Genomic DNA, 282,512 nt, shown 5'->3' with positions numbered 1-282,512 from the left:
ATCTGTTAAAAGGCATTTTCATACAGCAAGACAACAAACAGGTTGCGTTTTCACTGAGAGCTGAGCACAGCATGTAACCCATCTTACTGTTACCCATCTTCACTGTGAAGTGTGTCAACGGCTGCTTCTTTCAGAATTAACACTTCAGTAAATTATGACAACCATGGACAATCTCTTGAGAGGAAACCTGCATTGGCATGCCAAACACTTTAAACCAATACACCGTTCTCACAAGACCATGACTGCAAACATAAAGAAGATATCGACACTGGAACAACTTCAGAGCAGGAGCCTGAAAGCCCTACAGAGACCGTGACAAAGCTCCGACTGAAACCTCTTCAAGAAACGGTGATATCACCTGACGGTACCCACCCACGGAAGATTCCCAGTATGACTGAGCCAAAAAGGAAATGTGAGGAAGGCTGGGGGAAGCATATAATATATCACTCCCTAAGCATAAAGATGTACAGCTTCGACTTGGCTGTTGAATTTGCTTCTTCTGCACAAAGTGTCAGGTCTGAATGAGCGGTGCAGGATTATGTTCGCTTGCTTCCACTTCAAAATCATTTTACTTTGTGTTGCAGCTCCTTTGCACTGCCCTGTGACAGAGTATTCCTAACATCACCACAAAATAACATCATAACTCCTAAAATAAAAGGTGGATACTTTTTGTAAATGTATACTATGGCATATGTGCTGTATGTGACCTAAAAGAAGTACAACCAGGCATGGACACAACATTTTTAAAAGCAAACTCAAGACCTATCTTTTTAGTCTCGCTTTTGACTGAGTTTTATTCTTATAACAGTTTTATTTCACCTTACTAAATTTATTTATTAATTGTCTAGTTCAAATTTGAGTCACTTTTTATTTTATTTATTTATTTTACATATATCATCTTATTTTCTTTTACTGGTGTAATATTTTAGTGTTTTTTTTATCTTAGACATTTATTTTATTTTGGTGAGTTTAATTTCCTGTGTTGAGTTGTATCATCTTATTTCACCTTCAGTGTTTCCTCGTTAAAGCTGGGGTTGGTAGTCAGATTTAGATACACTTTTTGTTATACTGCTTAAAATGATCTTTACGTCCCGATGGCAATCAATACATAATGTGCTCTTAAAAATAAGAGCGGAATAAAGTCGCTATCTACAGCCGGAGTAAACCTGGGAAGACACCAACCAATCCCTGCCATCAGGAGCCAAAATATGAAACCAACCAAATCCCGTCCTGCCGTTCTGCCCGCCTCCTGCGCGTACATTTCATGTTTGTTTGTGTTTTTAACTTTCATAGTGTTTTGGTGTTTTCTTACCGCTAAGTGAGACATGAGATGACGTAGTGTAAAACACAGACAATGTGCTGAGGACCGGTTTTGAATCAGTCACGATCATATGGTCGCGAAGCAGCGGCACTCGAGATGTGTAAGCGATGACCTCATCATTTCAGCGAGTCTTGTGAAGATCTTGTTTCAGTTTCAGAACGAGATGGTTTGAGCAACCTGCAGCCTGATTCTGGGATTACAGGTTTTGAGGTTTTGCACACGTTGACTTCTAACATTGTAACTTGATACTGAAGTTTAAAGTATTTGAAAGCATAACACCCTCTCTTTCAGTCGTAACTGACATAACTTGGTATGTGTACTTTATTATTTTAACTTTTTGTTTCTTACTTTGTTATTATCTTACAATTTATGGGTCTTGGTATTCCAAGATAATCCTTCTATTGAGTTAGATTTTAAATATTTGGAGCCATGGATGATGTAAGTTAGGACTATTGTACATTGAACTTACAAATGATCCTAGTTGTGTTTTACATATTTCATTGTTGTTTTGTTTTTAACATTTTCAGTGATGTTTCAGGTCAGTCTGTGATGAAAAACTAAAGCTTTTTGGATTTGGTCTCATTACTTGGCCTTTATGTTTTCTAACCTCTTCAGACCAATCTGTGCTTTCCTCTTCTGTTTATTGTGTTAAAAGAGAAGCACACTGTGACCTAAAACCGCAGATTGAGTTAATGTGTCCTTAAAAAAACTGGCTTCATGACATATTGTGTTAAAAACGTAACACAATAGTCCACATATGAATTACTGACTGTGACTTTCAAAGTGTACGAACAATCTCCAGCTGTTTTGATACTTCTTTGTTGTGAATTCATCGACTCCTTTGGGTCCATTTATCACCTCTTTTGTGTTCTGTGGCGTTAATGATGAAATTATTTATGGCTCTTAAATGTCTTCTCACAAGACACATTTTTAAATGACATATGGTATTTAACCACATTACACAATGGACAGCAGGGCAGATGTTGAGCAGATGGGATTATGTAAGTTGGAGAGCTGTTGGTGCTCTCTGGGTGTTTGTTTAGGAGGAGGAGGACAGACAGCTGTGAGCCTGTCAGGTTTGTCAACCAGGCAGGCGTGAGTCTTCTTCCTGAAGCCTTCTTCTTCTTTAGATGTTTGGATTAAGCATGTTAAAAACCTGTGGGAAAGCTCCATAAAGACATAAAAACACACAAACTGCTTATTTCGGTAGTTTGGTATTTGTTATGTGACCATCCATGGACTTTTAGTATATTTATTCAACCTTTGCCTTTCATAGAAGCATCTTCTCGGTGTGAATATATGAATACCACATTTTAACAACTTGCTGCATCAAGACAAGGACTTTAATTTCATCTGCAGGAGCATTATATTTATGCACTCTGCTTCATATTCATCTGTGCTCATTAGGATGTTTTCTCCTGGCTGATAATTACAATATGTTTAATTTTTGGCACATTCAGTCTTTGCTTTTGTATGTGCAGTATCTAAAAACATCCTTCAAAAATAAGAATCAGCATAATTAAAATCTAACAATAACACAAAGTGAATTAACTCTTATCTTTTACAGGATGCATTTGATATCTTTAAAGAAAAAAAAAAGCCCTCTGCGCGATGCCGTCAGGTTTTTCACTTCACTAGCTGTGAGAACATGAGCATGTATACCAGTGTTACCACACCCTCTTTGCTTTTCATACTTCACTGCGCTTCATGCAAATAAGAGCTCAGTGGCACCAAGAAAAGCAGTTTCACTGAGATTACAATGCTGCTGTTTTAAAACACTAGAGACTTTTTATGTTGAAAGTTTATTCTAGGACCTGACTTTAATTAAATTGGATGATAAACTGATTAACCCAAGAAAAAGTCTTGAGTGCTTCATGTCTGCACAGTTTGACTCAGGTAAAACTGTCAAACTGATTACCACTGGTCTACCAATGAGATTAACAGGCGGCAGCTAATGCATTATTCACTATAAAAGTTGTTTGAAAGTATAGATATATATTTATTTACTTTGTTGCCTCTGATATTTTAATAACATATAACTTTAAAGATCATCGTCAGGCTTTATGTTTCTTAGTCTCACACATTGCTTTTAATTTTGGACATAAACAGAATGGGGTTTCATTTAATGTAATAATTTATCAGAATTACTTTAAAATATTCTCGTAATTATTGTTAATGAATATTATTTAGTAATTTTACTAGATAACAAGGGTTTCAGTCAGCCTTGATCACAGGTAATTATCACTTTTACTTAAAAGCTTCTGTGAGGAACTTTTGGTTTGTGTGGATTTTTGGGCCTCTTGGACGAAGATGAGATAATACTTTATTGTTCCCTGAAGTGAAATTCAGTTTATGCAGCAACATAGACATAGACATAGTAGAGAGAGTAGTACAAGAATAAGGGTAGAAAAAAAGGGTGCAAATATAAAAAAAGAAATAAGTAAAAATTAAATAAAAAATTGATAAATACAACAAGAATAAAAGTAGAAAAAAATTATGTACAAATAGAGAAAATAAATAGAGTAAAAAATACAAATCAATAAATAAAATAAGAATAAGAATACAATTTAAAGGTATATACAAAAGTTTCACATGGTATAAAAAATGTACATTTCATCACTTTTCTGAAAACAAACTCTCAGCCTGCTTTCCTTTAACAGCCAAATGTGTCACTCAGTATGAATACTATCGATTGAAAATGTGACAAAATGCTGTTTCCTCAGCATGCTGTCAATTATCTGTTCTGACACCTACCCACTTGCAGCAGTTTCAGACATTAAAAATAACAGTAGAGACATTGCTATTCTTATTGCAGGTCATTTGCTTTTGTTGGTCACAATGAGGCATCAGTATCAATTTCAATCTGTTTCACAACCACTTAAAAAGTGAGAGGGGTCCAGCTGCAGACCTACCCTCTCAGCCGGCTTAATGGCTCCTCAAACGTGAACCGGAAGCTCCCCTCCATCGTAGGATGGAAGTGTAATTTCAAAGTTTAGAGCTACTGCTAATGTAATGACATGATTTCTATCAATAGTTTCTACAGTTTATTTTTAGTATGAAGCATACAGAGCATTTTTATAAAAGACCAAACGGTCACTTAGGGCAGGGATTCCCAAACTTTTCAGCCCGTGACCCCCAAAATATAGATGCCAAAGACTTGCGACCCCCACCGTCCCTCAAAGTGATTTAATGTGGCTTCATTAACTGGTCTGGAGAAAATTAGCCACCTACATGAGCATGTAGCTGTGTTTCCTGTGCCATTATGAATTAACCTGCTGCTAATGATGCTTTTGATAATTAAATGTTCACTAACCCTGAACTTAGGAGTCATCTGGCAAGGTTTTATTTCAAGTTTAGCTACTATTTTTGTTGATGTTTTTTACTATAATGGGTAAAATGTAATAATTTTAGATAACTTTAGAAAAAAAGAACATTCTGGAAGACATCTCACGACCCCCCATTGGGTCCCGACCCACACTTTGGGAACCCCTGATTTAGGGAAACGGAAGTGCTGTGGGACGACTTTCGTAACCTAGTGAGTATGATCCCAGTTCAAGAAAATGTTAGTGGACACGGCACCTTAATGAAAAGTGAACAGGATTCAAAAGTCTATTCAAAAGTGAATAGAAGCAGGCCCTGGTTGTTGAATTGTTTCAAATTCTAATTTTTATTCAATTCCAAGTAAAAGTTGAATGATATCAACAGACAGTAATGCAGAAGCCATGTTCTGTAGATGTGATTATGTAACTTATAGTGCTGCCGGTGCTGTCTGAGGCAATTTTTGCCATAAGGAGGTATGACAGCAGTGAGCCAATCAGGTCAGGTTATTTATTGCCTAATTAATACCATTATCTGTGTGATGCTGTGGACATGAAGAGAGCAAAGGTTCTACTTAAAAGGTCCTCAAAATGATGATGCTTTTCTTGTTCTATTTTTATCATTTTCTTACAGTTGTTTCCAGTTTTACATAACCTGTACCTCTGACAAAGTAAGCACACACCCACTCCCTGTCAGCCTCGCTGTAGAGCCATATGGGACTTCAGTTCTCATTAGCCCAGGGCAGCGTGAAAGAAGAAAGCTGAAAGGCATCAGAGATAACCATCAGTCAGCCCTAAAGGTGGTTACAATACAGTCTGATTATATGTCAACCCAGCCCTATATGTACATTACACATGTACACACACATACTATATGAAATTAACTCCATGTCAAATGCAAAAACATACACGTCCTCTTTGTTTTGGCTTTTTCTGTCTGATAAACGGAGCCTCGTCATGAGAAAGAAGGTGCTACATTCATGTTTTTATGTAAGACTGTGAGTGTTTGTTTGGATGAATATGACAGATTTATATACATCTAATAGTTACATGATATATACATCTAAAGCCTTGAAAGCATGGTACCATCATACCTTTTTCTGATCACTTTAAAAGCAATTGCTGATGTGTTATTATACCCGGTCTTCAAACACAGTGAAACCTCTGTGATAAATATTGCAGAGCAACCTCTCCGTCTGAGGACAAGCCGCAGTGACAGGACCACTCAAGTAAAGTGCAGTAGTGAATTTATCGAGGAGCCTTTGGATGAACTGTGCAGAGGGGTGTATTTATAGAGGAGGACATCAGTACAGAATATAGGTAGACCTGACAGCGGACCGGCAGCCGGTGGTCTCAGCTGAGGCTTGGTCTGCAGGGCAGGAGGGATCACATGGGCCGCGATGTGATAATGGTCGAATAATCTAGCTGACATATCTGTGAGGTGGAGGACAGACAGAGATGGAGAGACAGTGATGGAGCTGCTGGTTCTGGACTCTCTTCTAAGAACACAGAAGCATCCTTTGGGAGAGAGCATTCACGGGCAATAAACGACACACTTCAATCACATCAGTCTGTGCTCTTCCATCCTTCTTCCTTCGTCTGTGAAATGGCAGACAGATACAAATTTATATTCAAGAGTGAGAAGATTCATAATTAGTTTGCTGACGAACAGAAACACGTTTCTCTCTGTAGAGCTTTGGAAACAAACTTATAACTAATAGTCCGGCAGGCGAGCAATACGTTATCTCCTTTAGTCAGTGATTAAACTCAGACTTATAACCTCACTACAGAGCTCAACATGGTAAAAGAAAGTTTTAAACGCGTCTTTTTAAATAGAAATATAAGACAGGTGCAGTGATGTAGTTGGGATGTGCAATGTCATAAATTAAAGGGGGAGGGTTAAGCAGGTCAGTGAGATGAACCATATAAAATGCTTTTACAGTAGTCCATTCTGGAGGGGATGAATGCATGGATCAGGGTTTGAGCTGCAGAAAAAGAGAGTAGTGGGCGTAGTCTAGCTATGTTTTTTTAGGTGGAAGAATGCGGTTCTGGTGACGTGGGCGATATGCTGTTTGTGTCTAAAATTACTTTGAGGTTAGGAATATAGGGTGATGGAGTCAGAGTGGCATTATGAATAATGAGGGAGAAGTTGTGGGTGTTTTTGGTGAGGGATTTGGGGCAGATGGTAATTCACTTCTTTCTCTTAGATGGTTAGCTGACAGTGGACTGCTTCACTTTTGTTATCATAACAAGTTATAAAACAACCGGTGACAAAATTGACAAGATGGCATGTTTCGTGTTTATATGATCTTCTAACTCATTCTAAATTTGTGGACCAAGGGGCTGAAAAAGATCAAATATTGTTCATCACCTTCAAGGTTTCAACCAGGGGCGATTCTACGACCAGTTGTTTAGGGGTGCTGAGCCGGCCAAGATAAATTTAATTGTTTTGCACATTTTAACCTAATTTCTGCTGAGCCACAGCAAAAGAGAAATGGATTGGAATCATAAAAGAAACATATGGTAACCCTAATTTCTGGGGAAAGAAGACTCATTTTGATACAGCAGCTCCTCAACATATACAAAAACAGTATGTATATTTCTGGAGTAAACCAGCCACCTATAGTGAGTACCAAAAATAACAAAAATTGACATTGGAGTTATTTTTTGGACTTTCTTTTGAAATGCAATGCACAACATGTAAAACACGGTGGAGCTGCTGTATTTTTGTTGTTAAAATATTATGTTTCAACCAAGTACTGTATGGTTTTGAAACTTTTCTAGCTTGTTAAAAAGGACATACAGTAAAAAAAAATTAAAAAATTAAAATCTCTAAAATTTTAGGGGTGCTGGGATTCAATTTAGAGGTGCTTCAGCAGCCCCAAAAATGGGCTAGAAACGCCTATGGTTTCAACTTATACAATCCAAAATAGTTTACAGGGTTCCTAATTATTTATTATTTATTATACTTGTGACAGATGTTCCCAGGCTCCATGCCAACTCACACATATGTTTTGGTCATGTCCTGGGACTGGTGGAGTACTGGAAGACCTTTTTTAGGGTCATATCAATAATATTAGAACAAGTAATAGAACCATCCCCACAAATTGCAATATTTTGTATAGCTAAACAAGCTAATGTAATTTAATTCACCTCTTTAAAAGCCCGTCTGAGAATACTCTTATTGTGGAAGAAACTGTCGCCTCCTTCACCTACTCCCTGGTTAGGTGAAACAATGTCTGTTTAAGAGGGGATCCACGTAATACAACTATGTCAGTGTGTTCATGTAATGTACCTTTAATAACGCAATTATTTAAAAAAAAACAAAAAACCAAACAAACAGACTAATAGATGTCACAGTGTCGTTCATGCTAATTCCAGCAACATAGATGTAGATGTAGATGTAGTGGTCCCATGGATGTAGCATAATGAGTACAGTTAAAGGTCAGGCAGAAGAGTAGTGTCCCTATGAGCTGCATTTATTATGTAAATCAACATCATGAACTGACAGTAAGCTTCATATTGTCCAAGTTAGCTGCAGCTGCTAGCTAGCTGAAGTTGTGGATTGTGGTCTCTTACTCAGCTAAATTAAATAATCTCACTCTCTGCCAGAGAGCAGGAAAGTGTGTTTCTAGAAAGCTCAGGCTTCGTGTATAATCCATGACTAAAAAGCTTAATTCATATTTCATTATAAAAACAAAATGTTGATATAGTTTCCATAAATTATCAGACAATAGTGTGCCTTTATTCTGCGTTTTTAGATGAAATATATACAACACAGCCTCCGTGTTTACATCTTCTCTTTTGTTTTGGTCCATGGGTTAATAATAATAATATGACGTGTTCAGATAAATATACCTCTGCTCATTACAGCCAAGTTAATGAAGAGATTAAGAAATCATTGTCTAGCATTAGAGCGTACACAGGGGACAGATTCTGAAGGGATTTGTTCAGCATAGTCCTACACATAATTTGGACTCCTCCAGCCCTGCAGTGGACAGAGCTAACCCCTCCCCATCAGCCCCCTCAGCCATCTCTGCCTTTGCCCTTTCCTCTGTGGAGCCAAAAACAGGCTCCGGCCACAGGTGGTCTCCATGCTTTATTTGTTCTGACACACATCCCTTGCCTTAAGAGCTTAGAGAGACAATTAAAAATTCATTAGGACCGTGAAACGAGAGGGGATAAAACAAAAATAGGACAGACAACAATATATAACCTTGCTGAGGCCACAAAGTGCTCTGACCTATCGTCTGTGATGTCTCTGGCTGGAGGCGTTTTTGTGTTTGTGTGTCTGTGGTTGTGTTGTGATGTAACTTTAGAGAGTCAGTCTGAAATAGAAGACAAGGCTACCCTGCTGTGACTCCAAAAATCACATGGGAAAGGCATCTATTTATGACCTGCTTTAATGTAAGGACCCATTAAATTCATACACTTTCACTTGTTAGCAGATTCTTAAGCTCCTGAGAGCAGACGGTCCTCTCCCTTTAAGACAAAAATTGAGCGATTCGACCTAAGCACACTATCCTCGGCATTTGAACACATTCAAATGATTCTGACTAACAAATAACCATCAGGCCTGTTCTTTGCTTACTTGCAAATGAGTCTTAGAGATGCTCCCTGTCTTAATTCTATTTAAAAAGGAGTGACCTTGTTTTGGAAATGTTGAAGTCTTCCTGTTACTACAAAACACTTCAGGACACAACAAGGCCTCTGGTAACCATTTTGTTCCTGCATTTCATTCATATAAAAATTGACTGGGTCTGATGTTGTATGCTTTGCACATGTAATAAAAAAAATAGTAGTAATATCACCAAAACAGAGGGTGCAACTTTTTAGATGAAACTCTGGATGATTCTTCTTCAAATCTCTGAATATGTTGTCCAGTTTAAATATTTTTCTGAATATCAGGTCTTAAATATTTGAGTCTCTAAACTAATCCTTGTTATTGTGGTATTTTTTAATCTAATGTACACCCTCAATCCTGAACTGTAACTGTATCCATATGCGACTACTTCTTTAAAGTACCAGCCCAGCAATGTTGTCAGATCTTAGTTTCTGTGTAAGCAAACACATTTTAGTATTAGTTTTGGCGTCAACACAAATACTGCATCAATTATTTAGAATATACTTTTTTGAGATTGTGACCACTAGCAGTGCTATGGAGCTACTTGCATTCAAGTAAGCAGATCCTCATTTTGTCTGTATCATAAGCATACACACACACAAGCATCTCCACAGTATGATTTTCCTCCTGCTTTTGGTTCAGGCTATAGTCACCAGTTCAACCCGAGGTCAAATTTGCATATTTTTCTGGAACAAAACACATGCATGTGTCATACTTTAGAGCATATTTACTGTGACTTCAGTGGTCATTCAACTCAACTCATCTGTATTTATACAGCACCTTTCATGCATACAATCATGCAGCCCAAAAGAACAGAAAGACGGGAAATAACAGAAATGGGTAAAATAATAAAAAACACAATAAAAAAATACTTATGAATAAAATAAAATCAATACAGTAAAATCAATAAAATAAGTAAGGGTAGAAAGCAAAATTAAAAATCAGTTAAAGTTAAAATGATCACATAAATACAAAAAATAAATAGATAAATGAATAAATAAATAAATAAGATAAATAAATGTTGTTAAAACATGATTATAATAATAATGCAGTTCAAAATAAATCACTCCAAATTAATCCAATCCACTATTCAAAAAGAAAATGTATCAAAGTGCTGCACAGTGAGGTAAAATAAATTAAAACACACAAAACATAAAAAAAAAGTAGAATGCAATAAAATAATCAGAATAAAACACTTAAAAAAAGACATAAAGACGTAAAAACTGTCAAAATATAAATAATTAAAAGCCAGATTAAAAGGTTAAGTCTTAAGTTTGATTTTAGAAACACCCAGAAAGCTTGCTGTTTTAATGTCCAGAGACAGAGAGTTCAGAGTTTTGGGGCATAAAAATAGAAGGTCTCTCTCTTTGTGAGAGACACATGAGGAACATTTAAAAGAGAAGCATTCAAGACCTCAGTGATGGAGCCGGGACATAAAATGACAGGAGATCTGTGATGAATGGAGGAGCAGGCCTGCAATAAAAAGTTAAAGAGCTTGGCATAGTAATGTTTTATGAACATTCAGAATGTGTGAAGTTATACAAAGAAATTTCAATGTTCAATTATTACAATCTATGCTAGATGATAATATTTAGACCTGGCAGCATGTCGTGAGTAAAGCTAATTCGAAATTTCAGGCAGGAAAACAGCAAAAAATAATCAGTTTATTTATTTATTTATTCGGAAAGAAAGAAGCAGGACTTTGGAGCGTTTTGAAACATATACGTTGATATTTCCTCATATTTGTAATCTTTTGGGCTGCTTTGTTGAGATCTATGCCATGCTTTATAAAGTTTTTAGACAATAAAGAAACATCAAAAGGAAACAACAATAACTACAAAGTGACTTTGATGCTGTAACAATAATCCCCAGACATGCACAGGGTCAGATTACAACAAGATGTTTGGTGGAAAGTTGCCAGCCCCCTGCAGCAGATTTCTCTGTAATGGGAGTTGTTATGTAGCTGTGTATGACAGGCTTTGAGTGGTGAATAATGCTTCAGCTATAGGCCCCTACAGATGAACAACCAGACACAAAGAATATGATTCAAATAAATATTCATGAAAGGATATTATACACTTATTAATGCAAGAATGAATGTGCTAAAACAGAATCACACAGCAGACCTTTCAGATGAATATGCAGTGCCTCATAATACGTTTTTATTTTACTGACAAGAAGCCGATTGGTTACATCAAGGATCCAGGATTTACTCTCTCTTGTCTCTGTCTCCCTCTCTTGCTCTCTATCTGACAATCCCTTGTTTCCCATACTTGGTCTCAGTTACATGACCAGACAAGTGTCAGATCATTTAGCTGGTGATTGGACTGGAGGTGAAATACGCTTCTTATCACTTTTGGACTAACAGAAACCATCCACCTCTCGCTCCTTTAATCTCGCCATCTAATGTCCCATCAGGTTGCGAGATCACTCTCTTACAGAGTGATGGTTGAATAAAAAGTCTTTCCTCTTCTCTGCAGACACGCCGGCATCACAATCTGGGTCACTAGGTTTCAGGATCCTCTCTTCTGTGTAAGGTTGTGTAATTTCAAATGTAGTGTTGAGCCGAGGGAGCACATTAGAACTTACTCTCCTTCAAACCAACACTCTCAAATATTCCCTCATGGAGAGTGTCATTCTTCACATTACATTACAAATCTGGTCTCAGTAGGATCAGTCGAATCATACTTCAGGGTAACTAGAGGAATGATGAGGTGGCTTTCAAGCAGCTAGACTTTATTTTTGTTTCAAGAAGGATTCCTCTCTAATTTTAAAGAAGAGGATTCGGGCCAGTAAGAAAGAAATGGAGGTGACATTTTTTTCATTCTTAGATTAAAGTCAGAATACTGAGATCAATTTCAATATTCTGACTTTAATGACAGTAATCTGACTTTTTTTTTTTATAAGAAAACTGACTTTAGTCTAAGACTTCTGACTTTTTTTTTCTCCATAAATCTGACTTTAATTTCAGAAATCTTAATTTTTTTTTTTTCCAGAAATCTGACTTTAGTCTCCGAATTCTGACTTTTTCCTCAGAATTCTGACACTGATCTTAGACTTCTGACATTAATTTCAGAATTCTGACACTGATCTCAGACTGCTGACTTTTTTCAGAAATCTGACTTTAGTCTCAGAAATCTGACTTTTCTCAGAGATCTGACTTTAGTCTCCGAATTCTTCTTTTAATCTCAGAGTTCTCACTTTGATCTAAAAATTCTGACTTTTTTCTCGCAATTCTGACTTTTTTCTTCCTGAATGTCACAAAAAACAAACTGGGAACTCAGAGAAAAGTCAGAATTCTTACTTTAATTTCAGAATTAAAAAAATATTGCAACTTAATTTTTTCCCCCAGTGTCTCTGTTGTGCAGCTGCAAAATCTGTTTGTTCTTCCAGCCACCAACATCAGAATGCATGTAGCTGCTGGCCCTAACAGAGTACCAAGTTCTTGTTGTTTAGATTCCTCGGAAAGAGCATGCAAAACATTGACTTCGTCTCAGTGACATCCCCTACTGTTTTTTTCCAAAGACGGTTGTTGCCATTTTGGAAATGCTGACTGATGTAAACTTCAGACTATTCAAGGAACCTGCAAAGAGGTTGAGTTGAAGCCGTAGCCTTCCCGCCATGCAAACTTAATAAAATATAGATGCAGACCCGGCCTTTATACAACCCAGATCCCCAAAAAGTTGGGACATTTTAAAATTTTAATAACAGAAAAGAATGGTCTGCAAGACATTTAAACCCCATGTTTTATTTAAAAAAGTGAAAGACAGTATACCAAATGTTGATACTGATTATTTTTTCTCTTATATGAAAAAATAAGCTCATTTTAAGTTTGGTGAGACACTGAAAATAAGTGAATATTAAAAAAAAAAAAACATTAAAACAAATCAGTGTCAACATTTAATATGATGCCTATGAGCTACTTTCAGAGTTACCATCGGCCTAACCACCATCATCTCTCTCTCTTTATCTCCTTCTGTCCCTCTCTCCAACTCGGTCTCAGCAGATGTCTGTCTAACATGAGTCTGGTCCTGCTTGAGGTTTCTGAAAGTTAAAGGAAGTTTGTCCTCGCCATATAGAAAGCCTATTTGAAAAACATCAGTAAAATGACTGTCTGACTGTCTCACATAAGACACAGATCAAACTCACGGATGAAATGTTCCCAAACACATTTATTTTTTTTACCAAACCCGATGCAGCCACCACAGATGAATAATTCATTACTTATACAACTCTTCACAGTGATTCTACACCAGTACAAAAAAAGTTCATGCATAAAACCTGCTCCGATGAACATATGTTAGATTTCAAACCCTCCCATGACTGTGATAGACTTTATAACCAGAACAATAATGTCTGGGAAGGGGTCAATCTTAAGGTTTGCACACGTAAAATAATCATTTATTAATTCATTCAGTGAACTTCTCATAGGCATGTACACATACTGCATTTGTTTTCCTTTAGTTGACAAGTTTAATCTCCCATGTTTGTGATTGGAGCGTCTTACAGTCCACTGCAGCGCAGCTGATGTTAGTGTGGTTTCATGAACATGATCTGGATTGTTGATCAGTTAGCTTTCATGAAGATGTTCGCCATTTTGAAGCGCATCGCATACACATGAGATCAAAAAAATCTGCTCTGTTTTTCTGATTAACAACAAACCGCTACAGTAAAATCCCAACAACACCTGAAGGCCACACAAGGAAGTGCCCTTAACATGCCCTGGTTGTTCATTTTAATACAGTTTTATTTACTTCGGGTTTTGGGAGATACTAGTGTCTTTAAATAACAAAGATTGTAGTGTTATTGGTTTGTCAACTTTGAGCAGCACCTCAGGACTTTGCAGTTGTTTATCATTAGAAATAAGGTTAGTTTCATTGATATAATTAAGAATTTATCAATCTGTGGTCGCAAGTGTGTTATTCTATGCTGCAGTCTGCTGGGGAAGTAGTATAAAACACAAGGATGCGAGGAGAGATTCACACAGAAGAAGCTAGAGGCCCTTCTAAATTACACAGATCATCCACTTCACAACTTCTTTTTGGACCAGAGAAACAGCGGCAGTGGACGGCTCATCTCTCTGCGCTGCAGGACTGAGAGATACAGAAAATCATTCAACCCTGCAGCCATTAGGCTTCATAACTCTCTAGCCAATGGGAGATGAGCTGACAGACACCTGAATTACTTGTTTTATGTGATTTTTATCATTTTATCTGACAGAAACCTGAATTTCTACCTTCGGGGATTAATTAAGTACATTCTATTCTATTCTATAAGACAATGCATCTGGAATGCATTCAAGCTGTCTTCGTGTGACTCAAGAGACAATCAGTCAACTGCTGAAAACACTGGTCCTCACGGGCTGCAAATGATGCGCTTGGTATCTCGTTAATTCAGAAAAACAGAGCAGATTTTTTTTACTCATGTGAACTTCAAACGCTTCTGTAAGAGTTGAACTACAAGATTGACACCTTGATGTAATGGCTCTAAAATTTCTTTACGGTGTAATATCTTCTATGTTTAATCAGCACAAGTGTATGCTAGTGACCTCCCTGAAGTCAAGCAAGATACGATGTGACAAATTCTGGAGAGTCACTACAACACATTTGTGATTTTTTGTACAGACTTTACGGTTAAGATGTTTTAATGTTTTATTAGGAGAATTTAATTTGAGGACTGTCAGTTAACCCAGGCTCAGTTTATGCACATAACCAGAATTAGCCTTTGAGTTGTGGTGTCATATTACATCATGGTATCAATCTTGTCATCCCTCTCTCAAACAGTGAACTCTTCCTTATATGGGCACTTCCTGGTAAAGAGGACAAAACGTTGAAACTATCATTCCCTGTTGTGAATTTTGGAAACTAATGTGTGTGAATACTTCCACTTATTTTTGATTCAGTTGTCGACACACGTAAGGCCTATGATTTATAACAGGTAATATGTGCACCTTTTTTCATGAATTAATATATCTATATATTACTGTTATGCTTATATAAATTGATGTCAAATCATACAATACACATTCCAAAACAATACACAAGACTTACAGTTTACACATTGGAGAATCCTTTTATGTTACAAATACATTAAACCCTGAAAAGGCCGGCACAGTATGAGGGTCTGAATAATCACAATGCTGCTTCATGCTAAATCTCTGTGGTTGGCGTCCCATTCGTTTAGTCTTTACTGATTTCATAAATATACAGGTCACACACATTTTCATTCACATTTGCTTACAACAAAATAAGCAGACTAATTATTTAAAAGATTAAAATTTAACAAAGTAAAAAATGTCTGATATGTGGCACAATTAAAATGACATACAGTAATAGTTAAAGTGCATTTCTGATACTTGAGGCAGATTCTGATCACAAAAATGTAAAAGTTGATGCACAAAGTTAGCCTTTGGCAAGATTTGTAATCACACGAAAACGTCCCTTTGAAATGAACCAACAAACACCCACAGTTACATTAAGAATAACTTTGCTTTTACAGTTGTCATTGATAGTGACGTTACAAAAGGTTTGTTTCCTGAAGTTGTTGAAAGGCTAGTCGAAGCCTTCTGATTTAACGCTTTTGGAGAGAAGTCTGACAACAGGGGAGACCTGGGCTCGTATGCACGTCCAGCCATTAGCGATGAAAACAGACCGTTTGTACCAATGGTGAAAAAATAATAGATTAGCGGTATGCATGAGCCAGGTTAACGCCCCAACAAAGCATTCAATCTAGCGGTGGTAGACCCCACCATTATAGGTGCTAACGGCAGGATTATCGCACCTGTTAGGCTGTTTAAAGGATGGAGGACATCATGCTTATGCGTTACCGTTTAAGATGAAGTATGCAAAGAAAACGGATATTTAGGGATTGAATGAATCCTTTGGAAAAGTATGACTATGTCGAAATATAGAACAAATTCAGATTTAGGAGACGCAACATAATTCTTAGGTAACCTACCAGCAATACGGTGAAGTGAATCCTTCCCAAACAACTTCATTAACAAGTCCTCATCCTTCAATGGGGGGACAGGTGGTCCTTCACCCGAACCACGTTGGTGGCGGTGCGTGTTGTGCAAAGTCGCTTTCATGTTGCTTATTTTATTTTTTAGGTCTTCTACTGTGCGCTCAGAAACACCACACGCATTTACCCGGTTCAAGATCTTAAGCCAAACTTTCCCTTCCGCCTTGTTTGTTATCTTTGACTATTGACTTGCTGATAATAGCTGTTTGTTCATTCTATATTCTTGTAATAAAATGTCAATTCCTTCCGCTGACAATTGTTTTTTTCATGATCTTCTCTCAGTCACACCGGTATGGCTTGCCATGTTTATTGTTGTTTATGCGTAGTAGACATACACAATTCAAAGTTGTTGGATAGGGGTTTTCCAGGAGGTTCCCTGGACATATGACATTTTGCACCAGCCTCGCTTTCATGGCGCAATTAGTTAATTGGCCAATTATTTGCAGTTGTGCATGCGGCTAATGCTACAGCCAAATAGGCCGTTCCATAACGGTACTTTAAGACTAATGGTCCCGTTTGTGTAATGGCTGGACGTGCATACGGGCTCAGAGGTGTGGATATACAGTACATGGTTGTGGAATAGAACAGCTCTTTCATGCTCGGTCCAACCTGACTGTAGTTTATCATACGATGCATAGTTATAGGTTTGTTTGTCCAAAGCCAAAAGTGGATGAAGCTCAGAAACTAAAGTATTTGGTTTCCCTAATTCAGTAGCAAATAAGTGGCATCCTCTTATGTTGATTTATTTAATCACTTTGACTCTTAGTTACTTGAAGCAGTCTGTTAGTACTTCAGATGCTGGCACAGCAGTGGGGTGGCTTTCTACTACCATCACATTTATGTTGACATTTTTAATTGTGACAGTTTTTGTCAGGGGCAAAAATATCATGCATTGAAGGGCAAGATGCAAACACTTTGACTGGTCGAGCCCAAATATCAAAGGTTAAATCTGTACAAATAAAGAGTAAAAATTAAGATATAACTCAACATAATTTAACCTTGGTTGAACCAAAAATTGATGAACAGTTTTCTCTGAATTATAATGAGTTATGTCATGTTAATGTGTGAGCTTTCAAAGTGCTGGTAAGTGAAATTTGTTACCGGGTCCCTTGTATTTAAAGCTAAACCATGCTAACCATGCCCTGACTCCAACCACAATCTTTTTATTCAAAGATGATATGTACATTCAAAATGTAATAAATCTCTTCCTGTAAAATCACATTTACCTGAATGCAGTCACAAAAACTCAAGCTTGTCGCTGTTAAACTGATGTATTTTAGTTTTTTTCACTGGTTGGAGGTGAATTGTCTCGCTGAAAGAGCAGGGTCACTCCCCTCCTGAATCGGTGGTCCCTGACGCTGTAGATAATCACATTGCAGCAACTGTTTCCTGTCAGGATCCAGAAGGCAATAAAGGAAAAGTTACACCAGGTGTATCCCACCACGTTCCCGAGAACAAATACTGCAATGGGGGTGAAGGATGCTGTGAAGGCGAACGTCAGTATGCCAATCGTCTTAGCAGCTTTGATGTCTGAAAAAGATGGCCTGTGAGAGCACCCTCCCCCTCCTAAACCCCCTCCTCCTCCGTCACTCAGACTTCCCTCTGAGAGCAGTTTGCGTTTTCGAGAGTATTGTCTGATGCTGGTGAAAGACACAATGTTGATGGCTAACGTGCCACCGAGCAACGTGAAGTCAAATGCTGGGAACAAGAGCAAAATGTTGGCGTCAGATGGCAGCTGGCTTCCAAACATCAGCGGGGTGTAGTTACACATACGGCTGCACTCGTTGTACTCCAAAGTGAAATTGCTGCTGAAGATGAGAGGCGCCAAAGCAAGTAAGGAGCTGGCAGCCCAGGAAAGCAGGATGAGGAGGAGAGTTCGCCTGCGGGTGACCAAGGAGTCCTTGTGAAGTGGCCATAGGATGGCAACACTTCGCTCCACGGTCATGAGGAAGATGGTGCTGATGGAGACAAAGGTGCATCCAGCGAACACTGGGCCAATCAGCATGCAGGGCTGCCAGGGGCTTACTAATCCCCCAAGAGCTGAGGAAGTGGCAGGGGAGGTGGAGCTACCCTGGTACCAAATAGGAGGAGCGCTGGTCACCATCAGAGAGATCTCGGTGTAGACAGAAAAAGGAACCACAAGAACGCCAACCATCATGTCTGCTATGGCCAGAGACACTGCCAAAGAGAGACAACAAAAACAAGGAGGTAAAGGAATGAATGAAGGTAGTCAAGTCAAAGAAAAGCTGCTTGTTATGGTACAAAAAAGGCTGAGGAATAAAATGTGACATCTATGTGGTACAGAGGTAAACATCATTTACCTTTCAGGTACCCCTGCGGTGTACGGGACTGCCTCGTTTGCACAAACACAGTTAGAGTGACCACATTTCCAACGACGATGGCAAACGCCAGGCTGACCATGAACACCACAGCCAGCATACGATTGAGAAATCCACAGCAACAAAGGGTGCAGAGAGGTGCCAGCGAATGACCCAAGTCAAATCCTGCACTGGCATCGGCAGACAGATTAAAGGAGCCGTCTGAGGACAGCAGCACAACGGCTGCACTCCCCGGGACGCTCACGTTGGGAAGCGGTGCAGCCATCGCCCAGGATCGACTTCTTTACCCCTTGAGATGTGTGGATGAGGAAATCATGCCTTGGATTGGTAATCTAGCCTACGTAAAAGAGAAAAAAAATATGCAAAGTGAGTTAAATCACGTATGTTAAATTACATTCATACATTACAGTGGTAGTAATGCACCTTCAACTGCTCTACTGCTTAAGCTAAACTCTAGATGAACGATATGGGACGCTGTTGGTAAAGCTGTGCACACTGAAAATAAGCAACATTTCCCCACATTTAAGTCCAAAACTTCATAAAAACTTTGTGTGAATTTTTAAAAGTCACTTTTTATCACATTTAGAGAAAGTGATCTTTTTCCAGCTTTTATCGTGGTACTTCCGCTAGGCTGCAGTGGGAATTTGCATTTAAGCAAAATATTTAGGAGCGCAGAGCAACATTTAATATTTAGATTTATATTCAACATTTAGTTTTATATTTAACAATTACATTTATATTTTAATTTATAATTTATACTTTACATTTAGATTTATGATTTATATTTACATTTAACATTTAGATTCACCATTTCATTTATATTTATATTTATATTTAACATTTATATTTATATTTAACACTTAGATTTATATTTAACATTAAGATTTAACATTTAACATTTATATTTAACATTTATATTTATATTTAACATTTAGATTTAACATTTAGATTCATATTTAACATTTAGATTTAACATTTAGATTTAGATTTAACATTTAGATTCAACATTTAACATTTAGATTCAACATTTAACATTTAGATTCAACATTTAACATTTATATTTATATTTAACAATTATATTTAGAATTTATATTTATATTTAACATTCATATTTACCATTTAGATTTATATTTAAAATATATATTTATGTTTAACATTTAATATTTAGGTTTTTATTTTGCATTTGAATTTAACAGTGATTTTAAGTTAAATATATTTGGCACAACAAAATTAAATGTGAATATGATCACAAATATTTCTCTAAATGTGATTTTAAAAAGTGACCTCAAAATTCACATTTCGTTTTTATGAAGTTTTGGAGCTAATTGGCGGGAAAGTTTGCTGTTATTTTCAGTGTGCACAACTTTACAAATGGCACCCCATAGAACGGTTCCTTTAAAAATCTTTCCTCTTATCCAAATCTTCAAAATGCAGAGACATCGAAGTTTGTCCAGTTATCTCTCCTGTGTGCAATATTTTCCTGCTTCTCCTGAGGGATCACAAGATGCAGCAAAGATCAATAACATAATCCCCCCTGTATTCTCGGTCTATCCCTGCCGGTTCCTGGCTCCTTATAGATGTCTGAGCCTCTTGTTGTTGAAGCTTAGCTGTGCAATCATACTAGGAAAACTCTTTTTGGCAGCTTATATCCATGGCCTCACTTTTTGGTCACTATCTTGAATAAATGGAATGTAAATTAAGTGGCAAATTGGTGGGAAACATAACGACTAACAGGAATGGACATATCATGGTCAGAGCATAACTGAACTAAAACTTCTGTTCTCACTCTGGCTCTGGGCGAGAAAACACATTTAATTTACTTTTTATCAACACTGCTTCAGCTTTAGAATAATGAGAGTTTTCTGGGAAGAAGATAAATCACTTGGTGCGTGTTGTGTGACCAGCATATAGCAGAGAATTTAATGATGTGTCCATGGAACTGCATACGAGAAAAGAACACAACGCACATCAGACCTCACAACTTAACAAGTGTTTGATTACTTTCAGCTTTAACAGCAGTCTTCCTCCACAAAGTAACACAGACAGTGCCATGTCCAATGACGCCATTTTTTGTGTCTGCAGTGTCTAATTTCTATTCAAACCAAATGTGATTCAGCAGTTCAAGCGCTTTGCGTCCTGATTTTTGTTGCAGCGCTCTCAGTTGAAAAAAGTTCAACTTTAAAAACACAGCCGTGCTCATCAATGTCACTTCTTAATCACCAACCAATCAGAATCAAGAAGGGGCGGGACTTCTGAAACCTATGGCATAGGTCCGTCATGAGGAGAAAATTATCACACTGAGGTTTTTTTTTGAGATACAATTTTCAAAGTTTAGAGCTGTTGCTAGTGCTCTGACATAAATTCTATCAATAATTTTTACAGTTTCTTGATGAAATGCATACAATGGAAGCAAATATGAAGCATACAGAGCATTTTAAAACAGACTAAACGGTCACTGAGGGAAAAGGAAGTGCTGTGGGGCCTGAAGTATCCAAAGGGCACCTGTGTATGATTGATACAAAGAACCAGCAGCGCTCCTTCTCTTTTATCCCCAGTCTCAGTGTGACCCTCTTACCTGTAATGAGATCAGCTTTACGCCAGTGTGCCCTTTGCCCACTTATTGTCTCATTACCTTTTATGCTATTCCAGATGCAAGGGCAGGCGTTAGATCTTCATCTATTCTCAAGCTGTCACTTATAGGTTATTAAACTAGGGTATGTGAAAAAGGTGAATTATGACACTCAGGTCTATTTTGGTTTGAGTGACTCATCTCTGCTGTGTGCAATTTTTCAGGTCTGGTTCTCAACTGAGTTTGGACCATAGACTGTATAAATATCTCTTATAAATCTCTTTATCTTCGAAATTGCCACGTTAGAAAAAAATTCTCCCCCGGTACAGTGTGTGCCGATCGAGAAATGAGCTATCCAGACTACACTTGTCCTTTGTACCAGGCTGTAAACATGTTTATTTCTGCTGTAAAGATCGGCTTCTTTGAATTGGTGTGTTGTGGTTTCCGGTACTTCCGGAGCCAACCTCAAGTGGATCCTCGATCAAGTGCAGTTTTTAGCACTTCCGCATTGGAATCATATTTTTAGACCGGAGGTTGCCGCTTGGTTTGGACCCAACAGTGGGCCATAGAGCTACTTTAAATGTGTCATGTTGGTTGTTGCAAAACCATGGACTCTATAAGACGTTGATGTAGTCAGAGTGACTTCACCAGCTGGTTTCTGACCAGGCATTAGGAAGTAGAAAGATGGCGGTCACCATATTGGAAATGCTGCCTCGACTTGACTTTCGATCAATAAAGAAACAGGCAAAGAGGTGGAGTTGGGGTGTGCTTTTAACCCTCTCTCTCTAACAGTTACATCCATAGACTGTATAATAAATGGACGTAGTCTCCATGATGTCACCCATCTGTTTCTGAAGCCCTGTTTTGAAGTTGATCGTCGGTGGGTGCCATATTGGAAATGCTGAACTCACCCAAACTTTGTCCGAGCTAGTGTGAGGTAAAGAGGCGGGCCTTTAGCCTTTTTCGCTAACAGCTAGAGTTACCTGCCTGTCAATCTAGTCAGCCATGCCCTTATTTGGGCAAAACTTGTAAGTTTAATATCATCAAAAATAATGAGTTGTAAAAAATTCACCCCCCGTACAGTGTTTGCCGATAGAGAAATGAGCTACTTAGACCTCAACCGTATTTGAACCAGGCTGTAAACATGTTTATTTCTGCTGTACAGATCATCTTTTTTGAATGGGTGTGTATGTGGTTTCTGGTGTTTCTGCAGCCTCAAGTGGCCGCTCAAGGAACTGCAGTTTTTAGAACTTCTATGATCTCAACACATTTATCTGCAATGCAAGGTCTGATATATACATTATTGAGATGGTTGGAAACTCTTATATTAACTTCAGTGAACAGTAAATCCATCTTTCATTATTAGTAAAGGTCAAAGATATTTTACGTGCATCACAGCGACTAAAAGATAAAAGACCAACTTTACAATAATGACATAACATGCTCTGGTATCAATGATAAGTCCGAAACATCCGTCCGTTTAGAGCTTTCAACCACATCTCTCTTTTATGTTTACACCTTTGATCAGCACATGATCCATCATCCAGCCTGCAGAAAACTCAAGCTCTCTGTGTCTTTCAACGGACTAAATCACTCCACCTATTCTTTACATAGAGATACAAATCTGGCGACACATTAACCTGTCTTTTTGTGTCTTGCTATTTACCATGTTGATTCTGAAAACGCCTTAACTTTATCATTCAAGCGCTCTGCCTTCAAACTTGAAAAGCAGGGAACATAGAAGACAGTATTTTTCACATGCACCAAGAGAAACACCTGAGGCAGTTACCTCGCTGTCTGACCTTTTTAATAAACTGAACCTTGAGTTCCCAAAGAGCAAAAAAACACTTTTTAACATTTGATGTTGAAGCAACTGCCGACCAAAATTCAACATCTCACATACTGACTCTGTGTGAGGTGACAGCCTACAGGCACCGTTTATAATGTGTGGTTTACTTCTTATGACATTGACAACAACTGTTTGTATAGATCGGTCGGATGATGCCTTGTTGTTTATTTTCTAAGAAATGCTGCCCACGCTCTCCTGTGTGAAGGAAAAAGTCTCACTGAGCCCATAGTCCCTTTAATTTAAAAGCCCTTTAGGTCCATAATCCTCAGCCTCCCGAGGACCCCTCTGGTTTTATGTCTCTGCATGCAGCCGGCCTGCTTTTATTTGTTTGTTGTGTTTTGATGAATGCGCTGCTCTGATCCCTCTTTGTTGTGTTTCTACTTCAGGTGATTGAACAGCTTGGGCACAGGCGACTGTCCGATGTATATCAATTAACTTTGTGCTGCTCTGTACTGTAGGCTTACACGATGATCAATCAAGCATTGAATGGAGACAGCGTGAAATTATATACCTTGTCGTCCAGTATAGGTTTTTGTTCTTTTTTAGGAAGTATCACTGGCAGGATTTTATAACTTTATAACTTGATTTTATATCTTTATATTTTTTATATTTTGTATTTCTGATTTTTGATTGTTTTAATCATTTATCTTTTGTTGCTTTATTTTTCCAACATTTTTTTCCTTTTATTTGTCTTCATCACATTTCTCTTTTATTGTCTTTTAGTTTCTTTCTTATTTATAATACACTTTGTAACCCTGTCTTGAAAGGTGCTTTATGATTAAAGATTATCATTATTATTGTATTTTTTATTCTTCTTTTTATTATTATTATTATTATTATTATTATTATTATTATTATAATAATTATTATTATTATTATTATTTATTAATTTCTTCTTCTTCTTCTTCTTCTTCTTCTTCTTCTTCTTCTTCTTCTTCTTCTTCTTCTTAATATTATTATTGTTGTTGTTATTATTATTATTATTATTATTATTATTATTATTATTATTATTATTATTATTATTATTATTATTATTATTATTATCTGTGTATTTATGAAACATGCTTCTCAACGTGGTTATACATAAATACTCCCTAGGAAATAGTTTACCTTTGGTGTGTGGTTTTTAAACATGTATATTTCTCCAGACCTTGCACATCCCACTTCCCATGATGCTGGCTTGTAAATTTAATAAAGATGACATTAGGCTATTTATGTGTGGGGTCAGTCTGACCCCGGGGACGGCCAGCTCCTCCCCTCTCTCAGTATTAATAGACCACATCAGATCTGGGAGGGATGCTGCTGCATAAATAGCACTGTCAACACTCATCACAAATGTAGAACGTTAAAAATTATGCTTTTATAGCTGAACTGAAACCACACAGCAATCATGCTGGAAATATAAGATTTCATATCCGAATACACCACAGATACACATGGATGTGCTTACTTTTTGGTCTTTTACGCAACATGTGAGTCACTTCAGACCTATCACTGTATTGCTCTGCAGCAACATTGATTGAATTTCATCTATCATAATGACCAAGGCCACGGCTTTTAAAAGAGTGTTTCATAACTTTATGACTGATAAAGCCTGAAGTGACAGAGATGTGTGGGAGAGGAAAGTGAAATCCTCTGAGTTTGCTGCATCGTTTTATGAGTGGATTATAGTGTCTGTGAATCCTCATCAACAACCATGGATCATTGTTACTCAGAGGAAATACATATTGGATTATAGTATAATACACTGGTATTATTGAGAGTATTTCAACAGCTTAAGGACATTGTTTTCATGTCTTGCTGTAAATACTTTACTTCTAATTCGTCTGATTTTTAGTGATTAAACATTGGAAAATTTATTTTGGTAGGATTGAGGGTCGACCTCATTAAGGGCCTTTTTGTATTTACCTTGAGTGATGATGACAGGCGGAAGTCTTCCCCGAGGCGAGTCCTCAGGTGTAGTGAGACCAGCAGCTGACAGGAACAACAGCGCACAGGTACACACACACAAACAGAAACACACACATAGGCTCAGTGTGAGAAAGATACAGTCCCAACATTTTTAGCATCTGTACAAACTGAGTAATCTACCTCTATTTAAACATAGATCACAGGATAAGATGTCCTACATCAGGGTCTATTGACATTCCTAAAGCAATAAAAACAGCTTTTGTTCTGTCTTTCAAAACTCGCTGCAACTCACAATCACAAGATATGAAGAAATAAATCAATCAATCAATCTTTATTTGTATAGCGCCAAATCACAACAAACGTTATCTCAAGGCGCTTTTACAAACATAGGAGGTCTAGACCACTCTGTCAAATTATGAACAGAGACCCAACTTCAAGACAGGGTAAGACTCAGTCTGACCCCACCTTAATTCATCATGAGCATTGCACATCGCAGTATTTAGCTAGTTACAGTGGCAAGGAAAAACTTCCTTTTAACAGGCAGAAACCTCAGGCAGAACCAGACTCATGTTAGACAGCCATCATGCCTCGACCGAGTTGGGTCTGGAAAGACAGATAGAGGGGAGTAAGAGAGATAAGTGATAGTGATGAGACGAGTAGTAGAAGCTGTTGCTTTATTTTTTGTCGCATTACAGGGTTGTTGTTTTTTTTTGTATTGTTTGTAGTTAAGTTTTAGAGAAAATTTAAGTCATATCAGAAAAGTGATATAAAATAAAAATGGAATTTCAAACCATTAACCTTATATGACATATCTGCAAAAGCGATTTAGAAACAAGCAAAATCTCACCTCCTTTGTTTCTGTCCCGTCCCTTTACAACGAGCTGATAGCCTACCAACAAAACCCCTGTCCCTGTGTCTTTCCCAATCCCCATTCATCAGCCCAACTCCAGTATACTAATTTACACCCCCCCCCCCCCCCTTTATTTATTTATTTTTTGTGTGTTTGTTTAGTTTAGTTTGCTTTCTCTCTCCATCTCCCTCTCACTCCCCCTTTCTCTTGATAGTTCACATATTTATATCAATAACAAATAAACGTTAAGCACCCACAATAAAGTCATTCTTTCTTTCCTTATAATCTCATACATCTTTTTTTATTATTATTTCTTACGTTTTTGTTGTTGTTGTTTTTTTTGGTTGAATTGTTTTCCTTTGTTTTTATTTGTATAATTTGTTTGTCTTTCCTTTCATCATTTTGTTCCGTTTTCGTGAATCCCCTTCTCCGTCTTTGATGCCTTGTTACCTTGTTATTTTGTCTACCCTGTCACTTGGTCACACCCTTCTGGTAAAGCACATTTCCTGCACAATAAAGTAAAATATGAATAATAACTTAAATTTAAAAAATAGAATAAAAAATATATAATGCAATTATGATGTATAGAAATCTAAAATAAATAAATAATATTTTTGTCATCAACAGAAGTAAATGTTTTAAATTGGATTTAGTGCAACTATATTTTTTTTAACCAACACAAAGTAACAACATTGATAGTCCAAATAAAGGGTTAGGGCTAGTTTGTGCCTTTTCCTGTGATTTCTATGTGATTATATGAATGTTTATCAATGATGGACTGTAGACACGGTGATGTCTCTTAAAAGTTTTGAACCACACTCAATCTAAAAATATGTTATATCTCTGTGTAAAGATTTGTCTGAGTTTTAAGTCTGATTGAGGAGTGTGAACTGGCACAAATTACAATATATGAGTGCTAATGTTCTTTGACTTGGCCGTGATAGATTTGAACAAGTGTTAGTTGGTCGCTTGAATACGTGAGGAGATAATAATGTTCTTTAGGCTTATCAAGGTACACCTGAGTACCTTTGGCTGATAAGGAGGCTCAAACGCATTACAGTCAAGGTCTTGAGACACCACTACCGTTTACATGAATAAACATGAACGGATTGTATTGAGCTTTGTGTTCGAAAAGGAGAAGATTAAGACAACAAGAGCCGTCACGTTCTTAAGAAAACAATGGCTGCTTAATTAAAGCAGGGTTGTTGAGATAAATACTGAAGAGAGACTTTGATGGTGGTGATTCAGTGACAGTGTGAAAGAAAGCAACTGTGAAAAAGACAAACTACATTAATTTCATTGTTTTAAGGGGAAAAGGTCTAAATCATCACAGGATTAATAGAAACACGGTGAGGAGAAGGCACATGTGCAGTAATGCTAACATACTAATATGCTAAATGTTCATGTTTGCTTGTTGTGTAGCAGGTAATAAAAACCTCCATGTTAGAGTTTCCTTAGCATGCTTACATTTTTCAGTCAGCAAGCAGCAAGAGATTCAACTGATGGGATTGGGTTGGTCATCCTACCTGAAGCGGCAGGACGACCACTGGTCTACTGCTTACAAGAACGATCTAACTGCAATATACATTGTCAGACCAAATTGACCTTTGTGGACTGATAAGATTCTGATTATTTTTGCATGATTTAAGTCATCATTTTTAAGCAACTATCAAAAAATCGTGTTAGACGCAGTGGCTACACTTGCTGAAAGTCTGGAATCTACCCAACAGTTGTCAAGAAGCCTCACCCTTTCCTCTATAGTTAGCCTCATGAATGGCATGAGAGGAAAAAGATGTCTGCAGTCTGTCTTTCTCTGGGGATATTGTTCTGGAAATAGATTGGGATTGGACGTTGGTTATGCATGCTGTGAGTTTGTCTTTGACAGGGCTGTATTCATGAGTGACAGGTCGGGCATATGTAGGAAGACCAGAGGGGCTTGGCCGGGCCAGGGCTCTCGGGCCAGGTTGCCTAGTGCACAGAGGGGTCACGTGCTCTAATAAAGGACAAGCATGCTCAGAGCTGCTTGAGGCAGGCTGCCAGTCTGGTGATCTGAGAAACAACTTTCTCTTTGCAGTTAGACCTGTCACTCTGTCTGTGAAGGGATTGGTCAGAAGTACAAAAGACACACCCATAGTTCTGCGTACATAAACATAACGAGTTTATTGTTAATGTTTTATCTGTTGTTGGTGATAAAGTCTGGAGTACAGCTGTGCAGACATTTTGAACAAAGAAAAACAAAAACTATCCTTACATATTGAATTATGATAGAGCAGAGTTTGCTAAACCCGCAGCTATGTCATGATGATGTGTGACATCTTTATTATACGTGTCTTTGTATTGCATTAAATGACATACCTGAAATACTTCATAATAACATTTTTTTTTACATATGCAGAGAAATACAAAACAGCCAATTTTCTATAGAAGACTTTACATAACTGATGATATTATTTTAAAGTTAAAGCTTTGTGTCTTGTTAGCTCTTAAGCCTGATTTATACTTCTGCATCAAATCCACGGCGTAGCCTCTGCTGGATGTCCGCTTAGCTCCTGTAGCTACACAGAGGCCTGCACAAGTAGCTGACGGGCACCTCCTACAGAATGTAACTACACGTCGAATCAATGCGGACCGCAAGCCCTGTGATTGGTCTGCTCGGCTGCATTGTATTTCCTGCATTTACAGCACTTCCAGGATCCCTGCTCATTGGCTGTGTAGTTCATCTCCTCCTCTCTATTCTGTGTAATCATGTCTGCATGATAAACAGTAACATGTATCAGCTCTAAATTAACATAACACGCTCTGAATCGCTGTAGAAAAGTAAACAGAGATTGTAGCGGGCCCGAAAACAGGCAAGCTGACTATCAGAGAGACCGCACTGCCCTCAAGCGTTTCAGCGGAGTTTTGCTGCACGTCACGGACACATCGACCCTGAAGTATGTAGTGCTCATGTCCGCGTCAGCCCCTGCTGTGTAGGGGTGACGCAGAAGTATAAACCAGCCTTTAGTGCCGCCTTCAACAAGACTGATCATCATATCCTACAAAGACTAGAACAACTATCTGCCATCAAAGGAACCAGGTTGTTTTAAATCATGTGCATCAGATTAATCTCTCTTTCTAAATGTTAAAGTTAGTCATGGAGTTCCAAAAAAATCAATGCTACATAACTGTTTTTATCTTATATATACATATACTACACTGTTATGCAGATGATACTCAGTGATACTTATCAATAAAGCCCAAATAACCTAAAAGAAACTATCTTATTGCATAACTGCCTTGAGTTGTATTTGATCAACATATTATGTCCTTCAACTCCTATATAAAAAAAACAAGGACAGCCTATTGTGCCCTTCGCAACATCATAAAAAGGAATACCCTCTCTCAAAACCATGCACAGAATCTGGCATGCAGTTGTTTCTTCTGGGCTGGATTACTGGAATTCTCTATTCTTAGACTGTCTTGTCTCTTAAGACTCTTTATGCTGGCTCAATATGCTGCTGCAGCTCCTGTATTGACGAACACTAGGAAAACAGATCATGTCGCTCTTACATTAGCTTCTCTCCACTGATTATTCTTCTCACCAATATAGCTAAAGGTGAGGCACCAACATATCTCAAAGAGCTCACAGTGCCCTATTACCCCTCTAGAACACGATGCTCCTAGAATGTAGACCTGCTCTCTGTACCTGAAGTCTCTAAACATAGTATGGGAGGTTGAGCTTTCAGTGATCAGGTCCATCTCCTTTGGAATCCAGGAAGCAGACACCCTCTCTACTTTACTTGTTTTTGGTAAAGCATATACTGTATTTAAAGCTAGCTCAGGCTTGGACCAGCCCCTAGTTATGTTGCTATAGTGTCTGACTGCGAGGGGGACCTAGCACGCTGAGCTTCTGTCTCTCGCTCTCCTTCCCCCCCTTTCTCTCTTTCTCTATCAATCATGTCATATTACTGCATGTACTTAATTTCAAATCATTATGTACCATTACAGTTACGACCCATGTATGTTCCTCAGGATTGTTGCTGCAGAAGCCTGTTGCTCCGGACCTTCCTGACCCTGATATGACTCTAGTTATTATCATAACTATAATTCATAATGGGAATACTAGCTGCTTGACTCCATCTTCCCTCTAGAACACTACGCTCCCAGCATTCAGGCCTGCTCTTCGTACCTGAAGTCTCTAAAAGTAGTATGGGAGGTAGAGCTTTCAGATCAGGCCCCTCTCTTTTGGAATCATCTACCAGCCAGGGTCTAAGAAGCAGACACCCTCTCTACTTTTAAGAGTAGCTATGAAACTCTCCTTATTGGTAAAGCGTATAGCCACGGTCAAACTCCACTGGATCCGTGTCCAGTCCGTCTCTGATCCGTCACAGCACCGGATCTGATAGGTTTCTATCCTAGTCAATGTGTTAACTTCCACTAGATCCACTACATTGCGTTCTGGCTGCGTCTCTGATCCGGCAGGTCGGAGCCCTCCGGATCAGATACACAAGACTTTGTTTTTGCCAGATGCCCGAGGACGACCCATCAACCTCAACAGAGCAGTTGGAGCAGGACAATAAAACACTCTGTTATCACCAGATCATATTTCACGATTTCATGATGAGCAGAGCCAGGACTGGAGTCAACTGGTCAGAGGATTTGGATGAGACAACATGGATGAGGAGAGGAGGAGGAGAATCCTTGATCCAGTAATTTTCGCGGGAAAACCTCGGCCACATGGCTCCAGCTGTCCAGCTCCATGCTGCGTTCTGAAAACGCAACCGGTGGGTGTTGACGGATGAGAGAGCACGGAGCCGGATCGCAGCGGATCAGAGACAAACTAGACACGGATCTGGTGGAAGTCCCCTGTTAGGGCTGGCTAAGGCTTAGACCAGACCCTAGTTATGCTGCTATAGGCTCTGACTGATAGGGGACCCGGGAGTTTTTCAGCTCCTTTGCCTCGTATGGTTCCTGAGGATTGTTGCTGCAGAAAGCCTGTTGCTCTGGACATGCCTGACCCTGATATGAGTCTTTCTGCTACTATCATTCATAATGTGAATCCTGGCTGCTTGACTCCATCTGATATAATTTACATGATCAGCACTCCCCATGTCATCGTCATCATAGTTATTATCAATGTCAGACTGATCAGTCAAATATCATACTTAACTGTTCCTGCTTATATCACACACACGTGTACCACTATCACCTGTTTCTCTTCTTATCCATCTTTATCTATTCTCTCTTTTCCCAAACAATTGCACAGTAATGCAGTCTGGAATCTCAAGTGTTTCAATGAATAGGACTTGATGTATGTGCATGCATGTACATGTCTCTGCATTTATTAGAATGTTTTCAAGTGCGCCCTCTCTTCATCCAGTCAGTGACATCCCGGTCTAATAAACACACTTATATCAGACGCCATTCTTATACCTCACTTAACTTATTCAACAGCTACTTGAATGATAAAACACCAAACAGAGCTTTGTTTTCACCGCTTTTAAAAGACTTCTGGTGTGGTTGACAATTTTCTTAGTCCAACAGAGTGTTTCATTTCTTTCAGTAAAAGTGGGCTTCTGATAGAGAATCATATAAAATAACAGAAGAAGCATTTTTCTAAACTGTAATTTGAGATGTCGGGTCCTGTCAGTTTATTGGGCAAACCCTTCTAGCATTGTTTTAATTCTGTCACTCATCTGAAAGCACATAATGTCCTCAAACATATAGCTTTCTATTGTTCACTCTGTCTTTCTGTATGATAATGCAAAAATTATGACATCTGACACAAACGTGGACAAACGAGAATTCAAATTCAGCTTGAAAAATCCAGTGTGTGTGTTTTTCTGCAGCAGCAGTTCATATTTACATTAATAGACTTAAGTGGGAATAATTCAATTTATCTGATAGTTGTTGAAGTTGAAAATCCCATCCTCCTATATGTTCAGGAATTTCTGTTTCATATTATTTCCTGGTCTCCCAGAAAGCTTTTTTCCTCATCAGTCACTCAAACTCAATCTTGTGAAGCTCTCCGGAGAAACATTATTTCTTTTTAAGTTACACAACATTAATTATCTTTTAACTTAAAATACTTACCTTTCACTTTATGCATGGTTAAATGCAGAAGACACTTAATTAAAGTTTAATCAAAACTCTGAGCAAAGGAATGTCTCATATTCAAATTTTAAAGAAGTTTTTAAGAATATATATCTATATTTGAAACAACTCTCATATAGTTATAAGAAAAAAAGGCTTCCAAATGAAGTAGTCTTACCATCATTTCCTCTGTGGAGCACCATAGAGCAGCTGACCAGACAGATGTAAATAACAAACAATCCAGTATTGAAGTGCTGACTGCAACATCCAGTTAAAATAGTCCTCCAGTTTTGAAGAAAGTGGAGCTGTAGTCCTCTCATCAACCGAGCTCCTGACAAGCACACATTAAGCACAAAGCCTCTCACACACTCCAGCCCTGTGTCCCTGTGATTCAGCCTCTCCCCTCTCCCTCGTTCTGCGGAGCGCTCAACCTTCAGTCCCCACTTCACTGCATCCTGCTCCCCTCCCCTCACCCTCTACATGGTTTGCAGTCCTTATCGCATGCACACGTTCTTCCCTTCAGAGCTTCAAGGTAAAGTCCACAGCAAGCAGTGTTTCTCTTTTCTTTCTCATCTGTTCCTTTCACGTCTTCATTCTGACATGCCTCCCCCACATCCTCTCTCATCGTCTCCTCATTGTTCCTTACCACTTCAAACACCTCTCATGCTTTGTATCTCATAGCCTCCACTGTTGAACTCCTGCCTACAGTCACTACATTCATGTAACTCTGACCTTAAGTTGTAAGCTTTTTGTAGCACAGCAACCGGCTCCTCTCTTAACCTTACGGATGTGCATTTCACTTTACTTTCCTGATCCTTCGCCCTGGTTGCAAAAAAGACAACAGAATAAATGACATGAACACAGATAGATATATATAGCAGGGGGAGAGATTTCATATTAATGAGAATTGACCATTGAACAGTATGAGAGAGGGTAAAATGCATCCACCCTCTCTGGGGCATTTGTCCAGGCTAGCCTCCGTTGGCTTTGGCCCCCTTGTGCCTGGCTTTGATCGTGTTTGGCACACGGGTCATTTCCCATTCTTTGTTTTTCCCCATGGGAGCAGGCACTACAGCACTCAAGTGAGACCCCTGCCTTCCAGTTGGATTGGAAACTGGATAACATGTTGCAGGACACGTCACCGATTTGCCCTTGACTTCACACTTACATTGTGAAAAGAAATCTTGCTTCATTCAGGCTGAAGTTATTCAATAGAAAATACTTTAAAAAAGAAACACACCATCTGATACCGCTGAAATAAAGTCGGTGACGCATAAAAGAAAAGGAGTTATGTAACATAGTGCTCAAGGGTTTTGTAGACCTGCCTGATAAAAAGCTAAAGGACCGATTTCATGTTATAGTAAGGGATACATTGCATTGTACCTAAAGATAACCTGGCTTCTCCTTGATCATGTACAGTGTAGCCTGGGTGTCAGGTCTTCAACTGGTTCAACATTTAACTGATAAACATATTTATAGCCGGAATAGGTTGTGGTGGGATTCATGCTCTGAACGACATGCAGCGTGTGGGAACTCTCTTAGGTGACAGACAGAAAGTACCTTCCTTTAAGATATCATTTCTAAATGGGATTACTTCCGGGAAAATCTGAATGATTCTATTTCATTCATGTTATGTGTTTTCAGGTGGCCTTGTTGTCTATGATTCATACATTTCAAAGACATCTCATCTTTGTGTCAGGAGAGGGAAAAAGAAAAGTTACGAGTATAACTTTGCTTCTCAACTCAAATGATGTAAGATGCATTTTCAGTTCGTCCTCCTGCCTGTCAGCTGCCTGTCACCAGTTCTGCACCATTGCAGAGTAGACCGAGTGTGCACACCATGTGACAGTTTATCCTCGCCTACAGGTATACTAGACCTGCATTTAAATGTTAGCTGCAAGAGCAGAGTCTATGTCATAACAACCACTCAGCCCATACAAAAACAAAGACAGCAGGGGTTAGGATTAAGGCTAGGGCTCTGGCCGAACACCATTCAAGCTGTCATATCATTGCATTGTGTACATTACTGTTCTTACAGGCAGGTACCGAAGCTTTCCGCCCTGTGACAACATTTTTTCTTCAGCTGACAATTACAAGGATGTTGCTGCCGGCTAACAAATTATAATCCATTTGAACAGTTGACTCAGCTTCTTTATCAGAGAAAAAAGTATAACAATTCAGAAATGGAGCAGACTTTTGCAGCACAGCTCAGGGGCAGCTTAGACCACACTGCTATTCTGTAAATCAAGATAATAGGAGACTAGATCATTCATACTAGATATAATTTTAGTTAATAATTTGACTTATATCTGCTGCTTCTCTTTGTGATTTCAGTTGGATCTCTAGTTCGACTTCCTGTCCCATTAAAGTTACAAACCATAGACCTTTCTGGAGTCCCTGAGCTCCCTTGTCTCGTAGGTTCCTCTGGATCTTTGTCGTAGACGGCCTGCTGCTGTGGGTGTGCCAGACTCAAGCTGCAACAGCTACTACTATCTGTCTCACCTCTATTATCTCTCTCTCTTCATCTCCCTCTATCCCTCTCTCCAACACAGTCTCAGCAGATATCTGTCTAACATGAGTCTGGTCTATAAAAGAGTTTTAATGACTTTTTTTTTTAAAACTAATTTTAATTTATTTCTTTCCTGATCTTAGAAATAAAATATTTTATGTTTGTTTAATGTCATATCTTAAATTGGATATTTTCTATTGTATTCAAGGTATGGCGTTATGAAATTAACTTGACATTGGATCTACAATTAGATGTTGGGCATACGGGCGCCCTGCCGGGGTGTCAAGAGGTCTGAACCAGTTTCGGGCTTCAACTCGACACAGAAAAGATTCAATATGTGAGTTTTAATCTTTGGGAAGAAGTTCTGAGATTAATTGAATGATTGAAGTGTTCATTTCGGTTCAGACAAGATCAGTTGTGATTCTGTGTCCGGCGGGACAGTAAGACTCTGCAAGTTACGGACTTCAGAGCGGCAAAGGGGGCTGAACATTTAGAATAATTCTTCCTAATTTAAATAAATAATAAGACCCAACACTGTTTACTATGTACGTTAAGTTACATAAGTACAGAGAGAGAGAGAGAGGGTAAAAAACTTTTAAAAAGCCTTCGATTCCATTTGGCATGAAGGACTTTTCTTCAAAATCCTTCAAAGTGGAATAGGTGGTAAGGTTTATGATCTTATTAAATATATGTACGAGCACAACCAATGTGCCGTGAAAATCAACAATCAAAGAACAGAATATTTCAGTCAAGGGCGCGGTGTGAAGCAAGGATGCTGTTTAAGTCCCACATTATTCAATTTGTACATAAATGAACTTGCAGAGCAGCTGGATGGTTCAGCAGCTCCGGGCCTCACACTGTTAGACACAGAAGTTAGATACCTGCTTTATGCAGATGACCTTATTCTGTTGTCTCCAACCAGAGATGGTCTCCAACATAACCTGACCATCCTGGAACAATACTGCCAGAACTGGGCATTGGAGGTCAATTTTAAGAAGACACAAATAATGATCTTTCAAAAAAAGCCCAGATGTCTTGAAAATAAATATATTTTTACTCTGAATAACACTCAAATTAAACACACAAAGAATTATACTTACCTTGGTCTGAACATATCTGCATCAGGAAATTTTAACGTGGCAATAAATGCACTTAAAGAAAAAGCATGAAGGGCAATCTATGCATTAAAAACCAAATTATTCAAGATTAACATTCCAATTAGAATCTGGACAAAAATATTTGATAGTGTAATTGTACCTATAGCTCTGTATGGAAGTGAGATCTGGGGCCCCCTCAGTAGACTGGAGCATGACTCATGGGACAAACACCCAATAGAAGCTCTCCATACTGATTTCTGTAGAAGAATCCGAAATGTTCAAAGAAAAACTCCAAATAACGCCTGCCGAGCAGAACTGGGACTGTTCCCATTACTGTTAAACATTCAGAAACGGGCAATCAAATTTTGGACACGTCTAAATTTAAGCCCAAAAGACTCACTTCAAAATAAAGCACTAAAAACCCAAGAGCTGAACCCTGAAAACTGTCCCCTTAGTCAGCTGGTGAGGAAGCTAATCAGCCAGACTCCAATCAGCACTGATCCAAAACACAACCAAATTAAACTCAGCATGAAGCACTCCAAAGATCTGTATTTAGAACACTGGAGAAACCAAACAAAGACCCAAAGTAGAATGAATTGTTATTTGACCCTAAACCGTGATTGTAAATTATCTGAATATCTGTACAGTGTCAGAGATACAAAACAAAGACGTATCCTGACCAAATACAGGCTGAGTGACCACCAGCTGGCTATAGAGACAGGGAGACACAGACAGACATGGCAAGAGAGGAGCATCTATGTGCTCACTGCTCTACAGGGGACATAGAGACAGAGATGCTCTTCCTCCTCCACTGCAGCAAGTTCTCTTTACTAAGAGATTCCCACTACAGGGACATTACTAAAATGGTACCAAACTTCCCAACATTAACCCCAGAAGAGAAACAGTCAGTTCTCCTGGGGGAAGGGTCATCAGCTCCTCTGGCTGCTAAATATGTGTCTGTCTGTTACAGCCTGAGGGACGCACCATCCCATGATGTTTGATTTTGGGTGGAGGTTTTGTGAGCACGCCGCATCGGATGAGAACATTGAGATATGCTGTATAGGTGACAATATCGTTCATTAATGCATATAAAATATGTAATATATGGTTGATATGTATGTGATGAATATAATATGTAATGAATATGGTGTGTGATTAATGTATATATGGTGAGTGTAGTGTGTTGTGAATATATATACTGTACTGTATGAATTTATGTGCTTTGGCAATAACATCTTGTTGTTCATGCCAATAAAGCAAATTTGAATTGAATTGAATTGAATTGAGTAGATCAAACATAACTGGCCGCATATAAGATCCAAATTTTTTTTTTTTAGGTGTTTGCTGTATGTTTTTGTTGATTGTTACTGTCTGGTTTTTGTTTTGTTTTTAACTTTGAAAGCACTTTGAATTTCTCTTTGTATGAAAGGTGCTTCATAACTTGCCTTGCCTTGCCTTGCCTGGTCCTGCTGGAGGTTTCTGCCTGTTAAAGGAAGTTTGTCCTTGCCACTGTAACTTGCTAAATGCTGCAAAGTGCTCTGCTCATGGTGGATTAAGATGAGATCAGACTGAGTCCTGTCTGTAGTGTATGATTAGCAGGTGGTTGTAGGAAATAGAATCCCTTCAGGGTGTACAAGACCCTGTATGTATGGTTAACCACCTGCTAACCATACGTTATCCCTTACCTAACGTCACCATTTTTGTTTTATGCAAGTTCCCAATGCTCGTGGCATAGTTACTGCTCCATGCTGAATTTTGTAGGATTTTATAAACCATCAGAAAAATATTAACCTGACCGTGATAAATGATGAAACAGGGATGACCAACGTTATCATCCTGAGAGGAACATGAAAAGCAGACATCCATGACTATTTGCTCGTGCAGTCAAATTGAAACCTGTGTGTCTTTAATGAGCAGCCTCTGATCCAGCCGAGAGTGCGATCGCCTGCAGTCATTGAATACTACAAAGCGTCAGTAACACTGACACCATGAAATGACTTCATTTGAACTCAGTATGTCGTTTTCAGGATTTTCATATCTAATTTTATGGATAAACTGATTAGCTTCTGGAAGATATTTCTCCCAGCTCTCGAGAGCCCTTGTTAAATCCTTGTGCGCAACTTAACTCACTTTGCAGTTGAAGATATGGATCGTGTCATGCTTCTTACATAGAAAACGTGTTTTTCCTGACTTCATGAGGGAGAAATGGAGGCTTATGACTTTCTGTACATTTTTTATGTTAGTCTACATCTTGTTACCATCACACAAGTTACTCTGTGCTGGTCATACAGAAGCGTAGTTAGTCAGTTATGTGGTCAACCTTTTGGATAACATACTTACTAACATACTTTTTAAAAATATGTTAATTATTCTAGGGCTTTATTCCAAGGCTTCTTCTGTGACAGTGAACTTAACTTCTATGGGTTTAAAACAAAACAGCAGAGGATTTCGTCATGGTGTTTGGTAATGAAACGCACATTTCTTTTAATGTGGAAAAAAAAACTAAATTATTAAAATTACTAACAGTTTAGTTAGTCTCAGAACTTTAAAGGTAAAGTGTTGGGAATATTTAGCAATATCTAGAAGTCAGATTGTAAATTAAAACGCTCCCTTGCTCACCCCTCATGTCAGTGAAGTGACAGCGGCCTATGAGGACAAGAAGCTCCTGTGATGCATGATAATTATGATGCTCAATTTGTCAAGATTTTACCATCAAGGGAGTGGTCGGACCGGCTGGGGGGGCAGGGGGGATTGGCCCTGCCCCCTCTGCCCTCCCCCCGCTCCGGCGTGCCGGTTGGCTGGCTGTGGTCCGGGTCCTGCCCGGCTGCCTGGCTGTCTGCTCCTGGTGCTGGGCCCCCTCGGCCCTGGTGGCTCCTTTGGCTCTGTCTTGGGGGGCTGTGGGGGCGGTGTTGTGGAGGTGCTCCTTGGGGGGGCAGTGAAAGATGGCGGATCCACTCCTATGTAGATACAAAAGGTTATTCTAAGTAAACAAAAACAAACCCTTTTTTTTATATTCAGGTGTTTATACACTTATTTAAACATACTTATTGTGGAGTATCCCACCTCCTCTTCTGACTCTTCCCTGCTGCCAGAGTGGGAGGAGCTCCAGAGTTAATAAATGACTGTCAGCTCAACTGTCCCTTTTTGAGAACAATGGAGCTGGCTGTGAGGATGTGTATCCATCATCTCCTCAATTAATTAACTGAATATTTGATTTGTAAGTTTTCCCTTGTTTAAAATGAGTAGTTTGACCAGTCTTTGCATTATTTATGGATTTATTTACAGTTATGATAGTTACGTAGACACCATCTACCGTTCTGCCTCCAAATCTACTCTGCAAAAGCTGGATTCTTTCTATCACTCTGCCATACGTTTCGCCACAAATGTCTATTTCAGAACTCACCATTGAGCTTTATACTCCTCCTTACACACCCGCTGTGAAGTACACTGATACATTCTATACAAAACTCTCCTTGGACTGTCACCTCCCTTTCTATGTAGCCTGTTACAATTTGCACCTGCCACGTACAGCACACGCTCAGTCAACCTTATCCTGCTGAAAATCCCCAAAATACCCTCAGTCATTGGTCAGTCATCATTTCAGTCTGCTGTACCCACAGACTGGAACAATTTACAGAAAACTTTAAAACTGGTCAACTACATCTCAAAATCAGCCTTCAGAGACTCTCTCATGGACACTCTTAAACACACCTGCACCTGCTTTTAATCCTTTTTATCCTGGACTCCTGCTGTCGCTGTTTGGTATTTGCTCTGTTCTGTCCTGTCATGTTTAACTTGTCTTGGAAGTTTTTGTTAATGTTTTTGTCATTACTGTTATCCCTGACCCTTTACCCATCAAAAGGCTGTGCCTTTTGCCATTTCGTCACTGTAAATAAGAATTTGTTCTTAATGACTGACCTGGTTAAATATAGGTTAAATAAAATAAAATGATTTTCTTATTTCTAGCTTTTTTTATTATTTTGATGGAAATAACGACTACCACAATAACATTTTGCTACCTTTTTCATCCTTTAACAGAAAAAAAAACAGTTGAAAATTTTGGAATCAATCTGTGGACTGGAAGGCTTGGTTCATGCTCATCTCTTTTCACCAAAGATCCCTTACACCAGCAACACTTCAAAGCAAATATTTCCACTTATAATTTAATTTAATTTCCACAAAGTATGTCCAACCAAACGATGCTAAGTACTACACTCTTCCTTTAAAAGCGTTTTTTTTTTATATACGAAAACAACATAGACAACAAACTGTTAACTTCAGTATCTGTTCTTATAATAATAAACCTCTGTGACCTTTTGTGAATACCCAAAGCAGCAATACTGGACTTTCCTCCCTGCACAAATCTTCCTACTGAGATCTATTTTCCTAAAAATCTATGAAAATGTGTCTCTGTTCCTCACATTTTGTTAATCTGTGAATTAAACTGCACAGTGTGTTGAAATGTTACCCTTTCATCCAAAAGAGATAAAGTGTTTGAATCAGTCAGCCTTGTTTACTTGAGCAAACCATTTTGCAAAAGGTACAAACTGTCACAGACTGTCCTGATGTGTCATACAGGATTGTGAACTAAGCTGGAAACTTTAAAAACATGACTTTGTTAGAACTCACAAGAGTCACAAGAGATCTGTTGTGATATTAAATGTTACTAAGTGATTTTAACACTAAGCTAAATAACCTTTAACACACAGGGTAGTGGTGCAACAGATTGAAGTTGTACCTTTGTGTCCTTCCTGCTGAATCCAGTCTGTGATGAGTCTCTCGAATGATGCAGTGCCAGATTTTGCAACCATTTATTTGGGATTCTGGGAATGAACTATTTTAATGCCAAGCAGAAATTTCCAGAGCAGAGGCCGTTCCCCTCAGCAGATATAAATACTCCCAGATCATAAATGCACAACACTCTCAAGAAGGAATATCAAATCTGTGACAGCTGCAGAGAATGAAGATCTTCAACAAAATGTGGTGAGTGAGAACATTTGAGTCTCTGATGCTGAGCAGAGTCGGATCATTACATACAACAAAAGGTTACAAAATATAAATCTGAAAATATTACTACATTATTTTTTTTATGTTAATGGGAAAGCATGGAAGAGTTCTGATGCTATTTATTTATTTTTATACCGGGAACTGTATTATTATTTTAATCATTGCTTTAACATTTATTTATCTTATTTAATTATTTATTTATTTATCTATGTATTTCTTGTATTTATCTGATCTTGTTAACTCTACCATATTTTTAACTTTTCTTTCCGCTCTTACCTATTTGATTCATTTTACTGTATTGATTTTATCTAGTTTTTAGGATTGTATTTATTATCAAGCCTTTTATCATTTTACCTTTGCTGTTGTTTTCTGGCCCTCTATTCTTTTATGAAGCACTTTGGGCTGCATCTCCATAAGTATGAAAGGTGCTCTATAAATAAAGTTGTAAGCTGTAACATTTTTTAGTTTTCCAGAAATTATTTATGAATATTTAGCGAGCTGTCATAGACCAAATGCTTAACCGTATGATTCCATAACTGATTAAAACATATGTTCACAGTTGGTTTGTTGTGATTGTGATTGTGTGGCTGATGTTGTTGTTTACAGGTTTCTTTCAGTTGTGCTCCTCCTGGCTGCATGGGGCTGCCTGGCTGATTTACCTGACACTGAAGAAAAGAAGATACACACTGTGTCAGGTAACACACTTACATATTCTAATTTTATACCTTTATATTTTATATTTATGATCTATTGATTGTTTTTATTCTTTTAACATTGTTTTATTTTATTTTACTTGTTGTCGGTCATAACATTTTTAGCTATCTTTATATCTCTGTCACTTCTTCTTGCGGTTACCTCCCTGCTGTCTTTTCTTAAACGTTTCGTCATTGTCTTCCTCACATTTCTCTTTTATTGTCTTTTAGTTTCATTTTTATTTGTAAAGCACTTTGTAACCCTGTTTTAAAAAGTGCTTGACAAATACAGATTATTATTACATGTACAAACAGAGACATGCCTTTACTAAGAATCAGAATCAGAAATACTCCATTTATCCCCAGGGGAAATTCAGTGATTACATTTGTTATTATACACAGTAAGTGAGAATATCAGGATATTAATAGAAAGCATGAATAAAAAAAATGATATAAATAAGAATAAAATTAAAATAACAATATTAATAAAAGTAGACTCTGGATTTAAAAAAAGGGCTATTGCGCCAAATAAATCTTGCAGACTCTCACAGAACTGAGCTGAGAGCACATCTACGGTACAGTCAGAACATACATTTGTCCCTTTATCACAAACAGCAGCCTTTAATATCACAACATATTCAAATGGAATCAAGCAACTTCAGGCTCCAGTTTTGAGTCTGTTCAGAAAGATAACACCAGCATGGGATGATATGAGTTTCTGTGGGAACTGAGGGCTTGGGTATAATATGTTTATTGTAGCGTATCTGTCAGAGAAATGAATTTTACCTGCTGCTTTTCAAACATTTCTTTAAAATACAACATTCAACTAAAGCCGTTCCGTATACAGATGATAGAGCAGGATGCTAAAATGTCTCAATAAATCCTGTCATGTTGTAAAATTGCAATAAAATGTGTTTTCCTCCACAGTAATAGTCAAACAGAGCCGAATGGAGCTGTCAGTGTGCTTGGCATGTGCCATCCATCAGGATCACTTGAAGCAGTATTCATGATTTTTAGTCACACAAAAGACGTGGATCAAAGCGCAGGGAGCGGATGGGTTCCCGTCTTTGCTTGGTGATGAATAATTGAGAGGCCACTGTACCCTGGGAGCGTTAAAGCATCACACTCAGACGACAAAGCTTTGTTCAAAGCAGATCTCTGGCCTTAATAATGACTGCACTGCATATGCTATGAGGGGATAACGTGGGTGTCTATGAGATCATATTTTATTCAGTGTTTAAGTTCAACCAGAGGAAAAATAGAGAAGAACTCAAACTGGTTAAGTGTTCTTAAAATCTCAGCTCAACAGGTAGTTTAAGTTAGTGAAAGCTGTGTTTAGGTTCAGATATATCCCCTAAAAAAATTTAAGAGAAAGGCAACCTAGTCAAACACATTCATTAAAAAACTTTAGTGGCAGAAAGATAACAATGTTCATGCAAATATGTGAAAATTAACCTTTGTCTGTGTCTGTGTCTCAGCTTCCAGGTTGGCATCACAACGATTCAGACACAGGCGAATGATTGTGGCGACCCTGGCCCCACATGTCCCCTGGCAGGCCATGATCTACCTCTCTGACAACATGATGACCGGAGGTTATGCAGGAGGAGCCCTAATCTCTGACCGCTGGATTCTGACAGCTGGCAGGAATGTTTTTGCCCGGAAGACTAGAGAGGATACTCGAGGAAGAGCTCCCGACACTCTAAAAGTCTACCTGGGAATCACAGGAAGAGAAGAAGCTACTGAGTCCAAAGAGGTCGCTGTGCAGAAGGTGAGGAAAGGCTGTCCACAGCGGTATGTTTACCCAAGTTCTAGGAACATTTTGACTTTGGTAGAAACCATTGTAGTAGTTCTGACATGCACGTGAATGTAGGACAACCCAGAAAGGTTGGCAAGAAATAATCTAAATACACACACACACTCACATATATATATACACTTTTTTTTCCTGCTAAGGTAATTTTTTGTTCCTAAAACAAGCTTTTAAAGAGACTTATGCTTATATTCCTGACTGCTTTTAAAGACTTGAAATAATAAGAATTAAAAAATAAATGAATAAATAAAATGTAATAATAATAATAATAATAATAATAATAATAATAAGGACAATAATAATAATAATGATAATAATAATAGTAATATAATAATGATAATGATAATAATAATAGAATAATAATAATAACAATAATAATAGTAATAATAATAATGATAATACGTATAATAACAACAATAATAATAATAATAATAATAATAATAATAATAATAATAATAATAATAATAATAATAATAATAATAATGATAATAATAATAAATAATATTCTTTATTTATGCTTTATGTTTAAAAACAAAAATTTACAAAGTGCTTTGACAATCAAAGCACGGCAGAATTCAGGAGGATGACAAAATAAACCTTTAACAGAAGTGTAGAAAAGTCTTACTTTATAAAAAACAAAATATAAAGCAAAAGGTTACAAAGTATAAACAAAAATTAAACAGAATAAAAAAAACAGTAGAGCAATAAATCATTGTAATAGAGGTTTAAAAAAGAAGGATTGAAGGACAATAAAAAAGGTTTTAAGAAGAAGACGAAATCACATCAGAGAAAATAGAAAGAGATAGATTAAGAACATTGAAGTTATAAATGAAAAGGAAATAATAAAACAATAAATAATAGAATAAATAAATTCAAATATATTTCTTAATTAAATAAAAACAAATAAATAAAAGCATTTAAAAAGGTGAATTCACATAAAAGCCAGTCTGTAAAAGTGAGTCTTAAGATAGGAAGTGAAAGGCCTACACCAACACAAACAGGTTGGGATATTTGTCGAACTATCCCATTGGTGATCTGATAATTGAAGAGATATACTGGCAAACAAGAAAACCGACCTGAAAACATGGACGTCACATAACTCAGAATACTGAGTGTGTTGAGACTCATAGAGATTTTAAAGTAATATGAACAGTAATATTAAATTAGTACTCCTGGTTCTTCCTGCAGATTGTTCTCCATCCAGGCTTCCAGAACCAGACTGACTGGGACAACGACCTGGCTCTGATCCAGCTGAAGGAGCCTGTAGTCATGAGCAATAAAGTGACCCCCATCCCCCTCCCCGAGAGAGGCCAGAACCTCCCAGACGTAGGGTTCATTACAGGCTGGGGTTGGGGGACGCACTTCGACCTCTCTCCAACACTTAAATACCTGACCGTTCCTCTGTACGACAACTCCGGCTGTAAGAGAGAATACCAGGATAATGATCTCACACCAGCTGTGGATGACAACATGTTCTGCACCGGATCCATCAGGCCTGAGTCAAACGTTTGCTCTGGTGATGCAGGAGGTGCTTGGTCGCCACTGATCCCCTCACTCAGGACATTTATGCTGCCGGGATCCTGTCCTATGACAAGCCCTGCAACAGGCACAGATATGCAGTCTATATGAAGCTCACTGCATATTTGCCCTGGATCCGTAGTGTCATCAGAGGAGATACAGAGAACTCTGCCGCTCTGCGCTCTGATGCAGTGTCCAAGATGCAATCATGGCAAATATAGAGCTTCAGGCCTTCTGCTTGTGATTTTTCATTAAATTCAAATAAGTTCATGTGTCCTCGAGTTGCAGTTCCTGATGTGTTTTATAGAGAATCAGATGTATTTTGTCAGTGAATTTATATTAAAAGCTTGTGCTACCTGTCACTGCTGTGTTCTGTCAGTTCACTGTCAGTTCACAAAGAAATATAACACCTTATAATAGATACATTTTTTTTTAATCCAAACAGTGTTAGAAATTCTTAGAAATTCTTATGTTAGAAAAGTAACATACAGAAATCTGAAAATGTGCCGTTCAACAGATGGGGGAAGAATTAGTCCCAAAGTTTAGGTGAATACGTCAACAAGCTGTTGAACTATGGCACAGATTGCAGTTTAATTATTAACTGGGATGTTTTGATATCGGACACAATTTTGGAACCATTTGGGGAGGAAAGAGAAACAAGTCTCTTCTTTTCACCCTTTCCTCTCAATGTGTAGAAATATTACACATCACCCCATAGTCAGTGTGGATAACCAATCAATCTTATTTATATACTGCCAAATCCCAACAAATGTTATCTGTAGACTCTTTACAAATAGAGCAGGTCTAGACCAAGATAAGATCCAGTCCCATCTTACAGACAGGACTCAGTCTGATCTCATCTTAATCCACCATTAGCAGAGCACTTTGTAGCATTTAGCAAGTTACAGTGGCAAGGACAAACTTCCTTTAACAGGCAGAAACCTCCAGCAGGACCAGACTCATGTTTGATACACATCTGTTGAGACTGTGTTGGAGAGAGGGATAGAGGAGATGAAGAGAGAGAGAGAGATGATAGTGGTGAGACGGATAGTAGTAGTTGTAGTCTGGAGTCTACGGCAGAGATCCAGAGGAACCTATGAGACAAGGGAGCTCAGGGACTCCAGAAAGGTCTGTGGTTAGTAACTTTAATGGGACAGGGATGAGTTAAAGTAAGAGACAGGCAGACAGAGGAGAGGGAGGGGATCCAAGTGTGTCTGTTCCCCAAGCAGTCTAAGCCTATAGCAGCATAGCTAAGAGCTGATCCAAGCCTGAGACAGCTCTAACTATAAGCTTTATCAAAAAGGAATTTCTGAAGCCTACTCTTAAAAGTAGAGAGGGTGTCTGCCTCCTGGACCCTCGCTGGAGGTATGGTTAATGGGCTGTTTTAAACTAGTTGCTGGTTCTGAATGTCTTTTATTGAAACTTTCACCTTTGAGAAAAAAGTTGACACTAAATTACATAATGTGCAGATGCCAGTTTGAAAGCAAAAGCAGAGGGAAAGCCACCTTTTACAACTTTTTCTTTTCGACTTTTGCCTTTGAGGTGCTCCTTTTTCCCCCCACTAGTAACAATAAGACTTAAAAGATATTTCATCCATTAGATGTGCCCCAATCCGACCCAGATCAAGAGCTGTCTCAACATCAAATGCTCTTCCCTAAATATTAAAAGCCGGATGCAGACAGCTGCCAGTCCAGTTAAAACAATATGAAAGGGAAGGATGGAGGAATAATCAAAGTGCAGGACGGAGGCAACGCTTTTATTCCTCTAGGTCATTTTAAATGTAATGCGGGGCTGTCAAGCTTGAAGGCTGAGATGATGAGAATATAGAGGCTGGTGCTCATCATTCATGACATCACATATACACTGAAGTGATGTATGCTGGCCACTGGATGCTATATATAATAATAATAATAAAGTTTATTTATATAGCCCTTATCAAAACAGACATTACAAAGTGCTTTACATCATAAAAACCCGAAATAAAGAGAACAAAGCATGGGGGGGATATATTGGCCATAGATATAGAGGCTTTAAAAATCTGCTTTCAGGTTTTCATCATGCCTAAAAATATTGTGAGTATTAATTACCAACTGAAATGATAGAAGGAACCCTTAATAACTGTGAGGTTTAGTTTAGGAGACAAACATCAGAATTCTTCACACATCATGGCTCAGTGAATGTGCTCTTCCTTTACCGTCAGTGTTGTTATATTGGTATCAGACATATGAGACAAACTACAGATTGAACTGTTTAGTGATAAAGAATCATGTGATTCACAACATATTTCTTTAGTTAAAACAATCAAACTGGATTTGTCAGAAAGAGTGAGAGTTAGTTTTTAGCAAGTCTGCAGCAGGGGGAGGAGTTTTTCCAACATGACTTCTGAAATATTTATCACCCTGTCAGAGGCCATTACTCTGAACCAGTCTCAGAGCGTTCTCTCTCCAACTCCATCACTCCGTCTTGCACAGCTCTGACTGACGTCAAAACACCAACAGCCTCTTACTGCATTAAAACAGAATTAGTTTGGATGATGAGTTGAGGATGTCGGGTTTGAATGATGCATATGTACACAGATACATTTTTATTTATTTAAGGCTGTTTTATTGCATTGCACTTATTACATAACAAGCAGAATCTGTACTATCCATCTTTTCTAACTGTACGTTTACTCTCTGCTATCTTATATCAATACACAGTGTACACTGTATTTCACATTACACTGGTAAACAGCTCTGAGGCTACAGAACTGTACATTAAAACATCAAACACAAGTCAGGGGCATTGTGGTACTCCATGTGCCTGTCTGTTGATTGAAACACTGTGTACTCATCTGACATATTTGTACTCCATCCTCGCAAGTAACCAGGAAACTAAAGCTTTCAGAGCTTCATCACCCTCCTTTATATTTACCTTTAGCTCCTCATATAGAGCTAATGTAACAGATAGTGTAAACTGAACTGAACCGATTTTCCACTGCTTTGCTTGCTCCCTTTTGAGTTATGTTCACTTCATGCTTGCTTGCTTGATTTGTTATTAGAAATTAGCATCATTTTTTTGTATGAAACAGATATGATAAGAAAAGGAGCCGGATAATAGACAGTCAGAAAAAAGATAATCTGTAAGCTTTCAAGTCCAAGAAAAATTACACATTATATCATATTGAATTTCTGACTGATCTTCCATGTGTTTAGGATGCTTTATTTTGATTGATCTGAACCCCTTGACAATGGTTATTAACTTTCACTAATATGAGAAACGCCAGAGGCAAACTGATCACACGTCATGTCAAATCAATCCACAGAAAAGAGTTCCAGCACATTTCGCTTCTTCTTGCTAACACCATAGACCATAAGATGAGGTAAAGTTAAGTTTCTACTAAGAAAATGAAACCATGCGCGGTGGTGATGATAGCAGCAGGGTTCAAAGTTGTGACATTTGTTTATTTTTAAAGGTGTGTGAACTGCAGAGCTCAGAGAAGAAGGAGAGCTGAATGAGGACAGTTTCATGTTAAATTCCACCGCAATAGGAAGATAAGAATCCATCGACATGGAACGCTAACTGACGTGGAATCACTGGGACTATTTTTTTAACTGTATCCATAAATAATTTAAATTCAATAAAATAATATTTCAATCAATGATTTTTGCCAATGTGTTTCTATCTTAAGACAGTGGGTAATAAGTGGGATAATGTATGGTTAGCAGGTGGTTCTACACATCATATCGTACTCTATCATATTGCATTTCATTGAATAGCTTCATATTGTATTGTATCATATCGACTTGTCTCTTTCGAAATAGTCCAGTATCCTGTTTTTTTTTTTTTTTTATCATACGCCATTACACTTCCTCTTATTCTAAAGTGAGACTTAATTATGTAGCTTACTGTTTGCCTGATTTCCCCAAAACACAGATTAATAAAACTCTAAAGAAGGACCATCCCTTCAGGATTGAGACTTATACAGAACTACAGAAGTTCTCCATCTTATTATGAACCTTGTTCAGTATTATCAACATGAATTCACAACATTAAACTATTTTTTCCTCAAAGGCACGAGCTTAAATGGTAAAGATACTGATTAAGTAATGCAGGGTTATAGCTTCTTCTCAATATATGAACCAGATGTTCTCCTCTCACATGAACTTTCTATACTCTGTGATTTTTGTAATTCTAATATGAACCCTCCTTCCTTTTTATCCAGTGTAAACGTTGTGATGTTCCCAAACAAAGGGGGAAAGATGATGGAGCTGAAAAGGATTAAATGCCATGCAAATGCCACGTCCATCACAACTTTTCCTGTGGGGGGCACAACCGCCTGTCACGTCTACCTTCTGATCATGACTCAGATGTTAATCAGATGTCTGGTCTTGACACTTCAGCTAGTGCTGGAAATGTTGTGCATAAAATCCCTCAGACGCATGAAAGCTACTATAACAATAGTTTCATCACTTTTCCCTAAAAATGAAGAGAATAGATTATCACAACAAATATAATTAGAAAAAAACAAAAAACCTATATTCACACGTGTTCAGTAGACTTATTGATGAACTGAAACATGCTGATCTTTAGTTCAGAGGTTCTGTATTCCTGTGCAGCCTTTGTCATCCTGGTGTCATGAAAGGACATAACACTGAGAAGTTAAAAGTGTTCAGTACACTCTCTACCCTATTTTCTCATAGGTTGTCAAGATGCCTTTCTACAGGAACATGGAAAAGGTCAGTATGCTTTCAGCAGCAGCTCTGGTGAAATGCACCCATCCCAAACTACAACAACAGTGCCACCTGAAGACTAATGCAGCTCCACAGAGCTGGAACTTTCTCTCACATCATGATTATGATCATGGTTAATTGGCCTGAAGAGGGCAGACTCCTTCAACATTACAGAGGCATCTCTCGGGGTGAGTAAAATTGTATATTGTACTTTTATGAAGTTAAGGGACATAAAAGAGACAGATTTTAACATCAGGCATTAAGTATTTTAATTTGAAGTACATTATGCCAGAAAAGCTCAAATTTGGTCACCTAAGAAATTCTTCTGGACTTCAACATTTGGATTCAAATTCAGCAGGTCTATGAAATCATTATCCATCGCCAGGCAAGGTAAGGAGTAGGTAAAGCTAACACAACAGACTAAAATTTATATCACTTTCATATATGGCTGAGTTCTGAATGTGTTACGTCATCAAAGCTCATTCTCAAGGCACAGAGATTGTTTTTATCAACGGCAGTTCCCCTGATGTGTGTTCACTGACCTTTATGTGTCATCTTTGAGACTCATTTCAGCCTGCATCAGTATTCATGCATCAGGCAAGTCTATTAACCTTAATAAATAAATAAATAAATAAATAAAAACAGGGGTTTTTCCTAAAAGTCTTCCTTTGCAGGAGGTGAGTGTGCCAGATAAATAAGGCATCTTGGTTGCCAGAGGATGCATAATGTGTCATTAATTGAATACACAATCAACCCCCAAGCACAATGTCTGTTTCATAGTTGATAATTAATCATTCTGTGATAAACCCTAGTAGCATGAAGCTGCGAACAGATGATAACGTTAGTTATTTTCAACATTTCCTGGAGACATTTTGATATCTGTTGCAGATATAATATATAATGATTTATTGTTGGATTGTAGCTGAGCCTTTTTATTAAATGTTGTAAATATGGAAAAAGTGATATGCAACATGGCTCTCATCACTAAGGTCGCAGCTTATAGGGAATCAATATATATCCCAGGGTTTTTGTTTATTATGTTTCAAGTGACTGAATTTGCTGCCCAGCTTCAACCTTGGCAGAGAATGGTCAGAATAAAACATGTGTGTAGGAGGGTAACCCATTATGAAGATTTTATATAATATTGAACATGTGAATGTGGTCTCCTCGGCAGTGATAAATCAGTTAGCTAGTATGTATTTTATTTTTCAAAGTTTTGTTTACCTAAAGGGTTTGGTGGACCAGTCTGTTTGGGCTCACATGACAATACAAATAAGAACACAATACAACTCATACCAATACACGTCTAACAGTGCCAAATCATCATCATCATACTTGTAATTATAGCTCCCCATACATTATTTAAATTCAACCTTTATTTGACCTTTATTTAATCAGGCAATGACCCATTGAATCAAGACCTCTTTCAGAAGTATGACCTGGCCAAGAGGTCACAATCAGATGTGATGATAATCGTACAGGCACATCTGAAACACAGGCGTTTAACAGAAAACAAGCCAGGGGAGACACCGTCTGTAATTAGGTAACGAGAAAAGACGACAAAGAAATCAAATCAGTTGGACAATTATTACATGATTGATGCACTTGATTAAAAACGTGTGTATATATATATTTCAGTCAGACAACTCACGTTTACTTAAATAAGTTTATTGCAGCATACAGTGTTGTGTTTGGCGTGTGGGCTCCTAACTTCGTTACTCCTCGTAGATTATTTAAATGCAGACATTAGGAGCAATGAGATAGGACTAACCCCCCTCGGAGCCCGCAGGTGGAAGCCGGGGAGGAGGTGGGGACGAACTTCACACAGCACTGAGCAAAACAGCAGGAGCACTGCAAGCAGAGGCAGAGACAGGGAGACATGCCGTTTAAATAGACCGCAGAATGAGGATGTTGAGATCAGCTGATGGAGAGGTGGTGATGTGTCAGTATGAATGAGCGCAGCTCGAGTTGTCTGCCTGAACTAGCATGCAGGCGGCGCTCCATATAAAAAAACTCAAAGTTTATGCTGAAAGACGCTTATGTGAGTGATTAGTCGACTGAGAATAACTGCTAATACTACTACTACTCATCTACTACCATTAATAGTAGCAGCGGTTGTAGTACTCTACTATTACTTTTTCTACTACCATTACTACTACTACTCCTCTACTACCACTACTAGTAATAGTGGTGGTAGAGTAGTAGTAATAGTAGTAGGAGTCTACTACTACATAGCCATCATTACCACCTCTAAATTAACTGCCTGATCTGAGTGAAATTTGCTCCACGTTCAACCAAGGGATCAGATTTCAGAAAAGAGAGGGAAATTCATGAGCTGACTTCAAAGCATCAGAGCACTGATAGAAATGTAGTGGAGTAAAAAGTAAAATAGTTGTCTTCTAAATGTAGTGGAGTAAAATAAAGTAAAAACTCAAGTAAAGTACAGATACTCAAAAAATGTACTTAAGTACTGTACTCAAGTAAATTTATTTTGTTACTGTCCAACATCACCCTTCTTCCCCTCAGCTGAGTCTGAAGCAAGAAACATATAGGGGTGTGAAAAGGCTTCTCACACGACTGAAATGTGCGAATGTGTGTGCAACTCTGAGCCCCAACTCTACGACATATAGAATGTATAGTTATTGTGTGCATGTACTGCTGATGTGTCCGTGCTTTGACTTAACAGAACAGCCTATAGAGGTCCTTGTCAACTTGATTAGCTTTTTAGTTTAATGAAAAGAAGGGAAAGACAAGAGAGACAGAGTCATTGTATTAAAGGGGTTCAGCGCATAATTGAAAAGGAGGAAAAAAAATCATTTAATTGGTTTTACCCTTCTACTACATGCATTTATTTCACAGACTAGGTTGTGGTTTTAATTCCCTGCCCGTCATTGCACTTGCTGTGTATCAAGCTTTGTCTAAACAGCTGAATCTACTTCACTGACGTCTACCTCTGACTTAATCTGCGGGCATGAATAAAGCTTCTTTCATGAGACAGGCTTTCACAACATGTTTTAAAATCATCACCAAGGTTACATGAGCCTGAGTTTTAATATCTTTTCATTCAAATAAGGACGGATGACATCACTATTCAAATTCACACACGCACACACACACACGCACGCACACACACATGTCTGTACACAAACTGTCTCCAAGATCTACGCACACAAACATGGATTACTCACCGTCACGCCACCATCAATCATTTGCTGCACTGGGAGGAAGCAACAAAATACACACAGCTGCTGCTTTATTGAAAATATCTGCAAACAGCTGAGCCATCATCCGTTGCCTGGGGACAGAATATGATAACAGAAATGTTTACAACCCTGACCCTGTTTTTAAGAGCAGGTAAAAAAGTCTAAAAGTTACAGAGAGGTGTTTTAGCTGGTTATGAAACAGACTGAAACTAATATTGATGCCTAAATGTTACCTATTAAAACCATCTACTGAAAGACTGATACTTTCTATATAGTATTTTCTGTGCCTGTCAAAGCTACCAAAGAGTGTCAGACAAAGTGTAGTTACAGAAAAGTACAGAAACAGACTTTGTTGACATTTTCCACAGCAAAGATTCACTGTGAGAGAAATATTTGACAACAGGATGAGATACTGACCTCACTGTTTTTGATTGATATTGTAGCATAGTCTATCATATTAGCTAAAATGGAAGTCTCACAGATTTCAACCTTTTTGCCGTCCATCAGGAAATCTGTAAAGTGTATCATTTCTTCCTCTTCCAGTGTTAGAACTAAGATGAACATGAACCTTATCAGCGTTGGGATGTATTTATCTTTCTGACTTTCTAAAAAACAGCTAAGCAGTGACTCTTATTGTGTCCCTAATCACTTATTGATACGCCTTCATTTAAATCAATCAATCCATCAATCAATCAGACTTTATTTATAAAGCGCTTTTTATTCAATGACATTGTGAAACAAAATGCCGTACATAATAAAACTTAAAATAGAATAAATCAAAAATATATAAATCAAAAATAAAAAGACCCCCATCCTTATCCCAACCCCAGCCCCGACCCCAAACCCACTTAACAATCCTAAGGTTAAGAACACAGTATATGAAAAAAAAAAAAATAATGATTAAAAAAATAAATACATAAATAAATGAAAAATAATAAAGAAGTTGCTGAACAAACAAGAGACACGAGATAGAATAAGATGTTAAAACTCAACACAGGAAATTAAACTCACCAAAATAGAATACATTTCTAAGCTAATAAAACATTAAATATTAATCCATTAAAAGAAAATAAGATGCTATACTTTAAAAAGTGACTAAAATTGGAACTAGATAATAAATAAAGTAAGATTAAATAATACTGTTATAAGAATAAAACTCAGTTAAAAGTGAGACTAAAAAGTTCCTTTCTAGGCTAATTTTGACTATACTATGGATATTTGTGTCTATATTCAACATTGTATCCCTGATTATTACGAATATATGTCCATGAAAAATCAATAAAAATATATATATTAAAAAAATGTGAGACTACAAAGGTAGGCCTTGAGTTTGCTTTTAAAAATGTTTATGCTCTCTGCATTTATAAATGATGGACATAGTAGTAATGTGCACAAAAAAATGTCGCATTCTTAACATGCAGAAAGTCAAGGCAGATTAAATGCAGAGGACATGCAAAACATGTATTGAAAATGTGGAACTCAGCGGTTACAGCGTAACACCTTAAACAATGTGTTTGTGAAACAGAACGGGATCGAGTTAACCACACAAATGAGGTCAGATGTGGCAAGTTATTTCCGATCATAGCTTTTGTTTCTCTGTAAAGTTTGAGCAGCCTAAATGTCATATGAAATATCTGTGAGTGAGTTTTTAAAAATGAAATATGTCTTTTGAACTTTGTCGGACAGGAAAATATCATCACTGCTTTTATCTTGTTTTGCTCTGCAGCACTTCTCTATGGTCGCTTCAGTAACTCTGTGGTTTTCTAAGCTTCCTGTGATGCGCGGGCTTTAGACTCAAGGTCTTTCTCTTTAACCTAAAAATTGTCATCTGTCAGGGTAGTTGTTTAAAAAACACGTATCCTGTTTCTAATATGCAGTTTGAATTCAGTCATTCTTTATTTCTCTAAACATGTGTTAACTTTGATCTCAACATCATATCATTATTGTTGTTTTTGCTTTGAATTTGAATTCACGGTTCATTATGCACACATTATGAGGTACAAACAGTCAAAGTTCGACATTTCTGAAATCCCACTCTTTCTTTTTTCTGCTGAGAGTGATGTGAGAAGATCAACACCACTTTCATGCCTGTATGGTAATATGCATCTGTGCCCAGTAGCTAGTTCACTTAGCTTTGTGCAAAGATTTCTGGACACTCATTTTGTTGTTTTATTTTCATCTGACGTGTATTTAAAGGTCTTCAAAATGTCTTATGTTTGTATATGTGGCCACTCTGTCAGAAACTCTGCACACTTTGCTGCTTGGCCAGGACACTCTTGAAAAATGGATTCTTAATCTCAATGAATTTTTATTTCCTGGTTAAATAAAGGTCAAATAAAATAAATTCGACTTTAAACTGCTATAAACTGTGAGTATATGTCCAAAACCGGCAGAGCAGAGGACGGTAAAAAAGTGAGGCTTTAGGGTTTCCCCTCAACCAAGCTAACCATCTCCTCTTGTTTACACTTCTTCATTCTGAATACACAATTAAAAAAAACTACTTCATAAAGTTTCTCTTCCTTATGGACTCTACACCAGTGTTCAACATAGTAGAGGAGTTATCAAGTATTGTCTGTATACTTAATTCTTCTAAAGATTTGAGCTGTGGTTAAGAGACTGTGCCGTTTCACCTCTGAATAATGTAGCTGTATCAACAGTAGGTAAGTTGTTGTGGATTGTTAGTCATACTCAATTAATTGCATGTGAACAAGATGGACAACATGCCCTATCCATTGTTTAAAAATGAAGCTTATATACCCCTCTCTTCTGAACCGGTGCTGACGTCTTGCACTGGGGACGTCATTATCCTTTCTGTCCATTGCAGAACACGTCTTGAGTCAGACTCTCAAGGTCAATGCAGCAATCATGGTCAACCGGAAAGCATTCATTTGACTTTTACTGCATTTATTTTAATCAAACATGGATTACATCAAAGCACAATTTGACCACAGGACTGAATTTACTGCATGTTCAATGATATTTACATAAATAATCTAACTTCCGCTCAGAGAACATCCTCCACTTGTGATGCACCATCATTTCGTTCAGCTGTCTTTCTTTATTGTTGCTTGTTCACTCACATGTCTCTCCTCTTCATTTTGCTCCTCCCACACAAACTCTAATGTGCAGTCCTGCATCTTGGACTTGTAGACTTTGTCGAAACTTTGATTCTGCTCCTCTGTGAGCATGTTTTTCCAATCTCCAATCTTACCTAAATTGTCAAAGAAGAACATCAGGACAACAACAAAAAATCTAAATGTATGCCTTAACTTGCCGGGTATTATTTTACAGCATGTCGCCTCCTTTGTTTTCAGATATTTAAGATGACCAACCTCTTCAAGTTTAAGAAAAATACAATGATTCACATCCCTGCAGTGGATTAAATGTGGTGATTGTTACAACTCCACGTCTGTATGGTTGGTAGAGAGCCGAGGCCAGGGGATGACTAGCTTAGCTTAGCATAGAAGAGGCGGAAACAGCAAGCTTGGCTCTGTCCAAAAGTAAGGATCGGGTTGTGACATGTTGTGTTTGTTCTTTCATCAATGCTTGGTTACTGCTCTTATGTGAGAGGTGTTCTTAAACTACTGTGTAAACCAACACTGGCCTAGTTTTTACACTTTGTTTGAGGTGATCAATGTACCTCGCTGAAGCGGAGAGGATGATTGTGAGACATGATTAAACGATAAACTTTGATTGACCTGCGAATAGAAGAAAGAGCCTACCTTTCCTCATGAAGGAGCCCTTACTGTGGTCCATTATCTCCTGTGGGATCAGCGTGTAGTTGACCATGTTGTTGTGTTTCATGCTGCTGAAGCTGCAGTGTTTCACACAGGTGTTCACCTCGTCCTCTACCAGAGGACACTCTAAGAAGGAACTCACCTTCTTTATGGCTCCATGTAGGTCCTGAAACCAGGAAGAAGATCAAATAATATTACAGTATTGTTGTCAGAAAAGAGAAGTAACCAAAATATAAAATCTATATTGCAACACTATTAACTATTGCATGTGAGCAGCCTGCTATGACTTGATGACTTGACTAAGCTAGATATGCAGTCAGACTGAGACTTAGTTTAAACAAGTTTTATCAAATTAACTTCTACCAGCCAGATGATTGGGATGACATATCTATATATCCTACAAATTATTAAATTCTTAGTTTTCTTTTTTAAAATACAAGTAAACTGTGGCAATTTGTCCTAGCATACAGAGGCCAAAGTCCTTGTAGCAGCGGTCGCAGGTTCAACTCTCAGCCTGAACAATTTCCTGCATGTCTTCCCCCGCTCTCTACTCTCCACATTCCCTGTCTCTCTTCAGCTGTCCCATCCAATAAAGCCCAATATATTCAAAAACACAACTTAAAAAATAACAAATAAATCAAAATACAAATAAACAGCCTTTAAGTGTGACTAAAAAGAAGACTGAGTCCAACTCTACCAGCGACATCTCTTCATAGGTGACATGCAGCAGCTTGTCCAAAGCAGCTGTCTGATTGGTCCAGCCTTTAACATGGTCAAACCAGGAGCCGTAGGATACTGTAGCAAATAAGTGTGACAAACTTTAGACAACTCATACTGTCCTTCGGTCTAATCATCACCATATCCTGGATATAACTCTGGAATAAAAATATCTTCTGTCCTGATGCAAACTCACATGTTCCCTCCAGGAACTGATTGAAAAACTCTGGAAAAGAGTCAGCCTCGGGGAGGAAGTTGGCCATTTTGTGGAAGTGGTAAAAAGACACAATAACATCTTTAGGGTTTCTGCTCACATAAATAACCTGAAAGAGGAAACAGATAAACAGCATCAGTTTGTATTGCAACTGATACCTAGTAGTAGTAGTAAAAATATGTGATGAGGAGGATCAACAAAGGTCAGTTTCATATATGAGGACATGAGAGAGGTTTGACCTTTGGAGAGTTTTAACTTAGAAACTGAGCGGAACATTTAGGAGTTCAACAATCAACTTATTTGGCTTTATAGTTTCTTGAGAATGCAAAATCTAGTAAAATTTTTTGTCCAAGAGCACTTTCTTGAAACTTCTGTTCTCATACATACATAAATGGATCTAGTTGAGTTATCAATCCACACTTTAAACGACTCTGTGTGGTCCGAAAAGTCACGTACGTAAATCTGACCTTGGTTGTGGAGTCGTGGAGGGCGGGGCCCAGCAGGTGATGAGGCAGGTGTGTGGTGATGACTCGGGGTGTGCTGGGTGAGGTCTCCAGTACTGCTGCAAAATAATATTGCTCAAGCCACGGAGAGCGAGCCCAGTTTGGGACATTCTGAGCCAAGTGCGGGTCTCCTTTGTTGGATATGAGACTCACAATTTCCTGCATCCACGTGGTGCCTGTTGAGGAGAGACGTGCATCTGTGTGCTGACTCACAGTTTAAACAACAGCTCAGCTACACAGACTGCAAAGTAAGGAGTCATGTACAGTCTGGTCATGGTATTATGTCCTTAAATGGATTAAAGCATTAAGTCTATGTGTGGTAGGCTGCTTACGCTTGCAGGCACCATGTATTAGTTTGTCTCTTCTTACCTGACTTTGGGTAGGAGACGATGAGGATATCCGAGTCCTGAAATGGGAATTTTAGAGCAAGTTGCAAAGAGTCCTGGGTATGCAGGTGTCCAGGAAACGAAATCCCATGAAACATCTCTGTCACATCCAACCTGGCCATGTCCAGCTTTGTTTTTGTGCCTTTTTGGAAGTCTGTTACCTGTGCGAGCGTGCCTCTCTCACTCTGCACTCTGCAGTCTGCAGTCTGCCTCTGCGAGCAAGCCTGACTGATGTCTGTCTATGCAAAGGCTTCATGTAAGCAAGAAAGAGGAAATGTAGATGGGACTCCAGGCTGGGCGTCAGACACTGGGTGTTTCTTGCAATTCTCTCTTTCAAAAGATGACATACATGTTCAGCCTTGTACAAGCGGGAGGAACAGGAAGGAAGAAATAATTTAGCAATGCATCATTGCAAACACTGCCGCACACTTACATCCAGCATGTTTATTTAACGTCAGCTCTTAAATTACTGTCACCAGGCACCGAGCAACTATTCCTCTCTGTTTGTGCTTCACTTAACACTACTGAAGACGTCAGCTGGTTTCAATGCCAGGAAGTTTAGAGCCAGGTCAGCTCTCTTTGCTGCTTTTCTTTCACTCTTTCATTAAGGATTCGTGTAGGTTTGCAGTTTGGTGCAGGAGATTGAGTCAATAAAGCTGCTTTTTTTTCTCTTTGTGTAGGTATTTACATACATCCCTTGTCTCACTTTTAAATACCAACTTCCTACACTACAGGATTCATCCTCTTCTCTTTGTTTTGTATAGTTCATTCATATCTCTCGTACTGCTGTCTCCCTCTCTCAAAGGTCTATTATTCAGACTCACATGGTTGATTAAAAGCCACAACCTCCTATCATATTTTTCCAACCTGCCAATAAATAACCGTGTGTAATATGCAGATGCTATTGAAGCATCTTTTGTTGTTTTAGATTTTCACAGTTTTTTTCTTCTCATTATGAAGCCTGAAGTAGTTTTCAGATGAAGAACTCTTACTAACCCCACTGGATGCCACTAACTGCTCATTACCCAACAATACAAACACAAAGGCCTAATTACAGGCCTGCACAGGGAATGTGTAAGCTCATGATTACACCTGATGTGAGTTCTTCAGTGTAGGAGGATGTTTGTCCTGAAAGTTCAACATTTTACCAACTTGAACTTTTAACGTTGGTGTGAGACGTTCATCATGCGAGGAAAAGACGACATCATTACAACATTATTTTCTGGGTGTAGACTTTTGATTGAATTGGTTGGGTGTGTTGGAAAAAACTGTGTACACTACCAGTCAAAAGTTTGGAAACACCTTCTCATTCAACATTTTTTATTTATTTTAATTATTTGAAACACTGTAGATTAATACTGAAGACATCAAAACTATGAAAGAACATATATGGAATTATTTAATGAACAAAAAAGTGTTAAACAAACCAGAATATGTTTTATATTTTAGATTCTGTAAAGTAGACCCCTTTTTCCTTCATGACAGCTTTGCACACTCTTGATATTCTCTCAATCTGCTTCATGAAGTGGTCTCCTGGAATGGTTTCTAATTAACATGAGCCTTGTCAAGAGTTCCTTTGTAGAATGACTTGCCTTCTTAATGTGTTTGAGACCATCAGTTGTGTTGTTCAGAGGTAGGGTTAGTACACAATGGATAGCCCTGTTTAACTACTGTTGTAATCCATATTATGGCAAAACCATATTATTTCATAGTTTTGATGTCTTCAGTATTAATCTACAATGTTGAAAATAATTAAAATAAAGAAAAACCATTGAATGAGAAGGTGTGTCGAAACTTTTGACTGGTAATGTATGTGTGTTATCCCTTTATTTTCCTCCTCTGATGTTCAGTTAAAGATGACAATTGACTAGATTATTGACAAGAAATAGAAATATAATCTGATTATAGATACACCATACTCATCCTACATTGTGTTTTCATCCAAATAGATAAGATTTAAGTCAAAATGAAGGGGGCTGCATGGTGGTGCAGTGGGTAGCGCTGTTTCCTCGCAACAAGAAGGTTCCTAGTTCGAACTCCTGGTCGGGCAAGTGCTTTTCTATGTGGCATGTACTCCTAGTGCATGTGTGGGTTCTCTCCGGGTACTTCGTAATTTCCCGTAGGTGCGAGTGTGTGCGTGAATCATGGACTGTATAAATAATGGACGTAGTATCTGTGACGTCACCCATCTGTTCCTGAGCGCTGTTTTGAAGCCAAACATCGGCGACAGCCATATTGGTGATGCAGATCTCAACCAGTCAAAGTGTGACGTAATGTCTGTCTGTCTCTCCGTGTTTACCCTACTATGTGTTGGCAACCTGCCCAGTGTGTACCCTGCCTTCCGCCGATGTCAAGTAGGATATGCTCCAGCCCCCTGGACCCTGAACGGGACACAATCTGTTATAACTTTCAACTTTACTCTATCTGTCATGTCATATCACTTGTTCATGCTAACCATTGAACAAATTATTAGAAATAATCAATAGTGTATCATTTACATGTAGATCTTTAACCTGGTAAATGGGTCTTGTTTAACAGTGATGGTCAACTTTATTGACCCATAGGAAAACAGCCTTGAAGATAAGGAGGTCAGGTCAATGGGAGCAATAATCAGTGCTTAAATTAGGCCTAACTTACAGGGACAGAAATCTGAAATGTTCTGTGTTAGCTAAGATTAATCAATCTATCAATCAATCTTTATTCATTTAGCACCAAATCACAACAATTGTCCTCTGAAGAATATTTCCAAACACAGCAGGTCTAGACTGTACTCTATGTTCTATTATTAACAAAGACCCAACATCAAGACAGGATAAGATCCAGTCCCATCTTACAGACAGGACTCAGTCTGATCTCATCTTAATCCACCATGAGCAGAGCACTTTGCAGCATTTAGCAAGACACAGTGGCAAGACAAACTTCCTTTAACAGGCAGAAACATCCAACAGGATCAGACTCATGTTAGACACACATCTGTTGAGACCGTGTTGGAGAGAGGGATGATTCCTTCTGAGTCTGATCCAGAGCACTGGGGCGTTGTCTGTAAATGCTTTGGAACCCTTCATTCTCAGCTGAGCCTCAGAGACGCATAAAAAGCCTCTTCTTGAACACCCTACCAGCATGAAGGTGCAAAACAGCTGTGTAGTGGCTGTGACAGTCTGGTGTTGTGAAGTTGGTGAAATGCATCGCTGGAATCTTTTATGGAGACCTGTTATGATTGTAAACTGGATGTTCAATCCATCTCTGTTGGACAGTTCCTCCAGTAAGCCTGCCAGTTTAACTCCCCTTAAATTTATGACATTTGTGACATTTATTAGTGTGATAAACATACGTATTTTATAGAGGGTTTTACTGTAACCGCCCTTATCTTTTTAATAATCCTGCTATTAGACCTGCACAGCTGTCAGATGAAGACTTTTAGATCTTTTATTTCGACTATTAGAAATGAACGAAAAGACAAAAACATTGCATTTTAAATCAATGTTTTCAATATTAGTTACATGAATTAGTTTTTAGTTTCCAGGCACTTCTGATTCTCTTAATCCCTGAGGTAATGACTGGATGCTTGAACAGATCCTGAGTGTGGGTCCCAGCGCCAGTTTAGGATTTTAATGTGACATCACTTTTTAAAAAAGGCAGGATTTTGAATTTGGTCTGAAAGCGGAAGTACTTGACTTTCATCGCATCTTCACTTTATGGAAAATCTAAAGCAGTTTGTCTATTAAACAAGCAGCTGATATGTAAAATATTCACGTCAACTATTTTGAATACAGTAATTAAAATCATTACCCGGCTCTCTTACTTATCTTCTGGTTGTGTAAGATGCTTGATTCTGATTCGTCAAAATCCTCTTGATGATGGTTATTAACTTTCACTAACGTGAGCAACACCAGAAGCAAACTAATCACACGTCATGTCAAATTAATGCACGGAAAAGAGTTGAGTTGAGTAGTTGACACCAGAGACCGATGAGGTAGAATTGTTAGTGTGGTGGAATTCATCAATAAACTGGACACTGGACACAGAAGACTGAGGAGACTCTGATGGCTTACGTTGAAATAGCTTATGTTGAACTTGATCAAGGAGAAATAACATAACAATACAGGCAGGAGAGTGCAATGCAATGCCAAGTCAGTTCTGCCAGACAATCCCTCAGGCATGGTATTTATCCCCCAAGAGGACACTACAGTTAGATACCCATATTTGGACAATAAGAAACAAAACAATTGAGAAGAAGAGCGGTGCTCTAGTCTGGAGACACTAAGTCTGTCACAACATACAGATAAAGACAGGAACAGGGAGAAAGACCTTGATTACTACAGTGACCCTGTCTCGCCTATCACCCAGGAGCGTTGGATGCCATTGGAAAGAAGTAACTCTGCCCCTGACACTTAAACTGGAAAGACATAAGTGTTAAATACTCTAACATACGTATGTAAGACTGAAAATTCAGCAACAGTTAGTTTCTGTTAGCATCACAAAACATTGTGGCTAAAACGCTAGTTTTGGTTAGCATGCTTATTTGACAAGCTACGGACATTTGCATATTGGATCCTGTCCAGCAATATTATCAACGAGCGGAGCAGGTGAGAGAAACTTTAAGTTAGCAATCTCTACAAAGAAACTTAAACCATGAGCAGTGTTGATGATAGCAGCAGGGTTCAAAGTTGTGACATTTGCCTCGTTTATTTTTAAAGGTGTGTGAACCGCAGAGCTCAGAGAAGAATGAGAGCTGAATTAGGACAGTTTCATGTTGAATTGACAGCAACAAGCAGATAAGAATCCATCAACAAAAATATCTGAAAGATGCTGAAGTGCTCCTGCGGAGTGTGGCACCAATAAACAAAGGTCATCTAGAAGCCTGAAAAATTATGCACTGAACTGTTGAGTTGTTCCTGCTTTGCAATCATGAACATTGTTCATTGTATGTTGACTTTTTATAGGCTACTGGAATTCTTCCCAGCGTGTGCGTGAACTTCAGAAAAGTTTCATTATACATTAACAGCTATAGAGATTGGAGGGCAGTATAAGCTACCGTGCTGCATTTACGACTGCTGACGGTATAATAAGAAACAGACTCAGGAGATAGGAGGAGCGATAAGAGGAGCAGATGTTAAAGACACAATCGGACAGAAGAGTACAGATTACTGGAGTAAGAACTGGGAGATTCAAACACAAACAAGAGATTGGCAATGAGCAACCTGGGAAAAGTTGACTCCTGCAGCTGTTGAAAGAACCAGGACTACAAAAAGCTTTAAGAAAAGCCAAGAAGTAGAATTTTGCAGCTCTGTTAAGAGGGCAGAAAGTTTAGGGAGAGCGTTAAAAGATCTAGAGATGTTCCCCAAGGTTATCTCAGCTCTTTGCTTCTCACTCTGGGTCAATTCCTGTGTCGTCAGCTCAGCTGAGGACTTATTCATGACCAGAGCTTTGAAGCTGATGTCCGAGACTCCTCTCATCGATGGGTAAGTGGTAACCTCTATTGCATGGCGTCAAATGTGCTATTTCAAGTATGTCATGTACTTTTAGTTGTATGAGTAACAATACAACTGAACCCCTCTGGGAACTTCTGGAAGTAATTTCTTGACAGAAATATGCAGTTCTCCTCCCTGCGGTGAAATCCCAGCACATGATGACAGTCTGGTTGAAAGACTCTGTGTGCGAGTTAGTTTTGGCTTTCTGATCTTCCAGACATAACGACCTGCCTTGGCAACTTCGAATTCAGTTCAACAATGAGCTCAACAAGGTGGATCTAAACACACTGACCACAACACACACCAACATCCCGAAGATCAAGATGGGACGTCTGGGAGCGCAGGTACAAACCGAACACAGTGTACTGAGGACAGTTTGTCAACTGGTTATTTTATGTGCTTTGCTTACAATCCACCGTGATATTTTTTATCTCTTTATAAGAAGTTGTGCATTACAGAGAGAGCAGACTTATATTGATTATTAGCTTGGGAGCCTGTGGGTACAAGAAGCTGATGGTGTATTTTCTCTGGCATCTAGTTTAACTCCCTTATTTCAGATGGATTTCAAGCTGCTCTGATTCCGCTCAGGCCAGTCACATGGTCTCTGTAATAACAGCCCAGTGGACTGAGCCCTTTTGATGAAATGCAAAACAGTGATGACTAAAGTTGAACTAGAAGCCATATGACTTATCTATTCCACTGCTTTCCTTGCCTTAATTGTTTGTGGCAACAAGACCAATACCAAAGATGACCTGTTTTCGGGCTAGCTCTGATGCCCAAAGTGGTCTGGCTCAGCCTGGCTAAAGCTTTGTGGGATGATACTGGAAATCCAAAACGGGGCTGTGTACCTGTCCTGAGCATCTTTAATGTTAAAATGAAATGTAAGGTTTTACTTATTTTTATTGTATTCTCACACTGACACCAAAACAGTAAGGAACGATTAACCTGCAAAGATAAACTTGTATGCAGATGATACATTTAATCACTAAATCTACATTTTAGTTTATTCTAATGATACAACCCTGATGTATTGGCTAAGTAGCACATGCTGGTGAACAAAGTGTTTGTGTGAAGAGATGATTATGCTGTGGAGATTAATTCAACAAAAACAAAGGAAATTATATTGAATTCATCATCTGACTCTCATACAGCTCCTACTGCCATTCATAAAAAACAAGCAAAGTAAGTGTATTCTTATAAATACTTTGGTGTATTGATCAACCATTTGTTGTGCTGGAAATATTATATTTCATTTATAAGTAGAAATGCAAAACAATAATTTATTTCCTGCTCTGACAGACAACAATACATTTTTTCCACCTTTGTTTTATTTATTTTAACAGCAATTTAAGAATATACTTTTATACATTTATATCATTATATGTCTATGTGCATAAATGAGGTACAGAACACACAAACAAAATCTGAGATACAATAATAAAGTACATTAAGAACTTCACACATCTTGTATCCACACCCAGGTGTACTCTCAAATTAAAAAAAGAATAAAATAAATAATAATAATACATAAAGAATTATTTTTAATAATGATAATGATGATAAAAAAATACATAATAATAATAATAATAATAATAATAATAATAATAATAATAATAATAATAATATAAAATAGTAGTAAATAAATAAAGTAAAATAGTTCATGTACTATGTCAGGTGTTGAGTTGGGGAATGTTCAAAGTGCTAAATCACAGTATTGGAGCATCCAACATTAACGTAGGTATCTCAGAGGGTTGTTTTGTTTTTTTCCTTCTGAGATCCTGAGTATCTCACAGCACTGTAAAACCACATGATACTTGTGTCTGTCCACCACTTTAAAGTCCAAACTGCTCCATCAGATGAAAATTTGTTCAAAGATTATAGGTTAGCCACTTTGGAAACTCTATGAATCCGCCTAAAATAAAAAGATGTTCAGGCTAGCTGATATTATTTCTGACCCTAATCATGCTCTGAACAGGGAAGATGAATTATTATCTTCAAACCTGAGATACAGGGTCACACGCTTTGATCAGGTCAGACTGTTCTGTATATCAGTCAAGCCTAAAATTGAATACGGAGCTGAATCTCTGATCAGAAGTATGTTGAAAGCCTCTGAATATGCCGCTTTGTGTTTGAAATGTTGTTTCTAATGATCGAGTCGTTGTATCTCGTCTTCTATGTTGTAAATGGTGTGATGCAAGACAATAAAGTCATCACATGATATCATGGTACAGTTTTGTACACAGTGACCTGTTTTAAAGGTTACATTTGTGGATCGAGCGCACCTTCCACTTCTGACATGGCAGTCTAAGCCTATAGCAGCATAACAAAGATTCTGAACAATGGCAACGAATGAAAAAGGAACTTGGCTGTTGGAAGTTGGTTTTATTGCTAATTGCTGCCTACAACAGAAACCCTGACAAATCTGTAGCAGCTCAGAGGCCACCATTGCTGTAAATAACACATAATAAGTAGCGGGATCTCACATTTGGTATTTGCTCTTTCCAATTTGGAGAGCTACAACACTCTTCCTTCTCATGATGTTCCTTTTATGAAGCTTCAGTAAAGGATACCTTTATTTGGAAGTTGCCATCATATCAGCATTGAACCTCTGGTCTCAAAACATGAATCCCATGTGAAAGTGCTTTTTTTATAACTTGTTATTTTTTAAGATATTAAAACGTATGAGTTTTGTTCTCCAAATAAGGGCATGGCTGATTTGATTGACAGGCAGGCACCCTGTAGCTGTAAGTGAAAAAGGCAAAAGACCCGCCTCTTTACCTCACACTAGCTTGAAAGATATTAGGTTGTGATCAGCATTTCCAATATGGCACCCACCGACATTCGGCTTCTTAACAGGTCTTCAGGAACAGATGGGTGACGTCACAGATACTACGTCCATTCATTATACAGTCCATGGTTGAATGTGATTGAATGGAGAGTTGGCGAGTGACCATATTTACATTCAAGCTAGCTACATACAGCTATTTGAAGGTGTCATGCGTAAAAGAGAAAACTTGTGGTCTCATAATTCATCCGTTGTTCTTCATTTTGCCCTCAGTTCTGGTCGGCCTATGTCCCCTGTGAGACTCAGTACAAAGATGCAGTCAGACAAACCCTGGAGCAGATTGATGTGGTTCACAGGATGTGTCAAAAATACCCAGAGACTTTCATGTTTGCAACCAGTAGTGACGGTAAGACCTCCAGTACTCCGTGCATATCTGTTCCTGCTTATTCTGCATCTCTCACATCTGAACCTTTCAGACATAATGAAGGCCTTTAACTCGAGCAAGACCGCCAGCCTGATCGGAGTGGAAGGGGGTCACTCCCTCGACAGTAGTCTTGGCACCCTGCGCACCATGTACCACCTGGGGGTCCGCTACCTCACACTCACACACTCCTGCAACACACCATGGTAAGAGCTTATGCAGATTACTCACCTGACATGCATCATTCTCACAATCACCTGAGAAACAAATCCTCCAAACTTGGTGCTCCATCTAAGCTGTAGAATTGTCTGCACAAGTACTGCATTCATATTTCAGCCACCTTCAGGCTCCAGCCAACGGCTTTTAAGATATTATCTCATGACCTTACATATTCTGTATGTGAAAAAAACATCTGAGGGGGATGAGATACCAAACACAAATATTGCTCTGCTGCTGCAATACACAGTGGATAGCAAAAGTCTACACACCCTTGTGAAAATGTCAGGTTTTGTGTTGTAAAAAAATGAGACCAAGATAAATCATGTAAGAACTTTTTCCACCTTTAATGTGACCTATAACATGAAGAATTGAATTGAAAAAAAAGAGAAATATTTAAAGTGGCAGAATAAAAAATAAAAATCTTGTGAATAATGTGGTTTATATTTATATTTAACATTTAACATATAACATTTACATTTATATTAAACTTTTAGATTTAAAATGTCACATTTAACATTTAGATTTATATTTAACATTTATATTTAACAGTGATTTCACTTAAATACATTTGTCACAACAAAAATAAAGTAAAAAAGATCACAAATATTGCTCTAAGTGATTAAAAAGTGACTTTTAAAATTCACACTACGTTTTTATGACATTTTGAAGCTAAATGTGAAGAAGTGTTGCTGCTTTTTTTCAGTAAGCACAACTTTACAAACCAGGCCCTATAGGTTCGTGTCCCTGTGTCAGTGAAGTAAACGTACCAAATCCTATACAAAGAATATTTTATTATAGGTAAAAGTCCTGTGTTGTCAGAGAGGTGTAGTAGCAGTCTTTGAGTTCAATACAGAAAATATGTTCAGAGTTTGAAAGCAGGAGTATTCATGCTGAAAAAAGGCTGAGCCTGCTTCCTCATGAGTGTTATTATTCATGCATTAATGTGTCAACAGTGGTTCGCTGTTGTTGTTGGCTGAATTGGAGCTTCTTTAAAATATTCACCATAGAGCTTTAACTTATGTTTATTCTATCTCTGCTACCTGACTGTTCAGGTCTATCCTTATGATGAATTACCTTCAGACGTCACGGTCAGATTAGGTTGTGGTGTGGGGAGTTCGGGGAATTCCTGCAGGTTTTATTGCACTCCTGGCAGCAGGATCAGATTCTCTAGAAAAAACATTGGTTTGATACTGGAGTTCCTCGCCCATCATTAAGTTTTATTGCTTGCTCACTGTAAACGCGGCTGGTTCAATCACATCATGTTACGGACAATATTTGAGCAAAAGATTATGTCTTAACTATAAATCTCAAATTGTCTGTGTTCATGTTTACACACCTTTTTTTACCCCTGCAGACGAATGAGTTTAGAATATGCACCTTCTGCATTCGTCGTACAAATGAAGCTTAAGCTCATGCCCTTTGCGTCCCCCTTAAATAAGATTAACAGGGTGTAATGGAACATTTTGATACGTGTTATTCTGATTCGTAACTTCTAAAATGTCACTGTTTTGGTTGGTAACCTGCAGGTGTTCAACAGATACTGTGTCATCATGATACTATGAACTTCTCATTATGTTTTATCTCAAAACCTGCAGACAAGGTCACAACTTCTGACTTCCTTTCCCCTCCCTTGGTGATATTCTCTGCAGTGTTTGCTCCTTACTGCAGGAATAAAACTCACTAAGACAATTTCATTACTCAGGGAGTCTTTATTGTTAAAACAAACTTGGTACTACATATCTCCAGAACAAGGGTCTTTAAAGTTTTCAATCTTTTTAGACAGTATCACAGGATTTTATAATTTGTATTTCAGAATTTTTTATTGTTTTAATCTTCTATATTTTAGTGTTTTATTCTTCCAACATTGTTTTATTTCTTTGTATTTGTCTCCCTCACATTTCTGTTTTATTGTCTTTTAGTTTCTTTCTTATTTGTAGAGCACTTTGTAACCCTGTTTTGAAAAGTAAACAGTTTAAATAAAGTTTATTTATAAATAAATAAAGATTATTATTATTATTATTATTATTGTTATTTATATATTTCTAAATTTATTTTTTTTTCAATTGTATTGTTATTATTATTATTAGTAGTAGTAGTAGTAGTAGTGTTAGTATTATTATTATGCATATATTCTTTTTATTATTATTATTATTATTTTTTTTTTATTATTATTATTATTATTATTATTATTATTATTATTATTATTATTATTAAATGTAGTTTCCTAGTTAAAGATGTGATTCTTGCCCCTACTTTGGTGAATAAAGTTTATGTATCTCATTGTAACATTTATTTTTCTCATCAGGGCAGATAACTGGCTTGTCGACACTGGATCAGAGCCGTCTGAGCACAATGGTCTGTCTCCTTTTGGAAAGGTCAGTATTCAGTCAAGGTCGGGCAAATCCTCCTCTAAAAGTGTAACAGGTTACAGATAAGAACTGTCTTAAAAACTTAGTGTGCTGGTTTTCTTCCAAAGTGTTTTGTTCCGCTTCAGTTTATTACAGGTATGACGAAACTGGATCACTTCCAAAGGAAAGTGTCTTTGCTATCACAGTGAAATAAAACAGCAATAAAAAAATCTCATTTTCTTCAAATATAAAAGGTTTCATTTAGTATAATGATTACTTAAAGTTGCATTATTTTTTACTGTTCATGGAGATAGATATATGATGAGTCTATAAAAGGAAATGTACGGAGGCGTGTTGCTTTCACGTGAGAAAAAAAATCTGCTTTGTTTTTCTGAATTAACGAGATAAATGTTAAACACAGTTAAACTCTGTGGGGATCTAGTAATATCAGCAATTGTCTGATTGTCTCTTGAGTCACAACGTAGCCAGCTTGAATGCATTTCAGATGCTTTGTCTTATATCAATGAAGGATGTCATATCTGCTCAGCTGATCCTGGAGAAATGCTGCAACGTGCAGCAGATCAGAACGGGCCTTACATCAAAACAACAAGTCCTGAGGTTGCTGCTTCGCAAAGCTGACAATACCATCTGTTACTTATCACACAAGTATCCCCAAATGTCTTAAACCCTAAGTCAATAAAACTGGATTAATCTGAACAACTGGGGCATGTTTACTTCCTTGTGTCGCCTTGAGGTTCAGTTGGGATCTTACAGTTGCAGTTTGTCGTTAATTCAGAAAAACAGAGCAGATTTTTTCATCTCATGTGAATGCAATACAATTCTGTAGAAACATTTTTAACACTTTAATGTCAAAAGACTTCATGTTGAAACCTGAGATTGTATTAAAATATCTTGTGCTTGCTTACAACAGCAACTGGTTATGGAAATGAACCGTCTGGGGATGCTGATCGACCTGGCTCATGTGACTGTAGCAGTGATGAACCAGGTGCTGGACATGTCTGCAGCTCCGGTCATCTTCAGCCACTCCTCCGCCTACAGCGTCTGTAAGCACAAGAGGAACGTTCCTGATGATGTTCTCAAGAGAGTGGTGAGTGTGTGTTTCAGAGTGTGTGTGTGTGTGTGTAAACTGGGTTCAGGGTCCAGAGAAGAAAGGAGGATGTTGATTGAGGAAGAATTCAAGTCTTTTAAATAACATCTACACAGTGTAAAATAAATTGCATTCAACCTCTGACCTCAGTAAATTCAGAGGAACTATCAGGAAAGTGTATTTATTGTACCAAGAGGGTTAATTTCAAGTTCAAGGTTACTTTATTCGTACGTGTAGGTAGATTTGGTTCACAGTGAGTGAGTCAGCCTCCTGTTACACAAACAAACAGCAGAGGATAAACACTTTTGTGAGATACTGTATAAAACTACGTATAAAACTACGTAAGACAATAGTGCAGCGATGAGAAGTGCAGATGATGCTGTAATAAACATGATAACAAATATGTATGTATGTAACAGAAACTACTTCACATGAGGTAGATCCTTTTTTTAATATTGACATTAAAAAGTATGCATCTTGTTATTTATTGATGGCACATTTCAAAGATCCTTAAGTAGTCAAGAAATAGTACAGAATTTGCATCTATGGCTTCACAGCTTTAACATGTGACTGGTTGATCTCACTGATGGTACCTGGGACACAGCTGGTTTTGTATCATTTGGTTTTACAAGCTTGAACTTTATAATAAGGTCAAGATGGTAGATGCTGAAAGTCAATACTGAAAGGGTCATGTCAGGTCAAATTAATTCATAAAGAACATTGAAGGACATCCAGGATCTTTTTATTCTGGTAGCTCCTGTCTGCAGTCTAATGACCACCTGTAAACCACTTTAAAAACACATCCACCTTTGCTGCTACTTCTCTGATGTAACATGCAATAAAATGCTCTTTATGCCACCAAAGGATTGAGAGAGGTGAATCAGCAGCTTGTGTCCAGTTTATCTGGTTCACCTGTGATAATAGTTTCCCAGGTTACAGCAATAAAACAGCAAATAAGAAGAGAGCCGATGTGAGGCGCTGTAAAGCAACAAACCAATAAAAATCAGTCATAACCAGGGGACGGTAAATGTGACAGATAACAGATGAGAGGTCAATACCCTCGGATACTTGTGTTGTCAGTTTGGATGCATCTCCTGGCCCTGCTCCCTGTTCCCCATTCCTGTTTTGCAATTTCAGTCTCTGCAGAGGCGCTTCTGCGTAACAAAGCAGAAATGACAGAGTGAAAACTTACTGACCCAGAAACTCAGATCTATAGGAGTGGACATGACGCTGTCTGTAACATCCTGTCTGTCCCTGCAGAGGGTTAAAGAAGGAATCGTCATGATCAACTTCTACAACGACTATGTGACCTGCAGCAAGACCGCCAAGCTCTCAGACGTTGCTGGTAAACACCTGATATGACCATGACCACTATCAGAAACATGATTGGATAGGACATTTGACCATTCTTTCATCCTTACTGCTTTCATCACAGATCACTTTGACCATATTAAGAATGTAGGCGGGGCAGGCATCATTGGATTTGGCGGAGATTATGACGGGGTTACAAGGTAAAAAGAAACACTCAAATCATGACTCAAGATGAAATAATGTAAGTAAATGGTTCTTAAAAGTAACATGGTGTTCTCTGAATGTCCACCTCACTCTCAGACTACCAGAGGGTCTTGAGGACGTGTCCAAGGTGCCCAACCTGGTGGCTGAGCTGCTGAGGAGAAACTGGACTGACACAGAAGTGAAAGGTGCTCTGGGAGACAACCTGCTCCGTGTCCTGAAAAAGACTGAGGAGGTGAGGAATACACACACCCTTACAGTACACACAACATTGAGTGCTCTGTTTTGCTCTTCAGTCTCCTGAGTATTTGTACTACTTTCTTAAAGGGGCTCTTCTATTGATTTTTACATCCATTCATGATTATAAGACTTAAAGCTCATGTAGGGAATATTTAGCTGGTTATGAAACAGGCTGAAATCAATACTGATACCTCTTTATGATTAACAAAGCAAACAGAACATCAACTATTAGCTTTGTTTATTTCTATATTGTTTTTCAACAGCCTTTAATTTTTAACCTATCCTCAGTGACCAATATCAGAATGAGATTTATGGTTAAAAAGCTCTACTCTCCCATAATACAGGACAAAATCAGGAAAGAGATTAAAGGTATCACTTTGTCCACAGGGGGGCGCCAGAATCAACAGAAACTGAAAGTTCCTCACAGGAGCTTTAAAGTCAAGATAAAGATTACAGGAGAGGTTTAATGTTACAAAGTGGGATAAAAGTAATTTTTTGCAACTGTCTTAAATTACATTATTTACAAATCAATCATTTTTTATTTATATGGCACCAAATCACAAAAAATGTTACCTGAAAACTCTTTCCAAACAGAGCAGGTCTAGACCTTACTCTATGCTCTATTATTAACAAAGACCCACGACAAGACAGGATAAGATCCAGTCCCATCTTACAGACAGGACTCAGTCTGATGTCATCTTAATCCACCATGAGCAGAGCACTTTGCAGAATTTTGCAAGTTACAGTGGCAAGGACAAACTTCCTTTAATAGGCAGAGACCTCCAGCACAACCAGACTGATGTTAGACACATATCTGCTGAGACCGAGTTGGAGAGAGGAATAGAGGGAGATGAAGAGAGAGAGAGATATGATGGTGGTGAGACAGATAGTAGTAGTTGTAGCAGCTGGAGTCTGGCACATCCACAGCAGCAGGCGGTCTACTGCGGAGACAAGGGACCTACGAGACAAGGGAGCTCAGGGACTCCAGAAGGGTTTATGGTTAGTAACTTTAATGTGTCAGGGAGAGTTAAAGTAAGTGATAGGCAGAGAGAGGAGAGAGAGCGAAAGACAGGATCCCAGTGTGTCAGTTCCCCCGGCAGTCTAAGCCTATAGCAGCATAACTAAGAGCTGGTCCAAGCCTGAGCCAGCTCTAACTATAAGCTTTATCACAAAGGAAAGTTTGAAGCCTACTCTTAAAAGTAGAGAGGGTGTCTGCTTCATGGACCCTCCCGAGTGGCAAGGACAAACTTCCTTTAACAGGCAGAAACCTTGAGCAGAACCAGACTCATGTAAGACAGACATCTGCCTCGACAGATTACTTTTTTAACCTATAAATAACAAGTAATCCAAATATTTCCCTTTTAATTGAAGAATCCTTTCAAATCAAATCTAATTACTGAATCTATTCATAATGGAGGTACTTTGGTAGCAGGTGAACCCTGTGAGAGAACACAGACACGCCTGTCACAGTGCCTCTCTGTCTGCCACCTCACACTCTTGTCTCTGTGTGTCAGGTACGTGATGCTCAGAGAAGCAAGAAGCCAGATGATGTTCCCATCCCGTACAACGAGGTGGAGAACACATGCAGGACAAGCTACGGATACCAGATCTCAGGAGCTGCCCGTCCGTTCAGCACGCTGCCCCTCGTGCTCGCACTGGTCCTCCAAGCTCTGATCACGCTCACAGCTTAATGTGTTTGATATTGATCTCACTGATATGTATGTTTGTAAGTAGAGAGATTGTCCAGGAATGCAAACAAAATCTGAAATACCAATAGTCTTCACTGCTGTCGAAAGCCTGTTTTAATGCTCTTCCAGGTTGATGATGGCATTGTAATAACAATCACACAGACAGCAGAACAATGATCATCAGGTTGGACCAAGTCGAGTTTATTGAATCATCTGTTTTTTTTTATCTCCCCATAAAACTAAAAGAAAAAAAGCTGCACAAGTTTGAATGTAATGATGTAATAACAAACACAAATGTTACCTGAATGCACACAAACAAAAACACTCTGACATCAATGTACTGAATTTTCACAGAAAACAGTCTAGTACATGTTTTATAAGAGAACAGCGCCATCTAGTGTTCAGAGAAGGCAAAGAGATGTAAAACATTTCTGAGGCTCTTTCAGCTCCACTTTGATTTGCATGTTTTTGAATTCACAGATCAGATTCTCCTCATTGGGAAAGGAGATGTAAATTCAGTAAGAGTTTCAACACATAAAAATATAACATAATTGTAATGTTTGACTGACTGTAAGACCTTCACTTAATACAAAAGCATCTGTTTGCCCGCTCAAGGTACACTTATAAACTGACTGCAATAAAAGGACACAACAGCAGCTGCTGAAGGCAGATCACTTTGTTTTTCTCGGACATGGCGGCCTTGAGGAGTTCATCTTTTCAGAGCGGTTTTACGTCACATGATGCAAAGGCTTAAATGCTTACAGGGAAATATAAGACAGGAAAGAAAAATCAGACTGTAAAGAAAAGATGAAATAATGCCCTCAGTTAAATACTGAAGGATTGAGGCACCTTGAACTTTTTGTATCATTCAAAGGGTGTTACGTCTTTGTATAGCAGCTTCAGTAGTTAATATGTTTGCAAATTCTTTGGCTACCTTCAGCTTTGGAAAATAAGCTTCATACAGTAGTTACTTTTGTAACACATACACACAAATGACACCATAATATTGGGGCAAATACTTTTAGGTGGAATATTTGGATTGAAAATGTCAGAAATGAGAGAAAAAGTCAGGCGAGTATCTGTCCCCTTATCAGTGACCAGTGCATCATTCAGCGCCCTCTAGTGTGCAACACAAGTATAACATATGACTCAACATCAGTGTGAGCCGGTCTTGTGTGTCGTTCTGCTCCTTGGGATCCTCTCCGCACTGGGACACTGCTGCCGCTGAATCAGACAGACTTAATGAAAAGTGCATGAGTTACTAATAAATGGACAAAGGGCTGCTGCTCACATGACCTGCTGCTGCAGCACAGCTCAGTGAGCTCCACACAGCTGAGCAGTGAGACGCTTTCTGTCCTGGCTCAAGTTAGAAAAAGTGTGACGACAGAAATATTAAGTTTTCTTATTTTGTCTAAATAAGATAAAGAAGGCCTCTTTGTTTCAGTGCATTATCTGAATTCACGTGAGAAAAAATGTCACTACAGTAACTGTTTCAAGAAGACACAGGTTTCTTGCTGAATGTAACAGACGTGGAGCTTTTACTGTAATCTTTGCAACAAGGCTCATGCAAGTTCTTGAGCTGAGTAATAAAAAGCCTGTGACTCATACAGAGTGAAGGATGATGGTCGACTGTCTGTGCAGTAGAGGTATGTCTACAGAGAGAAGGAGGGATAATCCAAGTCTGTGTGAAGGAGGACAAGGAGGGTAAACAGTTAAGATACGACCGCTCTCGGCGTGTCGTTCTCCTGTCCTTGTGCGTCACTGTCTGACAGCAGAGGCGGATGATCCGGCACAGCAATCCTATAAGGCAAATTATCTTTAGTTAACATCTTCCTGGTGGCAGAGACCAGGCGGGAATAGTTATCCGGGTTGTATTCCGACAGAGGAGGCCGGCTGCACAGTAATGGCAGGTTGTCCCCAGGCCGGGACAGGAAGAGAGGAGGTCTCCGCTGACTCTCGCCCTCCTTCAGAGAGTCCGGGAGCCGCTTGCGTTTGCTTTCAGGTAAGAGCATGATGCAGAGAACGGAGAGCACGGCGAAGGAGGCGAAGATGACGTGGTGGAGGAAGTAGCCGCCATTGTTTTGGAGCTCCATTAAGGAGGAGGCGGCCATGCCGACGCAACCCGCTGCCAGGACCAGACCAAGGCATCCACCTCTGACAGAGGAAAAAGAAGAAGAGGAGGAGACATCAAATCTTCAGCAGGTTGCATACAGGTGTAGCATGAGCAGATATTACATTTGATACCTTGTTTTTGCCTTTTTCGGTGTTGCTTTACTCTCCAGCTTCCTACCCTGACTTTAGCACATAGCTCCAACGCTATTAGACTCTTCAGGATATTTGAAAATAATTGATCAGAAATTTGTAGTTTTATTTATTTTAATAAGCTAAATAAATAAGTAGGGTCACTGAACACTAACTCTGTCTCAGCAGATGTTTCTCTAACATGAGCCTGGTCCTGCTCAAGGTTTCTGCCTGTTAAAGGAAGTTTGTCCTTGACACAATGGGATCCTATCTTTCCCTCTCTCTCCTCTCTCTGCCTGTCACTTACTTTAACTCTCCCTGTCCCATTAAAGTTAGTAACCATAGACCTTCCTGGAGTCCCTGAGCTCCCTTGTCTCGTAGGTTCCTCTGGATCTCTGCCGTAGATGGCCTGCTGCTGTGGATGTGCCAGACTCCAGCTGCTACAACTACTACTATCTGTCTCACCACTATCATTTCTCTCTCTCTTCATCTCCCTCTATCCCTCTCTCCAACACGGTCTCAGCAGATGTGTGTCTAACATGAGTCTGGTCCTGCTGGAGGTTTCTGCCTGTTAAAGTAAGTTTGTCCTTGCCACTGTAACTTGCTAAATGCTGCAAAGTGCTCTGCTCATGGTGGATTAAGATGAGATCAGACTGAGTCCTGTCTATAAGATGGGACTGGATCTTATCCTGTCTTGATGTTGGGTCTTTGTTAATAATAGAACATAGAGTACGGTCTCGACCTGCTCTGTTTGAAAAGAGTCTTCAGATAACATTTGTTGTCACTATGTAAATAAAGATTGATTGATTCAAACAGGGGTAACATGGTTCATTTGAACAACTGATACACACTCAAAGTTAGCTAACTCAAAGTCAAGCACCTGATTCACCTCTGGGTTCATTTCTAAAACAGTTTCATCGCTTTGATAATTTTGTAACTTACCGAACCACAGTCGGCATCACCTCAGAGGCAAAGAAGACACTCAGCATGGCGAGGGCTTGAGAAAACAGCAGACCCACCACAGAGAGCACCAACACCAGTCCTCCACGCAGGTCTGACATGTAAAGAGAGAACACATTAACACTGTGATATCCCTACAGACCCATTATTACTATTAGCTACACAACAAATGTCTTCAAGGAATCATTTTGTGCCCTCAAGTGATAAAGTAAAACATGCTGATGTGGCTTACACTGAGTGAGGGCGAGCAGCAGCAGTGATGACAGTCCTGTGATGATGGCGGAGAGCAGCAGCATACCACGCCGACCAAAATGATTGACAGACACACAGATGAAGATGCAGGCGAGCGCTCCGGTGATCACCCGGAGGAAGTAGCTGAAGTAGAAGTTTGTGGAATAACTGTGCAAGTTTCTTGTGAAGCAGTACTGGACACCTGTTCCAATGAACCTGGATGAGAGACAAGACAGACTATGATGATACTCGTCTCTCTAAAAAGCAAAAATTTTAAGTTGATTTAATGTTGGAAGCTTTACTTTTTCACCAAAAGAATAAAAACTCACAGGGTGAAACTGAGGATGAGACAGTTCTTCCAGATGACACGAGTCCGACGCAGCTCCAGAACTGAGAAGTACATCGGCTGACTGTCTTCTCCGTACGCCGAGTCAATCTCTGTGAACACAGGGGGAACAAAAACATGAGGAACTCTGTGTATCAGTGTCATTGCAGTTCCAGTAAATCAATATTTGGATTCAGAAAAGTCTGAGAACTTACTTTAAATGACACGGTAAGGTAAGGCTCCAAAAATGTCAAATTTAAGTGAAGCTACATTGAAAGTCCTTTGTTTTAGTTTGAGTCATCCTAGACTCTCAAAGAGAAACTTAGTGTCATTAAAAACCTGATCTTTCCTGACCTCCAGAGATTTAACCTTTCACACTTATACAATGAAGAACAGGCCCCGGTCACAGCACTGTTCAAGTCAGTTACAGGTTCAACAAAAGAGGTTCAGCTCACACCCTCAGTGACATTAGGTGTGGTCAGCTGTGAACTTCAACAGAGGGGGCTGTGTTGGTGTTCCTCTTTTAGTATTTGCATGTCAAACTTTCTAACAATGGACACTTATTCTCTCCTCCTCCTCCTCCTCTTTATCACTGACTTTTTCAAATGTGAACGTAAGATAAGATGATCCTTTCTTTGTTGGGGAAATTAACAGTCACAGCAGCAAAGTGAACAGTGCAAACATTACAATAAAGAGCATATAAGATAGACATTATTAAATTACTATTAGTTAAAGTAAAACAGTTTATCCTAAGAAAAACATGTACAGAACCAATAAATAAATTGACAGTGAATTAACAAGTAGTAAAGACATCTGACAGAACGAATAAGATGTGCATGTCTGTATTGCTCATGTTGAGAAGTGAGATGAAGAGAATAAGTAGCTAGATGTTTCCCTGTCATTTTGCACGCTTGTATAGCTTCTGAAATGTCAAATAATAAAGATCATTCCAGGAGCAAGTTCAGCAGAACACTGGAATAAAAATTAACATTACTCATGAGTCAAAATGTTTTTCTATTAATGACTAATGTCTGAATCATTTCTTTTAGCACAAATGCCCAAATTTCCACAGATTTAGCATTTGAATTACTAGAAATTTCCACTGATGTGTTTTGTATAAATGTTAACTGAGTGAACTTTGAGTTGGTTTGGTTTGTTTAGACAACATGTGACATCTAAAGACGTGTTGTGGCTTTGGAATATATCAAATAAAGTCTAATCATCAAAGTTATCTGTAATTAAGATAACTTATTTAGAGTCATGTGGGATTAACATGCAGTAAAATGCAAGAATAAATGTGAGGATATTCATATACATATGAATATATTTAATCTAAATATAATCTTATATATATATACCTACATTTATACATTTTTTGTACGTTTTAATGAGTTTCTGTGCAGGAAAAAAATATGAAATATAAAATAAATTAAACATACATATATTTAAATTTAATAAAAAAGTATATTATCATACTAAAATATAATTCATAACATATAAGGTTAAATTTGAATTCAAGACTATTTACAAATTTAAATGTATATATATTTATATACAGTATATATATGTGTATTTTATATATTTGTTATATCTAATCTAATTTATATATATATAAAATACACACTTGGTTTATTTCCCCCATATTTTAACACTTTTCTCAATTTAAATTTATTTATCAAGGGTGTGTGTGTGTGTGTGTGTGTGTGTGTGTGTGTGTGTGTGTGTGTGTGTGTGTGTGTGTGTGTGTGTGTGCGCGTGTGTGTGTGCGCGCATATATACCTGACAGGAGGGTTTCTCCAGGGTAGATCTCATCTCGTAGACAGACTCCGTTCCTGGTAGAGAACTCCTGCAGGCTCCTCTTCGCCTGAGGGATCTGAACTGTAGCCAGCAGCCAGCGAGGAGACTCCGGAAACACTGAAGCACAGCTGAAAGAAAACAACTGTGATATCATATCTGAGGGAGATACGGAGCTCAGACATTCAGACATTCTTTGTAATGTTGGTACAGAGGATGAGAAGATGAACAGACTGTTTTTACAGTGTTTTTAGTGAATACATAAACAGAGTCTTAATGGTGTTCATAATGATTTTACGAGCAACAGGGCATCAATAAAATGTGTGATGACATGTAAGAGCAGTCGTAGCTGCTGTGTGCCAAGACAAATAATTAAATTGCCTTCTATGCCTCACCACACACACACATACAGGGGTTCACGTATACCCTCCACCTGTTTCCTCCTGACTCACCACCAATAGGAAAGCAGCAGGAGCAGAGGCAAAGTGGCCACAGCCTGGAGAATGGGCCAATCGCGGCACAGCACAGCGATGCCCGGCAACAGCAGCTCGGCAAACACGGCGAAGAAGCCGCTGATCATGGCGACCATGAGACGATGAGGAGGGTCACACAGCTCGAGCCCTGAGAGAGCGATGGGAACAGAGAGAGAGGAGACAGATAGCATCAACACAAGGCTGAAGCAAGACGAATACATCAGTCCACAACGAATCCATTTCCTGTCAGCACATGAACCTCTTCACACTCAAAGCCACTGTGAAGGTATGGTGCACCACATGTTGTTGTTGGATGATTCAGATGTCATGTAAACACAGGTCACAACCTCAGTACGCTTTAATACATTAAATAACATAAAGGGCGTTAAGGATTCTTCTCAGGTCAAATTAACGGCAAGGCAGGAAAATCACCACGTATCACCTTGTATATTAATTACAACAGATTTATTCTATTCATGTAATTTACTGTTTTCATAATTAAGAGCACACTTCCTGCCAAACCACAGCTAACATCACATTTTCACATCACATCTTCAAGTACCATTTCATTCTAGTTTATTCTATTCTATCTTATCTTATTTTGATGAAAGTTATATGATTTTTTTTTATTTTATTATATCCTATTTAATGTTTATTTTTATGATAGTTATCTGATCTAATCTCAGGTAATTCTAATTTATTCTAATCTACTTTATTTTATGTTACTTTATTTTTCTGGCATTTATCTGATCTTATTTTATTTTATTTCATTCTTTTTGATTGTACATTATTTTAATTTATTCAATCTTATTTGATGTAATTTTTTTCTGGTATTTATCTGATTTTATTTCATTACATTTTATTCAATCCTTTATAGATGTCATTAAAAAATTTTTTATCTTATTTTATTTTTCTGGCATTTATCTGATTTTTTTTGTATTGTATTATATTTGATTCTATGTTAGTTTGTGTTATTTTATTTATTATATCTTATTGTATTTAATTTAATTGTATTCTCTCTTATTTATATATTTTTTTCTGGTATTTATCTGATTTTATTTTATTTTATCCTCTCTTAGTTTCTGGTATTTATCTGATCTTACTTAATTTTTTTAAAAGTATTTCATATCAATTTTCTTTATCTTGTTTTAGTCTTGTATAATTGTACCTATTGTTGTTGTTTTCTGTCTCTTTTCTTTTGTGAAGCACTTTGGCCTGCATGCTTGAATGTATGAAAGGTGCTGTATAAATAAAGAGAAGTTGAGTTGAGAGAAATTTCCCATAAAACTAGTATCCTGTATGCTCCAGTTATTAAAGCATTAATGTTCCTCTGGTTTCTCCTGTATTAATAATTCTTTCCATGTGTACTCAGAGGAAGCTGCAGGGCAGTGGTACCTCTTGTAAAATGTTTTAATTTCCTTTGACCTGGAGTCGACTTTCTTCTGTTATTACACGGTTTTCACACAGTAAGGATAAAAATGTGCTTATGTCTGTGAAAAAATAAATGAAAGGATCAACGGTCTTAGATAGAGCTACCCGGGGATAGAGTTCTCTGATCCTTGTGTACTGATATAAACTTGTCTGAGAGAGTGACCAGCTGTGTGAGCTTCTCCTGAACTTTGACCTCTTTCCTCTCCAAGCTCTGAGAGGAAGGAGGGGGGAGAGAGGAAAAATGAGAAGCTCACTTCCTGCTCATTTCCTTGCCTTGAGTTTTTGTCCTGCTATTGTGCTCTCTTCTCTAAGGACGAGCAGCGCTGGCAGGACATCACTGAGTAACATTTCTCCTGGGCCCCAATCCCACCCAGCTCAACCCTAACAAAACAAAATCTGGATCCAATCTTATCCTGACCTTGCTGGAATGTACCTCGTACCATCTCCTCCTACACAGGAATGTGTGATGTTTCTAAACATGCTAACAGAACTACTCTCCTGTCCTGCCCTGTGCCGCCTCACTGCTGTTTAGGACAGTAAAAAGAAACATGCAGTATCAGTTTAACTTTGTGTCTCTACCAGTCAGAGACGTCTTATCAGAAAGACATTCACACCGGAGGAAGAAGACTAAAGATTCATTACTTGCAGTGGAGTTATAAATATGAGACCCCCTACAGGAGGAAGAGGAGGAGGAAAGAAACACCAACCAGCTGCCTGCTGTCAGTCAGAACTCAACACTACACATCTCTACAAGTCTGTCACACACATTCCTGAAGTGTTGATACTTATGTAGTTCATATTTTCAGATATTGAGGGAGTAATTCAAGCAGATGGCCTAAAGTTAATCCAATAAGACAACTTATTTCCAAAGAAACTAAGGAGCTACAGTACATCCCAATTTTTAAGAAAACCTACTGCTGGTATACAGTTTATATCTCATAATTTTGTGTCTATTATTTATTACAGTTTTCTATTTACAGGAAAGGATTACTGAAGAAATATATGTTGAAAACTTTAAATTACTGTCTATTAAAATCCTAAAACCAATATAATTGTTAGTTGTTTTTATTAAAGATGCCATTTTTAACTAAAAGCCATTTAATGCCTTATTATTTTATTGTACTTTTACGGTATTTATCTGACCTTATTTTATTTTATTTTATTTTATTTTATTTTATTTTATTTTATTTTATTTTGTAAAATGTTTCTGGCACTTGATCTCATTTTATGTTATATAATTTGATTTTTATTTTATTTCCCTGGTAATATCTGAGGTTATTTCATTTAAAAGGAAAGGATCTCTGAGGACAACATGTCGATAGTTCAAATTTCTGTCTATTAAACTCCTAAAACCCATATAATTGCTTTGTTTTTTTAAGTGCAACTTTAACTAAAAGCAATTTATTGCCTTTGTTATTTTATTTTATTGTATTTTTCTGGTATTTATATGATCTTATTTAAAGTGATTTTATTTTTTGTTCATTTGTTTTAATTTATTAGAATTGTTTTTATTTATTTTTATTTACAGGAAAAGATTACTGAAGAAATGTATGTCGAAAGTTAAAATTGCTTTCAATTAAAATCCTACAACCCATATAATTGTTAGGTTTTTTAAAGATGTCAATTTTAATTTAAAGCCATTTAATGCCTTTGTTATTTTATGTTATTTTTCTGGTATTTATTTGATTTTTTTTTATTTACAGGAAATGATTACTGAAGGAAAGCATGTTGAAAACGTTAAATTGCTCTCTATAAATATACTAAAGCCCATATAATTGTTACGTTTTTTTAAAGATGCCACTTTAACTACTAGCCATTTAATGCCTTTACATTTTGTCATTACTTTTCCATACAGTGTTTGTTGCTGAACACAGTAGCAGGGTCTCCTAATCCTGCACACGATGCAGTCTGCCTTGAAACACACTGGGGAGGCAGAGGACACAATGCAGCATGTAATCCAGTGTTTCCTGTATTTTGTTTTTCTAAACTACTCTACCGTGTGCTCCATGGAGTCAGATCCTGTTTGCAGTTGTTATTGCTTCTAGTTATCATCACGACAACGGAGGACTGTTTGACTAAGTTGTTCATAGACAAACCCGTCGCTCTTCTGTTGCATCTCTGGTAGGGTAGCTGCTTCAGGAGAGAGCTGTGGTTATCGTTTTCACCAGAACGGAAATGTTGAAAGATTATAACTTTAAAAATCAAATGACGGATAAAAATGTCTCCACAAGGGTTGAACTGTAGAGACCAATGCAGCTGTGAGCAGCTCCTGTTTCCTTTCTATATATTGCATCCTAGGAGAAGAGAAATGACTTATGTGGATGTGATAGCAAATGCTGATGCGAAATGCATCGGTTGGAAGAAGAAGAAGAAGAGAGTGGTTGTTGTGCACAGAAGAATGACTGCTAGGTTCCCCCTCAATATTCCCATTTCTACTGCTGTACTTTTAAGTGTAAGTGTTAAAGAGCATTATGATAAATTGTTGGCTCCAGATTGTGAGTTTCGAGCCTCTTGTATTTCTTCCAAATCAAATTCAGTTGAAAATATTCCTCTGCTGAGAAGACAAGATTACATAATCTGTTAATCAAACTGAATTGCCTTTTAGCTCATCACTGAGCAAACAAGAGCTGTGGCTGCTGTGGATTCAAAGGTCAGGAGTCAGTCTAGAGATGACAAATAGTAATGTTTAAATGTTGACTGCAGACTCCTGAGCTGCATGAAGATAAGGAAGGAGGAAAGAGATAAAAACAGCAGCAGAGTTTGTTCTTTCTTATGAGATGAAAATAGAGAAAAGTCTTTCTTGCAGGCCTTTGCAGTTTCACCAACAGGCGGGGGGGAAATGTATTTCTCCAGTCAGGGGGTTGTGTGTTTTATCAAAGGTAGCTTTTGTGTGTTTTCTGTGCATCCCCTGTATCTGTATGTTTAGTATCTAGATAGCAAAAGGAGCGTAATCTGAGTAACTTCATCAGTGACAGAATGATAGAAGAGGATCATTTACATCTTTCAGACACAGTTAGAGAAACAGTAAGTCTTTAAAGAGGAGATGGAAACTTATTACGGATAACCTCCTAAGCTATACTTGGTATAATGTATCCACATGATACCGTGGGGTTTCATCCTGTCTTTATATACAGTATTTATCTCTCTATCTGAATCAGTTTACTGTTTGTTTGTTTTCACTGAGTGCAGCACTTAAATTGTGACTTCAGAGTGCTCAGCTGCTGCCAGTCTCCGTGTACAAGCTCAGGAATGTCCTCATAAGCAACTAGTGTGACAGCATTTTATACCAGTAAGGAAATCACAAGACCTCAACTAATTACACTTCCCATTATGTAAAAATTACTGTAGAGATCTTAACGTCAAGTTCCCCATGGCTGGAGAGACACCACCCTGTTGAGGGTTGTTCCCTTGATGGACATATAATATCCTATAATGATGTATTTGGTGGGTACTTCATTAGGCACGTCTACCGGTCAGGGTCCGGGAGGCAGACACCCTCTCTACTTTTAGGAGTAGGCTCCAAACTTTCCTTTTTGATAAAGCTTATAGTTAGAGATGGCTCAGGCTTGGACCAGCTCTTAGTTATGCCGCTATAGGCTTAGACTGCTGGGTGAAAAGACACACTGGGATCTTGTCTCTCCCTCTCTCTACCTGTCACTGTCTTTAAGTCTTCCTGTTCCATCAAAGTTACAATCCATAAACCTTTCTGGAGTCCCTGAGCTCCCTTGTCTTGTAGGTTCCTCTGGATCTCTGCCGTAGACGGTCTACTACTACTATCTGTCGCACCACTATCATCTCTCTCTTCATCTCCCTCTTTTCTGCCTGTTAAAGGAAGTTTGTCCTTGCCACTGTAACTTGCTAAATGCTGCAAAGTGCTCTGCTCATGGTAGATTAAGGTGAGATCAGACTGAGTCCTGTCTGTAAGATGGGACTGGATCTTACCCTGTCTTGATGTTGGGTCTTTGTTAATAATAGAATATAGAGTACGGTCTAGACCTGACTCCAGCAGAGTAAGCAAATGACTCAGGGAATCCAGGCAGGAATTCCAAAGCTCTCTACAACATGAACTGAGGATGTGTTGCTGGATGGTATAAGGAGGCTGAATGAGGTTGCAGAAAGCTGAACACATAGATAGGTATTATGACTTCAACATGTGTGCAGGTTACTCACTGGCAATGTAAGAGGATAAAAAAACCCCGGCAAGCATGGCACCCTGAGAGAGACGCAGAAGCAGGAACACCACCGCACTGTTGGACAAGCAGACGACCACCCCCAGCAGACTGGACAGACTGAGAGAGAGGAGGAATACTCTGCGACGACCCAACCTGAGAACACACAACGATGTGTAGTTAGACAACACTGTGATCTTTACTGAATACATTAGTTCATTTAAAAAAAAAACTATCAAACTAAAACGTTTGTAATGTCACTAACTTACAGTATTTTTCCTAATAGTGGTGCTGTTTAATGTTTGAATTATTATAATGAATACTAACCAGTCGCACAAGGTACCAAGCAGGATGTATCCCAGAATCCATCCTGCCATGAAGCAGATGTGCTGCAAAGGGATTTTCCAGTAGTCACGGCACACCAAATTCCACTGCAAAAGAAAGACAAAGACTTACATTGACATAATCTAAGACTGAAAATAACCAACAACTCAATATTAACTTTACAAATAAGGTCTCTGCAACAGGGTCATCGCTGTTTGATGAAGCTAATGTGAAGTGAATTGCTGTACACCATATAGACGTATAGATCCAAGGGTTAAACAGTGTTGTCTTATTGCATAACTAATAAAGCTGGACCATATCCTGAACTCCTGACAAATCCAAAGAAAGACTAAACAAATAACATGTCAGTCTACCTCTACATACTCTCTGACTTCACTATCCTCTCTGTGGTTTTCAGCCTCAGGCCTGCTGGTTCACAGTGAGGACTTGAACCTTAAAAACAGGTCACAAATATTTAGTTTGATTCCTAGAATAGGCTCGGTGATTGCTTAAGCATCTGTTGCAGAGTGAAAATGACACGCATTTGTTGGAGCTATTTTCAGCAGCCTAGTAAACATTTGGTGCTGGAGTGAGTACTTGTGGCTGCAGGATGGTGTTTCTGAGGTAAAAATAAACTACTAGAGAGCACATGTTTGGTGTAATGAATGAGCAGGTGTGAGTCAGTGGCGTGTTTCTGTAGTTTTGGGTATGATGGAGGTGTGTGGCACCAAAGGATTGAGCAAAACTCAAGCTTTGGTTAGGGTTCTGTTCGAGAAGAAATATGGAAAATTTTAATTGTTTGAGTGTAAGATAAAAGTGTCACATTGAAAACAAAACCCATGTTTAACTCGTCCTGATTTTAGTATCATCAACATGTGGTGAGGGCGGACAGCTTTGTGTCAATTTACACTCATAATCTGATATTTCCTCTGGGTGGGGGAACAATATGTTCTCATTAGCACCATGATAATCTAATTTCTGCTGAGTGACGTTATTAGCAACATTTTAGTCCCGGTCTGCAGAAACAAGCGGCTACAGTGAACGCAGAGAATCAAACCAAAAACTTGTGAACATAAATGCACGAAGCTTACTTTATATAAAAGCTCATATGATTTTATTATAGTTGAATGATAACCTACTGCTCACTCAGAGGCTTTAAAAAGGTACAGGAGGAAATTCCCAGCTTGCTTCATTTATCCTAATTGAACAATGTAGCATGCTGAGAATAGCAGACTAAGGGTCAAGTCTCAAACAGAGAGATTTCTGTGAGGAAGAAAGAATGTAGATCATGTCCTCTCTAAGTGAGTTAAGATGTCTGCTGACAGTTTTATTAAATTACACTAAAGTAGGTCTCAAAGTAGAGCGCTCCAGCAGCTCTTCTTCTTCTTGTGCATGGTCAGTACCAGTCACTGAATGTGAGGAAGTTATCCTCCACTCCCTTCTCCCTCTTTGAGTATTTATCTAAAGGTCTGAAAACCCTCATGATGTCCACAGTGGAGGGTTTTGCATGTTCACTTGTCCTCGGTTATTTTCTGTGGCATATTTACTTATAATACACATACGTTTTTGAGTTGACACACTTCAACAGTGATTGTGGTTATCTAAAAATATTAATTTCAGGATTTGCAGGACGAGCCACGACTGTTTAGCATGCCTCCATCACCAAAAGTCTCTTTGAGCATTTAAACATCATAGCTACAAAGTTTTTGATCAAAGCATCAAGGTTAATTGTAGTAGACTTTCACAAAAAGGAGATCTTGGACTGTTAACCAGATCCAGCAAAACAACCCACATCACCCCCATCCTATTCTCCTTACATTGGCTTCCAATCAAATCCAGAATACAGTTTAAGATCCTAATATTAACATATGAATCAATCCATCATCAAGCACCCTTATATCTCTCCTACCTGCTCCACCCTCACATCCCCAGTAGACCCCTCAGGTCCTCAGACCAGGGTCTGCTTGCCGTGCCTCGTGTGAGGCTAAATTCTAAAGGTGACCTTGCATTTGAGCATGTGGCTCCATCTCTCTGGAACAATCTTCTGCCCTAAGTGCGCTGTGCTGATTCCACTGAGACTTTTAAAAAGCACCTGAAGACACACTTGTTTGTCATGGCTTTAGACCATCTTATGTAATTTGTTATTTTGTCTGCTTTCATTATTGTCGTATTTATTGCACATTGTATTTGTCTTGTTGATTTTGAAACTGTGAGCACTTTGTGACTATGCTCTGTGAAAGGTGCTGTACTAAATAAAGTTTACTTACTTACTTACTTACTTACTTACATACTTACTTACATACTTACTTACATACTTACATACTTACTTACTTACTTACTTACTTACTTACATACTTACTTACATACTTACTTACATACTTACTTACATACTTACATACTTACTTACTTACTTACTTACTTACTTACTTACTTACTTACATACTTACTTACATACTTACTTACATACTTACTTACTTACTTACTTACTTACATACTTACTTAGTTACTTACTTACTTACTTACTTACTTACTTACTTACTTACTTACTTACTTACTTACTTACTTACTTACTTACTTAATTACATACTTACTTACTTACATACTTACTTACTTACTTACTTACTTACTTACTTACTTACTTACTTACTTACTTACTTACTTACTTACTTACTTACTTACTTACTTACTTACTTACTTACTTACATACTTACTTACTTGGACCTATGAAAATAAATACTTTACATATAGACGACAAAGGTTTTCAAAAAACAATTTCCCCTTTTTAAAACTATTTCAGATTCCTATAAGTACTATCCTATTTAAAGATCCTCTCCCATACCACTACATAACACATAACTATTATCTTTTAACAGTTGTACAGATGTAAAATTGTTGCTATCTTCACTGTTTAATTTAGCTCGGTGAACTGAAGAAATGCTAATCTAAAATCAAGCCGTGAAACAGAAACAGAGCAGAGCCTTTTCCATGAAGCTGTTTTCTCTTGTGATTTCACCTATTTGAGTTGTCTTCTTCCTCCTTTAGGACACTTTTTGTCTTGACAGGATAAAAACAGAGACAGGAAGTGTAGGAAGAAGAAAGTGGGGAATGACCCTAAGAGGAACCAGTGATTGCTGTAACTGTAGCCTCCATACATGGGGCGTGCTCTTTAACCACTGAACTCGAGGTCTCCTCACTTTCAATACAAAATAAAACAGTAATAAAATGTCTGACTCCTGCCACGCTATCAGTTAGTGCTGCTCTGATGTTGTCCGATATTGTCACATGATAATTTACCACTTATACGCTCTTCTTTGCTCTCTACCACGGTTGTTAGTTTCAGTCATCACATTTCTATTTTCTGTGGAGAATTCTTCTCTTGGATAAATTGTTTGATTTTGTAGCATCGACTTCAATAGTTTCTGATACTTGATTCAGCCAGTGACCTCTTCTCCCCTGCTAATACTTCACAGTGGTTTTAAACTTCGTGCAAGATCGGATTTTAATTGAGATTTACCTCAGAAGACTGCTGAAACTAAAAACACTACACAAAGGATGCAGTCAGGGTCCGGGAGGCAGACACCCTCTCTACTTTTAAGAGTAGGCTTCAAACTTCCCTTTTGGATAAAGTTTATAGTTAGAGCTGGCTCAGGCTTGGACCAGCTCTTAGTTATTATACTATAGGCTTAGACAGTCAGGGGAACTGACACATTGGGATCCTGTCTCTCCTCTGTCTGCCTGTCACTTACTTTAACTCTTCCTGTCCCATTAACCATAGACCTTTCTGGAGTCCCCGAGCTCCCTTGTCTTGTAGGTTCCTCTGGATCTCTGCTGCTGTGGACGTGCCAGACTCCAGCTGCTACAACTACTACTATCCATCTCACCACTATCATCTCTCTCTTCATCTCCCTCTATCCCTCTCTCCAACACGGTCTCAGCAGATATGCATCTAGCATGAGTCTGGTCCTGCTGGAAGTTTTTCTGCCTGTTAAAGGAAGTTTGTCCTTGCCACTGTAACTTGCTAAATGCTGCAAAGTGCTCTGCTCATGGTGGATTAAGATGAGATCAGACTGAGTCCTGTCTGTAAGATGGGACTGGATCTTATCCTGTCTTGATGTTGGGTCTTGGTTAGTAATAGAACATAGAGTACGGTCTAGACCTGCTCTGTTTTGGAAATATTCTTCAGAGAACATTTGTTATTTGAAATGACAGGAGGGTTTATGCACAAAATGAAGGTCTTAAATCAGGATTTTGACTCAGTGTTGCTTTTCCACACAGGGTGACAGTTTAGAAAGCAAGACCGATCTTTAGGTTTCAGAACGATACCTGTATTTTTGTTGAGGCATACTCAACAAAAGTGAAATCCAAAATCTTTAGCATTATTTGCCAAAGAGGAGGAGTGGTCAGGAGAGGATCCTCGCTAACATAAACACTTATGAGAAAAGAGATCAAGTCCTCTGTTATGCTTATGCAATGTTGTCAAACAAGTGTATCTCAAGGTGATGAGCGTTACTATAATGTTCTCAATTTTTTCCTTTATTACGTTTTTTCCGCTGTCGCAGTGAATGATGTCATGGCAGAGGAAGCTGTTGTTGTGGACGGAGGTGTTCAGGGTCTCAGGAAGGAACATGGAGGCCTCAGACTTCCCAGCGCCACAGCTCGTCATGAGGGGAACAGAGGAAAAGTATCCTCACTGCCAGTATCTATTTCCTCAACGCCATGATACACAGAGAATACTCTAAGGAGAACTTTAGGGGTAATTATATATTGTATAACGACCTCATCCTGTTTGTTAGAACTCCTCTCTGCAGGAACAATGAGGGCAGAGGTGAAGAGACTTTACACCTACTATTGAGCACCATGTAATACACACGTGAGCTCTGATTATCAATATTTGCAGACTGGGATGGATCCCTGAATGCAGTAAGTCCAATGCAACAGACAGAGGTGAAGATAAACAGGTTCCTGCAGCTTATCATCACATGCAGCTGCACAACGAGACCTAATCACACTAAACCCATCGGCCATGAGTGAGTAAAAAAGGGGATCTAGATTCACCTGAGTAACTTATCAGGAGTCAAAGGAGATCTGATGCAAACCTCAAGTCTATCTTTTAGTTTACATGCTTGAACTTTAGAACTTAAAAGAGCTGTAGAAGTTAAGCTGTTAACTTCTGACCCCGGGAAGCACAGCCAGACAGCAGATGAGTGAGAGCTGAGTGAGTTTGAGCTGCATTCAACATGAGCAAATATTGACAGCATGCTGTGAACAGCCCTCTTCATGGCCACACATGCTTCCAGCAGAGATAAACTGCTTTTAATGAGCGGAAACTGGAACAAAGCCAGTCCAGAACCACCTTCCTGGAGCAAAGCCAAAAAATTAAAGTAGTTATCAAAGGGACCAACAGAGAAATAGTTCCTGGTGTCAGACAGGCCCGTGTAAAGTCAGTTCATTTGTACTCCCTGATTAATGGTGAGGTCAAATGTGGATGAAAGGAAAAACATAGAACCTAGACTCACTGCTGTTTTATTGCTCCTTCATCTTTTGGGAATTTGAAATGTACCTGAACACATTTTACTTTACTGAACTTCATCAAAGTGTCCTTAGAGAGATCCAAACTGAAACAGATTTGAATGATGAGCTTCACTTGCTTACCTCGGTGACAAAGTTGCTCTCGAGCCCCGCTACATGGGCGTACTCCCACCCTTTGGTGCAGGAGACCCTCTCTCTGGGCACATTCACAGAAAAGTCCGAGATGTTGGGGGGGTACTTGAACAGCTCACAGTGACTGAGCCCGGATCCGTTGATCCAGGGGATGGTGAAGTTGAGGTATCCCTGAGAGGTGAAATTGCTGAGGAGGAAAGTTGAAGGCAGGAGGTGTGGGTCTGGTTTGCAGTGGTACGAGTCCGGGATCAGGGTGTAAAACACGTCGGTGAACAGGTTCAGCATGACAGCGAAGTTTGGGAACCAGCTGAAAACAACCACGATCCGGTTGTAGCGTCCATACCCGCCGGTGTGAGGGAAAATCTTCGTCTCATAATCCATCTGAAAGCGAGAGTTCGGGGTGGTGGTGGACGCGTCCGGGGCCATTGCGCGGTGAGTGCGCGCACTGCACAGCCGCGCGGCGCAGCAGCAGGTAATGCGCGAGAGGAGGAGGAGGAAGAGGAGGAGGAGGAGGGTCAATCAAAACGACATTCAGGGTTTGACCTATGAAGCTCCAGTTTGGCAGCTTCAGTGACTCACTCCTGGGTCACCATTGAGTCATCACGTGTTAGAGGAAATAAGCTAAATCATCCTATGTCTGCAGGATATCTGCGCGTGCTTATGACTTAAATCTATGAGCATGGATGTCATTTGTGAGAGCGCGTGATTCCTAAAGGAAACGTGATAGTTTTGACTCATCTGCAAAACTCAAAAATATCAGTTTTAACCTCTAAAGAATATTAAATGTGGCCTTTAGATGTAAAAAGACTTAACTTTCATACAGAGTCCATATTAATCCAAGTTTTTGTTCCCAAATTAATTTAGTATTACTTCAAGAAAGAAAGTTAGGTTAGGCAGCCCTCCTTCACATTTGCAGGAGGGGTGCCTAACCTAACTTTCTTCCTAACCGACTGACTTACCTTCTCATCTTCTTGGTCCACCTTTAACATTTGTTAGGTGTACCTGTTTTGTTTTGTGTATCTTATATTTTCTAGTAGTGTGTCCTTTAGTAAAATGTCTGCGCTACCCTGTTTTTATTTTTGTTTGTTTGTATGAGTGTTTTTTGTTTGTTTGTTTTTTAATTTGAAAAACCCCCAATAAAAATATGACTGAGAAAAGAAAAAGAAAGAAAGTTAAAGCACACATCACATTAGACTCTCCTTATCTCCATCAGTGACAAATAGTGTAAAATGTTGATCAACCCAGTGATGTCTTCATGGTTATTTTATGATTTATTAACTTGGGACAACTTTCATTCAAGACTGTAAATCTTACATCTATTCACAGGAGGAATCATTGTGCACAATTAGTGGAATCCACCTTTAAATTTTCTTAGTATTCCATAACGGATAAATCTGCATGAGAGTGAATCCATGACTTTACATTTTCCTTCTTTTGACATACACTACAAGTCAAAAGTTTGGAAACACCTTCTCATTCAAGGGTTTGTAATTATTTAAATTATTTGAAACACTGTAGATGAATACTGAAGACATCAAAACTATGAAAGAACATATATGCAATTATTTAATGAACAAAAAAGTGTTAAACAATCCAGAATATGTTTCATATTTTAGATTCTGTAAAGTAGCCCCCTTTTTTCCTTCATGACAGCTTTGCACACTCTTAGTATTCTCTCAGTCTGCTTCATGAAGTGGTCTCCTGGAATGGTTTCTAATTAACATGAGCCTTGTCAAGAGTTCATTTGTAGAATGACTTGCCTTCTTAATGTGTTTGAGACCATCAGTTGTGTTGTTCAGAGGTAGGGTTAGTACACAATGGATAGCCCTATTTGACTACTGTTGTAATCCATATTATGGCAAAACCATATTATTTCATAGTTTTGATGTCTTCAGTATTAAACTACAATGTTGAAAATAATTATAATAAATGAAAACCATTGAATGAGAAGGTGTGTCCAAACTTTTGACTGGTAGTGTAGATAACATAATGTTTTTTAGGGCCTACAGATATAACATTTTAATATTGATTTAAAATATTTTGATATATTTTGTAAAATAAACCTCATAGCCATCATAATTAAATCCAATCACCTACGTATATTTAATGAACTATATAATAAGTGTTGCTTGTGCACTCACTCACTAGTGTTTCAGGACCATGTTTATATAATATTTCCTCTTTGCATGGTACAATTTTAACCTGCATTCATGGATACAGTGACAAACTGTGTGTTTGAGCCCATGCAGTGACTTCCACTACAGAGTCATGTCTGTTATTAATGCAGTGCTGCCAGAAAATCATGTCTGTCATTTGTACATAGATTTCTCCAGATGTTCCCAACCTTTTAATGACACTATATCCCCGAATTCATGGCAACTTTACACAGAGGAATATTATTCAGAAATTGCCGAACTATTGACTCATGAAGTCTCTCTCAGAGAGGTTAACCTCCTCCCACCTTTACTTCTGAGAGACTCTGCTTCTCTTGAATGCTCTTTTTATACCCCATCATGACACTAACCTGTTGTAAATTAACCTAATTAGTGAGGGGATGTTCCACCCGGTTTTATCTCTGAATATTACACATCATATCAGTGTTTGGTTGTCCCTGTCCCTTTAAAAAAAAAAAAATGCTGGCATCAGATTCAAAATGTGCATGTAATTGCATTTTTAACAGTATCAGCATCTGATACGTTGTCTTTGCAATAATCTTAATTAAATACATGATATTTAAACCATCAAATATCTTACACAGTGTCCCAAATTCATTGTACAGTAATCAGGGTTGTAGAGCACAAAGCACATTTGTACATGTTGTAGTATGGTGTCTCCTCAGTCTGATACTACCCTCGGTAATGTCTTCATCTTTGAGGTGGAATTAAACTTGACTTGACCTGGGCCCTGGTGTTTAGTCACTTGATACTGTGTGTGTGTGTGTGTGTGTGTGTGTATGTGTGTGTGTGTGTGTGTGTGTGTGTGTGTGTGTGTGTGTGTGTGTGTGTGTGTGTGTGTGTGTGTGTGTGTGTGTGTGGTACCGATGTATCAGCTGGGATTAACAGACCCTGGATGTGTCCGTTCTTTTTCTGGCTCAACTAGCAACTTATTTTTGTTTCACCTCGTCTCAAACGGGAAATACTGAAGCTCGTGTTACTCTCTGAGTCAACACCCAGGCTGCCAGCAGTCGATGATAGAAGTCACATGGAGCTGTGAGAAATGACAGCATGTGCAGGTGAGGAGTCATCAAACTAACAGGTTATTCTGCTGTATGATGCCAGTTACAGGAAAGGTATAATAGAGTTTGAGTTATACAATCTTCTATGCTACTTTCATGAGTATACATATAAAGGAGAGACATATGGATGTTTAAATAAACCTTCTTCGGTTGACAGTGTTTGGCTGAAAGTTAAATACGATGTAGAAATATTGATGTTGGCCAGAGACTGAACTCTTCCAGGATAGAAGAAACACTTGCACTCCGCTGGCAGACATGTTAGAGACATACCGTCTTTGAAACATCCTGATTGTGAAACATGTTTTCAAACACTGAAAAGTTTCCTCATCCTGCCGTCAATAATGACCTTGACGACTTAATAATGATCTGGTTAGTCGCTCTATTGATCTGATGTTCTTCAGGGGTTCAGAGGCAGCTTCTACCCAGTGGTGGACAGTAACAAAGTAAATTTACTGGAGTATTATTTTTCAGGGAACTTATAACTTTTACTCCACTCCATTTGAAAGACAAATATCATACTTTTGACTTCACTACATTTCTACCAATGCTCTAGTTACTCACTACTTTGGCTTTGAAGTCAGCTCATGAATTTCCTTCTCTTTTCTGAAATCTGATCAGAAGACAGTGAAATGTGTTTGTGTAACTCCGTTTGTCTCAGTGGTTTAGCCATACCTGTATATTGTGCGTCTCCACGGTTGAACGTGGAGCAAACACAGAGCAAATTTCACTTAGATCAGGCAGTTCATTTAGAGATGGTAATGATGTCCCTCTGATGAATCCATTCTAACCAACATTAAAACTAGTTTGGAATCAGAACTGCAAATTACTATAACTAATGCATTTTGGGAGAAGGCTCTGAAAGTAATTAACAAATCATCAAGTTGTGCTAGGCTATCCCTTATTCAATTTAAAGTATTTCATAGGCTTCATTATAGCAAAGACAAACTCTCCAAGTTCTATCCAGATAAGACAGAAGAGGAGTGCAGTAGGTGCTCCCAAACCCCTTGCAACCTTACCCACATGTTTTGGACATGTCCCGAACTATGGGAGTATTGGAAAGCCTTCTTTTTGGCAATTTCTGACATCCTGGACCTAAAGATTCAGCCATCTCCTCATATAGCCATCTTTGGCAGAGCCCCGCTTGATTTAGCTACTACAAAAACGCAAAACAATGTGATAGCATTTGTGTCCCTGGTTGCCCGGAAAAGAATCCTTTTGCTTTGGAAGTCTTCTCAACCACCTTTATTCAGAGTTTGGCTAAACGATGTTTTAAGTCTGCTAAAATTGGAAAAGATAAAATTCACCATCAGGGGCTCATCGGATAAATTTTATACCCACTGGAGGCCTTTACTTGATTATGTAGACCGCCTCCCTCCCAAGGAGTTGACCCCATAGACGGCAGCGCTAATTCAGTACCTTCTCCTTACTTCTTACCTACGTGCCCTCGTCCCTGGTGGCTGCTTCCCCCCCCCCCCCCCCCCCCCCCCCCCCCCCCCCCCCCATTAGAGGCCTTTGCGTGGTGGAGTCTGGGCGCCTGGAGCCGACATGGGTCATATGGACAATGCTGCCTGATTTAGACTGTTTCTGACTGGGATGCGAGCAGCAAACAAAACTAATATCAAACTCCTTATGAACGACATCTTATATTTCTATTTATTTCTTTATTTATTTCCTTACTTATTTATTTATGTCTGTACCACGTATTACTTGATTGTATTGTATTTTATTTTACATTCTGTTTTTTTAATTTGAGCTGGGGTTTGAGGGAGTGGGGTGGTGGGAGGACGGTTGTTTGTGTGTGTGTGTGTTTAAAAACAGAAAAAGACTGTTAACTATTACACTGTATTGGTTGTACTGGAATAATCCTGCAAAAACAAAAAAAAAAAAAAAAAAGAGAGATGGTAATGATGGCTATAATTCTCCCCCTGAGCACCCATGGCCATATCTTCAGCCCGTGTTAGAGTTTTTGAAATGAAGAATGATACGTATCATTTGAAATGTTCTCCCTGTTTCCCACTCTGTCCAAACAAACAAAAATTCACTGTCCAACCTGAGATAGCGTGTCGAGCTACGTAACATTTGTTTCATTCCAGATGAACATTTCAAACTAAGTTGTCTGTGCTTGGACTAACTTAGTTGCTGTTTTTATTCCATGGTAGTTTTTAGAGATTTCAAGTAATACTAATCCCATGCATTCTTGACTGCACTCATGCTTTGTGATATTTAAAAAGTAGTTTGAAAACTTAAGTGTTTTTAAAAGCAAGTACTTCAGGACTTTAACTCAAGTAACAACGTTCACTTGTATTTGAGTAATGATTGACCAGGAGGATCTATACTTTGACTGAAGTAATGAAGACGTCCAGCCGTGCTTCGATCTCACAAAACAAAGGTGCAAACACAAAAAAGAAGAACCTAAAGACAGCGTGTAATATTTCAAAATTTTATTAACGAACATAATCTCTGAGGAACAACAGCAGTTCTCGCGCTCTCTGTACATGCAACTGTAGAAAATAACAATTTAGAATTTTTACTTTTCAGTTTTAGTCTTTTTTTCCCATCCATCCTCATTTTCAGTTTCTCGCATTTTGATTTTTTTGTCTTTTTTTTCTTCACTTTTTTTGCAGGAAATCAACAACAGCTAGAGGTGAAAGTACTGGATTTCTGTTACAGCACTGACAATAGCATCAACGACCCCCCGTCCCCCCGTCATATATCCCCTCCCTTCCCCTCCCCTCGTAGCTGCTCCAACAATATGTACACAAATAAACTACATTGTACAAATAAAAAAATGTTACATTGTTACATAATAATCACCTGCAGCAAGCGCACGCAGCTCGTTTGCTGTTAGAACCCCACATTCTACGCAATTTTTCAGACTAGTACAAAGAGGAGGGTGCAAAACGTCCTGGGAGGTTTTATTTACAGAGCTATGTACAGTATGTCTCTTTCACGCATTACAAGGAGGAAAATTTACACAGCGGAGACCAACTTCAACTCAAAAACATACCACAGGTGTCAGAAAAAAACAAAAAGATAATAAATAGGTTATTTCTCACCATTTAAAGAGTAGTTCTCCATGCTTTGTATTAGTCATTTCCCACTCTAAAAAAGGAACAAAGAAATAGCTACAGTCTGGGTTTGAATTAAAAAATAAACAACAAAACTAGAAAAAAGGCTTGAAATCGTGATTCTACAGAATGAAAAAATAGCCAGTAAGAAAAAAAAAAACAACACATAACAAATCTAGAATCAACATTATGAGTGAATGTGAGGAGAGTAGAGGTAATATGTTGCTGACTGAGGTGGCGTCAGGCTAGAGTCTGTATCACCACGGCCAAGTGCTCTACTGTGCATCTGAGGGTCGATGTGTTTGTCTGTCTTCAATTAAAACCAGAGATCGCTCTTTTGTTAGTCTCTAATGTTCTCAACGTGGATTGTTTGTGTATTGCTCTGTGCAGCGGTGTACCGCGGTCTGGAGAGGGCGGCGGGGAGAGGGAAGGGGAGGGGGGGCGTTCAGCTGTGTTCGACCATCACCATTTCAAGCCTTTGTGGTTCAAAAAAATTACAAAAGTAAAAACAAAGGCAGGGATCAAACCGTCGAGAAAAGGGTGACACACATGAAACGGAAAAAACACACACTTGTTGATGTTTTGTAAACAATAGTGAGAGGGTGTGGTCGGTCAGGGCATAGTAACGGTATACATTCTGCTCGATAAGCAACGTGATTGACATGCCACTGGTGTTTATGCTCTATACAGGAAACAAAACAAACCCCTAAGATAAACACAACAACATTCAAAAACTACATACACGGAGCTAAAAAACACACGAGGATTCTGTGAACAAAAACACCCTTAAAACCTCTCCCCCCCAAACAACGGTGTAAGCAACCAACAACAAAATAAACAACAAACAAACAGGGGTTTAAAAAAACCAACTCATTTCTGGGTGTGTGTTTTTGTTTGCCAACCAGGATGTGTGTTATCTCTCAAACATATCCAGAACGTTACATCTAGCCACCTTGTCTGCACAGTGTAATAGCAACAACCATTGCACTTGACTAGACATACCATACACAGCTATGCTGACTGACAGTGTGTAAATAACTTAGAGGGTTTCAGGTAATATTGCCATCAGGATACATGAGCAGCTCTCACACACAGACAGGCAGCCCATGTGGTAGGTCGGGAAAGCTTTTCAAAACCCACTTTAAAAAAAAAAAAGAGAACCAGAACGTGTCAGAAATGAAAGATAAGATGGGAGTCTGATTAACGATAAAAGAAGTGATCCGCATGAAGCTAGTCCTCTGGTTTTGTTTACACCTGTCAAACTTTTTGGTTCATTCTGAGAAGGTTTAAGTCTCTGGACTGTCTGCTTGGGCCCGACACAAGGACATGAAGGTGGCAGAGAGCCGCCTCCACACAACGGAGCAAATGAGGAAGCTAACATTTAAAATCCCTGACAACGCCAGTCAAACCCCCCCGAGATTAAAAGACGGACGAGTGGAGCCGAGGTCAGGTCTGAACCGGACCGGACTTCACCGAGCGAGGTGTTCAACTGGAATCAGACGACTCCCCAGAAACTGTAATAAAATTTAAATAGATTTAAAAACACCGGTTCAAGTGAGAGACCACAGGTCTAAGCAAAGCCAATTAAGGGTTCTGGAGGTTTTTGACACTCTGGCGCCATCTGGTGACTAAAACTGAAAACAGCAAGCTGCTCTTCAACATTGAACAAAGTTATGGAATGAAACTATCGAGTGGCTGTGACAACTCTTCAGTCTGTAAAGAAACGCAGACAAGCTGAGAGAACGAGTGATGAAGTGCTGGAGACCCGTGTCCGGTTGGTTTTTAGACAATGACGCTTTGAGGTGATCAGAAATGATTTCAGTCCAATCATTTTGGAAAATTCAAAAACAAATCGGAAACAAAAGCAAAATGAAAATGAAGGTTTTGTGTGTGAATGACATCGAACTTTCATCCCACCCATATATATCTGTGTGACTTTGCCCAACAATGAGTACATTTTTTTTTCACTGAAAAAGGCATTTTCTTGGTTCGAATTTTTTTAGATATACTCGTGTAAAGCAATGAATAATAATCCTCTGTCTATTCTTTAAATAAATCCTCAACAACTATTTTGCTACATCTGAGGGACTATGTGGTGTTGGGCCCGTGGGAGGCCGGTTTAATCCAGAAGGTGATCTCTGTCAGCTATTTGTGAGCTGTGATCCGCGTCCAGGGGAGTTCTCTAACCCTGGACGGGATCCACAGACGGGATCATAGAACTGTGCACTGGAGTCTTTCAGATACTGACAGAACCATGTACACATTTTGGCCCATGGATATGAGGGGGGAAAGTGCTGCCCAAAAGTGAACTGTACATAAAAAGATACTTTTTATTTCTTTTATGTTTTTCTTTACACTTAACTGAGTGATATTACAGTACATAGGTTATTTACAACTGTGCAGTAATGTGTGGCAAAATAAATTATCTAGAAGGCAGCAAGAATACATTGGTTAACGAATATAAAAACTGTACATAATTTACGGAATACAACTTTTTTTCAGTTTTCTTTTTGTTTTTTTCCATTAAACTAATATTGGCTCTGTAGTGTTTCAAGTCACTTCCTCAGAAACAATGAAATGCCCAAGTAAAGAAATAGACAAAAACAATATTTCTCTCCTCCTGCTGAACCACGATTTCTCAATAGTCTCTTTGAATCTCAACATTCGTTTTGTTTGTTTCTTCTGCTGTTCCTGTGGTGTTTTTGCAGTCCATGGCAGTCTGATGTGTTTTTGTTGAACCAGCAGGGCGGCTGAGGAGCACTCCGGTCTGTCCTCAGAGATCCACGCCTGCTGTCTTCTGTTGATCCAGGTCGAGAGGCTGCAGGGTCAGTCTCTTCCTCTCAGACACTGGGCCCTGAACGTGCACACGCAATCGCTGACCCTCTGCTGTGTTCCCGCCCGCCTCAGGCTCTGTTGCTCTACTGATGAGGCCGTGTGCAGCGTGAACAGAGAGGGCGGTCGGTCGCGTCAGCCCAAAACCAGTATGGGCTAGTTCTGGCTTTCTTGTCTGTTCCCAGATGTAGATACACGTTGAAGATCCACATGTTGCACCACAACTCCGCAGACTTCCTCTGGGTCAGCGCTGGACTAGTTCTCTCGGCCCATCATGAGCCTCGGGTCAACAGGGGAGGCTTCTCCTCAGTCCTCCCTCAGGACAGGCACCACGCTGACGGGATAGCTCTTCTCTGAGACCTCCTCCCAGTGTAGATGGGTCTATTTGAAGCGGGGACCAAAAAAACGAACTCAGAAAATATATCTCTGTCCCCTAACTGAGCACTGAGGAGTTTAGTCAGAGCCTCAAAGCAAAAACATTTTCTGCTTCTCAAACTCTGCTCGAACAAAAGCGTAAAAACTTTGAGGATGAAAGTGCAAGTTGTGTATTTTCTTTTTCCCCAGTAAAAACAAGTTTCCTTCTTCACGGAAGGGAATCCAGAGCAAGTTTTTTCATCTTTACTTTTTCTATAGAATATAATTTTTTCTGTCTAAAGTCCTCTTTCAAACTTGCTAGCCCTTTCCATTCGTTCTGTTCGACGAAGTCTCTTTGAGAAGAAGTGATTCAGATGAAGTGTTGTCTCCCTCTGTGAGCACAGGTGTGTCATGCAGGCAGCAGGACGAAGTCGTCGTTGACATCGACCATTGGTACGTAGAAGGACGGCACTTCGTTGACGCAGAGGGACTTGTGCCCCGCTGGGTCCAGCTCTTGGACCTTCAACTGCCACTCCATCCTTTGCACTGCGTTAAGGGCGGCCGCCTCATGTTGCTGCCGCATCAACAGACATGTCTGCAGAAAGAGAGGAAACGTTGATTTGTTTGAAACATAACTGTGGTATTTGTGCCTTTAACTAAAGAAACAAAGACATGAAGCAGAGTCTTAAAGCTCACCTTCATGCGGTCGTATTTGTCGTCCACATCCTGGATCCAGGAAATGAACTGACGGGCGTTGAAGCGATCTCTCACAGATTTGTTCTCATCACCCTGAAAATAAAAATCACATGACCATGAATTTATGGAAAGAACACAACTCTCTACCTCTTATAATTTACATGACACTATAAAATAATAATAACAGTAATAATAACAATAATAATAATATAATAATGTGAAAAAATTATAATTACAATTTAAAAAATAATGATAATAGTTCTAATAATGATTAAAAAATAAAAAAAAAGATAAGATTGATAATAATTATTAGTAAGTAAAAATATTAATCAATAATCATAATGATAATTAAAATAATACAAAATAATAAAATTGAAAATAATAATTATCATTATATAAAGATGACAACAAGGGTAATGATGATAATAATGATATAATGGTTATAATAATAATGACATTATCATAAAAATGATGATAATTATATTAAAGTTTCTTAAAGTGTCCTCTGGCAGGCTGTTATACAGTTGGGGGCTCTGACAGCAAAGGCCCTGTCTTTAGTTTTCAGTCTAGACCTTGGAACGGGGAGCAGAGCATTGCCAGAGGATCTCAGACTGCGTCTCGTCTCATAGAGGGATAAAAGCCCAGAGATATATAAAGGGGGGAAAGTCCATGTTGTGTCTTTAACATGATGAAAAGTATCTTAAAAATCGATCCTAAAAACAATAGGTAGTGAATGTAGGGATGCTAAAATTGGGGTGATGTGGTAACATTTTTAAAGTTCTATTTAAAAGCCGAGCTGCTGCATGTTGTATTTTGTCTGAAGGCGGTGGATGGATTTCTGATTGAGACAGGTGTAAAGTGAATTACAGTAAGCAAGGCAAGAAGAAATAAAAGCATATAAATTCATATATGTCATACCTGGCTCTCTGATGGCATGTTGTAGACTTCAGAGTCCAGCAGCATGGTGCAGGCGCTGAATGGCACAGCCTGATTGGCTATGGTCCTGGCTGCTCTGCAGTGAACCCTTAAAACCTCCTGCTCGCAGGAAACAATCAGCTTTTCCTGTGAACGTTGAGAAGAACAGAGGGACAAAAATTAACTTAGGATTTTACACTCCATGCTGGTTCGACCCTTAGGCTTGTTGGTGAGGTTAAAAGAAATGAGTTTTTATAAACGAAGCAGCTCTGTATGTTTCATAGAGATGGTCTAACTTCATTATGTGAGTTAGATTAAATAGATCTATGTCTGGGATTCACTCGGGTCGGCCCAGGAGTGGAGGGTATGCAGATTTCACTTCAATTTCCATTAAGGACAGGCTTTGATCTGTCTTCAAAGAGGTGCTCATAACATTGTGTGTATATGTGTTTAGCTGTATGTGTGAAAGAAGGGACGGAGCGAGAGAGAGATCAAGCAATGAGTGAATTAAGGATGGAGGATAAGAGTGTATCCGTTACCCGTTCTATGCTGTGCTGCAACCTGAGCTTCCCTCTCACTGCCTCCTGCTGTCTGAAGAGCTCCTTCAGAGGCTCTGAGAGCGATGGAGGAGGGGCGATCTGAGGAACACACAACAAAGAGTGTTAGGTAAATACGTCCGAGGACAAAAACAAGCTTTGTTTATCAGTCTGTGGTCAGATACAGTGATTTCATCCTTTAAATGTGTAAATAAAGTGATTTTTAAACAAATTTTCTCTGTATTGTCTCAAACATTATAAAAGACTTACAACAGGTATGTGAAGCTTGCTCAGGGGTTTGCCATCCAGCAGGTAGGAGCCGGTGTAGGTCACATATTCAGCATAGCACTGCGGGGCCTGCGGGGTGATGTAGCACAGAATCTTCCTCTTCTCCTCGATCTTCTTCCTGATCTGCAGGTACTCAAAGTAGGGGTTGGATCGGTCGCTGTGATACGGCTCGATGTCATCCAGCTTAATCGCGTTAACAACGACAGCCAAGGTCTGTTGGATCATCTCTCTGGTCTGCTGCATGGCTGTGTTCACCAGCTGGACCTGGACCTGCTGCCCGGCAGAACGAGGGAACTTCCTCTTCCGCGGGTGCTGCGTCTGCGAGTCCTCGTCGTCGATAGGAAGCGGGCGTCCTTTCGTCGTCTTGCTGATGACGACTGACGCAGATGTTGTCACAGAAGTGGGGACAGACACGGCCGGGGTCGAGTTAGTGGTGGCGACAGTAAGCACAGAGTCTTTCTCTTTCTTTGGAGCTGAGAGGGAGGAGGCTGACGTGGGTGTCGGGGTTCTCGTAGGAACTGGATTAATGCTCACTGCCGGACTGGTGGTGATCGGGGCGATGGCAGCAGATGAGGTTACGATGCAGGAGGTAGGAGGGACAGCAGCAACAGAGGGATTGTTCTTGGCGCGATTTCGGGTCATCCTTTGAGGGATTTCATCCACCTTCTTGGGGACATCTAAGGTGGGGGAAACGGCTGTCAGGGTTGCCGGTGTTAGTTTGGATGTGGTCTCTTGAGTGTCTGGTAGTTCCACCGGGCTGGACAGGGGGACGGGAATAGGGAGCTGAGGAAGGGGGCTGCACGACACGGACTCGGCTACAGGCTCCGGCATCTCCTCTTGTCTCACCTCGGGCTTCACAGCGGACACTGTATCCAGGGCAAAAGGCGGGGACTCGGGGAGGGACTGGATTTGGATGTGATGTTGCTGGCTGGCGTCTGGTTTCACAGGCGAGTACAGTATGTCCAGCTCATCAGGTCCTCCATAGGGTCCTTTTCTCTCCAATATGCTATCCTGCTGCTGAGTGAGACACAAGGAGCTGTTCACCGGGGTGTTCTGAGGAGGAGAGACTAACTCCTGCTGGCAGTTGCCGTGTGGTGATGGAACCATTAAGTCTTGTCCGGTAGGTTCCACTAAACCTTGATCTTCAGCGGGGCAAGTGGTCTTAGCCAGGCTCGGTAAGTCCACTTCCATGATGTCCGAGTCATGTCCTTCTGTAATCGTATGTCTTATGTGGGGCGTCACAGCCTTGGTGTGGTCAGCTAATTCTGGGTCTCTGGTTTCAGCTTCTTCAGACTTGTCTGGCAGCGGGAGGTCGGGTAAGGAGAACGGTCCCAGGTCATCCAATTCATCGGCATCAGCAGAAAACGGGTCTGCCCAGGGAACCACAGGCTCGGGACCCACAGCTGGAGTCATGTGGCTCTCGGTGGGAGCACTGAAGCTGTGCATGGTTTGTCTGCCGTCTGGTTCCTCACACGCCGGCTCGCTGTTCATTTGAGGACTCTCCTCGGTGCTGGGTTTGTTGCAGTCTTGAAAGAAAGACTCCAGCCTGTTGGAGGATGATGAGGTGTTTAGATAGCTGGGTTCCTCCTCATCGATCGCTGCGTCAGGTCTCTCTGGAGAGGGGATGTCTTCTACAGCATCCTTCTGCTCGTCGTACTCCTCTGGGTCCTCCTTGTGCCAGCTGTTCCAGGCAGCATACGGAGGAGTGACGTTGGGGTGGCCTGACAGGTGCTGAATGTCGCTGTCCGTGTGAGAGTACGGGCTGGTGATTTTGGAGACGGCGGCCTCTATTTCTCCGTACGTCCTATGAGGAGATTTGAGATCCATCTCAGCGTTCCAGCCCAGGCTGTGATCATAGCAGTTCTCTCCGTGGTTTGGAGCAGAGTGTGAGGGGGAGAGCTGGTGGACTTCTGGTTCCTGCTGCTCTGGGGACTCTACAGGCCAGCTCTTCCTCAGCGGGTCCTCAACTGGAGGGGAGAAGGAACACTGTTCTGTTGTTTGCTCCGGCTCCTCCACGGCACTGTGATCAGCATCAGCTCTCTCATCCAAAACACCCACATCCCCCATGTCAGCTTCTTCTTCTTCTTCCTCCTCTTCCTCCTCCTCCTCCTCCTCTTCTTCTTCCTCCTCTTCCTCCTCTTCTTCTTCCTCCTCCTCTTCTTCTTCTTCAATCTGCTCCTGTTCCTCTGTGACGGAGGGGAGATCTGAGAGGACCAGGTTTGGCTCACTGTGGTGAGGCTCGGAGATGTCATCGATGTCCAGAGGCGGCAGAGCAGCAGGAGCCGGGGTGGGCGGTGCAGCAATGTCGAAGCAGGGCTCCTGGGGGTCCGGTCTGTGCACCGGTGTGGACGGTTTGGGCAGGTAATTGTTGTACACACTTTCTGGAAGGTGATCATTACCTTCTGAACCAGACAGAATTGGTGCTGCCACATCAGGAGTGTGATGGGCTGGCTCCAGCCGCGGCGACAACATTCTTATGGGAGAGAAGTACGGAGACGACAGACACTCCAGTCTGTCCACTGTCGCTGATTTGTCCTCTAGAATTTGTGAGGAAGATGTCGGATCATATTCAGCTGCCAGTTCACTCTGCTGTCGAAGGAACTTATCAGCCTCAGCCTTGAACTCATCCTCCAAAGGCCTGCGGACGTCAGAGGATGCAGAACATCTGACCAGAGGCAGCTGGAGGTTCTTCGCAGGAGTCGGGCAGGTTCCCTCCTGGAAACTCTGGGAGTTGGAATACCTGCTGGGTGGACAACAGAACAACAAGATATTAGAAAACACGTCAAATACAAAAGTTACAGAACACTTAACAGTGTGCATGTTTTAATACCTTTCAAAGAAGGATGGGGAGCACGCGTTCATGGACATAGTCATGGCTGAAGTGTTCTGACAGTCCAGTCCGTCCAGTATGATGTCAGGGTAGTCCTCCGCACTGCAGGATGGCGTGCGGGGAGTCTGCATGACTTCCTCAAAGCTGGGGCAGGAGATGACAGACGTCGGCGTGGGGACACCGGTCGGCCTGTTCTGGTCCGGCCTGGGAGACGCTGGGAGGTTCTCTTTCATTTGATGGCCGGGTAGCCAATCCTTTGAGTTCTGACTGTCGGTGGGCTGGAACTTCCTGCTCGGAGACATCATCTGAGCCGGGAGACCCACATCCTTCAGCTTCTTCTCTTTGAGACCAGACTCCAGACTGTTGGCTTTCTTTGAGGACAGCTCATTGCGGTTTTTCCGCAGTTCCTCAGTGGACTTGGTTTTGTCCTTTAGTTTCGGGTCCCCTGACTTCGGTCTCAGTTTCTCCATCTGCTTCATCCTCTCTTTGTGTCTCTTGTGGCGCTCTTCAATCTCCTGATCTTTGAGACTCAACATCTGACCAAAACTCGTCATCTGATAATCCCCGTCCACCAGCAGTTTCTCTCGTGGACGGTTGTCTTTGCGGACGACGTCTTTGGACTGAGAGAGCTTCTCGTTTTCATCCTTCGTCTTAGATTTACTGTGGTCCACTCTGTTGTCTTTGTCCAGCATGTCCCGGTTTCTCTCCTTTTTCATTTCAAATTTGGGACTGTCTTCTTTCGACCGATCCTTGAGACCTGTGATCTGCGGACTATCTTTCAGCCCTGACTTCACGTCCTCTTTGGAGTGTTTAAACGACCCATCGATGTATTTATTTTTCTCCTCCTTCGTTTTCTCCTTGTGTTTCTCCTTTTTCTTTTTGTCTTTAGTCCGGTCACTGATGACAGCAGTCGTTTTGTCTTTGTCCTTTTTGGACATCTCTTTCTCAAACTCCAACGTTTTATCAAAGTCGTCTTCTCCGTCTCCTTTACCTCCGAACGGGAACGTGTAAGGATCTGCTTCTAAAGGCATGGGCTCCTTCTCGAAGGGTAAGCTTTCTCTGCGGCTGTATGACTCTCGGATCTCCTCAGTCTTGTCCCGTTTGTCTCCTTTGTCCTTCTTCACCTTCTCTTTCTCCTTGTCGTGGCTTTTCTTGGACGAGGAGGAGGAGGAGTGTCGATGCCTCTCTTTCTCTCTGAACTTGTCCTGCGGTGTGGATATGGACAGGGAGTCCCTCCTGTCCTCGGACACGTCTGTCAGGCTGATGGAGTCGTAGTAAGAGGTGAGGACGGGCTCGTGACCTCGGTCGGTGAAGCTGTCGGAGGAGATTTCACTGTTCTTGTCGTTTGAGTCATCCTTGTAGTCGTTCATTGCTTCCTCTTCTAGTTTTTCTAACAGGGACTTCTCATTCTCTCCGCTTCCTTTCGAAGGCTTCCTCTCTTTAGTGTGCTCCAGCTTGTCTTTATATTTGCTTTTTGTCTTCTCCTCACTCGTGTCCCTTTTGTCCAAAAGCTTCTGCCTGTTTTTCTTATCCTGATTGGAGTCCACTGACATCCTGTCCTTCCTCTCCTTGTGTTTAGCATCCACCGACTCTTTCTTGTCCTTGTTGTGTTTCTCTAAGGAGCCTTTCCTCTCTTTCCCCGTGTCAAACGCGGCCTTCTCCTTCTTCTTGTCTTTGTGATCTTTGTCTTTTGCCTTCTCTACGTTGTGTTTAGCTTCTGCAGAAGGCTTTCTCATTTTCTCTAAAGGGAAGTGATCTGACTCATCCTGATCGGGCGTCAAGTCTTTCCTGACGGAGTCGGACAGCGCCACTCCGCCGTTGTAGCTGTCCTCATCGTCGTCACTTTCATCCGTGAAAATGTCGGCTATCTTGTACCACGTTTTCTCTCTGATTTTCTCGGGTTTCCTCTCCTCCTTCTTGACCTCTACGAAATCCTTCTCCCTGTCAGTGTGTTTGTCTTGAGAGGCCTTTTCTTTCTTGTCCTTTGTCTGTTCAGAGGACATCTTCCGATCTTTGTCTTTGCCGTGAGACTCTTTGTGTTTGTCTTTCGCTCCCTCCTTCTTGTCTTTGGTGCCCCGGTCCACGTCTTTCTCCTTGACAGGTTTTTCCGTGGAGATTTTCTCGCTCTTATCCTTCTCCGGATCAGCTCCTCTGTCTTTTGTTTTCTCTTTGTGCTTGTCAGTTTTCGTCTTTTCTCTCTTTTCCAACCCCTCCACCTTCTTTTCTTTCTCCTTTCCAGAATGGTTTCTTTCTCTGATGTCACACGATTTACTGACAGCGTCTGTGTCTTTGAAGAAGGTATCATTCCCGTACTCGTCTCGTATAGACTCCTGTTTGATTTTAATGTCCTTCCTCTCCTTCGTGAAGTCGTACGAGTCTTTTCGGTCTCGGCTCACGTCCAGAGAGTCTTTGTCTTTCTTGTCTTTCACCACCTCTGTTGACTCCTTCCTCTTCTTCTCTTTTTCAACCGAGTGACCCGAGTTCAGTTTCTGTTTTTCCGACCAGTCTTTCTTCTTTTCGTTGGTCTTCTCAGAAGTGTCTTTGTCCTTCTTCTTAGACGTGGGCTCTTTATCGGATCTCTTCTCGTTGTGATCTGATTTCTTGTCCTTGACTTTGTTTTCTTTCCTCCTCGTCTCCTCCTTTACAGTCTCAACAATTAGCTTAACAGCGTTGTTGGCTTTGTACTCCTTGTACTCTTTGACGGGAGCTTCCCAGCTCTCGTCTCCGTAGAGGGACGAGTCGGAGGACATCTCGGAGCCCCATCTGTCGTGATGGTCATCCGAGGCGCTCATCTTCGTGTCCTCCAGGTTCAGGAATCGGTTGTTGACGTCATAGCCTTCATACTCAGACTCTTCCTTCGGCGCTTTCTCCTTTTTGCATTTCTCCTTCTCCTCCTTGGTGTTTTTCTCCTTATCCACCTTTAGATGCTTCTCCTCTTTCTGTTCACTTTTCCGCTCCGCCTTTGAGGATGACTTCTCCTTGGACTTTTTCTTTTTCTCCTCTTTGTGAGCCTTTTGTTTATCCTCCTTGGGTTTCTCCTTGTCCTTTGCGTTTCTCTCCTTGTCAGGTTTCACAGGCTTCTCCCGCTCCTCCTTATTCGTCTTGTCCTTGGTGGAGTCCTTTGCTTTCTTGTTTTTCTCCTCTTTTGCTGTTCTGTGCAGATCTTTTCCAGATGACCAATCTTTATCCTCAGACTTGATTTTGGAAAGCCTGTCTTCCTTTTTCGAATGATCTTTTTCATGTTTGGATAACTTGACCTTGCCTTCCGCTGCAGATTCGGACTCGACAATTAGAGACTTTTGTCTTGAATCATCAAAATCAAAAGAATAGCTTTTGACAAACTTCTCATTCATGTCTTGATTAAGCACGAGGCTTGGAGCTTTGTCCTTTTCTTTATTTTTGTGCTTGTGCTTCACTTTATGCTTCTTCAGCACTTTGCCGTCTCCGTCGGTTTTGGAGATTGAACTGTCTGCGTTGGAGTTTTTGTAGAGATCAGAGTTTTTCTTGTCTACAGTGTTACTGTGCACATTGTTATTCTTCTTCTTGTTCTCCTGCGCTTTCCTCTTAACCTGTTTTATTGACTCCACGCTGGAATCTGCAGAGGAGTAGTCAGACTCACTGGATAGTCTCGTTCGGACTGAATCTGAGAGAGAGCTGACATCGGACCACGTAGGCGACGACACAGTCTTCCAGCCATCTGTCCTCCACTGCTTTGGATGCTGTTCTGCTAACGACGGTACTTGTTTTTGAGAGTTCAAGTTGCCATGTGACGAAGAGGACGCGTTAAAGCCAGGGGAATCCTTTAGGCTTGCAGCAGAAGAGTCCTTTATACTGTTTGAGCCCTTATCATCCTCGCTCTCCATGTCTCCGCAGTCAGAGTCAGACGTACAGAATTTGTCGTTGACTTTGCCAAACCGAACTTCTTTACTGACGTTATTTTTACTCTCCTTCTTTCGTTTCTTTTTGACTTTACTTTTGTCTTTCTGCTGCTTTGAGCTCATGCTGCCAGAGTCTCTTGTCTTGTTGTTTGTTTGCTGGGCTTGTTGCCGCGGCGTAGGCGCTGGCGTGAAACACAGCGTCCTATCGTCCTCGTCTGAACTGTTACTGTCAGAGACGATCCGCCTGACAGTTTTCTTTGGTGTGAGCGAGTTGCTTTTGGAATAGGTTTTGACCTCCATCTTGGGTATGGCGATGAAGCTGTTGGGCTTGGCGACGGGTTCCTTGCGGAAGTCTTTTTTCAACAGGTGTTTGTCGTCCACGGGAGGGACACGCTCCTCCTCGTCGTCCTCGTCAAATTCGTATTCGTCTTTGACAGGAGTGACAGCGGACTTGGGAGGGTCTGCGTTTTTCCCTTTCGACTTCAGGCCCTTCTCAAACTCTGAGTCCGTGTTATTGCCATCGACAGAGCTGGACGGGGCGAACGAGGGGGCGTCCTCCTCTTCTGAGGATTCTGTGGAAAGAAAGAGGACTTCATTGAAACATACATCCTCATTGACATTTAGAGCTTACATCATTTATAACATACATGTAATGAGCTTTCTCAATGATTTCATCCAACATACCCGATGAACTCTCTTCACTTGAGGTGTACGTGCCTTTCCCCAGCAAAAGATTCAACATAGTCGGAGAGTTGGCAACTTTTAATGGCGTTTCACCTCTCCTGTTGCTTTGCCGTGGGTCCCCTCCATACCGTAAAAGTAGCTTCACCACCTGAAACAAACAAAAGATTAAAAGTTAAATAACAGAAACTTAGTATATCATCTAACATAGTTCTGTTGTGGAATCTGCTCAACTCATTTTAATTTAGACAGCACCTTTCATACATTCAAGCATGCAGCCTAAAGTGCTTTACAAAAGAACAAAGACAGGAAATAACAGTAATAGGTAAAATGATAAAAGACTAAACAAGATAGAGGAAAGGAAGACTTCAGAATAAAAATAAAATAATTATGGAAAAAATCAATAAAATAAATATCTGATAAATAAAATAATTATAATATAATAAAATAATTATAATAAAATCACAATATCAGATAAATATCTGAAAAAAATTAATTAAATCACTACGAAAAAAGAATAAAATACAAATCGGAAAAATAAAATAGTTATAATAAAATCAACAAAATAAAATCTTATAAGTACCAGAAAAATAAAATGACATGAAATCAGATAACACAAAATAAGAAATAAAAATGATTCTAAAACAATGGTCATCGTGGCAATAATGCAGTCTGGGGCTAAAAATAAATTACTCCAAATGAACAACCAGATTAAAAAGGTAAGTCTTTAGTTTACTTTTAAAAACTCCCAGAGAGCTCGCCGTTTTAATGTCCAGAGGAAGAGAGTTCAGAGTTTAGGGGCATAAAAGCAGAAAGGTATATCCTTGTGTAAGACAAACAAGGAACATTTAAAAGGGAATCATTTGAGGACCGCAGTCAAGGTGGAATATAAAATGACAGATTTGTGATGTATGGAGAAGCTAGGCTGTTAAGAGCTTTAAAATCAATTCTAAAAGAAACAGGTAGCCAGTGCAGAGTTTTAAGAAGTTGAGTGATGTGATCTGTTTTCTTTTAAGAAAAAAAAAGCTTAAAACACTCTCAGGTTTGTGATGTTTGAATTAACTTGATTATTAAATCTTCCTGGCTTGGTTTCTAAAGGTCAAAGGGAACAACGTAAATATTTTAATGCTTATGTGAGTGTTCCTTAATCATTGTTTTTATACCATTAACCTGCCCACAGGGACTGCAGATGTAAAATAGTCTTCACGCCTTTGTCTCCTTAAGTTGTTTGGCTTGAATGTATTATAAACTCCATGCTGTTCCATGACAATACTAGTAATAGTAATAATTTTAGCTTCTTTCGTCACAATGCATTTGTTTTCTTTACCTTGAAGTGTCCGTTGTTGGAAGCGTCATGTAGAGGGGTGTCATCATCTAGACCCTTGGTGTTGACCTCCGCTCCGGCTGCCAGCAGCTGCTTGGCCACATCATAGTACCCCCTGTTGCACGCCTCATGCAATGCAGTCCAGCCTACCAAAAAAAAGAGCAACCATGTGAGGAGTGTTTCCAACATGTGAATGAATATGCAGTAAGCACACAGTAAAGAACAGACAATATGAAGAGCTCCTCACCTGCAAAGTCTTTTACATTCACATCAGCTCCCTCGCTGATGAGCTCCTTGATGCGGCGTGTCTCCCCGCGGATCGCTGCTCTGTGCAGCCGAGTCTCTCCCCTCTCGTTCCGTTTATTCACTTTGTCTTTGGTTTTAGATGCAGAGTTTGGCGTTCCCTTCTGACCCAGACTGGACTGTGACTGATGCTTTGGTGTTGTGTCTGTAGGCCAGATGGACATTACACTTTAAAACCACAACTTTTCTATGGGCATATTTTACAGAATCAACACTTTGACACACACACCATGCACTAAGAGCCAGAAGAGGGCAGTCTAACTCCAACAACCAGCAGCAGGGTGCTTGGACCTACTTCACTTGAGCTCATTTCATCACATTTACAAGATTAAACTCAAGCCTTAATCACATTTACATTATTGAGTTTGAACTGCTATTGTCCCAAATGATATTTGAAACACATTCACTTAATCTAAGTCCATGCCTTCAGGCATGCAACAAAGGAATTAATGTTTTCATGAAAGATGTTATGCATTGGTAGTCACAAAACTTACTCCATCTCAAATGTCAACAGTGAGAGAAACAGAGCAGTGTCACAACTGCCATGCTATTTTAGGTATCCAGGCATATTCTGTACACGTCAATTCAAAAGAAACGAACAATTTGATGGGAGATAAAGGGGAAGTTAATGTCTTTAGATAATAATGCAGCAGCAGAAACCACAACAAATAACAATGTAACCAAAACTACATGTTTGCAGGCCTCACAACTATATCATTTTAATGTTTAATATTGACATTAATGTTCTTTTTAAATTGTTTATTTATTTTTAACTACTTCATTTAAATATTATTTAAAATTTTCATATTGACATCAATGTTCTTCTTGATTGCTTTATTTAATTTTGCAAATAATTTGTAACTACTTTATGGTAAAATTATTTTAGTGTTTCATATTGATATTAATGTTCTTTTTTATTGTTTTATTTATTTTTTAACTACTTGTTTTTTTTATTATTATTATTATTATTATTATTATTATTATTATTTTGAATTCATTTATTTATCTCCAACTTGAATCCCTACCTGTTCTATATTTATTGATTTTTTAAAACTATTTATATTCTTCATTATTTTGATGCTTTGATATCTTTTTAATAACATATTTTATTGTTGTTGGTGAGCATTAGTCTCTTCTTCAAAATATTTTTTTTCTAATATATAGCATGTTTTTCTTTATTTTACTCTGCTTCTTTCTTGTTTCCCGTCACTGTAAAGCACATTGAATTGCATTTGATTTGTATGAAAGGTGCTGTAAAAATAACGTTTCATTGATAGTTTTATTTTGCATTTTGATTGTCTGTTGTGCCTCAAAATATTAGATACCACCATTCTGTAGAACACAATCCCTAAAGAAGAGTTTATTTCCTTTTGCTGTATTTAAATAAAGTGATTCAACTTCTATTGATGAAAAATGGGACGAGACGAAGAACTTTCAAAATCCTGACGGCAGTATTCGATAAATGAGGCTGTTTAAGAATTAGCTGCTACAACCAGCTTTAAATCAAACAGCAGGTTCAGTCTGAAGGCAGAGTACGATTTAGATGTTACAGAATACAACAAACACATAACGTCAACAAAATAAATAAAAACAACCAGCCCCCTGCCTCAGCTGGTCTCTCTGTTTGCCCCCCTCCCACACTCAGTCCACATGAAGCTCTACCCCATCACTCTCTCCTTGTATGCCACCCGTCCACAGAGGACGTGGCCTCCATGATAAGCACGCACCTGGACTGTTGACGGACTCCTCAGCTGTCATTTGCATGAGCAAGGCCACCTGCTGCCGCTCAGAGAGGGGGTACCCAGCCCGGATCCCTGGCATCCCCATTCCAAACGGCAAGCCCGCCTTCCGGGTGTTGGTGGGCTCCTTTTTAATGCGCTTCCGCTCTGGACCTGGTTTTTCTGTGATGAGAAAGAGAGGAGAGGAGTGAGGTTAATCTCATTGCCTTGAAGTGACAAACGTGTGCATGCACTTAACTTTACATTCATCCAATCGAATTTACTCAACCTTGTGGAAGGGTACGGTGACATCTCTTTTTAATGTGTAACACAAATAAATTCAGTTGGTGTTCAGTATTATTGTGATCTTATTCATCTCCTTCCAAAGTTTGTCCCATCATCACTTTTCTTTCCATTGAAAATAATGTTTTTTTTTTTATTTCACATCCAAACTAAGAGCTCCATCTTTGTTTTCTTTGACTTCTTGCATAGCTTTGATAACTTTGAAACACTGCAACAGTTTGAATCATTTCAAATGATTATTTCTATTCATCCTTTAGTCCAGGGGTTCCCAAACTTTTCAGCCCACGACTCCCAAAGTGTAGCTGCTAAAGACCCCATACCCTCCTGTCCCTCAAAGTGTTTAAATGTTGCTTCATACTTCATTAACGTCATACTTTAAAAGTTAGTTTACCTACATGCACATGTGGCTGTGTTTCCTGTGCTGCTGTAAATTAACCCGCTGCTACTGATGTAACTACTATGTGTCAATATTGTTACAATGATGGGGAAAATAAGCAAATATAGATTACTTAAAAAAATTAAAATATCTGGAAAATATCTAGGGACCTCCTATTGGTGTCTCACAGGGGGTTTCGTCCACACTTTGGGAACCCCTGCTTTAGTCAGGCATGTGATTGACATCAGGCAAATAAGCCCCCCCCCCAAAAAAAAACTCATACCAAACACTCACTGACATTAGAGAGAGAGAGAGAGAGAGAGAGAGAGAGAGAGATGCTGTGCTGTTGCTGATCACGCCAAGCAGGATGTACTGTAAATTCTGATTACCCTGTTCAACACGGCCTAACGACTGGATGTTGACTTCATGAAAACATGCAGATAAACTCAAACCGCAGGCAACCTTAAGAAGGCAAGCCGAGTTCAAGCTCTACACAAATATCAGCATGGATACTTGGAGATGAAGAGTATCATCACATCATTTAGCTCGTAGATGGACGGAGATTCTTCTTATTCAAACTGTTAATCTGGTGTCTGCACAACTGTCAGACCAAATGACAAAGAAGTGCGAAACTTTCCCTCCTCACTGATGCAACAAACTTAGAACACATAACTCATATATAAATCACTGACTGCATGTATGTGGGAGCTGTGGTTGCAGCGAGGGCTGACTTTGTGTTATTAGCCAGCTGCCCCTGAGGAAAGGAGGGACCAATAAGCCGTGTGTTTATGTCTGTCTGTCTCCAGGCCAATCAGCCAGAATGGAGGAGAGAGGGGAAAGAGGGTGTGACTTGGCAGAACCACAGTTATTACGAAATAGTTGGTTTACATTTCAATTCAACATGGCCTTGCCAAGGTCACCACATGCCTGCCTGCCTGCCTTCCTGTCTGCCTGCCAGGCTTACTGGAGACCCAGAGCTACTGGACAAAAGCAGCTGCTCCACAAAGACACACCCAGCAATTATTTTCAGTGGCAACATACCATCTGACGACCCTCGCAGAGGGTAGAGCTACTGTAACACTTCATCACTGCGAGGGGGAACAACTACCACAGCCCACAGCTAGCAAGCAGCAGCAGCACAGAGGCAGAAGAAACAGACGTTCAATTGCACGGAGCAGAAGATGTGTTGGATTTGTTGGAGGCCACAAACACCAAAGTAAATAAGGGAAGAAGGAAGAATGCCGGCTGATGCTTCCGTCGGCCAAAATGTTTCCAGGAAAAAGATTTTTCCAGTCACAAGAACAGAGCTGATTAACTTTCACTAACATCTGTGAACACTTACAGCAAATGTTCCTCCACCCCTCTTTGATACACTCTCACGTTCTCCAAAGCATTTGCTATTTAGACACATTCCTTCTGCTGGGACTCTAACAGCGGGAACCACAGACGCAGTCCAAACATGTTTTAAAGCAGCGGAACAGAGAAAAGTGCGAGGCTAGCTTTTCCAGGCCGGGACTGAGGACCAAAGAGGCTGTTTGTTTTTACATTAACGCACATGTGCAGAGGGCGGCCGCTACACGACATACACATCTCCAAAATAGCAACTAGCATGCTCATTCAAACTCAAGGTAGCCATAATGAAGCATGTGGGAGCACTGTTTAAAATCCAGGTGATATTTAGTCACCAATTCTTAACTCTGTAAGTTCCGCCTCTGCCAAATCTGTGATTTCATTGTGACGAGATGTCGCGGCAGTCAGCTAAGCAACAAAGGAGGGAGGGATGTGATTTTCCTTTCTTGATAACGGAGAGAATAAGAGGAAAGATGCCGATCAAAATGGTGAAATGAATCATTAAAAAGCCACACCTGGATTACTGAGCAACACAAATGAACAGGGAATTAAAAAGCATATCATATCTGCTCCTATAGTTGGTGTATCTGTTGGATCATGTCTATTTAGGGAACAATGCTCAGCCTCTTATGTGAGTCAGTAAAATGATATCACTCGGCTTACAGACAGGGTTGAAACCTTACCCTCCTTACTGTTTGAAACTCGACTAACAAGATAAGAGAATAACAGGAATAAAAAGAGGAAAGCAAGCAAGCTGGCTAGGCATGGTTACCCATGAATAGAGTGCGTACCTGAGCCAGGGGAGGGGACCACATCAAACATAAATGCCTTCTTATAATAGAGGCAGAGCTCTGATATGGCAGGCACACAATACTACAGTGTCAGCTAACGCCAAAACAAAGAAACTGTCTGGTTCAGTTAGCCAACAGACTCCTCAACAAGATGAACCACTCCAACCAGCCGGACCAGGTACGTCTGACCCGAGTGTGTCGCAGTGAAGCACGGCTCTCTTTAGGGACAAATAAAAGTTGCATAAACAGGAAGTGAAGGGAGAAGAGGCAGGAAGTGGCCAACAGGATGTTTTGTCAGAGCTTTGTATTGCACAGGAGAGACTCATAAATACTCAGTGTGAACATAGTGGGGTGTGCCCTGATATGCCTGTCCTCTCTGTGTGTAACTGGCACCTTTGTTACATATTGGTTTAATCACTTCTTCACAGAGCATGTGGCTTTTGCTCTCTGGTTTTACTCCGGCTCAGAGACAGTAAAACGCTCTCAGGGTGTTGTAACCAGCCAGGAACCAAACATGAGCAGAGTGAGGATCTTTGCAAACCACATTGCATTGTTGCAACTCACTTTGCAGAGTACAGCTCACACCTTTTCTTGACATTCACAGAGCTATCATTTCTGTAGCACAAAGATGACTGGATGACAAAGGTGATTATTATCCTAGAAGACTACAAAATAAACAAATTAATAAGAATGAAAATGAAGTACAAAGAAGCTCAGTGTGAGAAACTGCAAATCCAAAGACACAGAAACCTCAAACTTTGAAACCAATACGTTATTGGCCTTGTGTATATTTGAAGCATATCTTTAAAATAAACTCAGGGTTGAGTGTGGCTCGGTTTATCAGTATGCTGAGACTCTGTGAGATAGTAATGATACAATTTAAAAATTATAGTATGAACAAATAAATAAATAAATAATAATAATGATGCAATTAAATAATACTAAATAATAATTATAATAATAATAATAATAATAATAAAATGTGAATAAAAAATAGTAATAATAATGATTAATAATATAAAAATAATAATGACAATAATACTAATAATAATAATAAGTAATTCTAAAAAATATCAAAGAAATAAATAAATAATAAGATATCAAAAATATACTACTAATGATAATAACTTATGATAATACTTATGATAATAATAATTAATCTTAATAATACATCTTTATTTATGTATCACTTTATAAAATAGGGATAAAAAGTGCTTCACAAATAAGAAGGAAAGTTAAAGACAATAAAAGAGAATCGGAGGAAGACAATGGGTAAAAGTTTAAGAAAATTAAAACAGCTTGAGGGTAAGAGCAAGAAGAAGTGACAGAGATATAAAGGTTATAACCAACAACAAATAAAAGGAAATAAAATAATGTTTGAAGAATAAAAACAACAGAAGATTAAAAGAAGCAAAAGATCATATATATTCAATTATAAAATAATAAAATCCTGCCAATGATACTGCTTGAAAAAATAAAAATGTAAACATCTGGAATAAAACACGCTCAGGTGACATCTCCTGTAAAAGCATAACGATAAAATCGTGATTTAAAGGAGATTTAAAATAGGATGAAGAAGTTGCCAATCTGATCTCCTTTGGGAGACCCTTTTGAATCAAAGACAAAAAGGTAGGGTGTCTCTGGGGGGCAGTTTCGGGGGTAGAGTTATTTCTTATAATCAACAAAGCCCAAAATCATAAATCAAGATAACCAATCTATCACCCAAAACCTTGTTGAGTGGCTGTTCAATAGTCCTACAGCCAAAAAAACAAGTATTAGATCGCTTGATTAAATGCTTCACTTCTCTTTTTCTCTACATCCGAGTACAGTCTCATTTTATTCACAGTAATTAACACTTCAGGTTATTTATTATTACTTTGGCATGGTCTAAATCTGCAGCGTCGGGCCACCTGAGGGCTCACCTCCCCGTCTATTTGTGTCCCACACCTGGAGTAACACTTACCCTGCCTACCCTGGCTTACCCTTCTTATCAGACTAGCATGCTACAGCAGAAAGACAACAGCTGATGCACTGTCAGAGCGATGCACGTTGTCTAATGACTTGTTCCCTCCAAACCAAAAATCCAACTTACTTCTTTATATCTTTAAATTAACAGATAAAGAGTGTATTAAGCGATGGGCGTCAACAACAACAGCATTGTTTGTTTTGATCACTTTCCATCGTGATCTGCATGAACGGAAAGATTGAAGCAATCAAGCAATGTTTATCTCAATGCTTACAACATGATGTCTGTATTTCACAACACCAGTATCTGCCAACTCAACAAGAGGGAGGAGCATGAAGGAGATATTTTGTTGCAGTCCCTGTGTTTCTTTCACAGAGGAGGTTTTGGTTTCATAAAGCAAAACATACAAACACAGGTTTGTATATATGTGTAAACAGAATTCACAGAGTTATAGCTTCTTGTGTGGGCGTAGTCTTAATCTGATAAGATCCCTGAAGTCTGACGGCTGCTGCTGTGGATAGTGTCGGTGAGGAGGACGAGGAGAGAGAGAAGCGGAAGGAGAGTGACCTCAGGAAGGAGGAATGCTGCTGTTGAACACTCTTCAGGAGGAGGTCAAGGGAGGCTTGGAGTCAGCAAGGAGGATAAGCATTGAAGTTTTGAGCGCTTTGATCAAATTCAACTCGAATGCTGTGCAGGTACACAGCAAGTTCATACTCTGTTCTCTCCTCTGGCTCACTAAAAGGCTCTTAAATTATATGTAAACACACTAAGCAGATGAAGCAGAGTCTGATCTGACAGTAATGTATGTAAACAACATTACCGAGCATGCTGTTTGCCACTATAGAAATGGGCAATGCTGCAAAATGTGAGTGTAGTCAGCCTCTGCTCAGGCTCGAGCTGATCTTGGGGTGCATTAAATATTCATTAGAGGAACACACCTACGAACATTACTATGGAGACATCTTATGAGGAAATCAAAGAAAGCTGAATGTGAAGGAAACAGAGGAGAGGATTTATCTTGCAGGGTTACACTGCAGAAAATGAGCATGAAGAATCACGAGACAATGCCGAACCTAGAAAATTACTGAAATCAACCCTATAAGGCGACTACAGCGTACACTATAAGCATTCAAATTTACAAACACATCTTTGCAGACTTTAGGACAGATTCTGCAGAGAATGGCTGCGTCCCTTTCTGACTGTCATGCAAATGCCTGAGCTCATCTTGGGCACCGTGGTGATGCTTATTATTCCACCAGTTATGCTGTGGTCTGTTTTAGAGACATCCCAGAAAAAGCATGCCATTCTGCTCTGCTGGGTTTACTCTGCTGGTTTATTTTTAAGGTGGCTGCTGTCCTAGAGATGTGCAGAGTAGAATCCTAGCTATATGCATGTTACATTATTATTGAGATTTGAATTAACGCCAACTCAACATAAAAAAACACTAGAGATAAAAACATATAACTAACAATAGTAGTTAACTCTAAAATGCCATCACACATGCTTGCAAAACAAATTTGGGAGCATGTCAGTCTCAGCAGATGTGTGTCTAACATGAGTCTGGTCCTGCTGGAGGTTTATGCCTGTTAAAGGAAGATTGTCCTTAATGCTGTAACTTGCTAAATGCTGCAAAGTGGTCTGCTCATGGTGGATTAAGATGAGACCAGACCGTAAGATGGGACTGGATCTTATCCTGTCTTGATGTTGGGTCTTTGTTAATAATAGAAAATAGATAGGTCTCGACAAGCGTACAAATAATCATTGTTTCTCCATACAACATTCACGTATATCGCGATTGGTGGTTGACTAGTAATGCCTGCTAAGAGACACAGTGTTGCAATGTCAGTCGAATGCAATGCAGGTCACCAAATGGCCACAAATGCCTCCAATCCATAGCTTACATAACCAAACATCAGCTTCACATTCATAACTCTCAATGCTGTTTTTAGATTTGTGAATAAATGCTCTCTTTCACTGAGCTTTGTCACATGATGCAGACCTAACTTGCACATCCCTTTCTTTCGTAGGCTTTCTAAATTTACGGAAAATATGACTCCTGAAGTTGGCAAATAGATGTTGCAAGTAGCACTGGGATTTCTGCAGAATTCATGCATTCACACAAGAGAGCTTGGAGCATTGAGAGAGTGCAGAGCATAGAGAAAGGCTCCTATGTATACTGTAGATTTGGGTGCTCCTAACTCTTTGAAGTAGGGAGCAGCAGTGTTACCAGGTGAAATAGTTGCCAGTCACTGATGATCTCTACCAGCCGAAGCCAAAAAAAATGCAGACGCAGTCGTAGGCAGGGGCGGAGTGTGAGATGGGGGCTTAGATGTGCCAGAGGTGTAAAATTTTGCAGAGGGGCTAGACACTGACCCACTGAAAGGCCAGCCAACAAAGTAAAGCTATAAAACAGAACAAGTCAGTAAAGAGCCGAGACACACAAGCTCTGACGGACAACTCCTGCACGCTCATACATACAGAGCAGATTCCTTATATCATGACGGAGCTCTGAGGGCCGGCCATGACTAACTTCAAAACTCTGCTGACTTTTCAAGTATTAGATAACAAACAGATGGTAGCACGTATAAACTGTGATTATGTAATTGTATAAAATAGTCCTGTAATCTTGTATGCTTTGAAAACAAAACTGTGAAGATGAGAGGAAACACTGAAGCTGAGAGTAGAGAGCTGAAACACACACATCCACACTAACAGATCACTCATTTCCATTATAATAGGCCGACTGCCAGGCTATACTTCCTGAGATGAGAGTTCACACCTTTCCTTACTGAGTGGTCGGGGGTGGAGGAGCAACAAGGCGCTAATATGAAAGGAAAGTCAACAGGTAAAGCCACAAAGCGGAGACGGTTTGACCACAGATGCAACACAATTCTACACATCTAATAGAAAATATTTAAAAGCAATGATTAAAGATCCAAACATTTATTATTGTCTAACTTAAAGATAAGCTTAATTAAACACAACTCTTGCACTTCCTGAATCCTGCAGCACATATAAGGATACAAACAAAGCATACACACACGCTACAGGGAATCAAGAGGAACAAGTGAGAGTCTCTCAATCAAACATTCCTCTCATAGTTTCCTCCTGCTACATAGTAATTACACAAAATTCAAAATACATGTCCAATCTCTCCAAACATGCCCCCAAACCACAATAGGCATGTGCAGCGACATGCAGGCTTTCCCACTCTTTCTTAACGTGACGTCACAGAGCATATCCTCGCTTCGTTTTGTTGATGCAGGCTGCAGCCAAAGCTTCTGAGGTGGCTCATTATCAACAAACTAAACCCTGAACCCTCAAAGCCCCAAAGCCAAACAAGCATGAGCTGTAGTCCTTCACTGTAATTAAACAAAACACAAAGCTGGAGCCTTACCAAAGCCAGACCTGGTCAGGACTGCATGTCACACAACATCCTGATAAAGTGGAGCATGATTTTGTGTGGTCCTCTTCATCCATACAGAGATTATACAAGCAGATATCTCACCCCCAACACACACACGCACACACACACACACACACAACTGAGATGAAGCTAGCACTTGGGGTATGTGCACAATAGAAAGCCCAACCCCCTTTAACAGAGCACGCCTTTCTACTTCCTGCAAACCAGAGAGGATGTAATGCAGCAGCTTCTTCTCCTCTCAGACTTCAAAGTTACACCGACAGAGACATTTAAACATATTGAGTTAATGCATCCCAGTAGCCTCTTACCTGAATCAGAATCTTTCTGGTCTCCATTAGCTCCAGCAGTGAAGGGCAGCTTCCTTTTAGAGGCCTTTTCTTTCATCTCTTTGACCCCATCACTGCGATCCAATTTGGGAGTCTTGTTTGACAACACTTTATCCTGTGGAAGAGACAAATCAAGTTTAGAGTCACATGGTTTAAAGCTGCTATAGAAGTAGGAAAAGTTCACTGCACCACAAGGTCTGAGCTACCTCTGGCACATGCAGCCTCCATCTTTACTTGGTGCTCTGCCCTGACTCCTTTTCAGCTATTATGAGCTCTGCAAAGTTAAACTTTTCCATGGAGTTTCCTCCTGGATTCCTGGCTCCCCAGCCACATTTACAGGGAGCCAGGAGCAGGGAGAGGAGTTTAAGCTGACGCCGGTCTCGGCTCTGTGGTCTACAGCTGCTGGAAACAATCACAAGCCCGAGTGTGCCTCCTATCAACAGATGTAAATACTTATGTGTGAGTTTAACTTGTTCTTTGTTGTTCGAGGTCTGATAGCGACCGGCTTATCCTGACAAACAGCTTCACGACAGTCAGATAAGAGAAGGCAAATCAAGTATTTCTAGAAAATGTTGCAGTGTTAGAACAAACTTTTTTGCTTCACTTATTCATTCATAAAACAGCGCTCTTATTTTGTTAAATCATTCACTGATATTAAGTCCCATCAGCTCAGAGGGAAACGTTTAACCCTTTCCTGTTTTGCCATAAATGGAATTAAAATGATGTTAAAGGAGTGAATGTTGGTCACTTGTACATCTTCTGGTCGTGTCTGAAAATTCAAACATTTTGGGACAGTGTTATCCGGATACTTGAAGAGATTTTGCACTATAAGATACCTCAGGACCCATGGACTGTGTACCTTGGACTGCTGCCTGAGGATTTAATTCTAAGGGAAGATACCTATCTCTTCAAAGTCTTGATCCTGGCATGTAAGAAAGCCATCACAAGGAACTCGCTAAAATGTGACCCCTCCTCAGTCAGGACAGTGGTTGGGCATAATCGAGGAAATAAACTCCATGGAAAGACTGACTCCTTATTTAAGACTGAAGGCAGGACTATATGAACAACACTGGGCAAAATGGACCGCATACAAGAGACACTGCTCATCATTATCCCACCTGGCTTGAATGGGATTGTCAGACACAAATCTGTAACCCCCCTAAGTTATCATGTCTTGTTTTGTTTTGTCGTTCTGTTCTATATGAAAAAAAAAAAGTAAAAAAAAAAAAAAAATTATGTTAAAAGATGAAAAGTAATCTCAATCAAAAGCTTTCAGCAACAATTGTGAAAACAAGGAGAAGTGCAAGTGAAAATAAAAATAGAGAGGACTTTTCATGAACAACACAAGCAGACCCACCCATAAAGAAACAGAAACAGATGTCAGGGGACTAAACATTAGCTGAATGGTCAAAAAACAACCCTGTAACACTGCCATACTGTCTTGATTCAGAGCTAGTCACATCAAACACCATTAAAATGCTTTATTCCCTCTTAAAGCTAGGGTTGGTAGTCACGGAAAACTAGCATTTAGTTGAACGTTGCATTTCCTCAGGACTCCATCTAACCCCTACCCCCCACCCCCCTCCCCACCCCCCTCGGAGCTCCTCCAAAACGACTCCCTCGCTCACATGCACAAGCGCCGCTGATTCACGACCATATGACGGTGACTGATTCAAAACCGGTCCTCAGCACATCGTTTGTGTTTTGCACTACGTCAACTCGTGTCTCACTCAGCGGTAAGAAAACACCAAAACATTATCATAGTGAAAGTTAAAAACACAAACAAACATGAAATGTACGCACAGGAGGCGGGCAGAACGGCAGGACGGGATTTGATTGGTTTCATAATTTGGATCCTGATGGCAGGGATTGGTTGGCGTTTTCCCAGGTTTACTCTGGATGTAGATAGTTAGTTTAGTTTTTAAGAACACATAGTGTATTGATTGCCATCGGGACCATAAAGGTAGTTTCAACCAGTATAACAAAAAGTGTATCTAAATCTGACTACCAACCCCGTTTTAAGTCGCTGCAGCTCAGTGGGAAACATTTTAACCCTTTCCTGTTTTATCAAAAATACAGAGATGGAATTACATTGATGTTAAAGGAGAAAAGTAATCTCAATCAAAAGCTTTCAGCAGCAATTGTAACATCAAAGAGAAGTGGAAGTGAAAATAAAAACAGCGAGGACTTTCCATGAAGACCCACCCATTAAAAAACAGAAACAACAGATGTCAGGGGACTAAACATTAGCTGAATGGTCAAAAACAACCCTGCAACACTGCCATACTGTCTTAATTCAAAGCTATTCACATCAGACATCAAGATATGGTTTCACATTAAAATGTGTAAACAAAGAAAACTTTTATTTTGAAGGACAGCTCTGTCTTGACAAAAAAAAGACCCTAAGGACAGAATCTGGAGTCTGATATCTAATATCACTCAAACATAATCAGCACATTGTTTGTATTATGGTCTGAAAAATCCCAGCACTTGTGAGGAACAACCACATGTGTAATGACTTTAACAACATAAGAGCAGTCAACTGTGTTCAGACGCTCACAACAACACAAACGCTCAGTATTTCATCCTGACGCCACAGGATTCATACGCTTCTTTTTCACATTTCTTATTGTCCCAACACCGCAGAGAATGCTGAGGGTTAGTCACTGACAAAGGCTTGTAGAAAACAGTGTGTTTTGGCGTGAGGTCAAGATGTTTTTCATTTACCATGTGCAGAAGCTTCTCATTAAGAGGCAGCGGGGGCAGGTCAGATATAATATACACACACTCTCTCTTTCCTTCACTTAATTTCTCAGCCCTACCTTCTGTCCCCTTCTCATCTCTCTCTGTCCTCGGGGCAGGTTTTCCATTATGTGTCGACTCTCTGAACTCCTCCCCCTGCCCTGCCCCAGTCATAGGACCATGATGTCATGGTACAGTAGAGACAAACAGTGTCAGCTACAGTTAGCACAGCTCTGTCTCTTCCTTCCTTTCTCTCTGTGTCTGCGTCTCGGCTCAGCGACACGAAAGCTTTAGAAAGATGCATGATGCACAAATCTGGGCAGTGCAAACACTAGAGTGCATCTTAAGGGAGGAAACAGGATGCAAGAGAGAGCTATATTGCTTTGGTATATGGTCACATCACCAAATCTTATATCAGGATAGGACCACAGTGTTCTTTGTTAGACTACATTTAAAAACAGATTTGGCAACTGAGCGTTTTTCTTAGATCTTCCTCCATAAGACACCCTGTTTGACGGTTTCCTAGCAATGCCTGCTCTTTTCGTCTCGCTCCGTTTTCCACCCACCCCTGTGCACTTCATTCCCTCCCTCCCTTCCTCCATGCCAGAGTCTGATGCAATCCTTTGCAGAGGGCTGTAAATCCATGCCTGCATAAGCTGTACCTCTCCTCACTCCGCCTCTCGGTGCTGCTGCTTGTAGCTTAACAGTTGGCACACACAGTGACATCATCAAACTGCGCCCGACACAGAGCTCCACTGCAAACAACAAGACTGTGCCTGTGTCGAATAGATTGATGCTATCCTCACACCTTGCATTACGGGATGGTTTATGTCCTAACAGGCGATCAAGGTGGCTCTGAGTGTGGTTGAGAAATTTAGCCTTCTTATGAGTGTGCTGGAAGAGCACAAAGGCTGCATTACCCAGTTATGCAAGAGTCGGTTGTGTAACTGTGCATTAAAGTGCCCCTGGAAGACTTGAGGGACAGGAAGCACTGTAGTAACACTTAAATTGTTCTCGTTCTGGTATTGAGTAGTGAAATAGGAAACATATCTAATGGTGAGTTTGTTACAGAGCTAGAGAGACAGAGATACATTTGTTGTTAGCTTATCTTTGCTGCCTGGTGATATCACCCTCATTAACAAACACAAGGCCTCACCTTGATTCAACCTGACACTGTTGGTTTACCGTCAAAGCTGAGGTGTGTTCGGTAACAGGTGGGGTTTACTGGCAGGGGTGTTTGATCTAACATCTTGTTAAATTTTGTTGTTTGTTTTTAAACATTTAAATGGAGTAGCACCACAATATATCTCCGACCTCCTACAAAGCTACACCCCTTCAAGGTCTTTGAGGCCTACTGATAAGCTGCTTCTTGTGGTCCCTAACAGCCAAATTCCAACGGATCCGTGTCCGGTCCATCTCCAATCCGTCACCTCACTGGATCTGGTAGGTTTCTATTCTAGTCAATATGTTAACTTCCACTGGATCCGCTCTGTTTCATTTCGGCTGCGTCTCTGACCTGGCAGGTCCGAGCCCTCCGGATCAGATATGCAAGCCTTATATTTTTGTCGGATGCAGGACCACGATGCACCAAACTCAACAGAGCATATGGAGCGGGACAGGAAGTCAGGCACCAAAACAAAATGAAAACATCTGGTTAATTTTCAGAATAAAACACTCTGTGTTATCACCAGATCGTATTTCCTTTAACTACAACAACAAACTGTCATGATGAGCGGAGCCAGGCCTGGAGTCAACAGGTCAGAGGTTTTCAGAGGACCAGAAAGACAACATGGATGAGGAGAGGAGGTGGATAATCCTTGATTCATTAATTACGGTGGGAAAACATTGGTCGCATGACACCAGCGGTCCTGCTCCGTGCTCCGTTCTGAAAACGCAACTGGTGGGTGTTGACGGATGAGAGAGCATGGAGTAAGACTGCAGCGGATCGGAGACAAACTAGACACAGATCTGGTGGAATTTGGCAGTTAGGGACCACAAGAAGCATCTGATCTTTATTTTTTATGTGCTATATAATTAAAGTGGATTGGATTGTTAATGACACATAGTGTAAGTAAAAAACAAAGACAGCAAAGGGGGGCAAATCTACGCCTTACTACAAACTGCACCTCACCGATGCAGAAGACAAACAGGAGACTCTCAAAATGCTCGACTCCCCTTCAGAAAGGTCGGATCATCAACAGAACAGAGCCACTGAAACTGGCAGAAATTCAGGTTTCATGAGGAAGGGCACTGAGGGGGACTGATACTGGTGCAGGGAAACATTCCCAGGCTTTCCACTTGAAGGATAATCTTCCCCTCACACTAAAACACAATGCTCTTATGTATTCCCACTAACACCCCCTCACTGGTTGTGAGGCTTTCACCTGTTTTATAATTGCTGATCAGATGTAGTGGTTCAGAGACAGGTTTTAAGGACAAACAGCAATTCAAACTGGGATTATGTGTTGTATACAAACATTATGTAATTGGGCACAGTGTGTTTGTAGTTTTTTTCTTACCTTCTTCCCACCCTGCTTTTCCACCATGTCGGTGTTGAGTGGGAAGTGGTCCAGCTGGGGGGTTTTAGAACCCCCACCTTTGGGCATCGTTCAGCTCTCCCCACGCCAAGCTTCATTCACGCTGCCATTGCATCGTCATCAACCGTCTGGAACAAAGAGAAGAAGAGGGGAGGGGGAGATGGTGGGGGGAGAAGGTTAGCAACTGGCCACTACATTTCTTTGAAAACACATTTACACACAGCCAGACAATACAGCCATTAGCGGTACATCAAGCACTCTATTTTCAAGCATTACAACCCCACTCTGGAGGAAGAGGAGGAGGAGCTAAGAGGGAGGACAGCAGGCTGGGTTGCAGCTGTGGCAGGCAAAAGAGCTCCAGGCTGAACCCAAAGAGCAAGAAAAGGTCTGTCCAAATACCTCAAACCATGCTGGGTAATCTCAGCCAAGAGAAACTGCAGTCTCTCAAAACAACAGAGACGCACATCAACCTTACAGCAACTAAAACAGCACATTTCTGGGTCTCAGGAATGACACAACAAAACCACGTTCGATATTGCATAACCCCGGTGTTGTGGGATACCGAGAGTGCTGGGAACAGCTGAGGAATGTCTCCAGGAACGTGACGAGCACGTCTAAACAAAAACCTAAACAGTTACATACCAGTAACACTGTAGCCCGTCAGTCCTTCATGTTTGAGGTTTTACTTTGTACTACTTCCTGAGGTCCTTCACAGAGTCTGTTCTGTGCACTGTGAGGAGTTTTTATCTGATTATATGTCTATATCATTCTTTTAAATACAACAATTTCTTCTGGGTATTTTTTCAAAGTTGTACTGGAGTCAAATTCCTGAAGGCTTCAAACTTTCCTTTTTGATGAAGCTTATAGTTAGAGTTAACTCAGGCTTGGACCAGCTCTTAGTTATACTGCTATAGGCTTGGACTGCAGGGGGGAACTGACACTCCCCTCTCTCTCACACTCACTTTAACTCTTCCTGTTCCATTAAAGTTACTAACCATAGACCTTTCTGTAGTCCCTGATCTCCCTTGTCTCATAGGTTCCTGCTGCTGTGGATGTGTCAGACTCCAGCTGCTACAACTACTACTATCCGTCTCACTACTATCATCTCTCTCTCTCTCTCTCTCTTCATCTCCCTCTATCCAACACGGTCTCAGCAGATGTGTGTCTAACATCAGTCTGGTCCTGCTGGAGGTTTCTGCCACTGTAACTTGCTAAATGCTGCAAAGTGCTCTGCTCATGGTGGATTAAGATGAGATCAGACTGAGTCCTGTCTGTGGGATGGGACTGGATCTTAACCTGTCTTGATGTTGGGTCTTTGTAGTGGGGATGAATTAGTTATAAACTTTGATTCCATACTTGTAAAAAAATCCAGCAATATCAAAACCACAGCAAGAAAAATCAGCTGGACACTAAAAGTTGGGTAATATTCTTCTTTTGATTCACAATATGCAAACAGCGATGGAACATCTCATAAACAGCAGAATAAAAAAGATTTTCCTTAAAAAATGATTATAGATATGTCAAAATATTCCCAGTCATCGCATATTATCCAGTTTAAGTGTGTGGTCGTGTGGTGTCTGTATCTACAGACATCCGCTCTTGACTGTATCATCTGATTTTCTCATCATCCTGCTGTTTGGACATTTTGTGACTCAACTATTCTGCAAAAGTGTTGACCACGTATCTAACACTCCACAGGTCAGGGTTTCAAGTAAACGCAGCACCCAGGTGACTTTGCTGTCTCTCTCAAATTCTCTTTGACGGTTTGCAACAGATGGAAATAGAACATGTACATCTTTAGGGGGAGCCAAAATGGCTTTACAGAAGGTCAGTATTTGTTAGCCTGTGAATGAGAGCTCTGCGCAGTGTCGCTGCTGTATGAAAGCTGCAGGCGAGAGACCTGTGTGAGGGCAGAGAGACACAGAGCGCAGGGTGAAGCCTGGCTTCATTTCAAGTTAAAGTTAAAATCCAGCATGTTCCTGGGGAGAGGTTTGGATGCTTGTTTTTTTAGAAATCAGCTGTTATGAAGCAATCAAAAACACTATTCATTCTTTGTGTCTCCACTTTATATTCATTAGCAGCACTTGCTCTCTCCATCCCCTCTCTTTACTGCTCTCTCTCTTTGGCTTGGTGCAGCCTTGAGTTGGAAACATGTCGACAATATTCTATCGACTATAGACAGTCGTTTCATTTGACAAGAAGGGAGGGTGAAGTTTTTCTGAAGATAATATCACATCTGTATGCATCAGAATAAGGTACACAGCCTTATTATCCGTCAGATGCTTGATTCTGATTGGTCAAAACCCCTTGACACCGATTATCAACTTTCACCAACATGAGCAACATCAGAGGCAAACTGATCACACGTCATGTCAAATCAATCCGTGGAAAAGAGTTCAGACACATTTTGCTTCTGCTTGCTTCTGAAACTTAAACCATGAGCGGTGGTGATGATAGCAGCAAGGTTCAAAGTTGTGACATTTGCCTCGTTTATTTTGAAAAGGTGTGTGAACTGCAGAGCTCAGAGAAGAAGGAGAGCTGAATGAGGACAGTTTCATGTTAAAAGATCCATCGCCATGGAAGGCTACCTGACAAGGAATCCCTGGGACAATTTAAAAAAAAGCTGTATACATAAAACGTGGTTGTATCTTAAGTTAGCAGCCAGGTAATAAGTGAGGGATAATGTATGGTTAGCAGGTAGTTATGGGGAATTCGCGTCAGGGTCTTGTCTCACCCTGTCAGGATTCTATTTCCCATAACTACATGCTAACCATACATTATCCCTCACTTACTCACTGGGAACACCAGACTTGACACAAAATCAAAATCCCTCACAGCCTCTTTATTATGTCAGACCCCACCTCTTCCTTTAAAGTGCCCTGTGTTCATAATCAAATCTTCAACTTATATGCAACACAACAGTGTGTGCATCACTATGCCAGAGAGAGGCTTTCTGCTTCATAGGCCCATGAATTAATCATACACGCTGTCCCTTAATTCTCTCTTTTTCTTCTAGGTGCGTCCAAGTATGATCGTCCCTGTGACTGACTGAGCGGACAGATGAGACCACGGCTGCATCAACTCTGAGACACTGGCACTCCTATCTTCTCTGGCGCCACTTCCATCTCCCCATCCCCCATGCTCCTTTCCTTCCCTTTCCCTCTGCAGTTATCCTATTCAAAGACAGCTATTTATATCCCTCCAGTCAAGTCAGTCAAGTCAAGACAGCCAGCCAGCCAACCAGCCAACCAGAGCGGCACATAGCTACAGAGGATGTACTGCTCCCCTTTCTTTTTCTGGTGTATGGAAAGAGGGACATGAAAGAGACAGCAACCCCTTCCTCTCTCCTATGGCTCATTGTTACCTCCTTGCTGCTGTTAGGTGCTCGCTCATACCTTCCTTAAACTCCCACATCCCACCACACCAAACAAAGTGGCAGGAGGGTCGACTGCTCTGAGAAATAAACAAACCTCGCGGTGACACACGCACACGCACACGCACACGCACACACACACACACACCTTAAACTAGGTCAGCTGGGCTTCTAGAACAATAATCTCTGCACTATTTCGGGACTACTATGACAGGCAGTTATAGCGACAGAGCATTTCGCTGACATGCCAAATACAGGAAAATGATGTTTGCAATCTAGCAGTCGCACAAAGACGCACACATACGGGGAGACGAAGCCCTGTTCAGAGCCACAGGCCTCATTTCCTTAGTAATTCCAAGCCAATCAAAAGATACATGACATCTGCTAACAGTGTGAGTCTGTTTCCCTCAGTCTCAGGGCTGCTGCTACTTCCCAGTTAAATCATTTAATATGCATTTATGGAGGGAAGAGAGTATTTTATGCTATTTTGATGAAAATAAAACCCAAAAAAGGAATATTTTTTAACTTAACAGCCTTTATGAAAGGGTCGTAGCGCACGCAGTGAAGGTTATCAAGCCCCGTCCAGTCTAAATTTACACCACTATAAATCAGTGTGTGTAGCGTAGCTCAAATTAAACAGCAGCAAGTACTTGGGCTGCACTAAATAAAGCAAGAGCAGGGAGGACACCGTGCTTTGAAATAGATCTCTTTGGGGTCCCTGAGCTCCCTTGTCTCGTAGGTTCCTCTGTGTCAACAACACCTACTACTACTACTACTACCACTACCAGTCTCATCACTATTATCTCTCTCTCTCTTATTCTCCTCTATACCTCTTTCCAATTCCAACACAGTCTCAGCAGATGTGTGTCTAACATGAGTCTGGTCCTGCTGGAGGTTTCTGCCTGTTAAAGGAAGTTTGTCCTTGCCACTGTAACTTGCTAAATTCTTCAAAGTGCTCTGCTCATGGTGGATTAAGATGAGATCAGACTGAGTCCTGTCTGTAAGATGGGACTGGATCTTATCCTGTCTTGCTGTTGGGTCTTTGTTATTAATCTAACATAGTGTGCGGTCTAGACCGGCTCTGTTTGTAAAGAGTCTTCAGATAACGTTTGTTGTGATTTAGTGCTGTATAGATAAAGGTTGATTGACTGAAAATGAATGTGTGAATAACATAATCTATTGTGGACAAAACCAACAACACACATGAACACAATCCTCTTAGCAAACAAATGTTATCAGATTTTAATGGTGTCTTAACTCTCCTTCAGAACCTCTCTGACGATCAACACTATTCAACACATTTTGGAGATTAGAATTAGTCTAATACATATTTGCCTTTACAAGTGTACTGACCTCTGCAAACCAAATAATGCTAGCTTGGCAATGGAAACAAAAGCTATTGTGAGACATGCACTTACAAGGCTTTGTTTATATGAACATATACAAATGCATACAAATGTAAGTGAAAGGTTATGGATCATTGTGTAACACAAAGCGTGGTGGAGGTTCAAAACAAGCACTGTTTCTTGGCAGCCACATGGAAGGACATGAAGACTCTTTAGTGGAGTTGTTCTCTAAGAAAGAGACTTTATGCACTTACTGGCAGATACATACATTATTATTCACCTCAATTTATATCTGGATACAAGAAGAGATACTACTTTGAGAGAAAAAGTAAAGTTTTGTTTCATATTTATACACAGTCAGGATGTATCGTGACAGAAGAGCATCTTTATAGAGTTTTAATGTTTCACAAATGACGTCAGATAAGTTGGAGTTGGCCGTGGAGATGATGACTGCAGAAAGAAGTGGTGAGAGGTGAGCCAGAGAAGCAATCTCTTCCAAATGAAGGACAGGACCTGCCAGTACCGGCATCCATCTCTACTCAATCTCCCATGCATAGACACGAAACACACACACACACGCACACACACCTTTCTTGCTATGCCCCTTATTCCTCTCTCTCTCTCTCTCTTCATCCTCCAGCATCCTCTCTATCCTGTGAGCCACTCCCTCTGCGGTCAGATAGAGGCCAACACTTCAGCATATTGCAGCATACTGTGTGCACGCTCACACTCACACTCACACACACACACACACACACACACACACACACACACACACACACACACACACACACACACACACAAGAACTCTTACACCAGGATGTGTAAAGTACCAGCTGAACGAGCTGGGAAAAATGACGTTATGGTTGACTTGGGATGTTACAGTATTTGGGTGTTTAAAAACCTGCAGGTGAAATCACGTGTCAGACTATTTCACAACAAGTAAACAAACATGTACAGCAGCTCTTGTACCATCAAATACTGTTTCATCAGACAAATCAACTTGAAGCATATCACATGCCCAGTACACTCTACCAGTATGCTAACTTGCAGTTCCAGTCTTCATCACAAACTATAGACAGGTTTAAGAGAAGCCATGTTTTAGTTGTGCATGAAGCTGTGGCTTTATTCCTTTGAAAGAATATTTGTGCTAAAGTATAATGCTCTATATTATTCAACATTCAAGAATGGATAACTGTATCATGTTTACTTGTATGCATAAATACATGATATATATATATATATATAAACTTGGTCTTTATGAGGCAAGAAAGCATTACAAAAATGCAGCAAAATCTCTGTCACTTTGTATAGATTTTCAAATCATTTTTACTGTTTTTATGTTTTCTAATTATTATTATCGTTATTATAATGATTATTTTATTTTTTTACAGTGTTTTTGGTATTAAGTGTTTTTTGTGTTAGTGTAATTATTATGTTTACAGTGTTTAAGGTATTTTTTGAAGTGTTGAGTGTCATTATTATTATTGTTACAATTATTATTATTATTATTATTACCATCATTATTTTATTTTCATTTCTTAAGTGTTGTATGTGTTTTATTATTATTATCATAATTATTTTACTTTCATTTTAAATATTTTAAATTGATGTATGTGTTTTTAAGTATTTTTTACAGTGTTTTATTATAATTTTTATTATTATTATTTTTTACAGTGTTTTATGCTCTCTGTGTTTTAACTCATTGTACCTCACTGTGCAGCACTCTGGTAAATGTTATTCTTTATTTAAATGTGCTGTATGAATAAAGGGAATTGGACTGCATTGTAAAATACCAAAAATATGACTTTTGGATAAACTTCCACCCCTTTACTATTTTGCATTGCAAGCAAATCTGCTCTAACATACCTCTTGATTGTATACCACAAGGGGAAAGACACACACACGCACAGAGACACACACACACACACACGCACAGAGACACACACATCTCTGAAAAGTGAACGTGCAGGTGCAGAGATGAAAAGCAGTTGTTTGCTCTAACGCCGCACCACTCCTAACTCATGACTCTCATTGTACACACAGAAACACACCTCAAATTTCTTTCCACACTGACAGCTGAACAACACAGCAGCTGCATGCAGGGATGGGCATGTTATTCTCTGTCTGCGCTCGTGTTTGTCATGTTTGTGTGTGTGCTGCGGTGTGTGCATGAACCCCATTGCTTATTGCACAATCAGACACTTTATCAGCAGCACACTCGCTGGCAGCCAGTCAAGTGCTATCTCGCTGTATCACAAAGATACGCTACGGCTTACACACTGAAACATAAATGGTGAAGTTAAATTTATACAGGTCAGGGTGTCCTCAGAGTCGGGGTTTTTATGAGTTACATAAGGCGAGTTGGGTTAATGTTTCACCCAGGGAAGATCCAACTCCTTTAGACAGTCATCCCGCCTGCTGCAGCAAAATGAATCACACACCTGAACTGATTCATTGATAACATGTGTCAAGATCATATATATTTTATAGTATTTATAACATGAAAATGGCAGAGTTTCTTAGAATCTGTCTCTCTAGAAGGTCATATTGTTATAAATCTACGTCTTACTCACACTCCTCAAACTGGGTTACCAGCCAAACTCCAAAAACAGACTTCTCTGCAATCAAAGGACTTTGTTGGGATTTATGTTTTCACAGTCAGCACGCTGCAGAGTTAAATTTAGACCGGCTCTTTCAAGTCTCTTAAACCCAAGACTACAAACGATAGTACCAATCCTGTTGTAGCTACAGATCACACATCAGCAGTCACAGTTGCACACTTTAATAGGTTCTAGGAGCGGATTCAGCACTCTGACAAAAATATAGATCAAGAGTAAGGCTGCAGTCATCTTAGTGTTAGGGTTGGGTATGTTTCAATTCGATCGATTCCTGATTCCTCAAAATGAAAAGTCAGTTGTGACACAGATTTGTCTTTTTTCCTTTCATAAAAACATGGAGGCTAATTTTGATCCACTGAACATTTTAACTGCATTTCTGGTATCTAAAGAATCTCAGAGTTTCAAAACCAGTACTTGCATTTTCATGTGTCAACTTAGCAGAGCATTTATTGATCCAGAGAGGAGAAGAAGAGCCTGAAGACGACCCCAAAACAGGACGGCAATCGGTAGTACTCAAGGCTGTTCATCACACTTTTCTCTTTATCAGGAAAGATCAAGGAAATACACAAATTATTATTATAATTATTCAAATAAATGAAAGAAAAATAAGACATGATGTGAACTAATATCATCATACATGATGCATTTTGCAGACCTAAATACTGGAAACGTTTGCAAAGAGGTGTTAAGCCCATCACTACAGACTTTCCTCCACTTTCTCCTTGTTTATCTCGCTCTTCGTCTCTAAAGTCAACAGAGATTCTGCACGACAGGGACCCCTCGTAGGAACAGGGGATGGAGGGGAGCTCTGCGAACTAGTATCTTACAAAAATATACTTTAAATATTTGTAGACAATGTTTGATTCTATATAAATGTGAACGTGAGCTCAGCTGTGTTATGTACCCGAGTGTGAAGGGACGTTACTACAGCAGCACATCGAAGACAGAGCAGTCCCTCAAATTCACACCACATTGAAGCCCTCCAACACCAGGCCCCTTCCTACCTCACTGACCTCCTCCACCATCACACTCCTTCCTGCAACCTGCGTTCCTCACATGCCAACCTCCTGTCTCCACCTCACAGAACCAAGCATCGGACCTGGGGGGACAGAGCCTTCTCCATAGCCGCCCCCACCCTCTGGAACTCTCTCCCCACTCATCAAAACTGCTCCGACCCTCCAACATTCAAATCCCTTTTAAAAACTCACCTTTTTAAGCTAGCTTTTAATTTGTGATTGTACTGTTGTTTTTTGTGTTCCTTCCTTGTATTGATTTTAACAATTGTGCAGTGTCTTTGAGTTTTGGAAAAGTGCTATATAAATAAAATGTATTGTTATTATTATTGTTAAGTAAATGTCATAATGGATCTGCTTCCTCCCTCATGCTGTATCAGTATCATTTTTGGGGAAGCTTAGCCAAACTTTAGATCGTTTGTTGTGATCCTCTACTCGTGACTTTGTTGACGTGATGTAATATCACGCGACGCAGCAGGTCCTGACAGATGAGAAAAACTGTCTGTGGACTGCAGAATTCTTACTGAGGTTTAATCCAGAAAGCTTGATGTCGAATCCACAAATCTGGAACCGGTTTTTGGTACCCAAGACTACTTATTGTAGAATGAAAACAAGTCCCCAACTGGACTTCTCCTCTTCATCAAACTTTTTTTTTAATGTTAACCAGACTGAAGTTACTGTAACCCAAACATGCACTCAGTGGCCAAGTGTCATATCATGATATGCATAATTTCTTCCTCCAGACTTCATCATACACATCTTACTTAAGATCTTTCTCACCCCCACACAAGCCACAGTCACTCTGCATTCACAACAACACCAGTGTGCAACAACATCTCCAACACACCCCATCATTCAGCTGTAAACTGTGCATGTGTTCACCCTGCAGTCTTGCGGCAGTCTATTGACACACCACGCCGGAGAATGGTCTATAGAAGGACGGCAGCAGCAGCAGCAGCAGCTAGCTAGCCTGTTTGGTGTGCAAATAAAGCCAGTCAAGGCTCGGCTGCTGTATCCTGGCAACCGGAGCCCAGCTTGGCAGCTCAGTCCCTGACCTGGGCCCATTCACTTCATTATAAACCTGAGTAGAGAAAGAGGAGACCGACAGATGAAGGCACACGCAAACATGTGCTAACACATACACGAGCTCGCGCTGAGAGGAAGGATGTATTATGCTGCGTGCTCACAAAAGGAGCGGAGCTGCAGCAAGCAGGCAGAGCAGTGATTATCTGAGGGGGGAGATCAAGAAGTTTTTAGAAGATATATGGATTTACTGTGCTGTTTTATAAAGTCAACCTGATACACAATATTCCCAGAACAAGTCTGTATTTTTGGTAAACAAGTTTTGCATTTCTTCTGCTGCTTAATAAAGCCCTCATGCTTAAATGTCAATATGAGCAGCAGGTGATACACAAGGGCAACTGGAAATGACAAATATATATTTGAAATGTGAGTGAGTGGGAGTGGTCCCATTATCCACGAGGCTCGAGGAGTAGAGAGAGTTAGAGAGCAAGAGAGGAGTGAGATGTGGGGAGGAATCCAATCACTCTGTCTGATTTTCTATTCTGAGCACGTTCACTCTCCCTTACACCTCTCTGTTCCATCCAATAACAGCTCAGTGCCTGCAGCCTGCCTGCCTGCCAGTCTGGTAAATCATGCCGTCTTTGCCAGTGACCTCGCTAAGATAGTGGCAGCCCTGTATATATACGCAGCTAGGCTGCAGGAAAGGCCAGAAACAATCTAGTGCTGTTTGGCTCTCTCGTCTCCAATCCCTCAGCTTCATCAGAGCTCTGACTCATTCTCATTTCTTCCCCCTCTCTTCTCTGAGTACTTCTCTCTCTTCTGCCTTTCTCTTTATTCTCAACATCTCTCTCTCTCCTGACATTGCCACAGCAACGTGTGAGCACACACACGCACACACACAGAAAGCCTGTTGCCTAGCAACTCAGGGATGAGACAGATGCAGGCCTATCAGAGGAGCTAGTGAAGGAGCTGTGAACGGAGAGAGGGGACCTATTGATAGAAGAGTGCCTCTGCATATCAACCCCAAGCAATGAGGATTCATTCACTTTCTGACCTTTGGATCACCGTCTGACCAAACGGATCACTTACTCACAAAAGTGCTGACCAACCATGTTTCTAATGTAGCTCACACATACAGGGGACACTTACTCTACCGTGGATGTTTGTACTCTGCAGGACGACGACACAGTGGGCTGCTCTCCAGTGACACATTTCATTTGTGATGTTAAAACAATGTGTTAAAGTTTTGCAGAACGAGACACAATGATGCACTTTAAACATCATCTGAAGCCATATTATCTGCTCCAATTCTCCAAATAGCTTGACCTTACTTTCACACATCCTCCCCCTCTGGCTGAGCTGTTGTTACTCTGTTGTTATTTCCATCACTCCTTCTTGTTTAGTAGAGCCATCTTCCCATGCAGGGAATGTACCCGAGTGATTAGGCTTGTAAGCACACAGAGGTGAGCACAAACTGCACCAAAATAACAAGAATTCATCTTGAAGGTGTCCTAGTTACCCGACTACATTCGTACAGGGGAGATTGATTTTTTTTCATTTGAACATCGGACTTTCTTCCCGTCGGATTCTGTCAGGATTCCAGTTTGAAATCGTTTGGCACTCGCCCCGTCTGTGTGCTATCTGTGTGTCCGGTGTGTGTGGGGCTGCGAGTATGAAACAGCTAGATGGCTAGCCACTTACAGCCGTGCCCTAAAGCTACACCCACACACAGCAGCTCACTGAATTTAGATCACAAGACAAAAACTGTTCTGCACAGATACACGTTTTTAAAAGCCGGCTTGAGAGCTGAATATCTCATCATGCAGACATCTCCTGTTTACAGCTGAGCATCCTACAAAGTGTTTATCTTTCAAATCTGTCATTTTTATTTTCTTATCACAACTACATTATTGTGCAAAGAATAACTCATGCCTTTATAGAAGTATTTCCCAAACTAACACGTGAATCTCTTACACACAGATCAAAACAAAGCCACATATCCTGAGGTGATGTGTTGAACTAATAAGTGCCAAGGCAGGCGTGTCATTCAGGACAGGATCTTTATCATAAAACTGATCATATGATGTTATGTAAAGCTGAGTCCAGAGTCAGTTAGCACAGGTACTCATTCATCAAAGCCCTGTGTGCATGAGCAGCACAGTACAGTGAGTGTTTGCTGCCATTGCCTGAATAATAAGTATGAAATTTGCAGAAAGAGAGGCTCAGTGTCAACTCTGCTTTGTAAAGTAAGCACGAGTTTCCCGTTGCACCAAAATGGAAGAAAGCTGCTGCTACAGGAGTTATCTCAAACACCAGAAAGGAACGTGTAACAAAGCTTTTCATGTGTTGACGTCTGCAGGGACTGAAATTAGACTTCACATTTCATTATAACACACAGAAATGGACCACCTTGTTTGTTTACATTGTAGGTTAATGAAATATCATGAAAATTATGAGGGAAACAAGCAGAAGATTGGTAGCTGGTTAATTTTGTGGCTTCTTCTGGCTCTGTAAGATGTTTGATTCTGAATGGTCAAAACCCCTTGACTACAGTTATTAACTTTCACATGAGCAAACTAATCAAACGTCATGTCCGGCACATTTTGCTTCTGCTCGTTGACACCATAAGACCGTCAGGTGAGTTAAAACTGTTAGCTTCCGTTAGCATCAAAACAATGTGGCTTAAACGCTAGTTTCTGTTAGCATGCAAATTCGTCAGGCTATGGACATTAACATTGGATCCTGTCCAGCAATATTAGCAACGAGTGGAGCAGGTGAGACAAACTTTAGCTTAGCGATCTCTACAAAAAAACTTAAACCATGAGCGGTGGTGATGATAGCAGCAGCAGGGTTCAACGCAGTTCAACGAGGATCCGCTTGAAGCTGGCTCCGGAAGTACCAGAAACCACATACACACCAATTCAAAAAGGAAGATATTTACAGCAGAAATAAACATGTTTTCAGCCTGGTACAAAAGACGAGTGTAGTCTGGATAGCTCATTTCTCGATCGGCACACACTGTAGGGGGGTGAATTTTTTTCTAACGTGGCAATTTCGAAGATATTGAGATTACGAGTCTTTCAATTAGAGGCACAGCTGACTTGATTGACAGGCGGGAACACTGTTGCTGTTGGCGAGGAGGCTCAAAGCCCGCCTCTTTACGTTACAATCACTCGACAGCAGCAATATGGCTGCAGCAGACGATTGGCTTCAAAACAGTGCTTCAGAAACAGATGGGTGACGTCACGGATACTACGTCCATTATTTATACAGTTTATGATACATGTACATCAGGGTGAGACCTGCTAGCCATACATTATCCCTTACATAACACAAATTTGATAGAGTACAGTACTGTACACAAATGTTTGATCTGCTGCAACTGTGTGCCTCAAGAGTTAAGAGTTTAAAGCCTTGACTATTCCTCTGCTCAACCAAAAAGCATGTACGTCTCCCGCCAAGAGAAGAATATCTGTGATATCTTATTGACTTTTTTAAAACCACAACAGATTAGAGCGTTGCTAAAATAACTTATCTATTCACACTGAGCATAAACACGGTGCAGACATAACTTAGACTGAAGATGTGATATCAATTCCCAAGTCAAGTTCCCGCCAAGTAGTGAGTTGCAAACATTGCACTAAAAACGGATTGAAGCAGGAGTCAGTAAAACCCAGACCTGACAGGTAGGACACTCCAGACACAACACCCCACACCGCAGAAACAACTATTAGTCATGAGCAGATGAGTAGATAAGTCAAGCTGCTGCAAACACATTTCCCATAAGCATAGAGAATGTGCAGAGGTGAAATAACAGCATGGGGATGCAGAGGAGTGAGAATGCAACTCGAGCCATATTCATATACCAAGATAACCAACATAGGGTTCAAAGCCTGGAGCCAGCAGCATGGGTACAAACACACACTGATGTTCTCATACATTCAGCCGGCTGCACCAATCCCACATGTGACGTCAATTATACGCCGTGTGTGGTTTGTGCCTATGGGTTGAGGAGCCTAAGCTTTGAACATCACCATGTTTGTGTTGGAGATACTGTGTTCTCTCTGGTGAGCAGACTGACACCAGACTCAATACTGCAGGCCAGCCGCCGAGATACGAAAGGAAAGTGTCTGCCCCGGTTTCATAACTCCCTGTGACAGCTTACACAACCTTTCCAAAATTCTCTTGACTTAGATGAACTCCAGTCCCCCATATCATGAAACTTCACAAGAGGAGACCAGAGAGGTTTGTTGTAGGTTTCAGTGACATATTGGAGAGGCCAATTTGCTCCATTTCAATCTATTTCTAAAGGTTTGTTTTCAAAGTTGGTGTTATAAATAATGCAGTCTGGAGGAGTCTGTGGGGAGGAAACTCTCATGCTCCATTTAAAGCTTTCAGATAAAAAACAACGACAGCCCACCTTGCCAATTATTCAATCCATCCGAGAACCATAGGAGGGCGTCTATCCTCATAGAAGCTACTGCAACTGGACACGTTTTTATAAAGGTGAGGGCTGATGATGAGGCCCTCTCCCGCCTCTATAGAGATCACAATGTCATTCAAGATATATTCATATGAGGGACGGGCATTTCAAGCCAAAATAATCTTCATTAATCACAGACATCTATTCAGCAATTATTCATAATCAAGCCCTCCCCCCAATGCAGATGCCTACGCACGTAGCTGACGTGCACCTCCTCCAAAATGTAACCACCTATAGATTCGACACGGACGGCAAGCCCTGTGATTGGTCCGCTCGGCTGCATCGTATTTCCCGCATTTACAGCAAATTTTATCTCCTCCTGTCTATTCTTCCTTGTAATCATGTGTGCATGATAAACAGCAACATGTATCAGCTGTAGATTAACATAGCACGCTCTGAATCGCTGTGGAGAAGTAAACAGAGATCATAGCGGGGCCGGAAGCAGGCGGCCGCATTGCCCTCAAGCGTTTCGGAGGAGAATTGCTGCACAACACGGACACATCGACGAACATGTATGTGGTGCTTATGTCCGTGTCAGCCCCTGCAGCGTAGGGGCGACGCAGCAGTATAAATCAGCCTTGACGGTCCGTTTGTGTGGCGGCCGCGTTAACCAGCAGCGGGATGAGGTGCTGCTTGTAGCGGTCTGTCTCAACCTTTATGCCGATGTTTCTGTGACGCAGCATCGTCATAGCGTGTATATTTACATTTTACAGCCATGCTCTGTCTTTGCAAGGGTCTCCGTTTCTGAATCTCACACCTCTACACACCAGCGTCGTTCGCTAATGTTTTCTTCTTCTTTTGCCATTTAATGCAGCTAGCATTCTTGATCTCTTGTTGCTTTAAAACACCTTTAAGACGCTCTACAGCAAGAGTCTGACAGGAATACCGTATTACAACCAGAAACCGATGAAAATGAGACAACATTCGCATTAACTCTTCAATCTTTAATAAGCGAGTGAGTATTCAAGCATTCAGAAATCATGTCCCATCTCTAATTCATATTTAAAAGCATCTGCCAACACTGCTTTCTTTGGTTTGTGTGATTTTTGTTTACATACAATATAATTAATCTGCTCCTGTCCTCTAAAAGTGTTGTTTGGAAAGATGTAACGATTGGATGAATAAAAATGTCTGTTGTCTGCTGTTCTGTTTTTTGGCCGTGAGGATCAGTGGGGGAATTAGGAAGATAGTCCCCGGCTGGATTTGAGCCCCAACACATGATGGCTGTGTGGTATGTGCTTTCACTGAGCAATGAGGCTACCACATCCGCCTATTATAAGAAGAAGTACAATGTGCAATTTTAAACGTGTGTGTGTGTGTGTGTGTGTGTGTGTGTGTGTGTGTGATCTAAATCATTATGCTCCTGCGAGGGACCGACAGAGAAAGACAAATGATTGAATGTGCGTACGCTAGCTCGAGAGGGAAGATGAATGAGTGAGTGTGTACCAGTGAGTGTGTATGCTCGTAGAATGTGAGACACGGTGACTGGATCTACATTAATTAAGGATTACGTGAGGAGGTAAAAATAAATGCAGAGCAGAGGGAGAAAGCCTGGATGGATAATGAACAGAGCGAGAGCGGCGAGGGAGGAGAGGCACAGAGGGTGGATGTGACCTTTCCACAGATGAGCATTATAATGTCTCATAAACACACACACACACACACACACACACGCACACACACACACACACACACACACACACACACACACACACACACACACACACACACACACACACACACACACACACACACACACACACACACACACACACACACACCTATAAAAAATGCCATTCCAGTTTAGAGGCAGACCATATGCCAAGGTGTTACTCTAAAGTTTGGATAGAAGCAGCTCCGGTGTCGTACAGAAGGACTTTACTGTACCTCACTCTGTTTTTTTTGGCAGCTTCCGATCTTTCTTGTGCAGCTCTGCTAATGCTGCAACAGTCTTAACAGATTTTATTTATCTGCTGCAACAGGAATTCTTTCCTCTGCTACAAAACAGTTAAAGACGATCCGTTTAAAGGATAATGACCAAGCTCACAGCACGCCATTTGGTTTTACCCTTTCTTTGTTGTCTAAAGAAAACATCTGTCTGCACACACCAACCTGAGCCTACTTCATCACAGCCTGTGCTACCCTGCTTTGACACTAGACAAAAACAATATCATGGTATAGTTTTTCATTCAGGGGATTTATGTGCACACAAAAACTATTCAGCCCCACATCACAACCTCACCTGTCTCATGACGACCACCCGGTCACATGAAAGCCATTAAGGGAAGGACCCCTTCTTATCATTCGCACACCTTGAACACTAACTAGAAAAGCAGATATGACAGATATACATATTGATTTGTAAAGCTGAAAAACTTGTTCTTTAGGAGCTGCATATTCATGTGCTTAGACCAAGAACTCTAACATCAGATTGCACAAACGTAAACACAACATAAAAGTCTCATTATTATAAAGCAAGATTAGAACCCGCAGTGTCTCCAACACCTGTGTATTTACAATGCTCTTCATTGATTTTTCTTTGAGCTGCAAACAGCCACAACAAACATAGATCATGTGTCATGTTAGCGTGTTAAAAAGCACAACAGATAACTCAGCGTCAGTTATATAGAATCTTTCATACATACAGGCATGCAGCCCAAAGTGCTTCACAGAAGATCAGAGACAGAAAACAACAGAGATGGGTCAAATAAAATAATAATATTAAAAAACAAATACTTACACTTAAAACATATTTTTTATTTTTTTATTTAACTGTATTGATTTTATTTTATTTTATTTAAATTTTTAAATTTTGTTTTTGTCTGTTTTCTTTCTTATCGTATTGTCATTATTTTTGTCTTTACTTGAGTGTTTGTAAAAAAAATAATACATTTGAAATCAAAAAATCCCAAATAAGTAAGGCTAGAGAGCAAAAAATGTAAAATTAGTTAAACTGAAAAAGATCGGATAAATACATTGAATTAATAAAAAAAAGATAAGATAAATATATGTGGCTAAAACAATGATTATAATAAGATAACATCATCTATTTTCCTTTTCAGCCTCTGCCAGTCTGTTTCCCTGACTGACATTCAGCTGATTCACACTGACATGTGAAATAACCAAGCTACTATGAAAATCATGCCACCTTTTGTAGAGTTTCTGTGTGAAAATCAAATGGTTCTGTGTCCAGCATGAGACACAGACAACATACAGTGTTGCACTAACCAGAACCGATAAGAAAGAAGAAAAACTCAAAGAAGCCTTATAGAAGTTTCGTGTTATGCCACGTCACAAGCGACATCAGTACGTCAATGAAAAGGAAAAAGTATTTATCTGAGATGTTGTTATAATGGTTGTTTGAAAATGCCAACAAGCATTAATAAGAAAATTCATCAAAAGTAAACAGTAATCATGTTTGTTTCTGCGCGGCTGAATCAATAAAACAGTAATGACAACATCTGGGGAGCATAAAGATTTAAAAACAGGTTTAAAAAATCCTCCTGTTAGAGTCTACAGTCGGATGTATGAAGAGATGTAGGAGACAGTGCTTCAATAACAACAAGATGCATACATAAATGTGTTCATGTTTATGATGTTGATTTAGTGTACATGAAACTGCACTTATGCACTGCTTCTTGTAGTGGTCTACAGTAATCAGAAGCCGGTGATGTTTAGTAAATCCTAATATTTGAAGCTGCCTTGGTTTAGTGGGAATCTGTTTTACGTGTTGAGCAGAACTTTGAAGTACTGCTGAAGAGCCCTCTATAATTTTAATGTTCTTTCACACATTCTGCAGCACTGCTTTGAGTTATTACACAAGGACCAGAAGGTGGGACAGGCAGCTGACTTGGCATGCACATAGAGGAGAAGGAGAACCAACAGCAGAGACCAGCAGCAGACAGCCAGCCAAACAAGCAACCTGATCCCCACAATGCCAGAGAAATGCAGGCAGGGCCAGAACAGAACAAACACGCACAGCCTCAATAGCAGCAATTCCAAATGGAGCCTCAGTGGCGAGGCAGAGGAATCGTTCCTCAGACACACACAACATGCGCACGTGGGTGCAGCGTAGCTGGGGACCAAACAGAATGTTAATGCTGTCCTGGTGCAGAGGGGTGGAGGGAGGCAGGATCCCAGATGAATTATAAATCACTGGGCAGGGCCGGATGGAGGGATGGAAGGATGAGGGGATGAAAGGCCTGCTACTGCAGAGCACAGCCAGCTGAGAGCTGGGGCGGTGCCTGCTTAAAGAGGGGGCAGAGAACTGATGCCAGACTGACGCTGTGGTGAGGGCATGTTCATATTCCTCTAAGAATGCACACATGTGAAGAATACGCTGGAAATATTTGTGAGGATGTGTGTACATATTCGTACGTGAGTGAGGCACTTAAAGATGATTGGATGCCACGTTAACCTGTCTCCTTAAGACCACTTAGATGAGCGTCAGACCTGTGTGTGCAGGAGCTTACACATCTGTGCAATCAGTCACAGTTTCCCTTACATTTACAGAGGTAGATGAGACCTATGGACTTGCAATACCATCAACACGTATAGCTTTTATGCAGCCTCGGAAGCGAGTAACAAAGATGTGTAACAGACTGATTATTGACGTACAACAACATCCGCTCTGACACTGGCCGTGCTCACTAACCCAAGGGTAACAACTCCTCTTCATGTCCACTCAGCACTCAGGTAAGCTCGAGCCCTTTTCTTGCCAAGTTTGATGTCGGCAAATAACAGTTAGGCAGGTTTGCACCTATGTTACAACAACCGTACCTGCTTGAAGCCATGTTTCAACTGTTGACTCGGCTGTTTGGAGTCCATGATGATGAAAAGAAGCAGACTCACTGTCGCAGGAGGGACTATAAATACTGATTTTTGATGACTTTCACACTTGAAGAGAACTGAACACAGTTTCCGTCTAAAACACAGACACGATCATTGCACCATTACCTCGAAAAGCAAGAAAACATACCCTGGTGTGAATCGTAGGCCATATCAGCCACCTCAGGATTCAATAATGTTATGATTTTCAACATCCTGTTATCACCATATCTATTATAGGCCATGTTTCCTGATCCTGGAGGCTTTGAAGACACAAACAAACGTCACCTTTATGATTGTACTGTCTACAAGTTTGCCTAGAAACAGCAGTACCTGTGCACAAATAGGGCCGTGTGTTGTCAAGAGTCAGGGGATATGATATGGATACAGAGAGTTATGGTTATGATTGCCTCTTTAGTGACCATTTACAGAACTTCACACTGCAGCACTTCACAAAACTCATTCCAATCGTCCTGCTTTGTGCAGCGCTTCAGATAACAACGGTTAAAGCTTGTTAAAATGCTTCAGATAAACACAGCAGATCACAAATGATTCAATCTCAACCAAACTCTAAGACTCCTGGAGATCAGCACCCAGACTCAGCTCAGGGTACGCTTCAAATTAAACTCACGTGAGATTTAAAAGTAAAAGCTGTAGTTCTTGTGTATGTATTCAACATGAATTCAATGCAAACTTTTATGAAACATTGCACTGAATTTCATGATTCTGCAAGCCCACACCAAACAACCCTCAGTGCGGTAAATAGAAATACAGCATATAGAAGTGTATCAGGTGGAAGGCATGCGTGCGTCAGACCACATGGGGTCTGCGGCAGGCCACAGTCACCCAAAAGAGACCAATCAATACAGTCATCAGGTTGGAAATAAAGAGTTCAAATGGTGGTTTGAGCAAATTCTGAATACGAAATACTGCTGCTCTATTTCGTGAGACAACAACTGCAACTATCCTCTAAAGTCTTCATTAGAAAATGACTGTTGAGGCCACAGTTGAGCCTCCGTTATGAGACTCGAAGCATCTGTGGCATCGGCCCAAAATACACGCTGTAAAGATAGCAACACAGAACGCGACATAGCACGCGGGAACACATGCTCGCTGTAAGGACACATCTCGATGGTGATAAAGGCCAAATGCTATGAACTCATGGCCTTATAAAGAAGTGTCAAGAACCAACAAAGTAAATATAATATTCAAATCTCTCAGACCTGGATAGTGAAAAGATGGAGGGAAAAGTCTTTAAACCTCAAACCAACAACCTGACACGCAGACCAAACAAGCTACCATGACTTCTTACAACTTCAGCAAAACACACAAGCAGTTTCCATGCAGTTCTGCTTTAACATCAGTTTATCCCTTGTGTGTCCCAGTGTGTATATGTGTGTATATATGTGTGTGTATATATGTGTGTATATGTGTGTGTATATGTGTGTGTATATGTGCGTGTGTCTGCTCCCCATCTTAGTCTAGAGTGGAAACTGCAATAATTGAAAGAAGCACTACCCTCAGGGAATTGTTCTTCCGGTGTTCACAAGGTATCACTTCTTAGCATCTAAGCCTGCACACAAATGTGCATAAACACACAAACACACAAACAAACACACACACACACACACACACACACACACACACACACACACACACACACACACACACACACACACACACACACACACACTCACACTCACACACTCACACACTCACTTCCAGACTACAGTTATCAACATATGTATGCAATTTAGCCAATTAAAGCTCCAACCCGTAACCCAGTGAAGCCCTACCGCAGAGGAAACAAACTGTTTTCATGTGAGGGGAGAGGAGACGAGGGGATAACAGAGGAGACGATACAATAATAAGAAGTTGAAAGGGAGTGATTCATATAGTAATGCATAGCAGCTTTGGTTAGCACTGCGTCTCCCTTTTCAGTCCTAAGCTTTTACTTGATACAAACTTTGATAGGAATTTAGGAACCAAAATGACAGAACAAGGCGCATGTTTTTCTGGCATGTTATCAATATTTGTCTACGTATTCAAGTTATATTTTTAGGCTGTAATGCCTTTACTCAAAGAGGATAGGACAGCTGATAGAGCAGGAAACCAAGGGGAGACAGTTGGAAGTGGCATGCAGGTTGGAAACAAACCTAGGCCGCCCGCTTCCGTACATGGGGTGCATGACTTAAGCCTGGTTTATACTTCTGCATTATACTTCTGACGCAATACACCGACGAAATGCTTGAAGGCTGTCTCTGATAGTCGGGTCGCCTGCTTCCTGTCCTTCTAAGTTTTCGGTTTACTTTTCACAGCGATTACGAATGGTGTTCATTTAGAGCTGATACATGTTGCTGTTCATCCAAGTGGCAACCTCCGGTCTAAAAATATGAGTCCAATGCGGAAGTGCTAAAAACTGCAGCTCATCGAGGATCCACTTGAGGCTGGCTCTGGAAGTACTGGAAACCACATGCACACTAATTCAAAAAAGCCGATCTTCACAGCAGAAATAGAAATGTTTACAGCCTGGTACAAAAGACGAGTGTAGTCTGGATAGCTCAATCGGCACAAACTGTACGGGGGTGAATTTTTTCATAATGCTGTAATTTAAAAGATATTGAGATTATTAGTCTTCCAATGAGAGGCACAGCTGACTTGACTGACAGGCGGTTACACTGTAAAACACAGATTGGCCTCAAAACAGCGCTTCAGAAACAGATGGGTGATGTCACGGATACTACGTCCATTATTTATACAGTCTATGGTTGGAATCATACCCAGGCCGCCTGCTTCCGTACATGGGGTGCATAACTTAAACCTGGTTTATACTTCTGAGTTGACCCCACGCACCAGTGGTCGACGCGGACATGTGCCCTATAAACTTGTGCGTCGATGTGTCTGTGTCGGGCAGCAATACTCCGCCGAAACAAGGCGTTGTGGTCTCTCTGATAGTTGAATCGCCTATTTCCTGTCCCGCTACGTTTTCACAGAGATTCACAACGCATTATGTTAATTTAGAGCTGATACATGTTGCTGTTGATCATACAGCAATGTTTACAGGGAAGAATAGAGATGAAGCAAAATAAGGGAAGTGCTGTATGCAGGAAATATGATGCCGTTGAGAGGTCCAATCACAGGGCTTGTGGCCCATGGGATTCGACACGTAGTTACAATTACGTGCATAGGCCTCTGCGTCGACGCATAAGTATAAACCAGGTTTTAACAACTCGGTCAAATCAACGCCTCTATGATCTATTATTTTAGTAAAACAAACATCCAATATGCGATTTGCAGAGTACCAATAAGATATCAGAGGGGCCAAGATGGAGCTCCTGTGGTTTGCATCCAAGCTCTAAATGACATCTGAATGTTATCACACCACCATGAGGGGCATATAAGGGTTCACTGTCTGTCTGATGAAAGCCGCATAACAAAAGCAATACTACAGAAACCCCAGCTGAGATGCACTTCTACCTGTCCAAAGCCATCATGCTAATGTCATACAAACTGCTTCATTGTCTCGCAGCAGCTTCCAGTCGAACACAGAAAACAGCACAGCAGACATCATAACACACGTTGTAGCTGCAGCGCTGCAGCTATGATACCAATGTTAGTCTTTGGGGACGAGCAGTGCTTTACACGAGCTTCAGACACTGTCGGAACAAGTTAAAGAGCTTCCCAGCAACACGCTTACTACTGGTAGAATGGAAAATGTCATGGATTCCCCTGGCTCCAGCGTTGGTACAACAGTGTTTGTGCATTCTGGGACGAAGCAAGTGGAGATATCAACGGGGGTAAGACAAAAAAGTCCAGTAAGACGGATGAGTTTATGCTACTGTATGCATTATGTTATCTTTGGAACAGGAAGCCACTTTGGACAATGATACAGACAAAGAGTCTTCAAGTTACCCGACAAAATGATCCCCCTCTTAATAACGTCCAATTTAGGGATGTAAATTTCAAGTATTTTCCGTGATCGATCTTTGGAAATGTTAACGATCAATTATCAATTAATCATTAAAAAACATGCCAAATGCGTTTTTTCCCTTGAATCAAATTTTCCTTTGTGACACAATGTATATAACTGACAGCATTGAACAGCTACGGATCATATTGAGGTGTTCATAATGTTAAACAAGCTGAATATCAACGAGTGGAGCAGGCTCATAATCTCTGCGGACATTCAAAAAAACATATTTTAGACTCATAGTGTCCAGTTTTCTGTCTACTCGTTCTTATTGAGAAAAAATAAGCAGGTGTGAATGCGGTCAGGTTTCAGCCGGGAGCGCAACCGGGTCATAACGAGTGTAGCGGCGGAGAAAAAAAGCGCTCGTGGAGACCTGTCACTCAGCTGCAGCCCCCAGCTGAGCGTCTCCGCTGTGTGCAACACCTTCAGTCAGCTGATTCACATCGAAACATGCTTTAAACTTCAAACACCTCCCTGATAGCTGAACGAAATATGAGACAACATGATGTTTGTTCAGCGTGACATAAAATCGTAACAAAAAATGTGTTCGAGTAAGTTCTTAACAATCAATGTTGACATCCCAAAGACATGATATAGCAGCCATGTTTGAGTCTATTGATGTTTCATTTGTTCCAGGCATGCACAAACTTCAATGACAGCATCATCTGAGGTTTATTATTTCAGAAGTCAATCTGTGCTCTTAAAATTATCATCCAAACGCCACATTTTTCTGAGTTATGCAACCAAAATGACTCATTCCTCTAAGTAGAAATATCCTGGATTTGATATTATATCAATCATTAAAGATGACAGATTATTGATTATCAATGTGGTCCGCTATCTGTTCAGTTTGCAGCACACGATCTGCAATCCCTAAAGAGGGAAAAAAGAAGTCCTCTTGATGTGAGTGTCTGGAGTTTCTAAGTTCAGTGATAAGTATAGCAGCTTAGTCATTACAGCAACAATGGTGAAGCCGAACAAAGCATCAGAGCACCGACACGCGTGTTTGTGGAGAAAAATGAAGGGAAGCAAATAAATTAAAAATGATGGAAGGGTAATTACAGAATTCAGAAAAACACAGCACGCAAACCAAAGTTAGAGAGGTTTCAATGGTGGAAAAAAAAAAGACAAGCAAGAGAGAAAGAAAATTAAGGACAGAGCTGATTCAGGAATAGTATTATAAATATTGTTTTTGTTTTCAGGAGGGAGCTCTCATGCAGACTAAACCAGTCAGAGACCTTTGGGTGCTCTGAAAAGACTGCCAAAAAAACTCCTGATCTTCCAAACTCTCTCAGACGTCCCCTACCCCCACACAGCAAGGCTGGAATTTCCTGTTGATGGGCCAGTGCAGACGCCCACTCTCCTATGGAAAACTTACTTTGAAGGCGTGCATGAGAGACAAACACAAAATAGAAAGGCATGGCGTGCATCGCTTTCTTTGACAACCATGCCACAGAGACAGAAACCACAGGAGCTACTGATCACATAAGTGGAAAGTGGACAAATTAAGCTGCAGGGGATAGTGGTTGTTGACCACGCTATAAACCGAGGAGATGATGGTAGGGATGCACTTTCCTGCTCTGGACTGGGTTACATAGACTTCTGTTGCATGCACAGAAGTTGTTAAAGAGGAGACACTTGTCGAGGCCTGGCGTTTGTCTCTCGCTGATAAAAAGAGTGGTCGTAAGAGGGTCCGATGTGGCGAGGCGGCTCAGAGGACAAGGGGAGCATTGAAGCCAGGGAAAAGGGACAGATGATACAGGCGTGTGAATGTACAGCCCCAAAACCCAGCCTCCTCAGGTTTCCTTCACAAAGCTTCCATTTTGCCACCGCACACCCAACCCCCTTCCTCATCTTGCACACAGATGCATGTCCCTCCTCGACTTCTTGCTCCATTGTGCTCGCCTGGTCATTTAAATGTGCTCTCAGCATGTCCTTTTATGTTATGGCGTAATGTTGCATGTAACGGTTGGCTACCATCACGGCTGCTGTACGCACTCTTAACTGTCAGCCCTCTGCGTGTGTGATGTAATATTGGAGTGTTTTCAGGAAGCACTGATGGGGGGGGATGGGGTTGCAGGGCATTGTGTTTTTCCTTCACCCCTCCTTCTGTTTTTGTCCGGTTGAGTGACTCATCAAAAAAAGCCCCTCTGCACTCTTTTCTCCCCTTGCAAGGTCTGGCCAATATGAAAGCAGCCCCAGAGAGAGGAGGACAAAAGGACACACATGTGACACACTAAGGCCATTTGGGATCTGGGTCAGGATAGCGAGCAAGTCCTGCTGTCTGGCTTCTACCAGAGGATACTTTGGACAGACCCCAGCAACTGGCAGTCCACCACACACAAGCACTTGTCTGCTTATTTCAAATAAAAAATGTACAGCAGAAGTTTCAAATTCGCTTTAAAAGTTTCCTCTTTGTCCGTGCGCACACGCACACACATGTCAAGAGGCCACGGCGAGGAGCGGGGGGCTTCAGTGTCAGTGCGGAGAAGCAGAAGGCAGCATTCATATGCAGATCCTCTGCCATGTGTGGAAGGAGCACAGATGAGAAAGAAAGGGGTTCCCTTCACGCTGAAACATGGCTAAACAATCCCTCACAGGCACTAAAAACAAGCTCACACAAATAGTGAGCTAACCAGTCAACAGGTAGAACGCTTCAGGACGAGTAAAAGCAAGCACCACCAACAGATGTTGCAGTGTGCAGTGGCCTGGATTTGACCCTATCGGATTGTTAACATAGTCACGCAACGGGCCTTGGAATTAAAAACAGCCAGCATATGTGATATTAATCTAAAATAGCTCCCCTTTAAAGTGTACAGTGGGATAAAGAATCTAAATAATGTTCTTTGAAGGGAGAAAGCATGAGAGTAACATAAAGCAGAATAAGAAAGTCAACACTATACAATTATTTAAGTGTCACCCTGATGGAAAACTTAAATAGTAGCCAAAATAATCCAGAAATAGTCCTAAGCATTTTATTTCTGACGCAACACTAAATCTGCTTGCTGCAGCTGATGGATTCGGCATCTAGGTCAGAGTGAATGCAGCGTACAGAGAAGAGAGGCGAGCAGGACTGTTTCTAACTTTGCAGATTTGTATGGAATTTACCTTGCAGACAAGAGCCCTGAGCTCGCTGCAAGAAGATAAAAAAACACAAAATCAACACTCAGGACAAATTAAAGAGAAATAATCATTTCAAACACAAAATGGTCGTCACAGCTCCCTCGCCGGCACACTCAAACACACTTCTCTTACACAACGCTGAACGTGAGAGGGCTCAAGATAGAGCAACTGAGCAGGGCTCCGGCTTTTGAAGCATAAAGGAGTGAGTCATGATGACCTACATAGGCTGTGGGGAGAGAGTGAGAGAGAGAGAGAGTGAGAGAGAGAGAGAGAGAGAGAGAGAGAGAGAGAGAGAGAGAGAGAGAGAGAGAGAGAGAGAGAGAGAGAGAGAGAGAGAAGGGGGTGGGGGGTTGGTAGAGATTCCTTCCGCATATCAAAGTGTTTACTTGGCTCTGCATGCGCCTTCTCACTGGGAGGGAGGGAAAAAAGGAAAGCAAGAAGGGGGGCAGATAACGTTGGGATGGAAAATAAAATGAGAGGACAGGAAAGAGGGAGTTAAATGATACAATGGCTGTCACTGTTGCTTCCTCTCTTGATCTCTGCACTTTATGGCTCACGGAGAGCTCAGCCGACACTTTTCCCAAAATCTCGCCTCAAAGCAAAATGCACTGACACCTGGACAAGCACAGACACACAAGGCCCGTGCTTGAAAACAATAAAGGGAAACTGCAGCATCAATGTGAACGCTGAGCTGCAGGCACTGTGGTGGAGGAAACTGATCAGCACTGTGATTCAAATGCATGTGGAGGCAGTGCAGTGTCTCCATAATATGTCAGCTAGAATTCACTCCAATACCAAAGAGACCAGCAATATTCCTGGCTGATCAATAAGCACTGCAGAGAGATCCAGTTCCCTTTGAAGCCGAGCCGTGGATCTGGTTTCCTAATCACCTCCACCAATGCACCCTGTTCCTCCTCCTCTTGTGTCCCTCCCACAGATTTTCCAATACAATGGAGCAGTTTTCACACTACATGTGGGCCTGAGATGGGTCAGCCTGTTTGGGAGAAGAGAGGGGGGTAGTAGCTTCAGAGAGAGAGAGAGAGAGAGGCACCGAGGGAGAGCGCAGGAGAACAAGGAGAAGTGGTAACACAGAGGGGGCAAGCTATCATTCTGGAAATGAGACAACACAAAGGCCTCACACTTAAGAGTGTCGTTGCTTCAACGTTTGCAGCTGAAATAGTTTCCAGATCAGGGTGCATGTACGGGGTGTTAGCTGTATGCTGTGCTGAGGCCCGTAGCTTTACTCTGAGTATTACTGCATGAGCTGCTACATGGGAATTAAAGCAGTGCCATGTGAAGAGGAATTATCCTTTCAAAGAAATTTTACAGTTCAGTTCGGCTCTTGTCATCCCGGTTACATGCTGCTGGAGGGAACACAGGACTCAGGAAGAAGTCGAATTAAAGCTCAACCTCTAGTACTTTAGGTTTGTTTTGCCACTTCTATTTCATATATATATATATATAACATACAACTGAATGGACTTAAATCAAAATAGCAGAATTCCTTAAAATAATCAAATCTAGAGAGAGGCAGATCTCTCCCTCCTCTCTCTCTCTCTCTCTGTTTTGTGCTGCATCACCATTAAATGCGGCCATGGGAGCTCTGCCAAAGAGCTGTAAACTGCCATCCACAAGAGGATGGCTGCAACCAAAACAACCAACTACGTCATCCCTCTAAGTACATTTCAGTCCACTGGCTTCCTCTCTCTCACACAAACACAATCTGGGACTATCTGAGGATTTGTTATCATTAAAAAACCTGGAGCAGAAGCGTGTTTGTGTAAACTAGACATACTGTATAAGAAGTGATGTGTTGCGTTGCGTAGTGTTTGGGTGTATGGCGAGCAATAAAGGGTGTGGTGTTTGTGTTTGTATTCCAGGTGGTGGGCAAGGGGAAGGTGAGGTTAGGGGGAGAGGGAGGCAGCTGGGGGGAGGGATGTAAGGAGGAGGGGAGACGCACTAAAAGGGCTGGTGAATTATTGATGAGAGCCAGCAGGCTGGCCCTCAGTCCTAATGCACAGACACACACTGAAGGTGCACACAGGCATTCACACAGAGGATGGATATTGTTACACATTACATCAGCCCTGCCTCCTCCCCTCTCTTCTTCTTCCTCTTCCTCAGCCACCACCCACAACTTCAGCCTCAATTTAGCCCGTCTGTCCTCCTGCCTCTCTGCCTAAACCTGTCTCCTGTCCTCCGTCACGCCATCCCTGTTACATCTTTCACTCTCCCCCTGCAGCCGCACTAACACACAGTCTGCTGATGATTCCTGCAGGATGATGAGAAGCTTCCTCGAGCTTGTTATTCCTTCCTTCTGTCGTGATTTTAATTTATAAAAACCCAATAATTGTGTTGCTGGCGGAGGTACACAATTTGGATCACGCTAACCACAAGATCTGAGTTCACGTAGAGGCTAAGGAGCCTCCACATTAACAACGCTCCAACAATGCTATGTGCTGGCCAAGCACTGCACATGCTGGTGGACACATCTATTCCTCACAAACACAAAGGGGGTGGGGGGGACTGAACCAATCTGACTGCCACCCCTACTCCGAGCTCATCTTTGTGTACGTGTGAGAACAGAAGGAGAGGGGAAAGAGAGAGTGGTAGCGTCATGGGGCCTGCAGGAAATGTTGTGTCTGAGACTGAAGAGTGATGGGGGGGGGGCACAAGGCTGAGGGCAGAAATTACAGAGTGATGGAAAAGGAATAAGAGGTGAGAAAGATGAAAAGTGGTGTCCATAGTCCTCTGTTTAGTGCATTCATCATAAAGGGAAGGAAGCAGCTAATATTTTGATAGCATGCTGTTGTTTGAATACTTAAGCAGATCCCATAAGAGCCTTAGCAATCAGCTCAGCCGTGCAAGAGACCCCTCCCACCCAGCCACACATAAGACGGACATATTCATCCGTATTCATACATAATATTTCATGTTATACTTCTCTTCCCTCTCATAAGACCTGTGTTTGCACTTATGGAAACGGTATGTGTGCAAAACAAGCCTGTACAGGAAAACTAATAGATCCAGATCTGTTCTGATCCTCCTGAAACTCCAATGTTTACAAACTGAATCACGAGTATGTGCATGAAATCTCACATTTCAATAACAGGAAGTCAGATTTTACCCCCGTTTGATGCAGTATTCTAACAAAAGGACATCTATAATCATGATTATCCTGTAACTTGTTATTTTAATAACAGGAAAAGCCACTAGAATTGAAACATCTGGATTCTGTGAGTGAGCGACCAGCAGAGACAGATGGGATTTACTGGCTGTAAACATTTGCAGATGATATTGCTTCACAGGCATACATTCTGGGTTCCAGTGTGTACATATGCATGCAGAGCACTGCATGCTGAACTGAGCAGAGCAATGCTGACCTGCATACTGAGCTGCCTTGCTCTGCTTCAACATTGTTGTTGCCTGTAGAGCTCTGGTCTGCCCTTCCCCCATACCTCTCTCTCTCTCTCTCTCTCTCTCTCTCTCTCTCTCTCTCTCTCTCTCTCTCTCTCTCTCTCTCTGCTCACTGTTTCCCCTCCCCCTGACTGCGGCAGGCAGGCAAGCAGGGCAGATGGTATCCTAGCAAGCAGAATGACCCTGGTGTTCCTGCCCCTTGTTTTGATCCTGCAGTCCTGATTGTCCAAGCCTAATCCTACACTAGCCAGAGCTGCTGGAGCGCTGCCAGCACTCTTATTAAGCACACAAAGGCTTTTCATTACAGCCAGGGTGCTAGCTAGCTCATCAGCCTACACACAGTACCTCTATGCCGTCACTCTGCTGTTTTCCTTATTTCTTTTCCTTCTCCAGTTTCCCTCTTCTACTGCTCACCAACTCAGACTTTACTCACAATGAGCTATCTCCTCCTCTACCATGCTTTCAGTTCAGTCTGCTTCAAAACAGCCCTCTCTTAGTCCTCTCTCTGCTTCTCTGGTTTGTTTACAACTTCATTTTGATAACAACACCATCCAACTGTTGACATTAGATACTGTTAGTGTAGCAGGAGCATGGCAACTACGACAGATAACATACTCAAACTGTAGGAAAGTAATGTGAACGGCATTAGATATTGAATGTGGTCAGTTCATAATGATTTCAGCACTGAGAGTGTCGAGCTGCAAGCGATACAGAGAGTAAACAAGGCAGAATAATAGCATGAAGATAAGAAGAAGTGAAGGTAGACTCTTCATGGAATTTCTCACACAATCAAAAAGTGTGACTGGGACCGACGAGATATGTGATTGAGGAAGAGATTGTTTCTGTTCTGCATGAGAGCATTTATTCTTAGCAGGGATTACTACAGGATAAGTCAAATAACTACACCCGGTCATGCTCTATCTTTCAAGCTACACAGCTAAAATCCTCCTTCCTCTCATAGTTATCACCTCGGTTTCATGCACCAGGCCACTGAAGGTAACCGCATAGAACATAACACAGTCTAATGCAGACACACTGTAATGATAATGTTTTATTCATGCTTTTGTTTCTACATTTCTGCACACACACAGTCAAAAGTCTGGACACACCTTCTCATTCAATGGTTTTTATTTGTTTTAATTATTTTCAACATTGTAGATTAATACTGAAGACATCAAAACTATGAAATAATATGGTTTAACCATAATATGGATTACAACAGTAGTCAAATAGGGCTATCCATTGTGTACTAACCCTATATCTGAACAACACAACTGATGGTCTCAAACATATTAAGAAGGAAATTCATTCTACAAATGAACTCTTGACAAGGCTCATGTTCATTAGAAACCATTCCAGGAAACCACTTCATGAAGCAGACTGAGAGAATACCAAGAGTGTGCAAAGCTGTCATGAAGTAAAAAGGGGGCTACTTTACAGAATCTAAAATATAAAACATATTCTGGTTTGTTTAACACTTTTTTGTTCATCAAATAATTCCATATATGTTCTTTCATAGTTTTGATGTCTTCAGTATTAATCTACAGTGTTTCAAATAATTAAAATAAATAAAAACCTTTGAATGGGAAGGTGTTTCCAAACTTTTGACTGATAGTGTCTATAGAGGGCAAAGTCACAACAATTAAACAATAAATATAGTGTTTACATTTAGCATGTAATAATGAAAATAATAATAATTGATAAGATGTATATAGAGCTTTTCTAGGTAGTCAAAGATGCATTACATGAAGTGCAAAAAAATGAAATAAATATTAAATCTGAAAACTGCATTGAGCGGGCCTTCACAACTTCTTTGCAAAAAAATAAAAATAAAACAATACAAATACAGAAAAAGCCTCCTCCTCACACAACAACAATAATTTTCCTTCCATCCTCTTTTTTAGCATCCTATCTTCAGCTCTTGCAGCAGAGAAATAAATAAAATCACGGCAATTAATTCTCTGTGACCAGCACAGTGAGGAGCCTGCAGCTTGTTAAGGCGCTGTGCGTGTTTTTCTCAGGGCTTAGCCATGCACTCTGAAACACTCGCTCATTCTTGTTTCCTCCTCCTCCTCCTCCTCCTCCCCCTCCTCCTCCTCCTCTTGCTCCTCTCCGTCTCTCTGAGCTAAAATCAAAGATTATGACTGAGAATTCTACAGCATGTTGCCTAGCAACCTACACAAGAAAGCCACACTACATCAGATCACATGAGGGACACGTCCATGCACACCCACCCACATAAAATAATATGGGGTTTATGCTTTCCCGGAGGCCGAATCCAGAATAGCTGTTATGAAAATAGAAGCTATATATGAAGCACAATTCATAACACAAGACAGAAGTGAGAATGCTCCCTCTGAACGCGTCTTTATCTCCTCACTGTACTTTTCTATTATGAGCGCCAACTGCAGCTTTCAAGGCCAACCTGTTTCAACTTTATTGACAACTTTTCTTTTATTTGGCTGAAGCCACAGTTGAGCTTAAGCTTGTTGCTAAGCAAAGACAAACAAGTCTTACAATGCAGTGAAAAAACAGGAACCTGAACAGAGAGGAGGCATTGTGAGGCAGACACTCCCCGGTCTGAAGAAGGGTCATAAAGAGGGCCAGCTTTACACTTTTACAGCGCTCCTGTTTACCAACACAAAAGGTTTGGTGCATAGTCCAGCTCCTTGTTGCTCGGCTCGGCCAGATGTCATTTACTTTGGGAAGCTTTCAACCTGACCGACCTCCTCAAACGCCTACCCCCATCTCGCCACTTTGGATCCTCAGATGCCAACCTTCCTGTCCTTCATCACGAAGACCAAGCACTGCACCTTGGGGGACAGAGACTTTGCCAATTCTCTGAATTCTCTCCATCCAAACAACCACAACTCTGACTCTCTTCAACCAATTTAAAACCTACCTCTTCAAAAGAGCCTACAACACGTGCCCTCGAGTCCCTCGCCATCTCTGATTTTTTTGTTTTATTTACACTCATTTTATTCTATTTATTTTTTGCACCTCATGTAAAGCGTATTTGAGTACCTAGAAAAGTGCTATATAAGTCATATCAATAATAACAATAAATAAATAAATAAATAAATAATAATAGTAACAAAAATAATAATTGTAATAAATACAACAACAATAATAATAAATATTAATGATAATTGTTATAATGAACCTGAAATACACAGCTGGTTATAAAGTTAACCGTTTAACTGCTTGGACTTTTTTGTCCCATGCCTCTGGTGGACTTACTACAGGGTTCTTCAACGACATTCAGCTTATCACTGGAAACAGGTTGAGTCAATGCAGATGATGTAAGACAGCTCGAACCAGACAAGCCAACCTTCTGTACTTAAGAATCCATCAGGCTTAGCGATCAATAGGAATAGGCCCTGGCTTAGTGCTGCAGCTGCCGCAATGCAATAAAAGCCTCGCTAGGCCTGACCCGGCAAAAGCGTTGGATTACCAGCAAACCCTCCCCTCGTCTCCTTAGAGTCTGACACATAACTTAACTGTTAATTTTCAGTCACATGATGCACACTGTGTTCCCGTGCTGTGTTTTCTTCTGTCTTAGCAGAGGGAGAAAAAACAGAGGGTGCAGTGTGTGTGCACGCACATATCAAGCAGCAGAACGTTTCCTCTCATTGCAGCCGCACTTATCTCTCGCTAGACACCTGAGAGGACTGCATATTAGTGCTATTCAACAAAGGTAGCCTGCCTCGCTTACACACAGGGCGTGTTTGAAGACTGTCAAACTACATATGTGACATGTCATCTTCAACTGTGGGGGTGTGTATTCACCACATCTCTTTAGATTTCTTCAGATTCTGCAATAACATCCACAAAAATATTGCATTTCTGATGACTAAAAAGAAGTCATGATAATGTCAGAATCCCTCCCACAACAGATCATCAAGGATAGCACTGCACTCAAAAAGAGCAAAATAGACGCTGTTTTTATCAACATAAGTTCAACATGTAGCTTCTATTATATTAATTCATGTTTAGTGGTTAAACATTTTTCAATCAAGTAGTTTCAACATGACATGCAAAATCCTTAAAACTACAAGATTGCCTCATGTCAACACAACCTAATGGGTTTAGGTAGGATCCCATCTGCATTACCCCTCCAGAGCAGAGGGTGGCAGTGACCTGTGACAGGCCCTATTCATCAGCAAAGGTAGCGTGCTTCTAGCAAAGAGAAGCCATTACGGGGAGTTGGGAGAGATCGCAATTGGGGTGCTGGTGGCCTAGCGGTCTAAGCGCCCCACGTATCGAGGCTATAGTCCTCGTCGTAGAGGTCACCGGTTAGACTCATGGCCGATCGACCATTTGCTGCATGTCTTCCCCCACTCTCTACTCCCCATGTTTCCTGTCTCTCTTCAGCTGTCCTGTCAATAAAGGCAAAAAAGCCCAAAAATGTAACTTAAAAAAAATAAAAAAAATAAAAATAATAATAATAATAATAAACTAGGGATGCACCGAAATGGAAATTCTTGGCCGAAACCGAAAATGAGGACATCAAGGCTGAAAACCGAAACACCAAAATAAATTATTAAGCCAATTATTGGTAGGGAATAGGCCATGCATTTTCTGTTTGCACAGGAATTTTCTAGGCCATTTATTAGCAGACACTTGAAGCTAGTTTGTATAGCAGTTTAAACACACTGGGTTAAAAGAGCTCAAAGTTATAGACAGAAATGTCAAAAATGCTACAACTCTCCACGGTCTCCCCTACCATTGCATTTATGGCTATCACTGTACTAACCTCACTACAATCAAGGATCTCATTGAACATATCAGACAACGAGGGTGCATGCCCCTCCTAATAATAATAATAATCTATCCGTAATCATATTATTATTGATGAAGTCAGATCCTACCGTAGTAAATATGTTGAAACAACCTTTACAAATCAAGTTGGACCCAAACATTGCAAGTAAGTAATGGTAATGTCAACACTGTATGTTCACTCAACATATTTACAGTTAGTTGGTTTAACAGAATTGTGTCTCCCTAAATGAAAGCATTTTAATAAGGTGGAAATTCTATTCATTTTATTCCGTTCACTCAACAAACTATTATTTCTTTGAGTGTCTGTTAGCATGAAGCGTGTCACAAATCGCCAAATGACCGGCATGCCCTCCTGCAGTTTGAAGCAGAGCAGCCCATGCATTTGATATAACCACTGAAAATTAACATTGTAAAGAAACATTTTGAATTCTGAGAGCTAATGGATATGTTTTCTGTTTCCTCAGAGACGTCTCAAACACACTTTAGAGAGAGAGAGAGAGAGAGAGAGAGAGAGAGAGAGAGCTGGGCCATGACTATCTATCGACCTGTAAAGCGACTGCTGCCTCTGAGCCTAGCACTTCTTTTTCCCGTTTGCCTCTCCTCTCTTCTCTGGCCTGTGACATCACCACCGCTCCAAAGAGGCGCTCTATATTTAGCCGCTCACACCCCTGCTGGGTTTCACTACTCTGTCAATGCCTCGGCCGAGCTCGATCTCCCTCCCCTCCCTGCCTCAAATGGCTCGTTTCTCCCCCGTTTGCTGGCGAGGTTGGATGGTTTCTAAAAGAAAGGAATGAGGGGAAAAGGGACGGAGCTGGAGAGAAATGACTGAAAGGAGATAAAGAGGAAGACGCTCATTGAAAAAGATGAAGGGGAGGGTTTTGAAGGTGTGAATAGCTGTGCTGTAAATCAGCCTCTCCATAAAGTCTTCTTGTGAGAACAGCTCACGTGTTGCCTCGTTACGCCACACTGTCACAATGTGAGCCGGCATGCTCATGCACTTATAAAAAAACACGCTCAAAAAATATAAGCCCTGCAGAGCTCCGCAATACTACACTGCACTCTTCCACTGCTCAACGGCACATTATAAAGACTGTGTGTGGGAGAGAGGATGGGGGAGGGTGCAGTGTGTCTGTGACTGGCATTTCAAACATCCTCCCTGCACAAAATAACATCCTGGGAAGATAATCTGCGAGCGTGTGACAATTTATTCAGGCTCACGTTTCTTCAGAGTGTGAAAGCCACTGAGCGGTAGAGGGGAAGTGCAGGAGACCAATGAGTGAGTGCTGGTTACTTCTGCCTAGAGACACCCAGCAAACAGCTTCAACCACACAGAAAGTAAAGGACACACAGCTTTATCTCATTTGCTCTTACGCTCCCCACCACCTCTCTCTAACACGAGTGCTTCTTGATTTTCCTGCCCCATGTTTTTGTTTATCACATCACTGCCTGCTCCCTGAAGCCCCCCCATCCCCCCTTTTGTTGCTGTCAGGGCTGCACCGTAAAACTCAAGGGAGGCTGGCACAGAGTGGAATTAGCTAAAGTGTGATGCAGAAGAGGAGGGTTCAGGGTGTTTTGGGCGAGTGAGCAGGAATGTACCGTTTTTATGGCCCACTTTCCTCAGGCTTTCTCTGCTTTCTGTAGCCTTCAGGAAACTTAAGGGTGGAGACGAGTCATGAGGGTCACCATTGACTGCTCACCTGGTCGGACTAGCTGTAAGCTATATAATCTAGTTAGCCGGTCATGAGATAATAACAACAATTAACAACCAGCTCAGACAGTAGAGCTAAAAAAACATCACATTTTCTTAGTATGGAGATATAATACTGAAAGAAAAAAGGCCGACTAGCAGGAGATAAGTACCAAATATCCTCTTACCTACATGCACCATGCATCCACACACTGTGTATCCACATCTGCACCATGCCTTGGATATATAAATATTAAAACCATTTGACTGATCGGATAAAGCTCCAGTTAGCGGTCAGCTATTTTCTAAAAGAGAAGAGTGAGTGAAATTGCTGATGAAGAAGTATCACTTTCCAACAGGAACAGTACCTCTGTTTTAAGATATATTAGGATCAGATGAGACGACAAATGCTGATTAGCAGAAATGAGGGCTGGGTATTTCCCATAGCCTACCAATTTGATAGGTACCACGATGCAGAGGCGATGATAAGATACATATCGATATTTCTAGAATATTTAAATGCTCTCTAACACACACAAACACGCCCCTACTCTCTGCACACAGCTGCTTGCCTCGCCCCCTCCTCATCAGCAGAACGTTTTTTAAGTTTTCAGCCTCACATATCCATTTTCACAGCACATGAGCCGTGCGTGGAGGATTAGTGTTAAATTAATGATGCAGTGTTTACAAATGATGGAAAAATGTGGGGCTGAAGAACATCAGAACTACAAACAGCAACAGGAGAACATTTGCATTGAACGGGAAAGGTTGCATTTCGATGCACTTCGGCCGCAAAGTGCTAAAAACTGCAGTTCTTCGAGCATCCACTTGAGGCTGGCTCTGGAAGTACCACAAACCACATACACACCCATTCAAAACAGACTATCTTTACAGCAGAAATAAACATGTTTACAGACTGGTACAAAAGACGAGTGTAGATGTGATAGCTCATTTGATCGACACACATTGTACGGTGGGTTAAGTTTTTCACAACATGGCAATTTCAAAGATATTGAGATTAGGAGTCTTCCAATGAGAGGCACAGCTGACTTGATTGACAGGCGGGAACACTGTAGCTGTTGGCTGGGAGGCTCAAAGCCCGCTTCTTTACGTCACAATCGCTCGACAGCAGCAACATGGCTCCCCCTGACGATTGGCTTCAAAACATACGGGTGACGTCACGGATACTATGTCTATATTTTATACGGTCTATGTTAATAATGTAATACACCATGCGGGCCCACCAGGCACCAGGCAAACAAAAGATCCTCAAAACAGAAAATGAAACAAGCATGTCAACAAGGTTATCCGTCAGTCGGCCTCACCACTGAGAAGGATGATAAATTCACACAACCAAGTCGCTGAGGTTTAAAACCAGAGTCAGTAAAAGTATGGCCTGGTTGAGAAGCGTTCCCTAAAGCTTTGAGCTTTGAGCTACGAAGTGTGGCTGCCCACACTTCGTAGCTCAAACGTTGGACCGGTCTAGCAATCACCGTACACAGCACTGAAGCAAAAGAAGATTCTTCAGTCTCAGGAACATTGGGCCTCCTTGTTCATAACAATACCACACATGCTTCTCTGCGTGAGCTTCAGGCAAAAGGAACACATGTAACACACATGTTTAGAGCCTCAAATCTCCAAATCTGCAAGGCTCTATCAGCAGAGCACTCACATCACTTAACCTCTATACGGTCCTATACTCTCCAAACCCCTAAACCAGATAACACTTCCAACAAGTCGCTTGCTTTACATCACTGGAGCTACACTTGCACACTCCCCCTCACACACACACATTCACTATCACCCCACTCAGTAATGTGCTGGTGATTGAAGTGGGAACTAGGGGCTGCATTAACAGGTGGGCACACATGCTGCTGGGGAGATTCATCAGATTATCCCCCTCAACACCCATGGCAGCCTTGCCTTGATGCACCGTGTGTGTGCATGTGTGTGTGTGTATTAGCTCGCTCTACAGGACAGGTGAGGAGCAGATCTGCCTCATCTCATTCCTGATCACGTACAGATCCAGCTCCATTAGGACATGCCACCTTCCCCCAGCTCCCCCATCCACCCACTCACTTACACACATACGTGCGCACACACATGCACACACAAACCCACCACCCTCCCCTTTTCAAACTAGGAAAGTGGGCCAAACACAAGGCAGTCGCTATCCACCTTATGTTTCCCAGCAACAAGGCATGTTTGTCTTTTAACTTCCTGTCTGCGCCTGATATGGAAAGTATTTTTCTGGCTCTTTGTAGACTCTTGATAAGGCGCACCTTTGTACCTGCTTGTTAGTGAGGCAATTTGTAGCTTTAACAATTTAGCAATGCAATAAATGACAATGTAAAACAATAGGTAGAAGAAAACTCTAAGCTCCAGGGTTATCGGCGCTTCCATTCATACAAACATGATTGCATTATTGTTGCAGGAATAAAAGCAAGCTCAGAGTACATCTGCTCCTACAGGAGAAGGCCTAATGCTTTATAACCTACAATCTATGTTACACAATAAACACTTAAGTGTATGTAAGTTTGCCACCATCATTGTTCATGGATTCCTGGTTTTTGTTCAAGAAATCACAAAATGGTATCAACACATCTACACATCTTACAACCAAACAGTACTCATCCCTACAGCACAGTGCTAGGTGGTCCCGTTGGACATTAAATGTTTTTTCACAGCAGAAGTTGTCTCCGTGCTCTTCCTTTACCCACATCCTGTAAGTATATTTAATGAAGTGTATGTAAAAGTAAATAGTTAAAGCTGAGTCCAAACAGTGTCAGACTGAAGACTCTGCTGGTGGTGCTAGCTCTGCTAACTGTTGCCAGCATAGACTGTATTAATGGACGAAGTATCCGTGACGTCATCCATCTGTTCCTAAACGCTGTTTTGAAGCCAATCGGCGGCAGCCATATTGGAAATGCGGAACTCAGTCAGGCAGAGTGTGACGTAAAGAGGCGGGGTTTGAGCCTCCTAGCCAACAGCTATGTGTTCCCGTTCGGGAGTCAAAAACTCATAATCTTCATATCTTCTGAACCATCGCGTTAGAAAAAAAATCACCCCCGCATGTTTATTTCTGCTGCAAAGGTTGTCTTTTTTGAATTGGCGCGTTTGTGATTTCCAGTGTTTCTGCAGCCAGCCTCAAGCTGATGCTCGATGAATTGCAATTTATAACACTTCCGCATGGGCTTCATATTTTTAGACCGGATTTACAATTCAACATCCAGTGATTAGCAGTGCTCAATGAATTAGGCTCAAATTTGACCCTTTTTTCTTTCCCCGTAGTAATCATCCAATCATGTACAGTCCTTAATTCATGTGAAAAACGTATATGTTTTGCAGTCATTCTGACAAAGACAAGATGTCAAACAGAGAGGGAAACATGCAGAGGGAGCATTTCTCGTACAGTGTTGTCCTCTCTGTCCCCATCAGGCCTCTGTGACAGGTGCTGTGCTTTTTTTTTTTTCCAGCCCTCACCCCTGTTGGTTACGTGAGGCACAGCACTGGAAAGTTAGAGAGAGCAATGCCAACTGGGCCACAGGTGAACTGAGCGTGAGGTCACTGTCAACATTTCTGCTGACATAAAACAAAAAAAAAAAGAGGGCTTGATGATGAAACGAGAGTTTAACTATGTAACAGAAAAACAAAGAGCGGGTGTAAACGTCTGATAGTGAAAACTTGGATGAACTCAGTGACCTGTTTGTGTGGGTGGAAACACACAAACAGACACAGGATATAAAACACAGACTAACAGCTTTGACACTTTATTTCATGGCTGTCTGCTGGCAACCATTTCCTGATTCCAACATTTAGCATTCCTAAAACTAAAACCAGGAGTATGAAACTCAGAGAGGGACAGACAAGAGATCACACGTCTCATTGTTTAGTCCAATGCTCTACAGCATACATGAGGGACAGCTGAACAAGCTCAAGAGCTGTATGTCAGTGAAGCCTTAAAAAGAAAGTGATAGTACCAGCATGAGCCAGGAAAGGAAATATCCTTCATTATGAAAACAAGGTGCGAGTGGAGGTCTGAAGAATATAATCTGCCCTTTTCATTTCTTGGAGACGGGCAGAGATCCATTCAACTCCATGTTTTTCACATCACTTGTTTATTCATGTGGGAGTGTAAGTTCCTTCCCTTGATTTTTACAGTGTATGACAGGCATAAGCAGGATAATTTACTGCTCCAATTCTGGCATTCAACCACATCAGAGTGACAGATTTAGCATCATCCAAGGCAATATCTACTGGATTCTGCCTTCACAGAGTAACAGTAGATTTTATGCGACGCGCACTTCAAAATGTTATTTCCATAACAAAGCAGGAATACGAGGAATTATAAGTTGAATAGGAAGTCACATTACAATAAATTTGAGAAATGTGGAAATCTGAGATGCGGTGTCTCAAAGAGAAAGAGAATAACCCGGCTGTGATGATTCGACTGGATGTGAGAAGAGGAAGATTCTCTTTGAGTGTTCTTAAATCACCAAACCTTTAAAAACAAAGCGTTACACAACACACTGAAATCACCCAACGCCACGTGTGGAGTGTGTTTCAAAATTTTGGAAACATGACTTTGTGTTATTAGAATAAGAAAGAAGTAGAACGCAATAATGTGTGCTAGCTGTGTTTGCATTTAATACACGTTATCCCAAGTCAGGCCACTCAATGTTTGTGTCCTTCCCTCAAACAGGATCCAGAAACTCGAATTTACCTCTTATCTATCTTACTCTCCCTCGATCCCTCTTTCCAACTCTCAGTCGATGTCTGTCTAACATGAGTCTGGTCCTGCTCGAGGTTTCTGCCTGTTAAAGGAAGCATGCCACTGTTACTTGAGTCCCTGAGCTTCCTTGTCTCGTAGGTTCCTCTGGGTCTCTGCTGCTGTGGACGTGCCAGACTCCAGCAGCTACAACTACTACTATCCGTCTCACCACTATCGTCTCTCTCTCTTCATTTCCCTCTATCCCTCTCTCCAACACGGTCTCAGCAGATGTGTGTCTGACATGAGTCTGGTCCTGCTGGAGGTTTCTGCCTGCTAATGGAAGTTTGTCCTTGCCACTGTAACTTGCTAAATGCTGCAAAGTGCTCTGCTCATGGTGGATTAAGATGAGATCAGAATGTCCAAAGGGAGTCAGGAGGCAGGTGAGCGACTGTCCACTGGTTGGGGGAAGGGTCCTCTCACTGGAGCATATGGCACATGCTTAGGACAGTCAGGTGAAATGCTAAAGGATTTGACTAGACAGCTTAGTCAGCACCTGCAACATGCAACCTGCAGCACGGAAAATGATGAGAGCTCAGTCAGAAAGAGGTGAGTCCTGCTAACCGGCAATTCATTCATAAGTCAAATTAATTGGCTTATAAAAATGACTCGCCAAAGTGACATTATCCACAAGAGGTGTGAAGAAGAGCTAAAAACCAGCACTCCAGAGGACTTCACTTTTAAACAGATATTAATGAAATGTAAAAAGGCAGGTGAAGAGAGACTCGTGGACCACACTGGCATGCACACAATCAGTTCTGCTCATCATCCATAAATGTGGTTTTGAGGTTTGACTGGTTATTTGAAAATCATTTGCGAGAGATGTGAGGCAACCCTTCAACTCCAAAAAAGGACTGCATGGAATTCAGCACTGATCTGAATCCAAACCTCTGAGACACAACAAGTATTTTTACGTCAGTGCGGGCAAACTGCCATTTTCAGTTGTTTTCCAACACCAACACACGGACCAAAACTGAGCATGAGAGTACAATCTGGACCTGGAGGTTTATGTGCACTAACAGAACATACAAATAGGCTTACACACACACACTCCTAAGTATCTTGAAGACTGGATACTAACCAGTCGAATACAAACATGTAAATGAAAACATTTGAAGCCACGTTCAGACAAACAACAGACTTATCGTTCAAATTAAAGACAGTGAACGACTTCAAGGCATTACAATTACTACAGGAGGTTATTTTGATGCTGGCGTGAATTTTGCTTCATTACTCAAAATATAATGAGTATTTTGGAGGACAGGCGACGCTGTCTGACGGGAAGAAAGGATGCAATATAACCTGCAGTGTGCAGTGGGTGAGTTTGAACCTTTGTGATGTGTCCAGGAGCAGCAGATAAAGATGCAGGACAGAAAATAGACAGTCACCACACCTCTGATGTCTTATCTGAACACATCACTGTCACACAAACAAGCCACTTGCTCCTTGTGAGCACACACACACACACACCATACACACACACACACATACTCTGAATGTGAGGGCGGATGAGAGTGAGTCACTCTCCCTTCTGGCCATGAAAAAAAATAAAGCAATCTGTGGCAGAGAGGGGCCTTAACAAATCTGCTTTAAATACACGGTACATTGGGGCACACGTTCAAGCCAAATCATCTGGGCTGATTGTGACAGATATTTAGGATTATAAAAGGTAAAAAAAGTGACATTGCCACCTAGCAATTTGTATTAGTCACCATCACATATTTCCAGGTGTGTGCTGATTAAAATCAGGCTATTCTGCTCCACATAAAGGAGAAGCTTTTGCTCTGTGTTGACCTGAATCACTTATTGTTCTGACGGAAGGTAGCAGCAAAAAGACACCTGCAGGGAGAGACTAAAATACCTAATCTAAGGCTACGTCTTTTCTATCTCCATTTCCAAAAAAAACAAACGTTCACGTCAGAAGTGTTCACGAACATTTCTCTGTCTCAACGACAACGCAGAAACTGTTGATAACGCCAAAGCATGCCAGGCCAGTAGGTGGCGATAATGTGTAACAGTCTGTCATATTATACACCAAAGAAGAACACTGTGAGCATGCTTATTGAGCATCTTCTGAGCAGGCGATGGACGATGCGTTAGAGTCATGGCATTGCGTAATTTATGGTTCATGTGAAACACGTATAAACGACAAATCCCATGTGCATTTTGAGCAGGTACTGTTGTCAACATTGCACAAAACCTTAGTTTCCAGCTAAGTCCACAAATACGGACAAAACAGAGTTTTAAAAATATCCACCTGGGAACCTGTTTTCCAAAACCTGAGTCATCTGTGATCTGAAACTCTGTTTACATCAAGCGGCAACCTCCGGCCGCGAGAGTTGAGTCCAATGCTGAGGTGTAGTACATGGAGTGTCCACTTGAGGCTGGCTCCGCAAGTACCAGAAACCACAACACACCAATTCAAAAAAAGCCGATCTTTACAGCAGAAATAAACACATTTACCGCCTGGTACAAAAGACGAGTGTAGTTTGGATAGCTCATTTCATGATTAGCACACACTGTACAGGGGGGGGATTTTTTCATGACGCGGCAATTTCGAAGATATTAAGATTACGAGTTTTCCAAATCAGAGGCACAGCTGACTTGATAGACAGGCGGGATCTGTAGCTGTTAACTAGGAGGCTCAAAGCCCGCCTCTTTACGTCACACTCGCTCGACAGCAGTAATGTTGAGTTCAGCATTTCCAATATGGTACCCATCGACGATAGGTTTCAAAACAATGCTTCAGAAACAGATGGGTGATGTCACGGATACTGCGTCCATTATACATAGTCTATGGTTTTCATGGTGACACTAGGCCAAAACACAAAAAAAACAACAACTATGTATTTAAAAATATTGGGTCACGCTTTCTGGAACATCCATCTGTTCACCGTGCCCCTGCAACATCTTTAAAGTAACTTCATTTCCAAATTCTGGTTTCCTTTCAGCTCGATAGAAGTGTAAAATATAATCAAAGTGAGTGGACAGATCTCAATATGCAAGCCTTGAATGCTACCCAGTATCATTACCAAGACATCAAACTGTGACTTTAACTTACACTTTGACCCTACACAAGATAAGACATCTACATGAGCACTAGGCTTTCTAAGAACTCCAAGAGAAGTTTAGAGCAACTACTCTCAGCGAAAAGGAAAGAGCCACTTGGAGAGGCAATGGTCAGGTCAAACAATGCAGGATCAGAATATGAGACCTATATGATTCCAACACAAAATGCTTAGTCATCAATTGAACAGTATCATACTTCAGAGAGGAAAAACTGATGACGGATGTTCCTGGAAATGCTCTTTCATCTCTACCTCCAGCCTGATTAAGCCTCTGTGAGATAGAACTCAGTCATCTGCATAAAACGTCACCCAAGCGACATGGGGATATGATCACACAGGATGGATGAGTTGTGGTAAGACTAAAGTGGACATCAGCAGCTAAGAACAGCAAGTGAAAGTAAACATTTGGATGAGTAGAATATTTATTACACTGACGTTAGACATTCAAGGAAGGAAACGATAATGGTGTCCCTTTTCAACAGAAAACTTAATTTTTTATTTTAAATGAGCACTAAATGTGAAGTTAGAGGAGGTGTTACACTAAGAAAGAAACAAAGAAATTGGGACAATGAGAAAGGATGAGACGGGGGATTAGACATAAACAGTGGCAGGACGAGAGTGACTGAGACAGAAGCTTATTGGATATAACTTTTGAGATGCCCTGAGTGGCAGCACACTCAAACGAGAAAGAAGCCACTGAGTACATTGGGTGTATATTGTTGGTTGGTTTCCCCAACAACACTTCTAAATATAACCCTCCACAACTGGAGCAAATGTTGAATAATGAAGGGAGGGAGGTTGTAGAAAAGTGAGACATGGCCGAAATATTCAGGCAGCATTTTAAAACCATCCTTGCCGTTTGTATCAATGAAGGTTTTCGTGTGTACCTCCTGTTTGATCAGCTTTGCATCGTAAATTAAATGTGAATCAGAACCAAATCACAAACCTATAAATGACAACAGCATGCTGGAAGTGTTTGAAGTGTATGAACCACATCATGTCTGGGTGATCTAGAATTACTGGTACTGTGTGTTTGTTCAGCAAACCGCTCAGTTACACAAACAGAAGGAGTTTCTGAGACAAAGTGCAGCTATGCTATTCTGGCGTTACAGAGAGCAAGTCACAACAACAACAGGAGAGGCAGTGTGCGACACAGACAAGGTATCAGCACTGAGGAAACATTAATTTTAAAGTCCCAAACACTGCCTTAAATTCACACACACACACCTATTAATATTAACACCAAAGTTACACAAAGTCATCAAGTGGCCTCTGACGTACCATATAAAGAAACCAGTGTTTAAACCACCATGCAGTACTACGACCACGTGGACTGATGGCTGAATTATAGCAAATCATCCGTCACTGTCACAAAAGAGGGATTACTTATAGTTAGTGCTGGACGATATTTCGATATAAATAAATCTTTAATTACACCCCCCAATTACCCAACATTAGACAGAAGAAGACGAAGACTGCATTGAACAGCCAATCATGTTGCAGGATGAGAGGTAGGCAGGGCTTAAAAGAGGTTCAAAGTGGAATGTAAACACAGCTGAAACAAGCGACAGTGGCACTGAAGAAAACTCAAAACCTAACAGCTTAAAGCAGAGTCGTTAGTGTTACACTGTGTCGACTCTGCTTTAACTATTAACTTAATACACTTCATTAAATATACTTTCAGGATGTGGGTAAAGGAAGAGCACAGAGACAACTTCTGCTGCGCATTTCTACCACGTTTAATGTCCACTGCGACTGTAGGACAACTGAACACTGAATAACCGTGATGCATTCTCTGCACTCTGGGAAACAACATTACCCTGCCTGTAACCCTTAGTAATCTTAAAGGGGAGTGCACAACTCACAACAATACTCTACTAAACCGATAGACAGTATAACATTTGATATTTCTTTGTTGTACTTTTTTAAAAATCAATTTATGCTAATAATCTCAACCCAAGAAAAATAAGAATCTACAAACTAAAACTTCACAAGAATCTCATTTTACACAAAAGACCTGCTTCCTGTTAGCAGCGTCAGAAATGATGGATTCAAGAAGTTTACTAGAAAACTAAATCCAGATACAAACTAACAAACTGTCTGATTTCTTCAACTTTCACTCAGAAGCAAAAATCTGACTTTACATTTTGATGAAATATTGATTTGATATTTATTGTGATAATTCACGATATCGGCTGATATGAAATATTTTATCGTGATAAAATCATATTCAATATCGCTCAGCTCTACTTATAGTTATGCCTGATGGAAGGTCCAATTGCAGCAATAATTGTTTTACTACAGTCAAGCTACACACCATTCAACACACTGCTGTGTCATCGTGCTTTTATGCAACAAGACAAGGTGGGTAATCAAAAGGAAATTTATGAAACCACTGCAAAGTTTTGGTTTTGTAAACACTTGTGAACGTTACTCTCCTGACCTGAAAACTTTTAATTTGAAGAGAACAAGAAGCAGCAGAAGAACTGGACAATTTGGGGGGGAGGTACTTATATAAGATTGAGGTCCAATACATAGCCCAAGAGAGAGGAAAGAAAGGGTCTGAGGTTTTCAGGGTCTGAAAAGCAGTGTCATTAACTTTTGGCCAAAGGTCAAATAAGGGGCCAAGTCTTCTCTAAAAGCAAAGAGGAGAAAACAGCTGCACAACAAGACACAGTTATACGTTACAATACTTTATAAAAGTGCACCTACTATTCGTTACAATAAAGGCATGGAGAACAGAAGATGAACTAATGTTGACTTAGAAAACTCAGGGTATGTTCTTTGGTTCAGAGGTCAGCTCCACTCGGGCCATCCCCCATCCACTACACCATAAAAACCCACTCCAGAGCTGACACTGAGTTTAAACAAAAGCTGCCCCTCAACACTCCTCCCCTCTCTCCTTTTCTCTACTGACTGTGGCTTTCTTGCTCTCCTTCTGTCATGGTTATCTACATCTCTGAGAACAATGAGGCCGAGGCATTGAAGCCCAGAAAGGGCTGAAGAGGGCCACAGATGTCGGTCCCTTAATACCCACCCCCTTACTGCGGTGGGAGACAGCAGAGGGGAGGCAGAGTGTAGTGGGTATTGGTTGTGGCGGTGGTAAGAAGGGATGGAAGAGGAAACTAAAGCCATTGTTAGCATGCAGGATTATATAACTTCACTGGCCCACAGATGTTCCCTCTTTCACAGATAAGTGAAGGAGAGCATCGTGGAATACGCATTTAAGGTGTTTCAAAATGGACAGAATACACGAAAGTAGAGAGGGCGCCACTGATGTGAGAAAAGATACAGTCTGCAAAAACATGCCATTCATCTCTTCTATCCCCATTCACACAGCCAGCTCTCCTCATCATCATCAACAGGCAGAGTGGGTATTGATCTCCCCTCGGGGTTTTCTATTTACAGTCTGCTGGTTAGCAGGGAGAGCAGAGAAGGTGTCTTCCAGAAACTTTACTCAGCAACCATCGATTTGTAATTAAATCGAGACCCTGCATTTGTTGATCAAATCATTGACTTGCAAAAGCCCCAAAGAAGGAATATGCGTATACATATTTTTATAAGAGTCCTGATCTATAAACACTGATGATCAGCGGAGGAAAATCCAAAGGTGGCTGCAATACTTCATGGAAACATACAAATATTTAATGAAATTAAGACGACAATTAGAACGTCTGTCTACCGTCATATTTACTGAGACATCCACAAGTTTAGGCCTCACTGAGCAAAACATACAGACGTCAAGTCGTATATGACCTCGTCAAAAATACAAAGCTTCAATTGATGCAAACTCTGACACAGGACTTCCACTAGATCTGTGTCCGATCCGTCTCCGATTCACTGTGGTCCTGCTCCGTGCTCTCTCGTCCGTCAACACTCACTGGTTCCATTTTCAGAAGGCAGCACGGAGCAGGACCGCCGGACAGCTGGAGTCCCTAACCAAGGTTTTCCCGCAGTAATCACTGAATCAAGAATTCTCCTCATCCATGTTGTCTTTAAGGTCCTCTGAAAACCTCTGACCTGTCGACTCCAGGCCTGGCTACGCTCAACATGACTGTTTGTTGTTGTAGTTAAGTGAAATACGATGTGGTGATAACACAGAGTGTTTTATTCTGAAAATTAACCGGGTGTTTTCATTTAGTTTTGGTGCCTGACTTCCTGTCCCGCTCCGTCTGCTCTGTTAAGATTGATGCATCGTGCTCCAGCATCTGGCAAAAATAGAAGTCTTGAGTATCTGATCCGGGGAGCTCCGACCTGCCGGATTAGAGACACAGCCGGAATGCAACGGAGCGGATCCAGTGGAAGTTAACACAGATCACAGACGGATCAGAGACGGACCGGACATGGATCTGGAGGGATTTGGTCTTTAGTGAAGCACGGTTGTAGAGAGATCAGCCAAAGCATGCAACTAGCTGCGCAACATGGTCACAATCAAACCACCTTTTTGCACAAGAGCACTACTTCATAGTAAAACTTTAAAAAGCAATCAGGCTGTGTTTGTGGCAGGCAGAAACAATTGCATGTTTGCAGGTGAAACCTCGACCACAGAGAAACCGACGAGGCAAGAAAGCAGGAGGTAAAGTGTGTAAAAGAAACAGCAGACAGCCAGTACATCTCACAGGGTGTGGTAACGCTACATCCCAGAAAAGGCAAGCTCTCTTCTTGGGACAAACAGGCAAATTGCAGGTTTGGCTGAGTGAGTATATCAGAGCAGGGGAAAAAGGACAGAGCAGGACAGAGCAGACAGGGAGCTCCAACATGGAGGCAGGAGCCATATGTCAGCACAGTTCAGCACACAGTCAGTAAGGAAAGGTCTCTCTCTCGCTCTATCTCTCTCTCTCTTCCCTCGCTTGCTCTCCCTGGTTCCTGTCTGTCTTCCTGCTCGGTACTAGTAGAATTCCATGAACCACCCATCCCCCCAAACTACATACATAAACACACACACTCCCACTCTGCTCCCCTCCATCTACGCTGCATAGAGGCATGCTGGTTGGAAGAAGAGGGCCAGGAGGATGAAATGGCGTGGGAAGGGTTAAGTCCAAAAGGATCCATCTGCTTCCTCGTCTGTCCTCCTGGCTGGCTGCTGGCCCCTGCCCAGCTTTTACACAGCCTGCAGCCTGACGCAAACCATAAACACATATACACACAACTGGACAGCACGCAGCTTAACCACAGTGCTGACAGCTTCGACCATTTCTGCCATTCTTTTTTTTTTTAATAATTGCGAGAGGGAAAGGTTTTCCAGATGGCTTACAACAAGATACCCGTGCTCTGGGCCAAAGAGCTGCACAATGCATTAAAGGGAACACCTGAAAATATGTTTAGCATTTGGCTTCATTCATGCTGACCACACTAGGAGAAAAAGCACCAAACGTTCCCCCTGGAAAAACTTTTGAAAGATAATCATATTTCAACTTGTATTGTCACGTGCATGGAAAGAATGATCCCTGTTTCTTCTAACCTTGAAAGGAAAAGGCAAAAGTGATGTATCGATACAAAAAAGTATCACAGTACTTGTATTCAGGGTAGTACATCCAACTTCCAGGTCCTCAAAGACACAAATGGATGAAAATGTCCTTTTTTTACTCTTAAATTTATGTAATCACACAAACTCCATGCTTGTAGAGGTCGCTATTAGGGATTTTGAATATTCGAATATTCCTTCACTTTGTAAAAATCGAATTTTAAAAGTATTTATCATTGTGTTCTCCACTGCCTGGTTGTAATACGGTATTCCCGCCAGACAGTGGCTATAGAGCGTCTTAAAGCTGTTTGCCAACCGCATTAAGTAGCAGAAGAAGAAGAATGCTAAGTGCATTAAATAGCAAGATAATGAGAAAACATTAGCGACAGTTGCAGCGATTTCCTCCGTTTCTGGATCTCACACTACTACCCACGTATTTCCAGAGACTGAGCATGGCTGTAAAATGTAAACACACACACTGCTGGTTAACGAGACTGCCACACCGAAATATTCCAAACACAACATGATAAGAAAACTCCGAAAATGCAGCTAGAGGCAGGGTCTGTGACAACCCCATGCTTTCAATAAATAGTGTTGACTTAAATTCATTAAATATAACGAGTCGCTAAATTAAAAAAACTGAAGTATTTGGTCCAGTGAAGGTTCCAAGTGTCTGTCCGTGGTCACAGTCGATGGCATGAGGATCACACTGACCATTCAAAATCATCTTGCAAACAAATCTCCCAGAGGGAAAGTAGATCCTTTCAAGTTAACTCCCAGGGACATCCAAGTAGCTGTAACATTTTATCAGCAGATAAACAACCAGCAAATCCTCGGAGTTCATCTAAGATTAAGAAAACTGGGTGTCATCGTTTTAAATCTGCCCTTGGCCAAGAACTACGGTTACCAGGACCAGTTTGTTTACATTGTGTCTCAGGCTCAGCTGTCAGTTAAACACATCCACTGGTCCGCCCACTCAGAAGCCTGGAGGCTAAATGAGCATTTGTATCTCTGCTGACATTCTTCCTCTTTTGAATGATTTAAAGAGCGAGGGGGAAAGACCTTTACGGAGGTTAATTTCAATGTTTTTTTTCTCACAAAACCAACATGTCACTGATTTGTTGCTTTCTTGGTATCAGTTTGTTAGAAAGCACGGGTAATTTGAAAGATTTGAGTGTCCTGACTCACTTAATGAAGATATGCTGACCTCAAATAAACCGCAAACACATCTAGAAATCGTGTTCATCAAGATTTCAACACTGACAGTGCATTTCAACAGAACATCATTTATGCAGCATATTGTAAATCAGACAAAAATAGTACTACACTTTATCTGACCCGCACCTTTACATCCAGAAATAAAGACATAGAGAGCAGCCTAATGCACGGAGTGAAAGAGCCTCTGCGTATGAACACTTTCAGTTATGGGTCCTCAATTAAAAGGATCAACATGCCTGGACTCATCCACACACTGCTCCCAGCTGGACAGCTGCAGGGAATCAAAGGCAGGTTCATAAAGGATTATGTTGTCGCAGAGAGAGGTTGTCTGATGAAGGCACACCTGGTTAGGGAGAGGCCCACACCTGATGAAGCCTCACAGTTATCCCAACACAACGTACAAATCTGCTTCCGATTAGGGATGTCAACAATTAATCGAGTATGGATTAATTGGCTGTTAAGAACTTGAACACTTTTTTTTGTTTCGATTCTCTATCGCGTGGAACAAACATAATGTAGTCTCCTATTTCGTTCAGCTATCAGGGAGGTGTTTGAAGTTTAAAGCATGCTTCGATGTGAATCAGCTCACTTAAGGTGTTGCACACAGCTGGGGGCTGAGGCTGAGTGACAGGTCTCCACAAGCTCTTTTTTCTTCCACCGCCTGATCATGACCCCGTTGCGCTCCCAGCTGACACCGGACCACCACTATGCTGATTTTTCTCAATAAGAACGAGTAGACAGAAAACTGGACACTGAGTCTAAAATATGTTTCTTTTCAGTTCTCTTGTTGAAGTCTGAGTCTTCACTTTTATGACTGTGTGTCCGCAGGGATTATTGGCCTGCTCCACATGTTGATATTCAGCGTGTTTAGCGTTTTGAACACCTCAATATGATCCGTAGCTATTCAACACTGTCAGTTACATACATTGTGTCATGAAGGAAAATGTGATAATTGATCATTAACATTTCCAAAGATCAATCACGGAAAATACTTGAAATTGACATCCCTAATCCCAACACAACGTGAAAATCTGCTTCAGATACATCACACCAAATCTGCTGTTGTGAAGTGAAGTCAACACAGACTTGTTTAGGCCGCAAATATGGAGGTGTGTGTGAGTGAACAAGGGAGGGCCAGAGAGGGGCGTGCAGACTTACAGTATGTCAGACAACAAGGTCAACTCATCCCGGGAGAGGTGTTGGCTTTCTAACAGAGTACAGCTACTTGAAACCAAGGTCACTGCTCTGTGGCTGAGAGAGAGAGAGACAGGACAGAGGGGGCCAGACAGGGACAACATGGGCTATGTATAGGTGTGAAGGCTAAATGAGTGTGCAACAGTGTGCTTTGTAGGTGTGCTTGAATGTGTGGGCTTTCAATTGGAGATATTCCATCGCTGACAGATAACAGATATGAATGAAAAGACGCCTAGTCAGTGTTGGATGTCTTGAGTTAGTGCATTGTTGCTAAAAACTGCTGAGTCGTGATAGTAGCTGTTATCTCGGCATTCATTCGGCCTTTATTACATTTGCATTGCTTTGATTGTCTTCTGGGAAAAAGAGGTGCATCTAAAGACAGAAGATTAGAGTATGGTAGTCTGTGCAAACTCCAAACAATCAAAGATGTGAAGTTCTGCAAGCCAACAGACTGATGATGGTCCGGGCTAAACTCTGACGTGGAGTAAGAAACCTTTGTAGTATTTGTGTAATGTCCTCTGATGGGTGGATAGTAACAGCCTTTACTAAAGGGAAAACATCTCCCTTTAGTAACTACAACACTCTGAAAGTAGACCCACTTCAAGCTCAAGAACATCTGTGAGATGTGCATTTGTAAAAACTACAACAAACCTGCACATTTGTACCAGTTCCCAGCATGCACAGGGCTGAGTGAGGACTGCTGGATGCAGCTGGATGAGGGTTACTGGATGAACAAACAAAACCCAAACTGAGTAAGAAGGGAGGGCTACTTCAATGTTATCTTATCCTCCCCCACCTTGGACAAGGGCCTAGCAGCTCTAAAATTAGCCATCACATCTAAACACAGTCTTTGGTGTAGCTACTCTTTGATGGGAACTTGGCTCATGGCTGACGCACTGAAAGCACAATCCGATCTCCAAATGCAGAGAGGAAGCCAAGAGAGTATGAAATGCAAGCTAGAGACATGCAGACCTTCACTGTCTCCACTTTTACTTTTACTTTGCAGACATTTTGGTGAAAGCTTTCATCCAAAGTGACATTGAAGAAGACTACTACAACAGTGGAATAGACTTTATACTGCTGTGTGGGTTGTGGGAATCAAACAGTTATCACTTTTTCTGCAAAACTACTGCAAATCTTGAATACAGATATTTTGTTGGTGCACAACAACAAAAGATAACAACCATGCTCCACATTAGGTGTGGGCGATATGACCTAAAATTCATATAGTGGTTTGTTTATTTCAGGCTGTGGTAATGGTATTATATTGCGGTATAACCAGTTAAAAAAGATCATGCACGTAAACAAATGTTGACTCACTACAACCCCTCCCTTCCCCTCAAACAAGTCTACCATACTCAAATCATCTCTTCACCTGAGACTAGAGAAAGTGGATTTAATAAACCTAACTTCTGACTGAATCTGCGTGATCTGAATTTTCGTTTTGCACCTGCGTCACTGTTTTCGTACTTTTTAGACGTCTTAATTTCACTGCGTTGTGTTGAGTTTCCCCTGAAATCATGCCACTTATTGACAGGGATGTTTCAGAACAAAGGTAAGTCAACAACCTAACAATTGGGTACTTTTATTTTGAAGGATTGGTCAGAAACAAAAGGTATCAGGAGTTACAGCTGCAGCCTGTTTCTTTCAATCGTTTTGGACTAAGGACATCAGAGACGAAACACACTTTCAAGCAGGTAGATTTGTTGTTACAGAGACACAAATACTGGCAGCACTCTTGCTTGCAAACACCAAACTTAGAGAAAATAAGAGCACAAGTTTGCACGATTGCTGTGCCACGATTCACTTTCATTTTAAATAATGACACCTGCTCTGACGTGAGGAGGCGGTGCCCTTTGGTTCATGAGCGAGGCTCTACTCTGAGCAGAAAGAATTCAACCTACGTTGTTGTCATTAACAAATCTCCCTGTTAGACTACTTCCTTTTACCTTTAATCTGCATCTGTGTTGAAGGAAGTAAATCTCTGTCGGGTGTGCACTAAAACTAAATAATGGGTAAACAGAAAGCAAAAACACGTGTGCAAGCCGCTGTTGACGATTAAGTAAAATCTACGTCATGGCCGAACGTGACACTGATATTGAAACGGGAACAATGCCCACCGCTACTCCACATTTGTCAACAACAGCATCTGATGACACTGGCTTCAATGGAACTACCATGTGACTAATTACAAACTAGAAAAACCTGCCATGGTAAAAGAGGTACAGGAAATAGATGGCTATAATGATCTGATGCATGAGCTTCTCTGCAATAATACAGAAAAATCCAATGGCTACAGTCCACGTACACAACTAATAATGAAGATGATTTAGAGTTACAAGAAGAAAACACAGCAGAAGTGAGTCAACAAGGAGAGCCGGACATGACAAGAGGCCTTTTCTCCAAAATACAGGGTTCTTAGTTGATGACGGTATAAGTAGATGGGTAAACACATGGCAATTCATAGACCACCAACATCATAAAGCAGCAGTGAGTCTAAATCAGTTTAACCATCAGGTACAGCTCCAGTTTGTGCGTGCGTGTATTAACATGAACTCAGGCTTGTGGAAAACAGTGATTGTGAAGAAAGTATGACCTCCCAGCACGAGTGGAGAAGGGAAACTCAAAGAAAGCAGACAAAATCATGTATTCATGGATATACGGAGATACTGCTTTTATTTATACTTGCAAAACACTTTATTCTTTGTAAATACTGCAAAAAGGTTATGCAACGAGGGCTTTGAAATATAATGAAGTTGTAAACTAAACCACCAGAAAACAATCAACAAGAGAAGTGTACAACCCTACGTACAGGCTGCATTTACTGCTGTGGCACTGTTTGCTGTCAATCCACTTTACAAGCTGGATGACTCATTGAAGGCTCTTCCATCATGGTTGTAAGCATCCTTACAAGCTTGTATCTACCATAGACTGTATAATGAATGGACGTAATATCCATGACGTCACCCATCTGTTTCTGAAGCCCTGTTTTAAAGCCACTCGTTGGCGGGTGCCGTATTGGAAATGCAGAACACAACCGAACGTCTTCCAAGGTAGTGTGAGGTAAAGAGGCGGGCCTTTAGCCTTTTTGTTAACAGCTACAGGGTGCCCACCTGTCAATCAAGTCAGCCATGCCCTTATTTGGGCAAAACTTGGAAGTTTAATATCTCCAAAAATAATGTGTGATAAAGTAATTCACCCCTGTAAACATTTTTATTTCTGCTGTAATGATCGTCTTCTCTGAATGGGTGTGTATGTGATTTCCGGTGTTTCTGCAGCCAGCCTCAAGTGGACGCTCCATGAACTGCAGTTTTTAGCACTTCTGCATGGGCTTCATTTCTAAAGGAAACATTTTTGGTCATATTTTTTGCTGAATATGCTAAATGGATGCATGGCTTCTTATGCTCCTAACATCAAGTGCCGTCTAGTGACTACAGAGCAGAGTAATGTGCAATCATCGTTTCAATACTTAAGTCCTTTTCCGTCTCTCAGTAGTGAAATTCCGAATCCTCAGAGAGGAAAAATACTGCAAGATGCACATAAAGCCGGCAGGCACTGATATATCCTCTCCTCTCTCACATCCACAAGTTACTTTTACTCACACTGAGTGCTAACTGGTCTGAACCTCCATTACACAGAGCACACTGGCCTCCCAATCCCACCCTGCTAACAGTGGCACACTGCCAGGTGGGGAAGAGCATGTGTGTGTGTGTGTGTGTGTGTGTGTGTGTGTGTGTGTGTGTGTGTGTGTGTGTGTGTGCGTGTGGTCAAACAGCACAAAAACACGGAATTAGGGAATACTTGCAAACCATATCGCTACCTGTTAACCTTGAGACATTTCACACTGAATTTTTGACAGCCCACTTGAAGTGAACTCTAACCTGCTGTGTCACCACTGGGCATGCTGATGTGGAGCTCCTGGGCAGGACAGTAATGCATACTACTGCGTTCCTTTGCTTCCCATCTCCCTGAAACTGCACGACCTATGGCAGACCTCAAATTCCTCTGCCTTGGATGTGAGCTCTCTGCCATTCAGACTGCTATTAGAGTATTTCTCTGCACTCTACGCCACAGTGCCCTGCCTGTTCCCTGCAAACAGACTCCTTCTATACCGCATCAGTATGCAGGCTGCCGGAGGGGGAGAAGGAGGAGCAGCAGAGGGGAGGAAGAAGGGAAGGCTGGGAAAACAAAGCCTCTATAGTCGTCTCTCCAGCCGGGCCAGGCCGAGCCGAACTAGCGGGGGCGAGTTATGTAATGTGACTGGCAGGGCCCACTTCCCTGTTCAGAGCTGCTGCACACACTAATCCCCACTGAGGAACAAGCCCTGCTTTGGAAGAGGGGGTGGAGATAGAAGGGGAAGCTTTGAGGGAACCAGAGGAGAAGGTGTGATTACAAGAATTTCAGCCTTTCATCTGCACCAAATCTAACACACAGAGCACCAACCCTCTCAGCTTCTTCACAGAAAGATAACACAATGATATCAGCACTGCTGTGGCTGCCTGCAGCTTATTGACCAGACGCCACTTTCATACAAAAGCCTATGTATGACATGTTACAACGAAACACCTTCAACACACTTTCTCTAATACCACACTTGGGGCAACAAAAAAAAGCATCATGGCCACAGATCACATGAGGCTCAGGTATGTAGCTTCAGTTCAACATGTATTAATGCTAAACATGCATTTATATCTGTCATATATGGAGGACCCTGAACATTATATATGTATGCCAATGGTAGCAGGTTGATATGGGCCTTTGAAATAAATCAGCATTAGTGTTTAAATTTCAAGAAATGTGTCCGGATCAAGCGGCAACACCTCTGGTCTAAAAATATGAGTCCAATGCGGAAGTGCTAAAAACTGCAGTACATCGAGGATCCGCTTGAGGCTGGCTCTGGAAGTACTGGAAACCACATACACACCAATTAAAAAAAACAACCTTTACAGCAGAAATATACATGTTTACAGCCTGGTACAAAAGACGAGTGTAGTCTGGAGAGCTCATTTCTCTCTCGGCACACACTGTAGGGGGGTGATTTTTTTTCTAACACGGCAATTTCGAAGATATTGAGATTAGGAGTCTTCCAATGAGAGGTACAGCTGACTTGACTGACAGGCGGGAACACTGTAGCTGTTGGCTAGGAGGCTCAAAGCCCGCCTCTTTACATCGCAATCGCTCAACAGCAGCAATATGGCTCTCGCCGCCGATTGGCCTGAAAACAGTGTTTCAGAAACAGATGGGTGACATCACGGATACTACGTCCATATATTATACAGTCCATGGTCCGGATGGGAAACTTGTTTACAAACGTGTCATACATCGGGCTGGGCGATAAATCGATAATTATCTTTAAATCTGTAATTACACACCCCAACCACTAGAAAAGGAGGGGGCACTAATGTACCGTAAGCATAGTTGCCACCAAACATTAAACAGAAGAAGGAGATGGCATTGAATAGCCAATCATGTCGCAGGAGGTAGAGTTAGGGGGGATTGAAGACGTTTGAAAGACTGTATAATGAATGGACGTAGTATCCGTGACGTCACCCATCTGTTTCTAAAGCGCTGTTTTGAGGCGAATTATAGGCGGGAGCCATATTGCTGCTGTCAAGCGATTGTGACACAAAGAGGGGGACAGATATATAAATAATACAAATAATTATTTGATATTTATCGTGATAATTATCAATATCGTCTCATATGAAAAGTTTATCGTAATTACATCTTTTTCAATATATATTACAATATGTAGTAATGCAGCAGACAATGCTTGACATGCTTAGAAATGGTGTTATCACATTGTTTTGCTCTTTGCTGCATGCCATCCCCACTCTCGCTTCCCCATGTTTCCTGCCTTGCACAATCTCTCCTGTGTACTAAAGGCAAATGCCAAAAACACCACTCTTTGAAAGCGCCTCTTTTGAGTATCCTTGCATAGCCGCACCAGTGCAGATGTGGTTCAAAAGCCCCATGGAGTAGTTATAATTTCAATTCAGCAGCAAAATGTGCCACATTGGCAACCATATTGGTAACAGCTGACTCCCCAAACCCCCAAAAAATGCAAACAGAGTGGATAAATCTGTCTGGGTTTGATGTGGTGGGACTTCTGCTCACAAATTCTGCACAACAATCTTATTGCAGCGTCTCTCCAAAAGACAATACAGGAATATGTGTGTATCTGAAGACCACCACTAATATCTCCTCTGTTTGAACACTGGAGTGACACTACAGTCACACTTTCAAGCCAAAGCAGAGCATTGTCAAGCCCACACATAACCCAGATAGGGGGAAGGTAGACACATATGGTTTAATGAGCTGAGAGGAAGTGGCACAGTCACATAGTGAAAGAGAAACACAGGGTGAAGAAAAGGACAAGTGATCAACAAACACTTGAGCCTGTTCTGCTAACCACAGAGACCAGGTGGAGGATTTAAGGCAGTTAAAAATAAGAGTCTGATTCTGATTTACTTAGCCGCTTGCCTGGAAACCATGTGACTGGCATCACATGAGGAAAAGGAGGAGGAGAGTGGCAGAGTGCTGGTGTGAGTGTGAGTGTGTGTGTGTGTGTGTGTATGTGTGTGTGTGTGTGTGTGTGTGTGTGTGTGTGTGTGTGTGTCCGTCCAGCCCCCATGGGCACACACGCACACAGCATGTACTCCACTCCTGGCACCATAATAAGCTTTGTGATCGGTTTCCTTGGTTTCCACCGACAGTAAGCAGATATAGGCTGCTAAAAGATGTAAACAGTAGCAGCTCTTGCTGGTGCACAGCCACAGGCGCACAGACACAAGAGAGGTGGGTGGGAGGAGCGGAAGAGCGAGCCAGAGACTGAGGGAGAGAGAGATGACTTTGTGCAAAGGGGGGTGAGCTAGTATTGCTGCAGTTGGTGAGGACTGAATATGAAATATAGAAAATCCCTTTTTACTGAATTGATTAAAAAGATCTGATTCCTTTTTTTTTGCATCTGTGATTAATAGAATGTGATAACTTAGGGCTGCATAGCATGTGAAAGGAATACCATGTGGATTTTATGTACAAAGACTGAGTCCACAGGATCTGCCGTGACTCACGATGGCTAGCTGACTCTGGCTATCTCATAAAAGTGCATCTACTAAAGACTCTGCAAAGTGTTCTCTCAGTTGACCCATCAGTGGGTGGACTCTCTATTATTCAGTCCCTGGGTAGCCAACTCATCTAACGAGCTGTCTGTGAATATCAGCCTGATGTCAACACAAACATTGCAGATGATTTTTATTTTCTACCTTCCCTGTGATGACAGAGGTGACACCCTGGACTGAGTGAAACAACAAGCACACATGTACCTGCACTGGATGGTATTCTTAAAAAATCTGCATGCTGTGCTGAGCTGCTATCGTTTTTTGCTCTGCTGTTTGGCACATGAAGGTTTTTAAAAATAAAGATGTGCCATGATTTATTTATATTTCTAACCACAGACATGCCCTCAATTTAGCACAAAACATGTATTTGACACAATTTTATCTAAAAGGAAACGCCAGTGTTGTTCACTTGCTGTGCTTAAAACAGATTTAGTCTTCTTGGATAAATTTGGAGAAGCACTTTATCCTCACCTTCTGTTAGTGTCATGCACATGACCTAGATACAAAAAGTGAACACGCATCCATAACGTTGTGATTTCATGTTTAAACACCAGACATGAGGCTTATTTTTATGATACTCTGTCAGCTGCAGAAGAGGTGATTTTAATGCATGTATACCTGTAATTCTTACTCCTTTGGGACTGACAAGCCTCCGCAGGAAATTACATCTATGATTGCAGCTTCCAAGCAAAAGCTGTGTTTTAGCATGTTTGATGTCCTCGCTTGTATACCATCTCAAAAGCTTGATCGGCGATGAGCTTTCAACACAGGAAATTTGTCCTCTTTGAACGATTGAGTATCTGCATGTGCAGGACTTTCAGCTACATTCACAGACAGGAAGATGTATTTTTTATGGTATGCACTGCATTTGTGAGCGAGAAAGAAAGAGGATAATGGAGGGCTTTTGTCAGACACAAGCTAGTTCTGCACTACAGAAGCTCTGACCTAGTTTTCACAGTCTCTAACTCATCCACATATATACACAGGCACACAGCATCTGACAAAGGGACAGGAAAACAGAGGTTAGGCATGCACTAAGCCCTGTTCTTAATACATGCATTCCAGTGGATAGACTTCAGTGCTGCTGCGCTTTCAGCCTGCCTGTTGGTACAAGCAACTACGGCGTACACAGTCTACTGCACGACTGACAATGAAGGGTAGAGCCTGATGCTTGCAGTATGCAACCACACATGTATACAAGTTCTCTCAAGTACAGACAGTCTGTCTTTAGACCAGCTTCAACTAAAAGAATAACTCACTTTGGGTTAGGCAAGGGCCGGTTAGGCTGTCTTATGTTCAGTGGTTGCAATTATATCATTTAGAAAGCTTAAGAAAGTCCTGTGTGCAAGATGTCACGTGCTGCACACTTACACAAATGTAATCTCACAAAGCATTGAAGCTTAGATATGACAGGTAACATCAAATATGTCATGTAAGAGAGACCGTAAAAAGACTGATGTGCTCATTTCAATTTCAATGCTGCCTGTTTCTGAGTATTGTATTCACAAGGACGCACACAGAGTACAGCACCATGCATACCATGTACAAGAACTGCTAGCACAAACAGATAGAGCCGAAAATACATCCTTTTAAGAATCAAGTCCTCTGCTTCAAGGGTTTCCTGTATCAGCATGTCGTGCGATATTGAAAAGACAATCAACATACCGATTCCATGGCTGTGGGAGAATGGCAGTGGGCTAAAATCCAACTAGAAAAACACCTGCCGCTGCAGACTCCACAGAATCCTGAAAGACAAGATGGAAACAATACAGAGCGTTAATTATGGGACAGCACAAGCAGTTTCACATTCCTCTCCACTGAAAGGTATTGGGGTTGATGCAGACAGTCATGTTTTGGCTCCCAGCGTCGGTTCTGTCACAGTTGCTGGGCGAGCTGTGAAAGGCTTATGGAAGAGCATGATATAGAGAGACAGATGCATTTGGTCTACTTTCTTTTCCCCACAACCCAACATCAGCTACTACAGACTTGGCCATAATTGTAAATGACAAAACCCTGAACGCAGTCCTCATGCTATCTTTTATGAGAAATTAAAGTTAGCATGTGCTACCTGCAAAATACAAACGAGATGTTTGTTTTGATGAGCAAAAATAACGGATTTACACATAACATTGCATATGTGTTTTTCTTATTCTCCTGTGTAATGTTCAATTCAAGCAGCAACCTTTGGTTTTGAGAAATAGAGCCGATGCAAAGTGCTTGAGGCTGGCTCCAGAAATACCAGAAACCACATACACATCCATTCAAAATAGCTGATCTTTACAGCAGAAATAAACATGTTTACAGCCTGGTTAAAAAAAAAATTGGGTCTGATAGCTAGCATCCATCTGGCCATTGGCACATTCTGTAGATATGAAGATATGAAGGTGTTAAAATGACGAGTTTTTCATAACTAGGGGCATGGCTCACTTGATTGACAGGTGGGCACACTGTAGCTGTTAGTGAGGAGGGTAAAAGCCCACCACAACTCCACGTCTTTGCTTCGTGTTAGGTTGTCTGAAAGTTAGGCTGAGTCAGCATTTCCATTATGGATGACATCACTGGGGCTACGTCCATGTATTAAACCATCTAGGATTCAATTCACCACTCAGCAGCAGCTAGGAATCCATGTAACTAGTATTGAAGCTGTTTGACAACAACAACCCCTTTTATGCTGGCAAATTTAAATTTGTCGAAGTCTAAACTGAAATATCATAACATCAAATCAGTAGAACTGATCTTTTTGTCATGTTCAATTTGCTCAAATAGGAAATAATCCGTGAACAGAGGCAGTAAAAGTTGGTTGCCCATCAACATTAAGCAGGGTTAGCTAACTGAAGCTGACATTAGCCACTAACAGAACCCAATGTGTGGCCAAATGGAATACAAGACCACCCAATGTAAAGAGCTTGGACCCAGCATCCCAGTCCTGCTCATGTTCCCAACCTCTCTGGCCAGTTGCCCTTCCCCCAGTCCCTTCCCAGCTATGAGGGCAAGGGTTTATCAGGATTTAAGAGGCAGGACATGGGGGGAGGGGTTTAACAGAGGCCCAGTGTTGGGCCGGACTGGTGACATTCCAGACTCAATATGAACCCACACATTTGTTCCATCACTCTGGTATTAAGGCATCACAAGGGGGCTGAAGGAAGACGGACACTCAGTAGCAACTAGCTGCTTTAACCGGATGGGATTTTAAAAAGACAGCGGCAACATCTCATTCTACATGAACGTCTCTATGTGTTAGCTTAATATGTTAGCTTAGTTTCTATGTTAGCTTAAAGATAATATCAAATAAGACCCTTCATGGTGGGTTTTACAGTAAATAGTACAAAGGCTTATAGTAAAGTCAGAGTGGCAGGTGGGTACGCGGGACAGGATTAAGGCCAGACCTTACTAGGATGGCCTTAGTGGTAAGGAGGATGATGATGGTAGTTGTTGTTTGCAGTGGAGTGGAACCTGTGGGGCTTTCCCAGCGGGAAGCACAGGATTGAAGGATTGTAATAATCCAGCTAGGAAGCAGGACACCACCTACCCAGCAGAGTTTGGGAGACAACATGCAGACCTTTCCCTTTGATGATGATCGTCTACAGAAACTACATAGAGAGTCCAAAACGTAACCCTACTTTTGGTAGACCAAGGTTAGTCTCCAGCTCATAGCTGCACAAAGAGGCATGACTGCTCTTCAACAAAATATAAGGCACCGTATTATGGTGCATAGTTTCCTGACATGCAAACAAAAACCACTCATGGAAAAAGACAAACATAACTAGAGTTTAAAAAAAAACTGATGTGAACTTCACTCCAAAGCGACACCTCATTTTGCATCTTAGCTTACAAAATCTTAAAGGGCATTGTACAACGTCTCCTCATGAGGACTAAGGAACGACACACAGCAGTCTCTTTTTAGACCTCAAAGACTTCGATGTTATGAATAACATTACTGAAAGCCAAGGTACAGAGATTCACATCAGGAGCCAGTTGTACCGGCTCATTTCAAGGTCTAGAATGAAGGGAGCTCTGTTCAACCGGTTTTGCTTGTGCACAACTGAGTGCAATATCATGAATGCTTTCCATCTAAATGTGCAACACTATTTAAATCAATATTGTGGTCCACTTTCCTATGACAGCTGGCTTTTAACTCCACCTTCTAGAGAGGCTTTTCAAACAGCTTTACCCACTTGAGCCTTGCGATGGGGTCCAACAATACGTCATATGTACTAGGTCTTAAACACAACCAAAGCCTTGTGTTTTCACAATAATGAGGCCCTTGTATTTATTCAAGTAGGAAATATCACATTTTAAGCATCCTGGTAGTAAAATGTTTTGAGCCTTAAGATGCAAACAAGTAACTAGGAAGATTCTAAAGGTTCCTCATGTGTCCCTCACAAGTCTCTGTTTTTATGCCCCTAAACTGTAGAACTCTCTGCCTGTGGAAATCAATACAGCTCTCTGGGTGTTTTTAAAAGTAAACTCAAGACATCATTTTCTAATCTGGCTTTTATCCTGGAGAAATTTTATCTCAGCCATGGACTGAATTATTACCAGCATTATTATTGTTTTAGCATCATTTTGATTTTTTTACTTTATTGTTATTTTTTTCTGGTATTAATCTTATTTCATTTCTCTGGTATTTCGCTGATGTGATATTATTGATTTTATTGTGACGATTTTATTGTATTTTTCTGATTTCTGATTTATTTTATTTCATTTTTCTGGTATTTCTCTGATGTGTTTTTATTAATTGTGTTTAATTTTTCTGATATTTCTGATTCTATGTTATTTTCTAATATTATTATTATTATTATTTTTTACCTTTCAGATTTTATTTTATTTTATTGATTTTATTGTAATTATTATTATTTTATTTCAAAGTATTTCATATACTTCTGATATATCCTCTATCTTGTTTTAGCCTTCTACCAATTCAATTGCTGTTGTTGTCTGTCTCTCTGTTCTTTTATGAAGCACTTTGGGCTGCATGTTTTGATGTTTGGAAGGTGCTATATAAATAAAAATGAATTGAGTTGAGATTGTTTGCATTGTTTTAGTTGCTTCCCTTGTCTTGTCTTGTAAATGTAATTGAAAAGACTTGGGGATACGGACAGGATCTTAATCTACTTGACTAAACTAAAAACGTGGTAAAACGTGTGTACACACAAACAGACTGCTGATAGGCCAATATCTCATAAAACATCCCTCCTCAGTCACAAAAAGGACATCATGTTACACTGGTGTTCACTCTGACACATGTCTGTACTGTATGATCAATATAATCTATCTTATATTTATGGGAAAGATGAATGCAAGGGAGCCAGAGAAAATGTCAAAGTTCAAAGATGGAAATTCTGCCGTATGTTGGGCTCCATTTAAGCAGCCCATAGGTTAAAAGCATTGCCTCCATCCTCTGTGAAGCTGAGGCCAAACATTCAGCATCATCATGCATAATTACAGCACATTTCTACTTCTGCATCACCATGACAACATATCTGAATATTTAATTCTTCTGGACGTGTCCCTGTTATTTAACAGCTGAAATATCAGTGGAGCACTTAACTACAATCATCACAGTATCAGAGGTGTTGCGAGGTGGAAGTAAGGAACAAAACGGCTTGACAGAGACCTTCAGCGAGAGTCAGAGGCTGTCTTTGGTGCTAGCTGATCACACGTACAGATATGTGCGCTGGAGTTCAGAGAAGGGCTCTGAAAGAACATTAAGTTGCAACAAAGAGGGACCTATTGCTAATTGCTTTTACATAACTAATGGTTGCAACAGCACTGAAAGTATGGTACATTTCTAATCTACTTTGTCTGGAGCCCCCCGTGTGCTTCAATATCCATCATGCACGATTATGGTATCGGGTTTATGAGTGGAGGTGACCATCAGGAGATGACTGGTGCAATAGACACACCAAAGCCTGCAGACAGACAACAAGACCTCCTGGTGGGGGAAACAATAGAAAGGGGGGACTGCTGGTTCCATGTGTGTAACCAGTGGTGACACATAACGTTTGCCTGTGTGTGTGTGTGTGTGTCAGTGTGTACGTGTGCTGTGGGATTATGGGGAGACAGAGGCTCTAATGCTGGCTTCAGGACACAAGCATCTTTTGTCTTGCTCCCTGTCATTTGGCATCCGATTACAGGAAGAGCTTCCATTTCCGTACTAGTATGCCCGTGACTTCTATATAGGAAATCAGACAATATACCACAAACACTGACCAGCGACACCCCCAGGGCTACCTCCCCAGTGAGCCCTGTGTCTGGTTGTCCTATCACAGGAGAGATCAGAGTCAGCTGAAAGGTGACCTGGAAAACAACAGCAGCGACCTTTGTCTGGATTCATAAAGCACGTCACGGTCCTCACACACATCATAAAGGGACATTAATTCACGCTCACACTGTAATTCTTGCAGCCCCATGGATCATCTCAAACAAAACTCACAGGCTAGCTGGAGTGTGTGGAGTTCATAAGCTGGACACAGTAGGCAGGGGATCGGGTGTGTTTGCACAAAATCTCAACGAGACAAAACTAACATGTAGAGCTGCTGGGATTGATGAAATAAAGCATGTTTACCTAAAGCTCTTCAGTGATATTATATTAACTCAGACTCTGCTGTTTGCTCCCCATCAGAAGCAACATGAAAACAACCCGCAAACGTAACTCACCCTAACACACAAGTCACTGAACCTCTAATGACCACGTCTGCCTCAAGCATCTGTTCTGCTGTGGACTGCCCCGACTGTACTCGCTGTTTTTAGCAGGTTAATAGTGCTTTGGTGTGACTTCAGTCTTGCTGCTTCAGTAGACTGATCCCTTCATATCTTGGTCCCACCAGATCAATACGCAAGAGCACATCGGGGTGGTATTCTGGCTTCACTTCTCACAATGGGGTTGTCCATATTAATATGCAGTCAGTGGGGCAAGCCTACTGACCAGCGTAACAAAAAAAAAAACACAGTTCAGGGTTACAGGAATATCTGCAAGCACACGTCTGGTAAATCACTTTGAAACTTCAACTCTTGTGTCTAAATTCACCGCTCAAACATTGGGATAGAAGAAAGAAATCATGCAGAAGTCAAAGTCTGAAAAAAACAACAATATTTAGCAGTTTTTACTACTTCTGTGAACTTAACTATCTAAACACACACCTTAAACTGGATGTCCTGGATAATGATTCACAACAACAACGCCCTCTTCTCTCGTTGGCTCTCACTACTTGACTTTTTCTTGACACAGTCTACATACAACTTAAGCCTGGTTTACACATGTTGTGTTGTGTTGACCCTACCCAGCAGTGGCTGACACGGACGTGAGCTCTACATTCTTGTGCGTCGATGTGTCTGCGTAGCTCTGCGGTACTACGCCAAAACGCTAAAGGGTAGAGTGGTCTTGATTATAGTCGGGGTCGCCTGTTTGCCTGTTTACATTTTCACAAAGATTCAACATGTATTATGTTAATTAAGAGCTGATACATGTTGTTTATCATACAGCAATAATTACGGGGAAGAATAGAGAGGAGATGTCCAAATGCTAAAGCAGTAAATACAATGCCATTGGGTGGACCAATCCCAGGGCTTGCAGTATGCGTTCTTTGGACTCATAGTTACAATTTGGAGAAGGGGTACGTGAGGCTACGGCATAGATTCGATGCAAAAGTATATACTGGGGATGGGTAGGATTACTCGAGTACTCGAGTACTTGCCATTGACCCCATTATTCGAATAGCATTTTGTTACTCGCGCACCTGGCAAGATAACTTGAACTCATACAGCGTTACATGTGTGACCATTCGCTTTTTGTTTTCGCCTAACTGAATACACTAGGTACGAAAATAATTAACAGGATAGAAATGTAAGACTTCTCCGGCCACGGCTTCAGCTTTAGTACACACCGAGCCAGATTTCAGCAAAAACAACTGTTTTACGGCAGCTACGGCAACTCTCTAGGAACATGTTATTCCACCGAAAGCGAAAGTACAACAAACACAGAACCGTCTGCGACACCTGCGGCATGTCAGTTAAAAAAAATGATGTCTGGAAGTACTTCAAAAAAAACAATGAAGTTAATGTGCAGTGCAAGATATGTGGCGATTAACTTGCATACTATAGAAATACTAGTTTGATGCTTAACCACATACGCTTAAAGCACAAGGAGAAAACAGCGGAGACGGATAACAGGCAGTCACGCATCACGTCTTTTGCTAGCTGTGTTAGCACACGTCATTGTGATGAAACCAGAGCAGAGAAGGTTAGCTTGCTAATAACCAAAATGGTAACTGGAGATATGCTCCCATTAAGCTTTGTGGAAGGAGAAGGCTTCAAAGAGCTGATCGCGATTAGGAAATTTGAGTAATCGATTACAAGGATCACGGTAAATTCCCATCCCTAGTATATGCCAGGCTTAAACTCCAATTTCTAGATGAATACACCATCAAACCGCACCAAACTGATGTCGTCAGCTAACTTGAATCTGTGTTAATCTCAATACATTACCATGTAGCTCAACAACCCGTTCAGCTCATGAGCTTTATTGTGGCAGAGGTGCATCAACGTAGAGAGACTCACTTTTCATATTAAATGCGAGCTGAACCATGTCACGAATGTATAGTACTGCAACTGTTAACGCTTCAACACGATACAACGATGTGCACCAAATACTGCTCCCGATTGTGGACACAGCGCCTAAAATATCTGTGGGTTGGCTGTCACTCAGACTTAATATAGGGTGTGTTCACTGCACTAACCATGACTGAGCTCCTGAGTACTTAACCAAATAAACAATAGGAAGAAGCAGCAGCAGCATCAGATCAGGACGACAGCCTGGGCTCAGTCTGCAGTATGTCAGAGCATCAGGTATCAGAGCTTATTGTTGTATCTTCGCTAATTTGATTCAGTCATCTGCTTTCCTCTGCTCCAACACTGGAGGGGAAATCTGACACTGGAGGGTGTGGGGAGAATGCCAGAGGGGGCAGCTGGGAAGGGGGGGATGGGCCAGGGGGAGGAGAGAAAGAGAAAGAGATGCACACCACACCTCTCCTCTTCAAAAACATCTACATTATTGATAAAGCTCGGCTTCTGCAGGGAGGGACCACAGCTCACTGATCCCTGTGTATCTCAAGCATGAGCAGCCAACACAGACAGCACATCGCCGGCTCTAGCCAAGTCAGTTTACCTCAACACCAAACATGCTGCAGAGAGATAAAGCATCAGCACAGGAGACGGCGATGAGAGGTAATAAAAAGCAAATGCGGAGGTGAGGATGAGACGGAGTGAAAGAGGGAGCAGGGAGTTTAAAAACACGGTCTAGATAGCAACGATAAGAAGGTGAGTTTGTCAGATGGCTGGGATGTGTGGATACACGCTGAACAACAAACTCTCTAAATAAACGCCTGATATTAAATGAAGGCGGAGAAGGAAGGAGGAGGGGGAAGAGAGGGGAGGGGACGAGGGCAGCAATGAGCAGGCAGCAGCAGCAGCACCACCACTCGTGACACAGTTAGCGACAGCGCTTGTTTGTTCGGCACAGCCATGCCGCGGCGAGCTCGCCTCACTCTCCCGCTCAGCTTCTCTCGCTACAAATCTTCAGCTGTTGTCAAGGTAACAGGCTCTCTGGACTGAGAGAAAAAACATATTCACATTCAAAAGATGTCTTTTCAAACGGCCTCAACTTGAAACCTGCATGTGCTCTTAATTTACAGCATGTGCTATTGAAGGTTTCATCAGCTCTCTGTTGTGCAGCTAAGCATACACTTTTATATATTCCATAGATTCTGATACAGCTTGTGTGACAGTAAAGATCCACAGAAACTAAATCAAAGCACAAAAGCTCACAGTAATGCTGCTAAACGAATCCTTGATCTCCACAGGAAGTCAAAAGCCAGCCTAAAGAGTCTCACTGAACGAAACCAATGAAGCAAAGTTATTCATTTAAAGGATTATAATGCGCATAGTGCCCCATTACCCCTCTAGAACACAACGCTCCCAACATGCAGGCCTGCTCATCGTACCTAAAGTCTCTAAAAGTAGTATGGGAGGTCAAGTCTTCAGTTATAAGGACCCTCTCCTCTGGACCAGTCAGGGCCTGGGAGGCAGACACTCTCTCTACTTTTAAGAGTAGGCTTCAAACTTTCCTTTTTGATAAAGCTTATAGTTAGAGCTGGCTCAGGCTTGGACCGGCTCTTAGTTATGCTGCTATAGGCTTAGACTGCCAGGATCCTGTCTTTCTCTCTCTCATCTGTCTGCCTGTCTCTTACTTTAACTCGTCCTTTCCCATTAACATCACTGACCATAGACCTTTCCGGAGTCCCTCAGCTCTCTTGTCTCGTAGGTTCCTCTGGATCTTTGCTGTGGACGTGCCAGACTCCAGCAGCTACAACTACTACTATCCGTCTCACCACTATCATCTCTCTCTATCCCTCTCTCTAACACAGTCTCAGCAGATGTGCGTCTAACATGAGTCTGGTCCTGCTGGAGGTTTCTGCCTGTTAAAGGAAGTTTGTCCTTTCCACTGTAACTTTCTAAATGCAGCAAAGTGCTCTGCTCATGGTGGATTAAGATGAGATCAGACTGAGAAATGATGCAGTGGTGCTCCACCATCAATCCTGGGTGTTGCATAAACATCCCATGCAAAGTATTGAGCATTACATTCATATAATCAAAATTAGTATGCACACAGAGCGATTTATATTTAGTGCAAACTTGTGAAAAAAAATCTATCACACCCCGATCACTATCATCAGATAAAGTTGACGGGTTTTTTCATTCATACTAGTTCAAAAAACAGTAAAAGCAGCGAGCTGTCTTCTTGTGAACTCCCTTTAGGAGCACTGGTTATAGTAATATAATGCTCTTTAGCAGCAGGACACACTCTCCTATGAAATGTTTCAGTCATTGCTTGTTTAAACACACAGCTTCTTTTTGATGCTGCACTTGCAGCAGTGTCGTTACAGCAAAAGAAGTGCTGCATAGACAAAACAGCAGCATGCAGGGGGCCGAGAAAGGGAAGTGGCTAAGGAAGTATTATGTAAGTTGTTTCAAGGATTCATGTACAATTCTAACATTACAACTAGAGAAGTCTGAACAGTCATATCAAAGCAGAATAATGAGGTATCAGCTTGACTAACTCTTCAGGAAATAACATGATGGATTGTTTTTAAAATGCTTTACAAAGGCCACGTCTCATTAGCTTTAAAAACTTCATATCAGATGATGATAACAATATGTCTCCACAGAACTTTCACAACCCCGTGATTCAAAGTGACGGTAGATTGAAACATGTTGCACAAACAATGATTACAAATAATCCTTTATCTTCTTTTACCCAATACTTTATTCATGCATATAAATAAGTAAATGTGTAGAATGTCATAAAACCATGAAAATGCCAATCACAAGTCCCCAATCATAATGTTTTAACTAATATCTAAAATCAATGATCAGCCGTAACATTACGACCCTTTAATATTGTGAAGCTCCCATCCTGTCTCTCTCATAAGGCCAGGGACAAAGCTTCCTCATGCTGATAGACATGGACTCCACTAGACTTCTGAAGGTGTGCTCAGGTATTTGGCAACAACACATTAGCAGCACATCCTTTAACTCCTATAGGTGAGGAGGTGGAGCCTCAGACTTGTTCATCCAGCATATCCCACTGATGTTCAATTTGACTGAAATCAAGTCAACAGGCCACCTTCCTCCATTGCTCTGTGGTGCGGCATTGGCACCATGATGGTTCTTTTCTAATGCATCAAACAGTTCTGACATCTTTCTATTTGTAACTTTATCAGCAATATGAGCTCTAGTACCTCTTCTCTAGGATTGGACCACACAAGCATAAGTAAAGTTTGGTCGCCCATGACCCTGTCACTAATTCACTCATTTTCCTTCCTTCCACTCTTGGTAGATGCTGACCACTGCAAACCAGGAACACCCCGTCCCATAGTCTCTCACATCCTTATGCTTGGCCATCTTTCCTGCTTCGAACACAACTTTGATCACAAAATGTTAACTTGCTGCCGAACTTATGACGACGAGATAACCGGTATTAGTCACGCCATCTGCTGGAGGTCATGATGTTGTGGCTGATGGGTGTATCTCAATTGTAAGATAAGTTTGACCATCATAGTTGCATTTCTTGTCAACTGACTTCTCAAACAACACAGGAGTCATGTATGCACACACTTCAAAGTTCAAAAAAGCTATGTACAAAATATACACTGTACGTCCGTGCACGCACTGAACCTGCAACAGTGCTGGCTTTAAAATAAGCCTTACACTTGCTTGTCACATAGACGTCATGATAGCCTTTGTTATCAACTACGTCTATACTCAAACATACCCTCAAGTGCTGTCCCTAAAATGTAACGGGATGTGATTAATGTTTGTCCCAAGAACACCACAGATTGTCCATGATGTAACTGTGTTAACATATTAATATTCCCACAACAACAGACAGACACAGGCTTCTAATCTGTCTCAGTATCTTTCCATAGAAACACAGACATCTCACACCGTGCTGTCTTAGTTTAGCCGCCACTCTACCTGGAAACAGGCCCATGTATTCATCTTTAACTCATAGAGATGTGCTGGGGGACGTTCAGTCATGTCCCTGCATGCGTGAACATGTTTCATTAAAAAAAAAAGACGTATGATTCTGTGCAATTACTGCACATACTAGTTCAGACTGTTCTGCAGTGCTGATTATTATCCAACTCATGACATTGTAGGGCCCTATGAAATCCATTTTGCTTATTTCAAAATTCCATTTTTTCCTTTTTAATTTTTTAGAATTCTGTTTTTTTACCCTTTACACTCATTTTACCACCATATAGCGTGTGTTTTTTGTGTCAGTTAATAAAATGTCTGTTAATGAAATGCAAAATCCTTAAATTTATTGATGCAATACATCATTGCACAATTTCACCCAGTACTTTAAGTAAAAACATAATGTTGTAGCATAACAATGTACCAATGAGTGCTATAACTACAAAGTGCTTCTCATTTTACATGGTTTCAAGTAAAGTAAATAACTGAATGTAAACACAAGTCCATTTCAGTTGTTTTGTCCATTTCAGCTCATCATAAGTGATTGCCTTAGGACAAGTATTCTAATAGTAGGACTAGCAAGTCCTTGTGAGGCACCATCTCTCTCCATTTAGGTTTCCCACCACCCAGTGACATTACGAGCATAGGGAATGTTTGTCTGGGGAAATGTTTCCGGGTACCGCTCATTTGTGGCAACACCCATGCATCTCCTCACAAACACTCACCGCCCCCTCCCGAAATACACAACATGTCGAAGCGGCCACCAGAAACACCGGCTACATCTTCAAAACAACTACGAAACTCATGATGACAGCATTTCAGTCACATTATGTCAATTTCTGTGATATTTCGAGTTTAACAGTAGATTCCGTTTTTATTGGTCAATTCTGCGATTCCGTGAACGCCGAAATCATAGGGCCCTATAATACTAGTTCAGACTGTTCTGCAGTGCTGATTATTACCTGGATCCTACTTGTGACATTGCAGTAATAGCTGGAGACTGGGATGTGGCAATGAATGCTCCAGAGTGGGCGAGAAACCATCGCCTCGTATGCTGGATTATATCTTAGAGGAAAAGTTTCATCCAATCATCTTGCAATGGAATAGTCAGTGTTTCTAACAATGGCATTATACAGTTAGTGAAGGCCAGGCAGCCTATTCACCGACACTGTGATTTGATTTTCCATCATAAAAGCTTGCTCTGTCATTCAGCTGCACACACACACACAACCTGAGCGCTTCCACAGTTCTGCCATTTGTCATTTTCTGTTGCCATGGCTGCAGTGAAAGACACAGCTCTGTGAATGTTGGAAATGGAGGGGTAGCTGCACATGGTACATTATCGACATCAACACCCCGCACATGCTCTAACACCACAGAACAAGTCGACTGTGTTGGTTCTGAAAGCCTGCGGCCATCCGCTCACCCACACAAATCTCAGCCGGTTGAAAAGTAGGCATTTAATAAATATCTCTGGCTGACACACATTGTCTCCACAAATATACTAAATCATGCATCCAGATACAACGCCAGCAAGTCCACACACACAGATGTGCATCTCAGATTTGTATCAATGTACATTATTCATCTAAAAACACAACATGCCTCAAAGTCATGCATGTTCATGAAGATGATCTGGGAAGACTTGCTGCTAACACACAGAGTATCATACACTGTAAAAGCATACACAGATTACATCAACCCCCAAATGTTGTTTGGAATTTTCATGTGCGTTCAATAATTTGTCAGACGATGGTTTCCACAATTAAAATTGAACGACGTCTGCTTCACACTGCAGCAGTCGCAGAAAAAGAGCGGAAGCAACGACTAGATTTCAATTCAAGGCTGTGGTGAAGAGTTGAACGTTAAAGATCACAAGGAGACAGGACAGGAAGGAGATGGCAGACCAGGCGACATCTTTTGGACTGCACAAGACCAACAAAACGTAATCCAGATCTTCCACAATGTCGCCTTGCACAAGTAACTATATGTCATCTACAGTCGCTTTTGCCAGGAGTCTTGTGAATTTTACCGTCCCTCTCTTGTCGACTCAAATCGTGCTCTGGTTTGTTGTCAAGCTTTCACCAAAATCCAAGCTGATGCAACACAACCTCTACACAGCTAAGGATGCATCAACAATCCTGTGATTATAAGCAACCAGGCTGTGACTTGTTTCCTACATGTAGGAGCTTTGGTTAACTAAAAATGTACCATGCACAAATAATCCAGCTTGGTGCACGATGTTCCTGTCACCTGGATGTGGAGCCACGTCAGACCCGTCTTTCACTGTATTCTGCTAGCTGTACCTCTACATCGTTCAGGCACAAACACTCCAGAGGTTCTTCTTACAGATTTCTCATTCTGCCATCATGAGAGAGCCGTCTACACACTAGAGCAAAGTGTGCATGAATTACAGCACCCTGAGAGTACTGCTTGAATATTTGTTCACTTATTAAAAAAAGCTGCTGTTGGTAGTCGTGATATAAACATCAGTTTGGAGAGAGATTTCGAATGTCAAATCTACCCACCCCACCAGATTTCCCCTACTTCTCGTGCGCGTTCTGTGAGGAAGTAGTGCCGGCTTCCCAGCCATTCAGGACAACATAGTAGGGTCCGCCACTCGACCAATCGGGACAGAGGGTCGAAGAGTAGCTCTGATTGGTTCGTTATAATGGGAACGAAGGGGAATAATAACACTGCTTGATGCAAAGGCATTAAAAAACAGAGATTTGGCCATAATCCCAAATTACTTCGATTACTGATGAGTACCGATGGGTATTATGACTTTTTTTTCCAACCCCAGCAGAAAAAAAGAACAGTTTTTTACCCCATTCCTAACAACTACACCTTTAATGTGAATATTAACTCACTTTAAAAGTCAAATTTGTCCTCATTTTCACGGCAGCCTTGTTGCAACATGGTGTTCCCACCAGACTGTGGCTATAGTGCGTCTTAAAGCTGTTTGCTAACCATATAAAGTAACAGAAGAAGAAGAATGCTAACTGCATTAAATAGCAATTGACAGTTGCTGGAAATACGAGTGTAGCGGTGTGAGATTTAGAAACAGAACACTGTAGAGACTGAGCATGGCTATAAATGTTGACATAGACGGCACAATGCTGCGTCACAGAAACACCAACATAAAGATCGAGACAGACACTACCAGTGCACGCTACTAGTAGCACCTCGTCCCGCTGATGGATAAAGCGACTGCCACTATCGTCTACATTTGCGCCGCAACAAGTGCGTTAGTCGCTGCTGTCTCTACTTAACGTTTCAAGCCTGCTGTCATAGAGCTGGACCCTACAAAAACAGACTTGGACTGAGATTGATTACGAATACTCACAGAATAGATGCCAGCGATTAGCATTTAGCTTGAAATGCCCAGAGAGGAGATACTGTTGTTATTTGTTTCAGTGAGTGTGTATGCTTATGCTAACATGCATGCTTCGACAACATCTCAGGCTATCAGAAAAACACAAATTGTCAATCAGGGATGGAAAGCTGTGCAACATGAAGATACACACACTCGTGTGGTTTAAGTGTTCTGCATGTTCTTTATTTCTCACTCGGAGAAGAGGAGAGAAAAAACACACAGGGGTCTGCAGCAGAGGGTTTGATCTCAAAAATGAAAAGCAATCAACAGCTCTCTCTCTGCTCTCTTCTGTGGAGGTGTGACTGCAGCCATGTGCACACGCTGCACGCAAGACATTACAGGATGGCTTTTCAATAACAGTACCTTTTGATTTGTACAAAATGCTCTCACAGCTGAATGTATGTGACAAAAATACGGTACAAGAAAGACATGAAACGGAGAAGAGTTATTGTGTTCTTTGCAGAAATAAAAAGAAAGTAACATACTGTTAACATTTCCCTGCTCATCAGTCCTTGTCCAGCATATCTCTTGAAAACACAGAGGGCTACCTGACGTCCTGAATGAACCAAATATAAAAACTCTGCTCAACCTTCATTAAAAGATAATCTCACTGAGTTCAACACAGTCAGGTACACAAATTCTAATTAAAAATACAAAAGCACTTAAGTCAAATCTCAAGATAAGACATCCGACTCTACCAACAGAGAACAAGCGTCTGCTGCTTTTACTTTACAATGCCTTTTTACAAAGAAGGAAATAAGGCAAACAGTTAGGTCCAACGCCCTTAGCTTCCTGCGAGCAGTGCTTCCTGAGGAACCAAGGCTACTGCAGAGAGGTGGAGATGAGGGAGGAGACTGTCAGAGAGAGAGAGAGAGAGAGAGAGAGAGAGAGAGAGAGAGAGGGGTGAGGGGGACCATGTGAGGATGCAGTATGCATGCGTACTGCCAGGCTTCCAGATCTAAAGATGGAACAGAATCGGCTGCATAGTGAACGTGCAGCACGCAGCAGAGAGAACGGGGGGTGTTAGGACGGTTAGGGAGAGCTGAGCCAAGTGTGTGAGAGAGCAGCATAACAGTGCACCACAGGACTGAGAGCAGGAGATGATTTCATCTGTCCAAGAATCACACGGTGTGGTGTGATCAAATTTAACACGGTGCGCACGACTACGTGGATCATGTGTTCGTGCAAAACAGGTATGTGAAGAGCGTGTGTGTATCAACACGCAGAGGAAGGAAGAGGCCAGCTAGCAGCAGAAAAGTAAAGAGGATAATTGACTAAATGTTTCTTATGAAGACGGCCTCCATCCTCCATTGATCTTTAAGCCAACCACTCCAAATTTAGCTCCTGATTACTCAATAATTTAATAGAAAAGTCATTCATAACAGAACAGCTGCAGCTGTAAATAGATTTTCACCCTGAGCCCTTCTGCAAAGACGAGGATTCTGCAACATACAACTGCAGGAGCAAACACAGATGCAACTTGGTGGAGAAAATATGCATGTCTTTAAGAATTCACTTAATAAACAGTTATGAATCATCATTGTTAAAGCTTACATGATCTGTGTTTAGGTTTAATGCTAGGCCATTTTAATGCAAGACATGATCCAATGCCATTTTTGTACTAACAATGTTTACCTGTCTTCTGAGTGTGATTTTCTAGCACCATGAAGCATGAACACAACACATTTTGACAGCTGACTCCTCACTCTCATATGCCAAAGTGTCCCCCCAGCACAAGGCAGGGATGGGATCGACATTGGACCAAAAGGCAGGACCCCCCTCCCCTATATATTTACTCAGTGACATTAAACTCAGAGTTTAAGGTGATATGATGATCTTTCAGGAGTTGGATAGAGCGGTGCATGCCACACAGTGACCGAGACGCAAGAGGTAAACAAAACAAAGCAGAATAAATTACTGAAGAGTGAGACAACTCGCATGCAAAACAGCAACAGGTGAATTAAATGTAGCAACATAGCCAACCGGTGCAACACCTTCACTTCATGAGACTTTGAAAGTCCGGGAGTATTTAACTGCAAAGTAAAGACCTGCCTGTGAACCAGAATTTGCTTCTCATGGGAGCAGTCTTCAGTAATGTGCAAGCGTTTAAGGAGCAGGCCCGGTGACATTTTTGAAGGAACGATAATGTAAATATGCCCCGAGTTAGTAATTCTCCATAGGAAGGAATGTACAGACATGGTTTGTAGCTGACAAAGCTGCAAGCTAGCTGGTAGTACCTGGCTAACACTTGTCTCCCTGATGCATCAAACCCAATCATCCACTCCAAGGCCAGTGCGGAGAGTAAAACACAAACAACTTTTTTCTACAAGTGTCACAAAAACAAATATTTGTAGATGATGTTTGATTCTATACTAAAAATCCATACGACATGACAGACATGGTAAAAAAAAAACATGACTTCGCAGCTAGTCGAGCCTCCACTGAGTCCATCCAGTGGCTACGTTTACATGAGACTTTTAATTCCTCTTTAATTCCGAATTAAGATTAAATCCTCTTTAAAAATATTTAAAATTACCATGTAAACACCTAATTCCGAATGAAAATGATAATTCCGAATTAAACTTAAATCCGATGTAAGTAGCTGGTTTATTCTGATTTTAAATCCGAATTGAATAATTCCTCGATCATGTATACCTTCATTCTGCTTTAAATTAATTCCGGTCGTTCTGCGCATGCTCGTTCCCTTGTCCTGTCGCGATGACGCACATACTCCGCGCTGGCGGGCACATATTTCAGGCTGAGGTAGAGCAGCCGTTGCACTAACCGGCTTTGAATCGCCACAGTCCGGTCTTCCGCCTCCCTTCTCCGGTCGTCTATCTCTCTTCTCCTCCTCAGCTGACGAAAGTGAAGCAGTACGTTTGTGTCGAGCTGCTTTTTAACAACTATAGTCAAAATCAAAGCGAAATTTGAACTTATTGTGTGGTCTTCCATGTTGTAACCGAAAATGAAAGAAGCAGGAACTGGAGTCTGTTTTCTTCCGGTAAATGTAAATACGTCACGCCCGCCCCTGTCCAATCAGAACCCTTCCCAACCCCCAGACCTTCAGAGGAATTGAATACAAACAATTAAACGTGTTTTCCATGTAAACCTCAATTTGGAATTACTATTTCCATGTAAACACGAAGGAGAAAACTTTAATTCCGAATTATTTAATTCAGAATTATTAATTCAGAATTAAAAAACATCATGTAACCGTACCCACTGTCTGTTCAACACACAACTATCTTAAAGAGACACTAACTCAAAACTGATAAAAGCTAGTTAAACAACCAAATCCAATAACAGTTGTTCCATGCTTTCAAATGACCATTTCTCAATCAACACCAACGCTTAATAAATCAGATTTAAAACAGTCATTAATAATCAGTAACACAACTTTGCCTTAGGGCAGGGCGATAATTTTGATTTTGATTTATCGTGATAATTATCGATATTGACTGATATGGAAAAATGTATCGTGATAACATCTTTTTTAATATCGCTGAACCCTACAAAATATTACTCTTTTTTTTCAAAAGCTGCACCAGGAAAAAAAAACTGTTACATTATAAAATTGCACAATTTTAACAAAAATTCAAAATATGCAAAAATGTTGTTATGCTCCTTTAACTGCTCGCCTTTTTTAAATAAAGCTGTACATTCAAACAGGCCGTGTTGTGATTGCGGGTTAGGGCTGGCTTTGCATAAGTAATGAGAAGGAATAAAAGACTGTCCTACATCCACGCCAGAGATTACACTGCTGGCTGCTGTTTCTAAAAAAAGACTCACTGCAGGGAGTATGAGTGACACAGACACACACACACACACGCACACAAACACACAGATGGGCACAAAAACAAGGCAGTGTATTTATAGGGAAGAAGGTTCTAGTATCAAAAGAACTTCAAAGATCAGTGTCTGGTTAACTGTAGTCATCCAATCACAGATCTGCGACTATTCCAAGTCTTGGCAAACAAACACAGTGAAATGTTGGACAGATTATTGGTAGCTCCAGGCCAACTTCAAATGTCCTCTGTATTTCCTCTTCTCCTATTTACCACTTCTCATTTAGACCGCTTCCTTTCTTGGCAAAACAAACAACTCAGAGAAGTGTCTCTGCAATGTGACACAAGGATACAATGTGGATGAACAAGCCTCCATGGCCAAACACACTCAGGCCTGTAGCTTTAAGACGGGCTCTGTGTTGCCACATATTCAGCAGGGAAAGTCCCCGTGCAGGCAAACTGAAGATGATGTGATTTTCCACTCACTGCTGACTGCTCTGGCTGAAGCACTAATTCCTACCCCTGCACCAAAATAAGAGTTAAAGGGTTTTATTTTTAACTTCACTGGGACTGAAAAATGCTACAGCTAAGCAACCTGGTATATTTGGAATAGCTGTATAAAATAAGACGATAAATAATTAGTATCAAAATGGATATTTTTTTATGTTTTCAACAAACAAATCAACTTCCTGGTTGATATAATCTATCCTTTATAACATTACAAGTGAACTGTGTCATATTTACACTGCAGGGAGACTACAACATGACTGCAGCTGAATGCACCGTGTTCACTTCAGCATTCATACTCATCCTGTCGTGTTTACATGCCAGTCTAAAAACATGCCTCTAAACATACATGCAGTGTGCTGTCACAAGACATGTTCGACAAATGGGATTATTTCATCAGTTTCACAGCTTACTGTAAAAGCAAACTGAGCATCAAACTGTATTAGCTGCACAGCGGCGTGACAGGCAGGAGCAGTGTGGAAAACAAGGAAAGTGGATGAGCTAAAATTAGCAACACCTTATGTCTTGCCATCTTGCTCCTTCTTCTTTTTCTGACATTTTTTCAGATTATGTGCTCGCTTGAAAGTTTGGTACATAAAGCTAAGCTTCAAATGAACATGTACAGTAGCTCCTCTGTGACAACACTGGGCGTGCTCTTTAAACAGAGGAGGAACTGGAACAACAGATAAGAACATCTTTGGTGCTTGCCACATGAGCTGTGAAGACAAAACAGAAAAGTTCCCGAAGAAAATAAAAAACATTGGAGATCTCAGAGTTCTAACTTTTAATCCACACTGCTCACAACAAATAAAAAAAGAAGTAATTCAATTTTTTGTGAGCAAGAAAATACAGCATCCTGAAGTCACTCTTGCACAACTTTTTAGCTAGCTTATAGGTGATTTGTTTTGATTTAAAATATAAAAAAATATATCTTTTGATATTTTTTTATTTTTTTATTTTTTATTTTTTATATAAAAAAAATATATATATATCTTTTGAAATCTTTATGGAGAGGCTCTCAAGGCGCAGCCGGGGGGAGGAGGGTCTCCAGTTCGGGGAGCTTGGAATCTCATCTCTGCTTTTTGCAGACGATGTGGTTCTGTTGGCTTCCTCGAGCGGGGACCTCCAGCGGGCATTGGGGCGGTTTGCAGCTGAGTGTGAAGCGGCCGGGATGAGAGTTAGCACCTCCAAGTCTGAGGCCATGGTTCTCTGCCGGAAAGCGGTGGATTGCTCTCTCTCGGTGGGGAGTGAGACTTTGCTCCAAGTGGGGGAGTTTAAGTATCTCGGGTCTTGTTCGCGAGTGGGGGTAAAATGGAGCGTGAGATCCACAGGCGGATTGGTGCAGCGTCAGCAGTGATGCGGACGTTGTATCGGACCATTGTGGTGAAGAGGGAGCTGAGCCGGAAGGTAAAGCTTTCGACTTACCAGTCGGTCTACGTTCCAACCCTCACCTATGGTCATGAGCTGTGGGTCATGACCGAAAGGATAAGATCGCGGATACAAGCGGCTGAAATGAGTTTCCTGTGAAGGGTTTCTGGGCTCGGCCTTAGAGATAGGGTCAGGAGCTCGGACATTCGGAGGGAGCTCGGAGTAGAGCCGCTGCTCCTCCGCGTCGAAAGGAGTCAGCTGAGGTGGTTCGGGCATCTGATAAGGATGCCTCCCGGACGCCTCCCTTTAGAGGTGTTCCGGGCACGTCCAACTGGGAGAAGGCCCCGGGGTAGACCCAGAACGCGGTGGAGGGATTATATCTCCCACCTGGTCTGGGAACGCCTCGGGATTCCACAGGAGGAGCTGGAAAGTGTCGCCGGGGAGAGGGATGTCTGGGTCAATTTGCTTGGACTGCTACCCCCGCGACCCGACCCCGGATAAGCGGAAGAAAATGGATGGATGGATGGATATCTTTTGATTTAGTTCTTTAGAATTCAAAGGAATGTTAATCACAATACGATAAAGTTTGAAATTAGAGCCTTATTTCCTTTTTAATGGCGTGCTTTTTTGTTCCTTTCTGCACACTTAAGCTGCTTCTTCTGCTGAAAAATAACGGCACACTTCACTTAACAAATCTCCCAGACATTTCAGGTAACAACTCAACAGTAGCCTACCATAATGACTTGAATATGACACACCATGATTATAAGACTACCCTCCTTTTAAGACTATTTTTTCTGAATAAAACAAGGTTTGTTTATATTTGCGAGACCGTATAAAATAATGTTTTCAATGTCTTAAAATTCAATTGGAATGAAATGGAAATTCATCACTGAGTTTTTAGATAGATGGTGGCTCTGGTAATACCTTCAATCCATTATTCAGTACTGTAGAAATGCACTCTGTATGTGCTTGTCATCTTCAGACATAATACTCAGTGGCACCATGTTTCTTGTCTTATATAACAGTTGTTTAATGTCTCTGCTGCATTGATTTTTCTTAAAAAAGTGTCATCGGTTCCTGATTAACCTGTCCTACTTTGCACCATAGCGGTAACAGACATCCTGTCTCAGTCATGAGGGGTACACTCACTTCACAAATAAGTTGCACCATCCGCTGTCGTGTAAGACAAACACACATATTCCAGATGTACTTCTAGGAAACAACCCTGTCTTACATTAAGGTCAGTGTGGTAATATGCACTTTGCATCAAACAGAATTAGAACACCACAGAAGTACTTTGAGTTTCAGCTTTCATCTACAAGCCAAGGTACAGGTGCAGCTAAACAGACCGATGACAACAAGCAACTGCTTCACAAGAGCCAACAGAGCACTACTGTGGAGACAAGGGACGAGACCAGTCATGCCTTAGCCCAACATCGCAGGGAACAATAGTTTCAGGCATACAGGACCTGTATGAAATAAAGACAGCGACCAAATAGGGAAGTGCAAGTGTATCATTGACCAATTCTTCACTGGATGACAGTGAGTCAACAAAGTGATCTTGGAAAGTAAGGCATTAATAGATATTTCTTCATGTGCAACAGTGTTCTTTAAAGAAAATATGATAAACAAACACAGAATAAGCAGTCTGTAGCTTCTACTGCCTTGAGAGTGACAGACACACTATGCAAGGATTTCTCAAATTTTCTGACACTGCTTGATATTTATCGTAGCTCATCTTTGGTCGCAGACAGCTCTATCTTTTGTCTTTTCCCATGTCACACCGGGAGATGTAAGACCACAGATTTTCAGCTACGACGGCCGTTTTTTTTCCACGATCGCAAATCTTTCATCTGTGACGGCCAAAATCGTGCAGTGTAGACCCAGTATAAGTCATGGTTCAGACCACACTGGGGTCGCCAACGCAGCATTTTCTTGAATAATTAATCGACAAGACATGATCATAAAGCACATTTAACTGTATTCACTTGAATACCGGATCAAGACACCAGTGAGAAGTTTGCAGACGTCTTGCCTTGGGTTTATCTGACTGGCTAAATGGAGTAAATGCCGAGTAAAGTGCATGGCATGTTCATATCATAATAACAATGAAAACACGAATTACCCTACCGTTATACTGTCCCTTCAAGCCTACATGTCAGCCATTGAACGGTCATAAACAGTCTTCCACAAGGCCAAAACATGGTGTAAGCTAGCCAGTCGGTCACACTCACCTCATCTGATTTATACAGAATGGTAAATTGTAAACAAGTAACCAAACTCTGACTGATTCCTCAAAATCACTTGTGCTTGTAGCAGAGAGACTACGGTCATCATGGAACAATGTTAGCATGCAAGCTTGTAAGCGTTAGCCTCAGTTAGCTTGCACCCTGTGTAAGTCCAGCTTGCTTTCTGTGGATCGGTTTCCAAGGAGCAGAAAGTGTTACAAGTAGAGTGTGAGTTCACAGAGAGAAACCACTGCCCCCTTTTTCAGGGCTCTCAGAGTGTTTGTTTAGTGTATGTTAAGCTGCTCCGGGCGTTACTACTGACACATCTCAGCCTGTGCTGTTTGCAAGGTGCTAGTGTTGCTGCTCCAGGCAACCAATCAAACACTTGATGTGGCAGGACTCACCCAGGTAACCAGGAAAGAAGGCGCTGGTTAGATGACCACCACAGAGGCAGAGGAGCCAAGTTTTGGGACAGCTTTGGTAGCTCGTAAGAAAAACAAATAGATGATGAAAGCAAAGAGACCCTGCTGCTTTATAATACTTCTAGCCAAATCTACAAAATCAAAACAGATTGTTTCCTTTGAAAGAGCTTGTATTTTTCTTTTCTCAAAATGAAAACAGTGAGACTCAAACATCTACCCTGTCCATGCCATGTAAGAAACCGACAAATGTGACAGTATCAATACTTCTGCACAGCCTCAGTGCTGATGTTGATCATGTTGTAGCAAGCAAATCTATCAGGAGGAAGTTTCTGATGAAGAAGTACTGCCGGTCTGAGAAAGACTAACATATTCCCCTCTCAATCAATGTCACACGCACACCTCTGAGGACATCTTAGCTCTACTAGAAAGCTGGATGAACTCAGATAAATGACACACTGGCCTCATTTGTCTGAGCTACACAGTTTGTATCAGAAGGCCCCTAATGAGTTACAGAAGAGGCTTCTTCTACCAGCCAAAAGCACAATATGACCTCCATTACAGCGGGCCAGAAGTGAGAGCCTGAAACTCCGCAGCCCATGCAAGGCTTCACAAATAAGCCTTTATCAAGAATTCACACGAGTAAATCATCTGTCTGAAGGCAATTACCCACAAAATGTGGAAGAAGGCAAAGTACAAACAGCAGCATCGACAATAGGTGTAACAGGAGAGAGCTGTTAAAGTGGACAGTGGGATGAATCACAGCCTCTTTATAGCCACCAGCCGGGCTGTAAAGATGGAAAAGAGCTGAGTGGTGAAAATGCATGTAGTGGTCAAAAAGGGTGCTTAGACCCTTTGTGTTAAGTATACTGCCCCACGGCATGCTGGGGGGAACAAAGTATGGCTGCGTGGATTTGGTGAGCTGGGGCTGACGGACCTCATCTCTTTGGTATTTACGTATGCCTTTGCTTTTCATTCACATCCCACCCGCACAGGCGCAGAGGCCTATCTCCCCTCAGTATGCCCCTCCCCCCTTCCTGTTGTTGCATTTCAATGTAAATGGGTGGATGAATGGCTGCAGCTGGCCCATCAAAAGGCCAGCCCTGCTGAAGGGCCTTGGTGATTGAGATTCAGCCAGGCCACACCACCTCGACCCTCCCCCCACCCAACACTTTGTCCTCACACCCTTACCCCCACGTCTCAGCTCGTAGCTCATCCAACATGAGGCGAAGAGCTAGCACAAGGAAAGTGATACAGCTGTTTGCCTCAGAGCAAAACAGAGGCAACTAATACAAGACGTTTTACTCATCGCAGTGTGATGGAGACTTTTTCCACATACCTTGCTCTTTCTATCACTGAACTAGGTCTTATGTTGAGAATGAGAAGCAATGTTGGAAGAGGGAAGGGAAGCTTAAATAGATCATAGTAGATCACATTCTTGCAGGTTATTTGACCAAAAGCTGGTAGTATACTTGAACAAACAAACGTCGGATTTCCCGTTAAGAAAACTGAGTGCCAGTGTTGTACACTACAATCAAAACATCCCACATCCCGTCCTTCAATACTGTATAACAACCCCTAACAGATACCTTCATCCCTTTGTGCTTGACTGATTTGAAAAGCAATGTTCAGACCACCATATGACCAAGCAGCAACCTCCGGTCTCAAAATATGAAGCCCATGCTTCATTCATAGTTCCGCATTACCAATATGACTGCCGCCAATGATTGGCTTCAAAACAGCGCTCAGGAAGATGGGTGACGTCACGGATACTACGTCCATTAAATACAGACTATGCATATGACATAGATTTGGACCAGGTTCTTACATCAACATCTGAATAAAGCCACAATAAGTCAGAAGTGATGAGCTAGCATGAACACAGGAAAAGCATCTTACATGGTGCCTTACTTTCACGAGCCTCTTAATCTTTTTACTCACACGTTTCACCCTGAAACAGCATCTGACTGATGTCCAAATGACGTTGTATATCGCACTACAGTGTTGCAAGAGGTATAGATTGTAATAAGACAATAGGAACACCACAAACACACACTCAGACATGCGCATACCAGCCCTAACGCTTCACACGGCCACTGTCTTCTCCCTGTTCCTCCTGTGTTACTATATTCTAATGAGGATCAAAGGCGGATCAACTTTGCCCCACCATTACCCCTCAGCGTGTTACACATTGCAGGCATAACAGAGGCAGCATGTGTGAGATGACTCTCTGTCCTTTTGTTGTGATTCGTCCCCTACCTTCAGTTTAAAAATGAGCTTTAAACGTGAATGGATCAGAAAAGGCTGAATGAGTCCAGGTAAGCATACCCTGTCTTATCCTCCCTCCCCGAGTGTCAGCAACAGACTGAACAGACCAGGACAGTCGAGCCCAGAGGGACGCAGCACACAGACTGTCACCGTCATCAGCTCCCAGACTTGGCCAACTAACCTCGGGACATTTCCAGCGTCACGTATGGACAATACATCATCCCATGCAGTCTCCTGCTCACAACAGCACATCCCATCAAAACACCAACTGTTGTGTCCAGATTTGTACCACCACGTCTTCATGTTCGCCCAGACCGAGGCTCACAGTGATTTGCATGATGGCGTTACCTTCACAGGTTCTCCTTCTACAGGAGAGACGGATATGCATCATCAGTATTAGAAAAGATTAACCCTTGAATCACCTACCTGGTGTTTCAGTAGGTTAGCTTAAGGCGTGTACTCACTACAGGATAATCAGGCGGATTTTTGTCCCGATCTCCCCCTTACAATCAAAGCCAGCAAAGGCATGATTGTCTGTTGTTTGCAAACAACATCGTGTGTGATTTTCCTGAGGTGTGGGGTGTGTTAAGAGGGATTTTGTCCAGTCAGAGCAGCTCAGAAGGCCTCAGAAGGAGAGATCATAAATAATGAACATGTTTAATATTTGCGACTAGAAATCCTGTAGTGTGTGTCACGTGTACCCGAGCAAAAGCCAATCAAGACGCGAGCTGACTCAGCTGACTGGCGGAAGAGGAAGTAAAAAACAAAAACATGGCGGCGGTGAAAACTCACCGCGGTAATGCATACAGCCCACATTCCCGGCGTCTCCATGACTTTCTCCATAATCGTTTTTCTTTTTTGCGTGTGTTTTTGGAAAGTAAGAGGCCGAAAACAATCATCATTGCTTCTTCCTGTTAGTCCGCCATGTTTGTTTACACTGAAGTCACGTTTTACTATGCAAGATTTAGAATATTGAGCGTGAAGAACCTGATATTCACAATATAAGATCAGAAGAGAGAGATCTTGTGCGATCTGTCTTTTGTTATCGCCAAGTGTGTGATCTCAAAATATTTGAAGGTTTGAAGACTCCTGTAATGTGTGCCAGGCATTATGTAGCTCTAACTTAAAGCAGCTTTGCCTCAGTGTGCTACTTCTGTATGCAAACTGATTATTGGTGTTTGTAAGATTCTAAACTCATCAAATAATATCACATAAATCCTGCAGAGGTCTATAACACCCTCTCTTCCTCAAACTTTAAAAATACAAACATCTTTATTTACTTGAGATCATTATAACAAACAAGCTAGGTCACTTGTCTAACTTTTTCGGTGTTTGTGTGGCGATTTTCTGTGAATAAAGGTTTAAGTATTTCAGTTAGTTTACTTAAATAATAGGAGAACAACATGTCCATTTGCCAAGCCTTGATCAGACAGATCAAAAGCCACGTCTGTAAAAAGCACATTTCTGGAGAAGCAGCAGCATGCCAGAACGAAGAACCTTTCCCTTTGATGTGAAGAGATGCAGGGAAGAGAAAATATTATCAAAAGCGGCACAGCGGAAGGCAAGGAAGTGAGCACAGGCTGGAGACACCATCAAGCATCAGGACCTCCATAACCCCAAAATGAGGTTCTTTGGTCCCTGAGGGAAACAGCAGGATTGGGGCCCGCCATTTTGTTCCATTTCACTTAAGAGGATAGAGGAGGGGGCAAAGGAATAGGCTGAGTTTCAAAGGGTTTCAGATGCCATTTGAGTATCCACAGAGATTGTGCTGGTAGAACAGCAGCTATAAAAGATTTACACAAGTCCAACTGGGAGGAAGAGAGGGGAGAGAGAGAGAGAGGAACGGAGATACAAGGAGAAAAGGCAGAGATGGACAAAGACAGGCAAGAAACAGGAGTAGCCATGCTTGTTTACCTAAAGAGACCACACTCTCTTCAGGAGAGGGGGAGGGGAGAGGCAGCATGGACAGAAGGCAGACAGAGCGGGTGCTGGAGTTAAAGCTAAAAGCTCTTTTTGTTGATACAAATTGCACAACGTGTCTCGTTGCCTTTCTTTGGAATCTACACATTTTGAAGCAGTAAACAAGGAAGAAGTGTCACAATGTATTGCATACTACGAGAGCTAACCGCACATCTAATTATTACATAACACATGTTATAACACGCCGTGAGGGCAGAGAAGCATCACTCTGTAACACTCATATGTTTATGTACAAAATGCAAAGTTTTACGTCAGGAAAATATCTTCTCGATAGGAAACTGACAAATAAATGTTGCCTCCTTTGAGGAATCAAAAACAAACATACTCTCTAAGATCAGTTACAACCATGGACAAACATATAAGGGCCCAAATGAATGCTACACTGGGCATGAAATGGTACAGAATGGTGATGCTGTTTTATATATAAAACCACAAACTAAGTCAAAAGCAATACAGATGCTGCAACTCACATAGAAGAAATGGACAAGACTAATTCCTGGAAGATATCAGTTTCTCATCAGGACATTTCCGGTTGCACTGGACCTCACAATGCTCAGGCTTTTAGCAAGTTTTGCTGAGTTAAGGCTGATTTATACTTCTGCGTCTCCCCTACGCAGCAGGGGCTGACGCGGACATGAGCCCCACATACTTGTGCGTTGATGTGTCTGTGTCGCTCAGCAATTCTCCGCCGAAACGCCTGAGGGCAGTGCGGTCTCTCTGATAGCCGGCCGCCTGCTTCCGGTCCCGCTACGATCTCTGTTTACTTTTCCACAGAGATTCAGAGCGTGTTATGTTAATCTACAGCTGATACATGTTGCTGTTTATCATACAGACATGATTAAATGAAGAATAGAGAGGAGGAGATGAAATACACGGCCGATGTTCGGGATCCCGGAAGTGTTGTAAATGCGGGAAAGACAAAGCCGCCGAGCGGACCAATCACAGGGCTTGCGGTCCGCGTCGGCTCTACGGGAGTTACATTTTGGAGGAGGTGCACGTCAGCTACGTGCGTAGGCCTCGGCGTAGGTACGGGAGCTACGCGGACCCCCGGCGTAGGGTACGCCGTTGATTCAACGCAGAAGTATAAATCAGCCTTTAGGCAGTGCCCCATCTTGCCTGTTTTCCAGCAGCCATAAACTTATAATGTGATAACACCAAATGTATTTGCCACTGTGCTCACGATGCTTCACTGAGGACATCTGAAAACATCACCTCTCTCAGGACACGTTCAGATAATCTGCAGGGTAATCAAACAGCTTGTTGGATTTCAATACTTTCTCCAGGAAATGCATCTGGATTACTGACTTCCAAGCACTACTTAAAGCTGACCAATGCTCAGTTTGATCACCTGCTAGCTAGGATCGGTGCCATGGTTTCTTGGAGGAGCACACACTGCGGGAGAGCTCATCTGCCTCTCTTAAGTTGTTGTTGCACGATCAGGGATGTGTGCTAGACACAGGAGGGTATAGGCCAGAAGAGGGTTCATGGGTGTTTAAGAAATGTGACTGCAAGTGGTTTCATGAAGTTCCATGAGCTATAGCCAACAAAGCGACAGGGGCACAGCTACTACCAATATCTCATACACTGATCTTTATGTATGGATACAAATAATATTTAGATTACATAGCTGCAACCAGCGTTTCAAATAAGAATAATAATCATATTTTTTTTAAAGAGCACTTTTTAAAAACAAAGTTACAAAGTGCTTTGCAAGGGCAGCAAAATAATAAGCAGTTCATAAAATCACACAAGTCAAGATAAAGAAATAAAACATATCTTAAAAGACAAAAACTAGTAAACTACTAAAGTGTCTTAAAACAGTAAAACTCAAATAAAATCAGGAGAGGCTCTATTATAAAAGTATGTTTTAAGAAGAGATTCAAAAGAGACCACTAATAGCCACATTTGGCAATCATACAGCTACCCTTGTAGCTAGAATATATCAAAACATGGCTCCCATCAAAATCTATTTGTGTATACTTTTACCTTTCAACACATCAGATAACGGCTAATCAAAAGATCTTATATTACTTTGGAGTTTGTTGTCAGCACAGCAAATGGACACAAACAGCAAAGACGTTTGAATTTAACAACAGCTAGAATCCAAGTGTTGTGCTGCAAATATTTAGATCAATCCAGAAGAATCACTCATTCGACAGGACAGCTTCAGAAACAGGAAATGTGAGACGAGAGAGGGTGGACGTCATGCACTTAACCGTGTCCAGACAACGAATCGATCCCCAACCAGAGACGAAGACTATATAGCCTCTTTACATTTTAAAGAACTGCCAGAGTGGCTACCAGCTATCTCTATAGCAGCAGCCGGGGTGAAATATCGGATCAGATTTTTGATGGTTCAGTGTCTCTTAGGCTGACAGTAATAAATTAAGAACACTAAGACGAGAATCTGTTGTTGTTGTTGTTGTTGTTGTCATGAGGGTACATTGAACTGTGTTGTAATATGCAGAGTCATATTCTGAAGCACCATGTCAACTGTGCAACTACTGCAGTGCCCTCTCACTCTGCACTCCATCACCCCTGATGGACTTTTAATGATTTGAAAAGATTTCTGTTTCCATGTGGGCTTGACGGTCTCAGATTCAGCACTTGTGCACAGAGGGTTATTCAACGATGCTTGGGCACAAGAACCATCTGGGCGTCCTCAGCTACTGTGACGGACGAGCGGCCCAAACACAGAGATTGAGAGCGTCCTGTTCTGCTGCGTGGTGGTGTTTTTGCCAGAATTCAGCAGCTCGTTTGTGTTTGTGATGCACTGACAGCCCATGCAGGACGCACATCAGACACTATAGTCCTTTAAAAAGACAAAGTCAAGGGTGAGCAGTGCACTCCGGCTTGTTAGGATGTTGCCTTTTTACATTGCACTGTCACGATGGACTTAAGTGCACACAAGACAGAGGTTACATGAGGGTCAGCAAATCTCCTCCATCTGGGTGGATCTGAAATTTGCTTAGTCTGAGACAAGAGCTGCTGTTACTAAAGGAGCAGAAACACTGACATGTTGCCGGTCTTTTAATTACCCAAAACCTGCAAACTGCAATCACAGCTCACGACTTCCCTGACCTCACAGAACTCCATTTCCTGTTGCAAGCAGAGGGCCTGGCTTATTTCTCGGGTCCTACTGGAGGAATCAGGGGCAAAAGGGGACCGTCAGTTCAGCCGTGTCAAGCAAAATGCAATTATTCTCTTCATTTTTTGGAATAGGTCTGAACAAATGTGCTGCATTATCTGTAAACATCTGCATTGTACTTATTCTCTGTGGGTTTAGAGGAACACCAACACAAAGTCCTCAGTGCTGTATTAGATCGGCCTCTCTCAAAAAGCTCCATAAGATGTAGTGTCCACAATGTTTGATTTCTATACTCTGACAATGAAACACATTAGTGATATGTTTCAGACAACATGTGTCAGGAAAAACGCCCACTTTAACTTTAAATCGCACGCATCACAGTCCTCATGTAAACAGAGCGGCGCATGTGATGGCGTTTGGATCGAGGCTTTAACTATAAAAGAGAAATAGGACCTACGCACGCTCTAGGGAGACAGAGATATGCATCACTGCCTCTGCAGTGTAGTCAACATGAACGCCCCAACCAGCTCAAACACTCTCAGTATCTTGGTGGAAAACACCACCAGCGGCACTGCAGTGTTTTCCTCAGCATTGGTACTGCACCAAAGCTGAGAGCTTCTCCTCCATATTCTATTTCCTCTACAGCTCATTTCAAATCCCACCATGTTGTGCCCCTCCTTCACAGGATTTTCAAGACAGAAACAGAAACAGAAACACTACTAGTGCTGACCTAACTTTGGTGATTGTGACAGCCTTTCCTATTTGTGCAGCCTGGAGTTTCTGAAAAACCCAGTTCCTCATGAGGGACTCAGAGATGTGTAATTTCACAAATCATCTTCAAGTGTTTTGGTTCTGAGAAACTAATTCACTGTTTTTCTAACAGGAGGGCTTTGAGCACGTCCACTTTGCTTCAGTGCTGGAGCACACCAGCATAGAGACAAGACTTCCTGACAGGGATGTATTTCTCTGAGCACATTTGGCTGCAGAAGCTAGAGTCAAGTCAAATTGTATTTATATGGCACATTTTAAAAGAACCACCGTTGAAAAAGTGCTGTACAAGCTTAAAAACACAATCTATAAAAACAAAAAGTACAAAATAATAATAACTTAAAAGAGTAGCTATTTAAAAAACACAATGATTAAAGATTAGAAACACCGTTTTATTCATTTCAATAACACTTTCCTTAAAAATATGAGTGATAATTGTAGTATGTGGTGTTGCAAATGCTGAGTTGTAATTATTAGTGTATTCAAAATGTAAGACAAACATTGCTTGAGAGCTCACTGTGGAATGGATATGGATAGTGAAAGTTAATTCACTTCTCCTCACAAGATGAGGCCAACGAATAACATACAGCAGGTCTACGCGCACGTGCATGCTCTGTTTCATTGAAAGCAGCAGAAATTACTTTAAAATACATCTTAGTTCAAGTCTTATTACACGTGGTTATTGATCTACTACAGCTAAAAATGTGAGAATCACGGATTAATAAAGGAATTTAAGACGCTTGTATGAGTATTGTCAACATTTCCATAAACAAGGCTGCGTTCAAGAACCTAAACAGCGTGCTAAAAATATCTGCGGATTCAAATACTGACCACGAAGCACATCTGAAATAAATTCATGCTTTTTGAGTCCCAAAATAATCGAGAGTTGCAACACACAGGAATCAGAGTGAACCACGGGGGCACAGTTTGTTGTTGTAAACGCGTTAGCAATGCAGGAGCAGCAGAAGTGCGACTTACCTCAGTCTGAATGTCCACAGATTGAGATAGATATCTGAACCTTTTAATGTTTAGTCTATGCCGAGATGTTTTCCGCCGATGCTGGAAGGTCCCATTTGTTGCCGTCGGTTCAGTATCGACTGGTCCGGGGGCATAAACTCTCGTCGACCATCGCAGCTCCGAGCAGCTCTCTGGTATCAGGGCTAGCTTGCTCAAACCGTGTAGACCAACAAACAGACGTCCACAGTAAAAAAAAAAAAAAAGGAAATATCCACGAAAGCTCGTTTATAGCGCACTTATTTCAGCTTCGCCACAGACTACGAACCTTGAACACTCCATTTGCACGACAATGGGCTTTCTTAGTTAAACATAAGCCATCAAACGATCATATTTTGTTTGGGTTTAATCCTCTCCGCCAACCAGTACGAGCGGTTCTCGAGCGGCCTTTGACTTCATCTCGCGACGGAAACGCTTCCAGACTGAGACTCGCTTCCTGATTGGCTGTGACGCGGAAGGCGGATACTGTGTCCGCACGGAATGAAACTGACGCCATTTTGGATCTACACAGGGCCCCGCTCTCGCTCCAGAACACATGCAAGTAGGGGGCCAACGTGGCTGACCACAGTCCGCAGTTTCAAACGCTAGGGACCGCACTCCATTATATAGTTGGAGACTTCGAAAAGGAAATGGAGTACAGAGATTGGGTGCGCTCGTTTTCTACACCTCTACATTCACAATTACGCATTAATATTATTGTTTTGGTTTATCCATGAAACATGTAAAGTTAGCTGCTGTATGTTAGCTGGTATTTAATAAAGCTAGGATCTAATGCATTCAGTGTAGTACAATATTAAGCGAATACATTGATAAATCTTATTTGCATCAATTATAATCGCATGTTATAACAGTTGTAAATTTGACATATTTGGCAATATGGCTTTGTCTGCCCGGGTCACTGTTTTTATTCTCAACTCAACTTTATTTATATAGCACCTTTCATACATAAAACCATGAAGCCCAAAGTGCTTCACAGAGTAACAGACAGTCAAAAAAACAACAACAATGGTAAAATTATAGAAGGCATGATTTAAAAAAAAATAAAGAAATACTTAAAAAAGAAAAGAAAATCAACAAAGTAAAATTAATAAAATAAGTAAGAGTGGAAATAAAAGTTAAAAATAAGGTAGAGTTAACAAGATCAGATGAACACAATAAATAAATATGATAAATAAATACCTGTTAAACAATGGTTTAGATAAAAATGATAAAAAAAATAATAAATATTAATAATAAAAAATAAAATAATAATAATAATAATAATAATGCAGTCCAGGGCTAAAATATATTACTTCAAATTAGAAGCTAGATTAAAAGGGTAAGTCTTAATTTTACTTTTAAAAACACCCAGACAGCTCGCTGTTCTAATGTCCAGAGGCAAAGAGTTCCACAGCCTAGGGGCATAAAAACAGAAAGCTGTCTGACCGATGCCTGTGTGAGACACACGAGGAACAATAAAAAGGGATGTTATTCAACTATTCTGTAAATCCCACATCTGAATAGCACTGTGCTTTCTCATACTGTGTATGCTTTTTTAATAACCTGGTGCAATTTTTTCCTGTGCAACAACTTACATCACTATCTATTCATCAGATAGAAGTGTACATAGTGTGTATATTAGATTCAATTAGATTCAATTTATTGTCATTGAACATGTCACAGGTACAAGCAATGAAATATAGATAGCATCTAACCAGAAGTGCTTAGCAGTAAGTTAAATACAATGAATAATACAGAATATACAAATATGTCTGATGAATAAATATGATATCTACATGAATGATACAGAATATATGTGTAATATTTTATTTCATTTCATTTCATTATATTTTTATTTTATTTTATTTTATCATTGCTATTATTATTGTTATTATACTTGGCATTATAATGCATAATATATAGTATTATATAATTATCCTTGCCATATTATATTATGTTATTTTACATTATTATTGTAACTATAATTCACGGTCATATTACATACCCATATTTATTTTTATTTATTGCTTAATCTGTCATTACCAACCATAATCACACCATGTTAACCTGTCACTACTGAAACATTTTTAATACTGCCTATAATTACTGCTATTTAATCTAAATTCCATCGTAACATTGTATATATCTAAATTGTATTCTGGCTTTATTTATCTATTTTTATTTTCACTTATCTTATTTTATTTTGTTTTACTTATTGAAACTTCTTCTTGATTGTACTTATGTCTGGGTCTGCTGTAACAAGTGAATTTCCCTCCCGGTGGATCAATAAAGTAATATCTTATCTTATCTTATTTTTAACTATGTAAGTACACTGTTGTATTCCCCTGTCCCGTGTTGTAAGCTGCTGTAACAAAATAATTTCCCCCAATGGGAGATCACATAAAGTATATATTATCTTAAATTAATTTGGTGCTCTGACAAAAGCAAAATAATGTTGTGAGAAAGTGTCAAAACCGCAAAAACGAGCAAGATCGGAAAGCACCTCATACTTGGTAAGAAAGCGGAACGTGCAGGTAAACAAACCAGATGCACCCACAGTCCGAGGAAAACGCAAACGGATGAAACGAAGTTTCTAATTGGCTCCTAGAGAAAACCCCTTTACTCTCATTGGTTCATTTTATGTGTCAATCAAACTGACCTGAACACGTCGCGCTCATGACGTTGCTGCCTTGATCATTTACAACAACAAAAATTTGCAGCATGTGGAGCAAAAATGTGTACGTTTTCACTCCAATTGACTTTCTACCAGCTGATTTTACAACTGAAGAGAAAGAAACTCCCTGTTTAAATAATTGATTGACTCCATCATTTGAACCAAAATCAGGATATTGTTGCTTCTGCATTGCCCATTCCACATTTCTGCATTTTAAAAAAATAAAATGAAATTGTGCTGTCTCAATTTGTACTAATTTGTATCTGTATACAAGCTCCAACAAATCTGTTCAGACATACAACAGCACACTCTGCTGGATGACTGCGACAGTGTTAAATAGATGTCTTCCATGTTTGTATAACTCATAGATTTTATCTTGTCTTGCTTTTATTGTTTTTGTTTGGGGGTAGAACATTTGTAGTGAGGGGTCCGAAACTATGGAACGGTCCCTTTAAATCCCTTAACTTCTATCGCAGAGCTTTTCAAAATGTTCCCTTAACTTTATTATTTATTTCATATTTATTAAATGTTTTAAAATATGTTTTTATTATTTTCAGAACAAAACAACAAAATTCATTTTCAGAAAAATATATGTACTGTCAGCCCCTCCCCCAAAAACAGAGAACTTTATTTTTGTACTTGCGTTTAACTGTTTTAAAAATATATTTGGAAATAATTGCACTCTCATAAAGTTCTTTTAAATCAATTTTAAGTATTTCACAATATATTTTATTTCATGATCTTCCCTTGTGTGACTTCATGACCTTATTATCATTATCATAATTTGAATATTTTATATTAAATGGTAAAAATCAAATATTACAAAACTATATGAATGCAATTATTTGTATCCAGGCTACAAAAACATTAAACTGAACAGGAAGTCTGCTATGCTTTATGTGTTTGTTCATGAAGAATCCCACACAACTATCACTGAGAAAGTTTCAATGGATGGCTGCTGTAGATTTTTTTTAATAGAACAAATTTGATAAAGATGATTTAGTTTTATTATTATTTCTTTTTTAAAATATTTTATTTAAAGTCAGTTTACAAACAAGAACATTTATTCTCTACATCCACCCAACCACCCAGATTATACACCTACCCTAACCCTAGAGACAGCAGTGACAAGAATGAAAAAAAAGAAAAATAATAAACAACACAAAAATAAAACAATATTAATAATAAAAGTAAATGCAGTAACATTAGCTAATAAAACAATATAGATTAAAAAGCAAATACTAAAATTATTTATTATTATTTATTTATTTTTATTCAATTTAATTAATACATTTTATTTGACTTTGTTTGTTTGTTTGTTTTTTATTTTTTATAGAGCATACAATATATTGCCCGATCCACACTCCCTACCAGTAGGTGGCGGTAATGCACCTAGACGTTGTTTGTCGACCGCCATAAAAACCCAAGAAGAAGAAAAAGAAGGTCAAAGTTCAATACAAAGATTTTTCAAGCTTATGAGATATGTAAAACTGTAGTACGAACTTGTTGTTAAAGCATTATTCTTTTACAATAATTTCAAAACAAGGGATCTAAAAATCATATTTAAAGTATATAAGTATTTTGTTGCGACCTTACCCATGCGCAGTACACCTGCAGCGGTGTTGTTGTAATGTTGATGATCTCTAGCTGACATCTTTGCTCCTCTGCTCCGTTGAATAACACAGTAAGCTAGCTGCTAGCAGAGGTAGATATAAACAAACGTGTTATAACCATAGAGTGTATATAACACAGGTTCAGGTACAAATAGAAAACTCGTGGTACCGCGATGGAATAGTTAGCATAGAGCATTCAGGTGATACATGGAAGTATGTCAGCCTTGTTGTTCCAGCACCGTGCCGTCCTGTGTAAGAAATACAGCAGAGGATTATTATGGACCCTGTCGAGACCAAACTCTCATCTGTTAACAAATAAACAACCATCCAGTGGTGGGGTTAGAAATGTGCTGGCGACATGGAATTATGTCAGGAGGATACTTCATACGACATCAGAGAGGACTGCAGCAAGCCAGCAGCAGAAAGTCCTTCAGGTGAGTTTAATTACATCACCAAACAGGACACTTTAATAATGAGCTCATTACTGGATCAGAATGTATCTTATATGATTGGTTCAAGAGTTTACTGTTAGTGATGTTCATAAGAGGTTTAATAACACAAGATATTCAATACACATCTTCACAAAATAAGTACACACTGTCCATGAACAAACAGGAGCAGGAAGAGGAAAAACTTATAGTACCTAACCTGACCCTCCATTAAATCACAACATAATCTACAACTAAACCAGAAGGCTAACCTATTAGTTATCACTTTCTCTTTTCACTAAAACATCAAATGTAACAATAAACACTTAAACAATCAAATACAGATTTAGAAAAGGGTAGAAAAGGTTTGTCAGTCCCCATTACTTTACCTTTAAACATTCTTTGAGACTGTGAAATGTTTAAGTAGCATTTTATTGCATCATCCAGAGAATTCCAAAGTTTAAGTCCATAAACGGAAACACGCATGTACTTTACTGTAGTGCATGTGTATAAGAATAATGATAATACATATTTTATTTGCAGAGCACTTTTCAAAAACCAAGTTACAAAATGATTGCAAAATAAAACAAGCAGTTATTAAAATCACACAAGTCAAGATAAATCAATATAACGTATTTGAAGAGACACAAAATTCCCCTAAAAGAACTCTAAAGGAATACAATTATTTTAAAATATATATATATAAAATTCAGATAAAATCAGGACATCTAGTGGAGAAGGAACTAACACAGGAGATGGTGCAGTATATGATTAAAAATGATGAGGCTAAAGGAAATCTATCAAATATACACTACCAGTCAAAAGTTTGGAACACCTTCTCATTCAAGGGTTTGTATTTATATCAATTATTTGAAACACTGTAGATTAATACTGAAGACATTAAAACTATGAAAGAACACATGTGGAATTATTTAATTAACAAAAAAGTGTTAAACAAACCAGAATATGTTTTATATTTTAGATTCTGTAAAGTAGCCCCCTTTTTCCTTCATGACAGCTTTGCACACTCTTGGTATTCTCTCAGTCTGCTTCATGAAGTGGTCTCCTGGAATGGTTTCTAATGAACATGAGCCTTGTCATGAGTTCATTTATAGAATGACTTGCCTTCTTAATGTGTTTGAGACCATCAGTTGTGTGATTCAGAGGTAGGGTTAGTACACAATGGATAGCCACATTTGGTTACTGTTGTAATCCAGATTATGGCAAAACCAGATTATTTCATAGTTTTGATGTCTTCAGTATTAATCTACAATGTTGAAAATAATTAAAATAAATAAAAACCATTGAATGAGAAGGTGTGTCCAAACTTTGACTGGTAGTGTATGTCATATATGTGTTGCCCCATACCTCAGAGCAATAACTAAAATGGATTCGGTGTAGTGACAGGAACAATCATAAGTTTCAGTTGCAAGATGGCATTTAAAATCCCTACTGAAATGTTTGTTTTATCAGCTATTCAAGGACTATTTTAATGTAACCAAATGTTGTCCCACTGTTTCCATTTCAGAGTCTTCTCCACAGACCTCTGGGTCCTGGTTTGGTAGGAATCAGCAAAGATTTAATCAAGAACAACCTGCTAAGGAATCCTGTTGGTTTGGTAAATTTATTAGGTAAGTAATCTGATTTATTGACCTTAAATTTGTTGTATAATTGGATATTAGTGACCCAGCTTGAGGCTCATATAATAAGTAACATGTCGTTTTCAGGGGCGACAAACTTCTTCAGCACATCACAGTCTAAACAAGAGAAGAATAAAAGCAATGAACCAAAGGGAAAAACTCCAGAAGAAGATGAAGGTCAGTGTCAGACACATCACATCCAGCTGTGTTTCATTTCTCTTTCCGTCTTCATCCTCTTCTTCTCTAATCTGCCTCCCCTTTTTAGAAGAGAAGAAACGCCGGGAGCAGGAGGACCAGATATACCGGGAACGCCTCCGGGCCCTCTTCATCATCGCGCTCATCATGAGCCTGTTGAACTCCATAAACACCAGCGGTGGAAACATCTCCTGGAACGACTTTGTGAACGAGATGCTGGCCAAGGGAGAGGTGTCCCGTGTGCAGGTCGTTCCTGAGAGCGACATCGTAGAAATTTACCTTCATCCTGGAGCAGTCATCTTTGGAAGACCAGTAAGTTGAACATTACATTACACATCACAAGCATGCACACTTTTACAGCAGACTAGCATGCTAACCTCTCGTTCTGTGCTGTCTTTGTTGCTTTGTAGAGGCTGGCGCTCATGTACAGAATGCAGGTTGCAAACATTGATAAGTTTGAGGAGAAGCTGAGAGCCGCTGAAGAGGAGCTGAGTATTGACACCAAGGACAGGATACCAGTTTCCTACAAACGCACAGGATTCTTTGCAAAGTGAGAAAATGATCTTTTCTGAAACAGACTTTAAATCAAAATATATGCATATATGAGGAGGCTGCAAAGGTTTGATGAACATTTAGAGGATACACAGTCTCTATATATGATTTATCTGTTCCTTTACAGTGCTGTCTATGCTCTGGGAATGGCTGCCGTGGGTGTGGCTATTCTCTGGTACATCTTTCGACTGCTGGGCATGGGCGGTAGAGAAGGCGGCTTCAGTGCTTTTGTAAGTGAGACCACAAAAGAAAAGTGTGCATCACGTTTCTAATTATATTCATATGGTTGAAATAACTATTTAAATGTGTGCTACAAACACTTAACAGAATCAGCTGAAGATGGCCAAGTTCACCATCGTGGACGGCAAGTCGGGTAAAGGTGTAAGTTTCAAAGATGTAGCAGGCATGCACGAGGCTAAGATAGAAGTGAAGGAGTTTGTGGACTACCTCAAGGTAAGAATACAGACTCACAAATCATGTAATTCAAACATTGAATGCTGCAATATCTACCATCCAAATATGTCATGATATATCATTGATATTACCTGTTCTCAGAATCCAGAACGATACCTCCAGCTGGGAGCCAAGGTTCCCAAAGGCTCATTGCTCCTCGGGCCTCCAGGCTGCGGAAAGACCCTGCTGGCTAAAGCTGTAGCCACTGAAGCCCAGGTCCCCTTTCTGGCCATGGCCGGCTCTGAGTTTGTGGAGGTCATCGGAGGTAAGATATTCACTTTGGTGGTAGATATTTTGTCATAAACGTGTGTTCCCTCCTTGGAATGAAAGATGTTCAATCTGGTGCATCTCTGACATCAGATGAGACTCAGTGCGTCACTCTGTATGCCGGTTCTGATGAGATTTATTGTTGTGTGAAGGTCTCGGTGCAGCTAGAGTCAGGAGTCTGTTCAAGGAGGCTCGAAGCCGAGCACCTTGCATCGTCTACATCGATGAGATCGACGCTGTGGGAAAGAAGCGCTCCACCAACATGTCCGGGTTCTCCAACACAGAGGAGGAGCAGACCCTCAACCAGCTGCTGGTAGAGATGGACGGTGAGTGTCTTTCAGATGATTTGTTATCCTGTGCAGGGTACTTTCAGACAGAATAATTAAGCTCTGACCCTTTTTAATGACTCACAGGAATGGGAACAACAGACCATGTCATCGTCCTTGCCTCCACTAACAGAGCAGATATCTTGGACAACGCTCTGATGAGACCAGGCCGACTGGATAGACACATCTTTATAGATCTGCCAACGCTGCAGGTAGTCTTCAAATCCCACTGTTGCAAGTGCATCTCATGGAGTAGGGATGTAGTTTCTGTACTTTGTGGGGGATAATGTATGATTAGCAGGTAGTTATGGGAAATAGGGTCTTGACCCCTCCGCACTCACCATACATTATCCTGCTTATTACCCGGCTACTTGAGATACCAACACAGTGGCAAAAAAACTTTATTAAAAGATTATTTGATTAATTTAAAATGAAAACAGTTTAACAAAAGTAGTACTAGTGATTCCACATCAGTTAGCATTCCATGTTGATGGATTCTTATCTGCCTGTTGCGGTTGATTTAACATGAAACTGTCCTCATTCAGCTTTCCTTCTTCTCTGAGCTCTGCGGTTCACACACCTTTAAAAACAAACAGGGAAAATGTCACAACTTTGAACCCTGCTGCTATGGTGTCAACAAGCAGAAGCAAAATGTGCCAGAACTTTTTTTCAGCGGATTGATTTGACACGACGTGTGATCAGTTTGTCTCTGCTGTTGCTCATGTTAGTGAAAGTTAATTACCATTGTCAAGAGGTTTTGACCAATCAGAATCAAGCATCTTACACAGCTGGAAGATCAGTAAGAGAGACTGGTAATAAGCTAAGTTACATCTTATAAGACCCAATATTGCAATTTCAGATTCAGAAACTGTACTTCTCTTCAGCTCCAGAGTTTGCTGTTCTTATTGTTTCATGTTGTTTTTTAGGAGAGGAAGGAAATCTTTGAGCAACATCTGAAGATCCTGAAGCTGACCCACCCGGCTAAGGTCTACTCTCTACGTCTGGCTGAGCTCACCCCTGGCTTCAGTGGTATTTACATATAAACTATCATGTCTTAATTTAAAGAAGTAGTGATAATCATAAGCTTTTGATTTAACTAGTATTAACATCTTAACACACAACACAAAACTTTCCCTTTCTGCTCATGCATTCAGCAATCAGGGACTCTTTTGCTAACTCATGTTGTCTCTGCAGGCGCCGACATTGCCAACATTTGTAATGAAGCCGCGCTGCATGCAGCCAGAGAGGGACACAAGTCCATTGACACCTTTAACTTTGAGTACGCAGTGGAGAGAGTCATAGCGGGTATGTTGCATCAGAAAACTGGTAAACCACACAAGGTACGTCTTCATGCCTAAATGTGACAAATCTGAGTGTTTTGTGTGTTTGTGTGTTTAGGAAGTGTAAAGAAGAGTAAGATCTTGTCGAAAGAGGAGCAGAGGGTGGTTGCTTTCCATGAGTCCGGACACGCTTTGGTGGGATGGCTTCTCGAGCACACAGAAGCCGTCATGAAGGTAACACACTCCTCCTCCATGTGGTGTATGCGTTAGATACTCTAACTCATATGTTTAAACTGGATTGGTTGGGCAGATCAAAGTTTGAAAGCCTTTCATGATGTGTAAAGCTTTTATTTTGAAATGTGATCACAGAGTCAGACCCTTTGTCTATAAAACCCTACAACAAGCTCTCGGGACTCGATTTCTGCCAAGTTTATGTAAAACAATTTGTCCAAACATCTCGTTAGTCATCATACCCCCCTGTGTGTCCTCTCTTCCTCTGCTGGACTGTGATATGTTCCTCTTCCGTTGGACATTCACACTTCTGACAATGTGTCAGATCAGACGGGGACATCTAACGAGGTGTTAAACATGAAGCTACCAATTAGCATAGAGGTGGTTTTTGGATGCCGGATGAGCCGTCAACAAATTCCTGCAGTAGTGGAGCTAAAAATATAAAGCATGAATTATGATAAAGGACCACGTCAGGGGGGTCTATACGCTTTACACCAAGGAAGTAGGATGTTTCAATAAAATGACAAGAATCCAAAAACATTGATTACACAACATGACGGTCAAAGTTAAAGATGTTTTGACGTCAGTGTCTTCAAAAACTAGTCTGCACTTATTCTGTGATTTAACATTTTACACATAAATCTATGATCGGTTAGTGATTTCCTGCCTGAATTGGTTCATACTCTGTAGATTAAATTAGAAACAACTCTGTCCAAAAAAGGGCTGTAGAAAAAGCACAAATTGCAAACAACATTACAGTAAACCTTTAGTCTGCTAATACATTGGCATGTCATCCTGCAGCATCATATAGACCTACAACTCAGATTAGATCTTTAACTGTAAATATCATGGAGTAATAACATGATTTCATCACGTTCCTCCCCTTTTATTACTATTTCTTACTTTTGGATGTTTGTCCAATGTTTGCAAATGAAAGTCTCTCATCTTGGACCGAATCATCACGTGGTCTTTGCCAAATGCATGAGTCCTTCCATCCATCTGGTCTGTTATTCTGTTATTTTGTTTTTCACATCAATTTTCAAACAGATTTTGTTTACCAGCGCCACAGTTCACTCCCTGAAAAAGCCTTATTAAAGATTGATTTTTATATTTGGTTCCACCATGATGACAATCAATTCTCATTTATTATAGCACCAAATCACAACAAATGTTATCTGAAGACTCTTTCCAAACAGAGCAGGTCTAGACTGTACTCTATGTTCTATTATTAACAAAGACCCAACATCAAGACAGGATAAGATCCAGTCCCATCTTACAGACAGGACTCAGTCTGATCTCATCTTAATCCACCATGAGCAGAGCACTTTGCAGCATTTAGCAAGTTACAGTGGCAAGGACAAACTTCCTTTAACAGGCAGAAACCTCCAGCAGGACCAGACTCATGCTAGACACACATCTGCTGAGACCGTGTTGGAAAGAGGGACAGAGGGAGATGAAGAGAGAGAGAGAGATGATAGTGGTGAGACGGATAGTAGTAGTTGTAGCAGCTGGAGTCTGGCACGTCCACAGCAGCAGAGAAACAGAGGAACCTACAAGACAAGGTAGCTCAGGGACTTCAGAGAGGTCTATGGTTAGTAACTTTAATGGGACAGGAAGAGTTAAAGTAAGAGACAGGCAGAGAGAGGAGAGAGGGAAAGAAGTTCCTTAAGGAAAAATGAAGTTCCTTAAGGCCATTTGAGGGGGGTGACAGACGTCGGCCGGAGCGATGGAGTGCGTCAGTTCCCCCAGCAGTCTAAGCCTATAGCAGCATAACCAAGAGCTGGTCCAAGCCTGAGCCAGCTCTAACTATAAGCTTTTTCAAAAAGGAAAGTTTGAAGCCTACTCTTTAAAGTAGAGAGGGTGTTTGCCTCCCGATATATGAATGTCAACAAAAAATTAGGCTCTTGAAACGCCATGAATTCAACACATCGTACCGCTCATTGCATTTAATTGATTAAGACCAGTAAAAAGATGAGACTCAATCCAAAAGCTTCACTTTCATTTACATGTCTGAGAACTGTTAATAAAATAAAAAATGAACATGTGCTGTTTTTCTGTAGGTTTCTATCGCCCCGAGGACTAACGCAGCCCTGGGATTTGCGCAGATCTTACCTCGGGACCAGTACCTGTTCACCAAGGAGCAGCTGTTTGAGCGGATGTGTATGGCTCTTGGAGGAAGAACTGCTGAAGCGATCACCTTTAACAAAGTTACAACAGGTAGGCTCTCCAGATTGTTTTCCTGATGACAACCTGACCACTCACATTCTTCTCATCCACACTAACTCTAAAGGATAATTTCAATCAAGAGTATGAAGGAACATCTAAATATAAACGCTTCTCTTTAGGTTTACCCCTAAAGTAAATCACCTTCGCTTTGTTTCCCTAGGAGCTCAGGATGACCTGCGTAAGGTGACACGTGTGGCCTACTCCATGGTGAAGCAGTACGGCATGAGCGACAGTGTCGGCCAGGTGTCATTCCCAGAGACACAGGAGCAAGGTGCCATTGGACGTCGTCCTTTCAGCCAGGGCCTGCAGCAGCAGATGGATCACGTGGGTTCTAAACTTGGACTTGTTTTCTGTTAGCATGCAGCAGTGAAAGTTGGGGAAATCAGTTTTAGTTATCTGTTGCATTTTACATCTGGAAACCTCACATCACTATGTCTTCTTCTAGGAGGCGAAGATGTTGATCGCTCGTGCTTACAGGCACACAGAGAAGCTGCTACTGGACAACAGAGACAAGCTCATTCTGGTCAGTTGATCCTTCTTTGATCATTAATGTTGTTTTTTTGTGTACACTACAAGTCAAAACTCGCTGGGGTCTCTCTTTTCTAGTTGGCCAATGCGTTGTTAGAGCGCGAGGTGGTGAACTACGATGACATCGAAGTCTTGCTGGGTCCACCACCACACGGGCCGAAGAAGATGATCCTCCCTCAGAGCTGGGTGGAGGCTGAGAGAGACAAACAAGACACCGGAGAAGAGCCTCCACCACCTCCCCGCAAACGACAGGACGAAGACATGGACCCACAGATGGTCTGATCTCTAAATGAATATTTCCAAACTGCTGCTTTTGTGGTCTTTATCAGGGGCAGGAGGAGGTCTGCTTTAATCCTCCCTTTGAAGCTTTATATTGACTTCAAAGCAGAACCACAAATAATGCTTGAAACTTTGCAGCCCATGCAGACTTTAGTGCAAATGTATATTTGTACTTGTTTCCAGTCTGCTGACCCATTTAGATAACTTCAAGAAGCCAGTTCAGCTCTGCTATGCCTTAAAAGCATTGAAAAAAATTATAATAGTAGGATATCTCCACCTCCTCTATAGTGCAGAAAGACTGGAAAAGTTCACTAATCATCATTCACTTCATGTGCAGCAGGCGATAATGTGTGATGTGCTAGACTTCCCAGAATTTATATGCAAACAAATGAAAGATCACTGTAAAGGTTTGGACATGAGCATCACTTCTGTTCATGACGTATCAGAGGAACAGCTAGCCATGCACAACACAAGTCAATCCATCCTGACAAAAGCAAACTTTAGGGATGTTTATTTTCTTTGTCAGAGATAATAGGCTCTCTATGCAGTATATGTGCATTAAATCAGTCAACACATCCTCACAAAGTCTGCTTCATTGACTTTGGTATTCAGATGAGCTGCAGTGGAGTCGCAGTTCAGGTTGTAGTAGGTTGCTGTGGATGTTTATAGCGAAGAGTTTTCACTTGAGTTTGCGCTGAAACAGAATTGATGTGGATTGCTTTGTCAATGAGGAACAACATTTTTACATTAAGGAAGACCCCGTAAAGACTTGAGCTCCTGTTATGTTGATGTAACCCTACACACCTTCTGCTTCCTGCAGAGAGGAACACTGACTGAGTTAATACACGGGTTGATGCAGTGTCATCTTTGTATTATGAGATGTATTTTATTTGAATGTGACGTCCCAAAGGACAGTGTTGATAAATATGAAAATAAAGTTTAATTGAAATGTTGTCTGCTGCTCTGTGTAGTTATTAAATGTAAAAGAAACACATACACAGTGGGATCGCGTCCCTTGGTGCCCTCATGTCTGAAAGAAAGTGTGCTAAAGTGCCCTCCTGGATTCTGTGTTGTAGATAAAACATCACAAATTTCCTTGTCTTGTGCCCTCTCAGTTGAAAGCGCATGAAAAAGTTCCCTCTGGATGCCCCTCAAATGTTCAAAACGTAAAAAAGTACCAACTGGATGCCACTCACATGGTCAAAACGCATGAAAAAGTTTCTCTCTGGATTCCCCTCAAATGTTCAAAAAAGAAAAAAAGCCTTCTGGATGCCCCTCAAATGTTAAAAACTAAAAAAATGCCCCCTGGATGTGCTTCAGATGTTTAAAATGTAAAAAAGTGCCATCTGGATGCCCTTCTATAGAACTTAATGTGAAGAAATACCTCTGGATGCCCTTACAGTCAATAAATTGTGCCCGCTGGGTTTCTCTTCATTGGATTTAATGCACAAAAGTGACCTTTGGATATCTCTCCAGTGAACTCAATGTTAAGAAAAGTTCCCTCTCTGATTTTAAAGCTCCAGTGAGGAGTTTTTAACTGGTTGTGGAACAGATTGAAATTGATGCTGATGCCTCTTTATGACCAAGACAAGCAAACAAAACCATCAGCAGCAAGAATGACAATTTCTGTAGTGTGATTTTAAATACCTGAAACAGCTGTGAGGGGGTAGGTGTTCTCGTTTTTTCCCCCCATACTCAATAGAACATATTTGATTGTCACAGTTGAGTGTTAAAAGAAAGCTGGATGATATTTGTCTGTCAGATGAATCCTACTTTGGTATGTACAGAACAAGATCCGCAAATGTACAGGTTTGCCTTCAGGGGGCGCCAGAATCAACACATACTGAAAGTTCCTCACAGGAGCTTTAAGTAAGTCAATAAAGTGAAAAAATGACCTGAATGCTCTTTTATTAAACTCAAACTGTCCTTTTGTGTTTTCATTTTTCATAATTTTCAATTCTAAAAATTCTCTAGAGGAGCTCCCCCCTCTTGTTACCTCTGCCTCAATGCATTAAAAAAAACCCTTAACTGTGAGTACCAGGGGTTTGAAAGGAGGTGCCCTCAAACAGTCTGAGTATGCTTCTGCAGATTCATATATGGTTGTATGAATGGCGCTGAAAACAATATACACTCATTAAAAGATTAACATTTATTCCATTGACACCAGGAACATCTAATATCTATAAACAGATTTAGAAAACAATTGAAAGTCCTCACCTCCAGGTAATTTGATCACAGAGTATTTTGTGGTACGGTGTGTTTTGCTGTATTTGTGTTTGTCTGAGAAAGCTGAGCAGATGCTGCATAGGAGGATTTATGATCAAAGAAAAGAAAGTCAAAGTCGATATCAAAGCAGATTCATCTTATAAAATAATTACATATATAAAAAAGGAAATACAATTCATTGTTTTTTTAAATCTCAGGCTTGTTGTGAGCAACATGGAAATCATTTCAACACACGTTCTGTTTGCCCTGCCGCATACACAGCTCCTTCTCCTCATGGCTGATCATGCCAACACGTAACTTCACCGTATCATCTGAAAACTTATCAACAAGATTTTATCACCAGTGTCCGAATAACCTTGAGGCATGATGGATTAAAGGCCCACAGTTCTGTATGGCGTTTTTCTTCCCTTGTCGAATCTCATCCAGAAAAGCAGAGTCATGTTCTGAGTCCTGATCTGCTGGTGAGTCTCACACAGCTCCTCTCTCTCTCTTTCTCTCCACCTTAACGTGGGTCATACATGTTGGCCAGTTTCTGGAATCGTGGTCCCCAGTTGTTGAGGTAGTCGTAGTCTTGGTCTCCATCAGAGCTGCCTGAAGCGATGGAGCTGAGGCTGCCTGCCAGCGAGCCCTCTCCCTCGTAGTCGTAGATCAGCGCCGTGTCGTAAGGAGGCACGTTGGGGTCGTTGTCTGCAGCCTCCAGGCCCTGAGAGGATTACATTCACAGTTTTAGACATCTAGTGGAGAAGGAACTAACACAGGAGATGGTGCAGTATATGATTAAAAATGATGAGGCTAAAGGAAATCTATCAAATATACACTACCAGTCAAAAGTTTGGAACACCTTCTCATTCAAGGGTTTGTATTTATATCAATTATTTGAAACACTGTAGATTAATACTGAAGACATCAAAACTATGAAAGAACATATATGGAATTATTTAATGAACAAAAAAGTGTTAAACAAACCAGAATATGTTTTATATTTTAGATTCTGTAAAGTAGCCCCCTTTTTCCTTCATGACAGCTTTACACACACTAGTATTCTCTCAGTCTGCTTCATGAAGTGGTCTCCTGGAATGGTTTCTAATTAACATGAGCCTTGTAATGAGTTAATTTGTAGAATGACTTGCCCTCTTAATGTGTTTGAGACCATCAGTTGTGTTGTTCAGAGGTAGGGTTAGTACACAATGGATAGCCCTTATTGAATACTGTTGTAATCCATATTATGGCAAAACCAGATTATTTTATAGTTTTGATGTCTTAAGTAATACACTACAATGTTGAAAATAATTAAAATAAATAAAAAACATTGAATGAAAAGCTGTGTACAAACTTTTGAGTGGTAGTGTATATTTTTGAATCTTTTTTAAACTTTCTCTTATAATATATGAATATAAATGTAAGCGTTGTAGTGAACTCTATTACTAAATGGATTGCCTATTTTCTTTATATTTGTTATATTTTGGGGGCATTTTTGCCTTAATTGAGTACATTGGATTTTTTGGATCTTTTACTTCACATTATGTTATTACTATTTTATTTTTTTATTTATATAACGTTTATTTAAAGAGGAAGAGAAATTACATTACTGAGATTGAGCTTGTTGGATTGGTGACTGAATAAATGTCTGTACAAGTTGTTTGTTTGTTTGTTTGTTATGGTGTATATGTGTCGTAAAATGTAAATAAACTATTATAAAAAAAGAAAAGATAATCATACGAGACACAAATGGATTAACTTATTTTCGCTCATCTAAAATCCGGAAGGTGCGGTACCTGTGTGACCTGAGAGCAGCTGTTTTGGTCGTCTGTGTCTCTGTTTTTATTTATGTTATTTTTTTTACAAGTTCCTCTTTACAAATTACCCCAAGAGGGATTAATAGAGTTGTTTGAATTGAATTGAATAACGACTAAACAAACCTTTAAAAGCATCAGAATACTTTTAAAAAATCTACTTTTTTCCAGTGTAGGGGATCTATCAAAAGGTTTCTCAATTCAATTTAAAGGTTTAAACATAAAGGTTTGAATTCATATTTTTGAAAATCCTAAAAATGATTGCTTTGAACCGTTCAGATACATCTTCATGATGCACTTAAGTTTAGCTTCTCACATCATTGATGTAGTCCTCAATGTCAGTGGGATCTGCAGGAGGCCTCCGCGGGTAGATTGGTGAGGGCAGATTGTGCGGGGCATCCTTCCTGAGGGGCTGCTTGCCTCGAGGAACACCAGGGTAGTAGGATCCTGGGGTTGAAGGCATATCATGGGGATTCCACAGCAGGTCGATGTTAAAGGCGTTCTGTAAAGGGACAAGGACAGGCTGCAGATTGATTCATGGACTTGAAAACAATGATTGTATGATTAAAAACAGATCAAAGGCACACTAAGATGCTGTTAAATTTGATTTAATGTCACTAAAATGTTAAAAAAACACAGCCTTTAACATTGTCTCGTCATACTCTACCACTAAATTCTTCAAAAGCAGCTGCTCGTAAGTATTTAAAGGCCACAACTCCTGCAAAACTCTACAAACAGCAGCATGATCATGATTGAGCATGACCACAGGATGTCTGAGGACTCTTCCTCTTGCCGTGTCCTCTGTTTAGTCTTACCTCGTCCTCCTCACCCCCTCCTTGCTCGTCATAATTGAAGACATTGTCCCGGATGTCGTCTTCTGATTCTCCGACAAGCAGACCTGTTCCTTTCTTAAGGTGGTGACGTCTCCCACAAGTGGTCACCGCCACAGCGAGGAGGAGCAGCACTGCAGACGAACAGAGAAAGAGCGTCAGTCAGTGTTTATGTTGTGAGTATGTGCCTGAGCATGGACTGGCTGATGTGTTCAAGTTGAGACTCACGCAGCAGGAGAGCGATACAGGCCATGATGATGATGAGAGCGATGAAGCTGATTCCCACACTGGAGCCCAGGATGGCCCCAGCCTCAGACTTACAGTCGCCGAAGGAGTCACAGGAACACACGGTGACGTTAACTTGACTATATGCACTCAGAACTGGGCTGCCCGAGTCTGACACCATCACTGTGACTGCATACTCTCCGGCCTCCAGCTCCACGAGAGGGTGAAGCATGGCATGAGTGTCTGAGAAGAAAAAAGAAGATGATTTAGAAAGTTTTAATTTATGAGAATCATGCAGAGTCAACATCTCTGGTGTTATGCAGAAACCTGCTTACCGTTCATTTGGACGACGGTCCAGTTGATGGACAGATCGAAGGGCATTTCAAATGTGAAGGGTGCAGCTTGTGGAGCAAGGTCTTCATCCACAGCAGACAGAACCAGACCAGAACCGGTTCGGCTCGCATCCTGACACACAGAGCCACTTAGAGGGAAGAGCTGAGGGGGGTAGTCATTGGTCTCCTTCAGTGTGATGAGCACTGTGGCGCTGGTTGAGACGCCCTCAGCATCTAAAGGAGGATTCAGTTATTATTTCTGCAGAACTGATCTTCTTGGAGTTATTTGGTGTCAAACAAATAACCGTACCTGTAACTTTGATAACAGCGGTGTAGATGTTGTGTTTAACATGTGGAGAGCGCATGTTAAAGGTTCTCCTGGCTCTGATGTCTCCAGTATCTTCATTAATATCCAGCCACCTCTCGGGATCTTTGCTGATCTCGTACCTGCACACAGCTCAGTGTAAGTCACAAACAGACACACTGAGTGTCCTTGACCTTTCCTCTTATCCTCTGTGTCTTACCTCAGGTCAGAATAATCCGGGTCAAAGGCAATGTTGCTTTTCAGTACAGTCCCAGGAACCACAGACTCAGGGACTTCAATCTGTATGGGGTCCTCCCTGAAGTGTGGAGCCTCGTTCTCATTCATGACAGTCACCACCACCGTGGCGGTGCTCACTGGGAGGTTGGGAGCCTTGCTGCTCAGAGGGTTGACATTTTCCACCGTCAGGGTCAGGATGTACTCGCGTTGCGCTTCGAAATCCAGTGACTGCAGGATAAGAGAGAGACTTTGCGTTGCAGAATGCTCAACATAAATGAAGCAGATATTAAATAATATGTTCAATAAATATAAAAATAGAATTCATTTTGAACTCATTTATAAATTAACCATCCTGCAAAAATTACAGGAAAATTCACGAAACAAATCTGACAAACATGTAGTTTAGAACTCAACCACTAGAGGGTAGTGTTGAGTTGTGTCTGAGGGCCTGACTGCATGTTTGGACTTAAATGGGAAATATCATTCCTGCTTTAGATTTTTGTTTCAATATCAGAGTATAACAACTTGGGTCGAGAGGATTTAGTTCAAGTATCATAACTCTATTTTTGCTTTTATCTAATTTTATTTTCATTTATTACTTTTTGTTAGTGTAATTGTATTTCATTTTTATTTATTTATATTGATATTTATTTCTATATATTTCATTTTATTAATTTATTTTTGATATTTTTTTAATGTATATCATTTTATTTGTATGTTTTGATATTTATTTTTATATATTTAGTTTCTATTTATTTGTTTTAATATTTATGTTTGATATATTTTATTTCTATTTATTTAACTTTTTAACTTATTTTCTTATATTTCTATACATTACGATTTTTTTTGTTTTGTTATTTATTATGTTTTTTCTTTGCAAATTAGAGAAGGTATATTATAGTTCCTGATCCACACTCCATATCAGTAGGTGACAGTAATGCACTTAGATGTTGTTTGCCAACCACCAAAAAAATAAACTCAAGAAGAAGAAGAGGAAGAAGAGGAAGAAGAGGAAGAAGAAGAAGAAGAGGAAGAAGAAGAAGAAGAAGAAGAAGCAGAAGAAGAAGAAGAAGAAGAAGAAGAAGAAGAAGAAGAAGAAATGCCATTCATTTGAAACATTAAAACACATATGCCAAATTAAATTGACAATATAACAGAAGCATGGATTGAATATTTATTTGGGTTTGGCAAAAAGTTTCTCCTCCTTGAAAATTTTGTTGCCAATACACATAGTATAATTTACTTTGACTGTGACTTAAATGTTGTAGTAAGTTTGTCTTTGGAACCAAAGTTTGACATGTTGCAACTTTGGATGTTTGTCCAAATATTTCATAAAGTTTTCAATGAGATAAATCAAAGTCTGTGTTTTTATTCCAACGTCCAACCACAATGTATGATGAATGATTCTTCACACTGTACCTTGACCACTCTCAAAACGCCCTGATTGGTTGAAGGATCCGTTCTGATGGCAAAGTTGCCTTCAGGGTCGTTTGTAACGGAGTATTTGGCCTCCCAGTTTCCGTTTCCTGGATCATCTCTGTCCGTCATGTTCACCCGGCCGATGTCGTAGTCCTTCCTGTTCTCCTCAGCGGTCATACTGTACTACACTCACCACACAGAAAACAGAGATTAGATTATTCAAGATTATGCTGAAAGCCTACTTATTTATATTGTATGTGTGCAACTCACCGATGCAGGGTTAAACTGTGGGATGTGGTTGTTGATATCAGTTACATGTATGATCGCCACTCCTTCACTCGTCAGCCCCATGCCTCCCATATCAGCGATCTGCAGCTTCAACCGGAAGCTCTTCACCACCTGCAACAGATTTCATTACATGTTAGTGAAACTCACTCAAACATAATGATCTGCGAGCATCTTCAGCTCACACACTACCTCTCGGTCCAGGCCCACATCTCTCGTGTAGATGGCTCCTGTCTCGTTGTTGATGCCGAACATTGTCTTGGTCACAGCGTTGGCGGGAAAGCTTTCCTGGCCGATGATGGAGAAGCTGAGGTAAGCATTTTCTGTCATTGGGTCGTCTGCATCAGAGGCTGACACTGACATCACCGATGTGCCTGTCAGAAGATTGAAAATTTGATCCTTCAGAATGAATCACAGACCTGTTACTCGTGATGAGGCTGCAGGAGTTTACGGACAAAGGTGCCCAAAGGTGAGAACAATAAAATCTGTGGTGGATTAAGATGAGATCAGACTGAGTCCTGGGACTAGATCTTATCTTGTCTTGATGTTGGGTCTTTGTTAATAATAGAACATAGAGTACAGCCTTGACCTGCTCTGTTTTTAAAGAGTCTTCTGATAACATCTGTTGTGATTTGGCGCTTTATAATTAAAGGTTGATTGACATGGATGTACCTGGGACTGAGAACTCAGCTACAGAGCCAACAAACTGGCTCTGGGTGAAGGCAGGTCTGTTGTCGTTCTGATCCAGCACCACTATCTCAATGGTTGTTGGGTTCTCCAGTCTCTCTCCACTGGGGGACAGCGCGAAGGCTTTCAGCTGCACAGACACACACAGAACATACAGTCAGATGTTGAATAGAGAAAACTGCAGTCATGATATATGTCCAATAAATTACCACAAATCCAACACATCCCTTTGGGTATTTGTGGTATACACACAACACATGCTGGTGATGGCAGAAAGAAATGTGCAGGATGTTTGGTTCGACATCATGGGTTACATCACCAGTCATCTGGTAGAAGCACTCTGAAGTTTCTCCCAAGGTGCCCATAAAGGCCCTCAGAAAGTGACCTCTGGCTATTTGTGCTGGTGTCTGAGACACTGATATATGCTTTGAGACAAACACATGGGCCCGTGCTCTGAAACACGTGTCGGGTCTCATTAAGTGCTTGTGAGTTGTGTAAAGTACATCTGCTTGATTATATGTTAAACCAGATTTAAAGTGTCTGCTCATTAATAATGGTACGTCCACTAATGATCTCTCACCGTGAAGCTGTTGTACTTCTCTCTGTCCAGTGGCCGCTTGCTCCTGATTATTCCCATTTTATCATCAATCTCAAACAGATTTTTGGGGTCCTGGTCCACTCCCGGTCCTTCTAACTTGTAGATCACCACGCCTGTGAAGATTTTGTCTGATTTAATCTGAAAGAAAGAGACAGGAGACAAAATTCATGATCTTCCTCATGGGAAGTCGGGGGTAGGATGTAAACCTCATGTTGTAACACCAGATGTGAGTATGTTGACAGTCAGGGACCTTGACACAGGAGTGTTTCAGCTCAGAGAGGCCTTTGACTTACAGCAGGAAATGAGATTCTGACCTAATAATAGTGAGCAGTCTATATTTTATTCATTTTGCATTCACTGTCTTTGACGTGGTCTGTGCTTCATTTTCAGCACCTTATAAAAGCTGCTCAACATTTCTGCTTATACTGGAAGATTAATGCGCTAACTGGTCTTCTGTGACAGTTTTAACACAATGTTTACATTTCATGTGTCTTGTAAGCACTGACCTATGTTCTGTGTAACCATCATGGTGACGAATACAGCTAACAGCACATGGCTGTGTTTTGTTTAACTGATTCAGTATACGATAGCTCCCTGGCTTTGTTTGAATGAACACTACAAAGCCTTTATTTAAAAGTATGTTATATTATTACCACTTGATTCCTACCTAAAAGTCAGAATCTACGCATTAGGCCTGCTTGAGTCCTCCTTTAGCTCTGTTAGCCAAAATTTGCCGTTAGCTAAAACCCACTCGAGCTGTCTCTTTACAACTAAGAAATGGACCTAGACATGGCTTTGAAAGTGATAAGTGTAGCACAGTAAGAGCTGGCTTTGCCGTCATTAAAAGTTTAGGAAGCAGTTTTTTTAACCTTTCCAAAATGAATAACACTTCATAAAATTGTGCATTTCTTCCTCCTATTGTTAACTGCAAACGTTAGCATAACAAGTTGTCTCTCAATGGTAGCCATATTACGCTCAAAGCCACAGAGTATAATGTGGTAAATCATTGTTTGAATACATTCTGAAGTAGCATATTGACTGTGTAATATCCCCTCATGTGTTGGAGCTACTCTCTGCTGTGTCAGTGTTAGCTAACGTCAACGTCCTCGCACAACTTACTAGCTATCTCTTTTCCTGTATTGTTACAATACCGCTTAATAGTATGAATGAGCATACATTACAAAAGTGCGTTTCAATATATGTAAGCAAATAACAGGATCATTTTTCACTGAATAACAGTCTGACTTTCATATTTCCTGATTTTAATGGCAACACTATACGAACATTGATAAACTACTGGCAACATAAAGGATGCTAACTTGTTTCCTGTAGGATGTAGCTTTAGCCTTGGTTCTTTGCGGCAATATACTTTATATATCTGCTAAGATTATATGAAGGTTACCCTCTTAGAATTTTCATTTAAAACCAGTCAGCTGCAAAAGTTGTTTTTAAACAGTTAGCTTAATTAGCTAGGTAGCTACAAGGCAAGGCAAGGCAACTTTATTTGTATAGTGCATTTCATACACTAAGACAACTCAATGTGCTTTACATTAAATCTTTAAAAGCATTGGAAACATCAGACAAGCATAAAAGAATACAATTAAAATGACAAATATTATAAAACAGAAGAGAAAAGGAAAATTAGAAATATGTTATAAATAAAATTAGGTTAAAGTGAGCTAAGATAAGCTAAGATAGGAAGGCAGTGGCAAATAAAAAAGTCTTCCTCTCACAGAAGAAAATTCTGCCACCAAAATTCTCCTGGCTACAAATAAGATGCCTAATTTTGTTTACCTTTGTTATTATTGTTTCAATGATAGAAATATGATTTGAGTGGTCAATTTCTAACTTGTATAAATCAGCTATAACGATATGAATGACGACAGGAAAGGTGTTATCTTTCAGTGAGCCCTAAGAGACGACATTTAGCACTTAAAAGACTGAAACTTGGCATGAAACGTACATGAATTGTAATTCTCAGACCGCTGAAGCCTTAGAGCAGCTGTGTTGCTAACAATCATACACTTGGCTGGACACTCCGGATATCCAGCTCTGTGAAATGTTCATTCTGTGGATTCTGTCTCTCATCACTTACATTAAAAGCAGATTCAAAGGGGAATTTTTGCTCACCAGTATAAACATGAAGAATGACTGCAGCAAGCAAAACGTGTTTCAATCAATGTATTTAAGGACTCCTGATTATTGCTTTGAGGTGGACTTGAAGGAGTGCTAACTTATATTTTAGCACCTTTCATACTGGAGATGACGCAGCAGAAGCTCTAACATGAAAATCTGTTATTTGACATTTGTACCTGGACAAGATCTTCAGGGACTTGCTTGCTATTCTCCAGGACTCTGATTGGGGGGATGATCCAGTCTCTTTTCACTCTCACCATCCCCTTTCCTTGATGTCTCCATGGGTAAAGGGCCCGAGGGTGCAGCTCTTCCTCTGTGTGAGGTTCTGCAGAGATCCACACCTGAAAAAAAACACAGCATGAAACTACACAGTCTCCTGCAGTTCTTGAGACATTAAGACACATTACATTGCACTTATCAGCCAAAGACTTTTAATGTATGCCAGTGAAGTGAAGTTGGACATGAAGTGCAGATTTTGATTCCAGTATCACTCCCTTCCTGGATGACACCAATTGTGTCATCATAGATATTTGCAGCTGTCTTGAACCATGTTCAGAGTCTCCCTCAGTGCTATTGCATTCCCAGTGGCTTTATGGGAATTGCTGTGTGATAGCTTCAGCTCTGAGGTTGTCTGTAATGTGGAATCCATGGGATTGTGGGGGGCAGAAGGGAAGCCAGGCCACAGCTTCAGGTTTCACTCACTAATACGCGTCTTTGTCAGCTTGCTTTGATCTGGGTGCAAATTCATGCCAGGACCAGGAAACACAAACACTCATACTCATTTCACAAGCACTCATTCACCACATTGCTGTCTTAGCTACGTTCACACAAATACACCCACGCACAGCACAGCACAGACACACACACACACACAACGCACATGTGAGACACACACTCACACAACAGCTGTCGAGTATGGATTTAGACCTTGTGCTTTCCCACCCGCATTCCCACTCACACTCACAAATTCCCCTTTATGCTCAGCTCTGCACCTGACTGGGAGTTTGGGGTCACCTTACGGATCTGGTCCGCTGCAGGAATTCCACAGACACACTGATATACATGCTTTTTCTCTCTCACACACACAGTGACATACATGATTGTGCATCAACAAACACCCTCCCACGGACAAGCATGTACACATTTCCGTTAGTTGCTTCCTTCTTTTCTGTGGGAATTCACTGGATTCAGATTTAACTCACATGTGTTTTACAGCTCAAACACAGAATCCATAACACCGGAAATGAATGTGGATGTATCACCTTGATTAAGTGTCAGAATGCTGTGTTTCTCACTCTAAACATTGTTCAGTACACGTCTATAATAGAGGATCAGCGGGAATATTTGTGAATATTTTGTGAATGGCCTGTGATCCCTGGCCTGTCTGCGGGTTGGGTGATCTGATACTCCGATCCTTTGGCATGCTGCTCAACAGTGTAGGGAAAAATGGCAACCATGGATGGCATTTATAGGCAGAGTCAGAGGGCAGACTAATCTTAGCCCGTTCTATATATTCTTGACCCCTACCAATTTAACTCTCTGCATCCATCGTCATCTACACATGCACGGAAATGTTTACACTCACATTCCAGCAGTACATGTTACCAACACAAATTAATCCTGAGAGCGATCCGCTTCCATACTTCGGACTTGCAAATAGTTACATGTACGGTAAATGTGATCTCAAGCCTCCACAGGCGCAGCACACATTCTGCCTTGTCACTTAACCTCAACATCAATAACACCTGCATCACAGTTGTGTCTCCAAAAATAGCACGTTCTAAGTTTTCCTGATCTGTGGATACTTTGGCTAACAAGAGTTCCTTTTTTTTTAGCTGTGAGAGAGCGCAGACAGTGGGAGCTTCAATGCAAGCTTGGACAACACTTTTCTTTTCACAGAATGACGAATAGGAAGCTTACTTAGAATAAATGTGTTTGGGTTAACTGCAGATTGGTTTTGAGGTTGGTTAAGGTATCTGTAAAGGTTGAACTTTGGTGTATGGTGTATGGTGAGGCAAGGATTTGATCATGAATCACAGCATTGAAATACAAAGTTCAGCCTTATTATTATGGTTAGGGGGTACTTTTATGCTAATGCCAGTTTAGTTTTAATCAGTTAATTAATGCTTATAAAGGAGTATGACGCCATGATTGATGAGCGCACTGTTGACAAATTCAGCTACTGTGGCGTTGTGTGCATCAGATTAGTAAAGGAGAAATGGCAAGAGAAAACATAATGAGCAATAACACAAGAGTCACTGAACTTTCTTTAACTGCCTGCTTTAACCCAACAGGAGAAGCATTTCTGCACCGACCTGAGGGGTTTGCTATTTTATCACTCATTTAAATTTGAGTTTTGTTAGCTGAGGAGGAGGGGCACCAATACCCAGTTCCACCAGCCGACTCCTGCTGAGCAGACAATGGTTTTATATACGTCTCCAGTGCACATGGCTGGTTTAAGGTATTTTGGCTTCAGTTTTGTGCAATGGGAAGGTGGAGTGAACTATAGTTAGAGTCATGGGCTTGACAGAAGTGTTGGAACAACAGACAGATTAACACTAAAAGGGTCAAAGCTCCAGCAACACCTGTAGAATAAAGAACAACTTTATTCTTAAACCAACGCGTTTCGGCTTGTGGCTTTCATCAGGGATGATTAACAGATTAACAGATTAATACTGCCGTCCATAGAACCACACCAAGTTGGCTGAAAATATAGATTAAACCTTTTGATGATTAATTGATCATTAAATTTAGTATTTGTTAAGTTGATTGATATATTTAATGGTTTGGAATAGCAGTTATCTACCTTTCTATTTCTGAAACTATCAAAATAAGGTCATTGAAGGTCGTCTAGAGATAAGACAGTGAATCACACATTGGTAGAAGTCAAAAGGAGACAACCCTGCAACAGCCGTGAATGAGTGCAAGACATCTGAAAAGTTTTTGTGACTGGAGTATGTTCCTCTATATGTATTTGTGCTGAAATAAGCCATAACAGCAAAAGAGAGTTCTGGTATTTCTATGACTTAAAACATTAACAGTCAGTGAGAAAAGCCTCAAGCTACTTTCTTTCAAACATCCTGTATGACATCGTCCTGTCTCTGCAATCAGACCTTAAGAGGAAACAGTGTTTTTGGATAATGGCTCCACCAAGTATCTGCCTGACTCCTAATGTTTTTACCAGACTGAGATGCAGTAACACTAAAGTATCGTGTTTCCAATTAGACCAAAGAGTTCCTTTTTCAAGAGGCTAAGCGACGACACCACATACAGATTAACTGTTTCAGAGGCTTTCCCAGAAACCTTTACAGCCTGGCCTTTCACCTCCAGCCCTCACAGTAGTCTGGACAGCTTGTTTGGGGTTGATATGCCCTCACATCAAGAGCCATTCAGCACTTCAGCCGAGGAGTGTTCACTGAGGTCAGACAAGTCTGTTTCTACCTCTGTGAAGTTGGCCTTTAAGAGTGCACTGATGGTATCCTGGTTCAATTGAGACACTATATCAAGAGATGTGTCCTAACTGACCAGCTGTATCATAGTGAACTTACATTATTATATTGTATGGTGACAATCAATCAATCTTATTTTGTATAGCGCCAAATCACAAAAAATGTTATCTCAAGATGCTTTTACAAACAGAGCAGGTCTAGACCGTACTCTATGTTATATGATTAACAGAAACCCAACACGAAGACAGGATATGACCCAGTCTTATCTCATCTTAATCCACCATGAGCAATGCACCTCACAGTATTTAGCTGGTTACAGTGGGGAGGAAAAAGTCCTTTAACAGACAGAAATCTTGAGCAGAACCAGACTCATGTTACAAAGCCATCTGCCTCGGTTGGAAAGAGGGATAGAGGAGAATAAGAGACAGAGATGTTAGTGATGAGACAGATAGTAGAAGTAGTAGTAGTAGCTGTTGTTGCTGGAGTCCAGCACTTCTGTATCAGCTGGAGTCTAGAACGTCCACAGCAGGAGGACGTCTATGATAGCTCAGAGGAACCTACGAGACAAGGGAGCTAAGGGACTCCAGAAAGGTCTATGGTTAGTAACTTTAATGGGACAGGAAGAGTTAAAGTAAGTTATGGGGGGGCTGGGGGAAGGGGGGTGAGATAGGATCCCAGTGTGTCTGTGCGCCCGGCAGTCTAAGCCTATAGCAGAATAACTGAGAGCTGGTCCAAGCCTGAGCCATCTCTAACTACAGTATGAGCTTTATCAAAAGGAAAGTTTGAAGCCTACTCTTAAAAGTAGAGAGAGTGTCTGCCTCCTGGACAAGTATTTATCAATTAGAGTATTAAAAAAAATACAGATATGGACGCAATATTGACCGTTTCTTTTATAGAAAGCAATATAGATAGCAATTGGATGAATATTTTACAAATTAAAGAGAGAAATTATACTGTGACTTACTACTGTTTTGACCTTTTTTGGAACTGCTCCATTCAACACATTTTTTTTTCCTGCTTTGCAATATTTGAATTTCTGAGTAAAATCACTCCTGAGAGGGTCAACTGTAACTGTCAATACAAGTACAAATCTCTATTCATCTTTGCATCAAACCCTCTTGACCTAAGTGTCCCCTCTCTGGGTATGCATGAGTGGAACAGTCCACAAATAACACCAGAAAAGATTGTTCCGCTCAGGAAGCACGTCTGACAGTCTCTCTGGCCAAAGGGCTCGAGGTCGCACAGGTGTCCCTCTGGTCACTTCTGTTACCGGCCCTTAGTCATAGACATGCACCCAGTCAGCCAGTCATTCACCCACCAGCAGTGCTGCTCCCACACTCCTTCTCTTTGCTAAGTCATGAGTGCTTGGCATGGGCATGGATGGCCTATTTATGGTGCCACTAGTGTGAGTGTGAGTCTCCCCTTTGAGCAGATGTCTGAGCTCTAGGAATGCTGAGCAAGGTTAAAGTATTATGACTAAAAGTAGGGCCCAACAAAGACATAAACATGGAGTCACGGAAGATGTAGAATAACTTCATTTGATAAGAAGAATGATGGATCCAATCAAAGGTAGTCAATAAAGAGTCTCTTTATATAACAGAACATGAACAAATATCTGTATAAAGGAAACATGACATGGATGCTTGTCTTTTTTGGCCTGGCCAATAACTCCAATTTGTTTCGGATTGCACTGAATTTCTTTAACTGGCATCCCACTTCCTTAGCTTTCCACTGGCTGGTCCGTAAAATATTTTATTATGCACATTTGAATCATCAACTTTTCAGAAATCCACACTAATTTCTTCTCTCAAAAGAAGAGTTGTGTTATATTTGATACATGTCACAACGTCCACATTTAAAAAACTTCTTCTATATGATCAAGTTAGGTCTTACAATACCTACATTTAATATCCACATTTTGTTTTAGATTCAACTATTACCAGTTTGAAAATTTCCCAAAATCAGCTGACAAATTATCTGCAACTGATTATAACCATCTCATTTATGACTTTAAAATGCTTCCTGTTATGAGTCTTAACCAAAACAGCAAGCAGTGTGTTGTCATCATAGGATACAAGTTAGACTTGCAGCTCAGCTGAGAGGAGTGCCCCAAGGTTCTATACTAAGACCATGTCTTGTCCCTTATTAGGTTTATGGACTCCTTCTCTTTCAGTTTGATCGATGAGCACGACTTTATGCCGATGATACCATTATTTGTACACTGATATATTTTTTATTAAATATGAAGGTTGTGGTTTTTGGCTTTGGGTGAACTTAATCAGCTTATCATTTAGTACTTGATTTAACATATAAACTATTTAAGGCTGCATATAAGTTTTCCTTTTAATGACAGAAGATCTCCTCAGCAAGGAGAAAAATGAAATATCCACATGGCTTTATTCTAAACTATGATTGATTTTGTGATCAGAAAAGTCAATCTTGGTGTGGGTGTTAATCAAAGTGTCAAACATTATAATTAATTGTTTAGTCACAGTCTGAACTTTTATGATGAATCGTTGTAATTTTAAGCTTTGTCATGAATGGTATTTCACTGATTGAATGAATACACTGTATGCACTTTAGAGATAACTTACATTACTTAAAATACTTTTATTGTGGCTTTCCTGGTTTTGTATTTTGCTTTATTTTGTGTTATTGTTGTGATTATTGTTTTTAATTTTGCCATGACATTTTTTATGTAATTTGTGTTAAGTGTTTAATTTATTGTAGTTTGTAGCTAATTGGGATCCAAAAAAAAAAAAAAAAAGAATACATAAAACAAATAGATATATAAAATATACAAACAAAACAGATACACATGGATGCTTCTAAAACTGATCTCAGCCTCCTCACATTTATACATGCCTGAGGCTGCAAGTCTGTACTTTGTTGCTTTTTCAATACATAGTTGCTCAATGTTAGACTCTTGGCTGGATCCTCATCAGTAGTCAATTTAGCTCACATCAATTCATTTAGCATCAACTCTATCTACTTTGAAGTTAATATTGGATTATAGAGAAGAAATAAAACACAGTATGTTAAAACCTAAGCTCTCACACTCTCTAAGTCATGAGTGGTGGATGCATCTTTGCTAACAGAAGCTGCTAGGAGAAATTAAAACTCAGTTTCATTAGAGATACCACTTACAACAGTCTGAAGTGTAAATTAAACTGTGTGAAGATCTCATAAAACCTCTTGAAGGCATGTGCTGTGGTGAAGGTCTTGGGTTGTATTAAAAGAATGTCTTCTTAATAATGGGTTAATTAACTTATCCATTCCCAAAACAACTGTCAGCAACTACTCCTGCACGTCTCAGCCGGACTGCCTTCACTGTCTTTTAAGCCGTTTTTATGACCTGGAGGTCGTCTCTGTGCCCCTCTCTGTCTGAAACCAGAGACAGTGTAAAACATCCTGCAGGTATCCCCACCCAGCAGGACCTGTGATTCAGACTCTAAATCCTCTGACTGATTGTTTCCGATGAGTGAGACTTCAGCGCCAGCTGGTCGCTGCTACAGACTCTTGATTTGTACCCGATTTCATGGTCCAGCAGCGGCCCGCTTGTCTTTCCGCAATGGGGATTAGAGAGCGAGACAAATGGCATCACGTATGCATCTGGGAACAGCTGTGGCTTGTGCCCACCCCCCTCCCCACAACATCAACCAGCAGGCCTGAAAACAACGCTTCAAAACAACCCGAGCGTACTGGAGATTAAAAGAACACAACTGGAGGCTATCAGGTGACAGTGAGCAAAACCTTCACGCTGGTTAATGAGTTTGAATTCTGATGATCTTTCCTTCTGTAGAATTTGTGTCAGCTGTCTTGTCAAGCAAGTGTGAGAGTAGAATCCACTCCCCAAATGTTCATCCTTCATGGCTGCCCATAACTTTTGGGAATCATTGCAAAAATGTCTTCTTCTTCTTCCAAAAACATGGCATCAATTTATATTTTTGCGTGTGCAATTCATATATAAGCTCTCATCAGTCGTTGTTTGGCACATAGGAATTCATTTTATTCCAGCGTGGAGGAAAATGAACGCTTGATATGATTTAGAAGGCCAAGGTTTGTGATGATCCAACAGATATATACGTTTTGGTCTTGCAGCTAGTTTGGTGTTGACTGGTGGTTTTGGAAAACGTATAGCTTGTTTCTAGTGGAGTTTGGACTCACAGAGGGTTGGCTGGAAGTGCAGCAGCTTATCAGTAAGGTCATGACTGGTTTGGATGGTTTGAGATGTCTTCTCTTTCTTTCTGTTGGGACATTGGGTGGCCATCAGTCACACTGCCCTTCCCTGTAAAGGAGCTGGTTTAAAGTTCTCACAGCTACATTTCAATCCTCCTCGGGGAGTCCTCCATTCACAAAAGATTGATTATTCCAGAGAACAGATTTTTCCAATTACAACCCTGTAAACAAATGGAAGGAGCTACTTCTTGTTATTATTATTAGGTTGTGATCCCTCTTGGGCTTTTAACACCTCTGGGATTTATTCTGGTAGCCTCTCCTCACAGAGATGAAGTGGTTCTCTGACGTCTGAACTGAAGACTTGGATCATCCTCTTGCTGCAGAGTTTATCTGTCTTTAATTATAATCGTTGCCCTGAGGGTTTGACCGAAGTATCTTTCCTGCTGTGCTTTCAGAGCTCCATCACTTCCACCTTCAGAAGGAGCATCATATATTGTCTTGGTTTCTTGGAGTTGAAAATGACTGTACAGCACAAATCCACCATAAAGACGGCTGTCACATCTGCACAGCATCTTGCAACATGTACAATGACTTATGAAGCCAATCCAAGCAACACTGCCCTCCAGAATCACTGGAGGCCCGCTCACTCACCGTCCCAACCTGTGCTGCATTTCTACTCCAAACACAGAGAAAGACTGATGGTGTTTGGAAGTGCTGTTGGTGATATTTCAGTTTACATTGTCATCCATTTAAAATCTCACAGTGGCGTCTGCAGAGAGGGGCTGCTAATGATGCCCCGGGTCCTCTGCACACATCTGGAGACCCCTCAAAACACTTCATCATCCTCTCTCCAACCAGGATGAAGTGTTTAGATGAGCCTCAACCTGACTGCAGAGCTGGTTCAGAGCTTCTATTGATGGAAATCAGTTAATGTTTAGTCGGAGGTCACTCAGGTAATAACATAAACAGTGTATTTGAGGAGCAGGGCTGCTAAGGGTGAGTATCTAACCATGATCACACTCTGACAGAGCAGGAAGGGAGACGTCTGAGGCAAGAAAAATGAGGGAAAGTTCAATCTAGATCCATACAGCAGGGGAATGAATAAACTCATGTGGAAGTGGAGCACCTTTGCTGCAGATTATCTGATGCTGATGTACAAGAAATAGCAATCAAGGACGAGAGGGACATGTCGAACCCTGATGGCTTAATTCCTCTGGAACCTGTTCTTTCATTTAGCCAAAGGATAAAATAAATGATCAACCTGAAGAGGCATCGTCCAGAAAAACGCCTTTGACTTAAACTCAGAGCAAAATGTCAAACATTGAGTTTTTTAAACAAGAAACAACCACAAATGTACGTCAAGGCTAAAATAACTGAATAAATGCTTAAATAAGATAATTCTTCTTACCTGACAGAGCAGACTTCCCAGCAAACACACCACCAACATCCTCAGCGCCGCCATCCTCTCTCTACCTGCACTCAGAAACTCAGACCTCTGATGACTGAAAGACCAGAGGCTTCTCAGCTAAGAACCGGGCTCCTGTGCAGGTCTATAGTTCAAAAAGGCCAAACTCTCCAGTCCTGTTCCCCCTCTCTTTCCTCCTTCTCTCTGTCCACTTGCTGTTTCAGTCTGTCTGTCTCCCTTCTTTCCTCGCTCAGCGTCTGTCTCTCACAGCTCCTCCCTGTCCATTGCTGGGGTATGTCTCACAGTGGTGGGGTAAAAGAGGGTTAGAATTTCAGCAGCAGCCCTCCCATGTACCCCAGCACATGTGCTGTCACTCAGAGAGCTGTGTGTGAGAGAGAGAGAGAGAGAGAGAGAGAGAGAGAGAGAGAGAGAGAGAGAGAGAGAGAGAGAGAGAGAGAGAGAGAGAGAGAGATGAAGAGAGAAGCTAGGCAGCTGTTTGTGGTGTAGACAGAAAAAGTGTCTTCACAAGTTTGAAGTAGATCAGTAAGTATGTACACTTTATTTAACAACTTTCAAGAGAACATGGTTTAAATGCTCCCACAGAAAACATTGTCAAAGACCTGGACACGTGAAAAAAAAAAACCATTGATAAATCGCTTTATGAAGATTTTATTTTGGTATTCAAGCTGGGCGGCAGTATTAATTTGCATATTGGCTAAATATTTAGGATCGAAGAGCAACATTTAACATTTAGATTTAACATTTAGATTTATATTGAAAATTTACATTTAACAATTATGTTTACATTTAACAGTCATATTTAAAATTTAACATTTAATATTTATATTTAACATTTTTATTCAGAATTTATATTTAAAATTTATATTTAAATTTTATATTTAACACTTTTATTTGAAAGATTAGATTTACATTTAGCATTTAGATTTAAAAGTGATTTTAACTCAAATATATTTGTCACCACAAAATAAATGTGAAATAGATCACAAATATTGCTCTTAATGTGATAAAAAAAAGTGACTTTTAAAAATTCGCACAACATTTTCAAGACATCACTTCAAACATTTGAGTATGGATATAGCTTAGAATATTCTTCTTTAAAGATGAGGCCTTGAGTAATATCATTTCAAGTTGATTCGTATTCAAACCGCTTCTTTATATTGTTGACCTTGGCTTTTTTTTATTTCAGACAACTTATGCCTATAATCTTGCAAAGCAGAACCACGAGACGTCAGTTCTCGTTGTAAAAGCCTCAAAGTTCAAGGCAACACATCCCTGATGACACCCCACATTAACTCCCAGGTATGTCCTCTGACTTCTGTTGCTACCACACTGAGAAGAAACATAAAAACACAAATACTTCATCCTCCTCACAGCCTCACAGACTTGATGGAAACAGTCTAAAGCAGCTTGCCAGTTGTTTTCCCTTCTAATCGAGCTTGTCTGGATCCCCCTTTGAGTCACAGGGTGGCATACGTAACCTCCCTGTCCACTGCAGTGTGTCGCGCCCTCACACATTCACAACATTCACACACAAGGCTTTGATCTTTTTCTGGTTTGGACTCTCTGTCAGAGCAGGAGATGAAGATATATGGAGCTCGATGGGAGATGTCAGAGCTGTAGGTTGTCATGTCAGTGATGCTTCAGGTTTGACTGAAGAACTGTCTTGATTGATGAAGTACTCCTGTTTTTGGTCACTGAACACCTTTAAAGAAGAGTTTGCTGCTGTCCTAAAGGGAAACTTGCACATTCAGACATCAGATAAATATGTATGTAGTACAAAAAAACAATGAAAAGAAACACTAGATTTCCATGTTTGGAGAAAATAAAAATTCACACATTGCTGCCATTGTTGTGCAATGAACTCTGGGTAGTGAGGTCAAATGGATGCTCTGTTCTTCTTCCTGTTTGTGTTCACTTCAATCTCCATCATAAGTAATTTCTTCCTTATTATCCTCTCCTCTAACACTGTGCTCAGGTTGGATTTAAAAGGCTTAAAGGACAACACATAGGAAAAGATGTAGGAAAACCATGCAACTGTTTGACTTCACTACCCAGATTGCATTGCAAAATAAAGGCCACCTATGTGTGCTTAAATCTGTATAAATCTCATATGTTTCTTTGTACTATGAACATATTAAAGACACTAATGTTTTAATCACCTTTCAATCAATCAATCAATCAATCAATCAATCAACCTTTTTTATATCACGCCAACAAACGTTATCTGAAGTCTGTTTCCAAACAGAGCAGGTTAGACCATACTCTATGTTCTATTATTAACAAAGACCCAACATTAAGACAGGATAAGATCCAGTCCCATCTTACAGACAGGACTCAGTCTGATCTCAACTTAATCCACCATGAGCAGAGCACTTTGCAGCATTTAGCAAGTTAGAGTGGCAAGGACAAACTTCCTTTAACACGCAGAAACCTCCAGCAGGACCAGACTCATGTTAGACACACATCTGCTGAGACCGTGTTGGAGAGAGGGATAGAGGGAGATGAAGAGAGAGAGAGAGATGATAGTGGTTTGTATTTCATTCAGCATTACATAATTAAAAATACCCCACACCCCTTCAATCAAAATGTTCCATTAATCATCTGACTTCCTTGTCTTTCTTCTGTAGCTTTAAAAAACATAAAATGTAGCTTAAACTGAACTATTACACTTGACTTGTACTGTTTGATATCTGTTTGTTCCAGTGAGTCATTAAAGCTTCTGTAAGCAATATTATTATATGACAAGGTGTTATGTGTATGTGGAGGAGATCATTCATGTAGGCAAAGTATAGATAATCAATCCCCAGGTTCCCTCTGCTCTAATCAGCGTTTTAGGGTCTTTCAGCTCATTTCTTATTTCTCTCAGAGGAACCTACGAGACAAGGGAGCTCAGGGACTCCAGAAAGGTCTATGTTTAGTAGCTTTAATGGGACAGGAAGAGTTACATTAAGGGATTGGCAGAGAGAAAAGAAAGATAGGATCCTAGTTTGTCAGTTCCACGGCAGTCTAAGAAGCAGCATTTAGCAAGCTACAGCGACAAGGACAAACTTCCTTTAACGGGCAGAAACCTTGAGCAGAACCAGACTCTTGTTAGACAACAAGAACAACGACAGCTCATGCAGACGTATAGTTATTGTGCAAACAATAATGGTGACTTGTGTCTTTGTGGCAAGCATGGATCTCCTCATGACTACTCTTAACAACCCGTCTACCAACAGGTCAAAGGTCGAAACGGACCTTTAGAAAGTAAACAACTTCAGGCCACATTGGATTCTCTCTCACTAAAGAGACACTCCTCAACTTCTGGGACAAACAACTGTTCACGTTAAGAACCAAAGGAGACTAAGGAGAAGACTATGCAGAGATTTGGAGCCACAGCTACAAACATGAAACTCTAGGTTCCACAGGCGACAGAGATACTGTTGACGCGACAGTCTACAAACTCTAATGCTAGAAAGTAGAGCAGTGAAATAATTGAGTGTGTTGGCAGGCTGACTGCATGCTGAGTGGGTGTCGGCATGTGTTTGGCGTGTGTGTGTGTCTCTGTGTGTGTGTGAGGGTTCTGGTATAAAGGGGTGATTTTACTGCACCTGTCTCTGTCATTTCAGGCAGAGTCAGTTGGCAGGAGCCGCCCTGATGTTTCTCCTCCCTCGCCCCCCTCACCCACTTCCCCAACAACAGGCCTTTATACCAGAGAGAGCACAGACATTTAATAAGCGGTCTGGAAGAATCTATTTTTACACACAGCAGAGTCAAGACTTATGTTCTCAGTGAAAGAGGGTTAAGGTTTGTTTCTAACAAATGAAATCAGGTCCAGAGGTGATGCTGGAGTTTAAAAGTTGAACCAGTAAATGAAAGACACTCCAAAACTTTCCTCTCATATTTAAAGAGGGAACTCTGCTGCCCTCTGCTGATGGAAGTGAGAGCTCACTTTAACTCAGGCAGATCAGCTTTGGGGGACAGTGAGTCATGTAAACTCGCCTGTTTATACAACACTGCATTTAAAAGTGGTCAAATAAACTCTTTCACTCCTGCACTGAGCTTAACTGAACTTAGAAGGTGTCATGACCCTACCTCTACCTGGTATTACCTCTTTAATTTTATGTACATTTTTTCATTACAACCATCATTATTATTTTTTTATTTTGCCTGCAATAATTGCAACAGACATCATTGGCCATTTTTTAAATTGTGTTTGTTGTGATTTATTTTATTGAATTATTTTTGTTAAATTTCACAACGCGGCAAAATCATACTGTGTATTTATCATATTTATATAGATGTATTTATTTATTTATTTGTTTCATTTAATATTATTTATTTATTTACTAAACTGTTACTGCAGTCTCTTACTCATACACTTCTATAATCTTCTCTGATTACCTTTCATACTTTCATTCTCTTTAGACTGTAAAACGAAATGTGCCACTTCTTGTCTCTCTATCTCTCTTCTTCTCTTTGTTTTGGTCTTTGTTTTCTTCCCTCTTCTTGTACATCAGTATCTTCTTTTAAACCACGTCTGAAAACACATTTTTATCGAAAGGCCTTATTTGAGATATTTTTTTATCCCTGATGCTGTATTTATTTTTAATGAATTTCTATTGATGTGTTTCTTTTATTCAATCCTTGTTTTTATTTGTTTTGTTGTTTTATTTTTTTTAAATGCATTAGTACATTAACTTTTACACTTTTAATCAGCTGATTAAAAAATAAAATTGTTCTTCTTAAATTCCGTATATCTTGCTAGTTCAATGGGTTAGGATTAGGGTTAGGGTTAGAATTAGGGTTTGGGTTTGGATTAGGGTTAGGGTTAGGATTAGGGTTAGGGTTATGATTAGGATTAGGGTTAGGGTTAGGGATTAGGGTTAGGGTTAGAATTAGGGTTAGGGTTAGGGTTAGAATTAGGGTTAGGGTTAGGGTTAGGGTTAGGGTCAGGGTTAGGGTTAGGGTTAGGATTAGGGTTAGGATTAGGGTTAGGGTTAGGGTTAGGATTAGGGTTAGGGTTAGAATTAGGGTTAGGGTTAGAATTAGGGTTAGGGTTAGGGTTAGGGTTAGGGTTAGAATTAGGGTTAGGGTTAGGGTTAGAATTAGGGTTAGGGTTAGGGTTAGGGTTAGGGTTAGGATTAGGGTTAGGGTTAGGGTTAGGATTAGGGTTAGGATTAGAATTAGGGTTAGGGTTAGGGTCATGATTAGGGTTAGGGTTAGAATTAGGGTTAGGGTTAGGGTTAGGATTAGGGTTAGGGTTAGGATTAGGGTTAGGGTTAGGGTTAGGGTCAGGGTTAGGGTTAGGGTTAGGATTAGGGTTAGGATTAGGGTTAGGATTAGGATTAGGGTTAGGGTTAGAATTAGGGTTAGGGTTAGGGTTAGGGTTAGGGTTAGGGTTAGAATTAGGGTTAGGGTTAGGGTTAGAATTAGGGTTAGGGTTAGGGTTAGGGTTAGGGTCAGGGTTAGGGTTAGGATTAGGGTTAGGATTAGGGTTAGGGTTAGGGTTAGGGTTAGGATTAGGGTTAGGGTTAGGGTTAGAATTAGGGTTAGGGTTAGGGTTAGGGTTAGGGTTAGGGTTAGAATTAGGGTTAGGGTTAGGGTTAGGGTTAGGGTTAGAATTAGGGTTAGGGTTAGGGTTAGAATTAGGGTTAGGGTTAGGGTTAGGATTAGGGTTAGGATTAGGGTTAGGATTAGGATTAGGGTTAGGGTTAGAATTAGGGTTAGGATTAGGATTAGGGTTAGGGTTAGAATTAGGGTTAGGGTCAGGATTAGGGTTAGGGTCAGGATTAGGGTTAGGGTTAGGGTCAGGATTAGGATTAGGGTTAGGGTCAGGATTAGGGTTAGGGTTAAGATTAAGTTTAGGGTTAGAAGCAGAACCAAACCGAACCAGAACCAACTCAAGCAAACCGAATCAGAGCCGAACCAAACAGAACCAGAACCAAACCAGAACCAAACCAGAACCAAACCAGAACCAGAACCGTTTTGAACCAGAACCGAACCGAATCGAACCAGAACCGAACCAGAACCGGACCAGAACCGAACCAGAACCAACCAGAACCAGAACCGAACCAGAACCAGAACCGAACCAGAACCGAACCAGAACCGAACCAGAACCGAACCAGAACCAGAACCGAACCAGAACCGAATTTAACCAGAACCGAATTTAACCAGAACCGAAACAGAACCGAAACAGAACCGAACAGGACCAAACCAAACTCAAGCAAACCGAACCAGAACCGAACCAGAACCGAATCGAACCAGAACCGAACCAGAACCGAATCGAACCAGAATCGAACCAGAACCGAACCAGAACCGAATCGAACCAGAACCGAACCAGAACTGAACCAGAACCGGACCAGGACCAGAACCGAACCAGGACCAGAAATGAACCAGGACCAGAACCGAACCAGGATCAGGACCAGAACCGAACCAGAACCCAACCAGAACCAACCTCAAACCAGAACTGAACCAGAACCAAACTCAAGCAAACAGAACCAGGTCCAAGTCAAGCAAACAGAACCAGAACCAAACGCAAGTAAAGGGAACCTGAACCAACTCAACCGAACATAACCAGAACCAAACTGAAGCAAACAGACACAGAACCAAACTGAAGCAAACAATAATGTCCTCAGTGCAGGTTGGCCTCGAGAAAAATCAGATACCTCACCTTTGATGGGCTGATCCGATTTCTCCTCTCAGTGAGTATTTGCCCTGTCTTCAAGAAGACTCTTTCGGAAGGATTAGCCAAACCTTAACCCTTGGATATGATTAGGGTTAGGATTAGAGTTAGGGTAAGGATTAGGGTTAGGGTTATTATTAGGTTTAGGCTTAGGGTTATGATTAGGGTTGGAGCAAACATTATTAACGTCCTCAGGTTGGCATTGAGAAAAATCAGATATTTCAGCTTGGATGGGCTGATCTGATTTCTTCTCTCAGTGAGTATTTGCCCTCTCTTCGAGAAGACTCTCTTGGAAGGAACAGATGTAGCCACGATACACAGGCTGTTTTTGAAACGGCCTGCTACATACGACGTACTAATGTGGTAGGCAGTAGGCACAGCCTTTAAACCACAAAGGTTTAAAGGAGAAGACAACATCACATTAGAGAAAATAGAAAAGGATATATTAAGAGCATTAACATTTTAAATAGAAAGGAAATAGTAAAACAATGAATAATAGAATAAATACATTCAAATTAATTAGTTAAATTAAACTGTTTTTAAAAGCAATTCAAAAGACAGTCACATAAAAGCAAGTCTGTAAAAGTGAGTCTTAAGAAGAGATTAGGTGCAGTGATGAAATGTGTTGCAGCACTTCATTATAATACTAGACCTCTTGTGCAGGCAAAGTTTTCTTACATTTCATACTTAAAGAACATTAATATGACAATCATTTTACCATTTTATGTCATGAAAACAGTATATAACTTGTAATTATTTGATATTTCCACTTTACTGCAGAGTGAATGGCTGAATTCACTTTCTCCACCACAACATGGTGGAGGAAGTAAGTATGTCGCTTCATGAAATGCTTGACATACTCTGTTGGCAAAAAGTAGCCTATTAACAGACCCAATGGGTACAGAGATATTGTCATTTGTATTTAACAGATTTCTTTTGTTTTTAAAGGTCTGAAAGAAAATGCAATTTCCTTTTCATTAAAAAGCGAGACTATGAATAAGACAAAACAGAGACATTCAAGGACACAGGGCTGAAAATGTTAAATATACAATACAGTTGAGGAGAAGTAATTGAGTTCAGATCTTTTGTGTCTTTAGAGAAAAGCTGGTTTAAGGTGGTTTTTAAGGTGGATTTGTTCCAATTTAAGGTTTTTCAGTGATACAGCAGGTTCAAATAAAATGTTTTCAACAAGACCTACAGCACTGGTTTATTAGGGTCTCATTTTATACCAAAGATATTCAGAAAGTTGTGAATGTAAAGATGGTATAAGGTGATGACATGCATTTATTCACTGCACCACACTGTGAAGATCAGACCGAGGAGAAGACGATGAAATGAGATCACAAGTTTCAAAGGTTTGTTCATGCAGAGTCCCACTGAGGCGATAATAGCAAAGACTATGTGCTCTTCAAGGTGCAGTCATGTGACTATACAATATTCCTCTGAACACACATGTGGCTCGGAGCCCCACTGATCAGGAAATAAGGAACAGACCAGGTAGCTGTCTGGCTCAACAGGCAGACTGTAACACTACTAATGATGAATACTGGAGGGAGGCTTCGGTTTTCACACCACATCACTGACATTCATGACAGGAACAACAGAGAACCATCTGGAAATCTCCTGATGAAGATTTTTGTGTTATTTTCAGACAAAGCTTCACACATTGCAAAGAACCCCACCCGTTTAAAAGGTTATTATTTTAATATTTAATAGCCCTTAATTGGAAAATACAATGAAGGTAATGTCGCCCTGGAAGACAAAATATTCTACAAAAGATAAATCTCTCCTTAATTGTTAATGAGGCTTTCAATATTCACAGGACAAAACCTGCTTTGGTCCTATATCTAAAAAGAAGACTCATAATTAAATACATATTAATACATTATTTTCAAAAGACCCTTATGTGCTCTGTTTTGCTTTCATTTTTGACTGCTTCAACTTGTGTTTCTTGTTTGGTTTTAATCTTAAGCACACAAAATACATCTTATGTGATTAATTCATGAGCTAATTGTGATTATTTTTTTCTAAAAATAAATATAAAATACAAAAATTACAAAATAAAAATATAAAATAAACCCCAAAATAATATCTAATTTAATAATTTTAATTGATTACATTTAATTTTAATTTCAATAATAGGGTTTAGGTTTCAATAATGGGCAATTTTATTTTGCTTTCCTCTAACATGGCAGAAATTAATCCAAACAAAGCATTACAGCTTTAGAGTGTCTTATTAGTCAAAACCATCAACATCCATTGAAATGCATTTAAGAGCATTCATTTAATTATTGCATATAATTAAAGAGACATGCCTCATTCGCTGTGTGTGAGTTGCTGGTATTGCAAAAACGTACAAATCTGTCTTTAAAAAAAAGGCGTCTATAATAAATAAAATATGTGAAATTGACAAAAACAAATATATAATGTCTCTATTTGAACATTTATTTATGTTTGAATATATTTTTGTAATTTTTTGTTAACAGCATAAAAACACACAGAATAGACACAAGACACCCAGCGGCACCATGACAAATAATAAAGGCAGGGGGTCGCATCTCCAGAAGACCCACAGACAGTCCTCAGTTGCTAATAACAGCAAATCCTTAAAAATTAGTCCTGGGTTTAAAAGTTTAATTACTTAAAAATAAACAGATAAATAAACAGAAAACAAACAAAAAACATATATACATACAGGAAAAGGGATAGTAGGTACAAAATAAATACATAAATAAAATGAATATATCATTATTGCACCTGATAGAAAAGACGTAAAAGTGCATTAATAATATATTTATTTTATTTATGTATTTTTTTTTTTACGTACTGTCCCTTTTCTTGAATATATATATATAGTAACAGAGTTGAATTTATTAAAGAAACAAACAAAAACAACATTTAACAACTGTAGTGGCTGTGTTCACCTGCAGAGGGCAGTGTTAGACCATGAAAGCATTAAGCATGCCAGAGAGAGGGAGAGGGAGGGAGGGAGAGAGAGAGAGAGAGAGAGAGAGAGAGAGAGAGAGAGAGAGAGAGAGAGAGAGAGAGAAAGAGAGAGAGAACTTGCGAGAGGTGAGGGTTTGTCTGGTAAGAGATCTGTCTGAAGAGAAGAACAAATAATGACCCTGAAGACAGAGAGTGAGAAATGTTAAGGAGAAAAACAGCAGACACTGACTCACAACACAACAGCAAGACAGTGGAGTGCAGTCTGTGCTTGTCAAGTAACACAGCCACAGTCACAAACACAAACGCCCTGCAACATGCAGCACAACACAACATGACCATACGATAAAACAGCCTCTGTATTAGCATTAAACTGTTTCCTTTATCGGCTTTGTTTGTGCAGGAAAACAAGAGGAAGCCTCAAGCTGTACAATGCAACATTTGTAGAGGGTTTTTGTGTGTGTGTGTGTGTGTGTGTGTGTGTGTGTGTGTGTGTGTGTGTGTGTGTGTGTGTGTGTGTGTGTGTGTGTGTGATGTGGTGGTGGGTTTACAGCAGCTCCACAGCCTCCAACAGGCTGGGTTGCCAATTAGAGCCAACACATATGACACACTTGACTCCCCCGCTTGAACCATGGCTGGAGATAATAGGCCTCTTCCTGGAGCTCAATCGATGACATACTGTCCCAGGGTGGATGTCTGCCTCACTACACACACATGCACGCGCACATGCACGCACACAAACATACACACACATGTATTGGACTCTATCTTTCCTTCTCTACGTCTTTTCTGTCACAGAGTAAAATGTCAGCGTTCGGTTTCTAATACAGCAATAGACAAAGCAAAACACACTGAAAAGAGCTCCCTGCTCTCTGTCCTCTTTTCTCTGTTTTAAACTGTAAAATCAAGGATAAATATTGAACCTATTACTCATGGGGAGATCAGAAAACAGAGCAAAAAAACCTTGTTGCACCAGAACTTATGTATACAGTCAAGCTAATCCATCAGCTATGAGTGCATTCATAAGTCTGATTAACCCCAGAGTAGAATCTGGGCTGTGTGAGGGCACCTGAGTCATGGGGATTACAGACATTACGGTAATGGATATCTGCTGTAGTACAGTAATAGGCAGACCGGTTGCGTGAACTTGCTCTCAGCCGTCAGGTCTCGACATTGTTGTTTCTCACTTGAATCTTGATTCGGTTGTTAGACCTTGGGTTGCAAAGAATACAGCCTTAACATTGCATCAGTGCAAACTCACACAGCTTGCCTGATGCAAAACCCACCAATATCACATCTTGGCCTCAGTGTAAGAGCTGTAATGCTTACGTACTCTGTAATGATTTCTTGATCTAAAAAGATGTGTGTTTGGAGCAGTGATGAAATCAAGGGTGGATGCACTGCTGTTAAGATTTCATTAGGAGGAAGTTGCTGCAAATTCAGAAACAATGCAAATTCAGAAAAGTGTGCAAATGCAAGAACAAATGCAAATATTCTGCAGAAAGCTAAAAATATGCACTACCAGGAAACGGCTGCAAAAACATAAATGATTCAACCTCTAAATCACACAAATCCAGACAGATAAATGCATGACGAAAACGCTACAAATCAAGGTATCACAGTGGATGTGCTCCAGGCCTTTAGGGGGTGCTAAAGAGAACAACTTCCTCTCTTAATGAGAGAGAGGAAGACTAAATGCTGACTATAACGACTACAAAACAATAGATTCTTCTCAGTGGATTCATGACCTGATTATGTTCCTAAAGTTAGAGAAAATTAGGTACTCCTTACGCGGGTCAGTTGAGAAATATGGAAATGTCCAATTATTCCACGACCACTCGATTGAGTATATTTAACTCAGAATGTGAGAAAAACCCAAATAAAGTCTATACAATAGATTCTTCTGAGGTAGAGTTTTTCAGGTGGACTGGCCTGACTGACTGCTGTGCAAAAACATGACTTTATAGCGTGCTGAAAAAAACACAGCCGACATAGCTAGCCCGGTTAAAGCTTATATTTAGCTTTACCGACATTAAGTAAAAAATATACATTATTCATTTCATTAAAGACATGGTATAAACCTCTATTTTAGATATGAATGATGAATGTTTGGCTTTAAATTAAATATCTGGTGACATTGCTTAGCCTATTTAGCACGAACAAGCTAATTGCTAGCCCCCTTTAGACTGGACCCTGGATCACTAATAGGTGGCCAAAGAGGGGTGGAAGTTTGGGACTCAGTGTGACTTTGTGCATGACCATGGGAGAAGGAAGCGGAGAGATGTAGAAACAAGAAGCAGTTGAAGGATGGAGAATGAAGAGTGGGAGAGGGCCTCTGTGTGGTTTTTGGGTGGGGGGTAGGAATTAAGGAGAGGGGTGGATGGGGATGGATGTGGGGTGGGTTGACAGTTGTGTGCATGCGTGAGCCTAATCTGCCTCCATCAGCTGTCAGAGTCAGGGACGTCAGAGCCACCGAGGCTCCTGGTCCTCCCTCTTCCTCTCTCTCTCCCTCTCTCTCCATGTCCCTCCCTCTCTTCACTGGCAATGTCATGTTGTCAGCCCACATATGCTCGTCTGCAGTGGGGGGGGGTTGGGGAAGCGGGTGTCAGGGGGTCGGGTGGAGGAGACATAGGCACATGGGCAGCCTCCGTCTTTTTCCTGTCGCTGTCGACACTTGTCTTGTTGCCTGTGTGCCACTGACGATGTTGCCTTTTAACCCCTGCAGCTCCCCCTGTCCTCCTCTCTCTCCATCTCTCTCTCCATCTCTCTCTCTCTCTCTCTCTCTCTCTCTCTCTCTCTCTCTCTCTCTCTCTCTCTCTCTTGAATACCATTGGAGGCACATTTCACTTCCAGCTTGGCTTACATTTCTGGCTTGACTTGGTTTCCCTGCCTCTATCTGTTCACTTAACATCACCATAGATTTTCAGCCTCTCTAATTTGGGCAGCAGGATCGAGTATTGAATGCAGAGACTTTGTACTCATCAGCAGTGATAGTGCTCCACAGCTGACCCTGAGCTCTGACTGCCCAGTGGTGAGAGTGGAGGTGCATGGTTGGACATATCACCACAGGGAAATGAAGAACAATATTAGAAATACATGTGTAAAATATTTAACTCTCAGAAAGCTACGCATCTGATTTTTAAATCTTCAGAAAAGGTTGTTCGTAATCGTCTTGAATTCACTTTTTGATTGGTTGGGACAATGGTGTCTTTGTCAGGGTTCCAGGCTTCACAACAATTAATTTAGGCCAACCATATGTTTAAAAATATATAAAATATATGACTTTCTTGATTGTTGGTGTCATACTCTTTATAATAAAACATCTTGTTATTTTTAAGCAAAAATTACAAACATGGGTGTACCCATAGACTTTATAAACCATGGATGTTTTATTATTAAATAATAATTATTAGGTTATATTATTATCATTTATTACAACTGATCATGTTACTATTATATAGTACTTTTTACTGTTCTCTATCTCTGTATACAGACACATCTACATACCCATATACATTTATTTATGCATATTGCATACAATCTGTCATAACCACACCATGATCACACCATGTCAACCTGTCACTATTGAATAACATTTTCTTACTGCCTGTAATTAAAACAATTCATACCATGTGTAAAATGAGTATATACCTTATTTATTTATTTATTTTTTTTATTTTTATTTCAACTTTAAATTATTTTTTTATTTGTGCTGTATTATTTTCGTACTACTCTTGCTCCTATGTCTGTGTTGCTGCAACAACCGAAACCCCTACGGATCAATAAAGTTTTATCTTATGTTATCTTATATTAGTCAGGTCATGTTTGAAAGCCAAACAATAATTTTCCCCATTTTGGAAATGCTGACTCAACCTACCTTTCAGTCGTACTAGAACTAGCCTGGTTGTCAGCTCCATTGTAACCTTGTTATGGAAGTTTATGCATAAATCTTAATTTTAATTTCTTCAAACTGGATGAGTAATAAAAAACATAACCATCCGTACAGTGTGTACGAGTAAAGAAATGAGCTAACCTGACCTAAAAATGAATTTGTACCAGGCTGTAAACATGATTAATGTAGCCATAAAAATGTACATTTTTATTTATTTCGTGGTGGCTGCTTCTACACTGGTGAACTGTCTGCCTCCAAATATTAGAAATGCACAGACCATTGAGAGTTTTAAATCTTTGATAAAAACACACCTCTTTGCACTGGCTTGCTGAGCAAGACATCCCAACATTTTATTTTGCTTTTATTTATTGTGGCTTTCTTTGTGTTATCTATTGCATTTTTATATATTTTCTTTTTAACTATTTATGTTTATTGATTTTGTTTTTAAGCTTGCACAGCACTTTGGTCAACTGCGGTTGTTTAAAAATGTGCCATATAAATAAAATTTGACTTGACTTATCAGTGTTAAAGGGCATTCCTGGGCTTTTGGAGCCAGCCTCAAGTGGACACTCAAGGTACTGCAGTTTTTTGCATTTCTGCATCGGCTTCATTTCTCAATGCTGCTTGGGCTGACCCTGAAAGATTCCACTGAGTGAAATCCAAACCTATTTGTGTCAGTGTAATCGTCCTTACCTGAGAAAGTTTTAAAACCACTCGGCGAGGAAATAAAGGGGAGGATAAAAGTGTTTTTATTTCATCCAGATGGTAAGAAGCGTTGGACTGTTTGAGGATAATACAGTCAGCAGTAAGTGTTGCTCAATGACCTTCTCGGTCTTTGAAAGATTGCAAAGTATTTCTGTTCTACTTTTCCTACCTTTACAACTTGAACATTTTTGCCGGTGCTCTGAATACTACAAAACAAATCCAATTAATCTCTTTATTTTTTAAACTTCTTACAACCTTGACACTTGAATGTGTGATGAGGATTATTTGAAAAAAATGCTGCTTTTTGCTCATTGGGTTAACAAATCACTTAAAAAAATTCACTCTCACATTGTCATAGTCAGAAATACTTTGAGTATCAGGAACATTTCTGGTCCTTTTTTTTTGTTGCTTTCTTTCTTTTCTCTCTCTCATTTTGCGTCATTAAATCAACATTGATTGGTATCCTGCATGCTATATAACGCTTTTATTTTATGCAACAGCAACAATTCATTAGATTCAGGTGATAAATGTGTTTTCTTCTGAGCCTTGTAACATCAGGGACAAGAGAGAAGAAACCTGTACATTTACAGTCTCTGTTAATGAGTGTGAACTGTCCCTGAGAAATAATAAACAAGCTTTATTTGATCACTAAAGAATTCTCTTGTCTCGTGTTTTTCATTTTTACTCCAGATAGAATCTGTTGGTCTCGTGTCTCCTGAGCAGGGAGAAGCCTTTTTTTCCAAAGACAGCAGTCAAGCGTTTATATTTATATGAGTTACATCGCTCTCGCCCCAGTGACCTGCCCCTGGCACCTGCCACAGGGGGGTTTAAGTCTACCTGTCAATCAAACTCAGATGACCCCCCTTACCCTTCTTGTTTCTCAAGTACCACAATGCAAGTCTTGGCACAGTAATTACACCCCCTCCCCCGTCTCTGACTCCACACATAAAGTGATACCTCGTTATGTTCCCGCTGAAGCACACACATCTTAGCGTGCATGTTGCATGTTAACCATAAACCTCATGTACTGTGCAGTTCATCTGTGTGAATGGATTCCTTTTTGGGCTACTGTTGTGCTTTCTTACTGAGCAGAGCTACAATCCTGTCTGGAGATTTCCAGCCTGTAGGATATTAAGGTAGAGCAGCTTTAACCAGGAGCAGGTCAAGTTTCGTATTATAAAGCCTCTATAGATCGCTTGTGCAAAGACTGCAGAAGAAGGATAAGAGGAAGAAGAGGAGGAAGAGTGCAGTGATTCCCTCGCTGCGTCTATCAAATGAAAAGATGTCAGGATTAGACTCAGGGTTATTTCTGATTCATGTTAATATGTAGCCTATGCAATAGCATGTATGATTAATCAAATGTGATCAATGGCATGCAGCTTTAATGAGCACATCCTCACCTGCAAAGAAAACGCAACAAAAACTCTCTGTCACACACAACTCAAACACACAAACACACACACACACCCCTCCTGGCTATGAGTACCCTTGCCCGGAGTGCTCCCTCACTGCAGACTCCACAGTGGTCCTGGAGACAGTCTGAGTGCTTTATGTTTGCTGTAACACAGAGTCATCACTGTCAGAGTCATTGATTTGTCAACAACATAGTGATACACTGTAGATGGATAATGGCCCATCTTGTGCACAGTTGCTGCATTTTTTTCTGGACAGCCAAGAAGCATCTGTTGTTATTGTTTTCTTTCTTTCTTTCCTTCCTCCTCCTCTTAAACCTCCCTCTCCCCACCCACAATCTCTCCCTCACACACACACACACACTCGCACACACACATCCCTGCAGTTTGGAAACAATAAAAGAAAAGCAATGTGTCTTGTTCAGCTACTAAATAGCTGTCTGGTTTGTGCCTCCCGAGGTGGTTGCACATCAGTGGCTGGCCCATCTATCAGACCGCTGCATGGCCCTCAAACCTCCAGGTATAAAGATGATAAATCCCCCACCTCCTGAAAAGGGCATGGAGAAAGACGGATGGATATGGAAAGAGAGAGACAGTTACAGATATCGAAATGGAGTGATCGGAGGAGAAAGAGCAGGAGAATTAAAGGAGAAAGATGAGGGCTGATCCAAGATGAAAAAGGTGAAGAGGACAGACTTCAGGAGTTTGAAATAGCTTATAATGAATAGATTCATAGCGCATGATGACCGGCAATAAAATGTTTTCTGTATAGCTCAATGCACTGGCTGTAGAAATGTAGCTCAGATAAGTTTTCTGTATGTCTTCCCATGCAATTCTACTCAACACAAGGTCAAAATGTGTGAAAATTTAAATTCTTACATCATTTTTTGTTTCAGACAGCTGCCAGGCTGCAGGACAACCTGGTTCTGTTGTCTGAAAAGTTGCCTCGTACATAAAGTAGTGATCAGTCATTGATCAAACCTACTAACTTCCAAGTGTTACCATTAGATGTGTAGCTCCCTTTAATGTGATCTCATGATTGACAGCTCAGGTTACTGCAGCGTTCTGTACTGTCACGTCATCCATATTTGTATTTAGTCAATTTACAAAAAGTTTCAAACTAATAACTAGCAAGCTATTTTGCATTCATTTTTTTAACATAATTAAAATGTTCCCTGTGTAACTCTAAACTACAGTGAATCTTCAAATAAAGACCAGTATTCAATTTGCAACAGGGCCCCTTATCATGGTTATTAACAAGTGAATAAAGGCCTGCCTCTAATTATGGCCTGGGCTAGGCGCTCCATGCAGAATTCTAGTTTCCACATATATGATGAGACAGATGGAGATGGAGATACCATTTCTAACAGAGTCGATTCATGAGAGATGTGACACAAATTTCACAGTTCATAAGACGAACCCACTGTCGAGCGGATTGGTGCAGCCTGTATGTGAGAGGTTTTTAGCCCCAGACAGCCCCAGACTGATTTAACCCCTGATTATAATAATAATAATGATGGCAAAGTAATATTAACAGATATTATTTGCAATGAGGCTCGTTTGCGTCAACAATAGCAAATAAATGCCCAGGTTTATATTTGAAGATTTACATTACAAGAAGGCAAACAAATCTGAAACACTTATTTAACAATGACTGAGCGTGTGATGGTAACTATGTTGACTGTTTTCAGGCTTGCAAAATACGCTTCCTTGGTATTAAAAGAGCCCTATATTCAGTCAATGCCTCTCCTGAAGCTAGGTGAGAACTTAAGGAGAACTTTTCACACAAACTTGAAGATGCATTTATGAATAGCTGGTGCAATTCAAGCCCAGGCTTCATGCACTTATCCCCTATTCCCTTCGCTGTTTGATTAAACACTACTTTCCCCCATTTCCTCTTATCAGGGCTGTCGCTGCATGAAGGAGCTATCTGCTGTGTGACTGGCACACTACTGCCTGCTGCCTCTGATAGCATTCCACTTTGGTTAAGTAAATAGGAACTGAACTGAACTGAGACTATTTAAACAGTCTAAATGTAAGGAGATTAAAAGTGGCCAAACAGAGGCTGAGCACAGGGATGCATCAATGCTAGTTATGCACCGCTGTAAGAATGAGAAACACACATGCTGTTTTTTTTGCACACACACACACACACACACACACACACACACACACACACACACACACACACACACACACACACACACACACACACACACACATTTCACAAAGTCAAACAGAAAGACACGAGCATCAGAGACGCTCAGTAAAAGACACACAGAACAAGAGGACATATAGAAGCTGCCCTTTAGTTGTTTTTGATGCCTTGGTGCCCTCTGACCTATAAAATCCATGCTTGCACACACACAAACAGATACAAGTGGCATGCGGCAGGCAAAGCAGGATGGACCCGGGGACAAGTTTCCGCCTGGGCGCCCTCAAATTCGAGCCAGTCCTGCCCTGCTCTGCCCACAGGCCCTTCAGACTGGCCAGTCGACTGAGAGACCTCCCCTGACTCTAACACTGTGTGGCAGGGGGACCTAGAGACAGATGTTCCCTGCCACTGGCATGGTGCAGACAAGGAGATGGTACCACCGTGTGTGCACAGAATATGTGTGTGTCTATGAGGACAGAGGGAGAGACAGACAGAGAGACAAACTGGATGCTTGAGTGATGACGGAGGGAGGAAGAAAAGAGGAGCAGCAGTGGGTAGGTGGGTGTCAGTGGGGATGGTAAGGGCGGGGGTGGGGGGTGGGGTGGGGGGGTTGTAAAAGAAGAAATAAATCAAGTCAAAGCAATTTGTGGCAATGGCTGCTGCAGTGTCATTAGGAATCCCGTCACGCAGCGGCTCCTCTGAGCAGTCAGCAGACGCAGGTTGACAGCAGGCCAAAGAGGAATTTTAATTTTTCCTCCTGTCTCACTGCTCCAAACTCAGATACATGTACTCACATGACAAAAAGTAGCCTTCGGACTCATCCTTCACATTGCTGGTCAGTCCTGGATTAAAGCCTCTTTCAATACAATATAAAACATGATCCCTGAAAACTTCAGTTGATAGTTTTGATACCATCACATCATTTGGATCTTAAAGTTTCTCCCAAAGTGACTAATAATGCAGCTCTGCTGGTTGTTCTAAGATCCCAGCTTATAACTAAAGGTGACTGGGCCCCATGACTGGAGCATTAACAATTAGACAGTCCACATCGTTAGCTTCTTTTAAATCATCTCTCAAAACATTTTATTTAAGAAGGCTTTTCTAAACCCTTAAATCTTCTGTCTTCTGATGTCCGGTTTTCCCATCTGTCCTACCGTCACTGTTTTTATTTATTTTCATTTTTATGCATTTTATTGTGAAGCACTTTGCAACTTTGTTAGGAAAAGTGCTATATAAATAAAGTTTATTGTATTATATAGTTTTTATACATCCAGCTTTAATTCAGCTTGTTTGCAGTCCTTCCTCTGAATCCGAAAATTTCAGTTTGATCATGAAACTTGTTTTAAAGAAAATTTAAAAACATGTTCAATCAGGTTGCTTGAAATATCTACAATATGGACATCAATGCTTGATCTGAGAGGGCAACGTGCACTGGTAGAAATTCTTGAATTTCAAGAATCAAGAATTTCTACCAAGTCCATGTTGTCCTTTCAAATCAAGCTTTGAATTGCCATGACTTGGATGACTAAGAACCTTCACAGACATGCTACAATATGGACATCAATTATTTGCACCACCACCAGACGAAGCTACTTCAATATAAATGTGCAATCATATTTCACAGAAAAGTATTATCTAAATGTATATATATATATTTTTTTTTGCACTCTTACTTAGGCTTCAGCCTGCTTCATCTATGTCTATGTCACAGAACATATTCTCAAATCTTTTCCCAAACAGTTTCTGAAATGTTAAACATTTGTGGAGTTGCTTTTCAGATATGCAATTCAATGATAGCATGACAATTTAATACACCTGTGTGAAAGAGATGTGGTAGAGAAAGTGACACAGGAGGACTGAAGTTTTTCAATTTTTAGAACAAAATGTAAAAAATTGCACTTTTACCCAAACTAATCCGAACCAAATGACTAAAACGAACTGAATCGGATGACGAGGGTGAAATAATTTGATCTATTCCATTAGAGATGAATTACATGATGGCTTTGACCTTTAAAGAACACAATTATAGGTGACAGAGATAACATCTCAGCCTGCAGAGTGATACAGTTACAGTAGAGATGAGTATCAAACAGAGAACCCACAGATGATGAGAGGATAAGCAGCTGAGAGAGAGGCTGTGGTTCTAACGCTGCCCGAGCAGAGCCGCAGAGTAATGCTGCACATTTCTCCTCTCAGCTGCCACTTTAATGAGCAGACAAAATGGCCACCATTGAATAATTAATGTGCGGGTCCATTAACAAGGCATTAGAATGCATTCTATCTCTTATTGATTTTTTCCTGTCTTTTTTTTTTTTAGTTGAAAACTTTTACTCCATCCGTAGACCACTCTGCGTCCAGCGCTGCACAGAGTGAAATATGGCTGCTGCTGTTTAAATGTCAGCTTTGTAATTACACATGGAGCCACGAGCTGGGCAATCCCACGGCCGGAGGGCCTCTGATTTATGGTCAGGCACTGATGGCAACTGCAGAGACACTACAGACAAAACACATACACACATAAAACATCGCTTTTCCTCTCACATGTACACACACACACACACACACACACACACACACACACACACACACACACACACACACACACACACACACACACACACACACACACACACACACACACACACACACACAATCTAAATTCTGCTTCCATCCTTTTCTGTACTGTGGGGTTTATTTCATGTGAGGCTGGTTTCACACATTAACAACAAACACAAGAATGAGTGAAACTGATCAATACTTATTAATTATAATTTGTTTATGTTGTCTTTACAGTTATATGTATACCTTTGGTTATAAGAAACCCTCACACTCTAAATATTCTAGAAATTAAATCTTGTAGTAATTTTCCAACATAAAACTCTGCAGAGATTTATTTGTGGCTGTGATTTCTGACTCCTGACACTTTTGGGGTTTTATTGCTCAGCAGTTGCAGTGCATTTGTGTGTATGCAATATTTACGTAATAAAAAAGCAATGTCGCGCGCGCTCCATATACAGAGGCTATAGTCCTCGTTCCAGCTGTTGCTGGTTCGACTCCTGGCCTCGACCATTTGCTGCATGTCTACCCTCACTCTCTGCTCTACCTCCTTGCATTTCCTGTCTCAAAAGATGCAAAAATGGATGTTCAAAAAAAGGATATCCTAATATGTACTAATACTCCTAATAGGAGCTGGTTTTACAGTTTTAAACAGTTAGTGTTGAAACAAGTGAGCTAATCAAAAGAAAAAAAAAGAAGAGAAAATTGTCAGCAGGGAGAATTTGCTACTTTTACAGTGTTAATAATCATAATAAACTACTTGTTTTCGGATTTTAGAGTTTCTTTTTTTTTTACTTTAAGTTTAAGCAAACATGTAAACCACATATAAGCATCTCTGTTCCTATCAGCCAACACCCTATAGAGCTATAAGCTATAAAACAAGACAGAAAAGTGATAAATAAAGGTCAGAAAGTAAAAAATAAATACATAAAATAGAATAAATAATAAAAAATAATAATTATAACAATAAATACATGAGAAATATGCAATAATAATAATAAAAAAAATTAAGGATTGTGACAAAGCATTATCAATAAAAGCAAAGCAAGTCTGCATGGAGACAAAATGATCAAGTCCAAACCAGCCCTGAGCAGACACCCAGAACTATAGCATCAATTTTGGAGTTTCTTTACAGAAAAGGCAGAGTCATCCTTAACTGCTTTCATACACTTAACTCCTAAAAGTGTTCCTAATCTTAAATGATGGGCCGTATGTTTCAGTTTTTTATTAATTATTATTTTCTTTCATCTAACCTTAATTAACCAGGAAGCCCTGTTAAGATTAAAAGTCTCTTTTACAATGGTGGACCCGGCCAAGATGGCTGCCTTACAGAATAACAAACACAGAAAAGATGCAAATCGCAGATTTTTTCACTCTAACTTTGCACAGACTTTTCTTTTTTTTTGGTAAACTTCCCATGAGGTCAGGGTGAGGCAATGTGTGAAAGCTGCAGAGGAAAGTCAAGTCACTGCAAATGAGTGGAAGGAGGTGATTAGGTTTATATCATGATATATTTGTGCACAGAATGCAGCAGCTTCATACTTCTTTCTTATTAGCATTGATACGGGCATAAAGCTGTCATCATATTGGAATCTGCTTTGCTTGCCATCTTGGATATCTTGTCAACATTGCAAGGTGGCTGTCGATTACTGACTGGGGCCTTAAGTTATATCAGAAAGTATGCAGTAGTAGAGTGGTGGGGCCCCGTTGCCAAATCTCTTGTGGCTTCCCTGCCAATGATCAGAAAAAAATCACACCATGAAGGACAAATGATGAAGCAACTTTGGAAGATTTCAGAAGCAGGCTGTCCAAGAAGTGAAAGGGGCTTTGATTGTGATGGGAGTTCTGTTCACTTTTTTAACTATAGAGAAAATAATCATCACAGCCCTGCAATCCATTTCTGCCTCTGCATTGACTTATTGACTAATAACATTGTCACCCCTCCTCCAACTATCTGTTGGACTCACATAAAGTGCAGCCTCACCCCTCCTTCTTCCTCCTGCCAGTATTTTTGCTCAGCGGCCTAACACAGTGTCTAGTGGCATGTGGGACAACCAAGTTCAATACCCCCTCCCTCACGCACTCCGCCCATCAGTCAGATTCTGGGCACAGATACCTGCTGGGAAAACCAATCTATATCTGGACGAATGGAGGAGGAGAGGCGAGGCCAGATCAATGTACAGATATTGATACACGCAGCCATGCAAGGAGACTACACTTCTCCTGAACTCATTCTCTCTCTCGCTGAAAAGATTAGGAATCCAGATGAACTGCTGAGTAAGGTGTGTGTGGGTGTGTGTGTAGATGACAAAAGAGACACTGTAACAGTGTGGCAGATAGTACAGATAGAGCAGAGGGAGGAGAGAGAGGGAGTGGAGATGCGCAGTAGAGACACAGATTACCACCACAGAGCTCAGTAATGGTGTGAGGGGAGCACGTCAATAATAAATACCTCCCATTACAGCACGGCGGACCGCTGCAGCAGCCTGTACAGCACGACACCCGCTGACTCCCTGATCTACCCCAAATTACCCTGATGCTCTCACACAGAGCCTCTGAAGATGACAACACACACTGACTGCATCAAACACAGAGATAAACAGCACAGCTATGCACAAGTACATGCATGAAATCAAACGCACAGCTGCAGAAGAGGAGTACTGTACAGAGGTGGAGCATCAGAGTTCGATCCCTCTGAAGACTCCTAGTTGGGGTTTGGATTTTTTTTTTTTAAAGAGTCCCCCCTGCCTCCCTCCCTCGCTCCCTCCGCTCTCTTCACTGAGAGACGAGGCTTGACATCCAGGTGTTTTATAGTATTTGTGGCTCTGATCATCCATCAAGCCGATCGATCACTCTCCCAGCAGCTTTTATTAATGATCTTGTCAGGCAGCCCGCTCTCGGGTGCAGCCGCTTGTCCAGAATGATAGATCATTAGCTAGTCTGCCTGCTATTTATTCTCTCATGACCTTGTCTCTCTCCATTGTTGAGTGGGCCGAGTTATGAGAGCTAGAACATGATAATTCACTATTGATTCTGCTTCATTTTTTTTTAACAAAAAAAGTTTTAGTCTTCTTCAACCGCTAAAATATAGACATGGTGGAAAGAGTATCAGAATCACTATTTAAGCAAATGTAGCAGCAATACAATTTTATAAATATACTGGTTAAAAAAATTATTCATGATGTACCCTTTAATGCAGGATAGTTTAGTTTAGTTTATTAGGATCCCCATTAGATGTCACATTGCAACAGCTTCTCTTCCTGAGGTCCACAAAAGCTTTACAGTATTAACATTGAATTTAAAGATAATAACAATAATAACAATAAAAATAATAACACAAAAAAGAAATAAATGAATAAATAAAACATCTTATGACTAATGGTTTTTAATATGGAACCTACACAGATGAGCTATCTTTTTAATGGATATATCCTTTCACTCCTCCCCCTCTTCTATTTTTATTTGTTTATATTTATTTATTTATCATAAATGTATGGATGACGGCGTGGCCCTGTGTCACTTCTCTTTAATTTACTTATTCGTTCTCTGTTATTATTTTTAATTGTATATTATTTTTATAACACGGCATTGGTGATATGTAAATAGTTTGTGTTTGATGGTGATGTCTTCTGCTTTGAAAAAGAAACATTCAATAAAAAGGTTGATCACAAAAAAATAAATAAAACATCTTCATACAAAATAGGTTGGGCCTGTTTAAAGTAGTCTGTATGCTTCATATTTGCTTTTATTCAATGGCACTTTTTGAAGAAACTTTAAAACTGTTGATTGGAAATTGTACCTCTGAATAACTTTTCACCTCCGTACGGACCTGATATCAGAAGCCACGCCCCTTCTTCATTCTGATTGGTCAGTGATCAAGAAGTGACATTGTAGTGTGCGGCGGTGTTCAAAAAGTTTAAATGTTTTCAACCGAGGGCGCTGCAACAAAAATCATCAGACACTGGGGACGCCGAGCCCTGGAAACACTGAATTACATTTAGTTTGAACAGAAAATAGGCGCTGCTTGAAAGAAAACAAAAATAGATGATCTGTCTACAAAGTGTATTCCATTCGTGCATGGCTGTATGAATCACTGTACGTTTGATAAAGTTTGTTTTTACTCTTGGTTACATGACATTTCTCCTCATAGCATCTGCCTCTTGTTCTCAGCAGATGTGTGTCTGGTCCTGCTGGAGGTTTCTGCCTGTTAAAGGAAGTTTGTCCTTGCCACTGTAACTTGCTAAATGCTTCAAAGTGCTCTGCTCATGGTGGATTAAGATGAGATCAGACCGAGTCCTGTCTGTAAGATGGGACTGGATCTTATCCTGTCTTGATGTTGGGTCTTTGTTAATAATAGAACATAGAGTACGGTCCAGACCTGCTCTGTTTGAAAAGAGTCTTCAGATAACATTTGTTGTGATTTGGCGCTATATAGATAAAGATTGATGTATGGGCGATATATTTGACTGTTAAGTTAAAAAGCTATACAAAAACCATGAAGTTATTGTGAGATTCATTATCAGATTAGTCAAATACTCGTTTCTATAATTAATGACTAGACAACAATCAAAATAGTCATTAGTTGCAGCCACTAGTGTAAGTAGTGAGTTGTCCTTACCTTGGCCCTTTGGTTCAGTCTGTAATATTGGTAAATGGACTGCACTTTTATCGTGCTTTCACACTCCATGTCACACTCATACATTGAAGGCGGTGTCATGCGAGGCCCATCATCATTTCATACATTCACAAACACTCACACACCAAAGGTGATGCCGCAGGAGCAGCCAGGGGTTCAGTATCTCGCCCAAGGATACTTCAACATCTAGACTGTCAAAGTGTCAAGGGATCAAACTGCAGAATCCAAAAACAACCCACAAATCCACTGAGCCACAGCCACCCCTAATAATAAGATATCCAACAGTATGTTTCTATCTTAATTAAAAAGGGAGCTGTAGTGTGTAAAGCTGCAGGATAAATGTAGTGGATGGAAACATTCAAAGTCTCTTTAATGTGGTTGAATACCTGATGGATGAATTGCTGTACAGTACTTAAGGCAACTGGGGAAACTTCCTTTGAAAAACATAGTGCAGAACATCAAAAGACAAGAAGACATACATAATTAACATAAAGCAGAGGTACAAGAAAGAAAAGGTAAAAAAGAGAGTGATAGACAGAGTGAAGGGAAAAAGGTCAACAGAGAAAAAGGCAAAGAGAAAGCAGAGAGTGAGTCAGCGGGAGTTTCACAGGAACGAAGCCCGAGGCTGAGCCAGTGAGGTGTAAGCAGCTTCAGAATAAACATGAGCTCCATGTAAACAACAACCTGCCACTACAAGCATCAGTTACGCACCCACACAGACCTGCTGGGGTTCTGGATTCACTGATGTGTGTTTGTATGTGTATGTTCTTCATACTCGGGGTGTCCCTGGGGCTGGACAGCCTTGCTTGTCATCCTCCCATCACCCCTCTCCTGACCAACTTACAAACATAAGCCTGTCATGTTGATGAAGGAGCTACAGGCCCAAAGCCCTTTGTGATTGTCAAAAGTGTGCAAATGTGAATATTTGACTGTATAATTGTAGCCTGCTCTTCTGTTTGTGTCTGTGACATACAGCGAATATGCAGCATATATGAGTTCTGCTCAAGTGGCAACCCCCTCGGTCTTAAAACATGAAGCCTATGCGAAAGTGCTGAAAACTGTAGTTTATTGAGCGTCCACTTGAGGCTGGCTGCAGAAACACCGGAAACCACATACACACCCATTCAAAGAAGATGATCTTTACAGAAATAAACATGTTTACAGTCTGGTTCAAAAAAAGGTTTAGGTCTGAATAGCTCCTTTCTCTCTCGGTACACACTGTACGGGGGGGAATTTTTTATAAGTTGGTATTTTCGAAGATATTAAACTTTATGAGTTTTGCCCAAGCGGCAACCTCCGGTCTAAAAATATGAGTCAATGCGGAAGTGTTAAAAGCTGCAGTTCATCGAGGATCCGCTTGAGGCTGGCTCCGGAAGTACCGGAAGTCACATACACATGAATGGGGAAAAGACGATCTTTGCAGCATTAATAAACATGTTTACAGCCTGGTACAAAAGATGAGTGTAGTCTGAATAGCTAATTTCTCGACGTCCTCTCACTATGAGGGGGGTGAATTTTTTTCTAATTCGACAAAGATATTGAGATTACCAGTCTTCCAATGGGAGACACAGCTGCCTGTGGGAACACTGCAGCTGTTGGCTAGGAGGCTCAAAGCCCGCCTCTTTACGTCACACTGGCTCGACAGAAGCAATATGGCTGCCGCAGCCGATTGGTCTCAAAACAGCTCTTCAGAAACAGATGGGTGACATCACGGATACTACGTCCATATTTTTTACAGTCTATGGTTTTGCCCAAATAAGGGCATCGCTGACTTGATTGACTGTAGCTACAATGTTACAATGTTACGATGTTACAATGTTATTTAGCAGACGCTTTTATCCAAAGCGATGTACAACGAGAACAAGAACAACACAAGCAAAGATCTAGACAAGACGAAACAAGATCAGTAAGAGTAACAAAGTGCTTCAAGTCAATTTGGGTGCTGTAACTGCCAAGCAGTGTAAAGGCAATGCACAAAAGTAAATACAGATTTATTTATTTATTTTGTAAAATAAGGAACATCTTCAATGAAGCAACCAAACAATTTAAGACCTTCCATTATCATCATCAACAATTAACTTGTCATCACCACAATTATTACCAAAGTACCAAATGCTGGGTCACTCCAGAGCTGAAAAAAGATTCCCAGAGTAGAGCAGGACAGTGCGAGTCAACTGTAGCTGGAAGACACAATCTGCCACTGGGGACAACAGTGGCTGTTGGCGAGGAGGCTAAAGGCCCGCCTCTTTACCTCACATCAGCTCGACAAAAGTTTGATTGTGTTCAGCATTTCCAATATGGCACCTACCGGCGATTGGCTTCAAAACAGCGCTTCAGGAACAGCTGGGTGACGCCACGGATACTACGTTCATTTCTCATACAGTCTATGGTTCTGCTATGAATCGAGAGGATTCTTTGTTTCTGTCTTACCTGACAGTTAACAATTCAAGGAACGTCTTCCTCTTCTTGATTCATTCACAATGGGCGGCTTTCAATTTTGTAGCAGATGACAAACTGATGGGGACTTCTGTTGAGTTGACAGTGAGACACTGAGTTACAACAGCATGCAAAAGTCTAAATGCAAACTCTCAGGTTTGACATCTGCATATTTGGCTTCAATTTTTAGTTTAAATAGTGCATATTAATTATTTTGTATCAGGCAGTAAAATGTGGAGACCCGAAGTGCACTCCAATGACTGGAAGCATTAGCTAGCTTACCAGTGATTAAAGACACGCCCGAGAGCTCAACTTGAAATAAATGCAAAATACCTAAAAGTAGCAGAATTTTGCTCACTAAATAATAACCTCTTTCAATTTGCCTTAAAGATAGCTAATAATTACATTTCTCAGGGTTAACTTTCTTCTTAATTATTTGCTTACCTGTCATCATGTCCTTTGTTCTGCCTCTGCTGCTGGAGGACTGTAGCATCTGTGCATGTGGCGTGCGATTTGACCACTAGGCCAAAAAACAGTGCCCCTATGTTGACTTTTTAAACTGCCCATAGGTCTCTGTCAGCCTTGTGCTAAGGCAGCCTTCAACCAGGTGCATGCTGGGATGTGATTCTGAAAGTGCATAGAGGAAATGAATGAAGCGGTATTCATTCAGTGTTGATGCAATAAAGAAAACTGTTTGAAATGCAATACTGTTTCAATTCCACGTTAGCTTCAGATGCCAGCTGGTTCTTGTTAGACCCTAATGAGTCCACTGTCTAAAAGAGGAAGCTAAATGAATCAACTCCTGCGCCAGGCTTTCATTAAAGACATGTTATGACAAAGCAAATACACAGAATAAAGGCAGTACAATATAACCTCTCTTGTCATCACCTGCTTTCTTGAAACCTTTGCCGAAACTCTCCATGTGTCTCCAACACATCAACAACCTCACCGGTGTCCCCCATAACCCAACCTCCAGGACCCTGGGGCCCAATAAGCAGCCATCTGCAGACAACCTCTTCCACCACGCTCCAGCAAACACAGGCAGGGTGTGTTTGACCATGTGTGTGTGTGTGTGTGTGTGTGTGTGTGTGTGTGTGTGTGTGTGTGTGTTTGAGAGACAGAGAGTGGATGTAGTTCAAGGGCACTAGTACTCCATCAAGCCAGAGTCCAGGGAATACCCACCAGCTTACCCCCCCTCCCCCCTTGTGTTCACCAGGGGGGCACTGGAACCTGTCCTGATTCCTCCCCCTTAAGATACTCTCTTACAGTGGAGTGTATCCATTACGGCACACCAGCTCCATGCTCTTCAGTCCTGATTTTGACCCTCTATTGCTCGCTGCAGCCTCAGCGTGGCAGCCCCGGCCTTCCTGCCCGTGGCCCTGGCTGACTCCCAGCTCTGGCGTGGGTGGTTGGGTGGAGCGGTGGAGGAGGGGATTTGGGGGGCACTAAAGCTGTCCTCTGGTGCTCCTGCAGCCCTGCCTGCTCATCCATCCTGGCCTGCCAGCCCACAGATCGATAGCTCTGCTCTCTTAATCAGGTCTCTTGTGACTGTGGGCGGACGAGTATGTGTAAGAGTGTGTGTGCGCGTGTGTGTGGACAGGAGGCTGTATCGGCTGGGGATTGCACTTGTGTGTCTTTCCATCCTCAGTTCTCGGGCTGTTCATCATGACTGTTTATCTCAACTGTACTTTACTGCCTCCCTCTCTCTTTTGCTTCTACTTTATCTCCGAATCCTTTGCATATCACTTGTTGAAAACTCTTTATGCTGACTTTTTCTACATCTTCATTTCTGTCACAAATCTCTCTTTTATCATCTTTCTCCAGCCAGATCTTGTTAAGGCTCCAATCTCTCTGACAGCCCTGCTTTCTATTATTTCTCTCCTCTCTGTGCCTTTTCTTTCATCTCTTCACACACTCTCTGCCCATTCTGGCAGCATGCCAAAGCTCATTCAAAAGGAGGTTCACAGTCGAGTCGGTCTCAGTGTTGCTGCAATCTGTTTTGACTTGTGATGAGGACAGAGGAGGCGAAGTATCGGAGAAAAAGGAGATGAGAAAGGCTGAGAGGTGAGAAGAGCGAGAGGGTTAGTCAGATGGAGTGTGGGGCATCCAGCTGCGCTGTTGTGCATTGCTGGAGAATCCGCCTTCAGGCTCTCATCACACCTGTGTAACCGCAGCTGCACAGACACACACACACACCCATACACAGAGATAACAAGTTTTACAACACTGTTTACGAGAGAAACAGCAAACACAAATAACTCCAAAACACTTTCCTTATTTATATTCAATAAAACTTTTTAATTTTCAGATAAACGTTTTCTGTTATTTCAAGTGCATTGGTGTTTAAAAAATGCTGAGGTCCTGATGTAAACAGTGTTTACTCACCGATCACATTTAAAAGTTGCATTGCGACTCTTTAAACACCAAACCATTATTTTTTAATCCTATCTGTACCACTCAACCACCAAAATCATCACAGTATTGTTGAATCTCACATCTTTCACTGATACAAACATCATCAGAGTCTACCTTTAATTGTACTTGAAGCACTCTCTCCCTGTAGGTTCTGTCTCAGTACGTATACCGCAAATCATTTAGCTTGCTGTCCCCGTCTTATTAAGCA

At 40.6% G+C, this 282,512-nt stretch overlaps 8 protein-coding genes across 10 annotated transcripts; 3 read left to right on the top strand and 5 right to left on the bottom strand.

Annotated features, from left to right (window-relative positions):
- Positions 1-17,440: 17,440 nt before the first annotated feature.
- Positions 17,441-25,232, bottom strand: LOC117810751 (trace amine-associated receptor 13c-like). The gene is made up of 4 exons (XM_034680696.1): positions 25,131-25,232; positions 24,948-25,013; positions 18,604-18,958; positions 17,441-18,460 (listed from the first exon to the last, which is right to left on the bottom strand). The coding sequence occupies exons 3-4, from the start codon at positions 18,884-18,886 to the stop codon at positions 17,559-17,561; spliced, it is 1,185 nt and encodes a 394-aa protein (XP_034536587.1). The 5' UTR covers positions 18,887-18,958; positions 24,948-25,013; positions 25,131-25,232; the 3' UTR covers positions 17,441-17,558.
- A 15,141-nt stretch (positions 25,233-40,373) lies between these two features.
- Positions 40,374-44,775, top strand: hp (haptoglobin). Its single transcript, XM_034680609.1, is given in 5 exon segments — positions 40,374-40,461; positions 41,092-41,180; positions 42,656-42,945; positions 44,176-44,515; positions 44,518-44,775. Coding segments are annotated over 5 exon segments (951 nt in total). The 5' UTR covers positions 40,374-40,438; the 3' UTR covers positions 44,727-44,775.
- A 10,536-nt stretch (positions 44,776-55,311) lies between these two features.
- Positions 55,312-58,324, bottom strand: sult5a1 (sulfotransferase family 5A, member 1). The gene is made up of 6 exons (XM_034679559.1): positions 57,961-58,324; positions 57,556-57,767; positions 57,071-57,197; positions 56,855-56,952; positions 56,143-56,323; positions 55,312-55,631 (listed from the first exon to the last, which is right to left on the bottom strand). Exons 1-6 carry the CDS (start codon positions 58,097-58,099, stop codon positions 55,465-55,467), a joined length of 924 nt encoding a protein of 307 aa, XP_034535450.1. The 5' UTR covers positions 58,100-58,324; the 3' UTR covers positions 55,312-55,464.
- Positions 58,325-62,338: 4,014 nt separating this feature from the next.
- On the top strand, positions 62,339-74,459 carry dpep1 (dipeptidase 1). Of its 2 annotated transcripts, XM_034680457.1 has the most exons (11): positions 62,339-62,563; positions 63,374-63,439; positions 63,666-63,792; positions 66,507-66,639; positions 66,710-66,860; positions 69,179-69,248; positions 70,153-70,329; positions 71,590-71,674; positions 71,765-71,840; positions 71,941-72,076; positions 73,596-74,459. In XM_034680457.1, exons 2-11 carry the CDS (start codon positions 63,393-63,395, stop codon positions 73,770-73,772), a joined length of 1,179 nt encoding a protein of 392 aa, XP_034536348.1. In that variant the 5' UTR covers positions 62,339-62,563; positions 63,374-63,392; the 3' UTR covers positions 73,773-74,459. The 2 variants fall into 2 exon arrangements, with proteins under 2 accessions (XP_034536348.1, XP_034536347.1); XM_034680456.1 differs by lacking the exon at positions 62,339-62,563 and having other exon boundaries at positions 62,675-63,439.
- slc22a31 (solute carrier family 22 member 31) lies at positions 73,859-91,871 on the bottom strand. Its single transcript, XM_034680455.1, has 9 exons — positions 91,370-91,871; positions 85,721-85,824; positions 85,395-85,549; positions 79,773-79,941; positions 79,306-79,451; positions 77,531-77,639; positions 77,203-77,417; positions 76,953-77,064; positions 73,859-75,923 (listed from the first exon to the last, which is right to left on the bottom strand). Exons 1-9 carry the CDS (start codon positions 91,802-91,804, stop codon positions 75,482-75,484), a joined length of 1,887 nt encoding a protein of 628 aa, XP_034536346.1. The 5' UTR covers positions 91,805-91,871; the 3' UTR covers positions 73,859-75,481.
- A 5,168-nt stretch (positions 91,872-97,039) lies between these two features.
- Positions 97,040-220,089, bottom strand: ankrd11 (ankyrin repeat domain 11). Its single transcript, XM_034679934.1, has 14 exons — positions 219,658-220,089; positions 188,018-188,097; positions 127,837-127,982; positions 122,558-122,690; positions 114,046-114,219; positions 112,263-112,463; positions 112,019-112,161; positions 110,695-110,842; positions 106,133-110,582; positions 103,285-106,045; positions 103,018-103,116; positions 102,482-102,625; positions 101,564-101,656; positions 97,040-101,462 (listed from the first exon to the last, which is right to left on the bottom strand). The coding sequence occupies exons 3-14, from the start codon at positions 127,921-127,923 to the stop codon at positions 101,277-101,279; spliced, it is 8,619 nt and encodes a 2,872-aa protein (XP_034535825.1). The 5' UTR covers positions 127,924-127,982; positions 188,018-188,097; positions 219,658-220,089; the 3' UTR covers positions 97,040-101,276.
- A 3,686-nt stretch (positions 220,090-223,775) lies between these two features.
- spg7 (SPG7 matrix AAA peptidase subunit, paraplegin) lies at positions 223,776-233,318 on the top strand. Its single transcript, XM_034680169.1, has 17 exons — positions 223,776-224,393; positions 225,916-226,018; positions 226,115-226,204; positions 226,293-226,534; positions 226,633-226,772; positions 226,902-227,004; positions 227,102-227,227; positions 227,330-227,492; positions 227,647-227,820; positions 227,908-228,032; positions 228,747-228,849; positions 229,015-229,125; positions 229,219-229,334; positions 231,392-231,548; positions 231,718-231,881; positions 232,003-232,080; positions 232,164-233,318. Exons 1-17 carry the CDS (start codon positions 224,175-224,177, stop codon positions 232,365-232,367), a joined length of 2,418 nt encoding a protein of 805 aa, XP_034536060.1. The 5' UTR covers positions 223,776-224,174; the 3' UTR covers positions 232,368-233,318.
- Positions 233,319-234,492: 1,174 nt separating this feature from the next.
- On the bottom strand, positions 234,493-252,599 carry cdh15 (cadherin 15, type 1, M-cadherin (myotubule)). 2 transcript variants are annotated; one of them, XM_034680512.1, is made up of 14 exons: positions 252,473-252,599; positions 243,613-243,777; positions 241,283-241,438; positions 240,688-240,832; positions 240,208-240,389; positions 240,001-240,129; positions 239,731-239,913; positions 238,295-238,539; positions 238,081-238,217; positions 237,774-238,004; positions 237,442-237,681; positions 237,199-237,347; positions 236,700-236,885; positions 234,493-235,293 (listed from the first exon to the last, which is right to left on the bottom strand). In XM_034680512.1, the coding sequence occupies exons 1-14, from the start codon at positions 252,524-252,526 to the stop codon at positions 235,093-235,095; spliced, it is 2,403 nt and encodes an 800-aa protein (XP_034536403.1). In that variant the 5' UTR covers positions 252,527-252,599; the 3' UTR covers positions 234,493-235,092. The 2 variants fall into 2 exon arrangements, with proteins under 2 accessions (XP_034536403.1, XP_034536404.1); XM_034680513.1 differs by lacking the exons at positions 243,613-243,777; positions 252,473-252,599 and adding an exon at positions 241,968-242,352.
- Between the last annotated feature and the right edge of the window lie 29,913 nt (positions 252,600-282,512).

The sequence above is a fragment of the Notolabrus celidotus genome, chromosome 3, assembly GCF_009762535.1.
Source record: "Notolabrus celidotus isolate fNotCel1 chromosome 3, fNotCel1.pri, whole genome shotgun sequence".
Classification (NCBI taxonomy): domain Eukaryota; kingdom Metazoa; phylum Chordata; class Actinopteri; order Labriformes; family Labridae; genus Notolabrus; species Notolabrus celidotus.
The sequence above is the reverse complement of the archived record's forward strand: the minus strand, read 5'-3'. Positions and strand labels throughout refer to the sequence as shown.

What these genes read in the sequence shown, in the direction of transcription:
- cdh15 (XM_034680512.1), bottom strand. Translation starts at nt 252,526, where the DNA reads ATGGCGGCGCTGAGGATGTTGGTGGTGTGTTTGCTGGGAAGTCTGCTC. An exon ending in CGCTGTTATCAAAGTTACAG is followed by an intron (nt 238,005 to 238,080) that starts GTACGGTTATTT and finishes ATCCTCCTTTAG; the next exon opens with ATGCTGAGGGCGTCTCAACC. An exon ending in CTGTATCGCTCTCCTGCTGC is followed by an intron (nt 237,348 to 237,441) that starts GTGAGTCTCAAC and finishes GTTCGTCTGCAG; the next exon opens with TGCTGCTCCTCCTCGCTGTG.
- dpep1 (XM_034680456.1), top strand. Translation starts at nt 63,312, where the DNA reads ATGTTCCCCAAGGTTATCTCAGCTCTTTGCTTCTCACTCTGGGTCAAT. An exon ending in CACTCCTGCAACACACCATG is followed by an intron (nt 66,861 to 69,178) that starts GTAAGAGCTTAT and finishes TTTTCTCATCAG; the next exon opens with GGCAGATAACTGGCTTGTCG. An exon ending in TCCTGAAAAAGACTGAGGAG is followed by an intron (nt 72,077 to 73,595) that starts GTGAGGAATACA and finishes TCTGTGTGTCAG; the next exon opens with GTACGTGATGCTCAGAGAAG.
- ankrd11 (XM_034679934.1), bottom strand. Translation starts at nt 127,923, where the DNA reads ATGCCCAAAGGTGGGGGTTCTAAAACCCCCCAGCTGGACCACTTCCCA. An exon ending in AAAAGCAGGGTGGGAAGAAG is followed by an intron (nt 122,691 to 127,836) that starts GTAAGAAAAAAA and finishes TCTCTTCCACAG; the next exon opens with GATAAAGTGTTGTCAAACAA. An exon ending in ACATGCCATCAGAGAGCCAG is followed by an intron (nt 101,657 to 102,481) that starts GTATGACATATA and finishes TTTTATTTTCAG; the next exon opens with GGTGATGAGAACAAATCTGT.
- slc22a31 (XM_034680455.1), bottom strand. Translation starts at nt 91,804, where the DNA reads ATGGCCCCGGACGCGTCCACCACCACCCCGAACTCTCGCTTTCAGATG. An exon ending in AGAGCAACTTTGTCACCGAG is followed by an intron (nt 85,825 to 91,369) that starts GTAAGCAAGTGA and finishes TTTCTTTTGCAG; the next exon opens with TGGAATTTGGTGTGCCGTGA. An exon ending in TGGAGAAACCCTCCTGTCAG is followed by an intron (nt 77,640 to 79,305) that starts GTATATATGCGC and finishes CTGTGTTCACAG; the next exon opens with AGATTGACTCGGCGTACGGA.
- LOC117810751 (XM_034680696.1), bottom strand. Translation starts at nt 18,886, where the DNA reads ATGGCTGCACCGCTTCCCAACGTGAGCGTCCCGGGGAGTGCAGCCGTT. An exon ending in ACCGCAGGGGTACCTGAAAG is followed by an intron (nt 18,461 to 18,603) that starts GTAAATGATGTT and finishes TCTCTTTGGCAG; the next exon opens with TGTCTCTGGCCATAGCAGAC.
- spg7 (XM_034680169.1), top strand. Translation starts at nt 224,175, where the DNA reads ATGTCAGCCTTGTTGTTCCAGCACCGTGCCGTCCTGTGTAAGAAATAC. An exon ending in TGGTTTGGTAAATTTATTAG is followed by an intron (nt 226,019 to 226,114) that starts GTAAGTAATCTG and finishes TGTCGTTTTCAG; the next exon opens with GGGCGACAAACTTCTTCAGC. An exon ending in CTTTAACAAAGTTACAACAG is followed by an intron (nt 231,549 to 231,717) that starts GTAGGCTCTCCA and finishes TTGTTTCCCTAG; the next exon opens with GAGCTCAGGATGACCTGCGT.
- sult5a1 (XM_034679559.1), bottom strand. Translation starts at nt 58,099, where the DNA reads ATGGCCAGGTTGGATGTGACAGAGATGTTTCATGGGATTTCGTTTCCT. An exon ending in CGTCTCCTACCCAAAGTCAG is followed by an intron (nt 57,768 to 57,960) that starts GTAAGAAGAGAC and finishes TCTCCTCAACAG; the next exon opens with GCACCACGTGGATGCAGGAA. An exon ending in TCCACGACTCCACAACCAAG is followed by an intron (nt 57,198 to 57,555) that starts GTCAGATTTACG and finishes TTCCTCTTTCAG; the next exon opens with GTTATTTATGTGAGCAGAAA.